This window comes from Microtus pennsylvanicus, chromosome 6 (genome assembly GCF_037038515.1).
Source record: "Microtus pennsylvanicus isolate mMicPen1 chromosome 6, mMicPen1.hap1, whole genome shotgun sequence".
Classification (NCBI taxonomy): Eukaryota; Metazoa; Chordata; class Mammalia; order Rodentia; family Cricetidae; genus Microtus; species Microtus pennsylvanicus.
The window spans coordinates 85684148-85927527 of record NC_134584.1 but is presented as its reverse complement, the minus strand read 5'-3'; the positions used below and the strand labels follow the sequence as shown (position 1 = coordinate 85927527).

Below are 243380 nucleotides of genomic sequence, written 5' to 3'. Positions count from 1 at the left end.
CAGTGCATTCGCACATGGACATGTATGCATATGTGTGTGGAGGCCAGAGGTCAGCCTGTTCAAGTCACCATTACATGGGCTGAAACATCCCAGCCACTCTGATGAGCACAGCACTTTAAGACTGAGGAGGACAGGAGCAAGGTGGCTCACACGTGCAAGCCCAGCACTCAGGAGGCTGAGGCAGGGGAATGGAGAGCTTGATGGGCATCTGGACTGTACAGAAAGGCTCAGTGTGAAAACATGTGTCTTCTTTTCAGCCGCTGTTCAGGGAGGGAAAGCAATAAACTCTACTGCCACACCCATGAGTCGCTGGGGTCTCAAAACCAGGGGAACCGGGGCTTAACATCTTTGTGGTCTCTCATTTCCTCATTCAACAAACACTGAGTGTGTAACTAGCTCTGGGCTGGGTGCTGGGGATGTGGCCTCTATGCTGTGGATAGACAGAGAAGCCGCTTCCCATGCAGAGAAGACATCCCAGGGAGAGAGGGACGGACAGGGACAGAATAAGGCAGGAGCAGAAGAGTACCATGGAGAGAATCAGCAGGGACAGGGTGTACCTTGTGCTGCTGTCAGCAAGGCCAGCTATCCACTACCCAGGACTGACAGAGACCCCAAGTCCTACAGAAGCTAGGTCCCCTTAGGGAAAAGGCATAGATTTACAGAGTGGAGAACACAGTGCTACAGACTCCAGTCTCTCTAGGAGCTCTGGGACACAGTGGAGATGCTGTGAGTGTGGTTGACATGCTGTTGTTTGGGAATAAGGACAAGGAAAATCATAAGTGTGTGTTCAGGACAGATTCGCCATGGGGACGGAGAGCTTTCCCCATCCACAAGGGCTACCGTATCCCCTGGCCTTTGTCGAAGCGACTGGCCCTTATACCGTGCCAAGAGCACAGAGCATCAGTGGGCAGGGGAGGCTGTTGTTTGAGACACTCTCCTTCTGATGCCTGGGTTGACCTCCAGCCTGCAGGGATCCTCCTGGGATTACAGATGTGAGATTCTTCCGCTGGCTTTATGCAGGGCTGGGGGTTGAGCATGCCCTGTGTATGCAGGGCTGGGGTTGAGCATGCCTTGTGTATGCAGGGCTGGGGGCTGTGCATGCCCTGTGTATGCAGGGTGGGGGTTGAGCATGCCTTGTGTATGCAGGGTGGGGGTTGAGCATGCCTTGTGTATGCAGGGTGGGGGTTGAGCATGCCTTGTGTATGCAGGGTGGGGGTTGAGCATGCCCTGTGTATGCAGGGCTGGGGGTTGAGCATGCCCTGTGTATGCAGGGCTGGGGGTTGAGCATGCCTTGTGTATGCAGGGCTGGGGGGCTGAGCATGCCTTGTGTATGCAGGGCTAGGGGTTGAGCATGCCCTGTGTATGCAGGGTGGGGGTTGAGCATGCCTTGCGTATGCCAGGCAAGCACCACACCAAACCGAGCTACATCCCCAGCTCGTGGGTTACCTATTTAAAAGGCCCTTTCTCCAAATGCAGCCTCGTCTGAAGGTACTTGGGATTACACTTGAATATATCAATTTCAGACAGCACTCAATTTAGCCTTTACAAAGGCTTGACAGGATGTGTTGGGAGCCAGTTACGCATTAGGTGAAGCCCAGAGAAGGCTGCTGTGGCGGTGACCACCAAGCCAGGGACCCGAAGGTGATGCTGAAATCACACAGGCATTTGAATGAAGGGCTTTCCATCCCTCCAGAGCAGCGTGCAAAGGCCCTGAGGCAGAACTGTGTGGGGCTTGCTCACAGGCCAAGCAGGGGCTCATGGGAAGGCCTAAGTAAAGAGGAAAGTGGAGAATGTGAGCATGGAAGGTGATGAGGAGATCCTTCAGGGCCTTGCGGACCATACGAAAGACTTCTTTAGTTCTCAGAGTGCCGTGGGACATGCCGTTTGGAATCAATCCTTTCCTTGTGGCGTCTTTTCAAGCCCAAACTCATTTCCCCACCTGAACTTCTAAGAACCAGTTAGAAACTTGGCACAAGCTAACGCAATTCGGAAGCTTCTCGCACAGACACAAGCAACTCCAGCATCTATGCATGTTCCATACATAAATGCAGAGAACAAAGCAGCCCCAGATCACAAGGCCTTGCTCCTTGCTATTCACCTTCTTAAATTCCATCATACTCCATCACTAGGGCAGGAACCCTCCAGTCTCTTCAAATCCTGGAACCTGTGGGGTTTACTAGATCCATTCTTCCTGTGCCTTCGTGTTTCCCTCTCCTGCCCCTGCACCCTCATTCTAAACTGTGAGCATCTCTGAAGGCTTTGTGTTTGAGTCAAATACTTTCCCACTGCCCCCCACCCCAAGCACTATTCCTTTAATAGCCACCAGCTGTTTTGGAGGGGGCATAGACCTGTCTCCCTGACCCCTGCGACAGTGTGCTGTTTTACAAACATGTGACTGAGCATGAGAGGTGGACCTGTCCCACTGACCCCTGCAACAAAGTTCCAGCCCACTGGCAGAATTATCTGTCCTTAACTAACCTCTCTGTACACACACAAAAGGAAGACTCTCACAGGTGTAGTGTGCTGTGGATTATGTATCTATTTCTGAACTAACAAAGAAAAGACCAGGAGCTAGGGAGCGTGGCTCAGTCACAGACAGCCCCCAGTGAGGGGCTAGGGATGTGACTCAGAGGTAGAGCCCCTGCCTAGCATGCGCAAACTTCCAATTCCAGCCAAAAGGGGAGGGGAAAGAGTAGATGGTGGATAAATGGGACATCCTCCAGTGTTCCTAGGAACAAGTTCACCTAGAGACGTCGTGAGGCATCCTCCAAGCCCTCACGTGGCATCCAGACCCTTCTTCAGGAGAAGAGACATGGTGCACCCGGAAGGCCATCCGCCCATCTTTACCCAGAATGTAACAACCAGCTTGGGTCCCTGCACACTTTCAGCTTCCAAGCCTCGGAATCAGCACAGGACCATGATACGAATGGGGTCCCTCAGTGTCCCCAGGAGTTTGCTCCCAGGACCCGTGTGATCGCAATGCACGAGCATCCAGTCCTCTCCACAAAGCCCACTTGGCCTGCACACAGCCTGCATTCTGACACGGGTGGGGTGTCCATTGCTGTTAGTGTGCATGGCTTGGGGAAGAGTGATGGAGACAGAATATGTCCATATCCACCACCGATGCCATTTACCTGTAAGTGGGCGGCATCAGCGGAGATGGCACAGCAGTTGAGAGTGTTTGTTTCTCTTCCCAGCACGCATGCTGGAGGGGTGGCTGCCTGTAACTCCAGCTCCAGGCCCCTTCTAGACCCAGCAGACACCTGCGCTCACATGTGTACGTATTTGCCATGCTCCCCGAGATACATAATAAAACAAATCTTTAAAAAAAAATAAAAATTTTGTATGGGGAGGTGGTGCCTCATGCAGTCAGAGTTAGCCTTGAACTCATTGTGTAGTCAGGAATGACAATGAACTCCTGATCCTCCTGCCTCTGCTCCCAAGTGATGTTAATCCAAAACAGGTTAATCCTCCTGCCTCTGCTCCCAAGTGATGGGGTTAAAGGCAGGTTCCAAAACACCCAGTTTACATCGTACTAGGGATGGAACCCAGCACTCACCATTGAGCCACGACCCAGCCTTTTAAAACATTTTTAGTTCATGATTGCCTGGTTCCAAAGAAATGGAAGCTGCCAGCAAGGAGGGCGTGCCAGATGCAGAATCCTGAGCCTTCAGGGCGGTCTGGCTCTGGAGACAGGAGCAACTTTGGGCTGTGAGGAATGCTGGGTAACCCTGGAGTTTGGATGTTGTGCAGGCAGGAGTAAGGCTCCTGCAGGGTCTGGGAATCGCTGTCCCAGAAAGGAGGCGTCCCACCCCCATGAGCTGCTCAGCAGCCCCAGCTGTCCTGTGTATACACACGGCAGACAAGCAACCCCTGGCCACCAGTAGGCACTCCGCAGCTGGAGCTGGTACAGGCACCTGAGGACCTGGCAAGCAGGTGTGCCCATATCACCGACTGTGCTTGTCCAACAGAGAAAAAGACAGAGCACATGGGACATGCCTCACCTGGGCACAGCTGGGTGTGAGAAGGGACAGTGGAGAGAGAAGATAAGCTAGAAACCACTGCACGAATGTGACAGCCTCACAGGCCAGACCCCATGTGCCCGGTATAGGTAGGGTTTATTGCCTGCCCATATGATGTGAGACACACCTGAGATGGGGCTGATGCCCATTGTCAAGCCTGGAACATCTTGTGTGGCTCCAGCAATCAGATGGCTCCTGGAGGAGTACTTGACCAGGGTTATTACGTACAGATATACAATGAGGCGGGATTGTGGTGTGCAGCTGGATGAAGGGGGCAGGTTTAGCTAGTCTCTGTAGGAGCAGTCTGCAGGCTGCCAGCACCTAGGGGAGAAGCTATGGTAGATGTTTTCCGTACACACTGTCAACATTCTCACTCAGAGCCGAGGAAGGCTTTGCCATCCCTCTGAGCTTCGCCCCGGGAAGATTTTGCCATTTCTCCATGCATCTGAGGCACTGGAGTCCTTGTCATGGCTGTGCCCATGTCAACAGCACACATTCACTCAGGACCTCATTCACTCCGGGATTCATCTGTAGATAACAAACACACTGAGTTCTGGGATGCTGTAGCTTCTTCATCAGAGTCCAGCCTGCTGGGTCCCCACTTTTCTGTGGGTCCCCATGTTTGTGTTTTCTTCATTTCCTCCAAGTCAAGTCCCGGCATATTCATTCTCTCTCTCTCTCTCTCTCTCTCTCTCTCTCTCTCTCTCTCTCTCTCTCTCTCTCTCTCTTCTCTTCTCTTCTCTTCTCTCCCTAGTTGTTCTCTTTGTCTCTGTCTGTTTCTGTATCTCACTGTGTCTCTGTCTCTCTTTGTTTCTTTCTGTCCCTTTCTCTCTCCTTCTTCTCTCTGTGTGTGTCTCTGTTTCTGTGTGTCTGATTTTGTTTGTCTCTCTCCCTCCCTCCCTCTCTTCCTCGCTCCCTCTCTGTGTGTCTCTCTCTGTTTCTCTCCCTCTCCTTCTCTCCATGTGTCTTTCTCTGTCTCTGTCTATTTGTCTGTCTGTCTCCCTCTCCCACCCCCTCCTTTCCCCTCCTTCTCTCTCTCTCTGTGTCTTGCTCTGTTTGTCTATTTGTCTGTCTGCCTTCCTCTCCCACCCCCTCTCTTCCCCTCCTTCTCTCTCTCTTGTTAGGGAGGGAGTCTGGCTATGTTTTCTAGGCTGGCTTTGAACTCCTGGACTGAAGCTGCCCTCCCGCCTCACCCTTCTGAACTACAGCACTACAGCACTCTCCACTGTGAATGGCCAGTGGTTTTGGATTTTTTTTTCTGTTGTCCAAATGTTGCAGTCAGTGCCCTAAACAGAGATATGCCACCTGCTATTGCCTGAATTCCTGGAGGAGACTTGCTATTTCAAAGAGTGCACAATTTAAAGTTCCCTGGAGCACTGTCTAACACCACCCTATTGGGAGTTAGAGCATCAACAACGGAGTTTGTGCAGAGCGATGCCCTGATACATGGTTATGAGTTCGCAGTGTCCAGGTTCAGTCAAACTCAGGTTATTTGGAAAAATGGCTTCTGTGCAGCACAGGGTCAGACTTGTCACCTGCCTTTATTCTCCAGCTGACACAGCGTGACAAGTAGCGAGTGTCCTAAGCCGGCTGCAGACAAAGCTTAGCGGCAAGCCAAGGCTTCACACCAGTTTATAGATGGCGCTGGGGTTTGACAGACCTGGCCCAAGGCTGCAGACCAGTTTATAGATGGTGCTGGGGTTTGACAGACTTGGGCTAAGGCTGCACACCAGTTTATAGGTGGCACTGGGGTTTGACAGACTTGGGCTAAGGCTGCACACCAGTTTATAGGTGGTGCTGGGGTTTGACAGACCTGGCCCAAGGCTGCAGACCAGTTTATAGGTGGCGCTGGAGCATGACAGACTTGGGTTCTGCTGAGAACATGTGTGATGGCTGACCTTAGCTGTCAAGTTGACCACATCAGAATTAATAAAACTCCAGCAGGTGGACACACTTATGAGGGGAGTTCTTAGTTGGATCACGTGAGGTGGGAAAGCCCACCCTAAATCTGGACACACTCTCTAGTGGCAGCCCCTGTAAAAGGACATGGAAGAGGAAGCTGTGCCTCTTGCCTGCAAGCCCTCACTCCTGCTGGCAAGCGCATCTGTCCTGTTGCTTCTCAGCCCACCCAAAGTGAGACAGCCATTGATGATCTACCTAGACTACAGGCTGTAGGCCAGTCCAATAAATCATATATATATATATATATATATATATATGTATATATATATATATATATATATATATATATAGTATAGAGAGAGATCAAAACGGTCCGAGAGCTGGCTGAATGGAATGGAGCGCCACCCGCAGAGCCTGAGGTCGCCGGTTTGAGTCCCAGGTGAGTCTGTACTGTGTGAATGTGTCTGTGTGATGTAATGTCTCTGTGTCTGTGCTGACTGTGTGTGAGTGTGACGTGTGCATGCATAATTAATCGGAAAAAAGAGAGAGATCAAATATGATATTATATATATATATATTCTATCAGTTCTGTTCCTTTAGAGAACCCTGACTAGTGCAACCCAGGTGTTCTTTAAAGACAGCATCTGTTAAGCTGGGGAGACAGCACAGGGGGTAGGAGCACTTGCTGCGTGGACATGAGGACCTGAGTTCAAATTCCCAGCATTCCCTTGACAATAAAACGAAGTGTCAATGAAAGCCTATAAACCTCGTGCCATGGTGGAGGGCACAGGAGGCTCTCAGGGCCCCGACTTCCCGCCTAGCTCTAGGCCCAATGAGAAACTGTCTCTAAGGATTAAAGTGGAAAGTGAGAGAACAGATGCCCAAGAGCCTCCCATAGCTTCTGCACACGTGTGCGTGGACACGAACACGCACACCCACACATGTACCTACAATATACACAGGAACAAGGCATACATGTGCACATACAACACACACATGTACCCACAATATACACAGGAACAAGGCACACATGTGCAATACAACACACACATGTACCTACAATATACACTGAAACACATGCATACATGTGCACATACAACACGCACATGTACATACAATATATACAGAAACACATGCATACATGTGCACATACAACACACACATGTACCACACATATATAACATACACGCATATACACATACAGCACACACATGTATAGCACACATATATACAACAAATCCACATATGTTTATACAGCATGCACACGCATACATGTATCATGTACATATGCCATTAACATAAACACACATATATACCAGGCATTTACACACACAACATACATACATATGTACAGATACCACACACAACACATGCATGCATGTAGAACACATGTGTATGTTTGTGCGTGCATATGTGTAGGCACAGGAATGCTATGATGTGCGTATGGAGGTCAGCAGACAACTTGCAGATGGTTCTCTCCTTCCACCATGTGGGTTCTGGCATCGAACTCATCTTCATGCTCAGTGGCAAGTACCTTTGCTCTCTGGGCCAGCTCACAAACCCAAAATGTTCAATTTCATATATATATATTTACAAGTTTTCTAATGTGTAAAAAACTTTTTTTTACAAAGTGTTCAAAAAATGTGCACCCATCTTTGTGTGCACGCCTAAGCCGTGTGTGTGTGTGTGTGTCTGTGTGTCTGTGTGCGCGCGTGCGCACTCACAAGCAGAAGCTAGAAGAGGACCTGGGACTGTTTTCATTCTTCTCTCCTTCCCTTGAAACCAGGCTTCCAGCCAGCAAGCCCCGCCCACCCTCGAAGCCCCGCCCACCCTCGCGCCTGGGCCTCTCCAGAGCATCGCAGCCTGGGGGAATCTAATTTAAGCCCTGTTTTCATAGCTGCTCCATCTTGGGCACTGTAGAACCGTTGTTCAGACAGCATAAAGCAAGGTGGGAGGGGAAAAAATCAAATCAAATTGGGGTCAATGAGCGCTCTCATGGCTTGGGGCAAAAGTCCCAAGAGGGCAGAGCTAAACAAACTGCCAGACCAGATGGCAAAGGTTGAATGCCAGGCTGAGACCGGCAGGTGGGCATCAGCCAAAGTGTGGGCCCTAGTGAGGAGAAACCTGGTCACAGCTGGTACACTTTCCATCCGTGCCCGTCCCCAGCCAGATGGCGTGATCTCAGTGTGCCTAGGACAGGCACACACATAGGTGGGCTCAGGGCATTGGCATGGACTTCAGGGCAGAGTGGGGGAGACCCCAGAATGTTGCCTAGTGGTCATGGGGCGTATGGTCCCTGAGTCCCAGCTTACCACCAGCTCCGCTCTCCTCCCGCATCCGCCCAGCGGCCATGCATTCTGAGCACCCGCTGTGCGCTGGGCTGAAACTATCTCCTCATTCTCCTGCTTGGCACAAACCAGCCTTCACTTCCCTGAAGGTCCTCTCTCCTCTTCACCCTTCCATCTAGCTCGACATGCTTCCGTTCCCCACGCTGCAGAAGATGCTGGCCACATCCCTGCCTGCCTGTGCATCTGCATCTCCCTTTCTGTGCCTCTTCTAAGCACAGACGCCAGGTCCAGTTGCAGGTCACAGGGCAGAGGCGATGAAGGAACACACACACCTGGGATAACCTCAGCCTCTGGTGGGCAGAGCAGACAGATGTCTCCTTCCCAGAATGCCTGGGCGCCTTGCCAAAGTCTGCCACTGACTGCTGTGTGACTTTGGTAAACAATTGCACTTCTCTGAGCCTATTTTCTTATCAGTAGAGACAGAAATACTTTATAGAGTCACACACAAGAATGAAACACAGTCCCCTTTGTATCCTCGGGTTCCTCACTCAAGCATGGGTTAAAAATGCTTTCTTTAAAATTGCTTGTGAGGCTCAAAAGTACTTGCTGCACAGGCATGAAGACCAGAGTTCAGATGCCCATAACCCGTGTCAAAGCTGTGCGGATGCGGAGGCCGCCTGCAACCCCAGCCCTGGGAGGTGGAACAGGGAGATGGTGAGCAAGTGGACAAGGAGAAGAGCTGAGCAGTGAGTTCCAGGTTCAGCAAGGAAGAGAGCAACCGAGGGCCTGTACATGCATGTAAACACATGTACATCCGCACCTTCACATGCCAAGACATGACCAGCGTGCACATATGCATGCACACCCCCACACAATAAATAAAAATAAACAGACAAACAATACATTTTAATTGCATTTGAGGACTGAGGAGACAGCATAGAAGGTCATTAGAACTTGTGTTTCATACCCAGCAACCACGGAAAAGCCAGGCCTGGTGGCACACACAGCCAGTGACATGGAGGTGGGGGGACACATGAGGGCCACTGACCTGCTGGCCTAGATGGGTGGGGGGCCTCTGATTTCAGTGATAGACTGTCCCATAAAACCGGGTGACGCTGTCTCAGGAACAACACCCACGGCCGGCATCTGGGCTCCTTACACACACACACACACACACACACACACACACACACACACACACACGTGTCCCAAGCCAGGCACGATGACTGCACCTGTAAGCCCAGCTCTAGGCTGCAGCAAGGAGCCAGCTGGTCTACAGAGTCAGGTGTTTCTTCCTGTTCCTCCAGGAAGCTGCTGTCAGTCGCCCCAGGCAGCAGCAGGAGGCACCTTTGCTAATAGCATGTCTTTGTCTTTCAAATTCCTTCTGCTGGCTCTGCCTTTGAATCCTCGGAGTTTGGCATGGGCAGAAGTCTGCCAACCGCTTCGCACTTGCTGCCCCTTTGGCTAGATGGCATGGCGTCTCTGTGCCACTGAAGTGTTGATGAATCAACCTGCCAATTTGTTAAGGTGGCCACGAGGATTGGTGGCTCCTTTGTTTGTTGAACAAATATTTTTACGTTATCAATCTTAAGGTAGAGTCTCAGTATGTAGACCATGATGGCCTCGAATTCACAGCAATCCACCTGCCTCTACCTCCCAAGTGAGTAAACCTCGTGCATCACAGTGTCCAGCCTTGAGCAAGCATTTATTGATGGCTGCTATGGTTTGGATCTGAGTTATCTCCAAGAGTCATGTGTTGTAGGATTGGTCCCCAGTGAACTATGAGCAGAGCTGGGCCTGGGGGAGAGGGGTGTGCTTTGTGAGGCTATGATGTCATCAGTGGGTAATCCATTGGTAAGGGCTACTTAGAGGGGTAGGTTTAGTGAGAGGAAGTCAGGCCATTATGGGTGCACCCTTGAAACGGCTTTTAGAGCCCCAGTTCTTTCCCTTCTCCTCTTCTCTCTGTTGCCAAAATTTGGGATCATATAACTTATGTCAAGATGCAGTATACAGGGCTGGTGAGACGGCTCAGTGGATGAAGACATTTGCCACCAAAACTAATCATCTTGAAGTCCACCCTGCAAACCCACACAGTAGAAGGAGAGAACTGACTCCCATAAATTGTCCTCTGACCTCCACAGCACATGGCAGCAGTTGCCTGTGACTGCGTGTACAAAGGACATACAAGATAAAGATCAGAATTAAAAATATATAAATTAAAAGATATGTTGTATAAATTATCAAAGAATAAATTTAAGATATTTTTTTAAACCAAGGCTTTTAAAAAGCTTTGACTTCTGATGCATTTGATCACTGGTTTACACACACATATGCACACACATGCACGTGATCACAAACACACAAATGGTCTTGGGGAGAATTAGGAATGTGCATAGTCTAGTCACCCCTTCTTTTTCGTTGTTGTTCTATTGAGTCAGGGTCTCATGTAGCCCAGGCTGGCCTTGTAGCTAAGGCTTATATTCAACTCCTAATCCTCCTGCCTCCATTTCCTGAGTGCAAGGATAACAGGCATGCACCACAGTGCCAGAGCCAGAACATGGTCCTGTTTCGAATGTCTGCCTTGGTCTGTGTAGGGAAAGGGGCAGTCACAAGAAAAGAGGAAGAAAGAAACGTGAGCTGTGAGGTGAGTAAGAGCGTCTCCCATGTTTGTTCTGGCTTTAAGTCTGCTGTTAATAAAAGCAATGTACGGGAGAGAAGGTTCATTTCTAGCTCACAGTTGAGGACCAGTTCAGCACAGTAGGAAAGTCAAAGCAGGAACTTGAAGCAGCCAGTCACATAACAGTCCAGAGAGCATAAACGTGCCCACTCATGCTCAGCCTCCTCTCAGTATATAAAGTCCAAGGTGCCCTGCTTAGGGAACAACGCCACCCATGGTGGGCTGAGTCTTCACACATCAATTAGTGTAATCCAGACAGCCCACAAAGAGGCTGACCAGATCCTGACAGCCTCCGACTGGGACTCTTCCCAGGTGATTCTAGATTGCAGGACGAAAACCACCATCAACCGCACAGCTCATGTGTGTGCAGTTAACACCCAAAATCTGTAAAGATGCATTTAGGAAGAAATCCATCAGAAGTGAGAGGATCCAGACACAAAGGCCACTCACTATGAGGTTCCATGTATGGAAACAGAGTGCACATGACTCCCAGGATCAATGGCAGACAGTGGTTGCTGCTGCAGCCGGGGTGGGGACAGGAGGGACCCAGATTGGTCTCTGCTTCCTGTCTGGGTGGTGGGAGATTCCCAAGGCTACGGAGACTGACAGCTGCAGCACCTCACGGGTGTCCTGAGTACTGTAACAGTTTTGAGGAGAAATCAAGCCAGGTGTAGTGGCTCAGAGGAAGGAAGGAGAGGGACGCCGGAGATGGTTCCACTGGTAAAGCGCTCGCCACGCAAGCATGAAGAGCTGAGTCTAATTCCTCAGAATTTCTACAAAAGTAGTCAGGCACAGTGGCATCTGTAATCCCAACCTGAGCTGACAGAGACGCATGGATCCCTAGAACTCAGAGGCCACCAGCCTGGCGGAATCTGCAAGCTCTCAGCAAGAGGCCTTGTCTCAAGAAACAAGGCAGACAGTGACTGAGGAAGCCTCTGGCCTCCACACGCATGGGCACACGTGTGCACATGCAGCTTCATACATTGCACACACTCCTGCACTATGTGGAAAGAAGGAAGAGGAAGGAAGCCACACATTCTCCTGGGAGTAAATTCAAAAGTCGCCTGTGTTTATGGAGCTTGGGTAGCCCACCCCAAGCCTCCCAGGTGCCCTGTTACTGTCCCCAACAGAGAACCCTGATGCATAGGTGGGTGACTGTGAGGCCTCCAGGGTCTCCCATTCCAGCGAGACTACTGGGTATTTTAGCAATCCTGGCGGTTCTCACCCTGGACTGGTAGAATCCAAGAATCCTCAAGAAACCCCCACCACCAACAACAACAATCTCCCAGCCTGGGCTGCTGTCCAAGGTCTGCCTTCCAGGGCAGTGTTTGGGGACTGGGGGAGGGTGGCTCCACCCACTGGTTAGAGCAACCCTTTCACCACCAAGATGAACTTGGCATTGCCTGAGAGGTCAGAGTGAGCTGCCTGGAAGCTCTGAACTGTCTAGTACTGTGAGGACAGCCTGGATTGAAAGATCCCAGAATAGAACCTTCCTCTTTGGCCCTTCCCGGGGCCTCCTTGGAGCCTATAAGCTATCACCACCCCCACCACCAACAACGTAGCCAGGAGGACTAGCACACATCCTTATCCTAACTCAGGAGGCTACACAGAAACCCAGTCTCAGAAAAAAAATAAAAATAAATAAGTAAATTAAGCAAAAAATAAACTAAATAATTCAACCCCTATGCTAGAGCCTAAAGTGACCACAGACAATGCAGAACAGCCCTTTGCTGGACACTGCCCCATCATTTCTTTCAATGTCAAATTCACCCTCTTCCTCCTGCCCCCAAGGACCACTTATATGGACTCTCTGGGAGAAGATGACATTGAACTAACCCATCTTACATGGAGGGAAAGTGGCGCCTGCGCAGGGTGGCATCTTTATGATCCTCTGTAGGTTCTTGCGTCTTAAGGGAAAACAGAACAACAGAGATAAATTCAAGCATTCCGGAAGGGGGGATCTCCCTGCAGCCATGGGTGAGGTGTTGAGGAGGGGAGAGACTTGAGGCCACATAATTAGGGAGCATAGATATCACAGCTAAGCATACCTAATGACCTGAGATCACCCTAGAAATAAGTTGCAAGGGACATAAGGAGGCCATGTGAAACCGCTAACCCCAAACCAGACCAGGTTCTGGGCAGGGTTTATTCAGATGTGCCCTTGGCCTTGGGCTAAGAGCAGAGGGTTCAGGGTGTGCTGGCTATTCCTGCTCCCCCAAGCTGCTGTGCTCCAGTCCTATTCTGGTTTGGCTTCTTGGGCCAGGTCTCAGGGACACATCCCATGCCCCTACCCTGCAACAAAGACATGAGATTGCTGGGGGAATGTGCATCCCAGTCCCAAGGGGCCTAGCCCAGGGTCCTGCAGGGGATGTGTGTGAGGCTGTCTGCATGGAGAAACTCGGAGGAGAAAAAAATTCACAGGTAAAGAGAAAAGGAAAGAGAGGAGAGTCAGAGACAGACAGGTGAGCTATAAAGAGAAAAAACAGAGGAGAGGGACAGAGAGGGAAAAAAAGACAGAGTAAAGACCAGAAACAGAGAGAGGGAGGGAAGGAAAGAAAGAGAGGAGAGAGAGAGAGAGAGAGAGAGAGAGAGAGAGAGAGAGAGAGAGGCCATTCAGAGGTGTTTTTGTTCAAAGTCCCAAGGACCTCCGACCCAGCAGCACCATGTGGAACCGGTGTGGTCAGGGCGCCTGAGCCGGGGACCCCCAAACCCCAGCCACGGGGACGCCCTGGGAGCTACCAGGCTGAGAAAGGACAGGCTGCCTTCTGGACTTGGGCCAGTAACTCTCACAGCTCAGTCACGTGTGCCCAGCAGGTGGTAAAGACACTGGTCTCCAGGGGCTGCAGACCCAGAGCTGAGAATAGTTAGAAGAAAACGGATTTGGGGGCTGGGGATGCGACTGAATGGCAGAGTTCTTTTCATGTGCGAGGCCCTGGGTCCCAACGCCCCCCCCCCCATAAAACCATTTTAAAGAGAGAAATAAGTCTATTCACTTACACACACTTCAAGAGAAACTCTTCAGAGAAAGACGTGGTTTGTTTTGTTTTTCAGAGAATCAAATAAAATTTGGAAATCAACTCAAAAGAAAACTTATTCACAGAGAGGGCTGAAGATCTACTGCAATATAAAGGAAAACTGAGCTCCTAGTCGAACGCTAGGTCCTACCCCAGGCACCCCACTCTGAGGAGCCCTGCTCACCTGCATCGGATCTAGTGGGTGCCTCGGCCAGTTCTCCCGGAGTCGCGAGGATCCCACCTGGTCAACGCCGAGGCTTGCAAGCAGCGTGTGGTACACCGACCCATGCAGCCCGAGGGGTGCATAAAAGAGCTGCGTGGGTCGCAGAGACCTGCGCAGCGAAGCCAGTGTGGAACAGGGCAGCTGCTCCAGCTGTGGCGCGAAGGAGGGGGAGGCTTCTCCGAAGCTAGGGGGAAGGCTGGACAGACCGAGCCCTGTGATCATTCGCAGCCAAGTGACCTTCCAACCAGGAGCTGAGAGCAAGCATCCCCCATCGCTCCTTGCAATGGGCTTTTCTTGGTTTTCTGTGTCCCTTAAGGTGACTTCTCAATGCGGAACAGAACTAAGGAAGGGAGGGCTTCGAGGGGCTGGCATTTTGAGAAGCAGAGCTGTGGAACCCCAGTTCCACCTACCTGTTCCTGCCGAGGCGGTAGGAAGGCAGGAGGCTGCCCGGAATTTCAGCCACGTCCCCTTTGCCGATGGCGACCTAAATAATTCATGCTCTTAGAAAAACAGTATTTAGGGTGCAACTGCTAATCCATGCCCTGGAAACAGGTTTCTTCTGCCCCCCCCCCCCCGCCAAGAGCGACGTTGCCACAGCAGAATGGGGGGGGGAAGCGGCTCGGGGACTCAGGGTCGAGGACTGCGTGCATCGCGCTTGTCTGCAACTGAGCAGTGAGACTAAAGATCTTTTTCTCCTCTTTAAGGAATGGAACCCAGGATTTAGAAAATGCTTGGAAATGCTAGGCAAGGGGTGTACCACACCCCAACCAACGCTCCCCGAGATTTACTTTACTTACTCACTGAGTGGTTGATTGTTTGTTTGTTTGATTGATTGTTTGAGGCAGGATCTCACTACAGAACCCTGGCTGTGCTGGAACACGACCAGACTGGCCTCGAACTCTCAAAGATTCGCCTGCCTCTGCCTCCCGTGTGCTGGGATTAAAGGCGTGTGCTATCACTGCTAGATCCTACTTACCTCCTTTTGAGGCAGGGTCTCACTATGTAGTCCAGGCTAGTTTAGGATTCTACATCCTGCCTCAGCGCGCCGCAGTACTGGGATCACAGACTTCTGCTGCCACACTGGACACCTGTGTTTCTTTTTAGAGTTGATAGTGTTGTTTTTCCCATAAGAAGCAGCAAGGGGCCAGCAAGATGGCTCCCTGGGTAAAGGTGCCCGCTTCCAAGTCTAACAACTTCAACCCTGGGACCACATGGTAAATCTGTGACTAATATTTAATAGGGCCACAACAGCCCTCGATTCTGTAAGACGTTCTCTAACCTCTTCACATGCACGTGTGCATGAACGCACACACACACGCTGGTGCACACACACACACTCACACGCGCACACACCCTTTAAGCGAATGCCTGTCTCTGTAATTAAGAGCAAACACTGCTATCACAAACGACCAGTGCTCACTTCCCAACAACCCAGCCAGGTGGTTCACAGCTTCTGTTAACTGTGGCTCCAGGGGATGTAACACCCTCTTCTGGCCTCTGAGGCCAGCTGCACTTGTGTGTGCATGCACATATATAGAAACAAAAAGGCATCTTTTTAAATAATATCCCACACACAAAAGAAGGGAGGGACAAGCACAGACAAGGAAACAAAGCTCGCTGAAGATGTTGGGAACACCCCCACACCAGGGTTGTTGCACTCTTTGCTTCTGTTTGGGGGCCCTCAAGATGGATGGTGCCAGATAAAGAGCTTGCTGCCAAGCCTGACACCTGAGTTCCATCCCTGAGACACTGTGGTGGGAGGGAAGAAGCTTTTCTGACAGTTACAAAGGAAGGTCTCCTAAGATTGACCTGTGACCTCCACGCCCACCATGCAATGATGCACACAGTTACACACACACACACACACACACACACACACCTTTACCAACAACAAAAACTGTTTCTATCTGAAGAAGTGTGGAGGTCTGCGGAGTGAGAAGAGTACAGCCCCAGGCTGGTGGGCTCCGGCCAACTGCTGAGGGAGAGGGAAGGAGGGAAGGAGCCCCTCTGTGCCTTGGTCCAGGGCTGACTCAGCGGCAAAGTGAGAAGGTGGATGAGGTTGCTGAAGCAGAGGCGGCTTCTTTACTTCCACTCTTTTTGCCCCGTGGAAGCAGCCAGGGTCTGTGAATGAATAGGCATTGACTGTACAAAGCGATCTCTGGGTGTGTGTGTGTGTGTGTGTGTGTGTGTGTGTGTGTGTGTGTGTGTCTTTCTGTGCACGCGCATGCTCCTAGAGCCCAAAGAACACCCCCAGTTATTGGCCTGGAGTTCACTGTTTAGCTTAGACTAGCTGGCCAATGCACCCCAAGGATCCACCTGCCTCCCCACCTCAGCCCAGGGTGGCAGGCTGTTGCTACCCCAACACCCCTCCAGTTTACACGCGGCTTCTGGGGTACTCAGGCTTGCATAGCAAGCGCTTTACCAACTGGGGAATACAAACATTTACACCCATCAAGTGTGTTACCTTGAACAAGTCCCTTCCGCCTGTGTTCCCTCCCGGGTTAAGACCCGAGAAGGGTTGTTTTGACTGTGAAGTCAGATGCTACGGTTGGAGGCGCTGTGAGCTGGAAAAGGCCGAACAACACAAGATGTTATTACTGTTAGGCAGGGAGCCCTGGGGCTGCACAATTAGCATCGAATTTTCCTATTTCATGCCATGTGACTCCTGTGAGTCACTCTGTGAACATAAATAGCCACCTCAGCTTCCTTAGAAGTCCTTTGGAAATGTCAAAAAGTTCTGATTTTCCTTCACGCGAATGAGATCAGCCCGAGTCAGCTCTCTTCTAACTCCTGTGGCTTTTTAGGTTGAACAATTGCTCAGTTATTCTCTCCTTCCTGTTTACAGAGCCTTGCTGCATTTTCAGTGGGGCAACACTGCTCTCCCACCCCTTGGGCTTGGACGTGGCCCTATGAATTGCTTTAGTTGATGGCACATAGCCAACCTGAAGTGTGGGTATGGCCTGTCCTCTTGCACTTACCCTGAGTACAAGTGTCCTCAGAAAAGAATGAAAGACACCCGAGTTGTCACCCAGCTAAGCTCCACCCAACTGGATATATGCCAAGCAACCAACACAGTCTCACTAAGAAACCCAGTCTCACCTTGAATGGGTGATTCCCCCTGCCTCCGATTCCTGACTGCAGGGATGAACGGCACATGTGACCATGCCCAGCTCAAGTCACTGCATTCTGGAGTAATTTAAAATATGGCTGTATCAACTATGTTCATGGCAGCATTGTTTGTAATAGCCAGAACCTGGAAACAACCTAGATGCCCTTCAACGGAAGAATGGATGAAGAAAGTATGGAATATATACATATTAGAGTATTACTCAGCAGTAAAAAACAAGGACTTCTTGAATTTTGCATACAAATGGATGGAAATAGAAAACACTATCCTGAGTGAGGTAAGCCAGACCCAAAAAGAGGAACATGGGATGTACTCACTCATATTTGGTTTCTAGCCATAAATAAAGGACATTGAGCTTATAATTCATGTTCCTAGAGAAGCTAAATAAGAAGGTGGATCCAAAGACAAACACATAGGCATCCTCATGAATATTAACCTTTATCAGGCGATGAAAGGAGACAGAGACAGAGACCCACATTGGAGCACTGGACAGAAATCTCAAGGTCCAAATCAGGAGCAGAAGGAGACGGAGCACGAGCAAGGAACTCAGGACCGCGAGGGGTGCACCCACACACTGAGACAATGGGGATGTTCTATCGGGAACTCACCAAGGCCAGCTGGCCTGGGTCTGAAAAAGCATGGGATAAATCCGGACTAGCTGAACATAGAGGACAATGAGGAATACTGAGAACTCAAGAACAATCGCAGTGGGTTTTTGATCCTACTGCACATACTGGCTTTGGGGGAGCCTAGGCAGTTTGGATGCTCACCTTACTAGACCTGGATAGAGGTGGGTGGTCCTTGGGCTTCCCACAGGTCAGGGAACCCTGATTGCTCTTCGAGCAGATGAGGGAGGAGGACTTGATCGGGGGAGGGGGAGGGAAATGGGAGGCGGTGGCGGAGAGGAGGCAGAAATCCTTAATAAATAAATAAATTAAAAAAATATGGCTGTAATGGCTCATTCCAGGTGTCAGCTTGACTGGGCTTAGAGATACCCACATAGTTGGCAAGACCTGATTGTTAGGTGTGTCTGTGAAGGGATTTTTCAGAATAGCACCATGTCTCAGGTGGGATGTTGTGTTCCAAGGCCTTGGTTGGGTTGTTCAAAGGCATCATGAGAGACCATTTACTTGTATATTGCTGAGTTTTATTCAACCAGAGAGCATCTGTGGGTCCTGTCCAAATGTAAGTCATCACTGTGTCTGCTACCACCACGACCACTATCAACACCACCACCACAGTCACTGTCATCACCACTATCACTGCTACCATCATCATCAGCATTATCATCAGCACTTCAACCTTTACCACCACTATAACCACCACCATCGTCATCGCCACTATAACCACCATTATCACCACCATATCCACCACTGTAACCGCTACCACCATCATCACCATTATCATCAGCACTTCAACCTTTACCACCACTATAACCACCACCATCGTCATCGCCACTATAACCACCATTATCACCACCATATCCACCACTGTAACCGCTACCACCATCATCACCATTATCATAAGCACTTCAACCTTTACCACCACTATAACCACCACCATCGTCATCGCCACTATAACCACCATTATCACCACCATATCCACCACTGTAACTGCTACCACCATCATCACCATTATCATCAGCACTTCAACCTTTACCACCACTATAACCACCACCATCGTCATCGCCACTATAACCACCATTATCACCACCATATCCACCACTGTAACCGCTACCACCATCATCACCATTATCATCAGCACTTCAACCTTTACCACCACTATACCTACCACCATCGTCATCGCCACTATAATCACCATTATCACCACCATATCCACCACTGTAACTGCTACCACCATCATCAGCATTATCATCAGCACTTCAACCTTTACCACCACTATAACCACCACCATCGTCATCGCCACTATAATCACCATTATCATCACCACCTCCATCTTCGCCACCATCGCAATCACCATCACCATGGTCTTAGTTTGCTTCCTATTGCTGTGATAAAGACCATAACCAAGAATACCTTGAGAAGGGAAGAGTTTATTTCTCCTTACAGCTTAGTCCTTCACTGAGAGAAGCCAGAGCAGGAACCAGGAGTCAGGAACTGAAGCAGGGGCCATGGAGGAATGCTGCTTACTGGCTTGTCCCCCCTGTTTGCTCAGCTGCTTCCTTACACACTCCAGACCACCTGTGTAGGGATGGCACCATACATAGTGGGCTAGGCTCTCCCACATCAATCATTAATCAAGAAAATGCCCCACAGTCATGTCTACAGATCAGTCTTATGGAAGCATTTTCTCAAATTGAGAGTCCTTATCCCAAACAATTCTAGCTTGTGTTAAGTTGTGATAAAACTAACCAACTAACCAACATGACCATCATTACCACAACCACCATTTCCACCATGACCACCATCACTACATCAGCACCATCCCTACCAGCATCACCATGGCCACCATCTCCACCATGACCACCGTCACTACATCAGCACCATCCCTACCAGCATCACCATGGCCACCATTTCCACCATGACCACCATCACTACATCAGCACCATCCCTACCAGCATCACCATGGCCACCATCTCCACCATGACCACCATCACTACATCAGCACCATCCCTACCAGCATCACCATGGCCACCATCTCCACCATGACCACCATCACTACATCACCACCATCCCTACCAGCACCACCATGGCCACCATCTCCACCATGACCACCATCACTACATCAGCACCATCCCTACCAGCATCACCATGGCCACCATCACTACATCAGCACCATCCCTACCAGCATCACCATGGCCATCTTCTCCACCATGACCACCGTCACTACATCACTACCATGACAATCACCATCGTCACCTCTATCGCTACAGTCATCACCACCACGACCCTCATCTCACCATGGCCAACATTACCACATCACCATCATGGTGATCTTCATTGTCCCCATTATCTCCACCATCACCATTATTTCTTAGGAAAGTTCAGAGCAACAAGAATGGTTAAAGCCTGAACCCAGAAAACCTGCATTAGACACTTTGTGCCTATGTTTCTACCAGCTCTGAGACTTTCGGGAACCCACGAAGCTCTCCATGGCTCAGCTCTGCAGTCAGCAACATGTCCATGATAAGGCCCACATTTCCATCTCAGGCTTATGGAGAAGCAGCACACGTGTGTCTGCTGTGTATGCTGCTGTGCAGCCTTAGCCAGAGTGGGATCCCCTTTCCACCAGAGTTCACAGAAAGCAGACCACACTCGAAACTGATGATGCCTTCAAAGCACTTAAATTAACAACAAGCATAGTGCTAGCTGGGTGATGTGGTGTCCACAGAAGGCAACTGCTGCAAAATTTGAAAGAGCAATGAGACGTCTCCAGAATGTGCAGACAGAAGGAGAAGGAGGCATGGCCCCCAGCAGAAGGATACACGAGGCTCTCGGCAACCAGGGCAGCAGGAGGAAGCACCTTAGATCTGCTCACCTTCTCTCTCTTTTTGTCCGTAAGAGACTCCTGTTGGATGAGCTGAATGGCAGGCAGGGAGCAACAGAGCCTGATTTGATTTAGCTTTCCAGGAACTGAGCAGGTGAGGCACCCGGTCCAGGGAACAGCAACCTTTTTCTCCCCAGCTTCCTGATACTGCAGGTCAGGCAGTCTTTCTCACTAGCTGGCTATAGACTCATCTCATTATCTTACTCTCTTCTTGCTACCAAAGGATACAGGATGAGAAAAAAAGCAGATCCCGGAGAAGCCTGTGTGATGACTCTCCAGGAGAAACCCCTCCGACACATCTCCATTCCTGGCACCATCATCCTGAGCTACCCACCAGAGAAAGGAGAGCATGCATGTTGTTTGGCCAAGGGACAGGGCAGCTGTGCTTATAACAGCCCGCACAGAGGGAGAGTGCTTGCTCCAAGTTTGACAGCTTCACACACAGGCCCTGGCTGGGAACTGTGCCACCTGGCAGCCATCACTCTGAGGACACCTCTTCTGTTTGTCCACGTGAGCAAACAGCTACTTCCGCGTTCTAGACAGAGTCCACTTCATCACAGGGCGATCATGACGATGAAAGAAAACAAAACTCGGGTGCAGGAAAGCCAGGTAGAGTAGTACACATCTGCTATCCCAGCACTCAGGAGTCCAAGACACGGGGGTGGCCAGCCGGGGCTGCAGAATGAGTTCTAGGGCAGTCTCAGACGCCTTGTCTCAAATAAAATAAGTAAACTGGGCGGTGGTGGCGCACACCTTTAATTCCAGCACTCGGGAGTTAGAGGCAGGGGGATCTGTCTGAGTCAAGGCCAGCCTGTTCTACAGAGTGAGTTCCAGGACAGCCAGAGCTACACAGAAACCCTATCTCAAAAATCTGAAAAAAGTAAACAAATAAATAGATAACTAAATTCTCCTTTGAACACGGTAAATCTGGTCGTTTTTGTGGTGAAGCAGATACAGCCCTCGCCATCTGTCCGCTTCGCATGCAGTGGGAGCTGTGACACTTCCTTTCACTCTAGTCTGTTTTCTCTTCTATCAAGCAATTTTAACACAGAGCTATATCACTTTCTCCTCTCCTTTCCTTCCTCCAACCCTCTTACACCCGTCATTCTCAAATCAATAGCTTCTTTTTCTGGAAACATTATGCTATGTACACACATATATGTATGTGTATGTGCATATGTGTATGTATATGTGTGTACGTATATATGTGTGTGCATACATATGTGTATATGTATGTATGTCTGTATGTGTATATGTATGCAAAAATATATTAATATAACCCAATGAGGCCATTTTTGTTGTATTAGATAACAGTGAGGGAGCTCATCCCTGGGAGGGGCTAAATCAGAAGACATAAGTTGCGTAAAGCTCTTCACCTAGGGGTAGGACCAAGTGAAACTTGTTCCTTCCATGTTAGCTGGTCTATTGATACTGCCACTTTCTGGTTTTTATGCAGCCATTTCTAGGAGAGCTGGTTTCACAGCAGGCTTCCTGGTGTTCTGGCTCTTACCACCTTTCTGTCCCCTCTTCCTCCATGGTCCCTGAGCCACAGATACAGGAGCAGTGATATAGATGTACCCATCAGGGCTGGGCTCACCGCAATCTTCTCTTCTCTGCACTGAGTCCAGCTGTGGTTTCCACTTGCTGAACAAAGAGGATTCTCTGATGAGTGATGGCAGCCAGCCGTCTGTGGGCAGCCATGGCAGCCGTGAGCAATGTTTGAGGATAATGCTGCTGACTCCTAGACATTGCTTACAGTTCCAGAAGAATTTGGGGAAATGCTCATGAACTAGTATCGGTTGTGCCAGGCATGGTGGTGCACACCTTTAATCTCAACACTCTGGCTGCAGAGGCTGGAGGATCACTCTAAGTGGAGAGCATTCTGGTCTATCTTAGAAGACCCACCCTGAAGGTAGGCAGCACCGTCTCACGAGCTCAGGGTTCACACTCAATAAATCGAGAAAAAGAAGAAAGCCAGCTGAGAGTCTGCATTCCCCTTTCTTGGCTTCCTGACCCCAGGATGTGAGGAGCCTTGACTCCCACTGTGAACTCCACCCACTTTCTTTCTACCAAGGGAGACTCAGTCTTCCTTCCGAGCATCGTGGTGTACAAGCGTTTGGTCACAGTCATAAGGAAAATAAGAATTGCATCTATGTTACTGCATCTAGTGCTGTTTTACTCTTTCTGTTTTGTCTTTATTTTTTCTTTTGTGCACATGTATGTACTCATGTGTGTGCATCCATGAAGAGGCCAGAAGCCTCAAATGTTACTCCTCACGTGCTTCCTGTCATTTGTCGAACTAGGGTATCTCACTGACCTGGAACGCAGCAAGAGGCTAGGAGGCTACTGAGTGAGCCCCAGGGGTGTTCTTGTCTCCTTCTGTCCAGCACTGGCATCATAAGACAATACCACGCTGACTAGCTGTTTCACTTGGGTTCTGGTACTTGGATTGAGGTTCTTGTGTTTCCAAAGCAGGCTCTTTAACCTCCTCTCCCAGTCCTAATTTGACTTTATGTATTTTATTTTTATACAACCCCCCCAAGTGCTAAGATTAAAGGCATATGACACCATCCCCCTCTTCCGAATCTTAAATGTTTAAAAATTACCTTTGTTTGTTTATTTCTGCGGACAAGTTGCCTATGCCACGATGTACATATGAGATCAGAGGAGAGCCGGCAGGAGTCAGCTCTCTGCAGCTACCATGCACCTCAGGCCATCAGGGCTGGCAGCTTAGCACAACCTACGCATACCTGGAAGAGGAAGCTCAGTTGAGATAGTTGCCTGTAGGCGGGTCTGTAGGACAATTTTTGATAAATGATTGATATGGAAAGGCCCAGATCAGCTTCTCTTCAGGGACCTTCCATTTCTCTGCTCTAGACCCCAAGGATGCCTTATTTTTCATACCTCTTGATCCCCAATCACAAAATACCCCTTGCCTTAACTTGGACTGACCCGGATACTTATCTTCCCCTCAACTCTTCTGGACTGTCATACCCCAGGGGTTCCGGGACTTACTCTTCCTAAATCCAAGATTATACAGTACATTACCAATCTTCTTCGTAGTCCATGCCTGCAAATTAGCCAGACAGACACCTCTGCCTTTTTAAACTTTCTGTCCAGCTGGGGATGTAAGGTCTCACCCTCTGGGTCCAGCAGTCAACTCCCCAGGTGACTTATCTGGGGTTAACTATTGCTCTAACGCACAAGGCCTTTACCCTAGATAGAAAACACTTAATTCAGTCACTGACAGCCGCAACCACCAAGAATGAAATCCTGTCCTTCCGAGGGATGGCCAGCTTCTCGTGCTCTTGGATCCCTTCTCTCTTCTTGCCATATGCTATATGAGGCAGCCCTTGGCCCCTTGCATGAACTCCTCTTGCACCCATTGCTAAGCCACTTCATAGGCTTCAGCAGGCCCCCTCCAGGCTCCAGCCTGGCATCTTCTGGACCTAACTTGCCCTTTGTCTCTCCAGGTTACAGGAAAGGAGGATATGCCCTCGGGTTCCTGGTCACTAACTGGGACACCTGTTGATTACTTATCAAAAACTTAGGACATATTGTCCAAGGATGGCACCTTGCCTATGCGCTCTGGCCACAGCTGAACTTCTTATACGTGAATAAAAGGGTTACCCTGCGGGTCACCCACTACTGTCCTCGTTTTCACCACTGTCCCATCCCCTAAATTACGGGGTCTCCAAACACCACCCCCTTCCAGAGTTCCCTCTCTTTGGGTAGCACTGGCAGAAAATGCTACGTGGACCTTTCTGCCATGCCCTCGTCTCCACGTTTCAAACTGACTCAAGCTGCTGGGCTGACTCCCCCGAGGAATGTACAAATACTTCGCTTCTGCCGGCTTCTGCCACCCACCAAATTCGATTCTGGAGTCCGCCTCTTCAGTCACTTCTGTTCACCTTAACAACCATCCATCTCTCCCTCGCCTGCTCAGTAAGCGTCCTCTCTCCCTGCTGTGCCCTTTTGACCCTTGGGCTTCTCCAGCTGTTTCTCCCCTGCCTGCTCTAACCACTTGTCTCTCCCCTTCTACAGGGCGGGTGTCACTATGGAGGTCTCCGCTTCGTCTACTTTTACTATAAAAGCCTCACCTGGGTGCCAGGAAGCTTCCTCTCCCCTACTGGGCCTCCATCCCGTGAAAAGGAATGACTCTTCTTTATGATTTAGGACATTTCTCCCTGACGAGTCCCTCAGTCTGCTTGGAGAGGCCCCAAATTGAAATTCTTGTAACCACGACACTAACCCTCTCTGCTCCCTCGTGGTTCCTCTCAGCTCTTTCTGGAACTTCCTCACTGTAGTGATATTTTGTGTTGTAACAAAAGCTCACCTGAAGATCAGAGTGCAGAGTTAAGCCCCTAGAGGTCAGAGTATGGTGGCACACATCTTTAATTCCAGCACAGAGAGCACAGGAGTGATACGGCTGGGCAGAGAGAGGAATATAGGGCAGGACAAGTCTGAAGAGCAGTGCAGCCTGAGGTTTGGTGGAGACAGAGGGAGTCTGGAGATGCAGTCTGAGGACAGGCTCGCCCCTTCAGTCTGGGCATCGGTAGAGGTAACTCCAGTGGCTGGCGCTTTGCTTCTCTGACCTTCAGCATTAACCCCCATATCGACTCTGGTTTTTATTATTAAGACCAACTAGAATTTGTGCTACTTCTCCCCTCCCCGAGGAGCTGCCTGCATGTCCCAGGTTCGGCGACTTTCCTTGCCCTCCTAGGCCTCTAAGTTGTCATTTTCCTTGCCTCCCAGGAGCTACCTCCTAAGTCCCACGGCTTCCTTAAGCCCTCTGTGACCTTGTACCTCCTGTTTCTCCGCTGTGTCCTGGAAGTCTCACAGCTTCTCCATGCCCTCCCGGGCTTCCTTCTTGCTTCTCAACTCCCACTTGGAGCTTACAGAAACTTTCTCCAGTGGAGTTCATTCCGTGACCCCTCCTCTCTCCCACCACTGCCGTGAATTTTATGAAAGCCTCACCCTATTGTTACAAACAGCGTGGCCTCAGTACATTCCGATGGCCTAAATTAGCATGCTCAGTTTTTAATGGTGGCAACTTCGCAATTGCACAAATGATCTGAAAATCTTTAGAGCTAAACTAGCTCTCTCCCCCTGTTTCCAACCACAGCTGTCCAGGGTAGCGCTTACAGATGGAGATCCCCAGCTCTAACAACAGCCTGTCCAGGGTACCTGTTACAGATGGAGATCCCCAGCTCTAACAACAGCCTGTCCAGGGTACCTGTTACAGATGGAGATCCCCAGCTCTAACAACAGCCTGTCCAGGGTACCTGTTACATATGGAGACCCCCCCAGCTCTAACAACAGCCTGTCCAGGGTACCTGTTACATAGGGAGACCCTCCACAAGCTCTAACAGCCTGTCCAGGGTACCTGTTACATATGGAGACCCTCCACAAGCTCTAACCAACAGCCTGTCCAGGGTACCTGTTACATATGGAGACCCACCAGCTCTAACAACAGCCTGTCTAGGGTACCTGTTACATATGGAGACCCCCCAGCTTTAACAACAGCCTGTCTGGGGTACCTCTTACATATGGAGACCCTCCACAAGCTCTAACCAACAGCTTGTCTGGGGGTACCTCTTACATATAGAGACCCCCCCACCTCTAACCAGCAGCCTGTCCTAATAGAGTAAGGGAATTGTTCTACGTCAGGCTGTCAAAGGTCATTGTAGCTCCCTCTAACTCCCTTGTCCATCTCTCCTTCACTGGGCCTTACCCCATGCCAGTTTTTTCTTTTTCTTTTTTTTTGGATTTTTCGAGACAGGGTTTCTCTGTAGCTTTTGGTTCTTGTCCTGGAACTAGCTCTTGTAGACCAGGCTGGCCTCGAACTCACAGAAATCTGCCTGCCTCTGCCTCCCGAGTGCTGGGATTAAAGGAGTGTGCCACCACCACCTGGCCAGTGTTTTCTATTTTTGTAAGATAATTCCTGTCCTGAAAACAAAAACCATAAAGACAAGGTCGTGGTAAGATTTAAGAGAAACTGCATGTTTAACAAGGAATTAAAGCTGCACCCCCTTCCATGTGCTCATACAGGAAGTGCCTCGTGCTGGTAGCTGAACTTGGTAACATAAGGGACACATAGGTGGATTTGTTTTAAAGAGACACGAAGGAGTCATGGAGAGAAGCTGAGACTTGGCTCTGTGTGACAGGACTGACTTCCCTAGAGAGTCCAGGAGAGGCTATCGGTGAAAACGCAGCCCAGTGGCAATGGGGTCTGAGAATGTGAAAGCTTTAAGTTCTGAGGGTCCAAGAAAGTGGTGTGTGAATGAAGGTTCTGGAAGTAGAGGAGAGTGATTTGGGGTGATGGGAAACGTTCAGGTTTCTTTCCCCCTCTATGCTACTGTTATATTAGGATTTCAAAGATTCAAGAAACCTATGCTCAATGGTTCTCATGGTGGAGACTGCTCACCAGCAGGTTGCCAAAAGGGGACACTTGTCCCTATGACACCTAAATCAACTTCTAAAGCACCCATCCCCTGTGCTTGCTTTCTCTATGATCAGACTAGAGAGTACTGTTGACGTTGGCCAGAGACTATGGAGGCTGTCACTGGTCCTGTAGGAGACACGGCACATACTCAGGAAGGTCTCCTTGTATGCATACCAGGCTTTGATATTCTAACTAATGACCCATGGCACCCCAGATGGGAGATGAGGATCACCAGTGAACTTTACGTCTGGTAAATATTTATCATAGCTGCCTGTCAGACACAATCAAAATAAAGAGGGTACCTATCACAGTTTCTCAAACTCTAGGTATAGGCATCTGGTAGAAGCTCCCCAATGGTCCTTACATCCCTAACATCACCCCTTTTAGACAATATTGATCGCACCTCCCTGTCACACCATCTCAGACCTTAACCTCTGCATGTGCTGGGACTAAAGGCATGTGCTACCACGCCTGTCAATGAGAGCCTTCTTGCTGCATCACTCCATGGTTGACAGAGAAAGAGAGAGGAGGGGGGGAGAGACTTCAGTGCCCAGCTCTTGCTGAATTAACAAGATCAGAAACAAAAGGGGGACATAACCACAGGTGTCGAGGGAATCCAAAGAATCTTTAGGTCATATTTCAAAAGCCTGTACTCCACAAAATTGAAAAATCTAAAAGAAACAGACAATTTTCTCACTAGATACCACCTACCAAGTTAAATCAAGATCAGAGAAACAATTTAAATAGACCAATATCACCTAAGGAAATAGAAACAGTTATTAAAAGGCTCCCAACCAAACCATCCCAGGACCAGGTAGTTTCAGTGCATAATTCTACCAGACTTTCAAATAAGAACTAATGCCAATACTCCTCAAATTATTTCACAAAATAGAAACAGAAAGAATATTGCCAAATTTATTTTATGAGGTCACAGACATCCTGATACCCAAACCACACAAAGACTCAACAAAGAAAGAGAATTACAAACCAATTTCCTGCATGAACATTGACACAAAAATACTCAATAAAACACTTGCAAACCAAATTCAAGAACACATCCAAAAGATCATCCTCCATGATCAAGTTGGCTTCATCCCAGAGATGTAGGAATGATTCAACATACAAAAATCTGTCAGTGTAATCTTCCATATAAACAAACTGAAAGAAAAAAGCCATATGATCATCTCATTAGATGCTGAGAAAGCCTTTTACAAAATCTAACACCCCTTCATGATAAAACTCTTGGGGAGAACAGGGTTTAAGGAATATACATAAGCCTAATACAGGCTTTTTACCGCAAGCCAAAAGCCAACATCAAATTAAAGGGAAACTAAAGCAATTCCATTAAAATCAGGGATAAAACAAGGCTGTCCACTCTCTCCATATCTATTCAATACAGTATTCAAAGTTCTAATTAGAGCAATAAGTCAACAAAAGGAGATCAGTGCTCTTGTACCCTGTAAAGATCTGTCACTTGTGTTGGTTTAATAAAACACTGATTGGCCAGTAGCTAGGCAGGAAGTATAGGCGGGGTGAACAGACTAGGAGAATTCTGGGAAGAAGAAAAGGTCAGTCTGCAGTCACTACCCAGACGCAGAAGAAGCAAGATGAAAATGCTCCACTGAGAAAAGGTACCAAGCTACGTGGATAACATAGACAAGAATTATGGGTTAATTTAAGTTGTAAAAGATAGCTAATTATAAGCCTAAGTTAATAGGCCAACCAGTTTATAATTAATATAAGCCTCTGTGTGTTTTGATGGGACTGAACAGCTGCAGGACCAGGCAGAACAGAAACTTCTATCTATAGATCAAGACAACACAAACTGGAAAGAAAGAAGTCAAGGTACCACTATTTGCAGATGTTATGATAGTATACATTAAGCAACCTCCAAAATTCTATGAGGGAACTCCTTCAATAAAGTGGCTGGACAAAAAAAATAAAGTAAAAAAGAAAATCAGTAGTCCTCCTATATACAAATGATAAATGGACTCAGAAAGAAACCAGGGAAACAACCCCTCCACAATAGCCACACATAATATAAAATAGCTTGGTGTAACTCTAACCAAGCAAGTGAAAGACTTTTATGACAACTTCAAGTCTTTGAAAAAATAAATTGTAGAAGACATCAGGAGATGGAAAGATCCCCCATGCTCATGGATCAGTAGGATTAACATAATAAAATTGGCCATCTTACCAAAAGCAATCTATACATTCAATGCAGATACCATTAAAATCCCAACATGATTCTTTACAGACCTTGAAAGAAAAAATGCTCAACTTTTTATGGAAAAACCAAAAAATCTAGGATAGCAAAAACAATCCTGTACAATAAACGAACTTCCAGTTGTATCATCATCCATAATTTCAAGCTGTACTACAGAGCAATAGTAATAAAAACCACATGGTATTGGGAAAAAAAAGACAGGTTGATCAGTGGAACTGAATCGAAACACAGGTGTTAATTCACATACCTACGATCACCTGACTTTTGATAAAGAAACCAGAAATATACAATGGAAAAAATAAACTTTCTTCAACAAATGGTGCTGGTCTAACTGGATGTCTGCATGTAGAAGAATGCAAATAAATCCATATCTATAACTCTGCATGAAACACAAGTCCAAGTGGATCAAAGACTTCAGCATAAATCCACAAACACTGAACGTGATAGAAGAAAAAGCAGAGGATAGCCTTGAATGCATTGGCACAGGAGACAACTTTCTGAATAGAATACCAGTAGACTAGGCACTAAGATCAATAATTAATAAAGAGGACCTTACAGAAGTTACTGTAAGGCAAAGACACCATCAATAGGACAAAACGGCAGCCTACAGAATGGGAAAATATTTTTGCCAACTCCACATCTGTCAGAGGACTGATTTCCAAAATATATAAAAAACTCAAAAAGCTAGACATCAACAAACCAACTAATCCAATTTAAAAATAGTGTACAGATCTAACCAGAAAATCCTCAACAGAGGAATCTCAATTGGCCGAGAAGCGCTTAAAGAAATGTCAACCTACCTCAGGATCCACCAATACCACTCTTGGGAATATACCCAAAAGATGCTCAATCATACTACAAAAGCATTTGTTCAACTATGTTCATAACAACATTATTTGTGATAGTCAGAATCTGGAAACAACCTAGATGCCCCTCAATGGAAGAATGGATAAAGAAAGTGTGGAATATATACACATTAGAGTACTACTCAGCGGGCAAAAAAGAAATGACATCTTGAATTTCGCATGCAAATGGATGGAATTAGAAAACACTATCCTGAGCAAGATAACTCAGACCCAAAAATAAGAATATGGTATGTACTCACTCATTAGTGGATACTAACCATAAACAAAGGACGTTGAGCCTATAATTCATGCTCCTAGAGAAGCTAAGTAATAAGGTGAATCCAAAGAAAAACATATATAGATCCACCTGGAAATTTGAAGCAGACAAGATCACCTGACAAAATTTGGGAGCATGGGGCCGGGGGATAGAAGGAAGGGGAGAATGGGAAGAGGACTGGAGAAGGGGAGGGTTGGGAGAACTTGAGGGAGTGGGATAGTGGAGATGGAGGAAGGATAGATATGAGAGCAAGGAAAGAGATATCTTGATTGAGGGAGTCATTTGGGGGTTAGCAAGAAACCTGACTCTAGAAAAATTCCCAGGAATCCACAAGGATGACCCCAGCTAAGACCCTAAGAAAATAGAGGAGAGGGTGCCTGAACTAGCCTTGCCCTGTAGTCAGACTGATGATTATCTTAAATATTACCATAGAACCTTCTTCCAAAAACATATGGAAACAGAGACAGAGACCCACATCGGAACACTGAACTGAGCTCCCAAGGTCCAGTTGAAGAGTGGAAGGAGGGAGAGTATGAGCAAGGAATTCAAGATCATGAAGGGTTCATCCACTGAGACAGATTGCCTGAATTAATGGGAGCTCACCAACTACAACTGGACTGGAAGTGAATGAGCATGGGATCAAACTAGTCCCTCTGAATGTAGCTGACAGTTGGGGTAGACTGAGGGGCCAATGACAATGGCTCTGGGATCTATCTCTACTGCATGTACTGGCTATTTGGGCTCCTATACTCTCTGAATGTATACCTTGCTCAACCTGGATGTAGTGGGGAGGGCCTTGGACTTTCCACAGGGCAGGGTGCCTTGCCCTCTCTTAAGATTGGAGGGGGGGTGAGGGAAGGGTGTGTGGAGGGAATGGGAGGAGGGGAGGATGTGGGAATTTGGATTGGTATTATTTTTTAAGTAATGAAAAAAGAAATGTTCAATATCCTTAGTCATCATGGAAATGCAAATCAAAATGACTCTGAGATTCCATCTTACACCTGTCAGAATGGCTAAGCTCAAAAACACAAGAGACAGCTCACGCTGGCGAGGATGTGGAGAAAGAGAAACACTCTTCTACTGGTAGTGAGAGTGCCAGCTTATACAGCCAATTGGAAATCAATATGGCAATCTCTCAGAAAACTGAAAATTGGCCTACCTCAAGACACAGCTATACCACTCCTGGGCATACATTCAAAGGATGCTCCACCATACCACAAGGGTACTTGCTCAACTATGTTCATAACAGCTTCATTCATAATAGCAAGGAACTGAAACAACCTAGATGTCCATCAATCAAAAAATGGACAAAGAAAATGTGGTATATTTACACAATGGAGTATTACTTAGCTGTTAAAAACAATAACAACATGAAATCTTCTGGCAAATGGATTAAACTAGAAAGGATCATCCTAAGTGAGGTAACCCAGACCCAGAAAGACAAGCATGGTGTGCATTCACTTATAGGTGGATATTAGCCATGAAGTAGAGGATAATCATGCCACAATCCACAGACCCAAAGAAGTTAAGTAACAAGGAGGGCTGGGGTGGAGAGACGGTGGATCTCACTGGGAGGGGAAATAGAATAGATATCACAGATGGAGGGGGAAGGTCTGGATGGGTGGGTGGGCGTGGAAACAGGAGGGATCGTGTGGGGGGAGATGGAAGGAGAGAATAATGGAAAGGCAGCTGGAATCAGTGGGCATCTCTGGGATGAACTAGAAACCTAATGCAGTGGAAACTCTCAGGACTTTGTGAGGGTGACCCCAGCTAAGACTCCTAGCAATGGGGAGTACAGAGCCTGAATCAGCCATCTCCTGTAACCAGGAAAGACTTGCAGTGAAGGGGTTAGAACACCAACCCAGCCACATAACCCCCGACCTACAATTTGCCCGGCCTACAAGATGTGCTGGGGTAAAGATGGTGCAGAAATTATGGGAGTGACCAACCATGATTGGTCCAGCTTGAGACCCATGCCATGAGAGCGAGTCCACCCCTGTCACTGCCTGGAGGGCCAGGACCCAGAGGCTAGATAACCCAGAGACCTAAGATTCAAACATGCCTAGCAATTGCAAAAGAGTAAATAAAATGATTCCTAATGACATTCTACTATACTCATAGATTGCTGCCTAGCTAATTGCCTTCAGAGAGGTTCACCCAACAACTAATGGAAACAAATACAGAGACCCACAGCCAAACATTAGGTGAATCTCAGGGAAATCCTGCGGAAGAGCAGGAGGGAGGATTGTGGGAGCCGGAGGAGCCAAGGATATCACACAAAACAAAACAAAACAAAACAAAAACATAGCATCCACTAACCTGGGCTCATAGGAGCTCACAGAGTCTGAACCACCAACCAGAGATCTTGCACGTGACTGACCTATGGCCCTCTGCATATATGTTATAGTTGTGTAGCTTGGTCTTCTTATGGGACTCATAACAGTGGGAGAAAGGGGTAGCTCTGACCTGGTGCCAGATTTTAGGACCTTTTCCTCCTGCTTAGTTGCTTCATCCAGCCTTAATAGAAGTGGGGATGCCTAGTCTTACTACAACTTGATATGCGTGGGAGGCTTGGCCTTTTCTGTAGAGAAAGAATGAGTAGATGGTGGAGCAAGCACAGGGGTTGGGGAAAGGACTGGGAGGAGAGGAGGGAAGGAGAGGAGACTGTGATAAAGTTGAAAATTAATTAATTTATTAATTAATTAAAAGATATGTACTAAAAATTTTTAAGAATAAAATTGACTTGTTTTGTTTTGTTTTTTGAAACAGCGTTTCTCTGTGTAGTCCTGTGCCCTGGCTTGTCCTGGAACTCACTCTGTAGACCAGGCTGGCCTCAAACTCATGGAAATCCACCTGTCTCTGCCTCCCAAGTGCTGGAATTAAAGGCGTACACCACCACCACTGACAAAAATTGACTGTTTAGCAGATGACCAGCAGGTAGGACCGTACCACAGTGCACAAGGGAGTTGCTGACAAGAGAAGTTTCTAGAAGGCCCTGTAAGCCCATTCTGTCCTTACGTTGTGACTTGACCATAACTTCCCACTGCTGCGCAGTGGTGGCAGGCTCAGTTCAGCCACTATGCAGCCAATATAACAACAACCTTGTCTCATGGGAGGGAGGGAGGGAGGGAGGGAGGGAGGGAGGGAGGGAGGGAGGGAGGGAAGGAGGGAGGAAAGAGAGACAAAAGAAAGAAAGAAAAAGAAAGGAGGGAAGGAAGAAGGGAAGGAGGGAGGGAGGAAAGGAGGGAGGGAGGCAAAGAGATCTAGATAGCAGTCATTTAGTACATGGAAAGCAAATTGTTACTAAATGAAGAAAAGCAGACCTTCCCGGTAATTCAGTAGAGCCAAGCACCCTAAGGATGTAATCCAGTCACCCCTCAGATGGATCAAAGGGGTGTCAACCCCAGGTTTAATGTTCCTGGCCAGCATAGGTTCTGTGACCAATCCCTCTAGTCCCAAGCAGGCAGACTGAGAACCAGTGTGAATCCCCTGGCAGGGAAACCTGCTAGTTCTTTTTTGTTGTTCACCATGTTGCTTGGGGAATTGATATCATTACCAGCTGTTAGATCCTCAGGAGACACCTTCCATGAGGGAAGCAGATAAATATAAACTCTCAGGTCCTCTGGGAGCCCAGAGGCTCTCTGTTCCTCTGGGCAGGACATTAGGAAGACCTAATCATCATTTGATGATAAGTAGAAGAGGCAGTTGCAGGACATACCTGCCCGGAGCTCAGTGCCCATGGATACAAAGAGCCTGTGGGTGGAAATATCACAGAGTGCATGGCAGAAGCCAGCCTGTTGCGGGGACGGTGCCTAGGGTGCCAGCTACTTAACAGGCTGAGGATTGCTTAAGGGGGAGGAAGGAGAGATGAAGAAACGGAAGAGAAGATAAAAGAGGAGGGGAGAGAGAAGGTGGAGGGGAGATGAGGAAAAGAGGAGGGAGAGAAGGAAGGAGGAGAGAAGAAAGGATAGAAAAAAGAGGGAGGAGAACAGAAAAGAAAAACCAATGTGGGCTTCATATAGACAGACGCTGTGGGAGTCAGGGGACAGAAGGACAGCTTCCCAGGTGTCTATCTCCTGCTCAGGGAGCCTGAGAAAGCTTCTTTCTGGTCCACCATGATATGAACAAGCTGCTCCCTCCTGCTGCCAGACACTGAGCTCAGCAGTCTTGTGGATTGTGTTTCCAGACCCCATGATCCCCAAATCCCTTCCATTGGGCATTTTGTCACAGACAGACAGACATACACACACAGCAACTAACCAATTTTATAGACAAACACTGAGGGCAGGCCTTCACATTGTGCACAAACCAAGCTTCTGGTGGACACCCCTCAGTCTATAAAACTTTCCTGCCCTGGTACGGGTGCACAACTTCCCTGACCCCGATCTGAGACTGAGAAACCGCCTGGAAGTTGCTTTGTTCAATAGACCTGTTGTTATTCTTTTTCAGTTCGACTTGATCTGGCTTCCTCCTGTGTCAGTGGAGAAACTTATTACGGGGAAGTAGAAAATCTATTAATAATCTCTAGTAATTGGGGAGCTGCAAATGAAAACAACTTGGAGATTTTATCTTCCACCAGTCAGTATAACAAACTCAGCAGAACAACTGAACAGATGACGGAGGGGTGGGGGAAAAGGGAACTTTCCTCACTGTTGGTGGGACAGAAAACTGGTACAGCTACTATGGAAATCCGTGGGGGGAATTCCCCAAAAGCTAAAAATAATTCTACCACGTGATTCAGCCACATCCCAAAGGATGCGACGTCCTACTCCACAGATGCACGCTTGCTCAGCCGTGTCCATTGCTGCTCTGCTCACAATAGCTAGGAAATGGAAACAACCTGGATGTCCTGTGACTGAGGCAGGGATGATGAAAATGTGGTCTATGCGCACCATGGGATGCTCTCCGGCTGTAAGAAAAAGTGAGATCATGAACTTCCACAGGTAAGAGGACAGAACTAAGATCATATTGAGTGAGGTAACCCAGACCCAGAAACATATGGTGCTTGTTCTCTCTTACTGGGGACTCCTAGCTCCAAATCCTGAGATCTGAGTACATGGCCTGTAGTAACTACAGGAAAGTAAGACAGGATCATTGCCAGGATAGGAAGGTTAGGGAGCAATAGAGAAGGGAACAGCAGGGTACCAGTGATTTGATCAGGGAAACGGCAAAGGAGGTGCTTCTTAGGTAGGGAGAGGAAGGTAAACACAGAAGAAGGGAGGTGGGCAAAATAACAATAAAGGTGTCTGAAAAGGCCACAAAAAATTTTACTGTTAACTATTTACCTTAAAGACTATTAATACAAAAAATTCAGTGTATAAATATGCATATATAGTTTTAATGAACTTTTCTCATCTGGGCCAAGGACCCCCGATATTAAACATAAGAAACCCTCTTCTCCCCCTTTATCCTCTTTGAGTTGCTGTCCAAGAGACTCCCAAAACATATAGCTTATTGTACGGCCCTGGTTCTCCCCCACTGAGAAGTAGAAGGTTAGTCACTGTTGCTGAGGATACCGTACTTCAGACACAGGGCCCAGAGGTCCCTGGGCAGAAACTAACCTGAGTGCCACCTTCCTGAGAGCTAGCCTCCCTGATACTATCTTTTCTGGTACCAGAGACACCATGCACGCTTCCCAAGTCCTACTCAGCCATGACACCATGAACCATGTCCGAGGATGAGACCTTGCCACGTGGATGGCTCTATAATTTGTGACCCAGCAAGAGACAATAAATATAAGAAACTCTGTGGGCCTGACAGGGATAACTTACAGACACAAGCTGGACTGGGGTGTGATTCAGAAGTAGAATACTTGCCTAGCATGCACAAGGTCATGGCTGGCCCACCACCAGTAACTAAGGCACAATGGATAGAATGTTAGTGTAAATTGTTATCTAGAAGACAGGCCTCTGTGCACACCTGGGGTGAGGGTGGGGTAACCTTTTATCTTGACTTTGTAATTGATGTTGAAAGACCCATCCTAGCTGCAAGTGAGCCCATTCTCAGGACAGGGGTCCTGCCCTGTGCAAGGCAGAGAAGATGAGCCAAGCCATAGGCTCATCCCTCTGTTTTCTGCCTGGATGGGAAGTAGCTAGTGTTTCATGCTCCTCCGCTCCTCTTTCATGATGCTGCCTCTTAGCTAGGAGCCGGAATAAACTGCCCCTCTTACGTTGCTTTTGCAGAGTGTTGTACCCCAGCAATGGAAAAGAAACTAAAGCAATGGCGTGAGCCTGTTGCTCGGCACGCGGGAGAACAGGCTTGAGTCTGGCCAGGGCAATGTAACACAGTCCTTTGTGAGGCGTTCACCAGAGAAGTCTGCTTGGACACAGGTTTAAGCCAATAGAAAGTCTTTATTAGCTGGTCGGTGACCATACCTGGGTGTTCGCGATCCCAGTGTAGCACCCAGACTTTCTCAGGATGAACTTTCAAACATAAGAATCATGTTCTGGACTGACATACTGCAGTTGACAAGAACAGTTAGCCGGAAGCGGAAATACAGAAGCCAAAGTGCTACATCAGTTCATTTAGAGGCGTTCCCCAAACTATGGACTTTGATGGGTTAGGCCTCTGTGTTAGTTTTGGCAGGCAGTGCTGTCTACATGCTGAGTTCTGTGTCCTGGATGGTACTTCCATCATGGAGTCAGTTGTGCTAAGGATTGGGGGCCTCTTACATTCCCCACTAGTCTTAGGAAATGAGTCAGTTCATGGACTCATCCTGCTCTGAAGAGGTGTAGTTGGTCCTAAGGACTGTCAGTTTACCAAACTGATATATATTTGGCCATATAGTTTAAAATGCAGGGCCCCACTCTTAGTCCAATCAGAATGAGAAGTAAAGGCCCAGCCAGTGCTAATAGCACAGTAGCTAGTCAGGGGGACCAAGAGAACAACCGGTGTTTTTATCTCTTTATCTTTTGGGGGTTTCCCAATCTAATTACTCCTGTTCAGTTAGCATGTAAAGAGCAGGTTTCTCCCACCGCCATGCATAGCTTCCTTTATCTCACGAGAAGTCAGTCTAAGCCTTTTCAGTTTTGTAGGATCATTTCTGTAAGGGAATCTAATTGTTGTTACAATTCAGAAATGGAAATTTTTAATACCTCCAGGTCCTTGATCATCTGGTCTGCTTAGTTTGGAAAGCATCAGAAGAGGCACGTTTAGTCAAATCATTGGAACATGCCCACCAAGTAGTCTCCGCGGCTCGGTAATATAGCTGTTATCTAGATGAACTAACTATTTCAGAATGAACTATTACCCAGATGAACTAACTAACTAACTAACTATGAACTAACTATGGCCATCAGGCAGAATAGCAGGCATCAGAATAAGGGGAAGGGCCTAGGTTAAAGGCTTTGGATACTGGACAAGTTTCAGCCCCTTATGAGTCCTCTAGTGTTGATTGCTCTGTTCCCAGTCATGTGGATTTGTCAGTCAGTGGGCTGGCTGGTTAGTTCCTATCCCTACGTTGTACAGGGCTGGTGTCTAGGAATAACCAGCAATCCTAATCAATTTCTGGTTAGAAATGATTGGGCTCCTTATCAAGAGTGGAAAATGAGCACGGGGAACCCTCAGCTTCCTGGACATCAGGCGGTGACTCTGGACCTGGGTGTATTTAGGACACAAAGGTCTAGGGATGGGGTTGGGAGGGGTGAAGTTTCTAGTACCTCTATCCCCATGGTCCCTGTCTGTGGCATAGAGTCTGATTCCCCAGGTTTTCTCTGTTCCCAAAGGCCAGAATATTTTTTAAGGAATTTTCCAAAAAGCTTCAGTTTCATAACCCTATTTTTTTACAATAGAAATTCCCGTGTTTCTGGCAAGTAGGGGCCCAGCCACAGGAATTGTGAACTCTGTATTCCTATCAGAAAAGATAAACTCCCACGGCTTTCCTTCCTCCAGTACAACCAGACATTTAAAGTGGGTATCAGTGAGCCAAGTGGTATAGGAGGTTCTTCTGTCTATGTGTTGCTTTCATTGATTAAATAAAGAAACTGCCTTGGCCTTTTGATAGGGCAGAACTTAGATAGGTGGGAAACACAGAACTGGATTCTGGGAAGAAGGAAGTGTGGCAGATGCCATGAATCTCCTGCCTGAGACTGACACTGGTTAGAATCTTTTCCGGTAAGCCATGACCTCGTGGTGTTACACAGACTGGTAGAAATGGGTTAGATCAGGATGTGAGAGCTGGCCGAGAAGAGGCTAGATATAATGGGCTAGGCAGTAATTTAATTAATACAGTTTCTGTGTGGTTATTTCAGGGGTTAAGCTAGCTGGGTGGTGGGACGCAGGCCACTTCTCATACAACAGCCAAAGTCAAGATGAATACAAAGTCTCTTAATCCCACCAGAAGAGAAAAAGACCACCACCATGATTTTGAGCCAAATTGGAAGCAAACTTGATTCTACTGGGGTGCACCCAACAGCTGGCCAGTGGCTGCCTCCTACTTCAGGTAAAGAGAGCAGCCCCGAGTCCATCTCTGGGCCCCCTTTATGGATTAAAAGCACAAGCAGCTGCATAGCAGGTTTACAGAAGAGAGACGATGGGGCAATAAGGAAACACAGAAAAGTCTCCAAACAAACAAACAAACAAAACCCATGAGTATTCTCAAAAACAAGTCAGGGTCATGGGTAGGGCAGGTCAGGCTCCAGGAAACAGACTTAAAGACAGTGACAGCTCTTTCAGTAAATGGAAACTTGTTTTCAACAACACAGCAGAATGGGCTGGAAAGATGGCTCAGTGGCTAAGAACACTGACTGGCTGCTTTTCCAGCAGTCCTGAGTTTAGTTCCTAGCGACCACATGGTGGCTCACAATCTATGAGATCTGGTGCCCTCTTCTGGCATACAGGTGTACAAGCAGGTAGAACACTGTATACATAATAAATAAATCTTGAAAAAAAGAAAAAGAAAACAATACAGCATAATGGCTCCTGCTTTCAAAATGGAATCAGGCAGGCTCCTCTGACAGAGAAGGAGTTTTCTCCTTGACTTTTTAATGCTAGATGGATTCAGAGATTATTCCCATATTATTATTACACACAGGGTTATTCTAGGTATGTTAAGTTCAACTGAAGTGATTAATGAATCTTTCCTTCCCCTTCTTACTTTTGCAAGCTGTAATTTCCATGATCAGAGTAAGCCCCTGTGTTTATATATCTGTCCGCGAACGTGAGTTGTACATTGCAAAAGCAGAGCAGCTGTCTATGTGGATGTTCATTTTTTTCCCCTTCAGCTCACATTAAAGCCTGGGTCAGAGCAATTATTTCTGCTCTCTGAGTGGATGTGCCCCCAGGACAAGGCTTTGCCCAAACAACCTCCTTCTGGCCCGTGACCACCGCTACCACCTAGTTCCTTCTTGAATGCTGCTGCCATCTGTGTAGAAGTCCGCATCTCTGGTGGCTAGAGGAACATCTGTCAGGTCAGGTTGCATACCTTGGATGATGTCCAGAATTTCCAGGAAGTCATGGGTGGGCTCCTCAGGGTCACGTCAGCCAGCCGCAGGGTGGTGGGATTGATGGCCAAGGAATTATCGAAGGTTAGTCTGTCCTTATCTAAAGACAGGGCTTGGTACTGAGTCAGATGGGCATTTAGCATCTCCAGTTGGTGGCATCCCTCAGCAGGGTTTCCACAGTGTGTGGAGCTGTTACAGTTAGTCTGCTCCAGTGTGAGCTTGCCAGCTCCTCTTATAAGAAGTGCAGTGGCTGCAATGCTCTTAAACAAGGCCGTCATTCAGACGCTCCAGGATCTAGTCTCTCTGAGATGTAAACTATCTGTTGGCCTTTTCCGGGGACCCAGAGTCTAAGTCAGCACTCCCTTGGCAATGTCCTTTCTTTCATGGAGGTAAAGATGAGAGGGTTTGGAGACACCAGGGAGAGTTAAAGCAGAGGCTGTACCAGGGCCTCTTTTTAGCTCTGAAACACCTGTTCATGTCCCCTAGCCCATTCCAAATGGGCATTGGTCCTGGCCATAGTGGAGTACGAGGGTTTGGCAATTTCAGCAAACCCAGGTATCCAAAGGCGGCAATATCCAAGAGCTCTTGGACATTCCCTAACTTGTTTCCTGGAGGATGGGGTTGGAGTTTGCAGTGTGGCTGCTATGCGGGCCTTGACAACAGTCTTTTCCCTTCTCTCAGTTCATATCCCAAGTAGATAACCTGGGGTGAGCACATTGGGGCTTTCTTTTTAGAAACTCTGTAGGCTAACTGGGCTAAAGTTTCCAACAGGCCTCTGTGGCTCTCAAACAGTCCTCGGCATCTTTATCAGTCAATAATCAATCATCTACACATTGGAGCAAGGCCACCTCAGGACACCTACTACAGAAGAGACAAAAATCCTGCTTGAATGTTTTATCCGAGATGGTGGGAGAGTTTTTGAACCCTTGAGGCAGTCTGGTCCAGGCTAGTTTTCCTGATAGCCTCAGTTCAGAGTCAGCCCTTCTAACCGGGAAGATGGGCTGGCTCAGTTTTGACAAAGGGTTGGAGAAGAATGCATCTTCTAAGTCCAGTTCAGTGTAAGCTTTATGCTCTGTTGGTAATGACCTGATCAATGCATAGGGATTTGGACAGTTGGGCAAATGGAGTCTACCCTCTTGTTTGCTTCTCTCAAGCCTTGTACTGGTCTACGGTCTCGAGTTCCAGGCTTCTGGATGGGCAACAAGGGGGTGCTCCAGGCTGACTGTAATAAGCACGAATAACAAGGAATAAGGATGCCTGCTTCAAGGAGGCGCCCCTGGCTTCGATGAGGGTACTGCTTGACTCGAATGAGCACTGCCCCAGATGTTGGTCGCACTGTGATGGTGGCACATATTTTGCCAAGCGAGGAGGATTGTCCTTTGCCTAAACTGTAGGACTTTTCTGGATCAGCAACTTTTCCATTACCCCTGCAGAGAATAGACTGGATTTTGTAGGAGCGGATGTTCCTCACTTTTTGGGTGGTTACAGTTAAAGCCTTAGCAGGGCTTTCCCAATCACAACCTAGAAGAGTCTTCTGAGAATGACACTGTTGCCTGGGGCTTGCTCAAGAGGTTCTGTCCCAGTAAAGGGTAGGGACATTCAGGGATTTCAATTAAAGAATGAGTCACAGTCCCTAGTCCCAGGTTAGCAATCTGGTCAGTGGTCCATCTGTGTTCTTTGACGTCCCCTGATGTCCCCTGAAGTTCCATTGTTTTGTTGGTAAAGGGTCTGGGGACTCCCATGATACTGAATGAGTAGTCCCTGTTTCCACTAGAAATATTACAGGTTGGCCTTCTATGGTGCCCAGTTTGAAAGAGCCTTGGCCTCACTAATACTCCATAACTAGGATTGGCTTAGTTTGGGGTGGGAGCTACCTGCATCTGTTGTGGGTGTTCATTTTTCCAGAGACTCAATTCTTTGTAACTGGTTCTTTTGTAAAGTCTCTTCTTTTTATCGTGGGGTTCATGGGGCTTATAATCATAGTGTCATGCCCCATCTTCTTTATCGGAAGATCATCTTTGCTGTCTCTGCTGTCAAACACTTTCTGGGCTGTTTCTAACCGTTCTGACCTGTTCTTTCCTGTAGCCTCACCCAGTTTTTAAATCTTTCTAACGTGTCAGGGGCTGACTGAGTAACAAAGTCCAGGCTAATCACCTTGAGATTTGCCAGGTCCTCTGGCTCTGTAGAAGTGTATAACTGATAGGTACCCAGGAGGTAAGCTGAAGGCGATTCATCTGGCCCTGTTTCACATCTGTGACCTAAATAAGTTAGTGGACTTCCAGACTGCCCGTTTCATCCCTTCTAGCAGAGCCTGGTGTTACTGAGTGACCTCCTACCTCTCTCTGGGTTGTGGTCCCATTGGAGTCTCCATCTTGGCAGAGCACGGTCAGTCACCTCTGCCCTCTGAACATCAGCCATTGAAGCTGCTCCAGGAGTGCTCCAGTTGCTTTCATGAGAATCTGTTCCCCTTCTTCAGAGTGACAAGGGCAAAGAGAATCTGCTGACGGTCATCCATGGGGAGATCATTGGAAAACACAGTCAGGTAGAGAAATTAAGGAATCGGGGCTAAGGGCTGAAAAGGGAGGTTCTGGTTCTTCCAGTTGTAGAGCTATGTGGTAGAGAAAGGGCTGTACGGGTACCGATTGTCAGGAAATGACCATAAGGGAGCAAGGACTGAAGGAGGTGGCACCCAGAACCAGAATCAGAGGAGAAATTGGGACTCCCTGGTAAGTCTGGGGAGGAGAAAAGACAGGGGGAGGTAGGGAGGAGCTGTGGGGAGAAGATACACGGAGGTAGGAAGGAGCCATGGGGAGAAGATACACGGAGGTGGGGAGGAGCTGTTGGGAGAAGATACACGGAGGTAGGGAGGAGCCGTGGGGAGAAGATACACGGAGGTGGGGAGGAGCCGTGGGGATAAGATACACGGAGGTGGGGAGGAGCTAGATGGTTGGGCAGGGGAGGTGCAAATAGGACAGAGTGAGACCATGGTGGTGAGAATGGGGTGGCAAAGATGGGGGCTGAGGTAGCGGGTAAAGATGATTATACGGAGGAAGAAGGATTCTTCCTCCTGGGAGTCCTGTGGGATGGTTTTCAGAGGGGTCTCTTTGGTCCCTGCTCCAGGCTCTTGCAGGGTCCATCTGCTGACAACCAAGGCTTGGTCCCCTTGTCTGTTGCAGACCATATAGACCTTCATCTAGGAGATGGGTTAGAAGTTGCTTCAGCCCAAGGCACAATGTACCCAATCTGATCTGGGTGGCCGGGCTTACCGAGGGTATCTGAGAATCCAAAGCACCTCAGGAGGGCCAGTTAACCCCGATGTGGGTTCACAGAATGTGCATTCAGCTTCACGGAATGTTTGGAAGTGACTCTTGATGGCAGGGTATTCATAATCCTCCTTAGCTATAGGGGTAAGGTGCATCAAAACTCTGAGAACACAGACTAGAGGGCGGTTAGGCTTGCTCGTCCTATCACCCACACTGTCAATCAGTTCAGTCACCCTAAGTCCAAAATAAGCCAATTAACACAGAAAGTACAAGACACAGAAGGAGACAGTAAAAATGAAGCCAAAGACAGGATAATCGGGACATAAAACAAACCAAGAACCTGAGATGGGCGGTGTGACATCTCATTGTATGCCCTGGATGGGAGAATATTGGGTACCACCAAACGCCCTCACATCCCAGATGGGAATCCCACACAACAGAACCAGACTATGACTCCCCAGGAGGTCTCCACGGATGCTTGCTGCTTTTCCCAGCACAGTAGTGCTGAGGATTTTTACTCTTTTGATCTTTTGACTCTTTGGGGGGCCCACCACCCAACTCCCAAATAAATCACTTGGAGGCTTCTTCTTTCTTATAAATGCCCAGACTTAATTGGCTTGTTTCTAGTCAGCTTTTCTTTACTAACTATCTACCTTTTGCTTCCAGGCTTCTTCCTTTTCTTACTTCTGTATTTCTTTCTTCCACTCTTACTCTGTGGCTGGCTGTGTGGCTGGTTGACCCCCAGAGTCCTCCTCCTTCTTTTCTCTTTCCTTCTATTTATTCTCTCCACCTGCCATCCCCACCTATCCTGTCTCCTGCCTTGCTATTGGCCGTTCAGCTCTTTATTAGACCATCAGGTGTTTTAGACAGGCAAAGTAACACAGCTTCACAGAGTTAAAAAAAATGCAACAAGGGGCTGGAGAGATGGCTCAGTGGTTAAGAGCATTGCCTGCTCTTCCAAAGGTCCTGAGTTCAATTCCCGGCAACCACATGGTGGCTCACAACCATCTGGAATGAGGTCTGGTGCCCTCTTCTGGCCAGCAGACATACACACAGATAGAATATTGTATACATAATAAATAAATAAATCTAAAAAAAATGCAACAAAAATGAATGCAGCACATATTTGCATCATTACACGAATGTTCCACAATATAAGCAAATGTAACGCATCTTAAATTAATGTTCCACCACACAGCAGTTCACCTTGACAGTCTGCGAACAGAAGGAGCCTTGGGACCTGGGAGCATCTCAAGGCACATGCTCCTGAAGTGGCCCCGCAACCTCAGTGTGTGCTCTGAATCTCACTGGGGCCTCCAGAAAATATTAATCTCACTGGCCAAGAATAAGACCACCACAATTTTGAGCCAAATTTGAAGCAAGCTTGATTTTATTGGGGTGCACTGAACAGCTGCTCAATGACTGCCTCCTAAGTTGAATTAAAGAGAGCAGCCCCGAATCCATCTTTTGTGCCTCTTTAAAGGAGTAAAATCACAAGTAGCTGCAAAGCAGGACTGCAGAAGAGAGACGATGGAGCAATAAGGAAATGTAGAAAAATCTCCCCCCAAAAAACCCCACCATGTGATCGCCATGTGATTAGAAAGGTGACTAGGAAGGGCACACTCAAAAACAAGCTGAGGCCATCAGCTGGGACAGGTGAGGATCCGGGAAACAGACTTAAAAACAGTAACTCAGCTCTTACAGTAAATGGAAACTTGTTTTTAACAATACAGCACAACGGCCCCTGCCTTCAAAATGGAGTCAGGCAGGTTCTTCAGCTGCTGGTCTGTAGTCACACAAGAATTCCTTCCCTGTGTCTGTCTTCCTCAGTTCCCACGTCCAGGCCTGAGGGCCATCAGGGTTGGACCATATCCTGTATTCACATCAAACACGAGTCTCAGGAGGAGGCAGAGAAGCAGGGAGTGGAAGGGCCTTAATTTCAAGGGTTCATAGTTCAGAGACAGTCCCCTTGGCAGCATCTGCGGCTCCCACTGTCTTGACCTGGGTGAGGTGGATCCACGGTGTAATGCCAGCTACCTTCCTAGCCTAGGAGTGGATGGAGTCACCAGGTAGGGTCCTGTCCAGGTTGCTTTAGGGCCTCTTTGACTCGGAGCCTGGCTCAGTGTTCCTGGACTGGAACATGGGGAAACTGGTGGGTCTCTCAGATAGTCCAGTGATCGGTCTTTGTGGAGGACTGGGGTGCCTGTAGTGACCCGAGAAAGCAATGGTTATAGAGTTCTGCCAGCTGCTGCTCTCTGAGCCTCAGAAGCAGTGAGGAAGCCTTCCAAGCACAATCTCAGAGTGGAGCAAATCACTCCCTATAAGGGGTGTAGCAGACCAAAGCAAAGGAAGGAGGCCGATCCGTCCTTCTCTGGATGATGTGAAAGTTTTGTTAGAGTTTCTTTTAACACCATGTTTATTCTTCTTACCTGCCAGGAACTCTGAGGTCGATATGCACAATGCAGTTTTCAATCTATGCCTAAAGCACTGCCTCTTAGTGAGAGATTTTAGCTATGAAAGCCAAGCCAATGTCAGACCCCATTGTTAGGGGGAGGCTAAATTAGAGGAGCAGTTCTTTTTTTGGTTTTTCAAGACACGGTTTCTCTGTAGCTTTGGAGCTTGTCCTGGAAACTAGTTCTTGTAGACTAGGCTGGCCTCGAACTCACAGAGATCTGCCTGCCTCTGCCTCTCGAGTGCTGGGATTAAAGGCATGTGCCACCACCGCCTGACAAGGACCAGTTCTTTAGAAGAGATTTTTATCTATTTGGGCAGTTTCAGTCCAGGTGAGGAATTTTTCTACCAACTCAGAAAGGCATCCTTTTCTTTTATTACTATTATTATTTACTTATTTACTAAAGATTTCTGTCTCCTCACCGCCTCCCATTTCCCTTCCCCTCTCCTCATCAACTCCCCCTCTCTCGTCAGCCCTAAGAGCAGTCAGGGTTCCCTTCCCTGTGGGGAGTCCAAGGACCTCTCACTTCAAGAAGGCATCTTTTAAAACTAACAAGTACTTTTATCCTCCTGGAGCAAGCAGGGTCTCAGCTAGGTCAGTCCTCCCAGAGTTTGCTGGGGTGTTGACGTCTCTTTGGACACTGCCTACATAAGGGCTCTCTGTTTCGGATTTAATTGAGCACAAACCTGGCATCTGGCGGAGACATCCCATGCTAGTCCAATTAAAACACACAGAGCAGCTCGGAACTTTCTGTGGGCCCACCTGCGCAGTCTGGTGAAGGTCGGTTACCAGCCTTCCTGCCAGCTTTTCCTGGGACAATGACCTTTCCCTCTGGTGTCCGTCATCAGCCAGTGGCCTGAGCTGTCCACTTCTTCATTACTTTAGAGTACCAAGCAGCACCGGGTTGGGGTCCCTAGTCAGAATACCGATAGGCCCCACTAGTTTACAACTGTGTATTAATAGCCAGCTCAGTGGCTCAGCAGTGGAGGGCACTTCCTGCATTCTGCTTAGATGGCAGGAGGCCCTCGATGAGAGACCCAGCCCCTGGATTAAATAAAGTCATTCATAGGTCAAGAGGTGGAGGAAGCAACCAGTTGACAGGAAAAAAACCACAAAGAGACAGAGTCAGGAGGATGGATAGAGAGACACACAGGAAGTAGGAAGTAGAAGGGCGGTTCTTTCTGTTTGAGGAGTTTTGTTTGAGACGGTGTAGGAGAAAGGTCTATTTCTAGGACATCAGCAGAGGAGGAAGGTCAGTCAGGTGTTTCTCTACCACTCTGAGCTAGCAGGTTTTCAAAGCAGAATCTGGCTCTTGAGTCTTTATTGGTAAAATTGAATGATTGAAATTTTGTATAAAACCACACCTAATATGAGTTCTGGGATCCAAAGTCCAGTCCTTGCTAGAGCAGTGTGCACTCTTGATTGCTGAGCCACCTGTGTGTGTGCAGACATCCATCAACACAACCACCCACCTACCTACCCATCCATCCCCCACCCATTCATCTAACCATGTACTCATCCATCCACACAACCACCCACCTACCTACCCATCCATCCCCCACCCATTCATCTAGCCATGTACTCATCCATCCACACAACCACCCACGTACCTACCCATCCATCCCCCACCCATTCATCTAGCCATGTACTCATCCATCCACACAATCACCCACTACCCATCCATCCCCCACCCATTCATCTAGCCATGTACTCATCCATCCACACAACCACCCACTACCCATGCATCCCCCACCCATTCATCTAGCCATGTACTCATCCATCCACACAACCACCCACTACCCATGCATCCCCCACCCATTCATCTAGCCATGTACTCATCCATCCACACAACCACCTACCTACCCATCCATCCCCCACCCATTCATCTAGCCATGCACTCATCCATCCACACAACCACCTACCTACCCATCCATCCCCCACCCATTCATCTAGCCATGTACTCATCCATCCACACAACCACCTACCTACCCATCCATCCCCCACCCATTCATCTAGCCATGCACACATCCATCCACACAACCACCCACCTACCCATCCATCCTCCACCCATTCATCTAACCATGCACACATCCATCCACACAACCACCCACCTACCTACCCATCCATCCCCCACCCATTCATCTAACCATGCACACATCCATCCACACAACCACCCACCTAACTACCCATCCATCCCCCACCCATTCATCTAACCATGCACACATCCATCCACACAACCACCCACTACCCATCCATCCCCCACCCATTCATCTAGCCATGCACACATCCATCCACACAACCACCCACCTACCTACCCATCCATCCCCCACCCATTCATCTAGCCATGCACACATCCATCCACACAACCACCCACCTACCTACCCATCCATCCCCCACCCATTCATCTAGCCATGTACTCATCCATCCACACAACCACCCACTACCCATCCATCTCCCACCCATTCATCTAGCCATGCACACATCCATCCACACAACCACCCACCTACCCACCAATGCATCTACCCATCAGTGCATTCATTCCTCCATCCATCCACTGATTCACTTGTCCATGGCTCTGCAGTCACCCATCTATCCACCTCCCAGCCACCTAACAGTACATCCACCCACTCCTTCATCCATTTACACACAGACACACACACACACACGCCACCCGACCAGCCAGCTGCTCTAAAATAACCGCATCCTAAAAATGAGCAAAAACACCTCAGGGTTTCCTTGTTCAGAAACACAAGAAAGCCATGTGTGCTGATACTGGTGTCATCAGCGGTGCAGGAACCGCTTCTGTTGTTCTTGTTTTTCCTCTGCTGGTTAAAGACTTAAGGGCAAGGAAGAAATGCACTGAGCATCTTAGGGAGTCCCGAAGACATGATGTGATGCTGGACAAATCAGGGCTCCTCTTGGTCTCATTAACAAAGTAATTTAATAACAGACACAACGAGAGGAGCAAAGACAATAGACTTCAGCCGGATCTTGGGGGCAACGTGTTGGGGTTTTAAAGGAAAGGAAGAGAGCTGCCTCTCGCACCTTCCTGGAAGGGAGGAGGAGAACAGAGAAGAGAAGAAGCAGAAGCCATGCAGCTGCAGATGAAGCTGGAGGTCAGAGGTCAGCCACCTGGTGACAAGCAGCCACATGGCAGAGAGGGGTGCTTCAGAAAGAGTTAGTGGGAGATTTAAAACGTACTTGGACTCTGGTCAACAAAAGGAAGAAAAGGACAGAAAAGGAAAAATAAGTAGCTATGCTTTTCTGAGGCAAGGCAAGCACACTGAGCTGGACCTCATGGTAGCTGCTAGGGACCATGCCACAGGCTGAGGAATCTGGAGGGGAAGGCTGGTGAACATCATCTTTAGGTGACTGCCTTCCTAGGGGTGGCCCCCCAGTCAGGTCCCTGACCTGCCCCGCTGCATTTACCCTTAGGGAGGAGGAGAGGAGGGCCTCTCTCCACTGGAGAAAGACCCCATTCTTTAGGTCACATCAGCAAGGGGAAGATGGAGGATGAGGATTGATGATTGAGACCCTAAGCAACAGAGTAGAGCCCTGTCAAGGGAAGGGTGGAACAAAGGAGGAGAAGTGGGTGTGTGGAGGGGACAGGTGAGGAAGGAGAGAGGAGAGTTCTAGACACTGACTGGAGGGTTTTGTGGGAAGTTACACGGATGCTAGTTTGTGGGACTTCCATTGTGGGAATGAGGAGAGTCACACTGCATGCTGATGCTCTCCGGCAAAACCATTATTGCATTGCTGACTGATGCTGTATGCAATCCCTTGCAGGTCTAATCAGGGCGATTAACGAAACAGGCTGTAGAGGAGTTTTGCATAGTGAGAATAAGTAGGCATATGCGGGGACATCTGAGAAGTAGTTCAGTACGTCATTTCCCCTGTGCTGGTCTTGCTGAATTAATGCAAACAGAGCACAGAACACTACCAAGTATCCAAAGATGACCTCTATTATCCTAGAAAAGGCAACTGAGCATCCAGCTTCTGGAACTCACAACCTGTCAGGGTGGTAGGGTGGTGCGGAGGAACAGAACAAGGTCAAAGGGGATGGAAAGAACTGGAGGGGCATGCCTTAGTGATAGCCCCTCCCTCCTTTTGTGGGTAAATCTCAGTTGGCATTCACTTCTTCTCTGTAGAGTGGACACTCTGCGTGACAGTGACTTAAGCAGAGTGAACGTTCCTCTCAGTGCTGGTGAAAACATTCACCCAGTCAGGGTGATGCCATCAAGGTCAGTGCTTTCTAACTCTCTGGGAGTCTGTGGTCCTTTACTTTGTTTCTAACTCTCTGGGAGTCTGTGGTCCTTTACTTTGTTTCTAACTCTCTGGGAGTCTGTGGTCCTTTACTTTGTTTCTAACTCTCTGGGAGTCTCTAGACCTTTGTTTTGTTTCTAACTCTCTGGGAGTCTCTAGACCTTTGTTTTGTTTCTAACTCTCTGGGAGTCTGTGGTCCTTTACTTTGTTTCTAACTCTCTGGGAGTCTTTAGACCTTTGTTTTGTTTCTAACTCTCTGGGTGTCTGTGATCCTTTACTTTGTTTCTAACTCTCTGGGAGTCTCTAGTCTTTGTTTTGTTTCTAACTCTCTGGGAGTCTCTAGTTTTTTGTTTTGTTTTGCATTTCATTCTGCCGGTCAGTTTTATTTTCAGACAAAATGCCTACGTTGTTCATCGTGCCTATATCTGCCTACTTATGCCAGCGATGCACAACTCTAGAGCCTGTGTATTTAACTTATATATAAATATATGATAGTGTCGAGTTTTCCAAATACCTTTGAAAGACCCTCAGAGAGGACCTTTTCCTCCAATGAAGTCCCCAGAACCAGGACACTCCTAGTCCAGACCACAGGATGCAATTAGCAAGAGGTTTATTGAGTAAACACAGGTACCTGTGGGCAGCAAAGTCTTTCGGAGGACTTGCACGCCTGCAGACTGGGGGGAGGTCTTTTTATAGGGAAGAGCAAAAAGCAAGTTTACAGAAGCAAAAGTGTGGTTATCGGTTGATTGGAATGAGGCGGGGGCATGAATGGTTTCCTCTCTCAGCATGGATGCCAGGCCTATCTTATAGACATCCTGTTTTGCAGTCAACCTGCTTTGTTGATGTCCTATCTTATTGATATCCTGCCTTGCAGTCTTCCTATCTCATAGACATCCTGCTCTCTCAAGCACATGGGATGTTCTTATGAGAGCAGGCTGGCTGCTGATCTGGAGAATTTTTTTTTTAAAGCAAACAGGACATTCCCCCGGGAGCATTCTAGCTGCGGGTTTTGAGGAGGGGGTCTGTAGGGTCTTTCACCTTTAGCAGATTAAGGAAAGGCTCACCTTGTGGGTTTGCACTGCTAAATTTCTTCCCCTTTCATTTGTTGTTTTTAACTTTCTTCCAGCTGCATTTGCTGTGCCCTCTGAATGCTTCCTTAGATTAAATCTCCCAAAGTCAGGAAGGAGTGACATAAAGTAGCCCACAATGGTTGCTTTGGCTTGAAAGCTTCAGAATTGACGAGTGAACTGGAAAATGATCCCAAAACATTGAAGATGAGAGCTAGCATGGACCAAGAAAGTTCTCCAAGAAGGACAGTGATGGCTCCCTGAAGTACTTCTAGGTTGTAATGTTGCTGGCAATCCGGCTGACTTCTACCATTCATAAACTCCCAGGAAACGGAAGGAAAACTGTTGTGGAAGACCTGCTGGCTGGATCCGTGAGTCTTGATTTCCACCTTCAAGTTTGCCACAAAGCCACAAAATAGCTGCTATAACCATCGTGTCCATGTTCCAGACAGTGGGAAGAGGAAAGGACTTAAAACACATCCCTCCAAACAGAATGTCACTGTTAAAGGACTTACTAGAAACTGTGGGGCCCAGGGCAGCCTGGACACACATGGCGCCCAGGCCGCACAGCTGCCATAGCAGGCAGCACCAGGTTCCAGGAAAAGCCAGAAGGTGGCACCACCAGGAACAGACCATCCCAAGGAAATTCCTAACGTCCCAACTTTTGCAGATAGGATCACCCGCTAGCACACACCTATCACTTTTCACCAGGACACCTCTAGACAAATGTCAGCCAATCAGGGGTCCTGAACCTTAGAAGTCCCTCACCCCTACCTTTGCTACTCTAAAAACCAAACCCCAACTGAGCTCGGGGCTCTCAGATCACTCGGATACTTTGGACACATGGGGAGTCCGAGTCTGCAAACTTATGTAAGAATGAAGGCTCTTTGCTTTTACACACAGGACTCGGTCTCCTGGCTGGTTTTGGGGGGACTCTGTCGTCTGGGCATAACAGAAACTTCCTTCTGTTACCTCCCGCATGTATTTCATTAGATCCCAGGCATCTAGTGTTTTCTTTTTTCTGTCTCAGACTTAATTTTATTATGTGTGTGTGTGTGTGTGTGTGTGTGTGTGTGTGTGTGTGCGCGCGCGCACATGTGTGTTTGGTGCCCTCATGGGCCAGAAGATGATGTCGGATCCCCTAGGAATAGAGTTATTTACAACCACGTGGGTTCTGGAAGTCAAACTCATGCCCTCTAGGAAGAGCAGGGAGAGCTCTTGGCTGCTGAGTCATCTCTCCAGCCTCCCCAGCTTGTTTACTGAGAGTTTCTCATTGGCTGAGAACTTGCCAAGTTGGTTAAACTGCCTGTTCAGAAAGCCCCAGGAACCCACCTGCCACAGCCCCCCGTCCACCCCACCCCAGCGCTTTAGGGCTGGCTTTTCATGTAAGTTCTGGGGGACTGAACTCAGGCCTTGCGTTTGCACAACTAGTGCTCTAAAGTCTGACCCCTCTCCTCTGCCCATCAGCACCATCTTTGACAGCCCATTGGCCAGAAGAGTCACATGGACCTTGAAAACGTAGAGGAGGATAAAGGTTTATTCTCACTCCGAACATGCCAGATGTCTTCTGATTTTTTAAATATGGAGAACTCTGGAAAATGTGAACTGAACACCGAGGCACTCATTGTCTGAACTGGAGAACAGGAAGAGAGAGACACTGAAATCTCAAAGTGCTGCCCCAGTGACACACTTCTCCCAACAAGGCCACACCCCTAAATTCTAAGTAGTGTCGCTCACTGATGACAAAACACTCAAATAAATGAGCCTATGGGAGCCATTCCTGTTCAAACTACCACATCTTGTGAATAAAATATTACAATCATTGCCTTATTTACAATGTACAGGAGGATTTTATCATACAAACAGGAGATCCTACAGAGACTGGCTATAGAGGACAGTCTATATTTGGAGGGCTGCATGGTGATCGAGCGACCTGTTGTGAGGCCAACATAAAAAATAAATCTAGGATTAAACAAAAGAAGGGTACCGTTTCACATCTACATGGATCTCAATTGCTTATTACAAAAGACGGATATGTAGATTACCCTGATGGTGTTCATGCTGTGTTTGCAAGGTGACAGAGGCTTGGACATAGTTTAAAAAAACAGAGTTTCGATGACAGGGATTTTGTACCATATCAGAATAATTCATACAATGACTTTAGAGGATCAGTTTCATGGCCCTCCTGATTTATTAATTCATGATCAGCTGTCATAGACCTCACGTTACAGAAAATCAAAGAGAAGCCCACATAAAAAGGCCGGCTGAACTACAGCAAATACTCAAGTCCCAGCCTCAGAGAGTGTCTGCAGTTAGGCAAGGGCATGAATTGGTAAAGTACGGGATCCTGGGACTAGAGATGCAGATGTGTGGGAGGACTCTATTAGGGCTGAGAACTGTGAGCTCTCAGGTTCTCAAGGGTTAATCTCACCTAAGGGGTAATCACTCCACCCTCATTCCCCCCCCCCCCTTGAAATGTTATCATTGTCACCTGTGACTGAGGAAGTTCATTCTTCATTGTCTTCTAAACCAGCTGTGGAGGAAATGCCAGGCAACACAATACTGATGCCCCTCAGGGCCACCAATAGTTGCCTCTAGACCTATAACCAGACTTAAGGCACAGTAGGCTGGTAAGGGGAGGTAGAAAGTGTAGTTCATGACAGTGGGCCCATGATCACGGAATCCACTGGTCTCACCCTGTTCTCTGCTATCCCGAAGGAGCTGATCTGATGAAAGATGGGATGGTCTTCTGAAGACATAGTTCCAGTGTCCACTAGATGGCAGCAGCGTGGAGGGCAGGGGCAGGGTTCTCCAGAAGGTGCTATATGCTTTGAATCAGCATCCAGTATATGGTACAGTTTCTCCCATAGCCAGGATCCGTGGGTCCAGGAGTCAAGGCAGGATGGAAAAGGCAATATGTACAATCATTACACCCTAGTGACTCCCTAGAAAAAAATTTCCTTCCTGTTCCCACAACCTTATGTTTTGCTGGCCTGGAAGTGTTGGCATCATATTGGGGAGCACTCCTGCCAGGAGCCACAGCAAACCTTCAATTGAGCTGGAAGATCAGGATTCCCCCGGCCACTATGGACTTCTACTGACCTTAAAACAACAGGCTATAACTGGTTTTTTGCCCAGAAAGGTGAGAACAGATGTGTTTAACAGCCTGATGACCTTTGGGCTACCTATGTGGCCGAGACTACACCCAGACCCTCATCTCGAACTTGTTTTCTCTATAGAATCCATCTTTATAGAAGATGGCATTTGTACTTAACACAGAGTTTTGATGTGGTCATGTCTTTAGCTTTGCTGTGCACATGAGATTGAATTATCAGGAAACTTCACCAAATTGTGCTGTGCTTAAAAATGTCTCAAATAAACTACTTGGCATCAGACTTGAAGTTTGAACCACCATTGGACTGTTACCCTGCTGCCCGTGGTGTTTGCAGAGACCCACACAACTTGGCTGCATTTAAATCATATCAGGTAGATTAGGCCCAAAGACATACCAGACACTCCAGGTTGTGGAAAGGGCACAACTCCCTCACACGGGCTTCATAAAATGATGTCCCCTCACACTGCAGTGGCAGGAGGAGGCACAGCTTAGTGGTGGAGCCCTCGCCTGGCATGTGTGAGAACTTGGGTTCGATTCCTCATGTTCCAAGACAGTAAAAACCTTTGACAGCAAACAAAAACGCTGCCATGGCATGACTGCACACCACCCTACCATCTGATGCTGTGTGTGCAAGGACTGAGGACCCCTGTTCTGCTTTCCCTCACTACTGATAGAGCTTACTTGATGGACATGGACCTGACCCACTACTGTTCCATGCTCCTGACCCATTTCTTGCTGTGGACTTGGTTCAGATTTTTCATCTCACAGATGAATTCTGCATCTTCATTCTGAAACCTGATTCCAGGAGCAGTAACATCGTATTCCTTCCTGACATGGGCCTCGTTCCTTATCTCTGTGGATCACGTTCCCAGCACACTGTTGAAACCCGTGCACTCTGCACTCAGTGGCTTTCTTTCCTTAACCTGCCTGTATGTGGAGAGATATGCAGCCACATTTACAGTGTGATGTCTGATGTGAATTAATATTAGCATTTCAAATGGAAATAAAGCCAGGTAGTGGGGTGCACACCTTTAATCCCAGCACTTGGGTGCCAGTGGCAGGCAGAACTCTGGGAGTTTGAGTCCAGCCTGGTCCACATAGCTAGTTCCACAATAGCCAGGGCTGCATAGAGAGACTCTGTCTCAAAGTAAATAAATAAAAAAAAGCAAAAAGGTTTGGAATCAAGAACCAAAATTTGCCTTGGCCAAACTGCTAAGATAGGCAGACTTATACTAACAGCCATCATAAAAACTGCTCAGCCTTACAGCTTTAGTGTTAATACATTCTGACATGGAGGAAAGATGTGAGCATATTCTTCTGTGAGAGGTTACAGGCCAGGGGCTGATGGATCTCAGTGGATTCTCCTCTTGGCCAGTGCAAAGCCAAAATGAAAACACCTAGAGGGAAGCGAGGGAAGAAGGACCTATCAGCTGCAGCAGGAAGGAGAAGCGGGGCATCGTCTCTACAGCCGGGCTCTCCCAAACCAAAGAACAAGTGTGAATTTATAGGAAGGCCACACTTGTTCCTGTGGGGAGGGCGCATTCCTGCACATGCCCAGTGTGTGCTGCAAAGCTTTATCTGGAAATAAAAGATCACCTGTCATTGACACAGCGACTACCCTTGAAGGTGCAGCTCTGCGTGGCTACTAACAGTGTGAAGCCAGTGAAGCTACATGAGACCTTGTTTCCAAACCAAAATATAGGAGCTGGGGCTAAATCTCCATCTGGAGAGGACCTCTGCTTCCTGACTGTGGATGCCATGTGAGAGGCCGCCTTCAGCTCCCACGGCCACAGCAGACTCTACCCTCCAACCTCCTCAAGTCACTGTTGTCTCAGCAACAGGAAAAAAACCAACGCACCACATTACTGTGTTGAACACGGGGTTTCCGATGTTTCTGAAGATTTGGTGGCTGAGGACAACGCCTTGTGTTATCGATCTCCCAGGTATAAAGAAATGCCAACATTAGCACCTCAGCTCTCATCCTAAAGGGAATAAGAGATGGTTTATTCTGGAGTCATTTAGAGTGAGCACGGCCCAGGAACACAAATTTAGGTTACCCCAAAATTCCATGTTCCAATGTGGAAGCCTTTCACAGGATTTGCACAGTTTTACACAACAAAGACAATTGTAAGTCAAGGCAGCTTTACCATACATTTGTGGGCACACCAGAGCAGCAGGTACATCGAGAAGCGGGGAGTGCTATTCTACAGGCGAACAGGCTATCTGAAGACATTCTTAGAGCTCTCGGTTTGCAGAAGCTAACGTTCTGCTAAGTTAATAGCTTCAGGAGGTTTTTATTTATTATCATGAGGTGCTAGTTTCGATAGAGTGACAGCTGGGTGGTGGCACACACCTTTAATCCGAGCATCCAGGAAGCAGAGGAAGGTGGATCTACAGAGTTCCAGTCCAGCCTGGTCTACAGAGTGAATTCCATGACAGCCCAAACTAGACAACCAAACCCTGTGTGTGTTGAAATGTCAAAAAAAAAAAAGAGGGAAGGAAGACAGGAAGAAACTCAGATACTGAGTGCGGCAAGGAGCTAGAACTAGCTCAAGGTAAAGTAATTAGCCGCTGGACCTATCAAATTCAAACCTCTGCACAGTATTGAAATTCTGCCTAGTCTGTCTGTCTCTCTAGACACAACACAGACTCCTTCCAGGAGCTTTGTTATTGTTGTTGTTCACAGCCAGACAGCTTCTTTTCAGACAGTTTTGTTCACACAAATAAGTAAACTATTTTTTTCATAATGCGAAGTAAATTAAACCAGGTATGGGGGAGTACACCTGGAATACCAACAGCACACAGGAGGTAGATGCAGGAGGATTCCTATGAGTTTAGTGCCTGCTTTGGAATATGATATATAGCAAGTACTTCTGATAGGCACATGCTGCGAATACATACACACATAGGAATTCACACACACATACACATAGGAACACACACATACACATAGGAACAAACACCCATGCACATAGGAACACACATACACATAGGAACATACATACACTAGGAACACATGCAAAAAGAACTAAAAATAATAATTAAGAGAATTTTGAAGGCAGTGCCAGGCATGGAATCGTGCCTACAGTTCAAGGAGTTGGGAGACAAAGGCAGGAGGATCAAAGGTTCCAGGCTATTTTTGTCTACATAGTAAATCTGACGCCAGCCTGAGTTACATAAAATCCAGAACCCTACCATTTGGTGGGGAGCAGAGTCGATGTTGACCTTTTTCCATGACTCAGATTGCAACAAGGGGTCTATCTTCCACCTTCTGAGTTTTTGGACATAAGCTGCTCTTCTTCCCCTGGGAGCGCCCAGGTCTGTCTGTTCCGGGTTCTCCCTTAACAGCCTTCTCTCACCTGGTGTGTGCTTATGCTGCTGGGATAAGAAAGCATTGCTGAATCCAAAGCTGTGAAAATGTATTAAAATGTTTTCATTTCCTTTTTTAGAAAGGGTCTCATGTAGCTCGTGTTGTTCTTAATAGTCTAGAGATGACCTTGAACTTCTGATCCTCCTGCCTTCACCCCCATATGGTAAGATTACCATGTGTGCCAACATGCCTGGCGTCCCATCCAAGGGCTAACTGGGCCCAGCCCTGCTGAGCTGATGGGATGAGGCTGTATGGTCAGAGTCCAGGATACCTGGAGTATGATAAAAGTTAGAGAGCAGAGCTCCCAGCTTATAGAAAAGATAAGTACCAAGCAGTCACATGATCTGCTTATTATATATTTCTCATTCTATATAGGAATGATGCAGAAGGTAAACCTAGGCCACCAGGCAACACAGTCAGCTCTCTGCCCTGCTGATTTGGCATAAACCCCCAGAAATGTCAGTCATTGATGTGACAGAAAACAAACTTTGAACTGTCACCCTCAGCAGTTTGAGCTTTTAGGGATCTTGACTCAGGAGAAACCGGGATTTGTGGTTTTGACACTGAAAAGAATTTTAGGAGTGGCCTAGATGGCAAGGATATTTCACTAGGCTTGAGGGTGAGGAGATGTCTATGCAGTGAAAGCCCTTGCCCGAGGCCCTGCTGCCAGTGCCACCAGCTGAGCCCACCACCGTGTTGGTCTGATCCTCTGCAAGCCTGAGCCAAATAACCTCTGTCTCCCTTACACTGAGTCTTGGTAGCGATGTGGGAGGAGCCATGAGCAAAGAACTCTAAAGCTATGCTGGCTTCTGGTCAACTGTGATTGGTGCATGGCTCCATGACCTCACAAGGAACCATTGTGATGAATGAGAGAGGCCCGCCTATATTAGGCACCAGCTGGGCCTAGACCTTGTTCTTAGGCTGCGGTGAAACCATTCGTTAACTGCGAAGAACTTGCTGTAGACTGTGATTTTTATAGATTTTGATTTTTAGTGTGCGTCTTAACATCTGTGATCGCAACTGACCTGAATATCGTGAGTGTGCTTCCCAGTGGGGTCGGGTTTGTGTCTGAATTTTGACTGATTTGGCTTAGATTAGGTTAGTTTGTGCCTTGCTTCAGTTAATTTTATCATCAACCATTTTCTATTATTCTCTACCCATTCATCTTTGACATTTCATACATTGGTTTATTTCTTTACCTTAACTTTTGTTAAGTTACCTGTAAAAGATAAGGGATTTGATTTGGTTGTGCACTTGGAGCATACCCTTGTTACTTCCCCTGGCATTTCCCTGTGGTTATAAATCCCCTGACCACGTAGAGACTCTTCTCCTGGCCACCATGCCACTCACTAAACAGAACCCGCTCTGGAAAGTCTTGAGGGACGACAGTTTCCTCGTGGCCTCGCAGTGTCACAGACAGGCCATCACCTTTTTGGTGCCCATAACTACGAGTTTAAGGGAAAGGAGCTGAGTGTCCTGAGGGTGGAGAGGAAGAGGGCTGCAGTAGTTGGAGTCATCACAGAGTTTGAGGGCCTGAGTGAAAAGGACTTTGAAGAAACCTGTGTGTTCACTGTCTAGTCCATAGCCCTGTCTCTAACCCAGGCTAGCCCAAAGCTGGCTGAGTCCATTCTTGTTGTTACTGCTGCTGTTATTAAAGTCCAAATGTCCTCAAGGTTGTGAGAGAGAGGTTTCACAGCATCTTAATTCTCTGGATTTCCGGTCTCTAACTGGGGGTGCTGTTCAGGACATTGTAATGCCCTGTGGTGGTGGAACCCAGCAGGGGGAATTGAGTCATTAGAGGCAACAGGACATGACAAAGCCATGTAAGCAGCTGCTTCAGACCCATCTTCTCAAGTCCCCAGACATGGATTCCCTGTCCTCTGAGAGTCTGAGACATAGCACAACCCATGGAACAAATGTTGCTGTTTCTCAGGGAATTGGTCATGACAGTAAGAAAACCAATGCAGTTTTAGGAGACAGAAGGTGAAGGGTTTTTATTTCTTGGTTGTGAATAGCTGTGATTGGTTCATTTCCTCCTATGACCTCACTGGAGCCATTGTGAGGAGTTGCAGACTCCGCCCACATGAGGCCCTGGCTGGGGCTTCTCTGCAGAGAAGCTGTAGCTTGGTTGTTTGCAGAGTTGTTGAGCTCAGACTTTGATTAACATAAACCTTGATATTACTGATGTACGAAAACAGACGCTGTTCATTTGCTTTGACATTTGCTTCCCAGGTTGTTGGTTTTGATTTATGTCTCTGAGGTGGTTCTTGACTTAATTTGTGCTTTTCATTCAGTTTCTTCTGACTAGTCCCATATTTCTATTCTTAAACATGGTTCCTTGATAGTTTTAAATTTAATTTTTCTGGTTTTCAAAATTTATTAGTATGGACAAGCTGTAAAAAGCCATCTATTTCATCACCATGTGAATGTTTATCACATCTACCTGTGCCCTCTATTATCTCATAAATCCTTTGAAGCACTTAAATGTTCATCCACCCTGGTAACTATCTTCCACACTTGCTATGTTGCACCCCAATGCCCTGCAAAAAAGACCAAAAACTGTCATGTGTACCATGAGGTACAGTCCATTTCATTACAGCATCCCAGTGTCGGGGAAGGCTAGCATCCTTTAGATGACCATCTATATGAGTTTTAGATAAAGGAATGGAATATGCGAAATGTGGAGACAATGTCTGTAGTCGTCAGAATACTTAGAGAACTTTAGCATCCTAATGCAAAGGGCGTTGGGACAGACCATGGGTTCATTCTCTAACTAGTCCATACCCGTGTCCCTAACAAAGGTCAGCACAGAGTTGCTGAGTCTGTCCACCTTGTTACTATGGCACTTGTTACCTTGTTACCATGTTACCTGCTTACTATGTTCTTAAAGTCAAAGTGTCCTGCTCATGTTCAATAGGAATGGTCTCACACCTTCTCATATGTCTGAATGCCTTGTCTAGCAGGGGGTGCATTTTGGGGAAATCATAAAAGCTCAGGGGCTCAGGAGAAATTGAGCGACTGGATGCACCATGGACCTGCCAAAGGCATGCACCCAACTGCTTCAGACTTATCTTCCCAAGTCCCCAGCTCCTCGTCTGCCATCCCTCCCTGTCCCCTGAGAGCCTGAGAGGAGGGTTACCCTTTGCTGTTTAAGCTATATCTTGTTGGGGATTTGCTCACAGCCTTGACAAAAGTTATGCAGTCCCTGGAGCAGGGTAGAGAATCATCTTTTGGGCTCTTTGCTGTTACTGGTCCATTCCTTACTATGACATCACAAAAAGCCTTTGTGAGAAGTTATTGAAATCTCTTCCTATAAGGCCCCACAACTGACTGCAGTTTGTCTTGATGCTGCAGAGAAACTCTTGTTGGATAGAGAGCACCGGACTTCTACACTTGACCTGATAAACTGGAATCTCCTAATCTCTTGGACCTTGACATTGGGAGATTTCCTCTTTGTTGGCTGGATTTTGTGTTCAGTTGTTCTTTTTGATACATACACTCAATGCTTTTTGTTGAGGCACAGATTTCTGCTTATGTGTTCATTTTATTTAATTGTTCCATTTAAATTTTTTTGCCATGTTTTACTTTGGTTTCATTTTTCTTATTTTAAACCATATCTGTATGAAATAAAAAAATCCTTTGTAACACTTCTATAGATGTAAACAGTGACCTGGGATCATTTTCATCTGCTCTGTGACATTACAGCTGCCCCTTGTGTGTGCCCCAAAGTCCCCCATTTCAATTAAAGCCTGAGCTACTGATCCATAGCTCTAGTCACCATTTCTCTGGAACTGGGAGGGGGAAGGGCATTGCAGTACGAAGCTCATGTCTATTTCTTCTTCAGAGAATGACAAAAGTTGATGTTTTTGTGGCCAAGTGTGGACCTCTTCACTTGATCTCCTTACATGCTTGTTAGTTTCCCCATAGAATTGTCCTAGGATTCCCTGTTGAACTCTCTGTGAACAGGAAACATCCTAGCTGTCATGTATTGTTTGGACTTGTGTGAAGAAGCAAGGAATCTGATAACAGATGTACAAGTGGATATTCCTCAAGAACATAAGAGTATACTCAAGCCTGTGTGTGTGTGTGTGTGTGTGTCTTGTGGTTGTTGTTGTTGTGATGGGTTAAGCCTCAGGGTTATACTGGTTTTCAAGACTGTGTTTGCAATGATCGTTCCTAGTATCTTTTTGAAGCTTCCTGAGGAACACTGGTCTCCGCTATACAGAAAGACCCATCATGCACTCTGTTGGTCCTGGGATGTCCTTGCTAGCAGAAGTTGTGTTTCTCTTTCCATATCATCCCTAAATTGATCACACTGTATGTTTTGTAACATCCGGAATTGATCCTCATGCCCAGGGTGGAGTATCTAGAAGGCAGCAAGTGCTATGTAGGTTTAATAACATCTTATCAATGTGAGTGTCTCTTTTATGACTCAAGAAATCTCTTGCTTACAGGGGTATCAACTCTGTAGAGTCAGTTCATACCACACACACTCAGGGCGCCCTAGGTCCTACTTGTCCTTTCATACTTTATGTCTTGTCTCACATTTCAAGAATTTGAATCTTCTCTCTGGGTGACACAGGTCAAGGGTTTGTCAGACTTCATCCTTTCAAATCACCAGATCTTGGTTTCTTTGGTCTTTGATTCAAACTCTAAGGAACCACTTATTTCATCTCTAATATTTCTTATGCTTTCTCATAACTGCTTTGGGGTTTGGGTTGGTATTTATTTTCTTTTTAACCTCTGACCCCAATATGTATCATAAGGAGGTTTGAGATAGCTAATTTTTGTTGATGGTTTTCATGATGTAGACATTGAGAGCCACAAACTTCTTTTCTAGACCTGGTTTTGTCTTTTACGTTCTAGATTCGTGTGGTGGTCCCATCCCCCACCTGTCAGGGTGGGGGCCATGGAGGAGAAAACGGAAAACCTGTGGCATGAGAGCTGGCCAGGTTTTTCGGCCCCACAGATTCATTCTGAGGAGATGGAGAGTACTTCATCCTATGAAACTGTCCTGGACAGTGATTCCGAGGACTATTTCTCCTGCATAGAGGATTTAGATATGGAGGATGACAGCGGAGAGGCTGAGATCCAGGAGAAGGGCAACATCACCATCCAGTCAGGCCTCCATCTACTGTGTGCCCTGAGCCCAATCCAAAGCACAGGCTTTGAATACACCATTGGTGCTCCCCTCAGCCAGACTATAGTCGCTGAGATCAGCACGGGCACTGGACCCAGCAGGGAGACTGAGTCCACCATAGGCCATGGCCCAGGCCACGACATAGAAATTGATAAAACCTATCATGCTCCCGAGAGCCAGAATACAGCCCTTGATGTCAGTACGGGCACTGGCCCCAGCAGGGAGAGTGAGTCCACCATAGGCCATGGCCCAGGCCACGACATAGAAATTGATAAAACCTATCATGCTCCCGAGAGCCAGAATAAAGTCGCTGATGTCTGCACGGGCACTGGCCCCAGCAGGGATACTGAGTATACCATAGGCCATGGCCCAGGCCACCACATAGATATTGATAAAACCTATTGTGCTCCCGAGAGCCAGAATAAAGTGGCTGATGTCAGCACGGGCACTGGCCCCAACAAGGAGAGTGAATCCACCATAGGCCATGACCCAGGTAACGACATAGAAATTGATAAAACCTATTGTGCTCCTGAGAGCCAGAATACAGTCGCTGATGTCAGCAAGGGCACTGGCCCCAGCAGGGAGAGTGAGTCCACCATAGGCCATGGCCCAGGCCACGAAAGAGAAATTCATAAAACCTATTGTGCTCCCGAGAGCCAGAATACAGTCGCTGATGTCAGCACGGGCACTGGCCCCAGCAGGGAGAGTGTGTCCACCATAGGCCATGGCCCAGCCCACGACATAGAAATTGATAAAACCTATTGTGCTCCCGAGAGCCAGAATAAAATCGCTGATGTCAGCACGGGCACTGGCCCCAACAGGGAGAGTGAGTCCACCATAAGCCATGGCCCAGGCCACGACATAGAAATTGATAAAACCTATCATGCTCCCGAGAGCCAGTATAAAGTCGCTGATGTCAGCACGGGCACTGGCCCGAGCAAGGAGAGTGAGTCTACCATAGGCCAATGCCCAGGCCACGACATAGAAATTGATAAAACCTATCATGCTCCCAAGAGCCAGAATAAAGTCATTGATGTCTGCACGGGCACTGGCCCCAGCAGGGATACTGAGTATACCATAGGCCATGGCCGAGGCCATGACATAGAAATTGATAAAACCTATTGTCCTCCCGAGAGCCAGAATAAAGTCGCTGATGTCAGCGCCGGCACTGGCCCCAGCAAGGAGAGTGAGTCCACCATAGGCCATGGCCCAGGCCACGACATAGAAATTGATAAAACCTATTGTGCTCCCGAGAGCCAGAATGAAGTCGCTGATGTCATCACGGGCACTGGCCCCAGCAGGGAGAGTGAGTCCACCATAGGCCATGGTCCAGGCGACGACATAGACATTGATAAAACCTATTGTGCTCCCAAGTGCCAGAATACAGTCGCTGATGTCAGCACGGGCACTGGCCCCAGCAGGGAGAGTGAGTCCACCATAGGCCATGGCCCAGTCCACGACATAGAAATTGATGAACCCTCTTGTGCTCCCGAGAGCCAGAATAGAGTCGCTGATGTCAGCACGGGCACTGGCCCCAGCAGGGAGAGTGAGTCCACCATAGGCCATGGCCCAGGCCACGACATAGAAATTGATAAAACCTATCATGCTCCCGAGAGCCAGAATAAAGTCGCTGATGTCTGCACGGGCACTGGCCCCAGCAGGGATACTGAGTATACCATAGGCCATGGCCCAGGCCACGACATAGATATTGATAAAACCTATTGTGCTCCCGAGAGCCAGAATAAAGTGGCTGATGTCAGCACGGGCACTGGCCCCAACAAGGAGAGTGAATCCACCATAGGCCATGACCCAGGCAACGACATAGAAATTGATAAAACCTATTGTGCTCCTGAGAGCCAGAATACAGTCGCTGATGTCAGCACGGGCACTGGCCCCAGCAGGGAGAGTGAGTCCACCATAGGCCATGGCCCAGGCCACGAAAGAGAAATTCATAAAACCTATTGTGCTCCCGAGAGCCAGAATACAGTCGCTGATGTCAGCACGGGCACTGGCCCCAGCAGGGAGAGTGTGTCCACCATAGGCCATGGCCCAGCCCACGACATAGAAATTGATAAAACCTATTGTGCTCCCGAGAGCCAGAATAAAATCGCTGATGTCAGCACGGGCACTGGCCCCAACAGGGAGAGTGAGTCCACCATAAGCCATGGCCCAGGCCACGACATAGAAATTGATAAAACCTATCATGCTCCTGAGAGCCAGTATAAAGTCGCTGATGTCAGCACGGGCACTGGCCCGAGCAAGGAGAGTGAGTCTACCATAGGCCAATGCCCAGGCAACGACATAGAAATTGATAAAACCTATCATGCTCCCAAGAGCCAGAATAAAGTCATTGATGTCTGCACGGGCACTGGCCCCAGCAGGGATACTGAGTATACCATAGGCCATGGCCGAGGCCATGACATAGAAATTGATAAAACCTATTGTCCTCTCGAGAGCCAGAATAAAGTGGCTGATGTCAGCACGGGCACTGGCCCCAGCAAGGAGAGTGAGTCCACCATAGGCCATGGCCCAGGCCACGACATAGAAATTGATAAAACCTATTGTGCTCCCGAGAGCCAGAATGAAGTCGCTGATGTCATCACGGGCACTGGCCCCAGCAGGGAGAGTGAGTCCACCATAGGCCATGGTCCAGGCGACGACATAGACATTGATAAAACCTATTGTGCTCCCAAGTGCCAGAATACAGTCGCTGATGTCAGCACGGGCACTGGCCCCAGCAGCGAAACTGAGTCCACCATAGGCCATGGCCCAGGCCACGACATAGAAATTGATAAAACCTATTGTGCTCCCGAGAGCCAGAATAAAGTCGCTGATGTCAGCACGGGCACTGGCCCCAGCAGGGAGAGTGAGTCCACCATAGGCCATGGCCCAGGCCACGACATAGAAATTGATAAAACCTATCCTGCTCCCGAGAGCCAGAATACAATCGCTGATGTCAGCACGGGCACTGGCCCCAGCTGGGAGAGTGAGTCCACCATAGGCCAATGCCCAGGCCACGACATAAAAATTGATAAAACCTATTGTGCTCCCGAGAGCCAGAATAAAGTCGCTGATGTCTGCATGGACAGTGGCCCCAGCAGGGATACTGAGTATACCATAGGCCATGGCCCAGGCCACGACATAGAAATTGATAAAACCTATTGTGCTCCCGAGAGCCAGAATAAAATCGCTGATGTCAGCACGGGCACTGGCGCCAGCAGGGAGAGTGAGTCCACCATAGGCCATGGCCCAGGCCACGAAAGAGAAATTCATAAAACCTATTGTGCTCCCGAGAGCCAGAACACAGTCCCTCATGTCAGCACGGGCACTGGCCCCAGCAGGGAGAGTGAGTCCACCATAGGCCATGGCCCAGGCCCCGAATTAGAAATTGATAAAACCTATTGTGCTCCCGAGAGCCAGAATAAAGTCGCTGATGTCAGCACGGGCACTGGCCCCAGCAGGGAGAGTGAGTCCACCATAGGCCATGGCCCAGGCCACGACATAGAAATTGATAAAACCTATTGTGCTCCGGAGAGCCAGAATAAAATCGCTGATGTCAGCACGGGCAATGGCCCCAGCAGGGAGAGTGAGTCCACAATAGGCCATGGCCCAGGCCACGACATAGAAATTGATAAAACCTATCGTGCTCCCGAGAGCCAGAATACAGTCCTTGATGTCAGTCCGGGCACTGGCCACAACAAGGATACTGAGTCTACCATAGGCAATGGCCCAGGCCACGACATAGAAATTGATAAAACCTATTGTGTTCCCGAGAGCCAGAATAGAGTCCTTGATGTCAGCACGGGCACTGGCCCCAGCAGGGAGAGTGAGTCCACCATAGGCCATGGCCCAGGCCACGACATAGAAATTGATAAAACCTATTGTGCTCCCGAGAGCCAGAATAAAATCGCTGATGTCAGCACGGGCACTGGCCCCAGCAGGGAGAGTGAGTCCACCATAGGCCATGGCCCAGGCCACGACATAGAAATTGATAAAACCTATTGTGCTCCCGAGAGCCAGAACACAGTCCCTCATGTCAGCACGGGCACTGGCCCCAGCAGGGAGAGTGAGTCCACCATAGGCCATGGCCCAGGCCCCGACATAGAAAATGATAAAACCTATTGTGCTCCTGAGAGCCAGAATAAAGTCGCTGATGTCAGCACCGGCACTGGCCCCAGCAGGGAGAGTGAGTCCACCATAGGCCATGGCCCAGGCCACGACATAGAAATTGATAAAACCTATTGTGCTCCCGAGAGCCAGAACACAGTCCCTCATGTCAGCACGGGCACTGGCCCCAGCAGGGAGAGTGAGTCCACCATAGGCCATGGCCCAGGCCACGACATAGAAATTGATAAAACCTATTGTGCTCCCGAGAGCCAGAATAAAATCGCTGATGTCTGCACGGACACTGGTCCCAGCAGGGACACTGAGTATACCATAGGCCATGGCCCAGGCCACGGCATAGAAATTGATAAAACCTATTGTGCTCCCGAGAGCCAGAATACAGTCGCTCATGTCAGCATGGGCACTGGCCCCAACAGGGAGAGTAAGTCCACCATAGGCCATGGCCCAGGCCACGACATAGAAATTGATGAACCCTCTTGTGCTCCCGAGAGCCAGAATATAGTCGCTGATGTCTGCACGGGCACTGGCCCCAGCAGCGAGAGTGAGGGCACCATCGGTGATGGCCCAAGCCAGGACACAGAATGTGATGTAATCTTTGGTGGTCCTGTGCCTCCTTGTCTGTACCCTGAAGTCATCATTATCCCTGGCCCCCCCTGGGAGAGTGAGGAGTCCCTGAACGTTCTCCCGAGCTGGAGGGAAGAACGCGAAGAATCCGAGGGCGTTCTGCCCTGCCTAAATGAAGACAACTTGCATACTGAGAATAACCAGAACCCTGACAGGAGGAAGAAGAGATGGCGCCTTAAAGGGCTGCGGAGGCAAATACATCGCCTCTGCTGCTGTTTCTTCTGTTGCCTCCTCCCCCCAATGGAAGAAGCCCCAACCCCCAGGTGAGGGACAGGGAGAGGTGGGAAATGGAGTCCCAGTGAGACCAGGTAGACAAGCCCAGTGACTTTTTATGTATTTCATATTTGATTTTGCCATGGATACGCGGCACCATTTAGAGGACACGAACCCTAATGTCTGTAACCCTAGAAGGGGCTTTCCCATTCTGCCCCTTTATATGGATTCTGGGAAAGTTGAGCCTGAAGCAGACAAGCAGAGGATGCAACCAGGGGCATTGGAGGAAAGGAGAGGGGTTTGGGCTTGGGGAAGGGAGATCAGGTTAGGCAAGAGGAATCAGGTAGAGCGCTGTGGGACAACAGGCTAGCCCAGTGGTGAGTCCTGCCTATGTCAGAGTCACTAACAGAGTCCTTTGCTTGTGTCTCCTTTCAAGGTCTGAAGAACAGGCCTGGGGCCATGGTTATTAAACCATGGGTCTCGTTCGGCCTGGTGTGGCCTACCAGCCACAAGAGGGGGCCAGGCCAGAACATTTTAGAGCTATGTACCTGAAATCATCACGCCCTGTGACACGCTGTGACACATGAGGACAAGTTCTGTACCCCTCCTCTCCCTGCAGTGGGAGCTATTAGCTCCCGCAAGGTAAGCTGATACTTGTCCCAGCACTATGGCTGGACAGAAAAGTCGGACACACGGCCACCCCATTTTAAAGAAGCCTTCTAACTTCTGCAATCCACGTTATGCAACTTCATGTTCCACACAACATGGGGTCTTCACCAAGTCGTCCCCTAATTTTTGAAGATCCTTATCGATGACCAGCTGTAAAGAAGTCCACGTACATTGCAGAGGGGAGGAGAGGGGTGTGTGGAACAAGGCAAGAGAGAAGAAAATCAGTAAGACACTAGGGAAGGAGAGGAGTCTGCCCATAGGAAATTACAGTTGCAGCCAGGCAGCTGAGAAGAAAGAGATGAGCATGTAGGGCAGGGACAGGGGCCTTGGGCGAGCTGATTGGGAGAAACTCCCTGGAGAAAAGATATATAGGGTTCAGGGCATGGGTTCCCGGGAACAGAAGACCATGCCTCCCTAGGGGGTTCAAACCAACCCCTCCCCAGGATCCTCCTCCTCTTTCTGCTCTAACCAACCTCAGGCTGATCTGGAAGAATCTGCGTCCTTTTCTTCACAGCCTCCTGCCACCAGGGTCCACGCTGCCCTTCCCATGTTCCAGCAGTTCAGAAACTGTGGTAGTATTTTTATCCCAGTGAATGATTCTTTCACTTTGACTAAAATTACAGGACTTTTCTGGCTACTGTGAAAAGGTAACTAGGACTTGAGGGGGCTGTGGAACATCACCGCTGGACAAGGTGCTGGCATCCTTGGACGGCTTTGTGTCCAGTGGTGACATCCGGGGTCTAGATTGGGGGAACAGTCACTGTCATGGAGCTACAAGGTGTCAGCCAGTGTTATTGTGTACATTCTTGCTGAGTGAGGTGTCTGCAGAATCCTCATGGTCACCATGCAGGTTGTGAACAGCTCTCTGTGTCAGCGAGAGCTTCCCAGCTGTCAGGGAATCCAGGGTTCTTGTCTGAGGGGATTATTTGGATCAGTGGTTCTCAATATTCCTAATGCTGCAACCTTTTAATATGGTTCCTCATGTTGTGGAGCCCCCCCAAAAAAAGAAACAGTTACCTTTGCTCCTGTTTCTGATCTTAGGTGAGCCTGTGAAAGGCTCATTCGATCCCCAAAGAGGTTGAGACCCACAGGTTGAGAAGCACTGAAGTGATGAATTAGTTTGAGTCCTCTGAGTGTCTCTGTATGAAAGATGAATTTCTGAAGCCTGGTCTTGATGGAATCCACCAATGAATTGGGCTTTCTTATGACTGCTGAGAATGCTGGCATTGGTCTTTCTGAATATGGGTGTTGTGTCAGCTTAGCAAATAGCAGTCTACTCCCTCGGCCACTGCTGAGCACAGCTTGCACACACAAGTCTCTGTGGCAGCCTACAGTGCCGAACTCTACTGGTATTGATGGCGCAATGGGTCAGCAGGTCATCCTGAGGAGGGCTTGACACGTGTCTCCCTGTGTCATGAATCTTTTGCCAGATACCCTAGGGCCTTTGAGATAGGAACTTGGTGCAGACAGATACCTATTCTAGCATTCACTTACTGAATTTGCCCATTCTGCTGACAAAACACTGTGGCCAAGGCCACTTAAGTGAGAAAGCATGTTACTTAGGGGTCCACAGTTGCAGAGGGGGACAGCACATAAACATCCTGATGGGAATCTAGCAATAGGTAGACAGTCATGGCATTGGAGCTGGCGGTGATAGCTGACACTGGTTCTCAAGCAACAGGGAGAGAGAGAGAGAGACAGAGAGAGAGAGAGAGAGAGAGAGAGAGAGAGAGAGAGAGAGATTAGAGATAATATATATGGAGTAGAGGGAGAGAGAGATTAGAGAGAGGGATATATATATGTATATACACATAAACAGACATATATATATATACATACATATATGTATATATATATAGAAAGAAAGGGAGGGAGAAAGAGAGAGAGTTATTTGGAATGGGATTGGCTCTAGAATCCTTAAAGCTCTGTGACCCCCTACTGACACTTCCTCCTTCCAGGCCACACCTCCTGTTTCATATCCAAACATGTTCATCCATGGGGGCCATTCTCATTCAAACTAAGCCACATACTAACCAGGATGGGGAGAGGAAACTCTTGAGTAACATCGCCCTGAGCTCTGACTGCAGCTGTCCCCACCCTTCCGTTCTCCTTGCACTCTCAGAGAGCAGATGACACCACTGTCTCTCTTGAAACTTGCAAACCTGCACTTCCATTAAGATGTCTGGAAGACAGAAGAGACCCTTACACTCAGTTTTATCCACAACAAAGTTTCTTTTGTGGAACTCCTCACCTAGAGGAGCCCTTTTTGCCTCTCTGCACCCAATTGGATGTTTGTGACCACCTCACACGGTCAGAATGGGCTAGATAGCCTCAGAAAAAGAACAAATAACAGGCACACCCCTCAATCCTCATTGGAAGACACAACATACAAAACCATCAGTGGTCTGCCTTATGTGACAATGGAAGCCTGACCACAGTGGCAGCCCGTCAACTAACCCATGCCACAGCCTCTCTGCCAACTTGCTGAAAGAGGTGGGGCATTCAGTGTTAGTGTCTTCCTGCCCCTGACTATCAGACACAGTAGTCAACGTGAACATAAGTCCTGGACCAGCGCAGGGCACCATGGAGTTTAGGGAGTGCCCTACCAATCAGCTCCTTGTGTTGGGACAGCCATCTAAGCAAGCAAAGGGCGATTTTCTCGGTTTTCTCATGAGACTTTGGAAAGCAGGGGGATTAGTAAACTCTGTGTGACTCTGACATCATGATCTGTCTCCTGTCATGGGGAAGCTGAATGGGAGGCAGGTGGGCAGGTGGCCAGAGAATTCAGGCTGAGCACCATGGACGGTTAGAATGAGATACACATGTCTGGTCAGCTCTCCCCAAGCAAAGGCTGTCTAGCCAGGGCCAAGGTGAAAGAAATCTGTCCCTGACAGACAAGGTTACAGAATCCATTAGGGACACTATCCAGTAAAGCCAGGCCACTTCCTTTCAAAGACTTGAAGGCACCAGCCTCATGTGCCCTTCGGTCTTACCTCAGGAAAGCGTGTGGTCGCCTCTCTGCCTCTTTCAGACAGCAAATCCACACTGCTCATCTTCACACAAGTCGAGAAACCATGTGATTTGTTTTGTTTGTTTTTTTTTTTGGCCAAACTTCCTGATCCCCAGGCTGCTCACCATGGCAGGAAATGGACAACTTTTGTTGTCCTTAGCTTGCAGGTACTCATGAACACATTCAGCCACAAGCTTTTCTTGCTTCCCATCCAGAGCTCCAACAGGGGATTGACCACCACACAGGGTCAATTATTCATTTGTTCTGTTGACAACACTTGGCTCCTGAGAGATATCATAAGATGAGAATGTAGCCATGAAATTGCTCTCCTAGTGACAGGAGTAACTCACTCCAAGTGCTCGGTCTTCAAACGTGAGGGCGTGAGCTCAGAACCAGCTGCCACATAAAAGCCTTGAAGGCCAGTGTGAGCATATCATCCTACCTCTATGGAGGTGGAAGAGAGAAGTCCCCTTTTCATCCTTGTACAGGTGGTCTAGAGTTACTGACAAGTCACAGGTTTAAGGAGAGTGTCTCAGGAAGCAAGGTAAGTGCTCCAGAAGACACATATGAACCCAGACACACACACACAAGTTGGGAGACATGAAGAAAAGGGAATAGAAAGAAACATGGGTGAAGGCTTCATCTTTCATAAATGATTGTTCTTATGTGCGGGATCTATTTCTCAACCTGCGTTAACTGTGATTTTGTCCACAGCATTCTAGTGAAAAGCCTTTTCCACGATGTCATGGTCATATGGAACCCACTGCTGTTTTTCATTTGATTTTGGCACATCAGGACTATGTTCTACTCTTAAAGAACATATGCCAGGCTCTTTCCATTCCCAGCGCAGCCATGGCTCCTGGTCCCAAGAAACATCTGAAGCGTGTAGCAGCTCCAAAGCATTGGATGCTGGATAAACTAACCGGCGTGTTTGCGCCTCGTCCACCCACTGGCCCTCACAAGCTGAGGGAATGTCTGCCTCTGATCATTTTCCTGAGGAACAGGCTTAAGTATGCCCTGACTGGCGATGAAGTGAAGAAGATCTGCATGCAGCGCTTCATTAAGATTGATGGCAAAGTCAGGACCGATATAACCTACCCTGATAGGTTTATAGATGTCATCAACATTGACAAGACTGGAGAGAACTTCCGTCTGATCTATGACACCAAGGGTCGCTTTGCCCTTCATCATATTACACCTGAGGAGGCCAAGTACAAGTTGTGCAAAGTGAGAAAGATCTTTGTGGGCACAAAAGGAATCCCACATCTGGTGACCCATGATGCTCGCACTATTCGCTACCCTGATCCCCTCATCAAGGTGAATGACACCATTCAGATTGATTTGGATACGGGTAAAATAACCGACTTCATCTAGTTTGACACTGGTAACCTGTGTATGGTGACTGGGGGTGCTAACTTGGGAAGAATTGGTGTGATCACCAACAGAGAGAGACATCCCGGCTCTTTTGATGTGGTCCATGTGAAAGATGCCAATGGCAACAGCTTTGCCACCCGGCTTTCCAACATTTTTGTTATTGGCAAGGGCAACAAACCATGGATTTCTCTTCCCCGAGGAAAAGGAATCCGCCTCACAGTTGCTGAAGAGAGAGACAAGAGGCTAGCGGCCACACAGAGCAGTGGGTGGACGGGTCTCTAAGAGACATGCTGGAGACGTATTTGTACTCTTGAGAGACATGCTGGAGACGTATTTGTACTCTTGAGAGACATGCTGGAGACGTATTTGTACTCTTGAGAGACATGCTGGAGACGTATTTGTACTCTTGAGAGACATGCTGGAGACGTATTTGTACTCTTGAGAGACATGCTGGAGACGTATTTGTACTCTTGAGAGACATGCTGGAGACGTATTTGTACTCTTGTTAACAAGCCTTTCTAGGCAACGTGCTAGATTAAACAGCATGTATTTGTACTCTTGAGAGACATGCTGGAGACGTATTTGTACTCTTGGGAGACATGCTGGAGACGTATTTGTACTCTTGAGAGACACGCTGGAGACGTATTTGTACTCTTGAGAGACACGCTGGAGACGTATTTGTACTCTTGTTAACAAGCCTTTCTAGGCAACGTGCTAGATTAAACAGCATGTATTTGTACTCTTGAAAGACATGCTGGAGACGTATTTGTACTCTTGAGAGACACGCTGGAGACGTATTTGTACTCTTGAGAGACACGCTGGAGACGTATTTGTACTCTTGAGAGACACGCTGGAGACGTATTTGTACTCTTGAGAGACACGCTGGAGACGTATTTGTACTCTTGAGAGACACGCTGGAGACGTATTTGTACTCTTGAGAGACACGCTGGAGACGTATTTGTACTCTTGAGAGACACGCTGGAGACGTATTTGTACTCTTGAGAGACACGCTGGAGACGTATTTGTAGTCTTGAGAGACACGCTGGAGACGTATTTGTACTCTTGAGAGACATGCTGGAGACGTATTTGTACTCTTGAGAGACATGCTGGAGACGTATTTGTACTCTTGAGAGACATGCTGGAGACGTATTTGTACTCTTGAGAGACATGCTGGAGACGTATTTGTACTCTTGTTAACAAGCCTTTCTAGGCAACGTGCTAGATTAAACAGCATGTATTTGTACTCTTGAGAGACACGCTGGAGACGTATTTGTACTCTTGAGAGACACGCTGGAGACGTATTTGTACTCTTGAGAGACATGCTGGAGACATATTTGTACTCTTGAGAGACACGCTGGAGACGTATTTGTACTCTTGAGAGACATGCTGGAGACGTATTTGTACTCTTGTTAACAAGCCTTTCTAGGCAACGTGCTAGATTAAACAGCATGATGAAAACTAAAAAAAAAAAAAAAGATATGCCAGGCCTGAAAGAGAAATTTCTGTTTATTATTTCATTATTCAATAAAGAAATTCCTGTTTTTTACCTTATTAAATGTTGACTTGATTTTTATCCTGACCCGTGGGGCAATATTATACAAGCCCTACATTGTATGGCAGCCAAACTTACAGGCCAGCTCATACCTGGCCACACGGAAGGTGGTCACATGACTTCCAGACAGGATGTCGCCATCCTAAAAAGATTAGGATATGCTAATATTGTTCTGATTCTTTCTTTGCCATTATGGAGATCGCCTGGAAAGTGTTAATCCAGGCTACCTGACAGAGCAACCATACTTGTAGCAACTCGTGTGTCAAGATACCTATGTCTTATTGGTAGCTGTTTCTGACACCCACAGACATGTCAAGTCTACAGCATGGCCACAGGGACACCCGATGCCGGTTTTTTTGTTTTGTTTTTATTGTGGTTGTTGTTGTAGTGGTGGTGGTTGTTGTTGTTTTGGGAGAGACAATATTTCTCTGTACCTTTAGAAACTTGCTCTGTAGAGCAGGCTGGCCTGCCTCTGCCTCACGAGTACTGCATTAAAGGCATGTGGCGCCACCACCACTCAGCAAACTGATGTTCTGATTGCATTGACATGAGCAGTCCAGGAAAAAGCTAGGAAGGCCTTCTGGGCTCAGGGTCACATGGTCACAGGGCTCTCATTTGTGGGAACAAAACAAACACTTTCTGTGATGGGCAAACAAAAAAGACATCAAGGGATGTAGAGCTGCCAACTACAGAGGAAAACATTTATAGGTCAATTAAACTAAAAGAGGCAGAGAACGTGCCTCAATTCAGATGCCCCTGCTCAGCTGTCCAGCCATCAGCATAGGTCTTGCCTTAGGAAATTCAGAGACACAAATGACATCAGAACAACTGGGGAAAACATGAAAACCAAAGCTAAGGAAGCACACTCAGGAGGCAGAGGCAGGAGGATCTCTGTGAGTTCAAGATCAGCCATGTTCACAAAGGGAGTTCCAGGACATCAAAGCTGTTACATAGAGAAATCTTTTCTTGAAGAATCAGAACTCCCCCCTGCCCCCCGAAAAAGCAAAGGAAGCTTGAGTCTGTACACAGCTTGGTAGGCAAGCATGAGGCCTGACTTCCATGTCCCTCCGTGACAAACAGGAATGATGACATGTGCTTGGAATCCCACCACCGGCAAGGCAGCCATCTGCTGATTACTGGGTCTCACTGTCAAGTGACCCTGTATCAAAAAAACAAAACAAAACAAAAAAACCAGTGACTGTGTCTGAGGAACAAACACTGAGGTTCCCCTGTGGCTTCCACATGCACATACCCCAAATGAATGTATGTGTACACACAGACACAAGTGCATGCGTATATGTGTAAGAAGAAACACAGATACACACACATGGGGGGGGAGAGGAGAGAGAGGAGAGAGAATAATAGATCAATTAAACTTTTGTGGACTGATTGGTGTGTCTCAAAGTATTTTGATTTTTGATTCTTTGAGACAGGGCTAGCGGCTCATTCTGCAGTTCAGTGAAGGCCCTATGTATCTCTAATGGTGACCTCAAACATCTGCTTGTTCTGCTCTACTGCCAAGTGTAGACATTACAGGTATTGGCCTCCCTCTTCATCTGTCCAGTGCTACAAATCTGTACCAGATACTGAAGCGTGCTGGAGCAACCTCTGTGACTAAGGTGATCCTGAAACCATTTTACAAATTTTATGGAGGGTTTGTAAACAGAGGTCTCTCTGGACTGAACCATCCAGCAGCGGCTTTGAAATAAATCCTCATTATATTGTTATATTGAGTACAGAATTTTGGCCTATAGTTCAGGCTTATTACTAAATATCTCTTACTTTTTTTTTTTTTGTTTTTTTGAGACAGGGTTTCTCTGTGGTTTTGGAGCCTGTCCTGGAACTAGCTCTTGTAGACCAGGCTGGTCTCGAACTCACAGAGATCCGCCTGCCTCTGCCTCCCGAGTGCTGGGATTAAAGGCGTGTGCCACAACCACCTGGCTCTCTCTTACATTTAAATTAATCTGTTTCTATTAATCTATGTATTGCCATGTGGCTGTGTCTTTACCAGTTCTCTGTTGTCTTGTTTCTCAGGCAGCTGGCTCCTGTCTTTGGACTCTGCCCTTTTTTCTCCCTGTACCTCTGTTTGGCTTTTCCAAACCTGTACCCTTATTCTGCCTTGCTGTAGGCCAAATCAGCTTTATTACCAACCAATGAAAAGAATACATATTCACAGTGTACAGAAGGGTTATTCCATGGAAAGACCTGGCGTCAGGAAGTGGAAGAAGAAGGATCTCTGGACTCAGAATTAGTGTGGATTCTCTGAACTCATGTTGTATAGCTTGGGTCCCTCTTAGCAGATATTCACACCGAGAAAGGTGTCAGAAACTAAAGAACTGGTATCACAGGATGAGAAGTGTCAGTGGATACCATAGTCACTTCCCAAAGCTCAGAGAGACTAGGGACAGAGCCCCTGAAAGCCTCAGAAGAGACAGTCCCTGGTAGAAATGAGAAGGCTAGGAGATGGGCTGACTCTACACAGCCAAACCTCTAGGACCTGATGACAGTTCTGACCAACAGGCAGAAAACTTCTTAGTGTTCTTCATCTTGGGTCACCATCTTTTGTCAGGGCACAGGCAAAAGTCACATCAACACAGATGAACAGACACCACATAACCTTTGTCCTGGGGAATGGGATATTGGCTTTCACATTCTGAGGAACATCTGGCTCGTGAGAGCCACACAGAGTGACACTCATGGTGAACATGGGGACTAAGAAACCAGAACTAGGGATTGTGTTGGGGGGATTCCTTGGTTGGCAGAGTACTTGTCAGACAACAGTGGGGACCTACATTTGTGTCCCAGCACCCACATATAATGTCAGTGGCACTAGCACACAGTGGTAATCCTTACTCTTGAGAGTACCCAAACCACACAAAGACACAACTAAGAAAGATAATTACAGACCAATCTTCCTCGTGAACATTAATTCAAAAATAATCAAGTACTGGTAAACCAAATCCAAGAACACATCAGAAAAATCATCCACCATGACCAAGTAGGCTTCATCCCATAGATGCAGGCAGGGATGGTTCAACATACAAAAATGTGTCAATGTAATCCACCATGAAAACAAACTGAAAGAAAAAAACCACATGATTATCTCATTAGATGCTGAAAAAGCCTCCAACAAAATGCAACATCCCTTCATGATAAAGGTCTTGGAGAGAGCAGAGATACAAGGAACATACCTAAACATAATAAAGGCAATATACAGCAAGCCAACACTCAACCTCAAACTAAATGGAGAGAAACTCCCAGTGATTCCACTGAAATCAGGAACAAGACAAGGTTGTCTACTCTCTCCATATCTATTCAATATAGTTCTTGAGGTCCTAGCTATAGCAATAAGACAACAAAAGGAGATCAAGGGGATACAAATCAAAAAAGAAGAAGTCAAACTCTCACTATATGTTGATGATATGATAGTTTACATAAGCAGCCCCAAAAATTCTACCAAGGAACTTCTAAAACTCATAAACACTTCACTAATGTAACAGGATTACAACTCAAAAAATCCGTAGCCCTCCTGTACATAGATGTTAAATGGGCTGAGAAAGAAATCAGAGAAACATCACCCTTCACAATAGCCACAAATAACAAAATACCTTGGAGTAATTCTAAGCAAACAAGTGGAAGACCTGTAGGACAGGAACTTTAAATCTTTGAAGAAAGCAATTGAAGACACCAGAAAGTGGAAAGATCTCCCATGCTCTTGGGTAGGTAGAATTAACATAGTAAAAAAGGCAATCTTTCCAAAATCAAATGCAATGCCCACCAAAATCCCAGCAAAATTCTTCACAGACCTTGAAAGAACAATACTCAATTTCATATGGAAAAGCAGAAAACCCAGGATAGTAAAAACAATCCTGTACAATAACGAAGCTTCTAGACGCATCACAATCCCTGACTTCAAACTCTACTACATATCTATAGTACTGAAAACAGCCTGCTACTAGCATAAAAACAGACAAGAGGACCAATGGAACCGAATTGAAGACCTAGATATCAATCCACACACCTATGAACACCTGATTTTCGAAAAAGAAGCAAAAAATATCAAATGGAAAAAGGAAAGTATATTCAACAAATGGTGTCGGCATAATTGAATATCAACATGTAGAAGAATGCAAATAGATCCATAGCTATCACTATGCACAAAACTCAATTCCAAATGCATCAAAGACCTCAACATAAAACAAAGCACACTGACCCTCATAGAAAAGAAAGTGGGAAGTACACTTGAACGCAATGGCTCAAGAGATCACTTTCTAAATACAACCCCAGTAGCACAGACACTCAGCGAAACAATAAGTGGAACCTCCGGAAACTGAGAAACTTCTGTAAAGCAAAGGACACAGTCAACAAGACAAAATAGCAGCCTACTGAATAGGAAAAGATCTTCACTAACCCCACATCAGACAGAGGGTTGATCTCCAAAATATACAAAGAACTCAAGAAATTGGTCATCAAAAGAACAAATAATCCAATAAAAAAATGGAGTACAGACCTAGACAAAGAACTCTCAACAGAGAAATAAAATGACTGAAAGACACTTAAGGAAATGGCCAACATCCTTAGCCATCAGAGAAATGCAAATCAAAACAACTCTGAGATTACAATTTACATCCGTAAGAATGGCCAGGATCAAAACCACTGAGAACTTATGCTGGAGAGGATGTGGGGTAAAGGGAACACTCCTTCATTGCTGGTGGGAGTGCAAACTGGTAAAGTCTCTTTGAATATCAGTATGGCGATTTCTCAGAAAATCAGGAAATAATCTACATCAAGACCCAGCAATACCACTTTTGGGTATATACCCAAAGGATGCTCAATCATACCACAAGGACATGTGCTCAACATGTTCAGAGCAGCACTGTTTGTCATAGCCAGAAACTGAAAACAACCTAAATAGCTCTTGACTGAAGAATGGATAAGGAAAATGTGGTACATTTATGTAATGGAGCACTACACAGCAGAAAAAATCATGACATCTCTAAATTTGCAGGCAAATTGATGGAGCTAGAAAACATCATACTGAGTGAGGTAACCCAGACCCAGAAAGAGAAATATCATATGTACTCACTCATAAATGGCTTTTAGACATAAAGCAAAGAAAATCAGCCTACAATTCACAATCTTGGAGAACCTAGACAACCTTGAAGACCCTAAGAGAGACATACATGGATCTAATCTACATGGGAAGTAAAAAAGACAAGATCTCCTAAGTAAATTGGGAGCATGGGGACCATGGGAGAGGGTAGAAGGGAAGGGGAAAGGAAGGGGAGCAGAGAAAAATATATCGCTCAATAAAAACAATTTAAAAAAAGAAAAAAGAAAAGGCAGACAGGTTTGCCTTGCTAACAGGCTTCACAGTAAAGCCTAAACAGGTTGCAGGTGCAGCTTTCCATTAAAGAAACATACTCTGCACTGACTGTTCCCATAATAACTATTCGTGTCTCTGCTAAATGATTAGAGGGAAAGAGTGTGTTCTAAGATATGGGAAGGTCTGAAGACATAAAAACTTAACTTAAAATTTGTAACTTCAAATTGGAGCTGTTCTGGGAAACAGCACATAGTTCACCATCATCTTAATGAAGTGCAGCCAGGTGGGAAGTCACTGTTTTGACTATGGATGGAAGAGAGGAATGTCATGTAACTTTACCAGCATTTTGACCACCTAAGAGGAGTGAGCCTACCTAGGAGGTAACAATAGATTTCCAGGATTTTTTGGATTAGGATGGATTTTTGTATAATTCCTGTCTGTCCTGGAAACATGGTTTATGAAGAGAAAGGGTAATCTACTTGGTATTGGTTTTAGAGACAATGAATTGTTTACACTGTTGAAAATTGGTTTTGCCTTCTACAAATTGGTTGTGCCTTGTTATCATTCTTGTAATAAAAAGGTACTTTAGTTGCATATTAGCAGAACACACAGTTGAGAGATCTTAAACTTCTTAACAAGAAATTTTAAAGTTTTACAGAAAGTTTAAATAAACTGGATATTTTTAAGAAACAGTTTCTCAATTGTTTTTATTGAGCTATATATTTTTCTCCACTCCTCTCCTGCCTCTCTCCTCCCCTTCTACCCTTTCCCATGGTCCCCCCAAAAAACAGTTTTTTAAAAGCTTAAATTTTTAAAGCTATAGGACATTTTAAAATTTTTAAGATCTTTTATTATGATACCTTTGCTAATATATGATCTTAATAAATAGATAAATAAAAACTAAAACTTAGGACCACAGCTAAACCCAGAGACTGTGTTCCTAGCTTATGATGCAGTAAGATGTTGACCTATGCAGTCTGGCAAACGGTCTCTCCTTAACTAAGGTCTATTCAGCTAACAGAGATTGATTTAGGAATATAGTCTAACATCCTTGCTTTTACTAACATTGTTAAGCTGTAGCTAATTTGATAAACTAAGTCATAGAGAAAACTATTGTGGTCTATAACGGTGTACTATAAAAGGATCAGGAAATTTCCCAGTCTCTTTGTAGACAGTGTTTATGAGTTAAAAGACTTATCTTGAGCCGAAGGTGGCGGTGGTGGCACGCGCCTTTAATCCCAGCACTCGGGAGGCAGAGGCAGGTGGATCTCTGTGAGTTCAAGGCCAGCCTGGTCTACAAGAGCTAGTTCCAGGACAGGCTCCAAAGCTACAGAGAAACCTGTCTTGAAAAACAAAACAAAACAACAACAACAAAAAAGACTTATCTTGATATTAAAGGACCTTCACTTTAGAAACTGCTATTTATTTTGGGCTGAAGAGATTGCTCAGCAGTTAAGAGTATTGACTGCTCTTCCGAGGACCTGGGTTCAATTCCCAGCACCCACAAGGCAGCTCACAACTGTCTGGAAATCCAGTTCCAGGAGATCTGACACCTTCACACTCACATAAAGTTAAAATTAAACCATAAAAAAAAGAAACTGCTATTTTTTTAAAGCTAAACCTAGCTGGGATAAGGCCTTAAAATCTCAGTCTTATAAGACATACAAGTTAATAGCCATATACTTCCGAAAGGATCAAACTTTTTTGATATGTTCAGCTTTGTATGTTTTCAAAGTTAAGCCTAAAACAAATAACTAGAAACCAAGTTTCTTAGTTTAGATAAACCTAACAGATAATGGTCCTCAAACACTTCAGAGATCTGAGAGTATGGCATTTAAAATGTTTGACAAAAGCTTTTTATGGTAGAGAGACACGCTAGCTCTCGACAGCTCCCCTATTTCCTCCAAAGAAGATGTTGGGTGCAGAAGACCCTCCATGTCCATGTCCATGTGGCCATGGGGCAGAAACAGCTGCCAAGACACTGTCCAGACTGTGGACAAACAGGACACTGGGGAGTCGATTCCCCTGCTTTGCCTAGACAAGGTAAGCCAGTCCTTCCCAAGTTCCTACTGCACAGGAAAGTCTGTCAGATCTTCTGGGCCTGGCAGCCATAGACTGATGCTGCCCTGGGACCTCTGTCCCCAATGACCATGGGGAAATTGGGGTAGCTGTCTAGGTAGCCAGACAGTTTCTGTCATTTTTTGTTTGTTTGTTTGTTTTGTTTTTTTGAGACAGGGTTTCTCTGTAGCTTTGGAGCTTGTCCTGGAACTAGCCCTATAGACCAGGCTGGCCTTGAACTCACAAAGAACCACCTGCCTTGGAGTGCTGGGATTAAAGGTGTGCACCACCATTGCCCAGCCCCTGTCATTTTTAATAGATTTGGAAACTGCTTGGTCCGGGCTTCTGCTTACTCAGGTAACATGTATCCTTCTCTGGCTAGAGGGATGGCTCAGAGGTTAAGAGCACTGCCTGTTCTTGCAGAGGTTCTGAGTTCAGTTTCCAGCAACCACAGTGAGCCTCACAAGCATCTGTAATGGGATCTGGCACCTCTTCTGCCCTACAGGCATGCATGCAGACAGAACACTGTATACATAATAAATAAATAAATAAATCTTTTTAAAAAAATGTATCCTTCTCAGATTTGATGGTGTTTGACAACTAGGCTAGCCTTTTGCTCTGAAACCAAGGTGTAACTCTGTTCAGCCGTTTCACAGACACCTGCACGTTCCTAGGGAGAGATTGCTGCCCTATATCAATGAATCTGGCCTACGGGAAACTGATATTGAGTCATTCTACAAATTATCTGAAGAACTTTGCCGCTATAGTCAGGACACATCTCCATTCCATTCTTTCTGGCAGTCTTCACTCTGCCCGTGGCCACTTTCATTCAAAGGGCTGGTGGTAATAACTACAGCCCTGTGTCTACTCCATAGAGAAGTCTCCAGGATGGCAGACCTCCTGCTGAGCACAAGACCACTGGCTGTCCTCCTCGCCATCCCATGCCAACAGGTGTAGCACGAATAATAAAAAACCAGAGACAGAAATTGGGGTTCAGCCTGAAAACCAGAAAAGCAAAGCAACCAAGCCACTAGACAAGTTTTACCTCTACCGAGGCTGGGCGACCACAGACTAAGCCGACTGAGCAGACTAAGCATGCAGCCTCTGTCTTCCCATTGTATATTCCCTCTAGTGCTGGGGTTAAAGGTGTGTGACTCCCTAGTACTGGGATTAAAAGTATGAGGTATGGATCATACCACCTGGATTTGTTTCTGCATTAATCTTGTGTAACCCAGGGTAGCCTTGAACTCACAGAAGTTCACCTGCCTCTGTCTCCCAGCTCCTGGGATTAAAGCTGTGTGCCACCACTTTCTGACCTCTAGTGGCTTAGTTTTGCCCTTATGATTTTTAGGCAAGCTTTATTTACTAAAACATAAATAAAATATCATTATAAACAGGAAGTAGCCAGATTAGAACTGGTGCCAACATATCCCAAAAGCTCTGGGTGTTCCGTTGGAACCTTCAACTTACTCCTGCATGATCTGAGAAGCCCATTCCTGTCTCTCCAAACAAAGGGAAGGCACCAAAAAGCCCAGTTCTGAATTCTGGGCAGCTGCAACAGCTTCCTCCCCTGAACCTGCTAGCCTCCCAAGTCTCCACCTAAAGCACTCAGCTTTTGACCATACTTGGGCACAAACTCAGCTTGTGGCAGACATGTCATCACCCCTGGCCTGCAACCTCTGTAATCTACCTGCTTCAGTTTGGGCGTGCTTCTCTAGCCTTGATCTCTGGGACTGGAGAATCTGTCCAGGAGCTGCTTTGCTCAAACAAACCTGTTGACATACTTTTTTTAGTTCAATTTGATCTGGCTTAGTGCATCGGTGGAGAAACCTATTACTGGGGGAACAGAAATCCTATTAAAGTATACTTGCATAGTGTACACCATACCTTGGCTTTGACTCCCAGCACCTCAAAAACTACATTGTAGTGGTACAAACCTATACACCCACCATTCAGGGGGTAGATGCAAAAGGATCTATTCAAGATCATAGTAAATTTTTATGTCACCCTGGGATACATGAGACCCTTTTTCAAAATAAATAAACATACTGACACAATGATTTTTGTTTCCTTTCCCCTTCATTCTTTTCTTCCTCTTCTTCCTTCCTTCCTTCTTTTCTTTCTCTCTCTCTCTTTCTTTCTTTCTCAAGAATGTGGTGGAGCACGCCTTTAATCCCAGAACTTGGGAGGCAGATGGATCTCTGTGAGTTTGAGGTCAGCCTGGTCTACAGCGAGTTACAACCAAGAGTACACAGAGAAAATCTGTCTCCAAAACAAAAAACAAAAGAAGGAGGAGTAGGAGAGGAAGGAGTGAAGAACAGGGACACATGCATGCTGACTGTTTTATGTCAACTTCACTGACATAGGCAACAATCACCTGAAGGGAGGGAACCTCAATTGGGAAAATGGCTCCATGAGATGAGGAAAGGGTCACTTCCTAGACTGGACCTCCAGGAAGGACCACCGTGGTCTGTGCTGCCACCAGAAGCCAGGTTGGTGTTTGTGGGTCTTGCTGCTGCCGCAGGCTGTGATGAAGTTTGAGATCCATGTGGCTGTAAGTGGTCTGTGCCACTGACTGGTGACTTGGTGATGTCCTTGAGATTTCCTCCCCGAGGTGAGAGTGGAGCATATGACTGTAAGCAGACCATAAGGAGGCCTGAGGCCTGTGTGGGCCTCTGCAGCCACTGAGGGCCACAAGTGGGTCAGTAGACCTGATACAGACAGAGGTTATGTTGGTATCTATGGCCTGTGTCACCATTAAAGATCATTAGGGGATGTCTGTGGTCTGTGGTGCTGCCCAAAGCCATGTTGATGCCATGTTGATGTTGGAGGGTGTAACATGAGGGCCGGCTTGTTGAGGTTTCTGTCCCGCCTGATACCCCACAGCCAGAAAGCCCCCAAAGAAAATCACACAGAGATCTCCATAAGTTATAAAACTGATTGGCCCATTAGCTCAGGCTAATTATTAGCTCTTATAGGATGAGCAGCAGGCTATATCCCGCCACCCAGCTAGCTTAGCCCTGAAATAATTACACAGAAATGGTATTCATTTAAACACTGCCTGGCCCATTAGTTCTAACCTTTTATTGGCTAACTCTTACATATTCGTTTAACCCATCTTCAATAATGTGTATTGCCACTTGACTGTGTCTTACCCATGTGAGTCTAACCAGCGTCCATCTCGGGCAGGAGAAGCATGGCATCTGCCACACTTCCCTTCTTCCCAGAATTCTGTTCTGTCTGCTCCGCCCACCTAAGGGCTACCCTATCAAAAGGCCAAGGCAGTTTTTTTTTAAATTTATTTATTTATGTATACAATACTCTGTGTGTATGCCCGCAGGCCAGAAGAGGACACCAGACCCCATTACAGATGGTTGTGAGCCACCATGTGGTTGCTGGGAATCGAACTCAGGACCTTTGGAAGAGCAGGCAATGCTCTTAACCACTGAGCCATCTCTCCAGCCCGGCAGTTTTTTTTTTTTATTCAACTAATGAAAGCAACACATAGAAAAAAGAACCTCCTATACCAGGAGGGCTCTGTTGAGCTGACCCCATGTATCATGGGTGCTGGAGAACTGTCCCTGTCCCTTGATGGCTGCCACACTAGCAGCATGGCCTGGCTACTACCCAGGCCCACCCCATATCTCCCCCTCATCTGTGACCTTCTGGAGCACTTGAAGGGAGTCATCCTGTGGAAGCACAGCTGCAGGATCTGCAGGACTCGGGGTGGCAGTGGGATGTCCAGGAGGAATCTCGGCAAAGGGGCAGTTTTGATGGTGAGACTTGAACCAGACCAACAGCTCATTGCAATGAACCTTTGCAAGTAAAGCTGTTTGTACAAAAGGGTACCGTGTGTGACTCGCTGCAGCTTCCAGTGCCACTGCCACAAGTGAGTATGTGACAGAGACGTGGGAAAGACAGAGGAGCAAAATGATTCATGAAAGGCAGAACTGGAGAGAAGCCGCAGCTGAGAGAGAAGCAGGCTGTTGCCCAGAGGGATTGGCAAGATTTTTATTATTGTTGTTAATTTTTATTCATACTTTTTTCTGGGGATGTTACAAGGATGGAAGCAGATATGGAAGGACTGGGAAATGAGTGGGATTTGGGTACGTGATGTGAAATTCCCAAAAGAACCGACAAAAAATATTATGTTATAAAAAAGGAAAAGAAAGAAAACGCCTCCATAAGATCCGACTGTATGCAAGCCTGTAGGGCATTTTTTAAATTAATGATTTATGTGGGTGGTCCCAGCCTATTGTGGGTGGGGCCATCCCTGAACTGGTGGTCCTGGGTTCTATAAGAAAGTATGCTGAGCAAGCCATGAAGAGCAAATCAGTAAGCAACACTCTTCCATGGCCTCTGCATCAGCTCCTGCCTCCAGGTTCCTGCCCTGCTTGAGTTCCTGCCCTGACTTTCTTCAGTGATGAACATCAAGCTGAAGAGTAAGCCAAATAAACCCTTTCCTCCCCGACTTGCTTTGCCCATGCTGTTTCATCCCAGGACAGCAACCCTAACTAAGAGAGCATGCTTTGGCTCAGTTCTTTGTCCTTTTCTAAATCCAAAACCACAGCCAGGGAATGGTGACATCCACAGAGGGGATCTTTCCATCTCAAGGAAACCATGATGACCCCTATAGGTATGCCAGAGGCCCTTCTCCCAGGTGATTCTAGAGTCTGTCAGCTGACAAGTGAGACACCACCAAACCACTTCATCTCACAGTTTACTCTCTTGGCTTTAACAGAAAACCGCAAGTAATGGATTTGTATTTTTTTTCTATAGGATTTCATGTCTTCCCCCCAGAAATTGTAATTCCTATCAATAACATCATTTTCTTCTTTATAAAACTGAAAAATTGGAGACCAATAGAAAAAAAACATAAATTTTAAAATTTAGTGTTAGCATATACTTCAGTTAAAAAAGAAAACAATTCAGTGGAAATAGGAGGGGGACAGGAAGATGTAACAAGGATTAAAATACATTATCTGCATTTATGAAATTGTCAAGAGTTAATTAAAAGAAATTCCAGATGACTCTTTGTAGCTAATGGAAACATAAAGAGAAATGCCATCAGCAGAGGTAGAAACATGCATGCATACAGCATATAAATAAACCTTTGTGATACTCCATTCTGGGCTATTGTGGAACTCTTTCATACGTCAACAGCCATTTGAGAGCAAAGCTTTGTCCTTTGGTGTTATGTGATAGATATTATACGACATCAGAAATTTTTCCTGTGTATTCAGATATATTGTCAATTTATCTTCAGTAAATATATGGGCATTCAGACAGTAACTGAGTAAAATAATATAAACATACGATTAGAATTGTAAACTCGGCGGGTGGTGATGCATGCCTTTAATCCCAGCACTTGGCAGGCAGATTCTGAGTTTAATGCCAGCCTGATCTATAAGGAGAGTTCTGAGACAGCCAGGGCTACACAGAGAAACCCTTTCTAAAAAGAAAAAAGACACACTGATGGTTTGGTAATGCATCCTATCCCATTCTCCTCTAAAGTAAAATATTAACAAGTATGAGAAGTCATTTATTTGGTAACTTTTGTTCAAGATCAGCCTCAGACTCTGCGTGTAGCAGAGTATTTTATGTGTAGCTTGAGTTTTGCCACCTAGGGTATCAGAACAATGTGCACTAAAGACGCAGACAATAGAGGCAGCAACTTCTGTGCTTCTTTAGTGGCATCTGGAATGTTGTCCAGCCTTTATTCCCTGGCAGGTGTGTGCGGGTGACGAGCACAGCGCACAGTCGCCTGGATTCACCAGTCCAGATGTGAATCAGTGAAGACGTCAAATACTGCCCAATCTTGTAATTAAGATGGTGTTGACCTCAGCCTCTGAGATGCTTTCTAGGTCCTTCAGAGGTTGAAGGACCACACGTGAGAACTGATGCCTGGGACGTGAGCTCTCGGAGAACGGTGCTGCTTTCGCTTCGTCCATCTATGAACGCCACTGTTGCTCCTCTCACAAACGATCTGCGCTAGGTAGATCCAGGGCAATGGCGACTCAGTCTCATCCCGTGGGCTTTTAGAAGAGAGCAAATAAGGCCTGGGACAGCACTGTACAGTAGCAAGGATGGGACCAGAGACTAGGAACGCCCCAGGAGAGAAGAATGCTGCTGGGACTCTTGCCAGGATCCAGCCCAAGCCACTGGCATTTTTTATGGAAGTGTTCTGCATACAGGAGGCTGTTTACCACCCCTGTGCTCCAAAAGGAAGGCCCTGCCATTTGACAACTGAAAATGTCTTGCATGTTTTTCAGTGTCCACCAGAGGGCGCGTATTACCGCATCTCACACACGTTTGCTAACAAGCACCTTCAGAGAAGTAGTGGAATTCAATACAGAGATCAGAATTGTGGAGTTTATGGTTAGACTCCCCTATCGAATATAGGCTAATAGAACCGGCTGGCTCTGGATAAGGGTGATAAGCCGAGAACAGATAACTGCATTTCTCAGTGAAATGCTACATTTGGAGTTTCTAATCACATGAATACTCTGTGACTCATTTGTACCCCACAAAAGAGGTGACTGCTTAAGCCGTCACTGTAGAACATTGCAGCAAGTGCACATTAGAATTTGCAACTGTGCTCTGAACACGTTACTAGCAAGTAGCCTGGCTCTTCTATGAGGGATCAGCCTTAAGGTATGTTACTTATGTGTGATTCCTACCTGGCAGCTGCTGTTTGTATTTCTAAGGGTTTCCTCTATCTATATAGAGTTGACATTTGCAAAGTCAATCTTGTAGTGTCCTTGCTATTTCTTAAGGTTTTTTCATTAATAGAGGCAGGTGGATCTCTATTAGTTCAAGGCCATCCTGGTCTACAGAGTTCCAGGACAACCAAGGCTACACAAAGAAGCCCTGTCTCAAAAAACCAAAGCCAAAACAAAACCAGTATGTAATTATTTTTTAAAAAACCATATTTAACTTTTGTAAAGTTATACACAGTCTAGCTATAACATAATTTCTTAGTTTTTTTCTTACACATTGAGACTGTTTCCAGTGTTTTGTTTTGATTCTTAAAGGATTTATTTCATCATCTTCATAATGGCCACCACCACCACCACCACCAGAATTGAGACAGGAGCCGACTCTATAACTGACGGCCCTAGAACTGCTAGGTCAACCAAGCTTGCCTCATGAGCACATAGTTCTGTCTGCTCCTGACCCCTGAGTTCCGAGATTAAAGGTATGTGCCACCATGCCTGGCTCAGTTTATTTTATTTTCAATTATGTGTATGTGTCTGTGTGTAGGTATGTGTTTATGAGTGCAGGAGCCCTAGGAGGCCAGAAGAGGGCATTAGATCCCCTGGAGCTGGAGTGACAGGTTGTTGTGAGCCACCTTTTGTGCATGCTAAGATCTTGGATCCTCTGCAAGAACAGAATGCACTCGAATTCTCTTACCTGCAGAGTCACCTATTCAGTCCCTTGTTTTTGTTTTAAAAAAAAAACATTTATTTGCCTTTTGGGGTAGTTCTTCCATAATTTCTTGGGTCAAAAGTCAATCTTTTTAATCATGACTTGTAATAGTATCACTCTCAGGTAAGAGGAAACAATTAGGGGCTTGTTTTCACACCTTAAAATTTTTAGTATGCACATCTACAAATACATATCTATATAACTATTTAGAAAGTGTTTGCATGTTCTACGTTGTGGCATATGCCTGTAACTCCAGGATTCAATAGGCAGAATCTGAACTCGGTGTGTTCACGGCCAGCTTGCCTGTGTCTATATAGTGATTTACAGGCCATCCACGTCTACGAATGAGATTGTCTCAAAACAAAACAAAAAACTATGGTACAAATCGGAGGCATATCAAAAAATTTTAAGCAAAGGAATGATAAGGTTTCCTACAGAAGGCTCACGCTGGCTTCTTTATTCTAAGATATAAAGAGGGAATCAAGAATCTATTTCAGTATCTAAGCTAGAGATAAATAGTGGCTCGAGGCAGGGGATTGCAGTGGAAGAAGTGGAAGCAGGGGCAGGAGGGGAATGAAGGTCAGATTCCTGCTCTATTTTCACAGGAAGACAATTGACTATGGAGTATGAGAGAAGAAGACTGAAGATTAATTCCAAGTTGTGGAGACCTTCACAGTTGGAAAGTTAATGTTGACATTAATAACAGGAAAGGGGCTGGATGTGGGACAGGTTTAGAACCAGGAGTGGGGATTGGCTCTGTAGAAGGCAACACTGCTAAGTATCCACTGAATGTGAGTCCAGAGGTCTAGAGTACAGCAAAAATTTATTTGGGGTTATTAGCATATAAGTGGTCTTTACATCCAGGAGACTTCTTACATTCCAACATGATGAACACTATGCACCAGGCATGTTCTGTGTGTTCTGTGTTACTTGTAGATTGACTCATTTAACCTTCAAAATATTTTGTCAAAGCAGGGCAATTTTGTTTTTGTTTTGTTTTTCAAGTCAGGACTTCTCTGTGTAGTCCTGACTGTCTTAGAACTCATTTTATAGACCAGACTGGCCTTGAACTCAGAGAGCCGCCTGCCTCTGACTCCCGAGTGCTGGGATTAAAGGCGTGCGTCACCACTGCCTTTGGTAGTGTATAACTTTAATCCCAGCACTTGAGAGGCAGAGGTAGATAGATATCTATGAATTCAAGGTCAGCCAAGTCTATGTAAAGAGTTCCAGGTAGCCAGAACTCAAATAACCCTATCTCAAGAAAGAAAGAAAGAAAGAAAGAAAGAAAGAAAGAAAGAAAGAAAGAAAGAAAGAAAGAAAGAAAGAATCAAAACTGTTTCAAAGGTACACCTCTTTTCCAACTAACAACATATTCTAGGAATATCAGGGAGATTGAAAAATATTTTCGTTCAAACCAAGAGAGCAGGGGAGTTCATTTCTAGTTACATATCCTCTTCTTCCTTTTCTTCTCTTTTTGGTGGCACTGGCTGCTCAGTCCTAGGCCCTACACGTGCTGGGCCAACACTCTGCCACTGAGATCCTTCCAGCATTGTTATTTGCTTTTGTGTGAGCCCTCCTGAAAAACAGGCACTGGGCCAGCACTAGGCTCAGCGGTAAAGCATGTGTGCAAGCCCAGCAACCTGAACTTGATCCTGTAAAAGGAGCTGCGGGCTGCGTTCCTGCTGCCCGGTTCCTGGCTGCCTAGCTAGCTTATGCCCCGAAATAACAACACACAAATTGTATTCATTTAAACACTGCTTGGCCCATTAGCTCTAGTCTCTTGCTGGCTAACTCTCATATCTTGCTTTAGCCCATATCTAATAATCTGTGTAGCACCACGAGGTGTTGTCTTACCAGGAAGATTCTAGTGTACGTCCATCTTGGGCTGGAGCTTCATCGTGTCTGGCCTGGAGAGGAGAGGCATGGTGTCTGGCTCACTTCCCTTCTTCCCAGCATTCTGTTCTGTCTACTCCATCCACCTATGTTCTGACCTATCAGGCCAAACAGTTTCTTTATTAATTAACCAATGAAAGCAACAGATAGACATATGACCTTCCCACATCATGATCCCAGTGACCTACACACTTGAAGTATATACCTGACCTCCACAGGTACCCTGGGACACATGTGTGTGCACGTACGCATAATAATAAAAATTAAAAATGTTATTTAGGACAAGGAAGTTGTTACCACACTAAATGCAGAACTCAGTGGGATTGGTCCTAGGCCTGTGTACTACCCTTTACAGACATGCACGTGAGACAGTGAAGGACGGAAGGACCACGTGGACTACTCCTGAACGTGTCCAGAAAGAGAATTCAAACTGTCCTACTGGCACCAAGGGGTCTCAACAATAAGCTTGGGACAAAGATTCATATAAGCAGATACAGAGCGCCTTTCAGCCTCCTCTCTACTGTGGGGCAAAGATTATCCGAAAGAAGAGGGAGGAAGGAAGAATTGTCAAAACGCTTTTCCACGCTGATCAAGCTTTGAAGGAAGGAGCTGGAAACAGCATCACCCTTATCAACGGCGCTCCTTCCAGAGTTTCACAAGAGTTCTGGTAACTCCAGTCAATCATGGTTTCTTAAATAATCCCACCAGGGAAGGAAAAACAGGTGGGCATCTACATAAGCGAGGTGTGACTATGTAGGCTCTCCTCTACTGCACACAGGAGCCAATCGCAGCTGCTTGCGCCACTTCAGGACCAGAGAGCAGCAAGGCCCTCAAGTGCTCAAGTGACAGCACCAGGAAAGAGAATCCAGAAAATATCCTGTTAAGGTCACTTTCATAGCATGAAAAAAATATTTTCTTTTGAGGGAAGATGATGTAATGCTAAAACAAAACACCATGTTTTTTACATGTTCTTTTAACACCATGTTTATTCTTCTTACCGGCCAGGAACTCTGAGGTCTATATGCACAATGCAGTTTTCAATCTATGCCTAAAGCACTGCCTCTTAGTTGAGAGATTTTAGCTATGAAAGCCAAGCCAATGTCAGACCCCATTGCTAGGGACGCTAAATTAGAGGAGCAGTTCTGTTTTTGGTTTTTCAAGACAGGGTTTCTCTGTAGCTTTGGAGCTTGTCCTGGAAACTAGTTCTTGTAGACTAGGCTGGCCTCAAACTCACAGAGATCTGCCTGCCTCTGCCTCTCGAGTGCTGGGATTAAAGGCGTGTGCCACCACTGCCTGACAAGGACCAGTTCTTTAGAAGAGATTTTTATCTATTTGGGCAGTTTCAGTCCAGGTGAGGAATGTTTCTACCCACTCAGAGAAGGCATCCTTTTCTTTTATTATTATTATTATTATTATTATTTATTTATTTATTTACTAAAGATTTCTGTCTCCTCACCACCTCCCATTTCCCTTCCCCTCTCCTCATCAACTCCCCCTCTCTCGTCAGCCCTAAGAGCAGTCAGGGTTCCCTTCCCTGTGGGGAGTCCAAGGACCTCTCACTTCAAGAAGGCATCTTTTAAAACTAACAAGTACTTTTATCCTCCGGGAGCAAGCAGGGTCTCAGCTAGGTCAGTCCTCCCAGAGTTTGCTGGGGTGTTGACGTCTCTTTGGACACTGCCTACATAAGGGCTCTCTGTTTTGGATTTAATTGAGCACAAACCTGGCATCTGGCGGAGACATCCCATGCTAGTCCAATTAAAACACAGAGAGCAGCTCGGAACTTTCTGTGGGCCCACCTGCGCAGTCTGGTGAAGGTCGGTTACCAGCCTTCCTGCCAGCTTTTCCTGGGACAATGACCTTTCCCTCTGGTGTCCGTCATCAGCCAGTGGCCTGAGCTGTCCACTTCTTCATTACTTTAGAGTACCAAGCAGCACCGGGTTGGGGTCCCTAGTCAGAATACCGATAGGCCCCACTAGTTTACAACTGTGTATTAATAGCCAGCTCAGTGGCTCAGCAGTGGAGGGCACTTCCTGCATTCTGCTTAGATGGAAGGAGGCCCTGGATGAGAGACCCAGCCCCTGGATTAAATAAAGTCATTCATAGGTCAAGAGGTGGAGGAAGCAACCAGTTGACAGGAAAAAAACCACAGAGAGACAGAGAGAGTCAGGAGGATGGATAGAGAGACACACAGGAAGTAGGAAGTAGAAGGGCGGTTCTTTCTGTTTGAGGAGTTTTGTTTGAGACGGTGTAGGAGAAAGGTCTTTTTCTGGGACATCAGCAGAGGAGGAAGGTCAGTCAGGTGTTTCTCTACCACTCTGAGGTAGCAGGTTTTCAAACCAGAATCTGGCCCTTGAGTCTTTATTGGTAAAATTGAATGATCGAAATATTGTTTAAAACCACACCTTATATGAGTTCTGGGACCCAAAGTCCAGTCCTTGCTAGAGCAGTGTGCACTCTTGATTGCTGAGCCACCTGTGTGTGTGCAGACATCCATCCACACAACCACCCACCTACCTACCCATCCATCCCCCACCCATTCATCTAGCCATGTACTCATCCATCCACACAACCACCCACCCACTACCCATCCATCCCCCACCCATTCATCTAGCCATGTACTCATCCATCCACACAACCACCCACCCACTACCCATCCATCCCCCACCCATTCATCTAGCCATGTACTCATCCATCCACACAACCACCCACCCACTACCCATCCATCCCCCACCCATTCATCTAGCCATGTACTCATCCATCCACACAACCACCCACCCACTACCCATCCATCCCCCACCCATTCATCTAGCCATGCACACATCCATCCACACAACCACCCACCTACCCATCCATCCCCCACCCATTCATCTAGCCATGCACACATCCATCCACACAACCACCCACCTACCCATCCATCCCCCACCCATTCATCTAGCCATGCACACATCCATCCACACACCACCCACCTACCTACCCATCCATCCCCCACCCATTCATCTAGCCATGTACTCATCCATCCACACAACCACCCACCTACCCATCCATCCCCCACCCATTCATCTAGCCATGCACACATCCATCCACACAACCACCCACTACCCATCCATCCCCCACCCATTCATCTAGCCATGTACTCATCCATCCACACAACCACCCACCTACCTACCCATCCATCCCCCACCCATTCATCTAGCCATGTACTCATCCATCCACACAACCACCCACCTACCTACCCATCCATCCCCCACCCATTCATCTAGCCATGCACACATCCATCCACACAACCACCCACTACCCATCCATCCCCCACCCATTCATCTAGCCATGTACTCATCCATCCACACAACCACCCACCTACCTACCCATCCATCCCCCACCCATTCATCTAGCCATGCACACATCCATCCACACAACCACCCACCCACTACCCATCCATCCCCCACCCATTCATCTAGCCATGTACTCATCCATCCACACAACCACCCACTACCCATCCATCCCCCACCCATTCATCTAGCCATGTACTCATCCATCCACACAACCACCCACTACCCATCCATCCCCCACCCATTCATCTAGCCATGCACTCATCCATCCACACAACCACCCACCTACCCACCAATGCATCTACCCATCAGTTCATTCATTCCTCCATCCATCCACTGATTCACTTGTCCATGGCTCTGCAGTCACCCATCTATCCACCTCCCAGCCCAGCCCACCCACTCCACTCCTTCATCCATTTACACACACGCACACACAGACACACACACACACACACACACACGCCACCCGACCAGCCAGCTGCTCTAAAATAACCGCATCCTAAAAATGAGCAAAAACACCTCAGGGTTTCCTTGTTCAGAAACACAAGAAAGCCATGTGTGCTGACACTGGTGTCATCAGCGGTGCAGGAACCGCTTCTGTTGTTCTTGTTTTTCCTCTGCTGGTTAAAGACTTAAGGGCAAGGAGGAAATGCACTGAGCATCTTAGGGAGTCCCGAAGACATGATGTGATGCTGGACAAATCAGGGCTCCTCTTGGTCTCATTAACAAAGTAATTTAATAACAGACACAACGAGAGGAGCGAAGACAACAGACTTCAGCCGGGTCTTGGGGGCAATGTGTTGGGGTTTTAAAGGAAAGGAAGAGAGCTGCCTCTCTCACCTTCCTGGAAGGGAGGAGGAGAACAGAGAAGAGAAGAAGCAGAAGCCATGCAGCTGCAGATAAAACTGGAGGTCAGAGGTTAGCCACCTGGTGACAAGCAGCCACATGGCAGAGAGGGGCGCTTCAGAAAGAGTTAGTGGGAGATTTAAAACATACTTGGACTCTGGTCAACAAAAGGAAGAAAATGACAGTAAAGGAAAAATAAGTAGCTATGCTTTTCTGAGGGAAGGCAAGCACACTAGCTGGACCTCATGGTAGCTGCTAGGGACCATGCCACAGGCTGAGGAATCTGACGGGGAAGGCTGGTGAGCATCATCTTTAGGTGACTGCCTTCCTAGGGGTGCCCCCCCAGTCAGGTCCCTGACCTGCCCCGCTGCATTTACCCTTAGGGAGGAGGAGAGGAGGGCCTCTCTCCACTGGAGAAAGACCCCATTCTTTAGGTCACATCAGCAAGGGGAAGATGGAGGATGAGGATTGATGATTGAGACCCTAAGCAACAGAGTAGAGCCCTGTCAAGGGAAGAGTGGGACAAAGGAGGAGAAGTGGGTGTGTGGAGGGGACAGGTGAGGAAGGAGAGAGGAGAGTTCTAGACACTGACTGGAGGGTTTTGTGGGAAGTTACACGGATGCTAGTTTGTGGGACTTCCATTGTGGGGATGAGGAGAGTCACACTGCATGCTGATGCTCTCCGGCAAAACCATTATTGCATTGCTGACTGATGCTGTATGCAATCCCTTGCAGGTCTAATCAGGGCGATTAACGAAGCAGGCTGTAGAGGAGTTTTGCATAGTGAGAATAAGTAGGCATATGCGGGGACATCTGAGAAGTAGTTCAGTACGTCATTTCCCCTGTGCTGGTCTTGCTGAATTAATGCGAACAGAGCACAGAACACTACCAAGTATCCAAAGATGACCTCTATTATCCTAGAAAAGGCAACTGAGCATCCAGCTTCTGGAACTCACATCCTGTCAGGGTGGTAGGGTGGTGCGGAGGAACAGAACAAGGTCAAAGGGGATGGAAAGAACTGGAGGGGCATGCCTTAGTGATAGCCCCTCCCTCCTTTGTGGGTAAATCTCAGTTGGCATTCACTTCTTCTCTGTAGAGTGGACACTCTGCGTGACAGTGACTTAAGCAGAGTGAATGTTCCTCTCAGTGCTGGTGAAAACATTCACCCAGTCAGGGTGATGCCATCAAGGTCAGTGCTTTCTAACTCTCTGGGAGTCTATGGTCCTTTACTTTGTTTCTAACTCTCTGGGAGTCTGTGGTCCTTTACTTTGTTTCTAACTCTCTGGGAGTCTTTAGACCTTTGTTTTGTTTCTAACTCTCTGGGTGTCTGTGATCCTTTACTTTGTTTCTAACTCTCTGGGAGTCTCTAGTCTTTGTTTTGTTTCTAACTCTCTGGGAGTCTCTAGTTTTTTGTTTTGTTTTGCATTTCATTCTGCTGGTCAGTTTTATTTTCAGACAAAATGCCTACGTTGTTCATCATGCCTATATCTGCCTACTTATGCCAGCGATGCACAACTCTAGAGCCTGTGTATTTAACTTATATATAAATATATGATAGTGTTGAGTTTTCCAAATACCTTTGAAAGACCCTCAGAGAGGACCTTTTCCTCCAATGAAGTCCCCAGAACCAGGACACTCCGAGTCCAGACCACAGGATGCAATTAGCAAGAGGTTTATTGAGTAAACACAGGTACCTGTGGGCAGCAAAGTCTTTCGGAGGACTTGCACGCCTGCAGACTGGGGGGAGGTCTTTTTATAGGGAAGAGCAAAAAGCAAGTTTACAGAAGCAAAAGCGTGGTTATCAGTCGATCGGAATGAGGCGGGGGCATGAATGGTTTCCTCTCTCAGCATGGATGCCTGGCCTATCTTATAGATATACTGTTTTGCAGTCAACCTGCTTTGTTGATGTCCTATCTTATTGATATCCTGCCTTGCAGTCTTCCTGTCTCATAGACATCCTGCTCTCTCAAGCACATGGGATGTTCTTACGAGAGCAGGCTGGCTGCTGATCCGGAGAATTTTTTTTTTAAAGCAAACAGGACATTCCCCCGGGAGCATGCTAGCTGCGGGTTTTGAGGAGGGGGTCTGTAGGGTCTTTCACCTTTAGCAGATTAAGGGAACGTTCACCTTGTGGGTTTGCACTGCTAAATTTCTTCCCCTTTCATTTGTTGTTTTTAACTTTCTTCCAGCTGCATTTGCCGTGCCCTCCGAATGCTTCCTTAGATTAAATCTCCCAAAGTCAGGAAGGAGTGACATAAAGTAGCCCACAATGGTTGCTTTGGCTTGAAAGCTTCAGAATTGACGAGTAAACTGAAAAATGATCCCAAAACATTGAAGATGAGAGCTAGCATGGACCAAAAAAGTTCTACAAGAAGGACAGTGATGGCTCCCTGAAGTACTTCTAGGTTGTAATGTTGCTGGCAATCCGGCTGACTTCTACCATTCATAAACTCCCAGGAAACGGAAGGAAAACTGTTGTGGAAGACCTGCTGGCTGGATCCGTGAGTCTTGATTTCCACCTTCAAGTTTGCCACAAAGCCACAAAATAGCTGCTATAACCATCGTGTCCATGTTCCAGACAGTGGGAAGAGGAAAGGACTTAAAACACATCCCTCCGAATAGAATGTCACTGTTAAAGGACTTACTAGAAACTGTGGGGCCCAGGGCAGCCTGGACACACATGGCACCCAGGCCGCACAGCTGCCATAGCAGGAAGCACCAGGTTCCAGGAAAAGCCAGAAGGTGGCATCACCAGGAACAGACCATCCCAAGGAAATTCCTAACATCCCAACCTTTGCAGATAGGATCACCCGCTAGCACACACCTATCACTTTTCATCAGGACACCTCTAGACAAATGTCAGCCAATCAGGGGTCCTGAACCTTAGAAGTCCCTCACCCCTACCTTTGCTATTCTAAAAACCAAACCCCAACTGAGCTCAGGGCTCTCAGATCACTCGGATACTTTGGACACATGGGGAGTCCGAGTCTGCAAACTTATGTAAGAATGAAGGCTCTTTGCTTTTACACACAGGACTCGGTCTCCTGGCTGGTTTTGGGGGGACTCTGTCGTCTGGGCATAACAGAAACTTCCTTCTGTTACCTCCCACATGTATTTCATTAGATCCCAGGCATCTAGTGTTTTCTTTTTCTGTCTCAGACTTAATTTTATTATGTGTGAGTGTGTGTGTGTGTGTGTGTGTGTGTGCGCGCGTGCGCGCGCGCACATGTGTGTTTGGTGCCCTCATGGGTCAGAAGATGATGTCGGATCCCCTAGGAATAGAGTTATTTACAACCACGTGGGTTCTGGAAGTCAAACTCATGCCCTCTAGGAAGAGCAGGGAGAGCTCTTGGCTGCTGAGTCATCTCTCCAGCCTCCCCAGCTTGTTTACTAAGAGTTTCTCATTGGCTGAGAACTTGCCAAGTTGGTTAAACTGCCTGTTCAGAAAGCCCCAGGCACCCACCTGCCACAGCCCCCCCTCCACCCCACCCCAGCGCTTTAGGGCTGGCTTTTCATGTAAGTTCTGGGGGACTGAACTCAGGCCTTGCGTTTGCACAACTAGTGCTCTAAAGTCTGACCCCTCTCCTCTGCCCATCAGCACCATCTTTGACAGCCCATTGGCCAGAAGAGTCACATGGACCTTGAAAACGTAGAGGAGGATAAAGGTTTATTCTCACTCCGAACATGCCAGATGTCTTCTAATTTTGTAAATGTGGAGAACTCTGGAAAATGTGAACTGAACACCGAGGCACTCATTGTCTGAACTGGAGAACAGGAAGAGAGAGACACTGAAATCTCAAAGTGCTGCCCCAGTGACACACTTCTCCCAACAAGGCCACACCCCTAAATTCTAAGTAGTGTCGCTCACTGATGACAAAACACTCAAATAAATGAGCCTATGGGAGCCGTTCCTGTTCAAACTACCACATCTTGCGAATAAAATATTACAATCATTGCCTTATTTACAATGTACAGGAGGATTTTATCATACAAACAGGAGATCCTACAGAGACTGGCTGTAGAGGACAGTCTATATTTGGAGGGCTGCATGGTGATCGAGCGACCTGTTGTGAGGCCAACATAAAAAATAATCTAGGATTAAACAAAAGAAGGGTACCGTTTCACATCTACATGGATCTCAATTGCTTATTACAAAAAACGGATATGTAGATTACCCTGATGGTGTTCATGCTGTGTTTGCAAGGTGACAGAGGCTTGGACATAGTTTAAAAAAACAGAGTTTCGATGACAGGGATTTTGTACCATATCAGAATAATTCATACAATGACTTTAGAGGATCAGTTTCATGGCCCTCCTGATTTATTAATTCATGATCAGCTGTCATAGACCTCACGTTACAGAAAATCAAAGAGTAGCCCACATAAAAAGGCCGGCTGAACTACAGCAAATACTCAAGTCCCAGCCTCAGAGAGTGTCTGCAGTTAGGCAAGGGCATGAATTGGTAAAGTACGGGATCCTGGGACTAGAGATTCGGATGTGTGGGAATACTCTATTAGGGCTGAGAACTGTGAGCTCTCAGGTTCTCAAGGGTTAATATCACCTGGGGGGTAAATCACTCCACCCTCACCCCCTCCCCCTTGAAATGTTATCATTGTCACCTTGACTGAGGAAGTTCATTCTTCATTGTCTTCTAAACCAGCTGTGGAGGAAATGCCAGGCAACACAATACTGATGCCCCTCAGGGCCACCAATAGCTGCTCTAGACCTATAACCAGACTTAAGGCACAGTAGGCTGGTAAGGGGAGGTAGAAAGTGTAGTTCATGACAGTGGGCCCATGATCACGGAATCCACTGGTCTCACCCTGTTCTCCACTATCCCGAAGGAGCTGACCTGATGAAAGATGGGATGGTCTTCTGAAGACATAGTTCCAGTGTCCATTAGATGGCAGCAGCGTGGAGGGCAGGGGCAGGGTTCTCCAGAAGGTGCTATATGCTTTGAATCAGCATCCAGTATATGGTACAGTTTCTCCCATAGCCAGGATCCGTGGGTCCAGGAATCAAGGCAGGATGGAAAAGGCAATATGTACTCATTACACCCTAGTGACTCCCTAGAAAAAAATTTCCTTCCTTTTCCCACAACCTTAAGTTTTTCTGGCCTGGAAGTGTTGGCATGATATTGGGGAGCACTCCTGCCAGGAGCCACAGCAAACCTTCAATTGAGCTGGAAGATCAGGATTCCCCCGGCCACTATGGACTTCTACTGACCTTAAAACAACAGGCTATAACTGGTTTTCTGCCCAGAAAGGTGAGAACAGATGTGTTTAACAGCCTGGTGACCTTTGGGCTACCTATGTGGCCGAGACTACACCCAGACCCTCATCTCGAACTTGTTTTCTCAGTTAATCTATAGAATCCATCTTTATAGAAGATGGCATTTGTACTTAACATGTTGGGGACCAAGAAGCCCCCCGACCTAAAGTATTGGCCAATCTTCCTCATCCTCTCTGCAAAAACAGCTTGCTGCCAAAACAGCTTGCTGCACAAACAGCTGTGATACAGTTCTCAGAATGACCTGACCACAAGGTGCCAAGATGACCTGACCACAAGGTGCCAAGACACGGCCTAACCACTAGATGTTTCTATAGATATACTGCTTCCTCCCTGGCCTAGGGCGCGATAGTTTCCGCTCCCCTCTAACCCTACCCCTCCCTACCAAAAACACTCTATAAGAATAAACCCCTGCCTGCAATAAACGGAACCTAGACGCATCTCAGACTGACTCTGTCATCCTTTATACGCTCTTGGTTCTCTTTCTCTTTCCCCCCATTCCTACCCAGGTGATCCCGAACTCGAGGCCCACGAATTACGTGGCCTGCTGGACAGGTCATTAACACGGAGTTTTGATGTGGTCATGTCTTTAGCTTTGCTGTGCACATGAGATTGAGTGAATTATCAGGAAACTTCACCAAATTGTGCTGTGCTTAAAAATGTCTCAAATAAACTACTTGGCATCAGACTTGAAGTTTGAACCACCATTGGACTGTTACCCTGCTGCCCGTGGTGTTTGCAGAGACCCACACAGCATGGCTGCATTTAAATCATATCAGGTAGATCAGGCCCAAGGACATACCAGACACTCCAGGTTGTGGAAAGGGCACAACTCCCTCACATGGGCTTCATAAAATGCTGTCCCCTCACACTGCAGTGGCAGGAGGGGGCACAGCTTAGTGGGGGAGCCCTCGCCTGGCATGTGTGAGAACTTGGGTTCGATTCCTCATGATCCAAAACAGTAAAACCCTTTGACAGCAAACAAAAATGCTGCCATGGCATGACTGCACACCACCCTACCATCTGATGCTGTGTGTGCAAGGACTGGGGACCCCTGTTCTGCTCTTTCCCTCACTACTGAGAGAGCTTACTTGATGGACCTGGGCCTGACCCACTACTGTTCCATGCTCCTGACCCATTTCTTGCTGTGGACTTGGTTCAGATTTTCATCTCACAGATGAATTCTGCATCTTCATTCTGAAACCTGATTCCAGGAGCAGTAACACCGTATTCCTTCCTGACATGGGCCTCGTTCCTTATCTCTGTGGATCACGTTCCCAGCACACTGTTGAAACCCGTGCACTCTGCAGTCAGTGGCTTTCTTTCCTTAACCTGCCTGTATGTGGAGAGATATGCAGCCACATTTACAGTGTGATGTCTGATGTGAATTAATATTAGCATTTCAAATGGGAAATAAAGCCAGGTAGTGGGGTGCACACCTTTAATCCCAGCACTTGGGTACCAGTGGCAGGCAGAACTCTGTGAGTATGAGTCCAGCCTGGTCCACATAGCTAGTTCCACAATAGCCAGGGCTGCATAGAGAGACTCTGTCTCAAAGTAAATAAATAAAAAGAAACAAAAAGGTTTGGAATCAAGAACCAAAATTTGCCTTGGCCAAACTGCTAAGGTAGGCAGACTTATACTAACAGCCATCATAAAAACTGCTCAGCCTTACAGCTTTAGTGTTAATACATTCTGACATGGAGGAAAGATGTGAGCATATTCTTCTGTGAGAGGTTACAGGCCAGTGGCTGATGGATCTCAGTGGATTCTCCTTTTGACCAGTGCAAAGCCAAAATGAAAACACCTAGAGGGAAGCGAGGGAAGAAGGACCTATCAGCTGCAGCAGGAAGGAGAAGCGGGGCATCGTCTCTACAGCCGGGCTCTCCCAAACCAAAGAACAAGTGTGAATTTATAGGAAGGCCACACTTGTTCCTGTGGGGAGGGCGCATTCCTGCACATGCCCAGTGTGTGCTGCAAAGCTTTATCTGGAAATAAAAGATCACCTGTCATTGACACAGCGACTACCCTTGAAGGTGCAGCTCTGCGTGGCTACTAACAGTGTGAAGCCAGTGAAGCTACATGAGACCTTGTTTCCAAACCAAAATATAGGAGCTGGGGCTAAAGCTCCATCTGGAGAGGACCTCTGCTTCCTGACTGTGGATGCCATGTGAGAGGCCGCCTTCAGCTCCCACGGCCACAGCAGACTCTACCCTCCAGCCTCCTCAAGTCACTGTTGTCTCAGCAACAGGGAAAAAACCAACACACCACATTACTGTGTTGAACACGGGGTTTCAGATGTTTCTGAAGATTTGGTGTCTGAGGACAACGCCTTGTGTTATCGATCTCCCAGGTATAAAGAAATGCCAACATTAGCACCTCAGCTCTCATCCTAAAGGGAATAAGAGATGGTTTATTCTGGAGTCATTAGAGTGAGCACGGCCCAGGAACACAAATTTAGGTTACCCCAAAATTCCATGTTCCAATGTGGAAGCCTTTCACAGGATTTGCACAGTTTTACACAACAAAGACAATCATAAGTCAAGGCAGCTTTACCACACATTTGTGGGCACACCAGAGCAGCAGGTACATCGAGAAGCGGGGAGTGCTATTCTACAGGCGAACAGGCGATCTGATGACATTCTTAGAGCTCTCGGTTTGCAGAAGCTAACGTTCTGCTAAGTTAATAGCTTCAGGAGGTTTTTATTTATTATCATGAGGTGCTAGTTTCGATAGAGTGACAGCTGGGTGGTGGCACACACCTTTAATCCGAGCATCCGGGAAGCAGAGGAAGGTGGATCTACAGAGTTCCAGTCCAGCCTGGTCTACAGAGTGAATTCCATGACAGCCCAAACTAGACAACCAAACCCTGTGTGTGTTGAAATGTCAAAAAAAAAAAAAGAGGGAAGGAAGACAGGAAGAAACTCAGATACTGAGTGCGGCAAGGAGCTAGAACTAGCACAAGGTAAAGTAATTAGCCGCTGGACCTATCAAATTCAAACCTCTGCACAGTATTGAAATTCTGCCTAGTCTGTCTGTCTCTCTAGACACAACACAGACTCCTTCCAGGAGCTTTGTTATTGTTGTTGTTCACAGCCAGACAGCGTCTTTTCAGACAGTTTTGTTCACACAAACTAAGTAAACTATTTTTTTCATAATGCAAAGTAAATTAAACCAGGTATGGGGGAGTACCCCTGGAATACCAACAGCACACAGGAGGTAGATGCAGGAGGATTCCTATGAGTTTAGTGCCTGCTTTGGATATGATATATAGCAAGTACTTCTGATAGGCACATGCTGCGAATACATACACAGATAGGAATTCACACACACATACACATAGGAACACACACATACACATAGGAACAAACACCCATGCACATAGGAACACACATACACATAGGAACATACATACACTAGGAACACATGCAAAAAGAACTAAAAATAATAATTAAGAGAATTTTGAAGGCAGTGCCAGGCATGGAATCGTGCCTACAGTTCAAGGAGTTGGGAGACAAAGGCAGGAGGATCAAAGGTTCCAGGCTATTTTTGTCTACATAGTAAATCTGACACCAGCCTCGGCTACATAAAACCCAGAACCCTCCCATTTTGTGGGGAGCAGAGTCGATGTTGACCTTTTTCCATGACTCAGATTGCAACAAGGGGTCTATCTTCCACCTTCTGAGTTTTTGGACATAAGCTGCTCTTCTTCCCCTGGGAGCGCCCAGGTCTGTCTGTTCCGGGTTCTCCCTTAACAGCCTTCTCTCACCTGGTGTGTGCTTATGCTGCTGGGATAAGAAACCATAGCTGAATCCAAAGCTGTGAAAATGCATTAAAATGTTTTCATTTCCTTTTTTAGAAAGGGTCTCATGTAGCTCGTGTTGTTCTTAATAGTCTAGAGATGACCTTGAACTTCTGATCCTCCTGCCTTCACCCCCATATCGTAAGATTACCATGTGTGCCAACATGCCTGGCGTCCCATCCAAGTGCTAACTGGGCCCAGCCCTGCTGAGCTGATGGGATGAGGCTGTATGGTCAGAGTCCAGGATACCTGGAGTATGATAAAAGTTAGAGAGCAGAGCTCCCAGCTTATAGAAAAGATAAGTACCAAGCAGTCACATGATCTGCTTATTATATATTTCTCATTCTATATAGGAATGATGCAGAAGGTAAACCTAGGCCACCAGGCAACACAGTCAGCTCTCTGCCCTGCTGATTTGGCATAAACCCCCAGAAATGTCAGTCATTGATGTGACAGAAAACAAACTTTGAACTGTCACCCTCAGCAGTTTGAGCTTTTAGGGATCTTGACTCAGGAGAAACCGGGATTTGTGGTTTTGACACTGAAAAGAATTTTAGGAGTGGCCTAGATGGCAAGGATATTTCACTAGGCTTGAGGGTGAGGAGATGTCTATGCAGTGAAAGCCCTTGCCCGAGGCCCTGCTGCCAGTGCCACCAGCTGAGCCCACCACCGTGTTGGTCTGATCCTCTGCAAGCCTGAGCCAAATAACCTCTGTCTCCCTTACACTGAGTCTTGGTAGCGATGTGGGAGGAGCCATGAGCAAAGAACTCTAAAGCTATGCTGGCTTCTGGTCAACTGTGATTGGTGCATGGCTCCATGACCTCACAAGGAACCATTGTGATGAATGAGAGAGGCCCGCCTATATTAGGCACCAGCTGGGCCTAGACCTTGTTCTTAGGCTGCGGTGAAACCATTCGTTAACTGCGAAGAACTTGCTGTAGACTGTGATTTTTATAGATTTTGATTTTTAGTGTGCGTCTTAACATCTGTGATCGCAACTGACCTGAATATCGTGAGTGTGCTTCCCAGTGGGGTCGGGTTTGTGTCTGAATTTTGACTGATTGGGCTTAGATTAGGTTAGTTTGTGCCTTGCTTCAGTTAATTTTGTCATCAACCATTTTCTATTATTCTCTACACATTCATCTTTGACATTTCATACATTGGTTTATTTCTTTACCTTAACTTTTGTTAAGTTACCTGTAAAAGATAAGGGATTTGATTTGGTTGTGCACTTGGAGCATACCCTTGTTACTTCCCCTGGCATTTCCCTGTGGTTATAAATCCCCTGACCACGTAGAGACTCTTCTCCTGGCCACCATGCCACTCACTAAACAGAACACGCTCTGGAAAGTCTTGAGGGACGACAGTTTCCTCGTGGCCTCGCAGTGTCACAGACAGGCCATCACCCTTTTGGTGCCCATAACTACGAGTTTAAGGGAAAGGAGCTGAGTGTCCTGAGGGTGGAGAGGAAGAGGGCTGCAGTAGTTGGAGTCATCACAGAGTTTGAGGGTCTGAGTGAAAAGGACTTTGAAGAAACCTGTGTGTTCACTGTCTAGTCCATAGCCCTGTCTCTAACCCAGGCTAGCCCAAAGCTGGCTGAGTCCATTCTTGTTGTTACTGCTGCTGTTATTAAAGTCCAAATGTCCTCAAGGTTGTGAGAGAGAGGTTTCACAGCATCTTAATTCTCTGGATTTCCGGTCTCTAACTGGGGGTGCTGTTCAGGACATTGTAATGCCCCGTGGTGGTGGAACCCAGCAGGGGGAATTGAGTCATTAGAGGCAACAGGACATGACAAAGCCATGTAAGCAGCTGCTTCAGACCCATCTTCTCAAGTCCCCAGACATGGATTCCCTGTCCTCTGAGAGTCTGAGACATAGCACAACCCATGGAACAAATGTTGCTGTTTCTCAGGGAATTGGTCATGACAGTAAGAAAACCAATGCAGTTTGAGGAGACAGAAGGTGAAGGGTTTTTATTTCTTGGTTGTGAATAGCTGTGATTGGTTCATTTCCTCCTATGACCTCACTGGAGCCATTGTGAGGAGTTGCAGACTCCGCCCACATGAGGCCCTGGCTGGGGCTTCTCTGCAGAGAAGCTGTAGCTTGGTTGTTTGCAGAGTTGTTGAGCTCAGACTTTGATTAACATAAACCTTGATATTACTGATGTACGAAAACAGACGCTGTTCATTTGCTTTGACATTTGCTTCCCAGGTTGTTGGTTTTGATTTATGTCTCTGAGGTGGTTCTTGACTTAATTTGTGCTTTTCATTCAGTTTCTTCTGACTAGTCCCATATTTCTATTCTTAAACATGGTTCCTTGATAGTTTTAAATTTAATTTTTCTGGTTTTCAAAGTTTATTAGTATGGACAAGCTGTAAAAGCCATCTATTTCATCACCATGTGAATGTTTATCACATCTACCTGTGCCCTCTATTATCTCATAAATCCTTTGAAGCACTTAAATGTTCATCCACCCTGGTAACTATCTTCCACACTTGCTATGTTGCACCCCAATGCCCTGCAAAAAAGACCAAAAACTGTCATGTGTACCATGAGGTACAGTCCATTTCATTACAGCATCCCAGTGTCGGGGAAGGCTAGCATCCTTTAGATGACCATCTATATGAGTTTTAGATAAAGGAATGGAATATGCGAAATGTGGAGACAATGTCTGTAGTCGTCAGAATACTTAGAGAACTTTAGCATCCTAGTGCAAAGGGCGTTGGGACAGACCATGGGTTCATTCTCTAACTAGTCCATACCCGTGTCCCTAACAAAGGTCAGCACAGAGTTGCTGAGTCTGTCCACCTTGTTACTATGGCACTTGTTACCTTGTTACCATGTTACCTGCTTACTATGTTCTTAAAGTCAAAGTGTCCTGCTCATGTTCAATAGGAATGGTCTCACACCTTCTCATATGTCTGAATGCCTTGTCTAGCAGGAGGTGCATTTTGGGGAAATCATAAAAGCTCAGGGGCTCAGGAGAAATTGAGTGACTGGATGCACCATGGACCTGCCAAAGGCATGCACCCAACTGCTTCAGACTTATCTTCCCAAGTCCCCAGCTCCTCGTCTGCCATCCCTCCCTGTCCCCTGAGAGCCTGAGAGGAGGGTTAACCTTTGCTGTTTAAGCTATATCTTGTTGGGGATTTGCTCACAGCCTTGACAAAAGTTATGCAGTCCCTGGAGCAGGGTAGAGAATCATCTTTTGGGCTCTTTGCTGTTACTGGTCCATTCCTTACTATGACATCACAAAAAGCCTTTGTGAGAAGTTATTGAAATCTCTTCCTATAAGGCCCCACAACTGACTGCAGTTTGTCTTGATGCTGCAGAGAAACTCTTGTTGGATAGAGAGCACCGGACTTCTACACTTGACCTGATAAACTGGAATCTCCTAATCTCTTGGACCTTGACATCGGGAGATTTCCTCTTTGTTGGCTGGATTTTGTGTTCAGTTGTTCTTTTTGATACATACACTCAATGCTTTTTGTTGAGGCACAGATTTCTGCTTATGTGTTCATTTTATTTAATTGTTCCATTTAAATTTTTTTGCCATGTTTTACTTTGGTTTCATTTTTCTTATTTTAAACCATATCTGTATGAAATAAAAAATCCTTTGTAACACTTCTATAGATGTAAACAGTGACCTGGGATCATTTTCATCTGCTCTGTGACATTACAGCTGCCCCTTGTGTGTGCCCCAAAGTCCCCCATTTCAATTAAAGCCTGAGCTACTGATCCATAGCTCTAGTCACCATTTCTCTGGAACTGGGAGGGGGGAGGGCATTGCAGTACGAAGCTCATGTCTATTTCTTCAGAGAATGACAAAAGTTGATGTTTTTGTGGCCAAGTGTGGACCTCTTCACTTGATCTCCTTACATGCTTGTTAGTTTCCCCATAGAATTGTCCTAGGATTCCCTGTTGAACTCTCTGTGAACAGGAAACATCCTAGCTGTCATGTATTGTTTGAACTTGTGTGAAGAAGCAAGGAATCTGATAACAGATGTACAAGTGGATATTCCTCAAGAACATAGGAGTATACTCAAGCCTGTGTGTGTGTGTGTGTTTGTGTGTGTCTTGTGGTTGTTGTTGTTGTGATGGGTTAAGCCTCAGGGTTATACTGGTTTTCAAGACTGTGTTTGCAATGATCGTTCCTAGTATCTTTTTGAAGCTTCCTGAGGAACACTGGTCTCCGCTATACAGAAAGACCCATCATGCACTCTGTTGGTCCTGGGATGTCCTTGCTAGCAGAAGTTGTGTTTCTCTTTCCATATCATCCCTAAATTGATCACACTGTATGTTTTGTAACATCCAGAATTGATCCTCATGCCCAGGGTGGAGTATCTAGAAGGCAGCAAGTGCTATGTAGGTTTAATAACATCTTATCAATGTGAGTGTCTCTTTTATGACTCAAGAAATCTCTTGCTTACAGGGTTACCAACTCTGTAGAGTCAGTTCACACCACACACACGCAGGGCTCCCTAGGTCCTACTTGTCCTTTCATACTTCATGTCTTGTCTCACATTTCAAGAATTTGAATCTTCTCTCTGGGTGATGCAGGTCAAGGGTTTGTCAGACTTCATCCTTTCAAATCACCAGATCTTGGTTTCTTTGGTCTTTGATTCAAACTCTAAGGAACCACTTATTTCATCTCTAATATTTCTTATGCTTTCTCATAACTGCTTTGGGGTTTGGGTTGGTATTTATTTTCTTTTTAACCTCTGACCCCAATATGTATCATAAGGAGGTTAGAGATAGCTAATTTTTTTTGATGGTTTTCATGGTGTAGACATTGAGAGCCACAAACTTCTTTTCTAGACCTGGTTTTGTCTTTTACGTTCTAGATTCGTGTGGTGGTCCCATCCCCCACCTGTCAGGGTGGGGGCCATGGAGGAGAAAACGGAAAACCTGTGGCATGAGAGCTGGCCAGGTTTTTCGGCCCCACAGATTCATTCTGAGGAGATGGAGAGTACTTCATCCTATGAAACTGTCCTTGACAGTGATTCTGAGGACTATTTCTCCTGCATAGAGGATTTAGATATGGAGGATGACAGCGGAGAGGCTGAGATCGAGGAGAAGGGCAACATCACCATCCACTCAGGCCTCCATCTACTGTGTGCCCTGAGCCCAATCCAAAGCACAGGCTTTGAATACACCATTGGTGCTCCCCTCAGCCAGACTACAGTCGCTGAGATCAGCACGGGCACTGGACCCAGCAGGGAGACTGAGTCCACCATAGGCCATGGCCCAGGCCAGGACATAGAAATTGATAAAACCTATTGTGCTCCCGAGAGCCAGAATAAGATCGCTGATGTCAGCACGGGCACTGGCGCCAGCAGGAAGAGTGAGTCCACCATAGGCCATGGCCCAGGCCACGACATAGAAATTGATAAAACCTATTGTGCTCCCGAGAGCCAGAATAAAGTTGCTGAGTTCAGCACGGGCACTGGCCCCAGCAGCGATACTGAGTCTACCATAGGGGATGGCCCAGGCCACAACATAGAAATTGATAAAACCTATTGTGCTCCCGAGAGGGAGAATACAGTCGCTCATGTCAGAACGGGCACTGGCCCAGGCAGGGAGAGTGAGTCCACCATAGGCCATGGCCCAGGCCACGACATAGAAATTGATAAAACCTATTGTGCTTCCGAGAGCCAGAATACAGTCGCTGATGTCAGCACGGGCACTGGCCCCAGCAGGGAGAGTGAGTCCACCATAGGCCATGGCCCAGGCCACGACATAGAAATTGATAAAACCTATTGTGCTCCCGAGAGCCAGAATACAATCGCTGATGTAAGCACGGGCACTGGCCCCAGCAGGGACACTGAGTATACCATAGGCCATGGCCCAGGCCACGACATAGAAATTGATAAAACCTATTGTGCTCCCGAGAGCCAGATAAAAACGCTGATGTCAGCACGGGCACTGGCCCCAGCAGGGAGAGTGAGTCCACCGTAGGCCATGGCCCAGGCCACGACATAGAAATTGATAAAACCTATCATGCTCCCGAGAGCCAGAATAAAGTCGCTGATGTCTGCACGGACACTGGCCCCATCAGGAATACTGAGTCCACCGTAGGCCATGGCCCAGGCCACGACATAGAAATTGATAAAACCTATTGTGCTCCCGAGAGCCAGAATAAAGTCGCTGATGTCAGCACGGGCACTGGCTCCAGCAGGGAGAGTGAGTCCACATTAGGCCATGGCCCAGGCCACGACATAGAAATTGATAAAACCTATTGTGCTCCCGAGAGCCAGAATAGAGTCGCTGATGTCAGCACGGGCACTGGCTCCATCAGGAATACTGAGTCCACATTAGGCCATGGCCCAGGCCACGACATAGAAATTGATAAAACCTATTGTGCTCCCGATAGCCAGAATACAATCGCTGATGTCAGCACGGGCACTTGCCCCAGCAGGGACACTGAGTATACCATAGGCCATGGCCCAGGCCACGACATAGAAATTGATAAAACCTATTGTGCTCCCGAGAGCCAGAACACAGTCCCTCATGTCAGCACGGGCACTGGCCCCAGCAGGGAGAGTGAGTCCACCATAGGCCATGGCCCAGGCCACGACATAGAAATTGATAAAACCTATTGTGCTCCCGAGAGCCAGAATAGAGTCGCTGATGTCAGCACGGGCACTGGCTCCATCAGGAATACTGAGTCCACATTAGGCCATGGCCCAGGCCACGACATAGAAATTGATAAAACCTATCGTGCTCCCGAGAGCCAGAACACAGTCCCTCATGTCAGCACGGGCACTGGCCCCAGCAGGGAGAGTGAGTCCACCATAGGCCATGGCCCAGGCCACGACATAGAAATTGATAAAACCTTTTGTGCTCCCGAGAGGGAGAATACAGTCGCTCATGTCAGCACGGGCACTGGCCCCAGCAGGGAGAGTGAGTCCACCATAGGCCATGGCCCAGGCCACGACATAGAAATTGATAAAACCTATTGTGCTCCCGAGAGCCAGAATACAATCGCTGATGTCAGCACGGGCACTGGCCCCAGCAGGGAGAGTGAGTCCACCATAGGCCATGGCCCAGGCCACAACATAGAACTTGATAAAACCTATCATGCTCCCGAGAGCCAGAATACAGTCCTTGATGTCAGTACGGGCACTGGCCACAACAAGGATACTGAGTCTACCATAGGCAATGGCCCAGGCCACGACATAGAAATTGATAAAACCTATTGTGCTCCCGAGAGCCAGAACACAGTCCCTCATGTCAGCACGGGCACTGGCCCCAGCAGGGAGAGTGAGTCCACCATAGGCCATGGCCCAGGCCACGACATAGAAATTGATAAAACCTATTGTGCTCCCGAGAGCCAGAATACAATCGCTGATGTCAGCACGGGCACTGGCCCCAGCAGGGATACTGAGTATACCATAAGCCATGGCCCAGGCCACGACATAGAAATTGATAAAACCTATTGTGCTCCCGAGAGCCAGAACACAGTCCCTCATGTCAGCACGGGCACACGCCCCATAAGGAATACTGAGTCCACCGTAGGCCATGGCCCAGGCCATGACATAGAAATTGATAAAACCTATTGTGCTCCCGAGAGCCAGAATACAATCGCTGATGTCAGCACGGGCACTGGCCCCAGCAGGGAGAGTGAGTCCACCATAGGCCATGGCCCAGGCCACGACATAGAAATTGATAAAACCTATTGTGCTCCCGAGAGCCAGAATAAAGTCGCTGATGTCTGCATGGGCACTGGCCCCAGCAGGGATACTGAGTATACCATAGGCCATGGCCCAGGCCTCATCATAGAAATTGATAAAACCTATTGTGCTCCCGAGAGCCCGAATGAAGTCGCTGATGTCTGCACGGAGACTGGCCACAACAGGGATACTGAGTCTACCATATGCCATGGCCCAGGCCACGACATAGAAATTGATAAAACCTATTGTGCTCCCGAGAGCCAGAATACAATCGCTGATGTCAGCACGGGCACTGGCCCCAGCAGGGACACTGAGTATACCATAGGCCATGGCCCAGGCCACGACATAGAAATTGATAAAACCTATTGTGCTCCCGAGAGCCAGATAAAAACGCTGATGTCAGCACGGGCACTGGCCCCAGCAGGGAGAGTGAGTCCACCGTAGGCCATGGCCCAGGCCACGACATAGAAATTGATAAAACCTATCATGCTCCCGAGAGCCAGAATAAAGTCGCTGATGTCTGCACGGACACTGGCCCCATCAGGAATACTGAGTCCACCGTAGGCCATGGCCCAGGCCACGACATAGAAATTGATAAAACCTATTGTGCTCCCGAGAGCCAGAATAAAGTCGCTGATGTCAGCACGGGCACTGGCTCCAGCAGGGAGAGTGAGTCCACATTAGGCCATGGCCCAGGCCACGACATAGAAATTGATAAAACCTATTGTGCTCCCGAGAGCCAGAATAGAGTCGCTGATGTCAGCACGGGCACTGGCTCCATCAGGAATACTGAGTCCACATTAGGCCATGGCCCAGGCCACGACATAGAAATTGATAAAACCTATTGTGCTCCCGATAGCCAGAATACAATCGCTGATGTCAGCACGGGCACTTGCCCCAGCAGGGACACTGAGTATACCATAGGCCATGGCCCAGGCCACGACATAGAAATTGATAAAACCTATTGTGCTCCCGAGAGCCAGAATAAAATCGCTGATGTCAGCACGGGCACTGGCCCCAGCAGGGAGAGTGAGTCCACCATAGGCCATGGCCCAGGCCACGACATAGAAATTGATAAAACCTATTGTGCTCCCGAGAGCCAGAATAGAGTCGCTGATGTCAGCACGGGCACTGGCTCCATCAGGAATACTGAGTCCACATTAGGCCATGGCCCAGGCCACGACATAGAAATTGATAAAACCTATCGTGCTCCCGAGAGCCAGAACACAGTCCCTCATGTCAGCACGGGCACTGGCCCCAGCAGGGAGAGTGAGTCCACCATAGGCCATGGCCCAGGCCACGACATAGAAATTGATAAAACCTTTTGTGCTCCCGAGAGGGAGAATACAGTCGCTCATGTCAGCACGGGCACTGGCCCCAGCAGGGAGAGTGAGTCCACCATAGGCCATGGCCCAGGCCACGACATAGAAATTGATAAAACCTATTGTGCTCCCGAGAGCCAGAATACAATCGCTGATGTCAGCACGGGCACTGGCCCCAGCAGGGAGAGTGAGTCCACCATAGGCCATGGCCCAGGCCACAACATAGAACTTGATAAAACCTATCATGCTCCCGAGAGCCAGAATACAGTCCTTGATGTCAGTACGGGCACTGGCCACAACAAGGATACTGAGTCTACCATAGGCAATGGCCCAGGCCACGACATAGAAATTGATAAAACCTATTGTGCTCCCGAGAGCCAGAACACAGTCCCTCATGTCAGCACGGGCACTGGCCCCAGCAGGGAGAGTGAGTCCACCATAGGCCATGGCCCAGGCCACGACATAGAAATTGATAAAACCTATTGTGCTCCCGAGAGCCAGAATACAATCGCTGATGTCAGCACGGGCACTGGCCCCAGCAGGGATACTGAGTATACCATAAGCCATGGCCCAGGCCACGACATAGAAATTGATAAAACCTATTGTGCTCCCGAGAGCCAGAACACAGTCCCTCATGTCAGCACGGGCACACGCCCCATAAGGAATACTGAGTCCACCGTAGGCCATGGCCCAGGCCATGACATAGAAATTGATAAAACCTATTGTGCTCCCGAGAGCCAGAATACAATCGCTGATGTCAGCACGGGCACTGGCCCCAGCAGGGAGAGTGAGTCCACCATAGGCCATGGCCCAGGCCACGACATAGAAATTGATAAAACCTATCGTGCTCCCGAGAGCCAGAATAAAGTCGCTGATGTCTGCATGGGCACTGGCCCCAGCAGGGATACTGAGTATACCATAGGCCATGGCCCAGGCCTCATCATAGAAATTGATAAAACCTATTGTGCTCCCGAGAGCCAGAATGAAGTCGCTGATGTCTGCACGGAGACTGGCCACAACAGGGATACTGAGTCTAACATATGCCATGGCCCAGGCCACGACATAGAAATTGATAAAACCTATTGTGCTCCCGAGAGCCAGAATACAATCGCTGATGTCAGCACGGGCACTGGCCCCAGCAGGGAGAGTGAGTCCACCATAGGCCATGGCCCAGGCCACGACATAGAAATTGATAAAACCTATTGTGCTCCCGAGAGCCAGAATACAATTGCTGATGTCAGCACGGGCACTGGCCCCAGCAGGGAGAGTGAGTCCACCATAGGCCATGGCCCAGGCCACAACATAGAAACTGATGAACCACCCTCTTGTGCTCCCGAGAGCCAGAATACACTTGCTCATGTCAGCACGGGCACTGACCCCAGCAGGGAGAGTGAGTCTACCATAGGCCATGGCCCAGGCCACAACATAGAACTTGATAAAACCTATCATGCTCCCGAGAGCCAGAATACAGTCCTTGATGTCAGTACGGGCACTGGCCACAACAAGGATACTGAGTCTACCATAGGCAATGGCCCAGGCCACGACATAGAAATTGATAAAACCTATTGTGCTCCTGAGAGCCAGAATACAATCGCTGATGTCAGCACGGGCACTGGCCCCAGCAGGGAGAGTGAGTCCACCATAGGCCATGGCCCAGGCCACGACATAGAAATTGATAAAACCTATTGTGCTCCCGAGAGCCAGAACACAGTCCCTCATGTCAGCACGGGCACTGGCCCCAGCAGGGAGAGTGAGTCCACCATAGGCCATGGCCCAGGCCACGACATAGAAATTGATAAAACCTATTGTGCTCCCGAGAGCCAGAACACAGTCCCTCATGTCAGCACGGGCACTGGCCCCAGCAGGGAGAGTGAGTCCACCATAGGCCATGGCCCAGGCCACGACATAGAAATTGATAAAACCTATTGTGCTCCCGAGAGCCAGAATACAATCGCTGATGTCAGCACGGGCACTGGCCCCAGCAGGGATACTGAGTATACCATAGGCCATGGCCCAGGCCACGACATAGAAATTGATAAAACCTATTGTGCTCCCGAGAGCCAGAATACGATCGCTGATGTCAGCACGGGCACTGGCCCCAGCAGGGAGAGTGAGTCCACCATAGGCCATGGCCCAGGCCACGACATAGAAATTGATAAAACCTATCGTGCTCCCGAGAGCCAGAATAAAGTCGCTGATGTCTGCATGGGCACTGGCCCCAGCAGGGATACTGAGTATACCATAGGCCATGGCCCAGGCCACGACATAGAAATTGATAAAACCTATTGTGCTCCCGAGAGCCAGAATAAAGTCGCTGATGTCTGCACGGAGACTGGCCACAACAGGGATACTGAGTCTACCATATGCCATGGCCCAGGCCACGACATAGAAATTGATAAAACCTATCATGCTCCCGAGAGCCAGAATACAATCGCTGATGTCAGCATGGGCACTGGCCCCAGCAGGGAGAGTGAGTCCACCATAGGCCATGGCCCAGGCCACGACATAGAAACTGATGAACCCCCCTCTTGTGCTCCCGAGAGCCAGAATACACTTGCTCATGTCAGCACGGGCACTGGCCCCAGCAGGGAGAGTGAGTCTACCATAGGCCATGGCCCAGGCCACAACATAGAACTTGATAAAACCTATCATGCTCCCGAGAGCCAGAATACAGTCCTTGATGTCAGTACGGGCACTGGCCACAACAAGGATACTGAGTCTACCATAGGCAATGGCCCAGGCCACGACATAGAAATTGATAAAACCTATTGTGCTCCCGAGAGCCAGAACACAGTCCCTCATGTCAGCACGGGCACTGGCCCCAGCAGGGAGAGTGAGTCCACCATAGGCCATGGCCCAGGCCACGGCATAGAAATTGATAAAACCTATTGTGCTCCCGAGAGCCAGAATAAAATCGCTGATGTCAGCACGGGCACTGGCGCCAGCAGGGAGAGTGAGTCCACCATAGGCCATGGCCCAGGCCACGACATAGAAATTGATGAACCCTCTTGTGCTCCCGAGAGCCAGAATATAGTCGCTGATGTCTGCACGGGCACTGGCCCCAGCAGCGAGAGTGAGGGCACCATCGGTGATGGCCCAAGCCAGGACACAGAATGTGATGTAATCTTTGGTGGTCCTGTGCCTCCTTGTCTGTACCCTGAAGTCATCATTATCCCTGGCCCCCCCTGGGAGAGTGAGGAGTCCCTGAACGTTCTCCCGAGCTGGAGGGAAGAACGCGAAGAATCCGAGGGCGTTCTGCCCTGCCCAAATGAAGACAACTTGCATACTGAGAATAACCAGAACCCTGACAGGAGGAAGAAGAGATGGCGCCTTAAAGGGCTGCGGAGGCAAATACATCGTCTCTGCTCTTGTTTCTTCTGTTGCCTCCTCCCCCCAATGGAAGAAGCCCCAACCCCCAGGTGAGGGACAGGGAGAGGTGGGAAATGGAGTCCCAGTGAGACCAGGTAGACAAGCCCAGTGACTTTTTATGTATTTCATATTTGATTTTGCCATGGATACGCGGCACCATTTAGAGGACACGAACCCTAATGTCTGTAACCCTAGAAGGGGCTTTCCCATTCTGCCCCTTTATATGGATTCTGGGAAAGTTGAGCCTGAAGCAGACAAGCAGAGGATGCAACCAGGGGCATTGGAGGAAAGGAGAGGGGTTTGGGCTTGGGGAAGGGAGATCAGGTTAGGCAAGAGGAATCACGTAGAGCGCTGTGGGACAACAGGCTAGCCCAGTGGTGAGTCCTGCCTATGTCAGAGTCACTAACAGAGTCCTTTGCTTGTGTCTCCTTTCAAGGTCTGAAGAACAGGCCTGGGGCCATGGTTATTAAACCATGGGTCTCGTTCGGCCTGGTGTGGCCTACCAGCCACAAGAGGGGGCCAGGCCAGAACATTTTAGAGCTATGTACCTGAAGTCATCACGCCCTGTGACACGCTGTGACACATGAGGACAAGCTCTGTACCCCTCCTCTCCCTGCAGTGGGAGCTATTAGCTCCCGCAAGGTAAGCTGATACTTGTCCCAGCACTATGGCTGGACAGAAAAGTCGGACACACGGCCACCCCATTTTAAAGAAGCCTTCCGACTTCTGCAATCCACGTTATGCAACTTCATGTTCCACACAACATGGGGTCTTCACCAAGTCGTCCCCTAATTTTTGAAGATCCTTATCGATGACCAGCTGTAAAGAAGTCCACGTACAGGGCAGAGGGGAGGAGAGGGGTGTGTGGAACAAGGCAAGAGAGAAGAAAATCAGTAAGACACTAGGGAAGGAGAGGAGTCTGCCCATAGGAAATTCCAGTTCCAGCCAGGCAGCTGAGAAGAAAGAGATGAGCATATAGGGCAGGGACAGGGGCCTTGGGCGGGCTGATCGGGAGAAACTCCCTGGAGAAGAGATATATAGGGTTCAGGGCATGGGTTCCTGGGAACAGAAGACCATGCCTCCCTAGGGGGTTCAAACCAACCCCTCCCCAGGATCCTCCTCCTCTTTCTGCTCTAACCAACCTCAGGCTGATCTGGAAGAATCTGCGTCCTTTTCTTCACAGCCTCCTGCCACCAGGGTCCACGCTGCCCTTCCCATGTTCCAGCAGTTCAGAAACTGTGGTAGTATTTTTATCCCAGTGAATGATTCTTTCACTTTGACTAAAATTACAGGACTTTTCTGGCTACTGTGAAAAGGTAACTAGGACTTGAGGGGGGTGGAATATCACCGCTGGACAAGATGCTGGCATCCTTGGACGGCTTTGTGTCCAGTGGTGACATCCGGGGTCTAGATTGGGGGAACAGTCACTGTCATGGAGCTACAAGGTGTCAGCCAGTGTTATTGTGTACATTCTTGCTGAGTGAGGTGTCTGCAGAATCCTCATGGTCACCATGCAGGTTGTGAACAGCTCTCTGTGTCAGCGAGAGCTTCCCAGCTGTCAGGGAATCCAGGGTTCTTGTCTGAGGGGATTATTTGGATCAGTGGTTCTCAATATTCCTAATGCTGCAACCTTTTAATATGGTTCCTCATGTTGTGGAACCCCCCCAAAAAAAAGAAACAGTTACCTTTGCTCCTGTTTCTGATCTTAGGTGAGCCTGTGAAAGGCTCATTCGATCCCCAAAGAGGTTGAGACCCACAGGTTGAGAAGCACTGAAGTGATGAATTAGTTTGAGTCCTCTGAGTGTTTCTGTATGAAAGATGAGTTTCTGAAGCCTGGTCTTGATGGAATCCACCAATGAATTGGGCTTTCTTATGACTGCTGAGAATGTTGGCATTGGTCTTTCTGAATATGGGTGTTGTGTCAGCTTAGCAAATAGCAGTCTACTCCCTCGGCCACCGCTGAGCACAGCTTGCACACACAAGTCTCTGTGGCAGCCTACAGTGCCGAACTCTACTGGTATTGATGGCGCAATGGGTCAGCAGGTCATCCTGAGGAGGGCTTGACACGTGTCTCCCTGTGTCATGAATCTTTTGCCAGATACCCTAGGGCCTTTGAGATAGGAACTTGGTGCAGACAGATACCTATTCTAGCATTCACTTACTGAATTTGCCCATTCTGCTGACAAAACACTGTGGCCAAGGCCACTTAAGTGAGAAAGCATGTTACTTAGGGGTCCACAGTTGCAGAGGGGGACAGCACATAAACATCCTGATGGGAATCTAGCAATAGGTAGACAGTCATGGCATTGGAGCTGGCGGTGATAGCTGACACTGATTCTCAAGCAACAGGGAGAGAGAGAGAGAGAGAGAGAAAGAGAGAGAGAGAGAGAGAGAGAGAGAGAGAGAGAGATTAGAGATAATATATATGGAGTAGAGGGAGAGAGAGATTAGAGAGAGGGATATATATATGTATATACACATAAACAGACATATATATATATATATGTATATATATATAGAAAGAAAGGGAGGGAGAAAGAGAGAGAGTTATTTGGAATGGGATTGGCTCTAGAATCCTTAAAGCTCTGTGACCCCCTACTGACACTTCCTCCTTCCAGGCCACACCTCCTGTTTCATATCCAAACATGTTCATCCATGGGGGCCATTCTCATTCAAACTAAGCCACATACTAACCAGGATGGGGAGAGGAAACTCTTGAGTAACATCGCCCTGAGCTCTGACTGCAGCTGTCCCCACCCTTCCGTTCTCCTTGCACTCTCAGAGAGCAGATGACACCACTGTCTCTCTTGAAACTTGCAAACCTGCACTTCCATTAAGATGTCTGGAAGACAGAAGAGACCCTTACACTCAGTTTTATCCACAACAAAGTTTCTTTTGTGGAACTCCTCACCTAGAGGAGCCCTTTTTGCCTCTCTGCACCCAATTGGATGTTTGTGACCACCTCACACGGTCAGAATGGGCTAGATAGCCTCAGAAAAAGAACAAATAACAGGCACACCCCTCAATCCTCATTGGAAGACACAACATACAAAACCATCAGTGGTCTGCCTTATGTGACAATGGAAGCCTGACCACAGTGGCAGCCCGTCAACTAACCCATGCCACAGCCTCTCTGCCAACTTGCTGAAAGAGGTGGGGCATTCAGTGTTAGTGTCTTCCTGCCCCTGACTATCAGACACAGTAGTCAACGTGAACATAAGTCCTGGACCAGCGCAGGGCACCATGGAGTTTAGGGAGTGCCCTACCAATCAGCTCCTTGTGTTGGGACAGCCATCTAAGCAAGCAAAGGGCGATTTTCTCGGTTTTCTCATGAGACTTTGGAAAGCAGGGGGATTAGTAAACTCTGTGTGACTCTGACATCATGATCTGTCTCCTGTCATGGGGAAGCTGAATGGGAGGCAGGTGGGCAGGTGGCCAGAGAATTCAGGCTGAGCACCATGGACGGTTAGAATGAGATACACATGTCTGGTCAGCTCTCCCCAAGCAAAGGCTGTCTAGCCAGGGCCAAGGTGAAAGAAATCTGTCCCTGACAGACAAGGTTACAGAATCCATTAGGGACACTATCCAGTAAAGCCAGGCCACTTCCTTTCAAAGACTTGAAGGCACCAGCCTCATGTGCCCTTCGGTCTTACCTCAGGAAAGCGTGTGGTCGCCTCTCTGCCCCTTTCAGACAGCAAATCCACACTGCTCATCTTCACACAAGTCGAGAAACCATGTGATTTGTTTTGTTTGTTTTTTTGGCCAAACTTCCTGATCCCCAGGCTGCTCACCATGGCAGGAAATGGACAACTTTTGTTGTCCTTAGCTTGCAGGTACTCATGAACACATTCAGCCACAAGCTTTTCTTGCTTCCCATCCAGAGCTCCAACAGGGGATTGACCACCACACAGGGTCAATTATTCATTTGTTCTGTTGACAACACTTGGCTCCTGAGAGATATCATAAGATGAGAATGTAGCCATGAAATTGCTCTCCTAGTGACAGGAGTAACTCACTCCAAGTGCTCGGTCTTCAAACGTGAGGGCGTGAGCTCAGAACCAGCTGCCACATAAAAGCCTTGAAGGCCAGTGTGAGCATATCATCCTACCTCTATGGAGGTGGAAGAGAGAAGTCCCCTTTTCATCCTTGTACAGGTGGTCTAGAGTTACTGACAAGTCACAGGTTTAAGGAGAGTGTCTCAGGAAGCAAGGTAAGTGCTCCAGAAGACACATATGAACCCAGACACACACACACAAGTTGGGAGACATGAAGAAAAGGGAATAGAAAGAAACATGGGTGAAGGCTTCATCTTTCATAAATGATTGTTCTTATGTGCGGGATCTATTTCTCAACCTGCGTTAACTGTGATTTTGTCCACAGCATTCTAGTGAAAAGCCTTTTCCACGATGTCATGGTCATATGGAACCCACTGCTGTTTTTCATTTGATTTTGGCACATCAGGACTATGTTCTACTCTTAAAGAACATATGCCAGGCTCTTTCCATTCCCAGCGCAGCCATGGCTCCTGGTCCCAAGAAACATCTGAAGCGTGTAGCAGCTCCAAAGCATTGGATGCTGGATAAACTAACCGGCGTGTTTGCGCCTCGTCCACCCACTGGCCCTCACAAGCTGAGGGAATGTCTGCCTCTGATCATTTTCCTGAGGAACAGGCTTAAGTATGCCCTGACTGGCGATGAAGTGAAGAAGATCTGCATGCAGCGCTTCATTAAGATTGATGGCAAAGTCAGGACCGATATAACCTACCCTTCTGGGTTTATGAATATCATTAGCATTGACAAGACTGGAGAGAACTTCGGTCTGATCTATGACACCAAGGGTTGCTTTGCCATTCATCGTATTACACCTGAGGAGGCCAAGTACAAGTTGTGCAAAGTGAGAAAGATCTTTGTGGGCACAAAAGGAATCCCACATCTGGTGACCCATGATGCTTGCACTATTCGCTACCTGATCCCCTCATCAAGGTGAATGACACCATTCAGATTGATTTGGATGCGGGCAAAATAACCGATTTCATCAAGTTTGACACTGGTAACCTGTGTATGGTGACTGGGGGTGCTAACTTGGGAAGAATTGGTGTGATCACCAACAGAGAGAGACATCCCGGCTCTTTTGATGTGGTCCATGGGAAAGATGCCAATGGCAACAGCTTTGCCACCCGGCTTTCCAACATTTTTGTTATTGGCAAGGGCAACAAACCATGGATTTCTCTTCCCCGAGGAAAAGGAATCCGCCTCACAGTTGCTGAATAGAGAGACAAGAGGCTAGCGGCCACACAGAGCAGTGGGTGGACGGGTCTCTAAGAGACATGCTGGAGACGTATTTGTACTCTTGAGAGACATGCTGGAGACGTATTTGTACTCTTGAGAGACATGCTGGAGACGTATTTGTACTCTTGTTAACAAGCCTTTCTAGGCAACGTGCTAGATTAAACAGCATGTATTTGTACTCATGAGAGACATGCTGGAGACGTATTTGTACTCTTGAGAGACATGCTGGAGACGTATTTGTACTCTTGAGAGACACGCTGGAGACGTATTTGTACTCTTGAGAGACACGCTGGAGACGTATTTGTACTCTTGTTAACAAGCCTTTCTAGGCAACGTGCTAGATTAAACAGCATGTATTTGTACTCTTGAGAGACATGCTGGAGACGTATTTGTACTCTTGAGAGACACACTGGAGACGTATTTGTACTCTTGAGAGACACGCTGGAGACGTATTTGTACTCTTGAGAGACACGCTGGAGACGTATTTGTACTCTTGAGAGACACGCTGGAGACGTATTTGTACTCTTGAGAGACATGCTGGAGACGTATTTGTACTCTTGAGAGACACGCTGGAGACGTATTTGTAGTCTTGAGAGACACGCTGGAGACGTATTTGTACTCTTGAGAGACACGCTGGAGACGTATTTGTACTCTTGAGAGACACGCTGGAGACGTATTTGTACTCTTGAGAGACACGCTGGAGACGTATTTGTACTCTTGAGAGACATGCTGGAGACGTATTTGTACTCTTGAGAGACATGCTGGAGACGTATTTGTACTCTTGAGAGACATGCTGGAGACGTATTTGTACTCTTGAGAGACATGCTGGAGACGTATTTGTACTCTTGTTAACAAGCCTTTCTAGGCAACGTGCTAGATTAAACAGCATGTATTTGTACTCTTGAGAGACACGCTGGAGACGTATTTGTACTCTTGAGAGACATGCTGGAGACGTATTTGTACTCTTGAGAGACATGCTGGAGACATATTTGTACTCTTGAGAGACACGCTGGAGACGTATTTGTACTCTTGAGAGACACGCTGGAGACGTATTTGTACTCTTGTTAACAAGCCTTTCTAGGCAACGTGCTAGATTAAACAGCATGATGAAAACTAAAAAAAAAAAAAAAAGATATGCCAGGCCTGAAAGAGAAATTTCTGTTTATTATTTCATTATTCAATAAAGAAATTCCTGTTTTTTACCTTATTAAATGTTGACTTGATTTTTATCCTGACCCGTGGGGCAATATTATACAAGCCCTACATTGTATGGCAGCCAAACTTACAGGCCAGCTCATACCTGGCCACACGGAAGGTGGTCACATGACTTCCAGACAGGATGTCTCCATCCTAAAAAGATTAGGATATGCTAATATTGTTCTGATTCTTTCTTTGCCATTATGGAGATCGCCTGGAAAGTGTTAATCCAGGCTACCTGACAGAGCAACCATACTTGTAGCAACTCGTGTGTCAAGATACCTATGTCTTATTGGTAGCTGTTTCTGACACCCACAGACATGTCAAGTCTACAGCATGGCCACAGGGACACCCGATGCCGGTTTTTTTGTTTTGTTTTTATTGTGGTTGTTGTTGTAGTGGTGGTGGTTGTTGTTGTTTTGGGAGAGACAATATTTCTCTGTACCTTTAGAAACTTGCTCTGTAGAGCAGGCTGGCCTGCCTCTGCCTCACGAGTACTGCATTAAAGGCATGTGGCGCCACCACCACTCAGCAAACTGATGTTCTGATTGCATTGACATGAGCAGTCCAGGAAAAAGCAAGGAAGGCCTTCTGGGCTCAGGGTCACATGGTCACAGGGCTCTCATTTGTGGGAACAAAACAAACACTTTCTGTGATGGGCAAACAAAAAAGACATCAAGGGATGTAGAGCTGCCAACTACAGAGGAAAACATTTATAGGTCAATTAAACTAAAAGAGGCAGAGAACGTGCCTCAATTCAGATGCCCCTGCTCAGCTGTCCAGCCATCAGCATAGGTCTGCCTTAGGAAATTCAGAGACACAAATGACATCAGAACAACTGGGGAAAACATGAAAACCAAAGCTAAGGAAGCACACTCAGTAGGCAGAGGCAGGAGGATCTCTGTGAGTTCAAGATCAGCCATGTTCACAAAGGGAGTTCCAGGACATCAAAGCTGTTACATAGAGAAATCTTTTCTTGAAGAATCAGAACTCCCCCCTGCCCCCCGAAAAAGCAAAGGAAGCTTGAGTCTGTACACAGCTTGGTAGGCAAGCATGAGGCCTGACTTCCATGTCCCTCCGTGACAAACAGGAATGATGACATGTGCTTGGAATCCCACCACCGGCAAGGCAGCCATCTGCTGATTACTGGGTCTCACTGTCAAGTGACCCTGTATCAAAAAAACAAAACAAAACAAAAAAACCAGTGACTGTGTCTGAGGAACAAACACTGAGGTTCCCCTGTGGCTTCCACATGCACATACCCCAAATGAATGCATGTGTACACACAGACACAAGTGCATGCGTATATGTGTAAGAAGAAACACAGATACACACACATGGGGGGGGAGAGGAGAGAGAGGAGAGAGAATAATAGATCAATTAAACTTTTGTGGACTGATTGGTGTGTCTCAAAGTATTTTGATTTTTGATTCTTTGAGACAGGGCTAGCGGCTCATTCTGCAGTTCAGTGAAGGCCCTATGTATCTCTAATGGTGACCTCAAACATCTGCTTGTTCTGCTCTACTGCCAAGTGTAGACATTACAGGTATTGGCCTCCCTCTTCATCTGTCCAGTGCTACAAATCTGTACCAGATACTGAAGCGTGCTGGAGCAACCTCTGTGACTAAGGTGATCCTGAAACCATTTTACAAATTTTATGGAGGGTTTGTAAACAGAGGTCTCTCTGGACTGAACCATCCAGCAGCGGCTTTGAAATAAATCCTCATTATATTGTTATATTGAGTACAGAATTTTGGCCTATAGTTCAGGCTTATTACTAAATATCTCTTACTTTTTTTTTTGTTTTTTTGAGACAGGGTTTCTCTGTGGTTTTGGAGCCTGTCCTGGAACTAGCTCTTGTAGACCAGGCTGGTCTCGAACTCACAGAGATCCGCCTGCCTCTGCCTCCCGAGTGCTGGGATTAAAGGCGTGCGCCACAACCACCTGGCTCTCTCTTACATTTAAATTAATCTGTTTCTATTAATCTATGTATTGCCATGTGGCTGTGGCTTTACCAGTTCCCTGTTGTCTTGTTTCTCAGGCAGCTGGCTCCTGTCTTTGGACTCTGCCCTTTTTTCTCCCTGTACCTCTGTTTGGCTTTTCCAAACCTGTACCCTTATTCTGCCTTGCTGTAGGCCAAATCAGCTTTATTACCAACCAATGAAAAGAATACATATTCACAGTGTACAGAAGGGTTATTCCATGGAAAGACCTGGCGTCAGGAAGTGGAAGAAGAAGGATCTCTGGACTCAGAATTAGTGTGGATTCTCTGAACTCATGTTGTATAGCTTGGGTCCCTCTTAGCAGATATTCACACCGAGAAAGGTGTCAGAAACTAAAGAACTGGTATCACAGGATGAGAAGTGTCAGTGGATACCATAGTCACTTCCCAAAGCTCAGAGAGACTAGGGACAGAGCCCCTGAAAGCCTCAGAAGAGACAGTCCCTGGTAGAAATGAGAAGGCTAGGAGATGGGCTGACTCTACACAGCCAAACCTCTAGGACCTGATGACAGTTCTGACCAACAGGCAGAAAACTTCTTAGTGTTCATCTTGGGTCACCATCTTTTGTCAGGGCACAGGCAAAAGTCACATCAACACAGATGAACAGACACCACATAACCTTTGTCCTGGGGAATGGGATATTGGCTTTCACATTCTGAGGAACATCTGGCTCGTGAGAGCCACACAGAGTGACACTCATGTTGAACATGTGGACTAAGAAACCAGAACTAGGGATTGTGTTGGGGGGATTCCTTGGTTGGCAGAGTACTTGTCAGACAACAGTGGGGACCTACATTTGTGTCCCAGCACCCACATATAATGTCAGTGGCACTAGCACACAGTGGTAATCCTTACTCTTGAGAGTACCCAAACCACACAAAGACACAACTAAGAAAGATAATTACAGACCAATCTTCCTCGTGAACATTAATTCAAAAATAATCAAGTACTGGTAAACCAAATCCAAGAACACATCAGAAAAATCATCCACCATGACCAAGTAGGCTTCATCCCATAGATGCAGGCAGGGATGGTTCAACATACAAAAATGTGTCAATGTAATCCACCATGAAAACAAACTGAAAGAAAAAAACCACATGATTATCTCATTAGATGCTGAAAAAGCCTCCAACAAAATGCAACATCCCTTCATGATAAAGGTCTTGGAGAGAGCAGAGATACAAGGAACATACCTAAACATAATAAAGGCAATATACAGCAAGCCAACACTCAACCACAAACTAAATGGAGAGAAACTCCCAGTGATTCCACTGAAATCAGGAACAAGACAAGGTTGTCTACTCTCTCCATATCTATTCAATATAGTTCTTGAGGTCCTAGCTATAGCAATAAGACAACAAAAGGAGATCAAGGGGATACAAATCAAAAAAGAAGAAGTCAAACTCTCACTATATGTTGATGATATGATAGTTTACATAAGCAGCCCCAAAAATTCTACCAAGGAACTTCTAAAACTCATCAACACTTCACTAATGTAACAGGATTACAACTCAAAAAATCCGTAGCCCTCCTGTACATAGATGTTAAATGGGCTGAGAAAGAAATCAGAGAAACATCACCCTTCACAATAGCCACAAATAACAAAATACCTTGGAGTAATTCTAAGCAAACAAGTGGAAGACCTGTATGACAGGAACTTTAAATCTTTGAAGAAAGCAATTGAAGACACCAGAAAGTGGAAAGATCTCCCATGCTCTTGGGTAGGTAGAATTAACATAGTAAAAAAGGCAATCTTTCCAAAATCAAATGCAATGCCCACCAAAATCCCAGCAAAATTCTTCACAGACCTTGAAAGAACAATACTCAATTTCATATGGAAAAGCAGAAAACCCAGGATAGTAAAAACAATCCTGTACAATAACGAAGCTTCTAGACGCATCACAATCCCTGACTTCAAACTCTACTACATATCTATAGTACTGAAAACAGCCTGCTACTAGCATAAAAACAGACAAGAGGACCAATGGAACCGAATTGAAGACCTAGATATCAATCCACACACCTATGAACACCTGATTTTCGAAAAAGAAGCAAAAAATATCAAATGGAAAAAGGAAAGTATATTCAACAAATGGTGTCGGCATAATTGAATATCAACATGTAGAAGAATGCAAATAGATCCATAGCTATCACTATGCACAAAACTCAATTCCAAATGCATCAAAGACCTCAACATAAAACAAAGCACACTGACCCTCATAGAAAAGAAAGTGGGAAGTACACTTGAACGCAATGGCTCAAGAGATCACTCTCTAAATACAACCCCAGTAGCACAGACACTCAGCGAAACAATAAGTGGAACCTCCGGAAACTGAGAAACTTCTGTAAAGCAAAGGACACAGTCAACAAGACAAAATAGCAGCCTACTGAATAGGAAAAGATCTTCACTAACCCCACATCAGACAGAGGGTTGATCTCCAAAATATACAAAGAACTCAAGAAATTGGTCATCAAAAGAACAAATAATCCAATAAAAAAATGGAGTACAGACCTAGACAAAGAACTCTCAACAGAGAAATAAAATGACTGAAAGACACTTAAGGAAATGGCCAACATCCTTAGCCATCAGAGAAATGCAAATCAAAACAACTCTGAGATTACAATTTACATCCGTAAGAATGGCCAGGATCAAAACCACTGAGAACTTATGCTGGAGAGGATGTGGGGTAAAGGGAACACTCCTTCATTGCTGGTGGGAGTGCAAACTGGTAAAGTCTCTTTGAATATCAGTATGGCGATTTCTCAGAAAACCAAGAAATAATCTACATCAAGACCCAGCAATACCACTTTTGGGTATATACCCAAAGGATGCTCAATCATACCACAAGGACATGTGCTCAACATGTTCAGAGCAGCACTGTTTGTCATAGCCAGAAACTGAAAACAACCTAAATAGCTCTTGACTGAAGAATGGATAAGGAAAATGTGGTACATTTATGTAATGGAGCACTACACAGCAGAAAAAATCATGACATCTCTAAATTTGCAGGCAAATTGATGGAGCTAGAAAACATCATACTGAGTGAGGTAACCCAGACCCAGAAAGAGAAATATCATATGTACTCACTCATAAATGGCTTTTAGACATAAAACAAAGAAAATCAGCCTACAATTCACAATCTTGGAGAACCTAGACAACCTTGAAGACCCTAAGAGAGACATACATGGATCTAATCTACATGGGAAGTAAAAAAGACAAGATCTCCTAAGTAAATTGGGAGCATGGGGACCATGGGAGAGGGTAGAAGGGAAGGGGAAAGGAAGGGGAGCAGAGAAAAATATATCGCTCAATAAAAACAATTTAAAAAAAGAAAAAAGAAAAGGCAGACAGGTTTGCCTTGCTAACAGGCTTCACAGTAAAGCCTAAACAGGTTGCAGGTGCAGCTTTCCATTAAAGAAACATACTCTGCTCTGACTGTTCCCATAATAACTATTCGTGTCTCTGCTAAATGATTAGAGGGAAAGAGTGTGTTCTAAGATATGGGAAGGTCTGAAGACATGAAAACTTAACTTAAAACTTGTAACTTCAAATTGGAGCTGTTCTGGGAAACAGCACATAGTTCACCATCATCTTAATGAAGTGCAGCCAGGTGGGAAGTCACTGTTTTGACTAGGGATGGAAGAGAGGAACGTCATGTAACTTTACCAGCATTTTGACCACCTAGGAGGAGTGAGCCTACCTAGGAGGTAACAAAAGATTTCCAGGATTTTTTGGATTAGGATGGATTTTTGTATAATTCCTGTCTGTCCTGGAAACATGGTTTATGAAGAGAAAGGGTAATCCACTTGGTATAGGTTTTAGAGACAATGAACTGTTTACACTGTTGAAAATTGGTTTTGCCTTCTACAAATTGTGGTTGTGCCTTGTTATCATTCTTGTAATAAAAAGGTACTTTAGTTGCATATTAGCAGAACACACAGTTGAGAGATCTTAAACTTCTTAACAAAAAATTTTAAAGTTTTACAGAAAGTTTAAATAACTGGATATTTTTAAGAAACAGTTTCTCAATTGTTTTTATTGAGCTATATATTTTTCTCCACTCCTCTCCTGCCTCTCTCCTCCCCTTCTACCCTCTCCCATGGTCCCCCCCAAAAAACAGTTTTTTAAAAGCTTAAATTTTTAAAGCTATAGGACATTTTAAAATTTTTAAGATCTTTTATTATGATACCTTTGCTAATATATGATCTTAATAAATAGATAAATAAAAACTAAAACTTAGGACCACAGCTAAACCCAGAGACTGTGTTCCTAGCTTATGATGCAGTAAGATGTTGACCTATGCAGTCTGGCAAACGGTCTCTCCTTAACTAAGGTCTATTCAGCTAACAGAGATTGATTTAGGAATATAGTCTAACATCCTTGTTTTTACTAACATTGTTAAGCTGTAGCTAATTTGATAAACTAAGTCATAGAGAAAACTATTGTGTCCTATAACGGTGTACTATAAAAGGATCAGGAAATTTCCCAGTCTCTTTGTAGACAGTGTTTATGAGTTAAAAGACTTATCTTGAGCTGGTGGTGGCACACGCTTTTAATCCCAGCACTCGGGAGGCAGAGGCAGGTGGGTCTCTGTGAGTTCAAGGCCAGCCTGGTCCACAAGAGCTAGTTCCAGGACAGGCTCCAAAGCTACAGAGAAACCTGTCTCGAAAAACAAAACAAAACAACAACAACAAAAAAGACTTATCTTGATATTAAAGGACCTTCGCTTTCGAAACTGCTATTTATTTTGGGCTGAAGAGATTGCTCAGCAGTTAAGAGTACTGACTGCTCTTCCCGAGGACCCAGGTTCAATTCCCAGCACCCACATGGCAGCTCACAACTGTCTGGAAATCCAGTTCCAGGAGATCTGACACCTTCACACTCACATAAAGTTAAAATAAAACCATAAAAAAAGAAACTGCTATTTTTTTAAAGCTAAACCTAGCTGGGATAAGGCCTTAAAATCTCAGTCTTATAAGACATACAAGTTAATAGCCATATACTTCCGAAAGGATCAAATTTTTTTGATATGTTCAGCTTTGTATGTTTTCAAAGTTAAGCCTAAAACAAATAACTAGAAACCAAGTTTCTCTAGTTTAGATAAACCTAACAGATAATGGTCCTCAAACACTTCAGAGATCTGAGAGTATGGCATTTAAAATGTTTGACAAAAGCTTTTTATGGTAGAGAGACACGCTAGCTCTCGACAGCTCCCCTATCTCCTCCAAAGAAGATGTTGGGTGCAGAAGACCCTCCATGTCCATGTCCATGTGGCCATGGGGCAGAAACAGCTGCCAAGACACTGTCCAGACTGTGGACAAACAGGACACTGGGGAGTCGATTCCCCTGCTTTGCCTAGACAAGGTAAGCCAGTCCTTCCCAAGTTCCTACTGCACAGGAAAGTCTGTCAGATCTTCTGGGCCTGGCAGCCATAGACTGATGCTGCCCTGGGACCTCTGTCCCCAATGACCATGGGGAAATTGGGGTAGCTGTCTAGGTAGCCAGACAGTTTCTGTCATTTTTTGTTTGTTTGTTTGTTTTGTTTTTTTGAGACAGGGTTTCTCTGTAGCTTTGGAGCTTGTCCTGGAACTAGCCCTATAGACCAGGCTGGCCTTGAACTCACAAAGAACCACCTGCCTTGGAGTGCTGGGATTAAAGGTGTGCACCACCATTGCCCAGCCCCTGTCATTTTTAATAGATTTGGAAACTGCTTGGTCCGGGCTTCTGCTTACTCAGGTAACATGTATCCTACTCTGGCTAGAGGGATGGCTCAGAGGTTAAGAGCACTGCCTGTTCTTGCAGAGGTTCTGAGTTCAGTTTCCAGCAACCACAGTGAGCCTCACAAGCATCTGTAATGGGATCTGGCGCCTCTTCTGCCCTACAGGCATGCATGCAGACAGAACACTGTATACATAATAAATAAATAAATAAATCTTTTTAAAAAAATGTATCCTTCTCAGATTTGATGGTGTTTGACAACTAGGCTAGCCTTTTGCTCTGAAACCAAGGTGTAACTCTGTTCAGCCGTTTCACAGACACCTGCACGTTCCTAGGGAGAGATTGCTGCCCTATATCAATGAATCTGGCCTACGGGAAACTGATATTGAGTCATTCCACAAATTATCTGAAGAACTTTGCCACTATAGTCAGGACACATCTCCATTCCATTCTTTCTGGCAGTCTTCACTCTGCCCATGGCCACTTTCATTCAAAGGGCTGGTGGTAATAACTACAGCCCTGTGTCTACTCCATAGAGAAGTCTCCAGGATGGCAGACCTCCTGCTGAGCACAAGACCACTGGCTGTCCTCCTCGCCATCCCATGCCAACAGGTGTAGCACGAATAATAAAAAACCAGAGACAGAAATTGGGGTTCAGCCTGAAAACCAGAAAAGCAAAGCAACCAAGCCACTAGACAAGTTTTACCTCTACCGAGGCTGGGCGACCACAGACTAAGCCGACTGAGCAGACTAAGCATGCAGCCTCTGTCTTCCCATTGTATATTCCCTCTAGTGCTGGGGTTAAAGGTGTGTGACTCCCTAGTACTGGGATTAAAAGTATGAGGTATGGATCATACCACCTGGATTTGTTTCTGCATTAATCTTGTGTAGCCCAGGGTAGCCTTGAACTCACAGAAGTTCACCTGCCTCTGTCTCCCAGCTCTTGGGATTAAAGCTGTGTGCCACCACTTCCTGACCTCTAGTGGCTTAGTTTTGCCTTTATGATCTTTAGGCAAGCTTTATTTACTAAAACATAAATAAAATATCATTATAAACAGGAAGTAGCCAGATTAGAACTGGTGCCAACATATCCCAAAAGCTCTGGGTGTTCCGTTGGAACCTTCAACTTACTCCTGCATGATCTGAGAAGCCCATTCCTGTCTCTCCAAACAAAAGGAAGGCACCAAAAAGCCCAGTTCTGAATTCTGGGCAGCTGCAACAGCTTCCTCCCCTGAACCTGCTAGCCTCCCAAGTCTCCACCTAAAGCACTCAGCTTTTGACCATACTTGGGCACAAACTCAGCTTGTGGCAGACATGTCATCACCCCTGGCCTGCAACCTCTGTAATCTCCCTGCTTCAGTTTGGGCGTGCTTCTCTAGCCTTGATCTCTGGGACTGGAGAATCTGCCCAGGAGCTGCTTTGCTCAAACAAGCCTGTTGACATACTTTTTTCAGTTCGATTTGATCTGGCTTAGTGCATCGGTGGAGAAACCTATTACTGGGGGAATAGAAATCCTATTAAAGTATACTTGCATAGTGTACACCATACCTTGGCTTTGACTCCCAGCACCTCAAAAACTACATTGTAGTGGTACAAACCTATACACCCACCATTCAGGGGGTAGATGCAAAAGGATCTATTCAAGATCATAGTAAATTTTTATGTCACCCTGGGATACATGAGACCCTTTTTCAAAATAAATAAACATACTGACACAATGATTTTTGTTTCCTTTCCCCTTCATTCTTTTCTTCCTCTTCTTCCTTCCTTCCTTCTTTTCTTTCTCTCTCTCTCTTTCTTTCTTTCTCAAGAATGTGGTGGAGCACGCCTTTAATCCCAGAACTTGGGAGGCAGATGGATCTCTGTGAGTTTGAGGTCAGCCTGGTCTACAGCGAGTTACAACCAAGAGTACACAGAGAAAATCTGTCTCAAAAACAAAAAAACAATAGAAGGAGGAGTAGGAGAAGAAGGAGTGAAGAACAGGGACACACGCATGCTGACTGTTTTATGTCAACTTCACTGACATAGGCAACAATCACCTGAAGGGAGGGAACCTCAATTGAGAAAATGGCTCCATGAGATGAGGAAAGAGTCACTTCCTAGACTGGACCTCCAGGAAGGACCACCGTGGTCTGTGCTGCCACCAGAAGCCAGGTTGGTGTTTGTGGGTCTTGCTGCTGCCGCAGGCTGTGATGAAGTTTGAGATCCATGTGGCTGTAAGTGGTCTGTGCCACTGACTGGTGACTTGGTGATGTCCTTGAGATTTCCTCCCCGAGGTGAGAGTGGAGCGTATGACTGTAAGCAGACCATAAGGAGGCCTGAGGTCTGTGTGGGCCTCTGCAGCCACTGAGGGCCACAAGTGGGTCAGTAGACCTGATACAGACAGAGGTTATGTTGGTATCTATGGCCTGTGTCACCATTAAAGATCATTAGGGGATGTCTGTGGTCTGTGGTGCTGCCCAAAGCCATGTTGATGCCATGTTGATGTTGGAGGGTGTAACATGAGGGTCGGCTTGTTGGGGTTTCTGTCCTGCCTGATACCCCACAGCCAGAAAGCCCCCAAAGAAAATCACACAGAGATCTCCATAAGTTATAAAACTGATTGGCCCATTAGCTCAGGCTAATTATTAGCTCTTATAGGATGAGCAGCAGGCTATATCCCGCCACCCAGCTAGCTTAGCCCTGAAATAATTACACAGAAATGGTATTCATTTAAACACTGCCTGGCCCATTAGCTCTAACCTTTTATTGGCTAACTCTTACATATTCATTTAACCCATCTCCATTAATGTGTATTGCCACTTGACTGTGGCTTACCCATGTGAGTCTAACCAGCGTCCATCTCGGGCAGGAGAAGCATGGCATCTGCCACACTTCCCTTCTTCCCAGAATTCTGTTCTGTCTGCTCCGCCCACCTAAGGGCTACCCTATCAAAAGGCCAAGGCAGTTTTTTTTTCAACTAATGAAAGCAACACATAGAAAGAAGAACCTCCTATACCAGGAGGGCTCTGTTGAGCTGACCCCATGTATCATGGGTGCTGGAGAACTGTCCCTGTCCCTTGATGGCTGCCACACTAGCAGCATGGCCTGGCTACTACCCAGGCCCACCCCATATCTCCCCCTCATCTGTGACCTTCTGGAGCACCTGAAGGGAGTCATCCTGTGGAAGCACAGCTGCAGGATCTGCAGGACTCGGGGTGGCAGTGGGATGTCCAGGAGGAATCTCGGCAAGGGGGCAGTTTTGATGGTGTAGCAGAAGCCAGAGACTTGAACCAGACCAACAGCTCATTGCAATGAACCTTTGCAAGGAAAGCTGTTTGTACAAAAGGGTACCGTGTGTGACTCGCTGCAGCTTCCAGTGCCACTGCCACAAATGAGTATTTGACAGAGACGTGGGAAAGACAGAGGAGCAAAATGATTCATGAAAGGCAGAACTGGAGAGAAGCCGCAGCTGAGAGAGAAGCAGGCTGTTGCCCAGAGGGATTGGCAAGATTTTTATTATTGTTGTTAATTTTTATTTATACTTTTTTCTGGGGATGTTACAAGGGTGAAAGCAGATATGGAAGGACTGGGAAATGAGTGGGATTTGGGTACGTGATGTGAAATTCCCAAAAGAACCAACAAAAAAATATTATGTTATAAAAAAGGAAAAGAAAGAAAACGCCTCCATAAGATCCGACTGTATGCAAGCCTGTAGGGCATTTTTTAAATTAATGATTTATGTGGGTGGTCCCAGCCTATTTTGGGTGGGGCCATCCCTGAACTGGTGGTCCTGGGTTCTATAAGAAAGTATGCTGAGCAAGCCATGAAGAGCAAATCAGTAAGCAACACTCTTCCATGGCCTCTGCATCAGCTCCTGCCTCCAGGTTCCTGCCCTGCTTGAGTTCCTGCCCTGACTTCCTTCAGTGATGAACATCAAGCTGAAGAGTAAGCCAAATAAATTCTTTCCTCCCCGACTTGCTTTGCCCATGCTGTTTCATCCCAGGACAGCAACCCTAACTAAGAGAGCATGCTTTGGCTCAGTTCTTTGTCCTCTTCTAAATCCAAAACCACAGCCAGGGAATGGTGACATCCACAGAGGGGATCTTTCCATCTCAAGGAAACCATGATGACCCCTATAGGTATGCCAGAGGCCCTTCTCCCAGGTGATTCTAGAGTCTGTCAGCTGACAAGTGAGACACCACCAAACCACTTCATCTCACAGTTTACTCTCTTGGCTTTAACAGAAAACCGCAAGTAATGGATTTGTATTTTTTTTCTATAGGATTTCATGTCTTCCCCCCAGAAATTGTAATTCCTATCAATAACATCATTTTCTTCTTTATAAAACTGAAAAATTGGAGACCAATAGAAAAAAAACATAAATTTTAAAATTTAGTGTTAGCATATACTTCAGTTAAAAAAGAAAACAATTCAGTGGAAATAGGAGGGGGACAGGAAGATGTAACAAGGATTAAAATACATTATCTGCATTTATGAAATTGTCAAGAGTTAATTAAAAGAAATTCCAGATGACTCTTTGTAGCTAATGGAAACATAAAGAGAAATGCCATCAGCAGAGGTAGAAACATGCATGCATACAGCATATAAATAAACCTTTGTGATACTCCGTTCTGGGCTATTGTGGAACTCTTTCATACGTCAACAGCCATTTGAGAGCAAAGCTTTGTCCTTTGGTGTTATGTGATAGATATTATACGACATCAGAAATTTTTCCTGTGTATTCAGATATATTGTCAATTTATCTTCAGTAAATATATGGGCATTCAGACAGTAACTGAGTAAAATAATATAAACATACGATTAGAATTGTAAACTCAGCGGTGGTGACGCATGCCTTTAATCCCAGCACTTGGCAGGCAGATTCTGAGTTTAATGCCAGCCTGATCTATAAGGAGAGTTCTAAGACAGCCAGGGCTACACAGAGAAACCCTTTCTAAAAAGAAAAAAGACACACTGATGGTTTGGTAATGCATCCTATCCCATTCTCCTCTAAAGTAAAATATTAACAAGTATGAGAAGTCATTTATTTAGTAACTTTTGTTCAAGATCAGCCTCAGACTCTGCCTGTAGCAGAGTATTTTATGTGTAGCTTGAGTTTTGCCACCTAGGGTATCAGAACAACGTGCATTAAAGACGCAGACAATAGAGGCAGCAACTTCTGTGCTTCTTTAGTGGCATCTGGAATGCTGTCCAGCCTTTATTCCCTGGCAGGTGTGTGCGGGTGACGAGCACAGCGCACAGCCGCCTGGATTCACACTAGTGCACCAGTCCAGATGTGAATCAGTGAAGACGTCAAATACTGCCCAATCTTGTAATTAAGATGGTGTTGACCTCAGCCTCTGAGATGCTTTCTAGGTCCTTCAGAGGTTGAAGGATCACACGTGAGAACTGACTCCTAGGACGTGAGCTCTCGGAGAACGGTGCTGCTTTCGCTTCGTCCATCTATGAACGCCACTGTTGCTCCTCTCACAAACGATCTGCGCTAGGTAGATCCAGGGCCATGGCGACTCAATCTCATCCCATGGGCTTTTAGAAGAGAGCAAATAAGGCCTGGGACAGCACTGTACAGTAGCAAGGATGGGACCAGAGACTAGGAACGCCCCAGGAGAGAAGAATGCTGCTGGGACTCTTGCCAGGATCCAGCCCAAGCCACTGGCATTTTTTATGGAAGTGTTCTGCATACAGGAGGCTGTTTACCACCCCTGTGCTCCAAAAGGAAGGCCCTGCCATTTGACAACTGAAAATGTCTTGCATATCTTTCAGTGTCCACCAGAGGGCGCGTATTACCGCATCTCACACACGTTTGCTAACAAGCACCTTCAGAGAAGTAGTGGAATTCAATACAGAGATCAGGATTGTGGAGTTTATGGTTAGACTCCCCTATCGAATATAGGCTAATAGAACCGGCTGGCTCTGGATAAGGGTGATAAGCCGAGAACAGATAACTGCATTTCTCAGCGAAATGCTACACTTGGAGTTTCTAATCACATGAATACTCTGTGACTCATTTGTACCCCACAAAAGAGGTGACTGCTTAAGCCGTCACTGTAGAACATTGCAGCAAGTGCACATTAGAATTTGCAACTGTGCTCTGAACACGTTACTAGCAAGTAGCCTGGCTCTTCTATGAGGGATCAGCCTTAAGGTATGTTACTTATGTGTGATTCCTACCTGGCAGCTGCTGTTTGTATTTCTAAGGGTTTCCTCTATCTATATAGAGTTGACATTTGCAAAGTCAATCTTGTAGTGTCCTTGCTATTTCTTGTTTTTTTCATTAATAGAGGCAGGTGGATCTCTATTAGTTCAAGGCCATCCTGGTCTACAGAGTTCCAGGACAACCAAGGCTACACAAAGAAGCCCTGTCTCAAAAAACCAAAGCCAAAACAAAACCAGTATGTAATTATTTAAAAAAAAAACATATTTAACTTTGTAAAGTTATACACAGTCTAGCTATAACATAATTTCTTAGTTTTTTTCTTACACATTGAGACTGTTTCCAGTGTTTTGTTTTGATTCTTAAAGGATTTATTTCATCATCTTCATAATGGCCACCACCACCACCACCACCAGAATTGAGACAGGAGCCGACTCTATAACTGACGGCCCTAGAACTGCTAGGTCAACCAAGCTTGCCTCATGAGCACATAGTTCTGTCTGCTCCTGACCCCTGAGTTCCGAGATCAAAGGTATGTGCCACCATGCCTGGCTCAGTTTATTTTATTTTCAATTATGTGTATGTGTCTGTGTGTAGGTATGTGTTTATGAGTGCAGGAGCCCTAGGAGGCCAGAAGAGGGCATTAGATCCCCTGGAGCTGGAGTGACAGTTTGTTGTGAGCCACCTTTTGTGCATGCTAAGATCTTGGATCCTCTGCAAGAACAGAATGCACTCGAATTCTCTTACCTGCAGAGTCACCTATTCAGTCCCTTGTTTTTGTTTAAAAAAAAAAACCATTTATTTGCCTTTTGGGGTAGTTCTTCCATAATTTCTTGGGTCAAAAGTCAATCTTTTTAATCATGACTTGTAATAGTATCACTCTCAGGTAAGAGGAAACAATTAGGGGCTTGTTTCCAGACCTTAAAATTTTTAGTATGCACATCTACAAATACATATCTATATAACTATTTAGAAAGTGTTTGCATGTTCTACGTTGTGGCATATGCCTGTAACTCCAGGATTCAATAGGCAGAATCTGAACTCGGTGTGTTCACGGCCAGCTTGGCCTGTGTCTATATAGTGATTTACAGGCCATCCACGTCTACGAATGAGATTGTCTCAAAACAAAACAAAAAACTATGGTACAAATCGGAGGCATATCAAAAAATTTTAAGCAAAGGAATGATAAGGTTTCCTACAGAAGGCTCACGCTGGCTTCTTTATTCTAAGATATAAAGAGGGAATCAAGAATCTATTTCAGTATCTAAGCTAGAGATAAATAGTGGCTCGAGGCAGGGGATTGCAGTGGAAGAAGTGGAAGCAGGGGCAGGAGGGGAATGAAGGTCAGATTCCTGCTCTATTTTCACAGGAAGACAATTGACTATGGAGTATGAGAGAAGAAGACTGAAGATTAATTCCAAGTTGTGGAGACCTTCACAGTTGGAAAGTTATTGTTGACATTAATAACAGGAAAGGGGCTGGATGTGAGACAGGCTTAGAACCAGGAGTGGGGATTGGGTCTGTAGAAGGCAACACTGCTAAGTATCCACTGAATGTGAGTCCAGAGGTCTAGAGTACAGCAAAAATTTATTTGGGGTTATTAGCATATAAGTGGTCTTTACATCCAGGAGACTTCTTACATTCCAACATGATGAACACTATGCACCAGGCATGTTCTGTGTGTTCTGTGTTACTTGTAGATTGACTCATTTAACCTTCAAAATATTTTGTCAAAGCAGGGCAATTTTGTTTTTGTTTTGTTTTTCAAGTCAGGACTTCTCTGTGTAGTCCTGACTGTCTTAGAACTCATTTTATAGACCAGACTGGCCTTGAACTCAGAGAGCCGCCTGCCTCTGACTCCTGAGTGCTGGGATTAAAGGCGTGCGTCACCACTGCCCGGCCCTGGTAGTGTATAACTTTAATCCCAGCACTTGAGAGGCAGAGGTAGATAGATATCTATGAATTCAAGGTCAGCCAAGTCTATGTAAAGAGTTCCAGGTAGCCAGAACTCAAATAACCCTATCTCAAGAAAGAAAGAAAGAAAGAAAGAAAGAAAGAAAGAAAGAAAGAAAGAAAGAAAGAAAGAAAGGAAGGAAGGAAGGAAGGAAGGAAGGAAGGAAGGAAGGAAGGAAGAAAGAAAGAAAGAAAGAATCAAAACTGTTTCAAAGGTACACCTCTTTTCCAACTAACAACATATTCTAGGAATATCAGGGAGATTGAAAAATATTTTCGTTCAAACCAAGAGAGCAGGGGAGTTCATTTCTAGTTACATATCCTCTTCTTCCTTTTCTTCTCTTTTTGGTGGCACTGGCTGCTCAGTCCTAGGCCCTACACGTGCTGGGCCAACACTCTGCCACTGAGATCCTTCCAGCATTGTTATTTGCTTTTGTGTGAGCCCTCCTGAAGAACAGGCACTGGGCCAGCACTAGGCTCAGCGGTAAAGCATGTGTGCAAGCCCAGCAACCTAAACTTGATCCTGTAGAAGGAGCTGCGGGCTGCGTTCCTGCTGCCTGGTTCCTGGCTGCCTAGCTATCTTATGCCCCGAAATAACAACACACAAATTGTATTCATTTAAACACTGCTTGGCCCATTAGCTCTAGTCTCTTGCTGGCTAACTCTCATATCTTGCATTAGCCCATATCTAATAATCTGTGTAGCACCACGAGGTATTGTCTTACCAGGAAGATTCTAGTGTACGTCCATCTTGGGCTGGAGCTTCATCGTGTCTGGCCTGGAGAGGAGAGGCATGGTGTCTGGCTCACTTCCCTTCTTCCCAGCATTCTGTTCTGTCTACTCCATCCACCTATGTTCTGACCTATCAGGCCAAACAGTTTATTTATTAATTAACCAATGAAAGCAACAGATAGACATATGACCTTCCCACATCATGATCCCAGTGACCTACACACTTGAAGTACATACCTGACCTCCACAGGTACCCTGGGACACATGTGTGTGCACGTACGCATAATAATAAAAATTAAAAATGGTATTTAGGAAAAGGAAGTTGTTACCACACTAAATGCAGAACTCAGTGGGATTGGTCCTAGGCCTGTGTACTACCCTTTACAGACATGCACGTGAGACAGTGAAGGACGGAAGGACCACGTGGACTACTCCTGAACGTGTCCAGAAAGAGAATTCAAACTGTCCTACTGGCACCAAGGGGTCTCAACAATAAGCTTGGGACAAAGATTCACATAAGCAGATACAGAGTGTCTTTCAGCCTCCTCTCTACTGTGGGGCGAAGATGATCCAAAAGAAGAGGGAGGAAGGAAGAATTGTCAAAATGCTTTTCCACGCTGATCAAGCTTTGAAGGAAGGAGCTGGAAACAGCATCACCCTTATCAACGGCGCTCCTTCCAGAGTTTCACAAGAGTTCTGGTAACTCCAGTCAATCATGATTTCTTAAATAACCCCAGAAGGGAAGGAAAAACAGGTGGACATCTACATAAGCAAGGTGTGACTACGTAGGCTCTCCTCTACTGCACACAGGAGCCAATCACAGCTGCTTGCGCCACCTCAGGACCAGAGAGCAGCAAGGCCCTCAAGTGACAGCACAGGAAAGAAAATCCAGAAAATATCCTGTTAAGGTCACTTTCATAGCATGAAAAAAAATTTTCTTTTGGGGGAAGATGATGTAATGCTAAAACAAAACAAACAAACACTTAAAAGAAAGGAAAGACAGCCGTAACTAACCAAAAGTACCCTTTTCACCTGTTTTTTTGTTTTGTTGTTTTTGAAGACAAGGTTACTCTATATTGTCCTGGCTGGAACTTGGTATGTAAGTCAGGCTGGCCTGGAACCCACAGAGATTCTCCTGTCTCTGCCTCCCAAGTTCTAGGATTAAAGACATCGAGGCCAAGCTGGGTGGTGGTGTCACACACGTCTATGAGGCCAGCCTGGTCTACAAAGGGAGTTCAGGACATCCAGAACTGTTACACAGAGAAATGCTTTCTCAAAAAATCAAAAAGAAAAAAAAAGATGTGGAGGGGAGGTCACCATCCCTGCCCCTGGCTTCTCTTTAGCTATTCTTTTCTCAATAACCTTCTTTAAGTGGAAGAGGATCAAGAGAAATGGTCAGGAGGAAATTTAAATGCAAGAAATGTGAGAAATAGAAGATTTGTACTAAAAATAAAAATGGAGACATAAGAACAGCTTTGCTATTTTAATGAGTTTGATTCTGGACACAGATAAATGGCACCTTAAAATACTTAAAGAGCTTGAGTAGCAGTCATAAAATAGTGTTAATAATTTCAGGAAACATTTGTCTTTATTTTGGTTTTTCAAGACAGGGTTTCTCTGTGTAACAATTCTGGCTGTCCTGGAACTCACTCTGTAGACCAGGCTAGACTCGAACACACAGAGATCCGCCTGTGTGATCCACCTCCCTGAGCGCTGGGATTAAAGACGTGAGCCACTACCACCCAGCGTTAGGAAACATTTTATAGGCAAAATGTCAGGCTGAATTTATCAGGAATTACTGCTGTCAAAGTAACCTTACATATATTTTAAAAAATTAATAAACTCAACACCTAAAAAACCCAGCACTCAGCCAAGCTAAACTCCATGTCTTTTTCACTAGCATTATATTGAAACACTTCTATATCATTAAATATTCTTCTACACTGTAATTTTAAATACCCTCCTAGCACTTGGTTATGTGAATATATAATAAATTACTTCACCAATCCGCTGTAATCAAGTTCAAACTTTAAAGCTTTGGCTTTTAAAAATCATACTAGGATTCAGGTGTGGCCACTCTAAATAGGATGGGATTTCCTTTCCTGCAGCACTCAGATTAACCCGATTTATAGAGATAGGCATGTATGTATAGAAGTGTATAGAGATAGACAGACGTGTATGTATACTGTGGAAGTTGCCCCGGGGTGGGGAGCAGTAGGTAGGAAGTAAGTGTGGTATACAGAGACTTAGTTTTGCAGGATCAAAAGATCTGTGGCCTGGCACAGCAGGGTCACATATACTTGTAATCACAGCACTCAGGTGGCAGGGATAGCAATATATTGAATTCAAGACCGGTTTGAACTCCATAGAAAGACACCCCACCCTGTGTTCTGGAGGGGATTCCTAGGAGTGGTTGTGCAATAATGCGTTCATGTATAAAAATTGTCTAGATAGCAGATTTTACATTAAATGTTTTTTATTGTAGTTGAAATTAATGAAAACATTTAAACCCTGTGTCAAGTGTCTGGAAACAGAAGAAGGGGTTTTGTGTTGACGTCAGGTGCCCTGATGTTTTCCTGTTGTCTTCGAGGCCTGGCGTCCCCTTGACCATGCAGGTGTTTTCAGAGGAAGAAAGGAAACAGTGGCTGGAGGCCCTGGGTGGAAAAGAAGCTGTAAGAATATCAGAGCTTTATTTCAAATCCTGGATAGCCGACTTGGCTCATTTCTAAGCTATTTTTGTTTTATAGCATTTGAGAACGGTTCTTTGCCGGAACTGGTGTTTAAACTCATCTGGAAGCCATGCAACTCTCTAGTAGATTAGCTTGGGGCAGCTGCAGAACACCCATGGCTGGGACATTGTTCGAATTCAGTTCTGACCTTCCTTAACTTTACCGTCTGATTGACTTTGCTTTGAGCCAGCAAAACTTTCAATTTCTATTTTACCAGATTTTGGGGGGGGGGGGGGAGATGGCAAGTACATTAAATGCTTGCCGTGTATTTTAGATGGGATAGTAAGTACATGGCAGCATTAGCAACCACTCCCCACATGGGCCTGATACTTAATATAATGGTTTTGCTTTGCAGCATTGAGTAACCTTTTAGAGACTGGGCCTCTGTATGGCTACAGTTTCAAGGAATGGACTAAAGGGTGCGACATGGGTCCCAGGGAACCTGACCTCTATTGGCACTTGGTTTCAGCACTGCCTTATTTTCTGAGTGCTGCTGGCATTTGGGGCTCAGAATCGGCAGGTCATGTACTGAGTTGGGGGTTTAGCGGAGACAACTTTAGGAAAAAAACACAGATTGACACTCGGCATACCATGTAAAGTGTTAGGATTCAGAGTAAGTAGGAAGCAACAGACGATTTTGAAGATTCAGGGTAGGGGGTGATTTGAAGATGGAAGAGGCTTCAGAACAGAGCCTCCTTAGGGGCTAACGCGGTGCTGCTTAGGCTGGCTGTGAGCCCAGCTGCAATCATGCTGTCGGAAGTACAGGGAATGAGAGGCCGTTTGGTAGTGTGTCTGAGAGTGACAGCCTAGCTGCTGTGTTCTAAAGAGACTGTTTCACCCTGTCAGAACTACCCGGAGTCACCATATCTGAGCCCGAATCAGACTCCATCTTTTTGTTTCTGACTTTTTAATTTTTGTACTTAAGTCTGGAATTCAGGGTCTCACCGTGCTGAGCAAGTGTTCTTTCGTTGGACTGTCCACGCCTCTCGTTCTGTTCATATTTAATTAGTTCTTAGGGTTTTAGCTGGAGTTTTGATGGAGGCCCAGGCAGGTGCTTCAGTGGTTGGGAGTGCTCACTGCTCTGCAGCAGAGGACCCGCAGAGGTCCCAGCACTCATGCTGAGCTGCGGGTAACCGCCTGCAACTCCAGCTGCAGAGGGTCAAATGCGTCTGGCTTTCACAGGCACCGAGACTTACACACACCCCTATACACAGATAATTAATATTTTTTAAAAGAGTTTTGAAGCCTGGTATGGTGGTACATTCCTTTAATCCCAATACTTGGGAGGCAGAGACAGGCAGATCTCTGAGTTACAGGCCAGCCTGACTTATATAAAGAGTTTTGGGACAGCTGGGGCTATAGAGAATGATCCTCTCTCCAAAATTAAAAGAGTTTTGGTAGTATTGGGATGTAGTTATGCTATTCCTTTATCCTCTGTGGTAAAGACACTTCATTAGCCGTGGTGATCTTCCCAGAAGTACTTTAGACAGTGAACTTCCGTAGCACGAATATCCATGGTTGAGTCTTTGAGATAAATGGGCTTCCAGTTTGATTTAGTCGGGAGCCCATGATCAGGTTGGCTTCCCCTACCAGACCACAGCAAGACTGTGGGAAGACTGTTCAGTGATACATTGTATGGGGACTGTAACGTGTAGCATACATTTATGGATGTTGTATGCCTTGCAAGTAGTTTGTGCTAGGACTCTGAGAAGCCGGATGACTGCCACGCTAGCGCAGATTTATTTACTTAAACATAGGCATGGATTATCTCCTACCTTTGTGAAATTCAGGAGCAGTCAGGAAACAGTGACTTAGATATCATTGGTTGGAATGCATCAGTGCCTGTAAGGTGGAGAGTTTCCCGCTTACACAGACTTGTAACAAGTTCCTTAAGGACTGCAGACTCTGTAATCTTTTTTTGTCAGTCTGGCATGCTTCTTTAGAGAGAAGCAAACCGAGAAAAGTCCTGCATGCACTGCTTCTGCATATGAGTGTACATAGTACGTCATTAGCCACGGACAGCACAGCGCCCCTGCAGTCTCGTGCAGACTCCACACAGGGCTTCCCCATACTGACTAGTTCTGACGTAAGCTGGCTGTCCTAACTTACTTCAACTCGGCACTGCTGTCTGGAGTGTTGGTGGCAGATCTTACAAGTTGGGCATTTACATCTAGGTCACATCTGTTTGAGTTCTGCCAGTGACAAGTCCTGGTCTTTGCAGCACACTATGGTATAAATTGGGTGTGGTCATTGGTGAATACAACCCCAGAGCGGGCATGCTGAAGCCGTGCATAGGGCTGGGTGTGCAGTGCGGGTGGGTGGTGAAGAATGCTATGCCCCTGCAGGAGGGCCACCACCCCAGCGTGGGATGCACTCTCAGCGGGGGTGGGGCATCAAAGCTTGTTGCTCCTACAGAGTCAGGGGATGAGGCCCAATGTGAAGCTTTTTCTCCCGTGGACTGTCTAGTTCATCCTTATGCTACACAGGTTTCGTTTCCCAAGCTGCTTATTTAGCACAAATTTAGAGCTGTCCCAAAGGGCTCCTGAATAGCAAAACATTTCTGTCAGGAAGTTCCAGGCGTGAGGGAACTCTGTTCTGTAAAGCAGGGGTGGAGACCAAATGTGTATTTCATGTGCTACATTATCTAATAATAAGTTCATAAAATTGAAATTTTGCATGCCTTCCTTGAGTTGATTTGCTGAAAGTGTTCTCTCTTTCTTTCTTTTACTAGCGCATCCATACTTGTAATAAAGCCATTTATCCATACTTGTAATAAAGCCATCATTCCAAGACCACAAGGAGGTAAGTGTTCACTTCTCCTGATGTCACCAACCCCAAGCAGTTGCTGGGGCTCAGTCTGCACCTTTTTAAAGCCCTCATTGCCCACCCGAGCGTTACTGTGAGCTCCCCTCCTGTCTTTTCGTAGTTTAGATCTACAGTTGTGAATGGCGCTGAGAAAGCTTCTGATGGAAGCTTCAGGAGCCTGTGGAAGAGGCTGCTCCTTGGCCCTCTGCTTCCAGGCCTCCTCATCCTGCCGCTAGTCACTCAGTAGAAATGATGGAGTACTTCCTGGAACATGGTGATGTTTGGTTGAGAGGCGCTGGGTGCTGCAAAGGTCCTAATGCTGTAGTGCACGGTAGCCATGTTCAATGAGCAAGAGAAAGGAAGAAAAATGTTAAGGTGAATGTAAGAATTACTTCAGATATTTGAAACAGTAATCCTTGGCCACAGTGAGTAATACATAATAAGAGTGGCCCCAGCTGGATGGTGAACCCCTAGTTACTGGGCAGATTTCCTTGTGTGAGAACTTATTATATAGAGCAGTTTCTGTGCAGGCTGTGGTTCTGTGGAGGCTGTGGTTCTGTGCAGCCCATGGTTCTGTGCAGCCCGTGGTTCTGTGGAGCCCATAGTTCTGTGGAGCCCGTGGTTCTATGGAGGCTGTGGTTCTGTGGAGCCCATGGTTCTGTGGAGCCCATGTTTTGTAGAGGCTGTGGTTCTTGGAGGCTGTGGTTCTGTGCAGCCCGTGGTTCTGTGGACTGTGGTTCTGTGCAGACTGTGTTTTTTGGAGGCTGTGGTTCTGTGGAGCCTGTGGTTCTGTGAAGCCTGTGGTTCTGTGCAGCTGATGTTTCTGTGCAGTCCGTGGTTCTGTACAGGCTGTGGTTCTGTGGAGCCTGTAAATCTGTGGAGCCCGTGGTTCTGTGGAAGCTGTGGTTCTGTGGAGGCTGTTGTTCCTTGGACTGTGGTTCTGTGCAGGATGGTGTTTCTGGCAGTCTTGTGATTCTGGCAGGAAGTCAGGACTGAGAACTCTTCTTTCATAAACCCATGGCTTTAATTTTCTTGCTTTGGTTTAATTTTTGACAACCCAGGTATTTATTCCTGTCAGCCCTTGACAGCTTCTAGTCTTGCAGCCTCTGAGTGTTTGCTATATACGGCATATACTCTTAAACTTTGGAAAACAGCAGTGGCAAGGACGTGCTGAGCTGTTCACGTACTGCATGGCAAGGATCCGCGCCAGGGAAAACAAAGTGTTCCCACCTCTGTACTCAGGGAGTACCGATAGGAGACAAAAACGGCACAGTGTGGCACACTCGCTTTGTACTCACTTTTGGTAGATTTGGTGGAATTAAGGCTGCACTTAGCAAAGCCATAGACTGTGTAACAGAAACAGTTGTGATCACTTCTGCTAATTCTCGATTCGAAGACTACAGATCTATAGTCTGGTACTGGACGTTGGCAGGTGCTCCTGCAGGGGAGTGTGTTCTTCCTCTTTCTTATACTGATGTTCTCCAGCCCTTCTTCGTGTGTCCCTCCTTCTGGCCTTTCCCCTTTGTCTCTGTCCTTTCTTGTTCATCCTAAAGAACTGTAAATAACCCCCTGGAATGGTTTGCAAATCAGGAAGAGATAACTTGTGTTCTATAAAGTGTTATCAGTAGTGGATTCTGGACACAGCTGTTCAATTTTAACTATTAAAATTCCCTTGAAAGCTGGGCAGTGGTGCCTCATACCTTTAATTCCAGCACCCAGGAGGCAGAGGCAGGTGGATCTCTGAGTTTGAGACAACCTGGTCTCCAGAGAAAGTTCCAGAACAACCAGGGCTACAGAGAAAGTCTGTCTTGAAAAACAAAAAACAAACTAACAAAAAATTCACTTTAAGCCTAGTGTTACAGATTCTGGACCCAGTTTATACCTAAGGATTAAAAGTCCCCAGGAAGCTGTGTTAATGCCGTGGTCCCTTAGGCCTGACCGCAGGGGCTGGAGTGCCGCTATTTTTAATTAAAGTTTTGAAACAAAAGCAAAATCTCCAAATATATGCCAGCTTGGTCATAAGCAAACATTTATGTTAGAAAAAATATAAAATTGCATTTTCAGATTGGCCTGTTGAATCACACAAATCATCTATTTTAAATTATGAAAATAATAAAATCATTTAAAAAGCTTGAGTACAGTGAAAATTATCAGAACGCTCATTGCCCAGGAAGCATCTAACAGAAACTTTCCCTTGTTAATCAGAAGCTCAGATTCACATTGAAAAGCCTTCATTCATGTTTCGAGTTTTCTCTAACTGAGCTACTCCTAGCACTTTTGGCAAAATATGGAGATTATTTCTATGTAGCTTCCCTTAAAGATTGGTATTATTTTCTTTTACTGTTTAAAATATTCTGTATTTATTAACTTAAAATATTTTATATTGCAAGTTGAATTCTAAGAATTGGACATTTTGATTTTCAGCATGGAGGCTCTCCTACAAACAAATACATTTTCCAGTTCTGCCATTTCCATGGGCAGTGCACAGCCTTCAGCAGTTTTCAGACAATGAAGCAAAAGTGCCATTACCTTAAATTTGTTTTCTTTATTTTAAAAGGGGAAGAAGCAGTAACTACTCATCCTGTAGCATTTTATGCCTCTTCCTTTTAGGTGCACGGCTGGATACGATGGGATTCACGATTCTCAGAAAGTGCATTAGTGCTGTTGAGACACGAGGTAACAGTTGTGCTCACCCATAGCTTTAGTCCTGGAAACTGTGGGTGTGTAACACCGCAGACCACTGCAGCACTCGGCGCATGCTTACACGTTACAGCGTAAACAGTCTGGAAACTGTAGGTGTGTAACACCGCAGACCACGGCAGCACTCGGCGCATGCTTACACGTTACAGCGTAAACAGTCATCTTTCTAGATAGCAGGGTCAGTTAGAATATTGACATAGAACATTAGTAACATTTATGCTAGTCTACGCCAGTCACTAAGATTCTGAGTCACAACCATGTTATAAAGGAGTCGGGAGTCAAAGGTGAGGTTTGTATCTAATATTTATTCCCATAATCATTTATGCACTTGGTATTGACTTGGGAATCATGTTCAATGCTTGAAGAATAAAGGACAGGTGTAGAGCTGGACAAGAGAGAATAAGCCATGAGGAACAGTGTCCTACGCCAGCATCGTGCAATCAAATGTATAAAATATTCTTATGTCTACTAGCCGCTGGCTGGAGTGTGTCTTACCTGTTAAACACTGCAAAATCCCAAATGAAATAAAAGACACTCTCTGGTCACCAGACCGTCCTGTTGAGCAACAAGGAGGACTTACAAGTCACACACACACACACACACACACACACACACACACACACACACACACACTGGAGGCGCAGTGTGGTGGTACAAGTGGACACAATGTTCTAGGACAGTATCTCGCCAACCGGCTCTGGACACATCATGGCTGTGCTCCAGGAGGTGAATCCCTGAACACTGTGCACACTCAGGGAAGTGCTGAGAGACCACGGAAGATTCAACCTAGCTGCCAGCAGGAGATCCTTCTTTAAGATGCCATTTTGCACATCCTCTTTTTCTGCCACCTGCATCCCATTCACACCCCTGCTGCTAGGCTTCTTGAGGAAGGGTTACTGTACTCATCAAAGGAAGAAACACCTGATGTCTTCTCAGCAAGGCACGAGGTGGCATAGAATGAGTGAAGATGACAGGACGAGAGACAGTTTCATCAGGCATATAGAAGAAGGTCGGGCATTCTAAGCAAGGGGGTTCACAACCAAGGAAAAGGACGCATGGTTCCCCGTAGTTAAGCGCTAATCAGAAGCACGTGCTCATTAAATGCTCTTTTTGTTTGCTTGGTTGGTGTGGGGTTTTTTGTTTATTTGTTTTTGTTTTTTGAGATAGAGTTTCTCTGTGCAACAGCCCTGAATGTACTAGAACTTACTTTGTAGACAAGGCAGGCCTCAAAATGGCAGATATCATCTGTCTCTGCCTACCGAGTGCTGGGATTAAAAGCATGCACCACCACTGCTCCAGCAAATGCTTATTGGATGGCTGGAACACCTTCAGAAAACCTTCACGGCCAGTGCATTCCAAAGCCGGGGCATAAAGAAAGTCACAGTGTCTTGGGAACTATTCAAAGCCTCAAGACAAATATGGCAACAATTTTACCAGGTTTTCTGATGGATGAACTGTTTAAAATATTTGCCCATACATATCATTGTGCACATTATCTGTTTGTCTGTGAGCGTTTGCCAACTGTCCAGTTCTGGTCAAGTCTTCAATGGGGCTTTTAAAGGCGAGGTGTGAGTGTGCTTTTATAACCTCACACTCCTGGGTGAGAGTGTAGCAACTCCAGTTGGGTGCCGTCCTGGGCTACACAGTGAGAGCATGCCTCTAAACTGCTTTTGAAGAAGAAATGTGTATCTTCGTGCTATACAAAGACCCTGGGAGACCAATGTTCACTCTTTATCGTTAGAGATTCTATGATGAGAAGGCATGTAAATTGTGACTAGAGGGTTCCACTGGGCAAAGTAAAAAAAAAAGTGATAAAATTGTACCTGAAATATAAGCTATAAAATTACTAGTGTTTCTTTCTTTCTTTCTTTTTTTTTTGGAAGAAAGAGCAGCCATGAATCGGTTGATTTAACTCAATATTCAAGTAGATTATGTGACCCTTATAATAAATACAGTATTATATGCCACATAACAAATATTTATAATCAGTTGTTGTAAAAGGGGAATGGACTGCTTTTTGTCCCACCCGGTTCCTACATGGCTAGCTTAACACCCGAAATAACAACTCACAAATTGTATTCATTTAAACACTGCCTGGCCCATTATCTCCAGTGCCTTATTGGCTAACTATCACATATTGATCTAACCCATTTCTAATATCTGTATTGCCACTTGACCGTGGCTTATGAGTCTAACCAGTGTCCGTCTCAGAGAAGAGAGTCATGGCATCTGCCTGACTCTGCTTTCTTTCTCCCAGCATTCTGTTCAGTCTACTCCACCTATCTGAATTCTGCCCTATCAAAAAGCAAAGGCAGTTTTTTTATTAACCAACGAAAGTAACACATAGACAGAAGGCCCACCTACTCCAAACAGTAATATAAATATCATTTTGGAGATGTAAATTTCTACCAACAGGATTCCATAACAAGAAACTGAAGTATTATCAACTATTGCCTATCTTTTTGTGTGTCAGCGATATTTGTGTGTGATCTGTGTTCCTGTATCTGAGTGTGGGTGCATGCATGTGCAGGTCTGTGTGTGACGTGTACCCCTGTATCTGAGTGTGGGTGCATGCATGTGCAGGTCTGTATGTGACTGTACCCCTATATCTGAGTGTGGGTGCATGCATGTGCAGGTCTGTGTGTGACTGTACCCCTGTATATGGGCGTGGGTGCATGCATGTGCAGGTCTGTGTGTGACCTGTACTCCTGTACCTGAGTGTGAGTCAGGCATGTGTAGGTCAGAATATAGCTTCAATGACAATCTTTGCCATGCATCTTTCAAAAAATTAATTTAAGTATGTGCGTGCGTGTGTGTGTGTGTGTGATTGTGAGTACAAACAGACCACAAGAGGACATTGGATGCCCTGGATCTGGAGATAGAACATCAACCTGCATGACATGAAGGCTGGGAACAGAACTTGGTCCTCTACAAGAGCAGTACATACTCTTAACTACTGATCCTTCTCTCCAGTCCTACTTCCCACCTGTGTGAGTCAGGGCTTCTTGCTCTGTGCATCCCGAGTGCCAGGCTAAGTGGTCCCCAAACTTCTGGAGATTCTGCTGCCTGTTCTCTCGTCTCACCATAAGAACCCTGGGGTTAGGCCAATGCTACCATATTCGTCTTTATGTGTGTGCATTTGCACAGCGAGCCCATTACCCACCCAGCTAGCTACCCAGCCCCTAAACAAGTCTTTAAGACTTGGTATACATGTCTGCAGTGGTGGCGCACGCCTTTAATCCCAGCACTCGAAAGGCAGAGGCAGGCGGATCTTTGTGAGTTCGAGACCAGCCTGGTCTACAAGAACTAGTTCCAGGACAGGCTCCAAAACCACAGAGAAACCCTGTCTCGAAAAACCAAAAAAAAAAAAAAAAAACCCAGAAAGGCTCCAAAACTACAGAGAAACCTTGTCTCAGAAGAAAAATGGTATACACGCGCGCGCGCGCACAGACACACATACGCACACACAGGCTAAAAAAATTAAATTTCCCAATCTTAAAATAATCTGGCTACGAAAACTACAGTCTCTTCCCAAAGCTAAAAATTCTTTAAATCCTGAATAAATACAATATATAAATAATGCAATATGTAATAATATAACAAAAGCTCATTATTAGAAATATTAGAGATTAACTATTATTGGAAAGAAACTAGGCTGTCAAGCTTTCTTGGGTATTACCCATTATTTCACAAAAGTCACTATCAAGGTCAAAATTTTCTCCCTCCCTCCCTCCGTTCTCTCTCTCTCTCTCTCTCTCTCTCTCTCTCTCTCTCTCTCTCTCTCTCTCTCTCTGTCTCTCTCTCTCTCAACGCATGAGGCACAGATATGGCTCTCACCTCACAGCAGCGCGGTTGACTCAGTGTTCCTGTGAACTTCAGATCTAGAGATTGTCACCCATTTGCTCTTCCAGAGACACACGGCCCTGATTTCAGCACCTGTCACATCGTATCGCACTGTTTAAAAAAGCCCATAACAGTGCAACCCGAAAATTCAAATGGAATGAATTTGAGTGGGTCAGTAGCACCCTTCCCGTGATTTTCAGCTGATTTTGAGGCCGACATTTCTATGCAAGGTGAGCAGCTATGCAAAGCCAAGCCCATCCCACAGAGGTAAAGTCCTCTTACCGGTGTCTGTGATCATTCAGTTCAATGATGGCACGGTGATGAGAATCCAATGTGAAGATGGCTGAAATAATTGGGTCAAGTCCACATCAGTTTGGTTCAGTGGCCACATGCAAATGAGGGCATATCAAAACATTATAACAGACTGTATTCTCCCTGGATAAAACAAGAATGAGGATGGTGGTGTCTCCATCAATTTCAGAAGACACTAGCAAGTAAAATGTAAACCACCGATATTTATACAGGTGTGAATAAAAGTAAACAACACTGTGTAGTATAAATGTAGGCAGAATTCTGTCCCAAACACCTGATGTCCAGTTCATCGCTTCCCATAAGAATAGTTCTAAAGCAGTTAGCCAGTAACGGAAGCTGTCCAGAGTCGGAATATTGGAGGTGAAGGATTACTTCTAATACTCTTGGCTTTGCTGGGTTGGGTTGGCTTCCTTTCATTTGACATGCCAAACCCAACCTCTTCCCTTCTCTGCCATGCTCCAGGCCCATAAGCAAGCTCCCTTGTCCTCTGGCTTCTACTAGATCGCACCAGCCAAGAGCAAGAATGTATAGTATGTGAAGGAAATGTCAGGGCTTGGCTACATTCAGTGCAGAGTCCCCTGTTCAGTTAGCATGGCTTGCTGAAGTCAGGGAAGTGTGCTGGCAGGGTCTGTTAGTTTTCTGACGTTGCTGTGACCACAAAGCCTGAGTGAATTGACTTCAGGGAAGACTTATTGTGGTTCGTGGTTCCTGAGGGTCCCATCCATCAGTGCACAGAGAGCATGGTAGGGCAGCTCAGGTGATGGCATGAGACACACGTGGTGGAGACCCCAGAGTTCAGGGCAGGAGCCAGCGGCAGGTGTAACCCCCAAAGCCCTTGCCTTTGTTGCTTCTACCAGTGAGGCTCTATTTCCTGCAGGCTCCACAGGTTCCCAAAAACAGCACCACCAGCGAGGAAGCAAACATTCAAAACTGGCATTTCAGATTCAAGCCACAACTGATGACAGAGGTTTCAACACATACACCAGCCATGAAATACTTTGGCCTTGGAGTACACCTTCCATCCACATACACAGGGGATGAGTGAGTGCTGGACTTTGGAGTGTTAGGTATTTTCTCGATGGTCCCTTCCTGGATGGTCTTTCTTAGAACCAAGTATTGCCTTATGGTAAACTCTGCTGAACTTACCATGACTGGGCCCTATAGGTAGATTGTTGTGAGCCCAGTGCTGGTGCTAGGAATCCTCTGAATGAGCAACCAGTGCTGTTTTTGAGGTAGGATTTCTCTATGTAGCCCTGGCTGCCTCTGCCTCCTGAGTGACCTAGCCTGTGCTCTAACCTGCTGAGCTATCTTCCAGCTCCCCTTTTCCTTCTTCTTTTTTTTTTTTTAAGACAGGATTTCCCTGTGTAGCCCTGGCTGTCCTGGAACTTGTTCTGTGTGCATTGGGCTGGCCTTGAACTTAGAGAGATCCACCTGCCTCTGCCTCCTCAGTGCTGGAATTAAGGAGTGAGCCAACACTGCCCTGACTATTTATTAAATGTAAATACAATGAAATGGTAAGACAAAGTGAAGCTATTAATACAATGCTGCCTTATTTTTCTGTATCTCAGAGGAATGAGGTGAAATGGGGAAGCAGGGTGTGATGTGCCCGGGTTCTAGCCTCTGCTTCCTCCAGCATGCTAGGCTCCTGGTGGGTATCAGCCCCTCAGCCGGCCCCTATGGGCCCAGCATTCATCTTATTCTCACAAGTGCATTCCCGCAAGTGCAAACACTGTTTAGATGCACGTACAGACTGAGCTTACATCTTGTTCTTATTATGCAGTGTGAGTTGGGACCTTAGGAGGTCCCATGGCGGGTGAGGACCACAGCGGTGACAGAATACACCATGTAGACAGAGATAAAGGGAATAGAAAGGGTGGAGAGAATGGGAGAGACAGAGGAGAGAGAGAGGGAGAGAGAATTACCAGAAGGAGGAGAGAAGGGGTGGGCAGAGCTTGTGTCTTACAGGGACAGGGTACTGTCTGCTATGCAGGCAAGTGCAATGCGGGGTGCAGGCCATGGCCTGCTCCAGGGTGTGTCTGGATACTAACCATGACAATCTGGTCAAGTCACCTGAAGCCCAACATTGATATCATTTCCTCCATGCCCTGAACTACTTGGTAACTTTCATGATGGAGTACTAGGCAGCTGTAAAAACAATAAACAACTGATGTAAATGAACCATCCTTGACCAAGTAAATATTCAATAGAAGGAATTTTCTTGAATTTGATTAATACACTGTAGTTATGTAAATGACCACCCTTTCCCTGGAAGATGCATACTTTACAGCTGTATGTAAAAAGACACCAAATGTTAGTCAAACGTGGACCCAAATAAAAGGCTGCAATGGAGATTTACTAGACTGAGTTTCCTGGATGACTGGACTCTCTTATTTTGGGAAAAGAAAGTTTAAAAAACAAATTTAATTTTATTGTAGAATGCTCTTAATTTCTGACAAAAATAAACTATATAGTTGGTTCTCAGGCATATGTCATGTTAGCATCCATGTCCACCAAAGATACAAGAATTTAAATGCACCTGAGCTGGTCATCAAATTTGTTAGGAAAAAGATTACCATCTGGATATTTCTTCCTTTGAACTTAAGGCTCGGTGTTTGCTCCAGGGCACCCTTCTTTCTGCTTCAAGCTCCCTTCCCATGACCGAGTCTGAATCCGGGCTCTGGATGCTCACAGACAGGGTAGTCATATTACACTGCAACTCCACACAGCACAAAGTCTCAGCCAGTCCAGAGAAGCCAGGACTGCTTCTGTGTAGCATGTTTGCAGCAGATACTGGGGATCGTACTCCAGGCCTCCTCAGCATCCATCTGCAATCTGCTTTGCCTGCAGGGCTTGCAACGTCACCTTTTCTTTGCAAACTTCTTTCTGGAAGTATTGGGGTTTAAGCATCTCTGCCCAGCTCCTAAAGAGCTCTCCTGGACCTGCAGGGTTGCTGAGAGGCTGGAGATGTCATTTTCCGCAAAAGGAGACATGCCAGCTATGTAGTCGGGGCAAACACGTTGGTCTCCTGCCTGGCCTTGTGGGAGAGTCGCCTCGGTCAGAAGGGGGTTGTCCTTTGGGAGCAGACAGTACTGCAGTAAGAGTACTGCAGTAAGAGAAAACGCTGTCAGGACAGGGACCCTGCTCACACAGCTCCAGTGCTGTCTACTGAAGTGTCCCTCAGATCCTCGTCCTGGCAGACAACTGTCTTGCCCACTGTGTGCCAACAAGATGTGTTTGCCAATCAAGCTTACCTCAACTAACAGATGAAAACCTGAAGGAGCATCTTAACTCCACACTCTCAGCTAAAGACAAACGGACAGAGAGCTTCATGAAGCTGCCGTCAGTCACACAGAAGTATGTATTAGATGCTCTGAAATGGCCAGAAGGGTTCTAGGCCAAAAAGCAGAATGAAAAAGAGCATTATGTGGGTTTCATGAATGGGGATGAGGTGGCCTTGAATGCACTCTGTGGTGCAGGGTTCATATCCTGGGCTACACTCTTTGCTACTAAAAACCATTCTTGGCTAGGCATGGTGGTACACACCCAAAACCTAGGTATAAGATAGCAGTTGGAAGATCAGGAGTTCAAAGTCATCCTTGGTTATATGGGCAAATTTAAGGTCAGCAAAAACCATTTTCCCTAAAACAAGTAGTATTGTTGATGGCAAATTGTAGCATGGTCATGTAAGAGTAGGGTGGCCTCTCAGAAAGAGTCCTGCCAAGATGTGGATGCTCCCGAGGGCTCCTCAACCTTAACCTGATTCTGCTCCAGGTGACAATTCTCCTTCGCTTCCATCTCCTGCTTGATGCTGTGGGATCCCAGCCTGTCAGAACCCATCTTCCCAAGCATGCAGCCTGCTGCTTGGCCACTAGCACACTTTCCTGTCTTCGCCTTAGAAGGGCCTCATGTGGCTTGGGAACAGGCACACCGTTAGCTGCTGGCTTTGGTCCCAGCATCTCAGTGATCTATTCAGCAAGAGAATATGTGTCAGATATGACTCTAGACATTATCTTTTTATCCTTCCATATAAATACTTTTGGCAAAGAAATGTTTAAGACTGAAAATTATTTCTTAAAATGAAGAGATGTTGGTTAAAGAGTGTGTGGTGGTTTGAATAGGAACGGCCCCCAAGGGCTCATATGTTTGTTTGCTTGGTCATTCTGGAGTGGCACTACACGAGAGAAATTAGAAAGTGTGGCCTTTTTAGAGGATGTGTGTCACTCAGGAGACGGGGGGGGGGGGGGCTTTGGGGTTTCAAAAGCCCACACCAGGTCAGTGATGTTCTCTCTTGCAGATGGCTGTGGATCTGGGGGTAGAACTCTCAACTTTTCTAGGGCCGTCTGCCTGCATGCTGCCATGCTGCCCCCCATGACTGCAATGGACTGCATCTCTGAAACTGCTCGCAAGACCCAATTAAATGCTGTCCTTTAAGCATTGGAGTTAAGTAATGAGAATTGCTGCGGTCAAGGTGTCTCTTCACAACAATAGAACCCTGACTAAGATGGTACAAAAGTTCAGTTATTTGGGAAGAATAAATTTTAGAAGTCTAATGTATATCATTGTTACTGTAGTTAAAAGTACTCAACTATATATGTGAAATTTGATGATAGATTTCATTTTATTTTATTTATATTTGGGTGCTTTAGAAATCTCTCTCTATTATACAACTCTGGCTGTCCTGGAACTCATTAAATAGACCAGGCTGACCTAGAACTCACAAAGAGCCAACTGCTCTGTCTCCTGAGTGCTGGGGATTAAAGGCTTGTGCCACTATGCCTAGCACACTTTTTAACAATCTATAACTAATTGCTTATCTTCAGTTTAAACATACGCACAGTTCCTAATGAAATAGAAGCAGCAATTAAAATTCTCCCAAGCCCCCTCCTCAAAAAAATCAGGATGGTTAGTACAGATTTTTACTAGACTTTAAAAGAGATAATGTTGATACTCCTCAAATTTTCTTACAAAATAGAACCAGAGGCGATGCTGCCCAACTCTTTTCCTAGGTCACAGTTACCCTGATACCTAAACCACACAAAGATCCAAAAAATAGAGTTACAAACAAATTTTCCTTATGAACATAGACACAAACATACTTGTAAACCTAATCCAAGAACACTTCAAGTATGTGTAAGGAGAAACATGGTGTAAGGAGAAACACACAAGTTGTCTTGACTTCCAAATGCATGTTGTATCATATATACACCCAACACACTAAATAAATTAGCAAATAAACAAAAATATAACTTAAAAAGTATGATGCTCCAGGGTCTGAAGAGATGGCTCGGTGAATAAAAACACTTGTTGTGAAGCACGAGGACCTGAGTTCAAATCCCAGTACTGATATTAGAAGCTGGGCACAGCTTCATATGCTTGTAACTGCAGTGTTGTGGGGGAAAGAGAAGCAAGGATCTCTGCGGCTTGCTGATCAGTTTAGCTCCAGGTTCAGAAAGAGACCATGTCTCAAGGGATTCAGGTGGTGAGTGACAGAGCAGGGCCCCTATGTCTACTCTGACCTCTGCAACCACCCCCCACCATGCACCAAACACACAAATAAAATTAATTAACTTTAAAAAAGTCATGGAGCAAAAGGCTTAGGGCAAGCTCAAACCAGAAGGGAAGAAGCAGAAAGGGAACAGGCTGTCTGGGCTGGTGAGGAGCTCAGAGGACAAGGGCATCTGCCACCAAGTCAGGTGACCTGCGTTCATTCCACAGGACCCACGTGATAGAAAAAGAGGACCAAGTCCCATGGCTGTCCTCTGGCCTCCCCTAATGTGATTAAAAGGTTTGGAGGAAGTTGTCTTGCAGAACTCTTTGGTCAGAGGCCTTTTTGATGATCCAGGACAGTTCTCCAGGAGTGATGAGGAATCAGACCCTTCCCTAACTCCGCAAGTAAAAGCCAACGCCGTGCCAATGAGAAGAGAGCAAAAGTGGAGCCTCCAGAAATAACAGAAAATATAGTCCTTGCCCCAGAGTGGAAATGGATTTCTTAAGTAAGATACTAAACTCAACAACTACCAAGAAAAAAAATGTTTAAATTCCTCATTCTCAAATTAACAGCTGTCAAACAAAAGACATGGAATGTGGAAAAGTGTTTAGAAGGATGTAATAGTATGATAGTTATTATCTGAAAACAGAGGACGCATATGATAAATGATGAAGGCATTCCCAGAATATATAAAGAGCACCTAGGAATCAATATTGAAAAAATGAAAAGCAAAAAAATAAACTACTAAAAAAAAAGGATGGAGGGCTGGAGATGGCTCAGTAAGTAGCCGAATTGCCTGTGCAAGCATGAGGACCTGAATTTGACCCCCAGAACCCACATAAAAATCTAGATGTTGGAGTTTGATTCCCAAAACCCACAAAAAAGTCTGGATACTGTGACATAAGTTTATAATTCCAGGGCCAGGAAAGCAGGAGGATCCAAGCTAGTTAGCCCAGCTGACTTGGAAGGTTCCAGATTCAGTGAGAGATTCCAAAAGAGGTAGATGGTGTCCCCGAAGATGGCATGGAGGGTATCCTCCAGCCTCCACATGTAGGAAGACACACAACGCACTAGGCCATGCACACACAAATATACCTGGAAAGATGGACAAGATGTGAGGCAGGATCACAAGAGAGCAAACAAAGTGAAATCATCCACTACCCACAGGAAGGCCACATGTTTGGTTTCGTTTTCCTAACAAAGGACATGTGTTGAAGAGTGTAGTGCAAGCTGACCCCCTTGCACTACACGTGAGCAGCATTTCACATGAGTCTATGGTAACCGAGGGTCCGGCAGTTTCCCACAGAGGCAACCAGATCTACAAACAATTCTCCAAAGGAACCATCTTCCTCATCGGAAACCAGAGTGGTGCTTGGGGAGGGGAATGAGGGGCCAAATCTAAAAAAAAAGACATGTTTGTTCCTCCTGCACAAGACAACTTCATTTACATAAAGTTCAAATGCACTGAGCTATCAGGCTTTGGTAATGTACCAAGGTGATGAGGAACCCCTGGGCAACAAAAATGACCAAGTTACTGTTAGTCTTCAAACTGCTCAGGAGTAAGAGCACAGACAGCTTCTGCAAAAAAGCCATGTTTTGTTCCCCGCACCCATGGCGCGTGGCTCCAACAACAGGTCCCTCCAGCTCAGGGGATATAATGCCCCCTTCTGGCCTCCTCAGGCAATTGCACTCATGTGCGCAGACACATAATTAAAAATAAAACTTTGAAAATACCAAACTGTTCTTTGTTTCTCCATCCTTATCCAGCCTGCTCCCTGGTCTGTATTGATCTCTCTCTCTCTCTCTCTTCCCCCTTGGCCTCTGCCTGTGTCTTTCTATGCATTCTGGGAAGGGGGTTTGGGAGATAGGAATCACCCACAGTCCCATCACAAAGAGATACAGATCAAGAACCAGTTTATGGAAAGAGCAGGAACAAAAAGACAAAGGCAGGGTAAAAGAAAGGGAGAGAGAGAGAGCAGATGTTAGAGCAGAAAGTAAACAGACTCAGGAAATGAAACAGGGTGAGGCCTGGGATGGGAACCTGCAGGGAGGAAATGAGAAACAGACAGGAAATAAGAAGCCAGGATGAAGTGGCCAGGGACAGCGGCGGTGGGATTTCTCCACCTCAGCACTTCTCCTTCCTTCCCTTCTCCAGTTCCCTCATCTCCTTTACGCCCCCCCCCCCCGCACCCATCACTGTTCCCAACCTCACCTCCCTCCATGTCCACACCTTCCCTGTCCTCGTGTCTCCCCAACCACCACATAAATATCAAGTGACCTCAAGAAGAAGTGGTCACCATTGTCCTCAGGGCCGTCTCTCAGCTCCTGCCTCTGCCGGGCTCAGGAGGGGACTGTGGCCGCCTGTCACTCGTATCCCTCATTAACTTTACTATCAAACATTCTCAGCATGGCCAGTTGTAGGTCTTGTTTATTAAATATTTACGGGGAAGACATCCGGCCGAGATGAATCCGGCTTGCGGCCACCCTGGAGGGCCGACTCTGTACCTGCTGCTCTGATTAGCAGAGACTGCTGGTAGGGACCAGGCTTACAGGGGACAGCACCAGCTGCCTGAGCACTCTGGAGACACAGAGACCCCAAGTAGGCACGGAGCTGGGCATCCCCACATCCACACTCGAGTGCCAAGATCATCTACCAGGGAAGAGAGCTCCAAATCCCCAAAACTAGAAAAGTAAACCCAGTGCCCATTCTATGAATACGGGCTGTCACCAGCAATTAGAATCAGGGGTCTAGAGAGTTCTGGGATGATGAAAAGAATGTCTTGGAGCTCAGCAGAGGTGATGGTGGCACTGCACCAGGAATGCTACCAAACTGCTTGATTAAAAAGTTTATAATGAAGTCCGCCGTGAGGGCTAGCCTGGCGTGCATGAAGCTCTGGGTTTTGTCCCCAGCACTGCAGATGAAAGGTCATAATGGCATAAGCATTTTTGGCTCAATTTTCTTACTTTTCATTTATTATTGGAGGTGCACGTGACCCAGCAGGTAACTGAGGTTGGTGACTATGGTAGTCTGAATGAACTTGACCCCCGCAGGCTAATGCACTTTAATGTTTGGCTCTCAGCTAGTGGACTGTTGAAGGATTAGGAGGAGTGGTCTTGCTGGAGGAGGTGTGTCACTGGGGTGGGCTTTGAGTTTTCGAAAGCCTTTGCCAGGCCTGATTCCTCCCCACCCCCATGAGCTTGTGGATCAGATGTGAACTCTCAGCTACTGCTCCAGCACCATGCCTGCCTGCTGCCCGCCACAATAACAGTGGAATCTCCATCTAAAATGGTGAGCAAGCGCTAATTACATGTTTCTCCTCTAAGCCAACGTGGTCATTGTGTCTCTGCACAGCCACAGGACAGTGACTGAGACAGAGGACAACCTTGTGGGACTGTTTCTCTCTTCCCACCTGTACGTCCTCCAGGCACGGATCCCCGGTAATTAGGCTTTGTAGCAAAAGTCCTTTATTCTACTGAGCCATCTTTCTGACGTGCCTCTATTTTTTTTCTGTTTTTCTTTTTTATATATTTAAAATTATGCATGCATGAACATGTGTGTGTATACACATGTGCAGGTGCTAGTGTGTGTGTGTGTGTGCATACACACGTGCAGGTGCTAGTGTGTGTGTTTGTGTGTGTGTGTGCACGCGCATACACATGTGCAAGTGTTAAAGGCTGAATGTAGAAGCATCTGATACCCTAGAGCTGGAATTATAGGCAGATGTGAGTTGCTTAAAATGGATACTGAGAATCAACCTTGAGTCCTCTGCAAGAGCAACAAACACCACTGAACAATCTTCCCAGCCCAAATTTCTTTTTAAAGAATGCAAAGGCTATTTCCTAAAGAGTCGATGCTTGCACTGTTCCAACTATTAGCTATAAAGCCCAGACAATGAGCTCGCTGGGGCTGTGGCAGCCACGCCTTAATCCTACACATGGGTGGCAGAGGCAGGCAGGTCTCTAGGAGTTTGAGGCCAGCCTGGTCTACACAGACCAGTAGGGCTGCACAGTAAGACCCTGTCTCAAAACAACAAAAAGTACTCATACATGTAGGAGCGCCTGCTGTCTGTACCCAGGCAGCCCACGCAGCCCTTGGAACCGCAACTTCAGACTCCTCTCACAGACTGGCAGGGAGGTGCCAGATCCCCAGTTTGATAGAAAAGGACCTTCTGGCTCAGAAAGAGTGAGTGGTCTTCTGAGGGTCACAGCTCCAGCCTCCACCTACCTGCTCAGTTCACCGCCCACATAGACCCCTGGGGAGATGACTACTGGGATGTGATGGTACATGTGTGAAATCCGGGTACTAGAGATGCTGGGTTAGGGGTCGTGAGTTTAATGCTGGCCCAGGCTATAGAACAATAATACCCTGTATGGGATGGAGTAAGGTTGTGTCCTGAGCATTTTTGGAAGGTGCAGACTGTTCCGTTACATTGTGACACTGTCATGACATATGGTCACTTGCTATTCTGTCTACTATTTTTGTTACATTGTTGTTATGATATTATATTGTTCTGTAAGTTACATTTTAACACACTTAACATGCTATATCATGTCACAGTGTTGCTATGTAGCAATAGGTTAGCCTGGAACTCCTGACTGCAAGGCTCACTCTATGCCCTACTCCCACCTCAGCCTCTCAAGATCTGGGTGCCTGGTGTGCATTACCCAACTGGACAAGAGCACTTTCAAATCTTCCAGATGATTCCCCATGTTCTCAGCTATCAGCATGTCTGCTTGTCCCTCTGCCTCTTGGTGCAGCTCTCTGCAGTTTGAGGTCAGCAACCCTGGACAAGGGTTTTTGAACATCTGTGGATACGTGCCTGCATTTTTGTGTCTAGGTATGACATAAAGGGGGAAAGGAAGAGGGGCCACCTGCCAGTCTGCTGTGGTGTTTCAAAATGCAATTGTCACCCTATCACAGAGGAAGTTCCTCTTGTGCCCATTTTAAAGACCAATAAACTGAGAGTCACTAAGGTCAAGTGGCTCTCAAAGGTCATCACAGATGAGAAGGAATCTAGTCCTAGCTGCCCTCCACTCTGTCCCTTACCCTGCCTTGTCCTCACCAGGCACTAAAGGTGTCTTGAGAAAACATGAGTATTTCCACCATTGGGTTTTACTCCCTTCTTTGCCATCACAGTCCCCATATAGCTTCTCTGCTGATCTGTTACGCAGGACAGAAACAATGCCCACAACCCCTGGGAACTGCCAGAAAACCTAAGGTGGAATCAGGCACTTCTTCCATGGTCCTTCAGGAAGAGACTGTACTGGCAACAGCCCATCCATGCCCTCACTTGGCACCAGTGATCGAGTGACAATCTTAACAGAGGAAGAGCGGGGGCTGAGGAAAGAGATCGCCATCGGGGGTGAGAAGAACGGCCCAGCTGCTCTTCATCCATGGGGGATGGAAAGGAACATCCACCCCAGACACAGAGGGCAGTGACAAAGTAAAGGCAGGGTCTGCCTGAGTCCGCTTGCCGAACTGAGTCCATCTGGTGACTAACAGGGACAAGACTGTGCCCGTAGGTTTGAACTGTCAACTTAATATAACCTGGAACCATCTGGGAAGAGGATTTCCACTGAGGAACTGTCTAGAGCAGGCTGACCTCTGGGCGTGTCTATGGGGGTGGGGACGGTTACCTTGTAACTGATGTGAGAGGCCCCAGGTCACTGTAGCTGGCACCATTCCTTGGTCTGGGAGTCACATGAGTAGAGACAGCTAGCTGAGTACTTAGCTAGCAGGTGACACAGGGGCATTCAGTTCTCTGCTCTTGACAGTACATGCGGTGTGACCGGCTGTCTCAGGCTCCTTTCTCTGCGGCTTCTCCCAATGGACTCTAATTTGCCAGTGTGAGTCAAGCAAACCCTCTCTCTCCTAAGTTGGTTTTAGTCAGGATATTCTACCACAGCCACAGAAATGACACTGGGACAATGGCGAAGCCAAGCATCCTTGCCATCCACCTCTACCCCACTGTGGGTAGGACAATCAACTCAGGAGCACCCTTGGTATACCCTCCACCTCCGATAGCACTGCCAAGACCGCGTGCCACAGAGGGGCATGGGTGTGTGTGTGAGACTGTGAGAGTTCAGTGAGCTCCTGCCTCTCTGGGGAGGAGAAAGAGAACCTCCACTGGCTGTCACTGCAAGGCCATATGATGGCAGCCCAGTCCTCTATACCCCATCCCAGCCTCTCTGCTCCCTTACACACCAACACGTCATACCAATGATTCGGCATCAACAATCCAAGTTCTGGAGCTTGGGATGTGGTACAGAGCCTATTTGGTCACTTAAAGGAGACCAGGCCATTTGGGGGCTGCAAGAGCTTGCTTTTCTCTGAGAGCTGTTGAAATGGAGGAGCTATTATCCTCCACCGGCCACAAGGAGCACACGCACCTCCACACTCTCTTCCAAACCAGTGCCTGGCCTGTACGAGTAGCACACAAACCAGGACCCAGCACCCATTTGGGGACTTCTGTAGTATTGAATACTCAGGGAGCACCTCCTTTACATGGTCTCAGGGCCAAAGCGACTTTGGCAAAGTGACATGGGTATCATTTGGGAAGCAGAGCTGGGATCTGAACACAGGGAGTCTGTATGCTTGCTTCTGCACCCTACACCACGATGATGCAAAGCCTCAATTCCAAAGCCAAGCGCAAAAGCCGGCAGCCTCTACACGACCCAGTTCCACCTCCCAAGACCTCTGCACAGACTGCTCCTGAGGACACGGAGCCAGAGCCCTGCAAACAACCTGTAGGGACTCGAACCACACTCTCTGTGTTGTTAGCTGGAGCAAAACAGGATTCGAACCACACTCTCTGTGTTGTTAGCTGGAGCAAAACAGGATTCGAACCACATTCTCTGTGTTGTTAGCCAGAGCAGAGTGGAATGCAGACACTACCACTTTTCTTTCTTTTTTTTTTTTAACTCATGTGTGAGCATGTACAGGTTAGGAGCCATGTCTGCTTCCTTTCAGACAGGATCTCTTACTAGCCTAGGCTCACCAACAAGGCTATGCAGGACCTGTCTGTCTCTGCTTCCCCAGTGCTGGGATTATAAGCACACAGCATACGGTGCCTGGCTTTTTATATGGGTGGTAGAATTCTAACTCACGTCCTTGTTGGGCAGAACAAGCACGTTATCATCTCCCAGCCCCTACCTACACTCCACTTCTGACACAACACTGAGAAGAATGAGCTAGCCACGTCACTTCCAGGAGTCTACCTAAGGAAACAGGAAAGCAGGTATGTCTGCCCAGGCCCAACTGGTGCTCGTGGGGGAAAGTCTTAACGCAGAGACCACACATGACAGCCAAAGGTGTAAGGCATGTCAGAGCAGGGGAATAAGGACAGATGGTGCCATTTCCAGGGGAGTACAAGGCCCACACAGCCCCCATCTTCCCATCCCTCTCGATGGCACACAATAGGTGTTCAATAAAAGCAGATGGCTGGATATGAATGAATATGTTTCCCCTTGAATCTCAACCCTCATCACTCTGTCCTCTGCCTCCTGGGGATGCCTAAAGGGCACCCTGGTGACAGAAGGAAGGGACACCGGAGCCACAGCCGACACCAGAGCTATCCCAACCAGGAACACAAAGAAAGTGAGGCACGACTTAAGAGCTGGGCACCAGAAGGAGGCTGCAAGCATAGGAGAAGGCCCAGCAGCTTACATTCCCACATCCCCAGCTCCAGCTGAGACCCCCTTCCACACACTCGTCTATATTTATATCAACGGATTTGTCAGTAGCAGGCTTGTGGCTGATCGTGTGAGATCTGAGGTTCAAAACTGGCTTAGACACCCAGCAGGGAAGAAAAGCTGTAAATGAAATTTAAGTCACCCAAAAATCCTAAATCCACCCACTTCCTTCAAAGCATCCCAGAGCATCAGGGTTTCTCTGCCTGTTTTCCTAGCTCCCTGGGCTGAAGAACTCTTCACTGGCAGGGCTTTCCTGGGTATTTCAGAGTGCTTCACAATGTTTCTGACTCCTACTCAGGTAACAGCGGCATCCAACCCCACCACCCACACCCGTGACAACCAAAAACGTCTCTAGACATTGACAACTAAAGTCACCTCAAGTTCAAAAGGGCAGATTCACATATGGACCACGATGGTTTCCAGATGCTATCCTTTTCCTTCTCGGCACCATCTGCATCTTGAAATTGCCAATCACCTTGCCTCAAAACCCGCCCCACAGATCCAAAGGCAATGGTAACAAGTATTGGGTGTGGAGACGATTGAGAATGTGTCAGCACCATGGACAGAGCCTCGACACAAAGATGTCCCCTGCGGTGTTGTTTCAATCAGTCAGATGGAGGAGGCAGTGGCAGGAGGCTCGCCACACCCCAGAAAGCAGAATATCACCAAGATATTAACAAAAATCTTTTCTGGGGTTTCTGCCAATGCATACAGCACCGTTGTGAGAATTTAAACAAGACGCCCCTTTCTCGGGTTGTTAAGCCCATCTGTCAAAAACTGTCATAATATCTTCAATTTGTTAGAGCAAGATTCTTAAGTTCCACCAACAAATATACAGCTCTCTGATGCTTCTGACATGTGATCTGCTACCTTTGCTCACTGTACAACCTGCCTGACCACACATGGTGGTCCGACGTGTTCCAAGGACGACAAGGAATTGTATTCACAACTCTGTATCCATAAAAATGTACAGAATGAGATGCATCGAAGTATTCTGGGAATTCTTTGAGTATGGGAGAATGTCCATGGATTTCACATTCTTCTTTGTACATTAGATGCCCAATAGTGATGAAGCTGAGCATCTTGGAAGAGGTGACCTGGGGAGGAGCTATCTATGGAAGACTTGTAGGATGCAACTGAGGCGGAGTGGACACCATTATGCAAATGAGCAGAACGGAAGAGTGAGACCAAAGATACAATAGGAATCAGGCCTCAACATGTCACAGGAGTCTGTGATTCTGCGATCTGTGTGTTCTGACTGCTGGGTAACCACGGTAGGCATTTCCTGGTTCTCCCTGGAGAAGACATGGTCCCAATTTTTCTACCCATACGGCAAAAGCCAAGGACTTCCACTTTCAGTCCCATGACTGAAACAAACAGGTGACATGTTTCCAGAGTTTAATAATGTCTGTCAATAACTCTGTTAGCCTTCCCCACAGCATCTCAACATCTCAACTGAACACTTGCAGGTGGATGGTGCAGGAAGTGCCAGGTGCAATGAAGGCAGGAGCCTGCTCTCTGATCTTCAAGAGCAGCCAAGCCTACTGAATTTCTGGAAGCAGCAAATAAGAGTGGATTGGTACTGGAGAAGGCATGACAGGGCAGAAACAGGGAATGCCATGGTCCCAAGTCAATGAGAATAGCATATGTCAGAGACCACACACAGGCCTTGCCCAGACCATGTTCTGACATCCAACAAATACCCATACACCTGCCCACTCATTTTCTACCTTTCAAGCTAATTCCTTTATCATTACATCTACTCATTCATCTACATACTAATCCTTACACCAGCCCATCCACCTCCCAATCCACCCATCCACCCACCTATCTATTCTCCATCCATCCACCAGCCCACTTATCTGTCTACCCATCCACTCATCCATCCATCTACCCACCCACCCACCCATCTATCCTCCATCTATCCATTCACCTATCTATTTACCCATCCATCCATACATCCATCCATCTATCCACCCACCCACCCATCTACCTACCTATCCATCCATCTATCCACTCATCTACTCTGTATCCATCCACCCACCCACCCATCTATCTACTCTGCATCCATCCATCTGTCCACCAATCTATCTACCCAACAATCCATTCATACACTCATCTATCTACCCAATGATCCATCCACCCACCCACCTACCCAGCTATCTACTCATCCACCCACCCATCTACTTATCCATCCATCTGTTCACCAATCTATCTACCCATCCATCCATCTATCCATTTATCTACTCCATATCTATCCATCCACCCACCTATCTACCCATCCATCCATTTATCCATCCATCTACTCTGTGTCCATCCATTCATCCATCCACCCACCCACCTATCTACTTATTCATCCATGCATCTGTCCACCAATCTACCTACCCAACCATCCATTCATACACTCATCTATCTACCCATTGATCCATCCACCCACCCACCCAGGTATCTACTCATCCACCCACCCACCCATCCATCTACTGACCTACCTACCCACACACTCCCATGTCCATCCAACCATCCATTCATCTGTCCACTGACCATCCAACATCTATCCATCCACTGCACATCTATCTAAATATCCATCCAGGCAACTATCCACTCATCCATCGATGCACCTGTCTGTAGTAGTCTGAATAAGAATGATCCTTATGGATTTTAGTATTTGAACACTTGGTTCCCAGTTTGTGATGCTGTTTGGGGGCGGGGGTAGGTGATAAAGCCTTGCTGGAGACAGCACACCACTGGGGGGGGGGGCTTTGAGAGTATTTGGGCTTGTCCTACTTCCGGTTTGCTCTCTGTTTCAAGTTTGTTTTTGAAGGTGTGTTCTCTTAGCTTCCTGTTCCTGCTGCAGTGCCTCCCTGCCACGATGGACTCATTCCTCTGGAACTGTAAACCCCCAAAACGCTTTCTTTTCTAAGATGCCTTGGTCATGGCGTTTTATCACAGCACCAGAAAAGTAGGCAAGACACTGTCCACCCATCAATGCAATCATCCAACGTAACTGCACAGGAGTGCAAGCCATGCAGCCATGATTCACAACAGAGACCACTTCAATGTGACTAAAACAGTCAGAACTGTCAAAAGTTCGCACACGAAAAACTTGCAAAAGCAGTTAAAGGCCACGAACCTTTCCAACTCTTTCCAATTTCTCCAATGCCCAAACAGTTTGAAGCCTTGTCACACCCTTGCAGAAGATGGTCTGTGCTTAGGAATTTGAAGTGTCAGATGCCTTGAGAAGAGGCACTCATAAGGACAGGGGGAGCAATGGAGAAAGGATTTGGAGAGGAAGGAGGAGCAGTGGGGGGGCGAGGAGAGTCTGGCATTGGGTCACAGGGAACGGGAGGGAGATGATTAGGAACATACAAACAGATGGCTGAGAGGTGGGGAAAATCTGGCCTGGGCTTGGGAACCAAGAGATTCTAGTATTAACACTCAGCAAGGTCTGGCGCATAACTCAGTGGTAGAGCACTCACAGAGCATGTGTGTGTAGGGGTGCTGCGCTCCTTCCGCAGCACTTGGGGGAAAAGAAGAGAAGGCTGTACCTGCCTTCCCATCAGCTTAGATCCTGAAGCAACAGTGGACGGGCAAAGAATAAGACGAGAGACACAAAAGCAGAATAGAAACACACAGACCTACTATGTGCCATATGCTAATCCAAGCACCGGGTCAGAGGAGCCCACATACATCCATCATGGACAGGGTATCTCCCCGTGAAAACACCAAGGAAAGCATCACATGCACTAAAGCAGTTGTCAGTCAGTCAGTCCATCATCCAAGAGGAGAGCCATTAAAATTCTGATGCCCTTAGCCCACTGTGTGATGTTGCATGCTCAGTAACATATAAAGGAAACAAATGCATTTCTCACAGCTTTGGAGCCCAATACCAAGGCACACTGATGAGGGTCATCACGCCTCCTCATCCCACAGCAGAGAGAGGACAGAGAGGGCTGGGGAGCAGCAGGAGAATCCTCCTGCCGTTTGGGAGCCCATTACCCCAACCACAACATTCACCCATCCACAAGGGCAGAAATTTCAGGACCTGTTCATCTGATGAGTCCAGAGCAATCACTCCCCTCAGAAGCCAGGCCCCTAACCCTTCATTTGGGGATCCTAGTCCGGGGGTACTCTACCACTAAGTTCACCCACAGACTCTTGCAGAAAGATCTTAGGCAGGGTCTCTACCTCTGAGCTATGCCCCAGTCAGAATCTACTGGAGGATTCCAGGCCAGAGCTCTTCGGCTCAGCCATGCCTCCATCTTTACCCGAATTATCCCTTACAGACCTCACCTCTCAACCATCTTGTGCTGAAGATTAAGCTTCTGCGTGTGAACTCTAGTTTGCACACTCATTTACAGCAGAAGACAAAGTCAGAGGCCTTCAGAGTTGGGGTCTGAGTCACTGCTGGCCTCAAGTTCTCCACTTGACTTGGCCCCTAAACTCCTCTGCAGCCATCGTCACTACCAAGGCCCAAACTATGGATTCCCACACCCGCAGGTGGGCATGGGGCTGACCGAATGATCCAGTCTTGCAGAAGAAACACTGGTGGACTGTGAGGTTGCTGAAGACCAGCCCATGTGATGGCTGGTGTCCTCTAAACGCTGGCAGCTCTCAGCTGATTCTAGCCGAAACTTGATGCCCATGCATAGACTCAAACAACATCCTGAACTCATTCATTCCCTGACTTGGAAAGTACCCCCATTAGCACTGCTCCCTCAAACAAACAAGATAGAGTCACACCAGACTGAAAATATCCCAAATGGACATCACCAAGGATGGATAAACTGCGGAACTCACCCAGAGCATGTGAGCAGAGAGAAAGCATACAGACCTGCAGCTATATACAGCCAGAAGTGAAGCTCAGAAACAGAGTGCAGAGGCCGGAGAGATGGCGCAGTGACTAAGAGCACTTGTTGCTCTTGCACAAGACCCAAATTCAGTTCCCAGCACACACACGGCGGTTAATAGTGCAAGTCAAAAGACCAGCTGCTTTTGAGAGCTTGGGACTGGGAGTGGACCACAGGGAGAAGCTAGTTCTTCTATTCAGGAGTGTGGCTCGGTAGCGCAGTCCTGACCTGGAGTGCGTGAGGCTCTGGAATTCATTCCCACCATCCCCAAATGAAATGAGTAACGTGGCTGTAGCATCAGCAAATGCAATACCATGTATCCAGTCCCCAGAGACGCAGAGGAGTGACCACAATTAATTAATACCACCTCACTCTTCAGACTGTGCGGTTCTACTTTGTATAAGGAGACCATCCACACCCCCTTCGTCTCTTTATTCCTTCTGCAGTTCCTCGGACAAAGGAGCCCTGCCCTCACTGAGAAAACAAGAAGCCTGAGGCAGCAGGTGTAAGGGATGGGGTGGCCTCTGCAGCCTGACCCACCCACATTTGTTTCGGCTCTACCCTATTTTCTCTGTGCCCCTTCCCTCCTAATCCGGTCCCCTCTAAATGGGGCTTCACAGCAGCAAGTACAAACCCCAAGGCCCCTCCCATGTCCAGGTCTATAAGGACAGAAAACTGTGCAGGTGAAGGCCTCAAGAGCTTGGCTGGCCAGGCTCTGCCTAATCCTGTGGAGCAAGGTTTAGTACCAGCATTGCTCCCTTGATTTAGGAATAATGAGAGGTGCTAAGGATGAAAGCCAGGGCCTCCTGCATGGAGCCAGCGCTCTACCACTGAACCACACCCTAAAGCTTGGTTTTATACTCACTTTATACATTCATTCATATGAAATGCACAGCCCAAAGCGGAAAGACCACCTGGGGGTGTGAGTGCCAATCACCAGCAGGGTGACCGAGCCGGACCTGTCCTAGGTTCCAGGGGCTGGAAGTGGGCGCAGCCTCGTGGCAGGTCTGACCCAACCGCCAAACACTTTTAAGACTCAGCACTCAGAAACTGGGGCAGGAAGAGTAAGACCTCCCCCTCCCAGATAAAAGCTAAATAAGAGGGCTGGTGGTGCTGCTCACTGGTAGAGTACATGGCGAGCATTGGTGAAACCCTATTTCCATGCCCAGCACTGGGCTGAAAAGGTGAGGGGCGGGGGTCTGAGAGACGGCTCAGTTGGTAAAGTGCCTGCCTCCAGAACCCACATAAAAAGCCAGGCGTGGTGGCCTGTGCTGGTCACTCCAGCACTAGGCTGGTAGAAACAGAAGGTCCCCAGGGCTCGCTGGCCACCCAGCCTGTCCTACTGAGAAAGCTCTGGGCCAATGAGAGACCTTGTCTCATTAAACAATGTGCCGGCACCTGAGGAACTACACCGGAGGTTGATTTCTGGCTTCCACACACATTAAATAAACACACAAATAAAGAAACAAAAAGTAAAAGACCCATGCAGAACAAAATCCAGGCCTTGCCTGATGGAAGCCAGATGACCAAACTTGACGTCAGCACTTGCTTCCTGGCAATGGCCTCTCTCACAGCTATCTCTCAGCAGCTTCCGGAAGGCAGCGGGCCTCCTCACAAAGCGACTTGGCTTTTCAGAGGGAGGTCACTGTCACCTGGACAGGTGCCTCTGTCACTTAGCGGTCACTGGATAAAGTCCTGTGCTTTCTGTTGGGCATGAATGCCCACCACTGAGCTGGATGTGGAGGCTCACATCTGCTGGCCGGGTGCCCAGAAAGCTGAGGCAGGAGGATCACAGGTTCAAGGCTAGCTTAGGCAATTTAGTGGGACTGTAAACAAACAGTAAACAGTAGAAACCAGCAAACAAATCACCAGCCTAGAAGTTGTAAGGCCCTAGAGCTGAACCAGGGAGATGGCTCCTTCAGTGAACGATAGCTGCACAACCCACATAAAATCAGGGGCAGTAGCGTTTAATCCTGATGTTAAGGAGGTGGGGATGGGTGGCTCCCTGGGGCTTACAGGCCTTACACCCTAGCCTAACTGGAGAACCCAAGAGACGGACTCACAAAAAGGTGAACAGCACCTGAGGAACAACAACCAAGGTTGTCCCCTGGCGTCTACGGCTACTTCATCCACACGTGCATATGAATACACCACACGCACACACACCACACACACGCATGTGTATACACATATGCACACACACATGCACACACACACCACACGCTCACACACACCACACACGCACACACATCTCACATGCACACACACCTCACACACGCACATGCGTACGCATGCATCTGTATGCACAAAGTACACACTCATACACGCATGTATATGCACACACACACCACACGCTCACACACACACACATGCACACACACACACCACATGCACACACATGCGCACCACACGTTCACACACACCATACACGCACACACACCGCACACACCACAGGATGTGAGGTTTTGGGCTCAATTCCCAGTACCCAGAAACATTAATACTCAGAATGCATTAATGAAGAGACCAATATCCTCATTTGTTCAGAACCAATGGACATCTCAAAAACCCAGAACAACTAGGGGTGGCGGCTCACAGTGTCTTCCCATCTTGCCCTACCCCCCAAGAATATTCCTTGAGCTCATCACTCTCTTAGGTAATCAGGGGAAACAGAGCTGGGAATTTGGGCAGGTGCACACAACACACTTTTTGTTTTGATTGGGTTTCTGTTATAAGGTCTCACTGAGGGCACGGCCTGACCTTGAACTCATGATCCTCCAGACAGTTGGTCCATAAGCACCAAGAAAGTTCCCAAATTCTAACTCAAGATCTGAGCAGTGTTCTGGTGGGTGTGCGGCGTGCACCCAGGGTAGGCCACAGAGTGGCCCGAGCCCTTGGTCTCATTCTGAGCAGTCTCCTGAGCAGTTCTGAAGGGCAGAACAAGGGGTGGGAGGGAGGCTCCAGGAAGCTAATTACACAGATCAAACCCTCACCCTGTCACCCCTGAGGGAGGGACTGAGCAGTGGAAGGGAAGTAATTTTCTCTTAGACCGATGGGAATCGAAAAGTGGGCCAAAAAGACATGAGTTTTTTCCTCTTTCCCTGAAAGCTTCTAGAAAGAACCAAGAATGCACCATGTTTGAGGGATATATTCAAAACAGCAATATTCTGCCCAACAAATCCACAATGGCTCATCTTGGGAACACAATACCAGGAAGCTGAGCATGGACGCCTGGGCTATTATCTCAGCCTTCAGGAGAAGTTCAAGAGCAAACCTCAGCTTTATATGGAATTCAAGGCCAGCCTGAGCTACACAAACAAAACCACACAACGAAACAACCCACTGGAGACAGAATGACTCTGGAATTCTGCTTTTAGGTTTTGGAACTTTCTTGACATGCCAACCATTTTCTCTGCATGCCCCTCCCCCCATCCTCAAGACCCTCTGAAGACACAAACAGAAGCTGTCCCTTCACCACCCAAAATGTGGGAACAGAGTTCCCAACACCAGAGACGGAGTGGCCTCAAGGAGTCTGACACTCGGGGCTGATCTACCTACATGCTGAAGAATTTTCTGGCTATTGTTTTGGTCTACTGAAGTTTTGGTTTGTCTGAGACAGGGTCTCATGTAGCCCAGACTGGCCTCAGCTTGGCTATGTAGCCAAGGATAACTGTGAGTTTCCGATCCTCCTGCCTCCACCTCCTGGGTGCTGGGATCACAGGTATGCACCACCACCCCTAATTTCTGCAATGCTGGGGATGGAACCCAGGGCCTTGTGCATGGTCAAGCACTCTGCCAGCTGGGCCACATCCCCAGCCCCTGAAGGGTTTCTTCTCCCGCAGTTCTCTGCAGGACACACGGCCCCTTCCTCAGAGCTGACTCTTGGAGATGCACTGGCTGTATGAGAGCGGGCCAGGTAAACCCTCCTAGCTGGGCTTCATCACAGAACAAGCACATTCAATTCTGCGGGAAGCAGGAAACGAGGGTGCACACCTCAAGCACCTGCGGTAGCCCCCAAGGCTCTGAAGGCAGTTTTCCGGTTCCACAGGCCCCGCTTTCAACTCCAAGCACCACTTGGGAGACCTTCCCTGGCTTACTAGCCCCATTTACAGCCTCCAGGTGCTCTGCCCTGAAACCCCCAAACATGGAAATGTCAGCATACGGGGAATCATACGGGGTATCGGAGAGCTTCTGAGTGAGGACTGATTCCTCTTGCAGTCACTCAACAAACATGTCAGGTGACATCAGCATAGCCCCACTGTAACGAAGAAGACAGGAGCCACCCAGTCTGGCTTGGACCCTTTCTAGTGTGAGCACAGAGACTGGTACAACCTTTAACACAGCCACTTTTACCACTTTTTCCCATGATGCTCAGTGTCTCACCTTTCACCCTGAGGCTCCCCATGACTTGGAGCTCAGGACCTGAGGTTCAAGTGAAGACAGTGAACAGTCTCCTGTGGCCACTGTGGAGGACAGTCTAGCCACCTCACCTCTGGCAAAGTTACGCCGGCTCCTACCAGAAGACCCACCCATCCCACCCCTGTGTATTTACCAAAGAGAAATGAAACACAGCTCCCCAGCACTCCCGGTAAAACCCAGACACCAGCACTGACAGCTGCTCTGTTCATAATTGCCCACCCTGGAGACACTCAAATGTCCTTCGGCTGGGACCTGGGACAAACTGTAGCCCAGCCACTGAGTACTGGTTAGCAAGTCAAAGAGACAAAACTGAGGTGCTTTAATCTCAGCACTCGGGAGACCGAGGCAGGCAGATCTCTGTGAGTTTGAGGCCAGCCTGCTGTACATAGTGACTTTCAGGACAGCCAGGGCTATCTAATGAGATGGGGATTCGGTGGCTGGGGAGAGAAGAAGCTAATGACACGCAGGCTACTACAGACCTACATGAAGCTCACCTCCGAAGGCACAGTGTTGCTGCCTGCCTCCCAACCATGGGATGCAGTGGATCAAGAAGGCAGGCAAATCAAGAGCCTTGGTCTCAAATAATCAAGAGCTATGACTGTAGCTCAGTGGTGGAGCTCTGGCTACCATGCAGGAGACCTTGGTTCCATCCATAGCACTGAAGGGGAAAAAAAAGCTACTGCATGATTCTATTTCTAGAACCTTCTAGAAAAGGAAAAAACTACAGCATGGAGATGAGGTCACAGGTCACAAGAGACGGGAGACGTGAGGTGCTGACTCAGAAGAGGAACGGGGAATATTTTGGGGAGATTGTGCTGTTCCCTATGTCAAGTAGGGCGCTGGCTCCACAGCCCCACACACCTGTCAAAACTCATCTAGCAGTACACACGGAAGACAAAGCCTGCTACAAAGAGACCACACCTCCTCAAACCTGTTTTCCAAATAGAAGGGAAAAGACAACAGGGTGTGTCAGGATGATCTGGAGACCCCAAGCCCCGAGCTGGCAGCTAGCAGTTCCCCAGAAGCACACTGGATACAATCCTAGCGCTCTGAAGACTGAGATATCAGGGCCATGAGTTTGAGATCAACATAGGCTATAGAGTAAGACTTCTCTGGCACAGGAGTGCCCAGGGTGGAAAGGCACAGTCCTCACCCACATCCTAGGGCCAGACAAGAACTATCATCTTAATGAAATGAACTCTATGAGCACGAGACCCACACCACTACCAGACCGATACTCCTTGGCTTATGGTGGAACCACAACCAAAGAAACACTAAACCATAAACTGACATCACCCAACCAATTCTGCTGCCCCTCAGTATGTCCACCTGGCACTACTGTCTATTCAACTGCCTGGTAACACAAACTGTCAACAGACCATACGCTGCTAGCCCAGGATAGACCACAACTCCGAATATGGTACCTATCGCTTACGTGCCCCTTCTCCATTCTCTGGTTAAGACAGCAAATTGTAAGCTGAACACCATAGCTAAGTCAGGAGTCCCCGGCGCCCCGCCGCCGTCTCTGCAGTATTCCTGGTGGGGTGGGGAGCTCACTAAACACCCTGCTTTTTCTTCTTCAAAACCTGTCCTGACTCTTGCCAAATGGGCTGCACAGGAGCTGGGGCTTCGGGTTCACTGACAGAGCCCACGCTTAGCACGCATGAGCACCTCAAAAGGCCACTATAAACCCTGAGCCTGTTTGGCTTTGCCTCCGGATGGCAGATCTTTCTTGGGGTTCTGAGATGTTTGGATTTGGAAACTGTGGATGAGGGATCACACCTTTGTGGAGGTTCCCAGTGGCAAGGCCAGGTTAACTCCTACTTCCCAGGGTGCTCCTCTGGGAACTCCTGACAAGTAGATGTAGCAGATAGAGAAACTATGACTCAGGACATCCCTCCATCTCAACAGAACTGTCCAGAATGTTTCAGGTGAGGCCAAGCGTCTGAACATGTGACGTTACATCTCTGGGGGGAGGGGCGGTCCCACCACACTTCTCAGTTCCGGAGGAGAGCCTGCCAGTGCCCACAGGCCCCTGACGCCACGGTGACTCCAGGGTCTCTGAGTTTCTATGATGAGGGCAGATGCATCTGCACACAGGCCGGGCCCAGCACTGGCAGAGTCAGAAGAGGAGGCACGAGCATAAGGGGACCAGGAAGATGACACTGACATTTGGTGGAGCAGGTGGCATCATGAGAGGACGCTCTAGGAAGGCTAAGATGCCCCTTACGGAGCCAACAGATCCTAGTTCTGCGGAGGCCATGAGGCCCCTCTTCTCTACGCTCCAGTCAGACCTACAGTGAGTGGGACCGAGGGTGAAGGCGTGTGCACTTAGGGCAGCTTGTTGAGCGAACAGGGCAGATTACAGAACTTCCTTGGAGTTTCTGACCTGGATGCAAAGACAACTCTTACTTCTTGTGATTGGTCTCCAGTCTGAGCTGCTGGGAGACAGAAGGATGGGACTGAGGTGGCAAACTGTGCCAGGGTGGAGAGAAAGCAAGGCTCCACCCTCGAGCAGTTAGCCACACTGGACCTGGCAGGTGGAAGGAAGTCTCCTGTGGCAGTCAACTCCACAGCCCTGTAAACCCTCCCCTCCACAGACAGCAAAGACACTTTTCATGTTGCCCCAAGACCCCCAGGAAACAGATTTCTGAATTGGGCTCCACACATCAAAAAGTCATGGTCTGGTCCACTTGAAGACGAGCTCAGAGGGAGAAATTCCATAGCAGAGAACACCCCTAAGGGCTCTAGGATCAACATCCGTGAGGCCACCACGCAGTAACATTCTAGATGCCAAAACATCTCGAAGACACAGAGAAGCCAGGCACAAAAGAATACAGCTCCAATCTCATTTACATGAGGCTCACAAGGAGGTTAGAAGCCAGGTAGGTCAGCTGATCTTGCTGGGGTGTGGCCAGGAATGGGAGGAGAGAGGTCCTTTGGCCTGAGCAGCCATCAAGGGAGCCAGTTCCAACCTTGTGCTTGCCTGTATGCATCTTAGATTTTATTCCAAAAACTTCTAGATGTATTTCAGCTGCTAAAGTGTTTGCCCAGCATGTGTGCAGCCCATGGTTCCATCCCCACCACAGCATAAAACAGGGTGTGGTGCCTCACCTAATACTCAACCACATAGTGAGTTTGAGGCTATCCTGAACTACCTAAGACCCTGAACCGCTGAAACATTTTTTTAAGTTTAGAGAAATTGCTTAATTGCTTATTTTTTCAATTCCAATAGTATTTGGATTTTTTTTAAGTCAGTATTTTGTGCAGTGCCTTGACTCCCAGGCAAATCTATTTTATCTCCTGCCACCGGCCTGAATTTCTTGATGGAACAGCCTCGGGTCCTCCGTCCCTCCCTCCCACCCCTCCCGGAAGCTGCTCCTTGCATGATGACCTGGCTTGGAGGCTGGCTAGGCCTGGGATGGAAAGCGCCCCCTTCCGGAGTGGGGCTGTATAATTCTTCAGACCAGAAAGGGAACAGAAGCGCTGCAGAGAGGGCGGGAAACTGCACACACTCATCCCAAAGCTCCCCAGAGGGAGTGAGGCCTGGGCTAGCCAACAGACAAGGCTGGGGTGCTCTCGGGGTGCCCGAGGCTCAGCTCAGCTATGACAGCTCTCAGAGCTGCAGCATCCGGGATGGATGGGGTGAGCTGAGGACAGCAGAAGGGCTCCCCAACTCCTCTGCTTCCTCTTGGAAGGCTTCAGAAGGGGGAAAGTCATTTAACAGTACGGTGGTCGCTCCCCGGACAGTCCCTAGAACGTCCGAAGGCCTGTTCTCATCCTCTGGTGTCCTCTAAGCCCCAGCTACTGATTCCAGTCTGGGTACTAAAGTCACATGTCCTCTAAGCATTTTACTGGGCTAGAAGTGTTTGGGAGGACACACTGACCAACCTTGGCAAGGAGGAGTTCAGGGAGCAAAATTCTGGCACCTACCTTAAGCACCAACAGCACTATGGTTAGGGAGACACCCCTCAGAAAGAAGCCTTCCACTACACAGATCTTAATTTTCACCAGCCTCCACAGAAGCCACTTGCTCCAAAACCTCATGCTCCCCCGGTGTAATTTCACAGCCCCAGGAACCAACCATCTGGAGCCCCTAGAAGAGAACGCACCCATCCTGCTCTTTGAGCAGGGACTCCAAGAGCCCAAAGGGCCCGGTCCTAGCTGAGACAGACTGGCCCCACCCATACCCAAGAGCTAGCGACCCCTGGCAAACTCATGAGATCTGCCCAGCCCGTGTCATTTTGGCCCTCAAGGAATTGGAGCCTGAAAAGAGGTACATTTGGGCATGGCGGGGTGACCAGCCAGCCTGGGGAGCAGGGTGTGTCCCCCCCACACCGGGAATCTGGGTCATGCTTAGATGACAGAGAAACCTCGACTCTATCCACCCGCGCCTGCCTGTGTCTTCCCAGATGCGAGGTTTACGGGCAGCAAAGGAGGACTTCAAGAAATTCGGGGCACCGTGTGTGTGAAATCACTCCTCAGCAGAGGAAAAAGTGCTCTTTCCTTTTTCCTCTGGTTTTTCGTCGGGGGGGTGGGCTACCTGTCCAAGATGCCTATATGGAGACTGATCCTCCTGGTGTTCCCTCCCGGCTCCCCAGGGTGTGAGAAGCTAAACCCCACCAAGCCCACAAGCAGCCCTTCAAACGGGCCCACTTCCTCTCCTTCCTTCTGCCTTCTCTCATCCTGGAACAACCCACCTCAGGTCTTCCCAGGCCATTTGCCTCACCGGCTGGATAGGTCTAGGTTTCTTTAGACCCCAAAAGATAACGCTGAAGGGGCTCTGACCTGTGACGGAAGGAACAGGACTTGCATACACGGAGACAGAGGAACAATTCCCCAAACCATGAAACAGGACAGTCCCCAGATACAGCTGGCGGCCCACCCAGAGCCACTGAGGCTGGGATGACTCCACCACCAAGCCACATGGTGTCCCATGCCCTAGGCCTGAGGCTCCCACCTTAGGTAAAACACCAGGATGGAGAGGCCGAGGACCTTTTCTATAGGATTTGAGGAGGGCCCACGTGTGGGCCCTAAAGCGTCCAGGCACTGGCCCAACTAGGGCTCCAAAGTAAGAAATCAGACCCCATCTGAAGAGCCCCCCATCAGTGTCCCTGCGCGACCCAAGACCCAGACCTTCGGTCTTTGCAAGGAACCACTCACTCCCCCGAGTACCGAGCCTCCTAAGTACTCGCAGGCTCGCTCTGCAGCTGCATCCCAGCAGGCCGGGAGACTGCTTCGCACAGCTCCGGGGCCCTCATCTCCAGCCCCTAGCCGCCGAGGAGACCCCCAGCTCCCACAGCCCCCAGGTCTCTCTCTCAGTCCCGCAGAGGGTGGAGGAGGAAGAGGAGGAAGAGGTGGAGAAAGAGAAGAGGAGGAGGTGGAGAGGAGGAGGGGAGGCGCAGCCGCCCGGGCTGGGGCAAAGGATATGGCCATTCCGTGATCTTTTTGGCGTATTTTCTCACCACGTTGTCTTCACTGAAGAGGAACAGGGAGCGGTTGACCGTGAGGCAGTTCTGGCGAACGGGGATTGGGTTGTAGAGGGCCATGGTCCGCGCTCTCTGCGCCATCGACTGCTTGTACATCCTCTGCGCTCCGGGCTGCCCGCCCTGCCGGCTGCCCCCGGCTCCTCGGCCGCCCGCGGCGCCCACGACCACCCCGGCGGCCGGCCCTGAGCCTCCTCCGCCTGCGCCGTAGCGGCCCGGCATCTCGTCTCCAAAGCGGGCCATTCTGCAAAGAGCAAAGGGCCTCGGGTTACGCGGCGGCTGCTGTTGCTGCGGCGAGCGCTGCGGAAGCCACGGCCACCGCCACCACCACCACCACCACCGCCGCCGCTTCTCAGGCTGGCCGGGCTGTGGGGACGGCGGCTGCACCTGCGACTGCGGAGACGCTCCACGGCCCAGCCCATCGGGCGGCGGCGCCCGGCCTCGGCTCGGGGGCTCACGAGCGGGACGGCCCGGCCGAGCCGGGGAGCGCGGCTCGGGACATGCCGGCAGAGGCGGTGACCCCGGGCGGGAGGAGGGGTGCGGGGGAGGGCGCGGGGGCGGGGCGCGGGGGAGGGGCGCGGCAAAAATAACCGGGGACGCGATCCAGGCGATCCCCGGCCACCCACTCCGGAGAGGAAAAAATTTTTTCAGTTAAAAAAAAAATCAGTTAAAAAATATATAGTGTAAAAAGATTTTTTTAAAGCAACGCTCCAATGCACACCCCCTTTAAAACGCGAAGTCTAAGCGAAGGACGTCCCCCCCTCCCTGGGACGCAGCGATAAGCTTCAGATTCCTCGGAGGTCCGGGTCAGCTTGGCATCTTGCTAAAGGCGTGGGCTCGGCCCATTTGAAAAAGAAGAAGAAAATTAAATAATTAAAAAAAAAGCCAAAACCAGGTCTTTGCTACGGGAGGAGGGTGGCAGAGAAGGATCTGTCCGTCTGTTTTGCTGACTTTCCTAGACCTGGAAAGAATAGAAAATTCCTGAAAACGCTGCAGCCCCTCCCCCAAATCCAACCCGGTTGGAGAGCGGGGGGCGGAGGAGCGGGGCGCAGGGGCGCGGCGGGGCTCGGAGGCGTCAGGGAGCCGCTGGTCCCCGGCTTTGAAAAAAGCCGATCTGTTTTCCTCCTGATTCAGCAGCCGCCGGCTCCTCTGCGCGCGGAAGCGTGTGTGCGCGCAGCCAGGCGCGGCACAGCCTCGGCCGGGGGGAAATTGCAGCAGCGCAGTCTTGAAAATTCCCCACGGGGAGGGGAGGGGAAGGAGGCGAGAGAGCGAGCGAACGAGCGAGGGAGGGCGGTGTGCGCCGCTCGGCAGCGGCTCGGGCTGCGGCAGAGCCTGGCAGCATCCCCACCCCCGAGCGCCTCTCTCCCCGTCCCCTTCCCCCTCCCTCAGTTCCGCTGAAAGTAGAGGTGCGAGGGGAGAGCTGCCCAGCCAGATTCCGGGGCTAGACCTGGGCCCTGCGCCCTGGAGCAAGACCCACCCGGCTATGCGCGCAACCAATCACCGGCGCGGGAGCAGGCGCGGCTGGGCACAGGGGGAAGTCGGGACAGATCCTCCCGCACAGAGGACCTTGCCTGCCACCCCAGGTCCCTTGTTGCTGCCTAGAACCAGGCGGGCCCAGTTGGAAGGAAGAACTTAAAGAGCAGAGGGCTTGGTGTAGGGACTAGTGTGGGTGGCCGTCGCTGAGCAAATGAGGGTCTGTTGAGCAAAAGACAATTTTTGCGAGCTGGAAGGTTCAGAGCACTTCTGGGAGGGTTGCAGATCGCAGGGGGGCTTCCAAGCTGATGTTTAGGTCACCCTGGAGACCCTGGCAGGAGCACCTGTGAGCTCATAGGAGCAGACCGCTAACTGAGCCCTAGCATGCTAGACAGGGCGGCTGGCCTGGCGTTGGCATGGCCCCATCTCTACCAGGCGCCTGGATCACTCCCACCTGCCCTCTGTCCCCCCCCATTTGGAAATTCCATAAACACAGAGAAACATACAATAAAATACAAATGAACAAGCTGAGAAATCGCCACCTTTGTGGGTGTCAGCGCCCCAGAAACCAGACCACAGGCCTACACGGGGGCTGGCTCCATTATAACCACTGCCTGATCATTCTTTTAGCTTTATGACTTTAGCACGCCTTCCTCAGCAGGAGCTGCGGTTTGGCTCCCTTCGACCCCATAATAAGCATCATTCTGCAGGACCTGGTTCCTTGGGGTCATCTTTTCGTCTTTTAAACTGGCCTGCTGTCATCCATAGCTGTGGGTGATACGTTTTCTTTGCTGCGTACTACTCTGTGGCGAGATCAGCTCACAGTATGTCCACTTTCTTCTCTGTGGGCATCTGGGTTCTTTCGAGATGGGGCCACAGCACAGCATTGCCTGGGACACCATATGCATGCGAGCATGCCTGCTTGTGGAGTGAGGCTACGTATAGGTGGCCTTTCCGTCTCTAATCATTAGTATCTTCGGGATTACGAGATGCGAGACTGTCTTCTAAAGCAGATGTACCAAGGAGTAGTTTTGGGAGTTAGAGAGGTGGCTCGGCACATAGGGCACAGGCTGTTCCTCCAGAGGACCTGGGTACCATTTCCAGCACCCACATGGTGGCTTACAACCAGCTGTAACTCCAGTTCCAGGGGATCCAATGCTCTCTTTTGGCCTCCTTGGGCACCAGGAAGGCACATGGTACATGCACACGCATTCAGGCAAAACGCCCATGCCCATGAAATGAAATTTTAAAAGTTCTAAAAGAAGGAGTTGATTTCAGGGAAGAGCAAGATGGCTCCACCAAGCCTGAAGACGTGAACTGAATACCCGGGACTCACATGGAGGAAAGAGAAAACCAGCTCCCCAGGTTATACTCTGACCTCCGCAAATGTACAGCCACACACAATTAAAAATACCATTTTTAATTATAAAGGGGCATGTTTGATAGGTGCAGGCTTATCATCCTAGCACTGAGGCTGAGGCAGGAGGATGGGATTTATCATGAACTTTGCTAAGTGTCTGTAGACTGAAAAGCTGATTATGAAAAGGTTAGAGACAGGCAAGTCTTCGGCTAGTTAAAGCCTGCTTGGCCCACACGGACATTAGTATTTGAGTTCATTTGGGATATTCTAGAATAATAAAATCTCTGTATATAAATTCTTAATTCTGTGCCTTTGGAGGCGCACTTTTAAGATTTTTTTTTTAATTTGTCAAAACAAGCCAGATGTGGTGGTACACACCTGTCACTCGAGAATTCAAGAGGCAGAGGCAGGAGGGTTGCTGTAAGTTCAATGGCTGACAGTCTGGGCTGCAGGGTGAGTTCTAGGCTAATCTGGGAGACAGTGTCAAATCCTGCCTCAAAAACCAGTGCATAAGCAAAGCACAGCAAAGAATTTGATACAGCCCCGCCTTCCCAGCCCTGGGGATGTGGCACCACTCCCTACTTTCTACACAGGTTTTGGAGAATCAACTCAGGTCCTCATGCTTGAGAGGCCAGGAAGTCACCAGCAGAGCCAGCTCCCCAGTCCAGCAGCCCCATTTGCTTGTAAACACTGAGGCTGAGAAAGACTGAAAACCTCATCTAAGCCACTGCCGTGAGTCTCAAAAGCCTAGACACCATGCTGCACAGAGGACCATCCGATACGCATTTCAGAAAAATGGAATATGTCTACCAGGGCTAAACATCTGAGCTGACCATGAGCAGTGGAACGCTCCGGGATCTGTGTTTCTTATCATTACTGTTATTGTTAGAATGTGTGGGCACGAACGGCAAGGCTCGCATGGGGGGGGGGTTAGAGGAGAATTTCGTGACATTGGTTCTCTCCTCCCACCTTTCCATGGGTGCCAGGGATAGAACTGGGTCATCAGGCTCTCACAGCAAGCGCCTTTCCCTGCTGAGCCATTCTCTGTGTGTCTAAGAAGAAAGAGGACACATGTCCACAGACATGCCCAGGATGCTGTCTGTGTGGGGACACGCACCTGCCCAGATGCATGTGTGACAGTCAGAAGAAAACAGACTCGAGTTGTCAGGCTCGACAGCAAACACCGCCCCCCGTTAAGCCATCTAGTCAGTCCAGTCATGGATAATATATAGATCATAGATGGAAAATTTATTTTTGTTTTATGCCTATTGGTGTTTTGCCTGCATGTATGTCTGTGTGAGGGTGCCAGAAGCCTGGAGCTGGAGTTACAGACAGTTTTGAGCTGCCGTGTGGGTGCTGGGAATTGAACCCAGGTTTTCTGGAAGAGCAGCCAGTGCTCTAAACTGCTGAGCCATCTCTCCAGCTCCCATGTATAATTTCTACTCTATAAAGTTCAAATCAAAGCTCTGTCATTTGGGAGGTTGAAGTGGTCCCCACATTGATGGTAAAGGGGTGACCGACCTGAAGGGATCTTTAAGAGGCATCTCTCTATGGATGACAATTGTACAAAGGTGTTTATTTTGCAGATTTGGGGGCTAGTGACATGGCTCTGTAGGTAATGGCACTTTCTCTGTAAACCTGATATGATTGCTTGAGTCAGATCCCTGAAGTCTGCCACATAACGACGGAGGAAAGAAGCTGCCCCACAAATTTTTCCCTGGCCTCCATGTGTGTACCACATCACACGCGCGCACACACACACACACACACACACACACACCTATGCACATGCGTCATACATGCACATTATTTAAGAAGAAGCTAAAAATAAAATAAAAATGCTCTTTTTTATTTCAGTCGAGATCTCATGTAGCCCAGACTGTCTTTAACTGTCCTGCCTCAGCCCTCCACGGTGGGAGTTACAGCCATGAGGTAAACACGCTTGGCTTCTTCAATTTCTTGGCTTATTTATTTACTTATTGTTTGTTTGTTTACTGAGACCGGGCCTCATGTATCCAAGCTGGCCTTAAACTCACTGTGTAGCTAGTCAAGAATGACCTTACGTTTCTGATCCTCCTGACTCTACCTCCTGAGTGCCAAGATTACGAGTGTGTGCTACCAAGCCCAGTTCTTGGGGTGGGACCCAGAGTCCCATACATACATACAGAGAAAGTGTTCTGCCAACTCAGTCACATTCCAGCCTTGTGTTAAAAATATTCATCGAGGGCCAGATGTGGTAGCACGCGTCTTTAATTCCAGCACTAGGAGGCAGACACAGGCGGATCTCTGTGAGTTCAAGACCAGCCTGGTCTACAGAGTGAGTTCCAGAACAGTCAGGGCTACAGAGAAATTCTGTCTCAAAAAAAAAAAAGTGATGGGCTCTGGGTACATTATCACCAGATATTGGTTTTGCATAGATGAAAGCATTCTTTAAACTAAAGGGATGAATTTCTCGCAGAATCTCAATGGCTACTGTAGGTCGCTTCTGGGCCTTTGACAACACCAGTGACCACTGCTGACCAGGGAGAAAGACTTGGACTGTCAGTTGCCCCTAGCTGGACGAGCAGGTGGCCAGAAGCCCCAACCGTTGGTTCGTCAGCTGGGATCTGTCTGTCAGGTGGTGGCAGTCTGTGGCTCTTGTGTGACTGAACAGAGCCCTGAAATGAATGCTCCCATGAGATGAGCCCAGATTGCATTCCCCTGCCTACTAACACAATTAACCAGCAAAGCCAGCCATGTTGTGCTGCAAGAAGGGGTCAGGCCAAAGGCATTTGGTCTCTGCTATTCTGGCTGGGTACCCGCCAGTGTTAATCCTCAGGGTCTTTGGAGGTGTGATAAAGCCAGCTGGGTGTGGGGGCACACACCTTTAATCCCAGCCTTTGGAGGCAGAAGGAAGCTCTCTGTGAGTTAGAAGTCTGTCTGGTCTACATAGTGAATTCACTGTAGTCTAGGGTTGCCTTGAACTTTCAGCAATCCTCTTGCCTCGCCTCTTAGATATGAGCCATTGCCCCATTTCCTTTTTTATCCCCTCACCCCTTTCTAACCACTTCCTTATTTCCAGGCAAAACAAGTCTCTCCAACATTTTCCTCACCACCCAGCCCTAGAACAAGCTGTATCTCCAAGGGGCCTGGCTTCTTTTCACTAGAGAAAGACAGTTTGAAACCATCTTGGGGCTGGGGGCCATACAGAATCGAGAGTTTTGTTCGATCAAAGAAAATCGGCACTTTGGCAACCACCAAAAAAAACGTGGAAGAACTATCAGGAATGTCTAAAAAGCATGGATAGGAAACCGAGAAATAACACGACCCGCGCACATTGTCAGAGCTGCGCCCTCAGATGTGCTTCCACCTGGGCTGGAGATGGCCATGGCCCTCACATGCCTTCAGTGCTCCGCCACTGAGCCACGCCCCTGCCCCTCACTGGGGGATTCCAGGCAGGGTCTCTACCACTGAGCCACACCCCTGGCCCTCACTGGGGGATTCCAGGCAGGGTCTCTACCACTGAGCCACACCCCTGCCCCTCACTGGGGGATTCTCAGTAGAGTCTCTACCACTGAGCCACACCCCTGCCCCTCACTGGGGGATTCTAGGCAGGGGTTCCACCACTGAGCCCCACCCCTGCCCCTCACTGAGGGATTCTCAGTAGGGGCTCTACCACTGAGCCACACCCCTGCCCCTCACTGGGGGATTCTAGGCAGGGGTTCCACCACTGAGCCACACCCCTGCCCCTCACTGGGGGATTCTAGGCAGGGGCTCTACTGCTGGGTGTCCCAACCCAACAAGCAAATGTTCAACATTAGCAGGGACTTAGGAAGGAGGCCACCGCTCTGCATCCCTCTGCCAAGAATGCCCAATTTGAACAATTTGCTTCCAATCAAGGTCAGACGAAGGGATGTGCTGCAGAACCAGTGTTGTAGAGAGACACAGTAAAGAGCTCAGTTTAAGGCCGAGTGACCCATCCCAATGAAAGGAAACATAATGTCATATCCAGCCACAGGGCAGGACCTTATGCTGCGACAGAGGATATTATACAGCGCAGCTGGTGCCCTGCAGATTGGATAATGATGGATTGATGCTAATTCCCGGGTGTGGTCGTTTTCTCTGTGCTTATGAGAGAGACTGGTCTATTTCAGGAAACTCTGTTTCTAAGGTTAAATAAAGGGCCACTGGGTCTCTCAGAGGCCCAAGAAGACGAAGAAAGAGAGGCACAGAGATCCTAAGTCTAAGTGGGGAAGACTGGCATTTGAGGAAATTGGACAAAGGGCATGCAGGAATTCTTTGTGCTATTTGTACAATTTTTTGGAAGTCTGAACTTTAAGGAAAGGAGGATATGTCAACAGTTAGCAAGATAAAACTCTGTGTGCACAGCCTCATTGTCCTCCTGGGGGCCTGCTGTGTGCCCAGTGGTTTTGCAGGCACGGACTACGATGGTGACTCCCAGGTTGAGAATGGTGATTGAATACATAAATAAACAGAATGAAGCAAGCGTGTGGGATGCACGAAGGCACTAGACGTCTGGAGAAATGAGGGGTAAGAAAGAGGAGCCGGTGCAGAGCCACGGAGGCTCAGAGTGAGCAGCTGTGTGGAGCGCTGTCACTCAGAACGACAGCCCTTTCTCCTTGTCTTGTTGCTGTGCCGTCCCTCGTATGACCACACTGTAAATGAACTTCGTTCTTTTAACAATGTTAAAATGTCCAGTTGTTCAACATCATTATTGTGTTTAAACTGATTGTACATGTTAACATTTATTGTATTTAACTTTTTTATTACATTTATTGATTTGTGTGTGTGTGTGAGATAGAGAGAGACGAGGGGAGGGAGAATGTGGGTGGGCACAGTGCCACAGTGCATATGTGGAGGTCAACATTCAGGAGTCTTTGCTTCCACCATGTTGGTCCCAAGGATTGAACACAAGTCACCAGGCTTAGTGGCAAGCACCTGTATTGACTGAGCCATTTCACAGGCTCCTAAACTGATCTTATACAAAATGTGACATATGAGGCCAAGTGGCATAGAACATAAGGGCCAAACGCCGACCTTCAAAAGGCTTAGAAGCAGGTTGGAGTGCAAGCTGCTTCCCATGAACATTTATGTAGCAGCGAGGAATATCCAGGAAGCATTCCAGAGGAGAGGAGCTGATGCCAGAAGCCAGCCTCTGTCCAGACTTGGCCCACACCACAGTTCAGATTCCCAGCACCCACAGAAGAAAGCTGGGCCTGACCACTGAAACACTAGGCAGAGGACGGGAGAGACGACTCCTCTGCTAAGAGCCCTGGCTGCTGTGTCAGAGGACTTAGGTCCCATTCCCAGCACACAAGGTAGCTCACGACTGCATGTAATTATAGCTTCAGCCGACTTGACACCTTCTTCTGGCCTCCCTGGGCACTGTGCACACAAGGTGCACAGACATACACGCAGGCAAAACAGCCACACAAGTTAAAGTAACAAAATTTTAAAAATTTGAGGAGCGCAATAGCGGCAGAAACCTAATGTCAACCTCTGACCCCCGCAAGTTTGTACACACACACACACCGCAACCAGACAGTAAATAAAAAAGATCCAGATGGAAAAGACTCTGCGGTGGTGCCATTGAGCAGACTCCAACTGCTTCTCAGTCTCAAGGGAAGGAACAACAGCCACTTTTGCTTCTCTTTTGCTCTTCTTTGCAGTTAACGATTTTGTCCTAATTTAAAACTTTTCTTCCTCTGCCAGCAACTTTTAATTTGACAGTAAAATCTCCCTTGCACCCTGTCTGGCTCACAGCCTGCACCTAGATTCCCTCTGGCATCATCTGTGAGAGGCTCTTCCTAGCTCCTTCTTGGACCCTGGCTTCCTGTCTCCTAGTTCACTCCCTCACTGGGATGGAGTCACCCTGCAGCAGTTTTCTGAGAGAGGATGTGCGAGAGGCCCCCTAGTTACTTGTTGCTGCGCAAACTTCATAACACAGAACAGTGTCTGCCTCTGGTTCATGCTGGGAGTCTGCTGGGTTGTGCTCCCCATAGCCAATATTACCAAATGGTGGGGGGCAATGGACACATCAAAGGTTTCCCCAGTCACGGGCTGTCTCAGAGCCTGGAAAGGCCCAAACAATAGGATTTCTTAGAACCTCTCTCTGCCTTGTGTGGTCCCTCTGTTTAGGGTCTCCACACTGTGGGTTCAGGGTAAATGGGATAAAAATGCCAGAAGTTTCTATCTCACTGGAGGAAGTCCCTTCTGAAGCCTCCGCTATGATTTAATACTGGGAAGTGGTGAAGAATCTGTTCTGCTTGTTCTGTCCAGTGAGTCAGAAAACCGCATCGAAGGATGAGAATGTAGCTGTCACTCTCTTCTGGGAAAGCAGCAATTATAAAAGAGAAAACACAGAACAACATGCGGGCAGCTGTGAAAAGTGCAGTCTGCCCCCAGAAGAAGCTTGAGACGTGTGTGCTTGCAAGTCTCTCCCCGTACCGCACGAATAGCGTGACAGGCTGGAGAGACATCACACTGAAGGAGCCTGTACTGTTCCGGAAGGACCAAGTTCAGTTGCCAGCTCTCACCGCAGGATGCTCACAGTGCCTGTAACTCCAGCTCCAGGGGATCTGACACCCTGTTCTGGACTCCAAGGGCAACACCCACCCACCCACCCATCTACAGAGAGAGAGAGAGAGAGAGAGAGAGAGAGAGAGAGAGAGAGAGAGAGAGAGAGAGAGAGAGGACCCCTCAGGACTTTTCAAATCTCCTGTCCCTGGTTCCTTTACTCAGCCCCACTGTGCTCTGAAACAGTTACTGTCATGGTGTTCATTCTGTTTCAGCCCTTGCATGCTTAGAATGGTTTGCAATGCAGAACTGAGGTCTTTCAGTTTTGAAAAACGTTCTTGAATCATTTCTTTGAGGATTTCTTCCTGTCTGTGCTCTCTAGCCTCCTAAACTCCCGTTATAAGTAAACTGGTCTTTCTATTTATTTTCCACGTCGATCCCCTTAACTTTTTCTCTTCTCTTTGAGGTCATTCTCCCCTTTACCTTTTAATCCCTTTGAGGTTTGAAGTTGTACGTTTTTATTTCAGTACGATTTGCAGTTTCAATGCATCCCTTTTCTGCGATATTTTCTTGCTTCATGGTTATACTTTTGTGCATCCCTAACAATAGTATTAACAATATTTCATGTATTTTTAAGATTTGTTTTATTTTTATTTGTCAGCGTGTGGGGTATGCACACAGAAAAGCAGTTTCCCCTATACCAGAAGAGGGTATTGGGTCCCCTGGAACTGGAGTTCCGGATTGTTATGAGCCACCATGTGGGTGCTGGGAACTGAACCTGGGTCCTCTGCAAGAACAGCCAATGATCTTAACCAGCCAGCCACCTCACAACAGCAGTGTCTGGAAGTTCCTTTGTCCATATGTCTTCCTTTCGTTTATCTGTTTGGGACATGCACACAGCTGAAGAGGCTCATGGGAGGGTAGGTATATTCTGTTGAAGGAGCTCTCCTAGAAGATCAGGCTGAGACATTTCCAGTAACATTTTGTATTCCCTCTAAACTTGTTTCTCCAAAGAAACAAAATAGAAAGTTCTTGTAAATAGACCATTGATAAATACAATCTTTGTGCGTAGTTCTGGCCTGATCTGGATTATATGTGGAAACTAGGAACTATTTGCTTTCAACAAAAACTTGTCAACTAAATGTCTTTCAAATTCTTCCCTCAAAGCATGGGGGTGTGGCTCAGTGGGTGGAGCCCTTGCTTAGTGTTCCTGCAGCCTTGAGCTAGTTCCCTGCCTAGCACTTTAGTGGTGCCCACCTCAATTCCAGTCCTCAGGAGCTGGGAGCAGGAGGATCAGGACCTCAAGGGCATCCTTGGCTATATAGAGAATTTGAGGCCAGCCTGGGCTCATGAGATTCTGCCTTAAAGAAACAAATAATGAATAAACTCTCCTCTGCCAATGTGGAAGGTGGCTTCTGTCATGGCGACCGGTGGCCCTCACCCACTGTCACCTACTGATTTGTTTTTACATTACATTTTTTGCATGTGTATGGGTTTCCAACAGTCACCTCTCTCCTGCCACCCTGTGGGTCCCAGGGACAGAATTCAGATTGCCAGTCTCGGTGGTAAGTAAGCGCCTTTGCCCACAGGTCTGCTTCCCCATTCCTTGCTTTGCTTTTCTGAGACACAGTTTCACTGTGTGGCCCAGGCTGGCCTTGAGCTTCCAGGACTGCTGCCTTGGTCTCTCAGTGCTGTGGTTACAGCTGTGCACCATCGTGTTCCCTTGAGAGCGGATGGGGCACAGACACAGACTTCAAATGTGTAAATGGCAATGAGAGTGACAGTGGTGGGTGGCAATCAGGAGGTCGGGCCACAGAAGCCTTATTGTGTGTGTGTGTGTGTATGTGTGTATGTATGTGCGTATGTGTGTGTATGTGTGTATGTGTGTGTATGTATGTGTGTATGTGTGTATGTATGTGTGTATGTGTGTGTATATCTGTGTATGTATGTGTGTATGTGTGTGTATGTATGTGTGTATGTGTGTGTATGTGTGTATGCGTGTGTATGTGTGTATGTATGTGCGTATGTGTGTGTATGTGTGTATGTGTGTGTATGTATGTGTGTATGTGTGTATGTATGTGTGTATGTAAGTGTGTATGTATGTGTGTATATGTGTGTATGTGTATGTATGTGTGTATGTGTGTGTATGTGTGTGTATGCGTGTGTATGTGTGTATGTGTGTGTATGCGTGTCTATGTGTGTGTATGTGTGTGTATCTTTCTGTCTCTGTCATCCACCCCCCCACACACACATACACAGCCCATGCCGAGGCATGAGTGAGCCTTCAAATTCCACATGCTACAGCTTAGGAGTAAATCCTTCATGGTCAAGCCTCCAGATGAGACCAGAGGTCCCCAACAACCAAGTACAGCACCAGGAAAGACACTCAGTCACACCTGGCAGCTGACTGGCGAAAACTGGTACTATAAGGGACTGATCTGGGATAATTTGTTATGAAATAGTAGACCACTCAAATAATTTACATTGTAACTCCAAATAAATATCACCACTGCATGATCAGAAGATTAAGTTAATTGAAAATAAGGTTTCTAACAGCTTCAAAGATTATCAAATTCATAGGTAAATTGTTTTTCAAATGTTTGTTTTATTTTATCTTGTGCATATGTCTTTTCATCATGAGTGTGCAGTGTCTGCAGAGGACATAGGGAGTGGAATCCCGGGACTAGAGTTACACAGTTGTGAGCTACCATGTGGGTGCTGGGAACTGAACCCAGGTCCTTTGGAAGAGCAGCCAGTGCTTTTAACCCTGCCTCTCCTAGGGAAATTTTTAGAGACAATTAAAATTATATACTTCAAGCTGCAGCCAAGTATTGAGAGGAGTTGATGATGACATGGGCAGTTGGAATGATGGACAATTTTCATAGAAGTGAAGGTGTAGTCCGTTGTTGGCTTGTCTTCTTGCCACAGCATCTTTTCCATTGCCACGCAGGGGCTTCCTACAGCTGCTGTCAGCCAGGTGTTCCCACTTCCTACAGCCACTGTCAGTCAGGTGTTCCCACTTCCTACAGCCACTGTCAGCCAGGTGTTCCCACTTCCTACAGCCACTGTCAGCCAGGTGTTCCCACTTCCTACAGCTGCTGTCAGTCAGGTGTTCCCACTTCCTACAGCCACTGTCAGCCAGGTGTTCCCACTTCCTACAGCCACTGTCAGCCAGGTGTTCCCACTTTCTACAGCTGCTGTCGGCCAGGTGTTCCCACTTCCCACAGCCACTGTCGGCCAGGTGTTCCCACTTCCTACAGCCACTGTCAGTCAGGTGTTCCCACTTCCTACAGCCACTGTCAGTCAGGTGTTCCCACTTCCTACAGCCACTGTCAGTCAGGTGTTCCCACTTCCTACAGCCACTGTCAGCCAGGTGTTCCCACTTTCTACAGCCACTGTCAGCCAGGTGTTCCCACTTCCTACAGCTGCTGTCAGCCAGGTGTTCCCACTTCCTACAGCCGCTGTCGGCCAGGTGTTCCCACTTCCTACAGCCACTGTCAGCCAGGTGTTCCCACTTCCTACAGCCACTGTCAGTCAGGTGTTCCTACTTCCCACAGCCACTGTCAGCCAGGTGTTCCCACTTTCTACAGCCACTGTCAGCCAGGTGTTCCCACTTCCTACAGCTGCTGTCAGCCAGGTGTTCCCACTTCCTACAGCTGCTGTCAGCCAGGCTTTCCATGGGTTTTAAGAAAATGCCCTGCAGGCCTGTGTACAGCCTGATTTTATGGAAGGATTTTCTTAGCTAAGGTTCCCTCCTTAGAAACTTTTGCTTGTGTCGACTTGACATAAAACTAGCCAGGACAACACGTATGCACACACATGCACACAAACAAAAGTAAACCAGATTTAAAATGTGAGTTTTGTTGTTTTGGTTTAGTTTTGGCTTAGGTTTGTTTGTTTGTATTTGAGGCAGGATTTCACTATGTAATCCTGATTGGCCTGAAACTCATTGTGTCAACCAGGCTAGCCTTGAACTCACAGAGATCTACTTGCCTCTGCCTCCCAAGTGCTGGGTTTAAATGCATGCACCACTGTATCTGGCTTAGAATGTGTTGTTGGTTTTAAAAAACAAATTTGTTTGGGCAGCACCAAAAGCCATGTTAGTGTGGAAGGGGAAATTCATGAGGCCTTAGCCCTAGACAAAGAACTACAGGCAACTTAGGGATGTTTAGAGCTGTCAAGCAGTCTCCCCCAGGGGAGAGAATACCAACTTCTTATCCAGTACCAGATGCTCAGTCCTGAAAACACACACGTATAAGAGACAGTACACAGACTTCACAGGTTGTATTATATATTTAGATATATTTAGAATCATATATGTAGATAGATTGTAGATAGATAGATAGATAGATAGATAGATAGACAGACAGATAGATAGAGACGCACACATATGCAACAATAATTAGAAAAAGAGGCATTTGAAAGAAAGCAAGGAAGGATTTGTAGGAAGATTTCAAAGGAGGAAAAGGATGGGAGAAATGATGTAATTATAGTATAACCTCAAAAATATTTATGAAAAGAAAAAGAAAATGATTTACATTTATTTTTAAATTATGTGTAGGTGTGTCTGAGTTAGCATGTGCACAAAAGTGCAGTACTAGTGAAGGCCAAAAGAGGGCGCTGGATCTCTCAAAGCTGGCATCACAGGCTATGGTAGTGCACCCGCCCGATCTGGATACTCAGGTTCTCTGTAAGAGCAGGAAGCACTCCTAGCCACTGAGCTTCTCTCCAGCCCTAATGTGTTTTTCAGTCATAAAAGCCATATTTCAGGGCTGGAGAGATGGCTCAGGGGTTAAGCACATTGGATGCTCTTCCAGAAGACCTGGGATCAATTCCCAGCACCCACATGGAAGTTCACAACTGTCTGTGACTCCAGTTCCAGGGGATCTGACACCCTCACCTAGACATACACACAGATCAAATGCCAGTGCACATAAAAGGAAGAGGGATAAATCATTTAAATAGTCACATTTCTACTCAAATCTCACGCGTAAATGAATGAATGAATAAGAAAGAAGGGATTTTTTTTTTTAAGGCCAGAGAGATGGCTCCCCAGATAAAGACACTTTCTGCCAGATCTGATGACCTGAGTTCAACCCCTGGGATCCATGTGAACTAACTCAAGACTCAAGTTAACCTCTGACCTACACACACACACACACACACACACACACACACACAGTGACATGTGCACACAGCCCCCACCCTACCACACATAATTAAACATCATTTATGTATTTCTTAAAAAGAAAATTTAAAACATCCCACATGTCTAGTAGCTGCTTATAGGACTGCACAGGTACAGCGCATTAGTTTGGAATGCTCTCTTGGGTGGCGAGCTCTCCTCTGGAGCAAGCCTTTCTACTGCAGAAGAAGTTGCAACGCTCCAGATGGCAAGGGCTTCTTCAGACTGGCTCTATGTGTAAATGTCATGGAGAGGTCCCTGTCAACTCCTAAGGACGTGTTGGGATGTGTTGGGTAAGTGAGAAGACAGCTTCCATAGTGTCACAGCCACAGAAACTTCAAGGCTGTCGTGAAGGCTTCTTCTGTAGTGTGCACCCACTGAAGACCTCGGGCCTTCCAAAGCTGTGGTGATTTGGACGGAGTCTGAGTTGGTCCCATATGTAGGAGGTGATGGGAAAGCAGAGCTTAGCTGGGATCATTGGGGGTCACTGTCCTTGAAAGGAACTAAGGGACCTTGGTGAGGTCTCACCAGTAGACTGCAAAAGAATAATCCCGGTGGATGGATTGCTGCTGCTCAAGGCTTAAGAGCATTGGCCGCTGTTGGAGAAAACCTGAATTCAGTTCCCAGCACCCACTCTGGGCACTCAGAAGCACATAAATCTCCAGCTCCAGGAAAGCCGACACCCTCTTCTGGCCTCCACCAGCACTGAATTCATGTGGACCTAGAGCGTTGAACTAGAAGTCTGGCTTAGTCCCCAGGGGAACTATCGGGAAGTATTGGAGGCTTTAGAGTTGAGGCCCAGAGGGAGGAAAGTGGGTTATGGGGAGCGGTGGGGCCACAGCTTCCTCCTCTAGGACTCAGAGCGCTGGAGATGCTTGATCGCTCCATGGACCCTCCAAATCTGGAGACACGGGAAACTGTGGCTTATCTCAGGTGTTATATCAACCTGAGGTGGCAAACGCACCTGCTTCGGCCATTTTCTTATACATGAAAAACTAAGGTTACATTTACGTATAAATAGCCGAGAATGTCATTCTGAGGCCAGTTTCTTAAATCAGCTGTGCAATCATCACAATGGTAACCACTCGGGGGCTGCTGTGCTCGGTTGAATTTTCCCTGCTCTGCCTTTCTCTGTGCCCAGGATGGAGTCAGGGTCTCGTGCATCCCCGAGAAGCACCCCATCCATGGCTAGCACGCCTCCAACAGTACAGCACTCTTCACCCCAACCCCTGCACTGCAGCCCAGTGTGGCTCCACCCCAAAGAGACAAGGGAGCCAACTTGGCGTGGGGGCCTTCCAGGGACCGTGTCGTATGTGAAGTAAAATTCTTAAAACCTAGACATAGTTTAGGCAAAGAAGAAGAGCTGACGTGGAAGTTTGTCTAGGTGGTGACAACTGTGTTTGGCCACTAAGTCACTGATGTCATTTGCTCTAACTTGCTGAGCCTCCCAGAGTCCGAGGCCCAAAGAGTTGTGTAATGCCTGTGTTCCCACAGCCAGGGAACACTGCCCAAGTTCAAGCCAGAAAGGCTGGCTCCAACGCCTGCATTTCAATTTTATTTTCTGTATTTATTTATGCGCTTTTGTGTTGGGCATGTGGGGGATGCAAGTGGAGGGCAGAAGACAACTGGGGAAATCGGTTCTCTCCTTCCACTGTGTGGGGCCTGGGGATGGTCATCAGGCTTGGTGGCCAGCTCCGTGGGTGGCCAGCTCCTTTACCCGCTGACCCATCTCTCCAGCCCTGTTTTAACTTTGTCTCATGTAACTCAGGTTGACCCTAAACACAACATCCTCCCATCTCAGCCTCCCGAACACTGAGGTTAAAGCTGTGACCACCACGCAGGCCCAGCATCTGTACCCATAACCTTAGAGCCATGTTAAAGGTTGGCTCTGCTGGCAAAGGCCCTTACTGTCCAATCTGCAGAACAATGCTGCTGGAATTTTGGGGTCCCTTCATGCTCACTAAATGATACAGGGGAAATTGGGGTTCCCTCTTGGTGCTATTGGCCTTATTAATACAATAATTTAGACGTGGGCTCAAATGGAAGTGTTTAAAGGAAAACCCCAGGGCAGATCAGCTGCACACTTGAGCTGCTTCCTGGAGGAGTGGGTGGAGAGCGAAGGGAGAAAGGCGTTGGAGCTGGCGTGGAGGGCAGCCACATGGCACAGAGGGACACTTTAGAGAAAGAGGAAGGAAACTCTCAATGATAATGTTTAAGAAAAGTTACAGTTTTCTCAATGTAGAAAATCAGAGAGACGTACAAGTTACGTGGGTACAGCTGTGTGGTCTGGTAAAGCCTGTGCACTTGGGGCAGGAATTCTGGGGAGGAAAATGTACATATCTCATTAAAGGATTAATTATTCTGCCTATGGGTTTAGCATGACTTCGGGTGGGCCCACCTTCCTAGGAGTTGCCCCTAGAACAAGGGAATGACTCAGTCCAGCTGGAGTAGAGGTAGCTCAGGTGACCTGAGTTCAAATCCCAGGATGCAAGTAAAAGCCAGGTGTGACTGCATGTGTCCATAACCTTAGATTTGGGAGGAGCAGAAACAGAAGGATTCTGGATCCCTAAGCCCAGGGTGGGGAGCCAAGGAAGCCCTGAGTGTGTGTGTGTGTGTGTGTGTGTGTATGTGTGTGTGTGTGTGTTTGTGTGTGTAAAGAACAAATGAGTCCACAGTGTGTATCATTGGCATGAGCGTGGGCATAACAAGGACCCCATTCCTCAGACCCATGAGAGTGGCAAAGCCTTCTTCCCTTGGTCACAGGAGTGTTTATGGACAACTGACCGGTGTGTGCAATAACTAGCAACCACTTCTTCCTCCTCCTAGATGGCTGCATCCGGAGACTACTCGACTGCAGAGATCTCCCACAGAGACCACCCCAAGCCCCGTGAGTGCCCAATCAACAGCACCTTTCAGGGTTGTGTAGTTGATGCTCCAGCAGGGTAGGCTCGGATCCCAGCTTTTCTGTACACATGTCTGTGTATCTGTCCTTTCTTCATTCCCTCATCACCCCATCAGGACAAAGCCACACAGAACGCAGCAGCCTAGACGATTTCGGGGCTCTGGGTTCAGGGAGAGATCCTGTCTCCAAGGATAGCTTGGACAGCGAGAGCAGGAGACGCCCGACATTGTCTTCTGGCCTCACGTGTGCAGACGCGTGTGCACACCCCACCCTGCCACCTTCACCCTGGGGTGGTAAGTGAGCGCTCCTCATGATGGCCATCTTGGCGGTGTGTCCAGGGACCTGACAGTGCCCGAGGACACAAGCAGGACAACACACCAGAGACACGGACAAGCAAAGTGACAGCAAGAGAACCTGACAGCCCTCCCTCCGGGGGAGTCGAGCCCCATCTGAACTGTGTGTGGACACAAACAGCAAAGCTGAGATGCTGTGTTTTGGGGACTCGAGTGCATGTAACCCCACAAAGGGACCACCGTGGAGTGACCTGCAGGCAGGCATTCAGTGCCATGTCCGACTTTCTTTTTCTCCCTTCCCAGGCATGGTCTCAGCCTTTGTGACAGAAAGTGCTTTTCCTGGGGGCATCCATTTAAGAACACAGCTCAAAGAATTATCAAGAAAAAGTAAACCTACACCCCCCCTTTCTAAAAATAGATTTAAGGGAAAGATGTACCAGGGCTCAGTGATATGTTAGAAGGCAGTATAATCCGGGGCTGTGTGATACTGGGTAAGTGAATGACCTCTCTGGTCTTGGTGTACTTACACATAAAACAGGAAAGTCATTCTTATAGTCTGGGTATCAGGGATGTTTGCTGTCTCCATGTTCCTCTTTAGTGATAAAAGTATTTGTCTGCATGTGTATTTATGAATGTGGGGTGTGCACGTGTTCCTGTGAGTGTGTATTGTGAGGATGCATGTGTTCAAGGAGGTCAGAGGCCGACATGGTATCTTCCTCAGATGCTCTCCACTGTTCTGAGACAAGGTCTAGTCTATGAGGCTGCCCGGCCAGAGACCTCCAAGGATGCCCTCTGCTCTTGGTCTGGGCTCACAGCCTGGCATTGCTGAGCGTGGCATTATGAGGGTTCTGAGGATCAGAACTTGGCCCTCATGCTCGTGAGGCCAGCACTTTCCTGACGGAGGCCCGCCTCCGCCCATGTTTGCTTGCTTGTTGGTTTTGAGACAGTGTCCTGAGCTCACGTGGTCCTACTGTGTTGGTCTCTAACTCATAGTGCCTTTAGTTTTGAGGCAGGATCTCACTCTGTACTCCAGGCTGGCCTAGAATTCAGTATAGAGCCCAGCGAGGTCTCAAACTTCTGGCAATCCTCCTGCATCAGCGTATCACGCTACGCTGACGAGTTACCACAGTCAGTCTCAGAGTAATTTTTTTTTAATAGAGGAAAGAATTTATTAGAACTTACAGTTTCAAAGGGTGAGTCCTTTGAAACGGCTCCTTTGGTAGAGGGGAACAGGCATCAGAATTTGGGGGAGCAGAGTTTACTTTGGACCTGACAAACTTGAGTTCAGATCTCCAGCATCCTCACTAAAAGCCAAGTGCAGTGTTTTGTGCCGAGCAACTCTGGCAGTGTTGGGGAAGAAACAGAAGGACCTCTAGAGCCCATTGGCCAGCCAGCCTACTGATGGATGAACTCCAGGGTAAGAGGCATCCTGTCCCAAAAATAACGTGGAGAGAGATTGAGGAAGACACTGGAAATTGTCCCTCAGAGTAATTTTTAATCTCCAAAATGACCACCAGCTCACAGATAACGACACAGAGACTTTTTATTAATTATGAAAGCTTGGCCTTAGCTTAGGCTTGTCCTGCTAGCTCTTATTACTTATATTAACCCTTTTATATTAATCTATGTTCGCCTTGTGACATTTTTTAAAACCTTTCTTTCATTCTGTATGCCCAATTCCCTCTGTGTCTGGTTCGCATCTCCCTGGCATGCCTAGAATCATCCCGAGTTCCTCTCTTTTTCTCAGAAGTCCTGCCTATCTTTCCTGCCTATTTATTGGCCATTCAGCTTTTTATACACCAACCCCAACAGCACCTCTTCACACAGCATACCAATAGCCCACAACATGGAGTAACCCCAGCCACCTATAACTGCAGCTCCAGGGGAGTTGATTCTGCTCTCCAAGGGACCTGCACTCACAAACACAGATATGAAAATAAAAAATGAGTATCTTTTAAAGTAAATTTTTAAAATTTAGATTCAAATATTTAAATCTAATATTTAAATATTTGTCAAAAGTAAGCAAATAAAAAGGAACTGGAGAGATGGCTCAGCGATTAAGAGCACTGATTATTCTTCCAAGGACCCAGGACAAAGTCCTAGCACCCATATGGCAGCTCATAACCATCTACAGTTCCAGGAGAGCTGTTACCCTCTTCCAGCCTCTGTGGGTACCAGCATGAGTGATGCACAGTCATACATGTAGATATAACACCCATTCATATCAAAATAAGTTTTAAAAACATGACAGGGCTGGGCAGCAGTGGTGCATGCCTTTAATCCCAGTACTCGGGAGGCAGAGGCAGGCAGATCTCTGTGAGTTCAAGACCAGCCCGGTCTACAAGTGCTAGTTCCAGGACAGGCTCCAAAGCTACAGAGAAACCCTGTCTCAAAAAACAAAACAAAACAAAAAACCAAAATAACAAAAAACAAACAAACAACAACAAAATGACATGTTTTCTATGTCTTTCCCAAAACACACTAATGATTTTTAAAATTTTCTTAGCTAGCCCCTCTCTTTCTGACAAGGCCTCATGCTTCATAGGTCAGGTTGGCCCTGCATGCGCTGTGTAGCCAAGGCTGATCTTGAACTTCTGATCTTCCTGCCTCCACCTCCCAAGGGCTAGGATTACAGGAATGCACCACCACGGTGCTAGGACAGAACTAAGGGTGAGTCTAGGCAGGGGTACTGAGCCACACCCCAGCCCGACACTGGGGGATTCTAGGCAGGGGCTCTACCACTGAGCCACTCCACAGTCCCACACTGGGGATTCTAGGCAGGGGCTCTACCACTGAGCCACACCCCAGCCCCACACTGGGGATTCTAGGCAGGGGTACTGAGCCACACCCCAGCCCCACACTGGGGGATTCTAGGCAGAGGCTCTACTACTGATCGACACCCCAGCCCCACACTGGGGATTCTAGGCAGGGGCACTGAGCCACACCCCACCCCACACTGGGGCACTGGGGGATTCTAGGCAGAGGCTCTACTACTGATCGACACCCCAGCCCCACACTGGGGGATTCTAGGCAGAGGCTCTACTACTGATCGACACCCCAGCCCCACACTGGGGATTCTAGGCAGGGGCACTGAGCCACACCCCAGCCCCACACTGGGGATTCTAGGCAGGGGCACTGAGCCACACCCCAGCCCCACACTGGGGATTCTAGGCAGGGGCACTGAGCCACACCCCAGCCCCACACTGGGGATTCTAGGCAGGGCTGGAACTGTGCTCCAGCCTAGTGTGTTCTCCCTGCAGATCGTTCTCCCCCAGCCATCCTCCATCATCTCTGGCATAGCTACCTTTCCAATCAGTGGAACTGGAAAGATGAAGGAATCAGTGTTAACAGGACCAGACTCTTACAGGAGATCTGCTTTCCTGTCTGGCTATGAACTAACTCCCCAGTGCCATTTTGCTGACTTTGATAGCTACAGAAAGATCATTGGAGATTTTTTTTTCTGGCAAACTTCCCAGAGAGCAGAGTTTATCTAAACTGGCTAATATGTAGCATTTTCGAGTAATTATTAATAGATGTTTGCATTCTATTCTTCATGAATGTAGCTGTGAGGCCATTCTCTAATTCAAGGGGACGGGCACACTATGAGTGTTCAGGGACTCGCAGTCTTCCCAGTGCTCCCCCGCCCTCAGTGGCCTGTCCTGAGCCGCTCACCATAGAATTCTCTGGGGCGTGTTTGGATTTTCTCCTCCACACCCAAACCCTAAGCCACCTCCATTTGCCATGTGATGTGGGAGGCCCTCTGTGTGCTGTGAATATGTCTTATTACCTACCATTGGTTAAGAAGGAAGTTGATTTGTTCTATGGCAGGGCAGAATAGAGCCATGTAGGAAATCCAAGCAGAGAGACAAAGAGAAAGAAGGCAGAATCTGGAAGATGCCAGCAGCCTCTGGGGAAGCAAGATGTGAGGTGACAAGCTACGAGCCTTGTGGTAAAATATAGACTAATAGAAATAAGTTAATTTAAATTGTAAGAGCTAGCTAACAGTAAGTTTGAGCTAATAGGCTAAACAGTTTGTAATTAATATTAAGCCTCCGAGTGATTATTCAGGAACTGGTGGGTGGAAGAGAAGCCTCCAGTTACAGCCATGTCTTCAAAGTAGGCCCAGAAGTGGCTCCCACAGGATGCACGTCCTGTGCCCATTCCCTCCTCCCCATCTCCTAGGTTCATGTCCCCGCTCTGTGGTCATAGCCAACTGGGTTCCTCCAAACACCTAACATCCTCTCCCACCCACTGTGCACAGAAGCACTCACCAGGTAACTCCCCACCACACTCTCCTAAGATCCAGAGTGAGCAACAGAAACCAAGGGATGGAACACCACCCAACAGGCCAGATGTCAACACCTAGAGTTAGCTCAGTCATCCCAACCCCAGATGCCCAGACACCAGCGCAAATGCACAAACATTGACAGTCAAGACAACGTGTCCCCACCGGAACCCAGCAGCCCTGAGAAATGCAATATAGCTGAGACCCAAGACCAGGACCTCACAACAGCGATGATGAGTGCGCCCAAGGATCTTGGGGAGGATGTGAACACACAAACAGTGGAATGAGATGATGAAAACAATTCAAGACATGGAAATAGAAGTAGAATCGCTAAAGAAAGCCCAAACTAAGATAAAACTGGAGATGAAAACTTTACGAAATCAAATAAAAACCTCAGCGGCAAGTCTCACCAACAAGGAGAGGGAATCTTGGGCATTGAAGACAAGGAAGAAGAAATTGATTCCTTAGCCAAAGAAAATGGTGAAGCAAAAAATTCCAGGCACAAAACATCTAGGAAAACCAGGACACCATGAAAAGACCAAATCTTTGATAATAGGAATAGAGGAAGGAGAAGAAACCCAGGCCAAAGGCACAGAAAAATATTTTCAACAAAATCATAGGAGAAAATTTACCTAACCTAAGAAAGAGGTGCTTTTAAATGTGCAAAAAGCTTACAGAATCCCAAATAGAAAAAAAGTCGATAGACACATAATAATCAAAACACTAAATAAACAGAACTAAGAAAGAAATAATAATGGATAAAGACTAAGTATCATATAAAGGTAGACCCATTAGGATTAGACCCAACTTTTCCATGGAGACCCTAAAAGCCAGAAGGATCTGGATGGATGGATGTTCCACAAACTCTGAGAGGCCACAGGTTCCATTCCAGACTATTATACTCAGCAAAGCTACCAATCACAATAGGTGGAGAAAGAAGAACATCCTACAATAAAACCAAATGTAAGCAGTATCAATCTACAAATCCAAAGCTACAGAAGGTGCTAAAAAGGAAATTTTAATCTGAAGAGGTTAACTACATACAAGAAGAGACTAGGAATAAATAATCCCAGACCAGCAAATTCAAAAGTAGGGGGAGCCCATACCATAACAATGAAGGAATAGGAGTCAATAAACACTGCTCATTGAAAACTCTTAATATTAATGGTCTCAATTCCCTGATTTAAAAAGTTGTAGACTAACAGAGTGGATTAGAAAACAGTACCCTCTCTTCCTTCAGTCCTTCTTTCCTGATTTCTTTCTTTCTTTATTTCTTCTGTCTCATCATGTAGCCCCAGGATGCCCAGGAACTCACTGTGTAAATCAAACTCACAGAGATCGGCCTACCTCTGCCTCCCGAGTGCTAGAATCAAAGGCATGCATCACTACTCCTGGTTAGTATCCATCTTTCTGCTGCATCCAAGAAAGAAATATCACTATCAAAAATAGAGATCATCTCAGAGTAAAAGGATAGGAAAAGATATTCCAAGAAGCAAGCAGGTGTAGCCATTTTCATATCTGACAAAATAGACTTCAAAGCAAAACTAATCGGAAGCGGTGAAGAACTGTTCTACATACTCATCAAAGACAAACTTCACCAGGAGGAAGTTTCAGTTCTTAGTGTCTAGGCACCAAACACAAGGGGACCCAAGCTCATGAAAGAAACACTACTATAGCTAAAACCACACTTATAGTAGGTAACTGAGATCCCCACTCTCACCAATGGACAGGTCACCCAGGCAAAACTAGACAGAGAAATTCTGCAGCTAAATAACATCATAAATCAAATGGACCTAACAGAACAGTTTGCTAAAACTCAGAAGAATACAACTTCGCAGCAGCTCATGGAACTTTCTCCACAACTGACCACATACTTGGACATAAAGCAAGTCTCAAATCTCAACAGAGATAAGGAAATTGATATAATCCCTTGCATCGTATCTGATCCCAAGGATTAAGGTTGGCTATCAACAACAAAAGAAAAATTGCAAACGCATGAAAACAGTTCACTACCGAATGAGAAATGGGTCGAGGCAGAGATTAAGAAGAAAACTAAAACTTTTTATAATTGAATGAAAATGAGAACACAACATATCCAAACCTATGGGACAAAACAAAGGTAGCTTTAAGAAGCAAGCTCAAAGCACTAAGTGCCTACATTAAAAAAAAATGGAGAGATCTTATATTAGCAACTTAATGGCATACATGAAAGCTCTAGAACAAATGGAAGAACTAACTTCCAAAGAGAGTAGTGGCAAGAAACAGTCAAACTCAGTCAAGTGTTGCTGGCTCTTGTCTTTAATCCCAGTGCTTGGGAGATAGAAGCATGTGGATCTCTCTGAGTTCGGAGCCAGGCTGTTCTACAAAAGGAGCTCCAGGATATCCAAGGCTACAAAGAGAAACCCTGTCTCAAAAAACCAAAAAAGAACAAAGGAAAAAAGGAAAAGATAGACAAAAAGAGTCAAAACTCAGGCTGATATCAATAAAATAGAAGCAACAAAAACAACACAAATAATCAATGAAATGAAGGATTGGTTCTTTGAGAAAATCAGTAACATTGATAAAACTTTAGCCAAATTTGCTAAAAGCTGGAGAGAAAAGATTTAAATTAACAGAGGTAAAGGGGGGCAACAGACACACAGACAATGCAGAGTCATAAGGACATCTTTTAAAAATCTGTACCCCAAACTGGAAATCAGTTTTCCCAGTTTCCAAGTAAGTAACCAAACCAGAAAACATCAAAGAAATGGATAAACTTCTTGATATATACAGTCTACCAAAGTTAAATTAAGATCAGCTAAGCAATTTTATTTATTTTTTTATGTCTTCATTCGGTTTTTCAAGATAGGGTGTCTCTGTGTGGTTCTGGCTGTCCTGGAACTCACTCTGTAGACCAGGCTGGCTTTGAACTCACAGAGACCCACCTGCCTCTGCCTCCTGAGTTCTGGGATTAAAGGCATGCACCACCACTGCCCTGCTTCGGCTAGGCAATTTAAACAGACCCAAAACCCTAGTGAAATAGAAGCAGCTATTAAAAGTCTCCCCCACTAACAAAGTTGAGGACCAGACAGGTTTAGTACAAAAGAACAATACCCTCAAAGAAGAATCAACACTAATGCTCTTCAAATTACTCTGCAAAATAGACACTGAAAGAATATTGGCTAATTTTTTCAGAGGCCACAATCATCTAAACCACACAAAAAACCAACAAAGAAAGTTACAGGCCAATTTCCCTCATGAACATAGATGCAAAAATTCTCAATAAAATACTTGCAAACAGAATCCAAGAACCCATCAAAAAAGATCATCATCAAAAATGATCAAGTAGGCTTCATCTCAGAGATGCAAGGATGATTTAACATATGAAAACCAATAAACATAATCCGTCACATGAATAGACTGGAAGACAAAAACCTCATGATCATCTATTTAGATACTGAAAAAGCCTTTGACATATTCCAACATCCCTTCATGATAAAACTCCTGGAGAGAACAGGGAGGGATACAAGGGACATTCCTCAACAAAATAAAGGCAATATACAGCAAGTTCATAGCCAAGATCAATCCAAACAGACAGAAACTCAAAGCTACTGAATTAAAAAAAAGTTCTCAAATAACACAACCAGCTGAGGAAACCTTAAAGAAATGTTCAACATCCTTAGTCACAGGGAAACACAAATCAAAACTACTTGAAGATTTCATCTTGCACCAGTCAGAATGGACAAGATCAATAAAACAAATGGCAGCTCGTGCTGGTGAGAATGTGGGGTAAACACTCGTCCACTGATGGTGGGAGTGCAAACTTGTGTGGTCACTATGGAAACCAGTGTGGCTATTCCTACCTACATCACTCTTGGGCATATACCCAAGGATCCTCCATCCTCCTGCAGAGACACTTGCTCATTCATGTTCATTGCTCCTCTACACACAACCAGAAATAGGAAACAACCTAGCTGTCCATCAGCAGAAGAAAGGATCAGGGAATGTGGTACGTGCACACAATAGAATATTTCTCAGATGTTAAAAAAAAACAACAAAAGAAATCATGAAATTTTCAGGTAAATGGATGGAGCCAGAAAAAAATCACCTTGACTAAGGTAATCCAGACTCAAAAGACAAATATTTCATGCATTCCCTTGTATGTGATATTAGCTTTTAAACCTTCAGTACACACGCCAACATTCATCCAAACACCGAGGTTAGATGTAGAGTAAGAGACGAGGAGGGGAGGATGAACTCTCAAGGAAGGGGAAATAGAATATATAATTATGGGGAGACTGGAACAGGGGGATTAAATGGTGGAAAGGAAGAGAGAGCGATGTCACAGTAGTCAGTTCCCATTTGACCCCTCAAATGGCTCTTTTCTAGTTGCCACTCCACATATTCCCTTAAGTATCCATTACAAGGGATGCCTTCATTTCTTCTGGGAGGATGTTGTCAAGAATCTGCATATCCATCAATAGGGGTTGGCCCTATTCATCGTGGACTTCCACAGAAAAACGTGTTAGTTCCCAGGTGTGGTGAAACACACCTCTAATCCCAGTGCTTGGGAGGCTAAGGCAGGAGGATTACGACACCAATGGTAGCCTGGGCTACATAGTGAGATCATGTCTCTAAAAATAGCAATCATATCTCATACCATCATTAAATCCAAGCTCAAAACTATTCAAACCATTTTCGATGTAGTTTTACAGCCAGGTGCTGATGTGTCCCGCCCATCACATTTTATAAGTGAAGAAACCGAGTCCCAAAGAAAGTCGGCAACTATTTTGTCTGGGATCATGTCAAAGAGGTTTAAACAGCCCATTCTGTACAGGTACTGTTGTCTTGGGCCTGGAGATGTGGCTAGCTGGCCTGGCGTGCAAGAGGCCTTGGATCCCATCCCTGGGAATGAAAAGACATGCACGCATGCACACACACACACACACACATTCATGCATACATCCACAACATAACATACACGCGAATACACACACACACACACACACATACATATACAACTGCCTTAGTTATTGTTTCTATTGCTGTAAAAAGACACCCTGACCACTGCAATTCTTATAAAGGAAAATATTTAATTGGGGCTGCTCACTTACAGTTCAGAGGTTCAGTCCATTATCATCATGGGGACATGGCAGTGTGCAGGCAGACATGGTGCTGGAGAAGCAGCTGAGAGTTCTACATCTTCCAGGCACCAGGAAGGGGTCCGCCTCACTGGGCTTGACTTGAGCAATATGAGACCTCAGAGTCTGTGTCCACAGTGACACACTTCCTCCAACAAGACCACACCTCCTAATCCTATGAGATTATGGGGGCCAATCACATTCAAACTACCACAACATGCACATATATATAGACACATACACCGATACATGTACATACACACACTCACACACATGCACACATACACAGCATATACATGTGCATATATACACACACATATACATATACCCACAACACATGCATGTACATACTCGGCACACAACATACACATGTGCATACACACATAAAATATACATGAACATATACATACGCATGCACACATACATTTACACACAACGTATACATGTGCATATACACACAAATACACACACAGTTGCACACAGCAGAGCAGGGCAAGCGTTGTGTCCTCTCATGACCTAACCAGGAAGTGCTATCCACCCTCTGCCATGCTGCAGCTGTACTAAGAGAATTGGCAAATCCAGCACCTGTGATGGAGGCCAGGAAGTGTGATTGCTGGTACCGGGCTTGGAGGCTGCCAGCACCTGCAGACAGCCAAGATGAAGATTTCCTTATTAATTCCAGATTCAGACTGCTGGGTCTGACTTGCAGCCGGGCCAACCCCAGCTAGGAACCTTAGGCGGGTCACTCACCCTCTCTGTGCTTGAGCTTCCAGATCTGGAAATGAGGGTGAATTTAACATTGCCCTCATAGGCTCGTGTGGGAGCTACAGCTTGGCATCCTTTGGCAATGCCTAGGAGGCTGGCAGGAGGGCTTCAAGGCCAAGAACAGCCTAGGCTAAGGAGTTTTGCCCTGTCTCAACAAACAAATAAACAAACCTTATCAAATTTAAAGTGTTTTGAGTCACAGGAATGTCACAGGCTTAGGACTGCTTTTAGAGCTGTCCGGGACTCTGGGCCCAGCGTGCAGGGTGACTGACTGAGCGGGAGGGCGGCCACATCTCTGCAGGCTCTCTTCCAGGGACTACAGGAGCACAGCTCTGAGACGCAGCCTTGGCCTCAGCACTTTTGGAGCCTAAAGCTTTGGAAAAAGCCTTTTTGAGTTGGGGGAGGAAGAGGAGAACTGGCTGTCAAGATGCTGGAGTCTGGGGAAAAAATGCTTCTAAGACAAAAGGGGTGGGGTACGTGGCTTGCCGGGCTATGTACACACCCCAGGGCTGTAGGAATTCCTGCCATTGCCTACTGTGGTCGGTATATAAAATAAATGAAAAAATGCTGATTAAATAAAAGAAAAGATAAAAAGAAAATCCAGCTCACTCAAAATAGATTCTAATGCTCCGGACTGTGTCAGGTTGAGAAAGTGCCCAGTCAGGGAAGCGCTTGCCTTAGGAACATGCCTACCTGAGTCAGAGTCTCAGTGGGTAAAGCCATAAAAGCCTAGCAAGGCCTCATGCACCTGGCTGCATTCCTGCTGCAGGCAGAGGTGAAAGGATTCTAAGTGCTCGCTGGCCAATGAATCAGTGAACTCAAGGTTCAAAGACAGACCCTGTTTCAAAAACTCAGGTGGCAGGACTGGGAGACAGCTCTGCAGGCAAAAGGCTGGCTGTGCAGGAAGACTGGGGAACTCGGGTTCCTTAGGATCCCTGGAATGTGTGTGAAAAGCCAGATGTGGTAGTACACATCTGTATCTCAGAATTCCCACAGAAATGAGGAGTGGAGGCAGAGAAACTCTGGCTGGCACCCCTGAAGCAAAGGACAGAGACCCTACCCAAAGCCAGGTGGAAGGTGAAGACACACGCACTGTGGCACCCCATCCCCATCCCTTGCGGGGTCACACAAACAGATGAGAAAAAGGAAAGAACACACAAGGCTGGGTGTGACTGAGGACGACACCCAAACACACATGCACATGTGTCCAAACATACAGAGCGCTAGCCCACACATGTCCTTTAAACAGAGCATGGTGGTACAAAACCTTCACCAAGGTAGGCAGGCGGATTGTGAGTTCGAGCTCCACGAGACACTTCCTCAAAAGAAAAACAAAGCAAAAACACTGGAAAGTATTACCAAGAAAACTGTCTGATAGCCCCAACGGGTTCCTAGGAGAGAGACAAGCCTGTCTTTGTGTCTGCCAGGCTTAGGACTGGACCAGGACCTTTTCAGGACCTAGAGAAGTCACATCTAAAGAGAAAGCCAGAAAATGGTGCATTTCTCTGTGTTTCAGTATGAGGAACAGCAAGCCTTCAGGGATGGGGGCAGCACAGCTCCAGGGGAAGCCAGGAAGCAGTGGGGGGGGGGGGGGGGTACAGGCCATGAGCGTGACAGTATCACTGGGAGTGGCGTGTTTCACAGAGAAAGGTTGTCAAGTGTGTCCCAAATCAGTCACCTTTACTCAAGAAGCTGCCCATGTCACTTGAAGTCTGAGTAGAGGCGTTATTTCTCAGCTGGCTTTGCAGTTCAGCATGGTCACTTGACCAGAGGAAACTCCCAGCACAAGCTTTAGAAGCCTGACCCACCATCTTTATGCATGGCAGTTGCTTCCTGGAGCTTGGCCCCAGCATGTGGGGTTGAGGTGGTGTGACCTTTAAGAGGTGAGGCTGGCTCATGGGAAGGACTTGCCAGTGAGAATCCAGCCCATAAATGGGCGATGTCTCCCAGGAGTGGCTTAGGTTTCTGGGGACTGGGTGAGTTCTCTGGGGAACTGACTGTTAGACTGGACCCCACGTTGTTAGTACTGCGGCCCTGGTCTCTTCAAATTACCCTGGGGGTTTTCTTGGGTCTGAAACCTGCACATGAATCGCTGAGGAAATTCTCAGACCCATCTTTCTGGGCCTAGTGCCTTGTTCTCTCTCTCTCTCCTCTGTCTCTGTCTCTGTCTGTCTCTCTCTCCCTCCCTCTCTCTCTTCCTCCACCCCCTTCATTTGGATAGTGTATTTCAGGTGCAGAGTTCTGTCTCTGTACAGACTGCGGGTGCCTGAGGCCGTCTGCTGCCTTGCACAGCTGAACGTCTCCCTGACCCAGTTGGGGCACCTTAGAAGGTCTCTAGGGTAACCAACCACAGGGGACTCAGATGCCAAGTTTGATAATCCTAGGGGCAATCTCTCAATAGAGAGGACAAGTGGGCAAATTTATCTGGTCTAAGCTGGTATCAGGGGAGGCACCAGCTAACTTGTTTCTCCAGTGTGGAGTCCCATGAATACTAGATAGAAGATCTGCCCCTGGGCCACACCTCCAGCTGCTCAGTTGAGGAATCCAGGCAGGGCCATCAAACCACACGAAGCTCTTGGTCTCACTATGTCACCCAGATGGACTATGACACCGTCATCATCCTGTCTCGGTATCCAAGGCAGTAGGATGGCAGCCACATTGGCTGGAGGTGCCAACTCATCACCGACGGGATTATCCTGAAAGGAAGCCTGTGCGCTAACCAGATGCCCTTTACCACCCTGCTGCGAGTTAGGCTGCCTGTGGCTTCCTGCTCCCTGACTCACGGCCACTGGCCTCACCACACACCCAAAGCAGCAGAGTCAGGTGACCATGGACTGAGCCTGAGAAACCGTAAGCCCGAACATATTCTGGCTGCTTCACACTGTGGCTCATAAAGACAGGATTGGAGAAGCCAGGAATCAGGGTGAGTTCTCCTTCCAGCCCTGGTCCTGTCTCCACCAAGCCTCTTACACTTCACGCTGCTTCCCCTGCTCTTTCAAGGCAGACCACACTCTCACCAGCTGCTCTCTCAGCCAAGGATGACCCAGAAGAGAGCAAGACCCCGCTGACAGTGCTAAAATCCAAGCCACTAGAACTTTCTGCAGGGAACATGATAGTGGCTGGGTGTCCATGCTAGCCAAGTCATTAGCACCAACAGGCTTCAAGCTGGGCTCAGGCAGACCTGTGTTCAACCCTAGCTCAAAAGTGACTTGTGTTGAAGAGCCTCCAGATAGAAAGTGAAATATGGGAAGCTGGGCCACAGTTCGGGCAACTGCAAGAGGCAAGAGACTAACGGCTGAGAAGACGAGGACACAAGCTCTGGGGCCAGGCTCTCAGGACTTGAAGTCGACTTACATCTTGTGTGATCTCAGACTGACTACTAAGCCCCTCTGTGTTTCTGTTTTCTTGTTTGCGAAATGGTACAACTTTAACACTTGGCATACGCTGTTACGTTCTCGCTGACTCTCGGGAGGCATTTAGCAAACCTGCTACTCCGAAATGCCCCCAGAGGACACTGTTGCCTACACCATGGATGTAAATAGTGCCTCCTGAAGTTGTCCAAAAGAGCAACGGAGTCCATGGCTGTGAGGGAGAGGCTTTTCTGGACACCGTGATCATCATTCCTTTTACCTCCTTAGAACTGTACAAAGGTCAGGATGCTCCGTGTCTCAGGACAAGAGACCAAGTTGCAGCTTCAGAGCCACACGCCCAGGAGCTACTGGAGCATGGGTGCAAATTCCGACTCAGATCAGAGAGGGAGAGACAGTGCTTACACTTACCAGCAATTTGTCCATGGATGGGTAGGTGTGGACAGTGGGCTCCAAAAGGATTCCTGGGGACTATGGGAAGGCATATCTATCTTCTAAAGAAAGCATTCTTGAGCTGAGCATTGTGGTTCTTGTCATCCAAGCACTAGGGAAGCTGAGGCAGGAGGATAACTGCAAGTTTGATTTAAGCGAGTATCTTTAAGATTGTCCTGGGCTACAGAATGAGACCTTGTTTCAAAAAGAAAGAAAAGAGAGAAAGAAAGAAAGGGAAAGGGGTGTGATGGGTCCCCCTTGACGTCGGTTCATGCCGCCATTCTTAGTAGACGTGACCAAGAAGGCAGTCTCACTGGGCTGCAGGAGAAACCAGTCCGGAACAGTCCATAAAGAAGGAGAATGCAGGGGACGTTGGAGGGCTAGCTGGAGCCTTGCTCACACTGAGCCAGAAGCTGCACCTCTTGCAGTTCTGAGAACCAACAAAGGCAAACAACAGCAGCCAGGTGTGGTGCCAGACACCTCGCCCCCCAAGCGTGGGCACAAGCATGAGGCTGGCCTTGGCTGCACAACACAAGCCTGTCTCCAAAGCCAAAACAGCAAGTATGGGATTTCCTCTTGGAAGCATAAAATTGCCTTTAAAAAAAGTGGTGGGGAAGAGCCCACCACACAAGCATGAGGACCCGAGTGAGAGCCCAGCACCCACATGAGAAATAGCTGGGCTTGGAAGCACATGCTTGTAGTCCCAGCACCGGGAGCAGAGACGGGCAGATTCCTGGGGCTCACTAGCAAGCCAGCCTAGCCTACCTGGCAAGCTCCGATGACAAGCCCTGCCTCATAAATAAGGAGCCTGAGGGACAGAAGCTGGGCCTCCACATGCATGTGCACACACATGCACACATGTACACATACAAGAGAAGAAAGGAAGAAAGGGAGTGGAGGGGGGAAGAGCAGAAGTTGTTGATTTATTCAGTGCCCCGGTTTTCAGTGTGAAGCTCGGGAGATGTTGGACACGACAACGCTCTGACTCTCCCAATAGCACACGCTCAGATCAAAACACCACATCACATGGCTCCACTCTGCACTACTGTTTATCAAGTCAAGTTAAAACGGTTTCCATTGAATATCCGAGTGACTATGAACAGCATTGCTCCCGTCCCGCCTAGAGTCACACGGCTATGACAGCATTAGCCCTACACATGTGCAGAGTCTACACGCACCCATCCTGAGTCACACGGCTATGACAGCATTAGTCTACACATGTGCAGAGTCTACACGCACCCATCCTGAGTCACACGGCTATGACAGCATCAGCCCTACACATGTGCAGAGTCTACACGCACCCATCCTGAGTCACACGGCTATGACAGCATCAGCCCTACACATGTGCAGAGTCTACACGCACCCATCCTGAGTCACACGGCTATGACAGCATCAGCCCTACGCATGTGCAGAGTCTACACGCACCCATCCTGAGTCACACGGCTATGACAGCATCAGCCCTACACATGTGCAGAGTCTACACACACCCATCCTGAGTCACACAGCTAGGACAACATTAGCCCTACACATGTGCAGAGTCTACACACACCCATCCTGAGTCACACAGCTAGGACAACATTAGCCCTACACATGTGCAGAGTCTACACACACCCATCCTGAGTCACACAGCTAGGACAACATTAGCCCTACACATGTGCAGAGTCTACACGCACCCATCCTGAGTCACACGGCTAGGACAGCATTAGTCTACACGCACCCATTCACTCAGCTGAGCGCTGAACACATTTGCGGGAACACTGCATCCCCACGGAACATACAGAAGCCCCTGTCATGTCACTACTCCCCACACAATACAACACAGCTGTCTGCAGAGCAGTTTAGAGATGGCGTGAGGCACACAGTGCCATTTTTACAGAAGGACTTGCTTATTTTGGCAGACACTGGTAGTCACAGGGGTACTGAGGCTGAGTGTCTGGGACCCCACTGCAGGACTTTACTGTCCCGAGTGGTCTCAGGTTTTCTTTAGCTCCCTGTACCCGGACATCGCCACTCTAAAGCAGGAGATGCAATTTCACAGACAAGGAGAAAGCACCGGGGAGGTGCTGCAGAAGTCACTGGAGTCTGGAATTGGTACCAGGAGTAGGGTGTGACTAAGCACACCAAGATTACAAATCTGGTGAGAACTTGGATCAAGGCTTGGTATTGTATGCTGTCGTTCCTGAGCCCAAGGCATACTGCAGTCTGTTCCTCAGTTTCCCCAAGCTCTAGCTCTTGGCCCCTTTTGCCTTTCCCCTGATTTCTTTTTTCAAAGATTCTTAAATTATTTATTTATTTATTATGTATACAATATTCTGTCTGTGTGTATGCCTGCAGGCCAGAAGAGGGCACCAGACCCCACTACAGATGGTTGTGAGCCACCATGTGGTTGCTGGCAATTGAACTCAGGACCTTTGGAAGAGCAGGCAATGCTCTTAACCTCTGAGCCATCTCTCCAGTCCGATTTTTAAATTTTTAAAAATATTTATTTATTTTATATGTATGAGTATTTTTTTTGGCTGCATGTAAGTCTGTGCAGCACATGAATACTTTGTGTCCATGGAGGCCAGAAGAGGCATTAGATCTCCTGGAACTTAAGTTACAGGTGGTTGTGAGCCACCATGTGGGTGTTGGAGGGTCAGGTCTTTTGTGGAAGAAACATGCACTCAACCCCTTAACTATCTCTCTAGCCCCTGGTTTCTATTTTTTTTAAGTTATATGTGTCTCTGTTGGGGTGTGCCTTGTGAATTCAGTGCCCAAAGATGTCAGAGGCCAAAGGCTTCAGATTTGCTGGGGCTAAAGTCACAGGCTGTTGTGAGTGTCCGACATCGATGCTGGGAACTGAACTGAGGTCCTATGCAAGAGCAGTGGATGCTGCTAACCTCTGACCCCTCTCTCCAGCTGTGTCCCAACTTGTTATAGTCTCCTAGGTACCTCTTTACACACAGACACACATACTCATAGAGACACACACATACACACTCACACAGATATTCACACAGACACACACACACACTCCGTCAAGAAATCCCAGTGTGCTCTCTGAATCCACTTCTTCCTTCACCTGTCTCACTTTATTTGGGGATTGTTTGATTGTTGTTTTTGAGATCGAGTCCTGCTTACCTAGGCCATGCTAGCTCTGACTCCCAAATGCTGGAATGGTAGCCTGGATTCCCAGCAAGCACTTTGCTTTTAATTCACAAAATCTGCAAGTTGGATGGGAAAAAAAGCCACATCTTTGTGAGCGTGTGTGTGTGTGTGTTTTGTTTTTGTTTTTTGTTTTTTGAGACAAGGTTTCTCTCTAGTTTTGAAGTCTGTCTTGGGACTAGCTCTTATAGACCAGCCTGGCCTCGAACACGAACACACAGAGATCTCACTACCTCTGCCTCCCTCCCAAGTGCTAGAATTAAAGGTGTGTGCCACCACCGCTCAACGCCACACCTTTCTTTTCACCATTTCTAACTGCAATGACACTTGGAAGCAATAGATCATAGTGCGTTCAGCAGTGATCATGTGACTGCAACTTTATCGCCAATAGAGATTGTGTTTATATTTCCCGGAAGAGATCCGGGAAGCCCATTGGCTTTCATGTCTTCTTTGGCATCTCCACTAGCTCTGCTGGCTCTGCTCTGCACAGCTCTTAGAGAAGCATGTTTCGGGACAACTCTAGGATTTCAAACACTTTTAACACGATCGCTTTCCTTCCGTCTGGCACAATCATCTAAAACCCATTCAGATCCCTTGATACCCATGAGGTCCCTAGTTCCATCCCCAAAACCATAGGAAACAAAACCCCAAAACAACAAAACACGAGGAACAACAGATGGAGTGGTGGGGATTTGACCCAGGGGAGAAAGTACAGCCAGAGGCAGAGTCAAGGGGTCCGTTTGGGTGGAGCCACTAGCAGAACCTGCAGGGGCCAGTGGTGAGCCACATGAATCATCCCAACACTGGGGAGACTGAGGCAGGAGGGGCATGACTCCAACCCAGTCTGCACTGCAGAGTCAGTCTCTGCAGAAACAACAACCAAACCAAAACAAACAAAATTACAGGTCTGCTCGTGTGCACAGTCACCATCCAGAAAGTGTGACGGGGCTGGGGAAATGGCTCAGGTGGTAAAGTCCTGTTTTTGCCATGCAAACACAAGGACCTGAGAACTTAGTCTTGAAGGTCCTGAACTGACACCTTTCCCTTCACTTCCAGCACTGGGGTATGAAGACGGGCAGATCTCTGGGGCTCACTAGCCAGCCAGCCTTGCCCCATTAGCAAGCTCTAGGCCAATCAGAGACCCTGTCTCAAAACATAAATGTGGGTTGTTGAAAGCTTAGCATCTTAGCTGGCTGTAAGAGACAGGAAGGGACAGGACAGCTCAAGCTCACAAGCCCCATGAAAAAGAGATGGCTTGCGGCTGTTGGAGACTTGCAACTGGAGGCACAGCTGAATCCTACATCAAAAGTCCTATAAGATCAGAAGGGTGGCTGGGTGGTGGTAGCGCATGTCTGTTAATCCCAGCACTTGTGAGGGAGAGGCAAGAGGATCTCAAGGAATTCGAGGCCAGCCTGATCTACAAACCAAGTTCCAGTTCCAGGACAGCCAGAACAGTCCTGGACACAGAGAAACCCTGTCTCAGAAAAAAAAAAATCCGAAGGGTGACTTCAGGGACATGTGCTAATAAGACACTGAGGAGCCAGCAGCTAGCATGGAGAGCCTGCCAGGCACTGAGGGAGGGGCGGGCACTCCAGAGCCTCTGCAGACCTTCCTCTGTGGCTCGAAGCCAAGGCCAGTATTCAAAGGACAAAAAGAGGGTCTCTCTGCCCTGCAAGCCAGCCAGCTGCACTGGAAAAGCAGTGCCCTGGGACCAGACCTATTTCTTTTTAATATCAACTAGGCTAGAATTGTTCAACCTGCCTTCCCCTTAAAAAAAAAAAGTGTTCTGATTCCCAAGCAGCTCCTTTTTAAAAGTCAGGTTTCAGTTTGGTCAGGGTTGTTTTCTTTTCCTTGTGGGGACGAGGCACTGAGACCAGTTGTCCTTTCCGCCTTGAGGTGCAGAGACCAGACGCAGATTGCCTGTGAGCCTGCTCCGTTAGAGAAGCTGCCGCCTCAGGTTGTGGAGAGGAAACAGTGCAGAAAGCATTCGCCTTCCAAGCATGAGGACCTCAGCTTCATCCCTGAACCCACGCAGAAAGCCAGGCTTCTTGCACCCATGTAACCCTAGCACGAGGGAAGCAGAGTCAGAAAAATCCCTGGACTTGCTGATCAGTCAGCTTAGCCTAACTGATGAGCCTCAGGACCCAGTGAGAGACTTCGTGTTTAAAACGAGAGTGGAAGCCAGGCATGGTGGCACACACCTTTAATCTCAACACTCGAGAGGCAGAAGCAGAAAGATTTCTGTGAGTTCCAGGACAGCCAAGGCTACAAAGAGAGACCTTCGCTAAAGAAACAAAGCTAGTGGAGGGTTCCTGAAGAATGACACTCGTGATGACCTCTGACCTCCATACACATGCTTACACATGTGCATACGCACCTGCACACACAAACATGCATACACCCCACACAAAAGGAAATGTTTGCCCCCCAGAGCTGGATGCTGTGGCTATCTTCACTTTACAGCCAGGAAACTGGGGATAGAGAGGGAGGGGCCTCCCACCGTCAGGATCAGTGAGTGGTAAGTTCAGGATTCGAACTCTGTACATGCTAGGCAAGAGCCCTGACACTAAGTCACAACCCCAATCCCAACTGATCTTTCAAATGTTCCAGTTGCGGGCTGGAGAGTTGGTTCAGCGGTTAAGAGCACTGGCTGCTCTTCCAGAGGTCCTGAGTTCAATTCCCAGCAACCATATGGTGGCTCACAACCATCTTCAATGAGATCTTGTGCCCCCTTCTGACCTGCCTGTCTACCTGCAGGCAGAATACTGTATACATAATAAATAATTTTTAAAAAATTAGAAACTAAATGTTCCAGTTGCTCTTACTGTGTATGGACGCTCTAACACCTGTGCCACAACACGCATGTGGGGACCAGAAGATAACTCTGTAGAACTGAGTGTCTTCCGGAACATTTGCTTGTGTTCCAGGAATTGAACACAGCTCTCCAGACTTGTGCAGAAAGCCCGTCTACCCACTGGGTCATCTTCCTGCAACAGATTTTTGCCAGACTAGCTGTGCATTTAAAAAGAGCTGGCCTTTTGGGTGAGTATCGGTTATAGTCTGGTAAGAATTGACATCTTGAAGGAGCTACCACCAGTGTCTCAGAACCCTGCCCCCTAAAGACGGGAAGCAGAGGACCAGGAGATGCGGATTGGAGAGCTAGATTTTAGGCTGGGCCTCCCCCCCCCCCCCCCCCGCACCTGCTCAACTCGTGGACCACAGCGCCACCTGGTGATCTGCTATAGAACCTTCAGCTGGAAGCCAGCGGTTCCTACCCACCAGTCAGCAAACCCCGTTCCTAAAAGGCTCTAAAGGAAATATTTTTCAGCCACAGGAGCCAGACAGTCCGTTTCAAAGACAGTTCTTGCGTTTTGAGACAAAACTATCTCCAAATGTTTCCAGAAGTAGGGACACCATGCCCGACTACAGGCAAACACTAAGGAGGGGCCAGAGGAGATGGCTCAGGGAGTAAGGTGCTTGTCATGCAAGCTGAAGGGCCTGACTTCTATCCCCAGAACCCATGTAAAACGTCAGGTGTGGTTAATTCCAGCTCTGGGGCTAAACCAGCAAGCAGGGAGACCACTCCTAGTTGAGAGCGTTCCTTGCGCCCGTATCTCTAACAGAAGAGAGGCGCCCTCTTCTGGCCTGCTTGGGCACCAAGGGAAGGACGCCTAAGGTTAACCTCTGGCTCAACACACACCTGCACGCACTTATACGCACATCGCACACCTGACCGTCCTTATGCGCACCTGCGCACACACAGAATTTTATGGGTCTATGAATGTCCAGAAAACATTCAAAAAGCTCGTAAAAAAAACAAACCAAAACAAAACGGGCGGGGGGGGGGGGGCAAGAACAGTCACCAGATGCAGGAGTTTGAGGCTCATTGCTTAGTGCCTGGTCCCCAGGTGGTGCTATTGAGTTGGGCCTGGATCATGGCAGAACTCACCCTTCTGATGAGTTAATGCATCCAGGCTGAATTGCTGGGGACTGCTTGGAGGTGGCATGTCACTGGAGGTGTATTTTTGAAGTGTCCCAGGCCACTTCCTGTTATGATTTGCACCTGAGGTGCGCCCCCAAAGGCCTTCTGCTGAAGCCTGTGGTGCTATCCAGAAGTAGTGGAACCTTTGAGGGGTGGAGCTCAGTGAGGTCACAGGGGGCTGGACCCCAGTAAGCGGTTAGAATCCTTATCCCTCTCTCCTTCCAGCAGGCCTTGAGGTGAGACGCTCTGCTCCACCACATAGCCCACCATGACATCCTCGCCCACATAACCCAGAACCTGGAGCTGGTGACCGTGGGCTGCAACCTTAGAAGCTGTGAGCCTGCAATTCCGGTTAATAATTTCATCTGAAAAATGGCTAAAAGAAAGGATTTCACATATTCCCACCACATAATATATCGAAACTGATGGCTATGGTAACTCACCCACTTCCCTCACTTCTCGGTGAGCTCAGGGAGAGCAAGTGCGGTCACCACAGGCTTCCCTAGAGAGCACAAGTCAGTATTTGTGCTTTCCTGAGGGGCTGGGGATGGAGCCTGGGGCTGGGGAAGCTAGGCAAGCACCCTACCGCTCCCATACACAGCCCATCAATGTAACTTTAAGAAAAAAGTGGGTGGGGCAGCTGGAGAGAGATGGCTCAGTGGTTAAGAGCCTCGTGGCACACACCTGTAATCCAGCACTTGGGAAGCAGAGGCAGGAATATCAGGAGGTCAAGGCTAGAATAGGAGGGAAGGACAGGAAAAGGAGGGGAGAGAAAAAGAAGGGAGAGGAGAAGGCAAGTAAGGATGTTCTGATATGGCTATTCCATAGCCCAGACTGATCCAGCCAGAGATGACCGTTCTCACACTTCATCCCTAGGAGCCCCCTACATCAATGGCCATATAGGGACAGGGATTTGACTCCAGTTAGGAGGACAGCAAGCTCCGGGGGTGGATGGTGATGGTGCTGCAGCCTCCGCTGGCTCAGCTAGGTTCTCTGTGTCCTTCTCCATTGCAAAAGCAGAATCAATAATCAAACATAACACAGAGACCCCTTGCTCCAAGAGATCAGTGTTAAAAAAAAAAGATTCAGGAAAGCGGAAGGTCCACCAGCTACAAAGGCTGTGAGCATCGTGACTGATGCCGTCAGTGTGATGATAGCACTGGGGGGGGGGGTCGTGTGCTTTAGAGACGTAGACTGGGCTTATAAAGCCAGCTAAGAGCTGAGATCTGCTCCACAATCCTCAGAAAATAAGAAAGAGAAGAGTGGCTTTGTCACACAAACGCGGAAATCCTGGCAACCATAGAATATGATCATGGACTTGTGGGGTTTGGGTGACTTCTACTCGAACATGTGCAGAGCGAAAACACTTACACAGAGCAGTGTGCTACGGGAAAGCAAACCCCAAGACAGGGGGATGGACTTAGAACCCGTGTCTTGTTGCAGTGCCATAATGCTCTGCGAAGACTTCGGCAGGAAAGGTGGGTCTCAGCTCCCTGTTCATAAGGGCAGCCCATCACTGCTACAGCGGAGCCTAAGGCAGATGCTCACACTGTGCCCCAGTGAAGAGCAGAGAGAGATGGCTAAGGCCATGGTTCACACTGTGCCCAGTGAAGGGCAGAGAGAGATGGCTAAGGCCATGGTTCACACTGTGTCCAGTGAAGGGCAGAGAGAGATGGCTAAGGCCGTGGTTCACACTGTGTCCAGTGAAGAGCAGAGAGAGATGGCTAAGGCCGTGGTTCACACTGTGCCCCAGTGAAGGGCAGAGAGAGATGGCTAAGGCAGATGTTCACACTGTGCCCAGTGAAGGGCAGAGAGAGATGGCTAAGGCCGTGGTTCACACTGTGTCCAGTGAAGGGCAGAGAGAGATGGCTAAGGCCGTGGTTCACACTGTGCCCAGTGAAGGGCAGAGAGAGAGCTAAGGCTCTGGTTCACACTGTGTCCAGTGAAGGGCAGAGAGAGATGGCTAAGGCTCTGGTTCACACTGTGCCCAGTGAAGGGCAGAGAGAGACAGCTAAGACAGATGCTCACACTGTGCCCAGTGAAGGGCAGAGAGAGATGGCTAAGGCCGTGGTTCACACTGTTCCCCAGTGAAGGGCAGAGAGAGATGGCTAAGGCAGATGTTCACACTGTGCTCAGTGAAGGGCAGAGAGAGATGGCTAAGGCCTTGGCTCACACTGTGCTCAGTGAAGGGCAGAGAGAGATGGCTAAGGCAGCCGCTCACACTGTGTCCCAGTGAAGAGAAGAGAGGGATAAACTGATGTGTGAACTGGCACTCCATCTGCTTTCTCCATTTTATACAGTTTGGGGACCAATGAAGATTCGAGAAAGTACCATCTGCTGAGGACAGATCTTATGTTTCAATCCACAAAACCAGCATAACCACCCGGAGGTCCTTCTCTGATGTCTCTAGATTCTGTCAAGTTGGAAGTTAACACTAACCCTCACAGGAAGGCTTGGAGTCCTTGAGGTTTGGCCAAGACTGGAGGGTCACAAGTGTGATATTAGCCTGTGCTATACATCAAGATCTGCCTCCAGTCATAACTCAACACTCTGGAAGCAGATACAAGTGGTGGTCTGTGAGTTTGAGGCCAGCCTGGTCTACCTAGCAGGTTCCAGGCCAGCCAGGGCTACATAGAGAGACTCTGTCTCAAAAAAAGCAAACAAAATGTCTACAAAATAGGTATTTCAAAATATTATGTATTTTATTGATGTCCTCCTTTCTAATTTTATTTTTATGTATATTACAATGCACATTGCTAAGTTTAGCTTAACATATGTTTAAATAAGTAAAAGTAAATACGACAGGGGTTTGTCCAAAAATTGTCTTCATGACAAGGACAGAAAGCATAGCAGAAGAACACCTAACTAGAATCCCCCAGTGAGGGCCTGGGGGTGTGGCTCAGTGGTAGAGACCCTGCCTAGAATCCCCCAGTGAGAGACTAGGGACTTGGCTCAGATCCCGCAGTAGATCAGGGACCAGGGATCAGTAAAGTCTACCAGCTATACTGTGGCCAACAGAAAGGGCTCACATTGGGGATAAGTTGAAAGCAGCCTAGGCCAGGGCCGAGCCTGCACAGGAAGGCCAAAAGAACTGAGCCCTGGGTCAAGCTCACAGCGGCTAAGTGAGTATTTAGTCTCATTATTGCACACATCCTTTTCCTGGGACCACAGTGTGTTTCAGTTCTTTAAACCACGTTCCTTGCACAGAAACAAGGGCTCAACAGGTTAAGGCACTTGCTTCTAAAGCCGACAACCTCAGTTCAATTCCCAGAAGCCACACAGTGGAAGAAGAGAACCATTCCAGCAAGGAGTCACCTGACCTCCACCTGCGTGCCATGGCCCGCCCCTCTCCATATGCACACAAAAAAGCACTTTTCCATCCCTAAAAAAGTTTCCTTGCAGCAAGTGTGCAGGAATACTCAGAGTCTCATTGCTTCTGAGAGAACCAAGCAAGGGAGAGTGTGAGTGGGAAGAGCTGAAGAGGAAGGGGCTGGGGAGAAGCTCTGGAAAGGTCCTATCCCGGCACCTATGAAAGGATGGATGGATGCATGGATGGATGATGGATGGGTGGATGGGTGGATGGATGGGTGGATGGATGGATGGATGATGGATGGATGGATGATGAATGGATGATGGATGGATGCATGGATGGGTGGGTGGATGGATGGATGGATGATGGATGATGGATGGATGGATGGATGGATGGATGGATGGATGGATGGACGGACAGATGGGCTGAAGAGTGCATGGGTTGGACATGGGTGTGTGAGTGGAGGAGGGAGGGGAAATCAGGGGTGCACGGGATGATATATGGATGGGACAGCTGATGCATGGGTAGACTAAGGTCGGATAGTTGCTGCCTGTAGATGCTCAAATATGCCACCAGGTGTCGCCATAATCTCTAGGACCACCTGAGAGGTCCCATGCAGCAGCCACTCCCAAGAAGTTATACTTCAAACCAGTTGCCACACAGTGGTCAGGCCCTTGTGTTTGCACACGCGCACCAGCACCCACTGACTTCACCCAGCACCCCAGCCTCCTCCAGCAACAGAAGAAAACAGCAACAGCTGCAGAGAAGCAGGCTGACCCCACACTGAGCCTCTCTGAGACAGGCAGTGTGTGGAGATGGAGGGACCCCTTAAGACTTGAGCTGATGGTTTCTGTCCCGCCAGCATCAGCTGTTTGTGCTGTTACTGGTGTTCAAATCACAGCCATCATTGTCCGCCCAGGAACCCTCCCCGGCTTTGCACCTTTGGGGGGAAAACGTTTTTAGTAAGCCTTAGCAATCTGCCTAGAAAAGCAACGGCAAAGGAGCATCTCATCGTGGCTGGTTTCCACAACCACTGAAGGAACCTGGGAAGAGGTTTTCAGTCCCAAGCACCAGGTAGCTGCTCTCCCCACCCCATCCCAACTCCCCATCCCCCCCAGGCCCACTTGGGGATGACAAACCAAGTCAGGAAAGCACCACACTCTCCCAACCCAAGCTGGCCTCCCACTCTGCCTTCAGCGCAAAGGTCTATCCCTGGCTCTGGAAACTGCAGTGAGAGCTGATGGGGATTCTGGGGTTGCTTCTAAAAGGCAACATTTCTCAGCCTTTCCCCACCACATCCCCAGCAGAAGCATCTGTCCCGTCCGCCAGCCCTTTCGGGCTGCACTGCTTGCAGGAGACCTGGGTCCTTCACAAAGCCAGCTCAGAGAATTCAAGGCAACCCACAGGCGGAATGTTGATCACGACTCGTAAGGGAAAACGTGAGTCTTCAGTAACCACATAGCTTATCAGCACATTGAGCACCCTGAAGCTTGCCAGCTCCGACTGGCCCACGAGCCCACAAACACCCCGACCCCCACATACTTACTCCCACTCTTTCCTTCTGGCCTGAGGGGTGCTGTGCATTTTGTGCGCTTGGTGGGCCAAGATGACATCCCGGTGGTCCACCACGCCACCACGCCGTTTCAGAGTTGGCCCGTCGAGGCTGCCGCTCATCTGCTGTGACCACGAGACGTGCAGGGGCCTGCGTGAGCCTGCCAGAGTGCAGTCCGCACCTCGGCAGCTTGGGCGGTGCAGGACATCATGACTGAGTGGAGGAAGCATGGGGTCAGAGCCCCGGGAGGCCTTCGGCATCCATGGACCTCACTCAGAAATCCCAGGAGAGGAAACTGGAGGGAGAAGGAAGATGGGGAGAGGAGAGTGAGAGAAGCTACAAGGAAGCCAGGGCCACGCGAGCAGGTGTGGGCAGCAGAGGCCACCCCACCCTGCACCCGGAAGTTCAGCACCCCGGGCCTGGCTGCCAGGATTGAGTATTCCCTTGGCAACTAGGGGACAGGAAAGACACTTCTAGCAGTTGCCGGGCAACACAGGCCGTGGGTTGAAAGGGCACAAGGGTGTGGCTGATGCTGAGCACTTGGACCACCTGGCTCCAGATGCCAGCCAGACTGGGGTAGGTTGGGGTAGAGGTGTTTTCTCGCATCTAGATGTTTCCTTCTGCGGAATGGACCCTCTGGAGCCCCTACTCTCTGAGTTCTGTGAACTCCAGACCCCTGATGGCAAGTTCAAGCTCAGATGTGCTGGGCTAGACTCTGGTCCCCATCTGCTTCCCTTTGGGGTGTAGAGAGCGCAGGGGGACCAACGGTTAGAGTTTTCATCTCATTTTTTTAATGTGTCGTCTGTGTTCATGTTCATGCAGTGCATTCGCACATGGACATGTATGCATATGTGTGTGGAGGCCAGAGGTCAGCCTGTTCAAGTCACCATTACATGGGCTGAAACATCCCAGCCACTCTGATGAGCACAGCACTTTAAGACTGAGGAGGACAGGAGCAAGGTGGCTCACACGTGCAAGCCCAGCACTCAGGAGGCTGAGGCAGGGGAATGGAGAGCTTGATGGGCATCTGGACTGCACGGAAAGGCTCAGTGTGAAAACACGTGTCTTCTTCTATTCAATGTAGTTTAGCTGCTGTTCAGGGAGGGAAAACGATAAACTCTACTGCCACACCCATGAGTCGCTGGGGTCTCAAAACCAGAGGAACCAGGGGCTTAACATCTTTGTGGTCTCTCATTTACTCATTCAACAAACACTGAGTGTGTAACTGGCTCTGGGCTGGGTACTGGGGATGTGGCCTCTGTGCTGTAGGTACACAGAGAAGCCGCTTCCCAGGCAGAGAAGACATCCCAGGGAGAGAGGGACAGACAGGGACAGAATAAGGCAGGAGCAGAAGAGTACGATGGAGAGAATCAGCAGGGACCTTGTGCTGCTGTCAGCAAGGCCAGCTGTCCACTGTCACCCAGGACTGACAGAGACCCCAAGTCCTACAGAAGCTAGGTCCCCTTAGGGAAAAGGCATACATTTACAGAGTGGAGAACACAGCCCTACAGACTCCAGTCTCTCTAGGAGACCTGGGACACAGTGGGGATGCTGTGAGTATGGCCGACATGCTGTTGTTTGGGAATAAGGACAAGGAAAATCATAAGTGTGTGTTCAGGACAGATTCGCCGTGGGGACGGAGAGATTTCCCCATCCACAAGGGCTACCGTATCCCCTGGCCTTTGTCGAAGCGACTGGCCCTTATACCGTGCCAAGAGCACAGAGCATAAGTGGGCAGGGGAGGCTGTTGTTTGAGACACTCTCCTTCTGATGCCTGGGTTGACCTCCAGCCTGCAGGGATCTTCCTGGGATTACAGATGTGTGATTCTTCGGCTGGCTTTATGCAGGGCTGGGGGTTGAGCATGCCCTGTGTATGCAGGGCTGGGGTTGAGCATGCCTTGTGTATGCAGGGCTGGGGGCTGAGCATGCCTTGTGTATGCAGGGCTGGGGGCTGAGCATGCCTTGTGTATGCAGGGCTGGGGGCTGAGCATGCCTTGTGTATGCAGGGCTGGGGGCTGAGCATGCCTTGTGTATGCAGGGCTGGGGGTTGAGCATGCCCTGTGTATGCAGGGTGGGGGTTGAGCATGCCTTGTGTATGCAGGGTGGGGGTTGAGCATGCCTTGTATATGCAGGGTGGGGGTTGAGCATGCCTTGTGTATGCAGGGTGGGGGTTGAGCATGCCTTGTATATGCAGGGTGGGGGTTGAGCATGCCTTGTGTATGCAGGCTGGGGGTTGAGCATGCCTTGTGTATGCAGGGTGGGGGTTGAGCATGCCTTGTGTATGCAGGCTGGGGGTTGAGCATGCCCTGTGTATGCAGGGCTGGGGGTTGAGCATGCCCTGTGTATGCAGGGTGGGGGTTGAGCATGCCTTGTATATGAAGGGCTGGGGGTTGTGCATGCCTTGTGTATGCAGGACTGGGGGTTGAGCATGCCCTGTGTATGCAGGACTGGGGGTTGAGCATGCCCTGTGTATGCAGGACTGGGGGTTGAGCATGCCCTGTGTATGCAGGGTGAAGGTTGAGCATGCCTTGTGTATGCAGGCTGGGGGTTGAGCATGCCTTGTGTATGCAGGACTGGGGGTTGAGCATGCCCTGTGTATGCAGGACTGGGGGTTGAGCATGCCTTGTGTATGCAGGGCTGGGGGCTGAGCATGCCCTGTGTATGCAGGGTGGGGGTTGAGCATGCCTTGTGTATGCAGGGTGGGGGTTGAGCATGCCTTGTGTATGCAGGGCTGGGGGCTGAGCATGCCTTGTATATGCAGGGTGGGGGTTGAGCATGCCTTGTGTATGCAGGGCTGGGGGCTGAGCATGCCTTGTGTATGCAGGGCTGGGGGCTGTGCATGCCCTGTGTATGCAGGGCTGGGGGTTGAGCATGCCTTGTGTATGCAGGGCTGGGGGTTGAGCATGCCTTGTGTATGCAGGGTGGGGGCTGAGCATGCCTTGTGTATGCAGGGCTGGGGGTTGAGCATGCCTTGTGTATGCAGGGTGGGGGTTGAGCATGCCTTGTATATGCAGGGTGGGGGTTGAGCATGCCTTGTGTATGCAGGCTGGGGGTTGAGCATGCCTTGTGTATGCAGGGCTGGGGGTTGAGCATGCCTTGTGTATGCAGGGTGGGGGTTGAGCATGCCCTGTGTATGCAGGGTGGGGGTTGAGCATGCCTTGTGTATGCAGGGCTGGGGGCTGTGCATGCCCTGTGTATGCAGGGTGGGGGTTGAGCATGCCTTGTGTATGCAGGGCTGGGGGTTGAGCATGCCCTGTGTATGCAGGACTGGGGGTTGAGCATGCCTTGTGTATGCAGGGCTGGGGGTTGAGCATGCCCTGTGTATGCAGGACTGGGGGTTGAGCATGCCTTGTGTATGCAGGGCTGGGGGTTGAGCATGCCCTGTGTATGCAGGGCTGGGGGTTGAGCATGCCCTGTGTATGCAGGGTGGGGGTTGAGCATGCCTTGTGTATGCAGGGCTGGGGGCTGTGCATGCCCTGTGTATGCAGGGCTGGGGGTTGAGCATGCCTTGTGTATGCAGGGCTGGGGGTTGAGCATGCCCTGTGTATGCAGGGTGGGGGTTGAGCATGCCTTGTGTATGCAGGGCTGGGGGTTGAGCATGCCTTGTGTATGCAGGGCTGGGGGTTGAGCATGCCTTGTGTATGCAGGGCTGGGGGCTGAGCATGCTCTGTGTATGCAGGGTGGGGGTTGAGCATGCCTTGTGTATGCAGGGCTGAGGGTTGAGCATGCCTTGCATATGCAGGGCTGGGGGTTGAGCATGCCTTGCCTATGCCAGGCAAGCACCACACCAAACCGAGCTACATCCCCAGCTCGTGGGTTACCTATTTAAAAGGCCCTTTCTCCAAATGCAGCCTCGTCTGAAGGTACTTGGGATTACACTTGAATATATCAATTTCAGACAGCACTCAATTTAGCCTTTACAAAGGCTTGACAGGATGTGTTGGGAGCCAGTTACGCATTAGGTGAAGCCCAGAGAAGGCTGCTGTGGCAGTGACCGCCAAGCAGGGACCTGAAGGTGATGCAGAAATCACGCAGGCATTTGAATGAAAGGCTTTCCATCCCTCCAGAGCAGCGTGCAAAGGCCCTGAGGTAGAACTGTGTGGGGCTTGCTCACAGGCCAAGCAGGAGCTCATGGGAAGGCCTAAGTAAAGAGGAAAGTGGAGAATGTGAGCATGGAAGGTGATGAGGAGATCCTTCAGGGCCTTGCGGACCATACGGAAGACTTCTCTAGTTCTCAGAGTGCCGTGGGACGTGCCGTTTGGAATCAATCCTTTCCTTGTGGCGTCTTTTCAAGCCCAAACTCATTTCCCCACCTGAGCAGCTCAGAACCAATTGGAAACTTGGCACAAGCTAACGCAATTCGGAAGCTTCTCGCACAGACACAAGCAACTCCAGCATCTATGCATGTTCCATACATAAATGCAGAGAACAAAGCAGCCCCAGATCACAAGGCCTTGCTCCTTGCTGTTCACCTTCTTAAATTCCATCATACTCCATCACTAGGGCAGGAACCCTCCAGTCTCTTCAAATCCTGGAACCTGTGGGGTTTACTAGATCCATTCTTCCTGTGCCTTCATGTTTCCCTCTCCTGCCCCTGCACCCTCATTCTAAACTGTGAGCATCTCTGAAGGCTTTGTGTTTGAGTCAAATACTTTCCACTGCCCCCCACCCCAAGCACTATTCCTTTAATAGCCACCAGCTGTTTTGGAGGGGGCATAGACCTGTCTCCCTGACCCCTGCGACAGTGTGCTGTTTTACAAACATGTGACTGAGCATGAGAGGTGGACCTGTCCCACTGACCCCTGCAACGAAGTTCCAGCCCACTGGCAGAATTATCTGTCCTTAACTAACCTCTCTGTACACACACAAAAGGAAGACTCTCACAGGTGTAGTGTGCTGTGGATTATGTATCTATTTCTGAACTAACAAAGAAAAGACCAGGAGCTAGGGAGTGTGGCTCAGTCACAGACAGCCCCCAGTGAGGGGCTAGAGACTTGACTCAGAGGTAGAGCCCCTGCCTAGCATGCACAAACTTCCAATTCCAGCCAAAAGGGGAGGGGAAAGAGTAGATGGTGGATAAATGGGACATCCTCCAGTGTTCCTAGGAACAAGTTCATCTAGAGACGTCGTGAGGCATCCTCCAAGCCCTCACGTGGCATCCAGACCCTTCTTCAGGAGAAGAGACATGGTGCACCCGGAAGGCCATCCGCCCATCTTTACCCAGAATGTAACAACCAGCTTGGGACCCTGCACACTTTCAGCTTCCAAGCCTCGGAATCAGCACAGGACCATGATACGAATGGGGTCCCTCAGTGTCCCCAGGAGTTTGCTCCCAGGACCCGTGTGATCGCAATGCATGAGCATCCAGTCCTCATCACAAAGTCCACTTGGCCTGCACACAGCCTGCATTCTGACACGGGTGGGGTGTCCATTGCTGTTAGTGTGCATGGCTTGGGGAAGAGTGATAGAGACAGAATATGTCCATATCCACCACCGATGCCATTTACCTGTAAGTGGGCGGCATCAGCGGAGATGGCACAGCAGTTGAGAGTGTTTGTTTCTCTTCCCAGCACCCATGCTGGAGGGGTGGCTGCCTGTAACTCCAGCTCCAGGCCCCTTCTAGACCCAGCAGACACCTGCGCTCACATGTGTACGTACTTGCCATGCTCCCCCAAATACATAATAAAACAAATCTTTAAAAAAAAATAAAAATTTTGTATGGGGAGGTGGTGCCTCATGCAGTCAGAGTTAGCCTTGAAATCATTGTGTAGTCAGGAATGACAATGAACTCCTGATCCTCCTGCCTCTGCTCCCAAGTGATGTTAATCCAAAACAGGTTAATCCTCCTGCCTCTGCTCCCAAGTGATGGGGTTAAAGGCAGGTTCCAAAACACCCAGTTTACATCGTACTAGGGATGGAACCCAGCACTCACCATTGAGCCACGACCCAGCCTTTTAAAACATTTTTAGTTCATGATTGCCTGGTTCCAAAGAAATGGAAGCTGCCAGCAAGGAGGGCGTGCCAGATGCAGAATCCTGAGCCTTCAGGGCGGTCTGGCTCTGGAGACAGGAGCAACGTTGGGCTGTGAGGAATGCTGGGTAACCCTGGAGTTTGGATGTTGTGCAGGCAGGAGTAAGGCTCCTGCAGGGTCTGGGAATCGCTGTCCCAGAAAGGAGGCGTCCCACCCCCATGAGCTGCTCAGCAGCCCCAGCTGTCCTGTGTATACACACGGCAGACAAGCAACCCCTGGCCACCAGTAGGCACTCCGCAGCTGGAGCTGGTACAGGCACCTGAGGACCTGGCAAGCAGGTGTGCCCATATCACCGACTGTGCTTGTCCAACAGAGAAAAAGACAGAGCACATGGGACATGCCTCACCTGGGCGCAGCTGGGTGTGAGAAGGGACAGTGGAGAGAGAAGATAAGCTAGAAACCACTGCACGAATGTGACAGCCTCACAGGCCAGACCCCATGTGCCCGGTATAGGTAGGGTTTATTGCCTGCCCATATGATGTGAGACACACCTGAGATGGGGCTGATGCCCATTGTCAAGCCTGGAACATCTTGTGTGGCTCCAGCAATCAGATGGCTCCTGGAGGAGTACTTGACCAGGGTTATTACGTACAGATATACAATGAGGCGGGATTGTGGTGTGCAGCTGGATGAAGGGGGCAGGTTTAGCTAGTCTCTGTAGGAGCAGTCTGCAGGCTGCCAGCACCTAGGGGAGAAGCTATGGTAGATGTTTTCCGTACACACTGTCAACATTCTCACTCAGAGCCGAGGAAGGCTTTGCCATCCCTCTGAGCTTCGCCCCGGGAAGATTTTGCCATTTCTCCATGCATCTGAGGCACTGGAGTCCTTGTCATGGCTGTGCCCATGTCAACAGCACACATTCACTCAGGACCTCATTCACTCCGGGATTCATCTGTAGATAACAAACACACTGAGTTCTGGGATGCTGTAGCTTCTTCATCAGAGTCCAGCCTGCTGGGTCCCCACTTTTCTGTGGGTCCCCATGTTTGTGTTTTCTTCATTTCCTCCAAGTCAAGTCCCGGCATATTCATTCTCTCTCTCTCTCTCTCTCTCTCTCTCTCTCTCTCTCTCTCTCTCTCTCTCTCTTCTCTTCTCTTCTCTTCTCTCCCTAGTTGTTCTCTTTGTCTCTGTCTGTTTCTGTATCTCACTGTGTCTCTGTCTCTCTTTGTTTCTTTCTGTCCCTTTCTCTCTCCTTCTTCTCTCTGTGTGTGTCTCTGTTTCTGTGTGTCTGATTTTGTTTGTCTCTCTCCCTCCCTCCCTCTCTTCCTCGCTCCCTCTCTGTGTGTCTCTCTCTGTTTCTCTCCCTCTCCTTCTCTCCATGTGTCTTTCTCTGTCTCTGTCTATTTGTCTGTCTGTCTCCCTCTCCCACCCCCTCCTTTCCCCTCCTTCTCTCTCTCTCTGTGTCTTGCTCTGTTTGTCTATTTGTCTGTCTGCCTTCCTCTCCCACCCCCTCTCTTCCCCTCCTTCTCTCTCTCTTGTTAGGGAGGGAGTCTGGCTATGTTTTCTAGGCTGGCTTTGAACTCCTGGACTGAAGCTGCCCTCCCGCCTCACCCTTCTGAACTACAGCACTACAGCACTCTCCACTGTGAATGGCCAGTGGTTTTGGATTTTTTTTTCTGTTGTCCAAATGTTGCAGTCAGTGCCCTAAACAGAGATATGCCACCTGCTATTGCCTGAATTCCTGGAGGAGACTTGCTATTTCAAAGAGTGCACAATTTAAAGTTCCCTGGAGCATTGTCTAACACCACCCTATTGGGAGTTAGAGCATCAACAACGGAGTTTGTGCAGAGCGATGCCCTGATACATGGTTATGAGTTCGCAGTGTCCAGGTTCAGTCAAACTCAGGTTATTTGGAAAAATGGCTTCTGTGCAGCACAGGGTCAGACTTGTCACCTGCCTTTATTCTCCAGCTGACACAGCGTGACAAGTAGCGAGTGTCCTAAGCCGGCTGCAGACAAAGCTTAGCGGCAAGCCAAGGCTTCACACCAGTTTATAGATGGCGCTGGGGTTTGACAGACCTGGCCCAAGGCTGCAGACCAGTTTATAGATGGTGCTGGGGTTTGACAGACTTGGGCTAAGGCTGCACACCAGTTTATAGGTGGCACTGGGGTTTGACAGACTTGGGCTAAGGCTGCACACCAGTTTATAGGTGGTGCTGGGGTTTGACAGACCTGGCCCAAGGCTGCAGACCAGTTTATAGGTGGCGCTGGAGCATGACAGACTTGGGTTCTGCTGAGAACATGTGTGATGGCTGACCTTAGCTGTCAAGTTGACCACATCAGAATTAATAAAACTCCAGCAGGTGGACACACTTATGAGGGGAGTTCTTAGTTGGATCACGTGAGGTGGGAAAGCCCACCCTAAATCTGGACACACTCTCTAGTGGCAGCCCCTGTAAAAGGACATGGAAGAGGAAGCTGTGCCTCTTGCCTGCAAGCCCTCACTCCTGCTGGCAAGCGCATCTGTCCTGTTGCTTCTCAGCCCACCCAAAGTGAGACAGCCATTGATGATCTACCTAGACTACAGGTTGTAGGCCAGTCCAATAAATCATATATATATATATATATAGTATAGAGAGAGATCAAAACGGTCCGAGAGCTGGCTGAATGGAATGGAGCGCCACCCGCAGAGCCTGAGGTCGCCGGTTTGAGTCCCAGGTGAGTCTGTACTGTGTGAATGTGTCTGTGTGATGTAATGTCTCTGTGTCTGTGCTGACTGTGTGTGAGTGTGACGTGTGCATGCATAATTAATCGGAAAAAAGAGAGAGATCAAATATGATATTATATATATATATATTCTATCAGTTCTGTTCCTTTAGAGAATCCTGACTAGTGCAACCCAGGTGTTCTTTAAAGACAGCATCTGTTAAGCTGGGGAGACAGCACAGGGGGTAGGAGCACTTGCTGCGTGGACATGAGGACCTGAGTTCAAATTCCCAGCATTCCCTTGACAATAAAACGAAGTGTCAATGAAAGCCTATAAACCTCGTGCCATGGTGGAGGGCACAGGAGGCTCTCAGGGCCCCGACTTCCCGCCTAGCTCTAGGCCCAATGAGAAACTGTCTCTAAGGATTAAAGTGGAAAGTGAGAGAACAGATGCCCAAGAGCCTCCCATAGCTTCTGCACACGTGTGCGTGGACACGAACACGCACACCCACACATGTACCTACAATATACACAGGAACAAGGCATACATGTGCACATACAACACACACATGTACCCACAATATACACAGGAACAAGGCACACATGTGCAATACAACACACACATGTACCTACAATATACACAGGAACAAAGCATACATGTGCACATACAACACACAATGTACATACAATATACACAGAAACACATGCATACATGTGCACATACAACACGCACATGTACATACAATATATACAGAAACACATGCATACATGTGCACATACAACACACACATGTACCACACATATATAACATACACGCATATACACATACAGCACACACATGTATAGCACACATATATACAACAAATCCACATATGTTTATACAGCATGCACACGCATACATGTATCATGTACATATGCCATTAACATAAACACACATATATACCAGGCATTTACACACACAACATACATACATATGTACAGATACCACACACAACACATGCATGCATGTAGAACACATGTGTATGTTTGTGCGTGCATATGTGTAGGCACAGGAATGCTATGATATGCGTATGGAGGTCAGCAGACAACTTGCAGATGGTTCTCTCCTTCCACCATGTGGGTTCTGGCATCGAACTCATCTTCATGCTCAGTGGCAAGTACCTTTGCTCTCTGGGCCAGCTCACAAACCCAAAATGTTCAATTTCATATATATATATTTACAAGTTTTCTAATGTGTAAAAAACTTTTTTTTACAAAGTGTTCAAAAAATGTGCACCCATCTTTGTGTGCACGCCTAAGCCGTGTGTGTGTGTGTGTGTGTCTGTGTGTCTGTGTGCGCGCGTGCGCACTCACAAGCAGAAGCTAGAAGAGGACCTGGGACTGTTTTCATTCTTCTCTCCTTCCCTTGAAACCAGGCTTCCAGCCAGCAAGCCCCGCCCACCCTCGCGCCTGGGCCTCTCCAGAGCATAGCAGCCTGGGGGAATCTAATTTAAGCCCTGTTTTCATAGCTGCTCCATCTTGGGCACTGTAGAACCGTTGTTCAGACAGCATAAAGCCAGGTGGGAGGGGAAAAAATCAAATCAAATTGGGGTCAATGAGCGCTCTCATGGCTTGGGGCAAAAGTCCCAAGAGGGCAGAGCTAAACAAACTGCCAGACCAGATGGCAAAGGTTGAATGCCAGGCTGAGACCGGCAGGTGGGCATCAGCCAAAGTGTGGGCCCTAGTGAGGAGAAACCTGGTCACAGCTGGTACACTTTCCATCCGTGCCCGTCCCCAGCCAGATGGCGTGATCTCAGTGTGCCTAGGACAGGCACACACATAGGTGGGCTCAGGGCATTGGCATGGACTTCAGGGCAGAGTGGGGGAGACCCCAGAATGTTGCCTAGTGGTCATGGGGCGTATGGTCCCTGAGTCCCAGCTTACCACCAGCTCCGCTCTCCTCCCGCATCCGCCCAGCGGCCATGCATTCTGAGCACCCGCTGTGCGCTGGGCTGAAACTATCTCCTCATTCTCCTGCTTGGCACAAACCAGCCTTCACTTCCCTGAAGGTCCTCTCTCCTCTTCACCCTTCCATCTAGCTCGACATGCTTCCATTCCCCACGCTGCAGAAGATGCTGGCCACATCCCTGCCTGCCTGTGCATCTGCATCTCCCTTTCTGTGCCTCTTCTAAGCACAGACGCCAGGTCCAGTTGCAGGTCACAGGGCAGAGGCGATGAAGGAACACACACACCTGGGATAACCTCAGCCTCTGGTGGGCAGAGCAGACAGATGTCTCCTTCCCAGAATGCCTGGGCGCCTTGCCAAAGTCTGCCACTGACTGCTGTGTGACTTTGGTAAACAATTGCACTTCTCTGAGCCTATTTTCTTATCAGTAGAGACAGAAATACTTTATAGAGTCACACACAAGAATGAAACACAGTCCCCTTTGTATCCTCGGGTTCCTCACTCAAGCATGGGTTAAAAATGCTTTCTTTAATTGCTTGTGAGGCTCAAAAGTACTTGCTGCACAGGCATGAAGACCAGAGTTCAGATGCCCGTAACCCGTGTCAAAGCTGTGCGGATGCGGAGGCCGCCTGCAACCCCAGCCCTGGGAGGTGGAACAGGGAGATGGTGAGCAAGTGGACAAGGAGAAGAGCTGAGCAGTGAGTTCCAGGTTCAGCAAGGAAGAGAGCAACCGAGGGCCTGTACATGCATGTAAACACATGTACATCCGCACCTTCACATGCCAAGACATGACCAGCGTGCACATATGCATGCACACCCCCACACAATAAATAAAAATAAACAGACAAACAATACATTTTAATTGCATTTGAGGACTGAGGAGACAGCATAGAAGGTCATTAGAACTTGCGTTTCATACCCAGCAACCACGGAAAAGCCAGGCCTAGTGGCACACACAGCCAGTGACATGGAGGTGGGGGGACACATGAGGGCCACTGACCTGCTGGCCTAGATGGGTGGGGGGCCTCTGATTTCAGTGATAGACTGTCCCATAAAACCGGGTGACGCTGTCTCAGGAACAACACCCACGGCCGGCATCTGGGCTCCTTACACACACACACACACACACACACACACACACACACACACACACACACGTGTCCCAAGCCAGGCACGATGACTGCACCTGTAAGCCCAGCTCTAGGCTGCAGCAAGGAGCCAGCTGGTCTACAGAGTCAGGTGTTTCTTCCTGTTCCTCCAGGAAGCTGCTGTCAGTCGCCCCAGGCAGCAGCAGGAGGCACCTTTGCTAATAGCATGTCTTTGTCTTTCAAATTCCTTCTGCTGGCTCTGCTTTTGAATCCTCAGAGTTTGGCATGGGCAGAAGTCTGCCAACCGCTTCGCACTTGCTGCCCCTTTGGCTAGATGGCATGGCGTCTCTGTGCCACTGAAGTGTTGATGAATCAACCTGCCAGTTTGTTAAGGTGGCCACGAGGATTGGTGGCTCCTTTGTTTGTTGAACAAATATTTTTACGTTATCAATCTTAAGGTAGAGTCTCAGTATGTAGACCATGATGGCCTCGAATTCACAGCAATCCACCTGCCTCTACCTCCCAAGTGAGTAAACCTCGTGCATCACAGTGTCCAGCCTTGAGCAAGCATTTATTGATGGCTGCTATGGTTTGGATCTGAGTTATCTCCAAGAGTCATGTGTTGTAGGATTGGTCCCCAGTGAACTATGAGCAGAGCTGGGCCTGGGGGAGAGGGGTGTGCTTTGTGAGGCTATGATGTCATCAGTGGGTAATCCATTGGTAAGGGCTACTTAGAGGGGTAGGTTTAGTGAGAGGAAGTCAGGCCATTATGGGTGCACCCTTGAAACAGCTTTTAGAGCCCCAGTTCTTTCCCTTCTCCTCTTCTCTCTGTTGCCAAAATTTGGGATCATATAACTTATGTCAAGATGCAGTATACAGGGCTGGTGAGACGGCTCAGTGGATGAAGACATTTGCCACCAAAACTAATCATCTTGAAGTCCACCCTGCAAACCCACACAGTAGAAGGAGAGAACTGACTCCCATAAATTGTCCTCTGACCTCCACAGCACATGGCAGCAGTTGCCTGTGACTGCGTGTACAAAGGACATACAAGATAAAGATCAGAATTAAAAATATATAAATTAAAAGATATGTTGTATAAATTATCAAAGAATAAATTTAAGATATTTTTTTAAACCAAGGCTTTTAAAAAGCTTTGACTTCTGATGCATTTGATCACTGGTTTACACACACATATGCACACACATGCACGTGATCACAAACACACAAATGGTCTTGGGGAGAATTAGGAATGTGCATAGTCTAGTCACCCCTTCTTTTTCGTTGTTGTTCTATTGAGTCAGGGTCTCATGTAGCCCAGGCTGGCCTTGTAGCTAAGGCTTATATTCAACTCCTAATCCTCCTGCCTCCATTTCCTGAGTGCAAGGATAACAGGCATGCACCACAGTGCCTGAGCCAGAACATGGTCCTGTTTTGAATGTCTGCCTTGGTCTGTGCAGGGAAAGGGGCAGTCACGAGAAAAGAGGAAGAAAGAAACGTGAGCTGTGAAGTGAGTAAGAGCGTCTCCCATGCTTGTCCTGGCTTTAAGTCTGCTGCTAACGAAAGCAATGTACGGGAGAGAAGGTTCATTTCTAGCTCACAGCTGAGGACCAGTTCAGCACAGTAGGAAAGTCAAAGCAGGAACTTGAAGCAGCCAGTCACATAACAGTCCAGAGAGCATAAACGTGCCCACTCATGCTCAGCCTCCTCTAAGTATATACAGTCCAAGGTGCCCTGCTTAGGGAACAACGCCACCCGTGGTGGGCCGAGTCTTCACACATCAATTAGTGTAATCCAGACAGCCCACAAAGAGGCTGACCAGATCCTGACAGCCTCCAACTGGGACTCTTCCCAGGTGATTCTAGATTGCAGGTTGAAAACCACCATCAACCGCACAGCTCATGTGTGTGCAGTTAACACCCAAAATCTGTAAAGATGCATTTAGGAAGAAATCCATCAGAAGTGAGAGAATCCAGACACAAAGGCCACTCACTATGAGGTTCCATGTATGGAAACAGAGCGCACATGACTCCCAGGATCAATGGCAGACAGTGGTTGCTGCTGCAGCTGGGGTGGGGACAGGAGGGACCCAGATTGGTCTCTGCTTCCTGTCTGGGGTGGTGGGAGATTCCCAAGGCTACGGAGACTGACAGCTGCAGCGCCTCACGGTGTCCTGAGTACTGTAACAGTTTTGAGGAGAAATCAAGCCAGCTGTAGTGGCTCAGAGGAAGGAAGGAGAGGGACGTCGGAGATGGTTCGACTGGTAAAGCGCTCGCCACACAAGCATGAGGAGCTGAGTCTAATTCCTCAGAATTTCTACAAAAGTAGTCAGGCACAGTGGCATCTGTAATCCCAACCTGAGCTGACAGAGACGCATGGATCCCTAGAACTCAGAGGCCACCAGCCTGGCAGAATCTGCAAGCTCTCAGCAAGAGGCCTTGTCTCAAGAAACAAGGCAGACAGTGACTGAGGAAGCCTCTGGCCTCCTGTGTACATTGCACACACTCCTGCACTATGTGGAAAGAAGGAAGAGGAAGGAAGCCACACATTCTCCTGGGAGTAAATTCAAAAGTCGCCTGTGTTTATGGAGCTTGGGTAGCCCACCCCAAGCCTCCCAGGTGCTCTGTTACTGTCCCCAACAGAGAACCCTGATGCATAGGTGGGTGACTATGAGGCCTCCAGGGTCTCCCATTCCAGCGAGACTACTGGGTATTTTAGCAATCCTGCGGTTCTCACCCTGGCCTGGTAGAATCCAAGAATCCTCAAGAAACCCCCACCACCACCACCAACAATCTCCCAGCCTGGGCTGCTGTCCAAGGTCTGCCTTCCAGGGCAGTGTTTGGGGACTGGAGGAGGGTGGCTCCACCCACTGGTTAGAGCAACCCTTTCACCACCAAGATGAACTTGGCATTGCCTGAGCGGTCAGAGTGAGCTGCCTGGAAGCTCTGAACTGTCTAGTACTGTGAGGACAGCCTGGATTGAAAGATCCCAGAATAGAACCTTCCTCTTTGGCCCTTCCCGGGGCCTCCTTGGAGCCTATAAGCTACCACCACCCCCACCACCAACAACGTAGCCAGGAGGACTAGCACACATCCTTATCCTAACTCAGGAGGCTACACAGAAACCCAGTCTCAGAAAAAAAATAAAAATAAATAAGTAAATTAAGCAAAAAATAAACTAAATAATTCAACCCCTATGCTAGAGCCTAAAGTGACCGCAGACAATGCAGAACAGCCCTTTGCTGGACACTGCCCCATCATTTCTTTCAATGTCAAATTCACCCTCTTCCTCCTGCCCCCAAGGACCACTTATATGGACTCTCTGGGAGAAGATGACATTGAACTAACCCATCTTACATGGAGGGAAAGTGGCGCCTGCGCAGGGTGGCATCTTTATGATCCTCTGTAGGTTCTTGCGTCTTAAGGGAAAACAGAACAACAGAGATAAATTCAAGCATTCCGGAAGGGGGGATCTCCCTGCAGCCATGGGTGAGGTGTTGAGGAGGGGAGAGACTTGAGGCCACATAATTAGGGAGCATAGATATCACAGCTAAGCATACCTAATGACCTGAGATCACCCTAGAAATAAGTTGCAAGGGACATAAGGAGGCCATGTGAAACCGCTAACCCCAAACCAGACCAGGTTCTGGGCAGGGTTTATTCAGATGTGCCCTTGGCCTTGGGCTAAGAGCAGAGGGTTCAGGGTGTGCTGGCTATTCCTGCTCCCCCAAGCTGCTGTGCTCCAGTCCTATTCTGGTTTGGCTTCTTGGGCCAGGTCTCAGGGACACATCCCATGCCCCTACCCTGCAACAAAGACATGAGATTGCTGGGGGAATGTGCATCCCAGTCCCTAGGGGCCTAGCCCAGGGTCCTGCAGGGGATGTGTGTGAGGCTGTCTGCATGGAGAAACTCGGAGGAGAAAAAAATTCACAGGTAAAGAGAAAAGGAAAGAGAGGAGAGTCAGAGACAGACAGGTGAGCTATAAAGAGAAAAAACAGAGGAGAGGGACAGAGAGGGAAAAAAAGACAGAGTAAAGACCAGAAACAGAGAAACAGAGAGAGGGAGGGAAGGAAAGAAAGAGAGGAGAGAGGAGAGAGAGAGAGAGAGAGAGAGAGAGAGAGAGAGAGAGAGAGAGAGAGAGAGAGAGAGAGAGAGAGAGAGGCCATTCAGAGGTGTTCTTGTTCAAAGTCCCAAGGACCTCCGACCCAGCAGCACCATGTGGAACCGGTGTGGTCAGGGCGCCTGAGCCGGGGACCCCCAAACCCCAGCCACGGGGACGCCCTGGGAGCTACCAGGCTGAGAAAGGGCAGGCTGCCTTCTGGACTTGGGCCAGTAACTCTCACAGCTCAGTCACGTGTGCCCAGCAGGTGGTAAAGACACTGGTCGCCAGGGGCTGCAGACCCAGAGCTGAGAATAGTTAGAAGAAAACGGATTTGGGGGCTGGGGATGCGACTGAATGGCAGAGTTCTTTTCATGTGCGAGGCCCTTGGTGCCAACGCCCCCCCCCCCATAAAACCATTTTAAAGAGAGAAATAAGTCTATTCACTTACACACACTTCAAGAGAAACTCTTCAGAGAAAGACGTGGTTTGTTTTGTTTTTCAGAGAATCAAATAAAATTTGGAAATCAACTCAAAAGAAAACTTATTCACAGAGAGGGCTGAAGATCTACTGCAATATAAAGGAAAACTGAGCTCCTAGTCGAACGCTAGGTCCTACCCCAGGCACCCCACTCTGAGGAGCCCTGCTCACCTGCATCGGATCTAGTGGGTGCCTCGGCCAGTTCTCCCGGAGTCGCGAGGATCCCACCTGGTCAACGCCGAGGCTTGCAAGCAGCGTGTGGTACACCGACCCATGCAGCCCGAGGGGTGCATAAAAGAGCTGCGTGGGTCGCGGAGACCTGCGCAGCGAAGCCAGTGTGGAACAGGGCAGCTGCTCCAGCTGTGGCGCGAAGGAGGGGGAGGCTTCTCCGAAGCTAGGGGGAAGGCTGGACAGACCGAGCCCTGTGATCATTCGCAGCCAAGTGACCTTCCAACCAGGAGCTGAGAGCAAGCATCCCCCATCGCTCCTTGCAATGGGCTTTTCTTGGTTTTCTGTGTCCCTTAAGGTGACTTCTCAATGCGGAACAGAACTAAGGAAGGGAGGGCTTCGAGGGGCTGGCATTTTGAGAAGCAGAGCTGTGGAACCCCAGTTCCACCTACCTGTTCCTGCCGAGGCGGTAGGAAGGCAGGAGGCTGCCCGGAATTTCAGCCAAGTCCCCTTTGCCGATGGCGACCTAAATAATTCATGCTCTTAGAAAAACAGTATTTAGGGTGCAACTGCTAATCCATGCCCTGGAAACAGGTTTCTTCTGCCCCCCCCCCCCCCCCCCCGCCAAGAGCGACGTTGCCACAGCAGGATGGGGGGGGGGGAAGCGGCTCGGGGACTCAGGGTCGAGGACTGCGTGCATCGCGCTTGTCTGCAACTGAGCAGTGAGACTAAAGATCTTTTTCTCCTCTTTAAGGAATGGAACCCAGGATTTAGAAAATGCTTGGAAATGCTAGGCAAGGGGTGTACCACACCCCAACCAACGCTCCCCGAGATTTACTTTACTTACTCACTGAGTGGTTGATTGTTTGTTTGTTTGATTGATTGTTTGAGGCAGGATCTCACTACAGAACCCTGGCTGTGCTGGAACACGACCAGACTGGCCTCGAACTCTCAAAGATTCGCCTGCCTCTGCCTCCCGTGTGCTGGGATTAAAGGCGTGTGCTATCACTGCTAGATCCTACTTACCTCCTTTTGAGGCAGGGTCTCACTATGTAGTCCAGGCTAGTTTAGGATTCTACATCCTGCCTCAGCGCGCCGCAGTACTGGGATCACAGACTTCTGCTGCCACACTGGACACCTGCGTTTCTTTTTAGAGTTGATAGTGTTGTTTTTCCCATAAGAAGCAGCAAGGGGCCAGCAAGATGGCTCCCTGGGTAAAGGTGCCCGCTTCCAAGTCTAACAACTTCAACCCTGGGACCACATGGTAAATCTGTGACTAATATTTAATAGGGCCACAACAGCCCTCGATTCTGTAAGACGTTCTCTAACCTCTTCACATGCACGTGTGCATGCACGCACACACACACGCTGGTGCACACACACACACACATGCTGGTGCACACACACACACTCACACGCGCACACACCCTTTAAGTGAATGCCAGTCTCTGTAATTAAGAGCAAACACTGCTATCACAAACGACCAGTGCTCACTTCCCAACAACCCAGCCAGGTGGTTCACAGCTTCTGTTAACTGTGGCTCCAGGGGATGTAACACCCTCTTCTGGCCTCTGAGGCCAGCTGCACTTGTGTGTGCATGCACATATATAGAAACAAAAAGGCATCTTTTTAAATAATATCCCACACACAAAAGAAGGGAGGGACAAGCACAGACAAGGAAACAAAGCTCGCTGAAGATGTTGGGAACACCCCCACACCAGGGTTGTTGCACTCTTTGCTTCTGTTTGGGGGCCCTCAAGATGGATGGTGCCAGATAAAGAGCTTGCTGCCAAGCCTGACACCTGAGTTCCATCCCTGAGACACTGTGGTGGGAGGGAAGAAGCTTTTCTGACAGTTACAAAGGAAGGTCTCCCAAGATTGACCTGTGACCTCCACGCCTACCATGCAATGATGCACACAGTTACACACACACACACACACACCCCTTTACCAACAACAAAAACTGTTTCTATCTGAAGAAGTGTGGAGGTCTGCGGAGTGAGAAGAGTACAGCCCCAGGCTGGTGGGCTCCGGCCAACTGCTGAGGGAGAGGGAAGGAGGGAAGGAGCCCCTCTGTGCCTTGGTCCAGGGCTGACTCAGCGGCAAAGTGAGAAGGTGGATGAGGTTGCTGAAGCAGAGGCGGCTTCTTTACTTCCACTCTTTTTGCCCCGTGGAAGCAGCCAGGGTCTGTGAATGAATAGGCATTGACTGTACAAAGCGATCTCTGGGTGTGTGTGTATGTGTGTGTGTGTGTGGGTGGGTGTCTTTCTGTGCACGCGCATGCTCCTAGAGCCCAAAGAACACCCCCAGTTATTGGCCTGGAGTTCACTGTTTAGCTTAGACTAGCTGGCCAATGCACCCCAAGGATCCACCTGCCTCCCCACCTCAGCCCAGGGTGGCAGGCTGTTGCTACCCCACCACCCCTCCAGTTTACACGCGGCTTCTGGGGTACTCAGGCTTGCATAGCAAGCGCTTTACCAACTGGGGAATACAAACATTTACACCCATCAAGTGTGTTACCTTGAACAAGTCCCTTCCGCCTGTGTTCCCTCCCGGGTTAAGACCCGAGAAGGGTTGTTTTGACTGTGAAGTCAGATGCTACGGTTGGAGGCGCTGTGAGCTGGAAAAGGCCGAACAACACAAGATGTTATTACTGTTAGGCAGGGAGCCCTGGGGCTGCACAATTAGCATCGAATTTTCCTATTTCATGCCATGTGACTCCTGTGAGTCACTCTGTGAACATAAATAGCCACCTCAGCTTCCTTAGAAGTCCTTTGGAAATGTCAAAAAGTTCTGATTTTCCTTCACGCGAATGAGATCAGCCCGAGTCAGCTCTCTTCTAACTCCTGTGGCTTTTTAGGTTGAACAATTGCTCAGTTATTCTCTCCTTTCTGTTTACAGAGCCTTGCTGCATTTTCAGTGGGGCAACACTGCTCTCCCACCCCTTGGGCTTGGACGTGGCCCTATGAATTGCTTTAGTTGATGGCACATAGCCAACCTGAAGTGTGGGTATGGCCTGTCCTCTTGCACTTACCCTGAGAACAAGTGTCCTCAGAAAAGAATGAAAGACACCCGAGTTGTCACCCAGCTAAGCTCCACCCAACTGGATATATGCCAAGCAACCAACACAGTCTCACTAAGAAACCCAGTCTCACCTTGAATGGGTGATTCCCCCTGCCTCCGATTCCTGACTGCAGGGATGAACGGCACATGTGACCATGCCCAGCTCAAGTCACTGCATTCTGGAGTAATTTAAAATATGGCTGTATCAACTATGTTCATGGCAGCATTGTTTGTAATAGCCAGAACC

At 47.7% G+C, this 243380-nt stretch overlaps 1 protein-coding gene, 1 long non-coding RNA gene and 2 pseudogenes across 4 annotated transcripts; 2 read left to right on the top strand and 2 right to left on the bottom strand.

The window, feature by feature from the left end:
• The first annotated feature begins 72139 nt into the window (after window positions 1-72139).
• Window positions 72140-72986, top strand: LOC142852166 (small ribosomal subunit protein eS4, X isoform-like; annotated as a pseudogene).
• Window positions 72987-74905: 1919 nt separating this feature from the next.
• On the bottom strand, window positions 74906-91035 carry LOC142852920 (uncharacterized). The gene is made up of 2 exons (XR_012911024.1): window positions 90898-91035; window positions 74906-75390 (listed from the first exon to the last, which is right to left on the bottom strand). It is a non-coding gene; the product is annotated as an uncharacterized LOC142852920 (long non-coding RNA).
• A 29989-nt stretch (window positions 91036-121024) lies between these two features.
• On the top strand, window positions 121025-121907 carry LOC142852919 (small ribosomal subunit protein eS4, X isoform-like; annotated as a pseudogene).
• A 1160-nt stretch (window positions 121908-123067) lies between these two features.
• Window positions 123068-240232, bottom strand: LOC142852167 (uncharacterized). 3 transcript variants are annotated; one of them, XR_012910936.1, is made up of 6 exons: window positions 154572-154643; window positions 154047-154143; window positions 151969-152121; window positions 151681-151779; window positions 139603-139739; window positions 123068-124215 (listed from the first exon to the last, which is right to left on the bottom strand). XR_012910936.1 is itself a non-coding variant. In XM_075976673.1 (3 exons), the coding sequence occupies exons 2-3, from the start codon at window positions 223872-223874 to the stop codon at window positions 179760-179762; spliced, it is 678 nt and encodes a 225-aa protein (XP_075832788.1). In that variant the 5' UTR covers window positions 223875-223909; window positions 240074-240232. The 3 variants fall into 3 exon arrangements, 1 of the variants encoding a protein (XP_075832788.1); XR_012910935.1 differs by having other exon boundaries at window positions 154047-154625; XM_075976673.1 differs by lacking the exons at window positions 123068-124215; window positions 139603-139739; window positions 151681-151779; ... (1 more) ...; window positions 154047-154143; window positions 154572-154643 and adding exons at window positions 179760-180171; window positions 223609-223909; window positions 240074-240232.
• Between the last annotated feature and the right edge of the window lie 3148 nt (window positions 240233-243380).

What these genes read in the sequence shown, in the direction of transcription:
- LOC142852167 (XM_075976673.1), bottom strand. Translation starts at nt 223,874, where the DNA reads ATGCCGAAGGCCTCCCGGGGCTCTGACCCCATGCTTCCTCCACTCAGT. An exon ending in GCCAGAAGGAAAGAGTGGGA is followed by an intron (nt 180,172 to 223,608) that starts GTAAGTATGTGG and finishes TGCTCTTTGCAG; the next exon opens with AATGGCCCGCTTTGGAGACG.